The following is a 288,358-nucleotide window of genomic DNA, read 5'->3' as shown; positions in this document are numbered from 1 at the left end:
AATGGGGATTGTAGTCCTATCTCCACAAGGAAATCAATTCTGCCAACAGTTTGCATGAGCTTGGAAACTGAGTCTTCCGCAGAGGCTCCAGATAAAAGCCCAGTCCTACTAACGTCTTGATTTCAGCCTTGTGAGACCCTAAGAAAAAAAAATCCAGTCAAACCTACCTCATCTTCTGAGTTGCAGAACTGAGATCTAATAAATGAATGCTGTTTCAAGCTTATAGATTTGTGGTCATTTGTGACACAGCAGTAGAAAACTAACACAGACACTGGGGTTTCACTGAAAAAAGAATTCAGTCCTCTCCTCTTGCCTTTTGCTCCTGTCCCTCAGGTGCCTACTGATCTCTTTTTCAGTTGACATGATCACTCTCAATCCCCCAGAAGCTTAAACTCCTCATTCCATCCACAGATTCTCCTCAGTCTGCCCGCTGTGTACAGCTGAGCTATGTCAGTTCCCAGGTACCTTCCCCAGGTTTTCCACAGGTTCACCTGCTCCTGCCAGTGTGGATGCAACCAACTCTCAGGTCTGCTGGCCTCAGTGGGTTTGTTTCCATCAATGGAATCACAAAATGAAAACAATCTAGATTGTTCTCTCTTCCTTCTCCCCCCTTCTTGCTTCTCATTCCCAGTCTGTTTCCCCAACTAGATTCTGACAAAAATTATTTGCAGCATTCCCATTAGTCCCATGAGTGACAGGAGACTGGTGTCAAGTGAGAAAATGAAATGTAAATTTTATTAAACACCCCCTCTCATCTCTGTGTATCAATCCAGATTCCAGCCAAACATAGCAAATCAAATCCTGTCTATGCCGGGCCTCGGGGCACACGGAAAATCATTTCTCCTTAATACCATTCCCTTCTAGTAAAGTATCTTTCTGTTTGGTAAATGAAAAATTTAAATGCAAACCCTGTTTTAATCCCAGTGAAAAGTATGTCTTCAAAATGAACATCTGAAGAAGGAAGCAGAAAAGAGAAGCGGGAGGATTTGGGGGCAAAGGAGAAAGGGAAGGGATTGAGAAAGTGGAATTGTGTTTAGCTATGTCACATGCAGTTGTGTCTGGTAGCTGTGCAAGGATGCATGTCCATAGAATAAATGGCAACATTCTTTGAAAGCTTGGGCATTTATCTACATGCTGTCCTGTCTCAGAGATAATAAAGATCTTAAATCTGATACACTGCCTTGAAATAGCATTAGAAATACAGATGCTTCATTCTGGGCAAGAATATTAGTACAATTGCTGGCTTGTCTGGGGTTTTGACAGGTAGTTTCTGTTCATAGAGAAAATCTTAATTTGGGGCCTTAAAATGTGATTAACCTGAAAAGGGAAAAAGCACCTTTTAATTGTACATTGGAGTAAAGATAAGTTAAAAATTTAGTGAAATTAAAAATTTAAATTAACATTTGAAATAACACTTCAACTTAAAATGCACACTCTATCCATATTCCACTTACTTTAAATGAAAATTATAAATGCTGTTCTTTGTTTAAAAAGACAGTGTAATTAATTTATTTTTTAATTTGTTCATTTTAAGTGGGTAAAACCATTTTTGAAATGACATTTTACCAGGTTTATATTTGTATTTGGACCACCTGTCCTGATTTGCCTGTGACTGACGGGTTTCCCAGGATATGGGCCTTTCATTGCTAAAACCAGACAATAAAAGTCCCAGGTAAACCAGGATCAGTTGTCTCCCTAAAATAGTAATTTCTTATACTTTAATAATTTATTAATATACTAGACTATATATTTATGGAAAATGGTCTTGAGTTAAGTGAATTTCTAGCTGTGCCTGGAAGTGATGTTCTTAACTTGGTAAGACTTGGCAGACACAGTTCGGGCTTCCAAAGTTGTGAGGTACAAACTCAAGCATTGCTGTTGAGAGCTCCAAAAATGGAATTCTTATCCTCTCCTTTCTCTGACTTGTGGTTAAGTTTAAAAACATTCTTCCTCAGATGGTCATAAATAGTCAGTATATAAGAACCTGAAGTTTGCTTTTTGGATATTTAGGAATGTGATGGAAGAACACAACTAATATTGCATAAAGAAATCTCTCTGGTTAAAAGATAGAACCCAGTTTAGATGCATTTCTGCATTTAAGATTTGAAAATGTAAGACAAGTGTTGGGCTAAACAGTGCATTTATTTCCCCCAAAATCTTTATCATTTCCCACCCAGCAGAGGTCTGGCCTCTGAGACAGAAGGTGTCATATTTAGAATTAAAAAATAAAGCCATGCTCCCTTATGCACAAGGAGAGAGTGTATGTATGGTTATAATATAGACATTTTAACTTGAATGATTATATTTGGAATCTGTAGTCCTTGGTTGCTCAGTTAGATATATTTGACTTTTTAACTAATTTTTTTTTTTTTTTTAGTATTTTTATGTGCTAAAAACAGAGCTACTTTGCTTAAGAAATGGGTAAAAATGTAAAAAGCATAAAAGCAGGGCTAAGTCTGGAAAAATTGTAGTTATTAACATGTGTTGTGGGTTTCCCCTAACCTTTGTTTATTTTAATTCTTCCGTCCTTGGGTGTCCAAATCTCAGGTGCTCAGACCAGCTTATCTTAGATGTATCTTGAGCTCTGGACCTATTCTTTCTCTATCCTTCTCATCAAACTTACCTATCAACCTAATGACCTGTTTCCCTACAGAATTTCTGGATAGTTTCACAGAAAAATTCACATTAATGTTGTACTGTTAAATATATCGCAGCTTCTATGGGCATTTTCATTTTAACAGACTTCTCAAGCCATGGCTCAAAAAAGTATATATCTAAAGATGGGATTCCAGGTGCTTGAGAAAAGGCTATTTTACAAGAGATAACTCAGATAATATACTAGCATTCTATTGCTGCTGTTTCAAACGTTGTGCCTTAAAACAATGCCAGCTGGATTCCCCACCAGCCTGCGCTCCTGAGACGGGGTGGGGCCCCCCTATCAGGGCCTCAGCCTCTCCTTTCCCCTCCTCCCACCTTCCACAACTAGGCCAGCTAAGGAGCCAGCTGTGGGCAAGCCATGCCTCCCTCCCCCTTTCCTCCCTCCACTCCTCAACAAAATCTCAGAATGTAAAAAAAAAAAAAGAAAAAAAACCCCAATAAATACAGTTTTAAAATAATGCCAATTTATCCTCCTAAGATTTTAGAGGTCAGAAATCTCAAATCAGGGGCTAAAAACAAAGTGTAGTCAAAGACTGGTTCCTTGCCCTCTCCAGCTTCCAGTGGCTGCCTAGATTGCTTGGTCTATGGCCCCTTCCTCCATCTTCAAAGCACATTATTCCAGTGTCTACGCCAACTTCTCATTTCACATTTCCTACTGTTTTTTGGATCTTATTCCTTTCTTATAAGGACCCCTTTTATTACGTTTAGGGAGCACCTAAATAATCCCAGATAATATCTCCATTTCAAGATCCCTAACTAATCACACCTGCAAGTCCTTTTTGCTATGTAAGGCAACATTCACAGGTTCCAAGGCTTTAGATGGGGATATCTGTGGATTGGTCATTATTTAGCCTACTATAAATAATACCCTCTCTGGCTATTTATGTCTATGGGTGAGGTTGGCTTTGTAAGAAAGAAAATCCATACTAATGACGAACCCTACTCCTGCGTGCAGGTGAGCATATAATTTGGGAAATGAGGATGCAGTCATCCATTAAGGTAACTCACCACTATCATATACATTTATGGTCCCGGTTGTGGGGAGAATGGAGAGATCACAGAGTTGATTTCTTCTGTCCATTCTTCTTTAAAGACCCCTCTCAGGGATGGAGATACAGGAGTTTAAGCTATGACACCACAGACACAAAGGTAAGTCACTGGCCTGTTGGATATCGAGACAAGTGTGGTATGTTTTAAGCTCAAGAAATGTAAGAAGGAATGTTTCTCTTTATAAATACAACTTTTCCTTCTCTTCCTTCCACAATTCATGTCCTATATATCCTTTGATGCCCAGACCAGATCTACCTCTTGTCTTCGATGCCCTGGTGACCTCTTCCTTGCCTGAGATTGTCTATGCCACCCTTGTTATAATACAAGAAGAGTGGCTGCTGATGCTTTATAGGTCTGTTTCTCCAACTAGATTACAAACATATTGACAGCAGAGACCACGTTTCCTGCATCACTGAGTTCTCCTAATACAGTGACTTAGTAACAGAGTGAATGTGAATGTTGAATGAGTACAAGAAAAAATTGTTTTTCTAACTCAGGCTTAAGGCAATAGCTGTGCTTTTAACATACTTATAAATAAGTGTTTCTAAATATTTATGATTCTCCTACATAGTGAGGAGAGTAAGTGCTCAGTAAATATTTGTTGACTGATTGCTACCTTAAGTCTCGTGGAAGGAAAATAAGTATGAGTTTCACTTTTTAGCCGGCATTAGCTAGCTTTATATTTACTTTTACAGAATATTCAATGCCAAATGATTGGAGTTGTAAATGTCAAACAAATTTAGGCACTCATATGCCAAAACAGCAAAAGATGAATAAATCAGAATTGGTACATCCGTATAATTAAAGATTTTTATTCGTTAAAATTAGGTTCTCAAATAATAATTGCATAAAAACCTTTATTTTTTAATACTAAGTGACACACGTAGGATGTGAATTGAGTATGATCTCACCTAAATTTGTGAGTGTTATATGTATTTATACTTGTGCAGGTACCAGTTAACAGAAGTTATATCTGAAAGATGGTTTATTTGTATATTTCATTTTATTTGTTTTCATATTATTCAAAAATTTTTCATAGAATTTCAACAATTTAACATGTTACCTTTTAATGAAATTTTTTTTAAATCCAGTAAGTTCTATTTAAATGAGGGCTAGAAACCCCACTTCTGCACTGATGAGTACAATCTCCCTGGTGTTAATCCTGGAAATCCTCACCTGTGCAACTTCACTTCAAACCGACACACTTCCCTCCCACCTACTGTGGGGGATCAGCTGCAGGGGACTGAGCAGAATCTGTAGCCTGGTGAAAACTTGGGGAAACATGTCAACCTTAAAGAAGTCCTGAACTCATGGCCCCTTGGCAAGGTTCTCTTATTTACTGCTTTTATTTCTCTTCATCATCATTACCCTTGTCCAAAGTAGGATGAGCATGGCCTGCTCATCAAAGTACAATAGAGGAATTTTTCCATCCAATCCAGTTGGGAAAACACTGTTTTTATTACCCTTCTCCTGACAGTTGACTGACTAGGAAGAGATGGAAGGAGTATGTGTTCATGTGCAGCTGACAGAGGGTGGAAGTGTGATAAACATGAGCGTTGACTAGACCCAATATTAGTGATGGTGCTGGTAAGCGTCCTGGCTTTGGGCTGCCTGAAGGCAGTGGTGATCCCCTGCTTGTCCTATCTGTCAGTCTATTTGATCTCCAAATGAATTGCTTTTGATAACAGCTATATAAATGCAGAACTGATCCGCTGGGCCTTCTTAAATGAGACTCCTCGCTTTCATCTCCCAGTCATTTCAAAAAGCAGATAGACTTGTTAGAGGTTTTAATGCAATGATTTATGTTTTATCTTGCCTGGTTTGAGGCAGCATTTATTTAGTACTAAATTCTTCCCAAGCTTCTATGTAAGGAGAAAAACGTTTGAACACACAACATTTGGGGTTTCTTTTTTAAAAAGTAAATCCAATGATATATGTTTTTCTACTTTATTTTGTTTAAAGGCAATAAACTTTATTTTAAGAAACGAGGGAGGGAAAGGAAAAAGTCTCTATGCAAAAGACTTTCATTATTACACCTTGGCAAAGTTATAGAGACCTAGAAAGAAGCAATATCAATTCTTAAATACGTAAAACAAATAATTAAGGTCCCTCCACCCAATGACTACCAGAAAAAGAAATAACAATTAATTTAATTAAAACAAAAAGATAAGATTTCTAATTGTTTTTTTACATGTTTGCATTATCTATAAGAGAGCAATCTGTGAAAAATTTATTTCTGTCTCATACCTTTCTCTCCTTACACTTCATTTCTAACCTCTTTTCACTTTCTCCCTTTCCCATTGTATGAATGAAGAAAACTCTTATTAATGAGAATGGAACATCATTCATAGTATACAGGATCTTTTGTAACAAGCTTTGATTACTTGCCTCTCATGTGCTGTAAGTACGCTCATTTAAGAGAACATGCTTAAGGGGGAAAGACATAATCTATTGCAACTGGAGAATGAAGCATAACAATGTCCTTTTCATTAGAGGAATCTTTCACTATGAAATAATCGTTATAAGAAGCACAAGGCAAATTGTATATGCATGTATAAATCAAACCACCTAAATGAATTTGGTCAACATGCTTTTTTAAAATGATGATTTTTAAATAAAACAATCAGCACAAATCTGAAATTTTCCTTGACCGTGTTTGGTTAAAATGTGATCATTCTCTAATGAAACACCATGCCAATCCATTCCAATCAGTAGGATAACTTGCAATGATATCTTCTTAAAAGTAATACATAATAGAGAAGACAAAAAGAAACCACATTGTATTAAATACTTGACATCACTTTTTCTAGGAGATGAAATTTATTTTTTGAGAAGTGAGGGTCCTCATTATTTATAAGTGGCGAAGCTAACTGGAGATGGGTTAAGAAGGTTTATTTTTTATGTGGTAGAAAAACATTGTATCTTACATAGGACTTTTAATCAAATTTCCTTTTGCGTGAGAAGATAAAAGAAGCTTTTAAAATGCTTGAACATTTGGTTAAAGCAGCCTATCTTGTGGTCCCAGCATTGAATGCAACAGGTTACAGCTGTTGGTGATAATTAGATTTCCCCTACGAATTTTTTTCTTGTTACTCTTTCTAAATGTTTATATAAATAGTGAAAAACTTAAGTTTCTTGAAACAGAATATTCAAGTTCAAAGAGAATTGAAAGGTATAGTTTTCTTTAAAAATGCTTTGTTTTAATAACTGTAAAAACAATAGCAATAATAGCTTCTAGTGATAAAAATATTTTCCAGTGAGGAATATTTGGTAAAGAAAGAGTTTGATTCCCATTTTTCAGATGAATAAGCTAATAAACTAAAAGTCATACATCTTAGAAACAAAATTAAAATGACTGTGTCACTTTACTGATATTCACTTTGCTGCCTTTCTGGTAGAACGTGAGATAGTTTACACTTTCTTTTGAATGTAGGCATTTTGATTAAATGTAGAGTGCCATATATATAGCCTTAGGGAAATATATTCTTAAAAAGTATAGTCCATCTTATATTGTATAAAGAGAAATCATTATAATCATAATTTTAAAATGCTTTGTGAATCACCATATCTAAACTGACCCACAGTGAAAATCAAACCCATTTAACAGATAGAGTACTTATAATTAATCACATGCTATACAATGTGAAGTATTTTATTGCTATAATTATAGATTATTATTATTATTTTTGCTATTGAGAATATTGTAACTCATAAATGTAAAGCATTTTGCCTAACATAAGAAGACACATTGGAGCTCGTTCTGAATTTTGAATAAATTTGGATCTCTTGGCTTTAAGACCACAAATCTCCCAAGACACTTACACTGATTGAAGGGAACTCAAATCATTCTCAAGACCAGATCCTCTGATGTGGATGGCTTGATAATGATCCATTTTGTTCCACTACAGAAAGTCAGGCCATGAGTGTTCTCATAGCTTGCTCCAAGCTGCAGAATCTTATGCCTCTTAAATTGTCACTCTCACCCTCTTAATTTGTCTGATCAACTCCCACAAGATTCAAAATTTATTTCTGGAAGAAATGTCATGAATTTTATTACCCAAATGTATTTCCCAAATAATAATAATTTGGGACAAGATCATATCTCAGCTAAAGTATATTTTACTCTTTCTTGAAACTGTATCAACCTCCTCCCTCTACAACATAATGCATATTTACTATCCATTTATGCCAGCCACACGTTTTCTCTATTTTACGGTATTAGTCTAAGTATATTGCTTACCTTTCATCTGGAAAATTTTAAGTTCACAGTGTCTTGATTTGCCTTTATAGATTCACAACATAAGACTAATGAACTTATAGAAAGGTAAGAAATTTAAAAATTCTTCCCCATCTAATCTTCTTGTATTAGAGATAAGGAATAAAATCTAAATAAATTAAAACATTAAATTCTACAAAAATGCAGAGTCAGCTTAAAAACTTCCGATCAGTAAGCCTACTACTTACCCACTCACACAGCCTTAGAGGTGACTTTCAAAAATTATTAGGCTGCTTCTAAAATTTTATGGATTTCAGCCATAAAGCAACTTCTCTCCCTCCTTATTTTCTTCAACTTGTCCTTTACACATATGCTCAGCTCAGTGCAGTCAGGTGCTTTAAATCAGTCTAGCGCTTAGAAAGGGAAGCTCTAAAGTCAGCTGTTGGGGGTTTGAATTTTCACCATTTACCAGCTCTGGAATCTTAGCCAAGTTGGCTTAACTTCTTTCCCCCCCCCGCCATTATTTATTTTTAACTGACAAGTAAAATGTGTATATACTTATGGTGTACCACATAATAATATTTTAATATATGTACGTTGTGGAATGGCTAAATCAAGCTATTTAACATACACATTATGACATACTTTGTGTATGTGTGTGTCTGTGGAGAGAACTTAGCAATTTTCACATATCCAGTACATTGTTATTAAGTCATTATGATGTACAAGAGGTCGCTTGTACTTAATCCTTTTAACTGAAATTTTGTGTCTTTTGACCAACATCATCCCACTTTCCCCATCCTCAGTCTCAGGTAACTACCAGAGGGTGGGACCCGTGGATCAGAGCCACGCATCCTTTATAAAGTCAGACAACCCAGCAAAACCTGGGTGCCCATGCGCATCCACAGACAATAGCCAAGGAACACCTGGGTGCATGAGCACAGTTATTTACAGCAAATTCTCGGCAAGATTCCAAACCCCTGAGGGAGCCCTGACCATTTTCCCATATTCTCCCTGCACTGGCTTATTTCACTTAATGTAATGCTCTCCGGGTTCACCCATGTTTTTACAAATGACAGGATTTCCTTCTTTTTTAAGACTGAATAGTATTTCATTGTGTATATATACCACATTTTTAAAATCCATTCATCCTTTTATAGACAGTCCTAATAGGTTTTCTGTTGCTATAACTAAATACCACAGACTGTGTATAGAATAGAGGTCATTTTGGCCTATGGTTCGGCAGGCTGGAAAGTCCACGATTGGGCAGCTATTTCTGGTTGGTTTCTGGTGAGGGCCTTGTGCAGCATCATAACATGGCAGCGAAGCAGAGGGGAAGTGGGCACATGTGACAGGGGCAAAACATGAGGGGCGGCTTTGCTTTGTAACAAATTACTCTAGTGGTAACTGATCCAGTCCAGGAAGAGTGAGAACTCACTCACTCCCTGGAAAGTTAACTCGGTCCTTTTAACAATCTAATCACCTCTTAAAGGCCCAACCTCCCAAACACTGCCACACCAGGGAACCAAATTTTCAACAGAGGAATTCTGGAGAGACACATTCAAACCATAGCAAACACTTAGGCTGATTCTTTATCTTGGCTATTGTGAATAATGTTGCAATGACCATGGAAGTGAAGATTTATCTTTGACATACTTATTTTGTTTCATTTGGATGTATATTCAGTAGTGAAATTGCTAGGTGTAACTCCTCTATGCTTTTCTTTTCTGTTAAATGGGCAGAAGAGTTGCAACTGCTATACTGGATTTTATTGATAAGTAGGTCAATCTATGTGAAGGAATAAGAATGTGCCTGAAACACAGGAACATTGAATGGTAATCATTATTACTATTGTAACCAATAAATGAAACAATGTGAAGCAGGATACTAATCAAAATGTAAATTATGTTTACCTTTCACCAACCTTTTAAACTTTACAGGTTGGAGAAAACCTCTCCCTTGCTAATAGATGAAAATTTGGCAGACTATATGATTTTTTTCTCCTTCCTTAGGTATTTGATAGTTCTGTGTTTGCTTTCTGATACAAAAATACAGGCTTGAGTCAGAAAATAGAAGTGTTCTGTTCAAGATACCAGTCAATACTTTAACTTCATTGAAAAGTAAGATTCTACCTCCAACCAGCTTGCCTTAGAGAAAGAAAGTGTACTTGGCTTCCCATTTATTTTTTATTTATTTTAAATTGACAAATAAAAAACTGTGCATATTCATGGTATACAGTATAGTCTCTACTTTCTAACTCTGCTCATCCCTTCCTCCTCTTAAGAACTGCTGGGGCCAAAGTGATGTTGTTAAAAAAGAACAGCCAGATAACAGATACTATTGGAAGTTAACTTTTACTCTCCATGGGCAGATTTTTAGGGATGATTTTTCGTGGTGTTGGGAGACACTTCTTGATGAATCTCTTGTTTCTGAACATGTAGTAGAAGAGGCACAGCCTGCCTATATCAATGATGCTTATATAGTTAATATCCTTGGAAGATAGGAGTACTGACTCCAAGGAAAATGATGTGTGTTTATTGTTTAGTATAAAATATTTAGATTCCATGGACTCAGGGTTTTTCCTCTGTAATGCAATCTGCTGCTCATATACTGTCATCTAACCCTTTTTGCATTTTCCTGTGGGAATTGGGGCTTGAGGAACTAGTGCAAGAAAATGCTGATACTCCAGATATTGCTACTGATGTGAGTAATAAAGTCCTCATTTTCAGAGCAAGGAGTCTCATGTCTTCTGCCAGCATCCACAAAACTGTGGAAAGCTAACTCGTTGGCTTATAAAAGGTTAAGATCTCAGACCCTTCACAGTTGTTGACAATGTGACTTTCCTTGGACCTTCAGAGTCCTCTGCTTTGGGAAAACTCCCCTAGATAGCCTTTCTCATAGACAATATATTCCCTATGACTCCCTACTTCCACTTCAGTGTTTAATATCCTATGGATCCATGTTATTCTCCCTATTAAAGTCTATTCACTCTTGGGAGAATAGAACTGAAAAGCCCCAAATTGTCTCTCTCTCTCTTATGTGGCCAACAGTGGTGCACAGGAAATATTAATACGCAACTTACCTTGTTAGACTTTACAAAGACAAGGAAATCCTAATGCTGACACATGCCACCTTAGCTCTTCCAGGCATAAATTAAGCACCAACCAACATGCCCTATAACATTATTGTTACAATCATTCAATCCCTGGATAAATGATCATTATCTTGTGTGGTTTCTGTCTGTGTGTCCTGCTGAAGATTGGCACCAGACATGATGCAATCATGGAAGTGCACAGTGTCTGGCCAGAGGACCAAAAATAAAAGAAAAGTTTAAGAAACTGGAACATACTAGGAGATGGAAAATAAGGAAGAGCTTAAAACAATGTATTAGTTCATTTTCTGTCACTTATATCAGAATACCTGAAACTGGGTAATTTACAAACAAAATTTATTTCTTACAGTGTTGGAGGTTGAGAAGTCTGTGTCCCGGGGGGCACATCTGGCAAGGGCCTTCTTCTTGGCAGTGACTCTCTACAGCAACACAGGGTATCACATAGAGAGACTAGCAAGAGCAATAGAGCTAACCCTCTCACTTGCTCTCCTTACAAAGAAAGCTATTGGAACCACACTCATGACAACCCATTAAACCATCAACCCATTACTCCATGAATGGATCAATCCATTCACAAGGGCATAGTCCTTATGATTCAATTGCCTCTTAAAAGCCCCCACCTTCCACCACTATACTGGATGTTAAATTCTAACACGAGCTTGGGAGGCCATTCAAAGCACAGCAAAAAGCAAACCCACAAAGTTGATCATAAACTCCAGGGCTCACACCCAACCTGCACATGCTTGATTTGATCCTAAATATTATAACAAAGAATTTGAGAACTGAGCTAATGAGTATACATTTGCCCAAGTCCCAGACTGGCACATTCATGGGGCTGGTCTAAAGAGCACTACAAAAGCTCTGATAACAGAACTGACAACGGAAGCACAGCCCACAGCAGGCAGATTGGTCTAAGCCAGACAGGTCAATTGCTACTAAAGTAAAAATATCAACATTCTCCATTAGGTTTATACACGATTCAGAGTTTCATAATGTGATATTCAAAATTCTAGGTTATAATAAAAAATTACTCAACTACAAAAAACTAATCACAACTTGTGTGAGAAAACAGAATCAACAGACACCACCACCAAGATGACACACATAGTTTAATTACCTGACAGACTTTAAAGCAACTCATAAAATATTCAAATGAGCAATTGCAAACACTTGAATTAAATATTAAAATTATAAATACCAATAAAGAAGAGAGATAAAAAGGAAGAATCAAATTAAAATTTTAAAACTAAAAAATTCTGGAACCAAAACACACTTGATGGGCTCAACAGCTAAGTGGCGATGGCAGAGGAAAGAGTCAGTGATGTTGAAGACAGATCAATAGAAATGATCTGATCTGAATGATAAAGGTAAAAACATTGAAAAATAAACAGATCCTGACTGAACTATATGCTGTCTAGAGCAAACTCACTTAAAATATAATAAATAAGTATAATAAAGAAAAAAGATGTGAAAAGATATATAGTGCAAATACTAACCAAAAGAAAGCTGGAATGGCTATCTTAATATCAGATAAACTAGGTTTCAGAGTACAGAAATTATCCAAGAATAAGAGAGACATTTCCTATTGATAAAAGGGGTAATTCATTAAGAAGACATAATAACCCTAAATATGTATGCACCTTACAAAAAAACCTTTAAAATGCACAAAGAGAAATCTAACAAAACTGAAAGGAGAAATAGACAGATCCACCATTATTTTTGTAAACAACACTCTCCTCTCAATAATATACAGAATTTGTAAACAGAAAACTGGCAGGACATAGAACTGAACAGTGCCACAAACTAACTGGGTCTAACTGAAAGTTACAGAACTCTACCCAACAACAGAAGAATATACATTCTTTTTCAAGTGCACATGGAATATTCATTATCATGGGTCATAAAATACAGCTTAACAATTTTAGAAGGCTTAAAATCATACAATGTGATCTCTGACCATAATGGAATTAAATTAGAAATAAAAAATAGAAAGATAGTAGAAAAATCTCCAAATGCTTGTATTAAACAACACACATATATAATCCATGTGCTGAACAAGGAAGTCTCAAAGAAAACTATAAAATATTTTGAATTGAACAAAATTTAAAATAAAACTTACTAAATCACTGAGATACAGCTAAAGCCATGCTTAGAGAGAAGTTTATAGAGTTAAATGATTACATTAAAAAAGAAAAAGTAATGGAAGCTGAACTTCCATTATAAGAAATTATAAAAAAAAGAAAATAAACCCAAATCAAATAGAAAAAAGGAAATAATAGGAAGAGCAGAAGGCAATAAAATTTAAAATAAAAAAAATAATAAAGAAAACTAATGAAAGTAAAATCTGGTTCTTTGAAATGATCAATAAAATTCATAAACTTCTAACAAGACTGGGCTACAATGAACTGATCACTAATCTTAGCCTACAAAGAACTAGTAACAGCTTGTGTGAGAAAACAGAATCAGTAGACACCAACAAGATGACACAGATATTTTAATTAGCTGACATACCTTATAGCAACTCTCAAAAAAGAGAGACAACACAAAATATGAATATCAGGAGTAGAGGGATGCCACTATAGACTCTCTATTGTACTATACTGTATTTATAATATAATATAATATTATAAAAGATAAAAAAAACTACAAACAGCTCAATGCACATGGATCAATTGGACTGATTACTCCAATTATTCCAATTACTCTAATGGGCCAATTCCTCCAGTTCTGTAGACTACAAAAACTTACTTAAAATGAAATGGATAACCTAAATAGTCCTATGATAATAAAATTGAGCTTGTTGGTTAACATCTTTTTAATAAGAAACTGCCATGCCCAAATAGTTACACTAGCAATTCTACCAAACATTTGAAAAATAACAATTAGACAAGAGCTTCCAGAAAACAGAAGAGGAATGAGCACTTCCCAACTCATTTTATAAGATCAGCATTAATCTGACACCAAAACTAGACAAGGACATTATAAGAAAAGTGAAGTTCAAAACAATATCCCTCATGTGTAGGATGTGAAAATCCTCAAGAATATATTAGCAAATAAAATATGATTCTCTCTCTCTCTCTCGCTCTCTGTCTCTCTGTCTCTGTCTCTGTCTCTGTCTCTCTCTGTCTCTCTCTCTCTCTCTCTATATATATATATATAATACACTATTACCAAGTTGGGTTTGTTCTGGGAATGCAAGACTGATTAAATATTAAAGATAAAATCACCATAATGAACTACACTAATAAGTAAGAGAAACCATGTAATAATATCAACTGATGCAGAAAAAGCATTTGACAAAATACAATTTCTATCCATGATAAAAACTTGTAGCAAATTAGAAATAAAGACAACTTCTCCAACCTGATAAAGGGCATCTGCAAAAATCCTACAAAACACATCATGCTTATTGGTGAAAGACTAAGTGATTTAACCCCTAATATCAGGAACAAGGCAGGGACTTCTGCTCTTAAAACATATTCAACATAGTACTGGACAATAAGGCAAGAAAAAGAACTAAAAGGCATGCAGGTTGAAAAGGAAAAACTTAAAATGTTCCTATACATAGGAATATGATTGCCTATGTATTAAAACCCAATTAGCTTTAAAAAAATCCTAGAATTAATGTGAGTTTAGCAAGGTTGTAGGATACAGGATCAGCACACAAAAATCAATATACTTCTATATATTAGCAATTTATAGTTTAAAAGCAAATTTAACAAAAACAATGACATTTACAATAGAATCTGGAAAATTAAATATTTAGGTATAATTTTAACACAGCATGCACAGAAGTTGCATGCTAAAAACTACAAAATACTGATGAAAGTAATCAAAAGAGACCTCAATAAATGGAGATACATAAGATGTCCTTCATTTGGAACACTCATCATAGTAAAGTGCCAAAGTTTTCCAAAATTAATCAATAAATCTATCTCAATGTCAATCAAAATTCTCAGAAGAATTTTGTATAGATGTACAGAAGATGATTCTAAAATTTATTTATAAGGGCCAAAGAAATAGAATAACTAAAACAGTTTTGAAAAAGAATACAGTTTAAGAAATCACACTACTGTGATAAAAAGCTACAGTAATCAAAACAGTATTGTTAAGAGTATGGATATATAGATCAAAGCCACAAATTAGAGAATGCAGAAACTGATCCACAGAAATATGGCCATTTGCTTTTGTGAAACATACAAAGAAAAGTCAATCAAGAAAGAGTGGAGTTTTTGAGGTTGGCAAGATGGCAGAATAGAAGGCTCCTGACTTTCCTCCTCTTGCAGATACACCAAATAAACAGCTACACATGAATCAATTTTCTCTGAGAGAAATCCAAAAGCTAGTTGAAAGACTCTTCCACACTGTGCATCTGAGAAAATATCCACACTAGAACAGCTAAGAAAAGATGAGACACACATGCCACAAACCCCACCTCAATCACAGTACCTCACAATCAGGAGGAAACCCTCAACTCCCAGGTTCTCCCTGAGGAATAAAGAGTTTTGGGTACACATATAGCACCCCAACTGGTGGGACTGGCTACTTAGTCACAGAGGTCTAGGAATTAATGAGCCTTGGCATATAGCAATCCCCAGGGATCAAAGGGAACAAAGAGGTAGTTTTAAACAGATGAATGAGCACTTCCTTCTGTAATCCTCTCCAGATTCAGCACAGAGCAAACAGGCAAAAAGGCCCAGCTCCCAATTTCCTTCTGGAATGGGTTTGACTTTCTCAATTGCTGCACAAGGATTGGGCCTCTAAGTACTCTTTAGTACACTTTTTTGGGGGGCCTCTAATACACTTTCTCAGTTGCTGTACAAGGATTGGGTCTTTAAGTAGCCTGCATCTGGGAACTGATGAAGCTGGAAATTAGTGAGACCACTGGGAGCCCAAACAGATGTATGGGCACTTCCTTAACTTTCTCCCCCTGTGTGCTCCAATGATAAAACCAAATTTCCAGGTTCTCCCAAGATAGAGTTAATCACAGTTTGAGTCCCCTACCTTTTACAGCTCCCAACCAAGGAACTGACCCCTAAATCTCTTAGATCTAGGAACTGATGGGAATCAGTATTCATGAGTCCCTGGAAACACAAATAACAAAGGTGGTTTTAAATGGGCTTATTTAAAACCAATGGTGGTTTTAAATAGAACTACCCATGGGTATTTTTCCTAGCTAGGTGCAAAGTGAGTAGGCAAAAACACCCAGCTCCCAGTTTCTCACTGGAAGAGGATTGATGGCATATCTAACATCCTGACATTCCCAGCTGCTGCCTGTGGGTCAGGCTTTTAATTAGCATGCATCTTGGAGCTGAAAGGGCACTTCCCACAGTCCCTCCCCTTGCTTGCTCTAAAGATAGAACCAAGCCTTTAGCTAACCTGCCTGTCTCAAAAAGCTGACAGAACCTAGCATTCACTGGGCCTTGGGCCAGAAAGAGAAAAGCAACAGACTGAAAAAGTGTACCTTCTGAAAAAGACTACAGGCTTTTGCCGCATATCCTTTACCTAGCTTACTTAGCTTAGTGCAGAGTGACTGGGAGGTAAATGCCAGCTCTCAGCTTATTTCTAAGAGAAGGAACTGGACCACACTTCTAGCACCTCAACTTCTCTAGCTGCTTCATGAGAGAATGACTTCTATCCCACCTGTCTTGGGGCACAGATGAGACACTCTAACCTTCTGGGGGCCACTAAGAACAAAGATGGGAGTCTGGACAAGCATGAAAGTTTAAGAGGGACTCCAGAATCTCTAGCTGGGCTTAATGGTGAGGTTTATTTCCTATATGAGGCCAGTCTGTTAAGACTGGAAGAAGTGGTTGTTTTACCTAATGTGCAAAAACCAACACAGAGAGTCAAGAAAATGGAAAAAACAAGAGGACATGTTTCAAACAGAACAAGAAAATAAATCTCAAGAAACCACCCCTACTGAAATGGAGATAAGTGATTTACTCAGCAGATAATTCAAAATAATAGTCACAGTGATGCTCACCAAGGTCAGGATAGCAATGAACAAACAAAGCAAGAATTTTTTTTTTTTTTCTTTTTGTGACCGGTAGGGGGATCGCAACCCTTGGCTTGGTGTCACCCGAACTGCGCTCAGCCATTGAGCGAACCGGCCATTCCTATATAGGATCCAAACCCGCGGCGGGAGCGCTGCTGCACTCCCAAGTGCTGCACTCTCCCGAGTGCACCATGGGGCCGTCCCCAAAGCAAGAATTTTAACAAACAGATGGAAAATATAGAAAGGTACCAAACAGATATCACAGAGTTGAAAATTATAATAACCGAACTAAGAAAATCAATAAAGGGATTCAACAACAGATTAGATGAAGCAGAAGAAAGAACCAACAAACTTGAAGACATCTCATTGAAAATCATCCAATCAGAGAGGCAAAAAAGTAAAAGAAAAAAGAAAAAAAAAAAGAGTGAAGATAGCTTAAGACACTTATGAGACACTATGACACCATTAAGCAGACCAAGATACACATTATGGGAGTCCCAAAAGAATAAAATATAGGGAAAGAGGCAGAAAACTTATTCAAAAAATAGTGGCTGAAAACTCAAGCTGGGGAAGAAAAATATCCAAACCTAGTAATCCCCCCAAAAAACACAAAAGATGATGAATCCAAAGAGACTCACACCAAGACACATTATAATCAAAAGGTTAAAAGTTAAAGAAAAAGAGTATTTTAAAAGTAAGAAGAGAAAAGTAACTTGTTACACACAAGGGACTTTTCATGAGACTATCAGTGGACTTTTCAACAGAAATCTTACAGGTCAGAGGGGAGTGGGATAATATATTCAATGTGCCAAAAGAAAAAAAAAAAAAGCCTGCTAACCAGGGATACTATACCTACCAAACCTATTCTTTAAAAATGAAGGAGGTATAAAGACTTTCATAGACAGACAAAAGCTGAGGGGGTTTATCACAAGTAGACCTACCTTACAAGAAATGCTAAAAGGAGTTCTTCAAGGTGAAGCAAAAGGATGCTAAATAGCAACAAGAGAACATAAGAAAGTAGGAAGTTTTTGGTAAAGGTAAATGTAAAGACAAAAACAAAATACTTCATTATTATGAAAGTAGTGGTCAAATCATTTCTGATTCTACTAAAAAAGGTAAAAGACAAAAGTATTAAAAACAACTAAAACTAAATTATGTTAATGGATATAGCATATCAATAGATATAAACTGGGATATCAAAATCACATAATGTTGGGGGTAGGAGAGACAAAAGTCAGTGTTGCTGTATGCCAGTGAAGGTAGATTGTTATCAGCTTAAAGTAGACTGTTAAAACAATAAGACATTTTATGTAAGCTCCTTGGTCACCACATACAAAATATTTCTGTCAATGTTACACAAAAGAAATTGAGAAGGAAATCAAACTTTATCCAAACAAACAATGAAACACAGAAGAAGACAGCAAAGGAGAGTAAAGCAACAAAATAACTACAAGACAAACAGAAAAGAGTAAAGAATATGGTAACTATAAATTTTTCCCTATTAATAATTATTTCAAATGTAAATGGACTAAACTCTAATAAAAATATACTGAGTTACAGAATGGATTAAAAAAACAAGATTCAACTGTACACTGTCTAAAAAAAAAAAAAACCTCATTATTGATCCAAGGACATACATAGGCTGAAAGTGAAGGGATGAATTAAGGTATTCCATACAAATGGCAATCAAAAAAAGTAGGAGTTGCTATTCTTATATCAGATAAAGTACACTTTAGGTCAACAACTTCCTCTAGAGACAAAGAAGGTTATAATATAATAATACGAGGGTGAATTCAACAGGAAGATACAACATTTATAAATCCAATAGAAGAGCATCTTAGTATATAAAATAAGTATTGATATGGGAGAAGATCTGGGAGAAGAAATTGACAGCAATAAAATAATAGTAGGAGACTTCAATACTAATGATAATAAACAGAACATCTAGAAAGAAAAATCAATATGGAAACAGCAGACTTGAACAACTCTATAGATCAAATAGAACTAGCAAGCATATATAGAACTTTCCACCCCACATCAGAAAAATATACATTCTTATCAAGTGTACACAAAACACTCTCTAGGATAGATCTCAAATGTTAAGTCACAAAACAAATCTTAAAAAATTATATCAAGTACAGTCATGCACCACATAATGATATTTCAGTCATTTATAGACCTCATACAAGACTGTAGTTCGATAAGATAATAAGGGAGCTGAACATTTTCTATCACTTAGATTGCCATAATAATGACACAGCACATACATTACTCACATATTTGTGGTGATGCTGATGTAAGTAAATCTACTGTCCTGCCAGTCACATAAATGTATAGTACATACAATTATGTAGAGTACATACTACTTGATAATGATATTAAACACCTATGTTACTGGTTTATGTATTTACTATATTATACCTTATATCATTAATTTAGAATGTACTCCATCTACTTAAAAAAGAAAGTTAACTGTAAAAAAGCCTTGGACAGTCTGTCAGGAGGTATCCCCGAAGAAGGCATTGTTATCATAACAGATAACTTTACGTGTGTTATTGCTCTGAAGACCTTCCAGTGGAACAAAATTTGAAGGTGGAAGATAGTGATATTGATGATCCTGACCTTTGTAGGCCTAGGTATTTGTGTGTTTGTGTGCTAGTTTTTAACAAAAAAGACTAAAAATCTAAAGAACAATAAAAAAAACCTTAAAAATAGGAAAAAGCTTCTAGAATAAGGATAATAAAAGGAAAAAAATATTTTTTTAGCTATACAATGTGTTTGTGTTGTAAGCCAAGTGTTATTACAAAAGAGTCAAAAAAGTAAAAAAAAAAGATTAAAAAGTTAATAAAGTAAAAAAGGTACATACAGTAAAATAAGGTTAATTTATTATTGAAGAAAGAAAAAATTTTAATAAATTTAGTGTAGTCTAAGTGTACAGTGTTTATAGTCTGCAGTAGTGTTCAATAATGTCCTATGCCTTCACAGTAACTCACCACTCATTCACTGACTCAGCAACTTCCAGAACTACAAGCTCTATTCATGGTAAGTCCCTATACACATGTATCATTTTTTATCTTTTACTGTATTTTTACTGTACCTTTTTAGTATATCTGTATGTTTAGATACAAGAATACTATCATGTTATAATTGCCTATAGTATTCAGAATAGTAACGTGCTATACATGTTTGTAGCCCAGGAGCAATAGATTATACTACATAGCCTAGGTGTATAGTAAACTATACCATCTAGGTTTAGGTAAGCACACTTTATGATCTTAACACAATAATGAAATCACTTAATAATGCATTTCTTAGAACTTGACTATCTTTTCTGACCACAATGAAATGAAAGTAGAAATAAATGACAGTAAGAAAAAATGGGAAAATTCACAGATGTGTAGAAACTAAGTAACACACTATTGAACAACCACTGGGTCACTGAGGAAATCAAAAGAGAATTTAAAAATATCTTGAGACAAAGTGAAATGAATACGCAACACTCCAAAATTATGGGATTCAACAAAAACAGAAAGTTTATAGCAATAAATGCCTACATTAAAAAAGATCACAAATAAATAACATACCTTTACTCCTCGAGGACCTATAAAAGAACAAACTAAACCTAAAGTTAGAAGAAGAAAGAAAATAATAAAGATCAAAGTAAAAATAAATCATAGAATAGAAAAAATCAACACAAATAAGAACTAAGAATTGTTTTTTTGAAAAATAAGCAAAATTGACAAACTTTTAGCTAGACTAAGAAAAAAAGAGAAATCTCAAATAAATAAAATCATAAGTGAAAGAGAAGACATTACAATGGATATCTCAGAAATAAAAGGGATCATAAGAGAATATTTGAACATTTGTGTACCTAGAAATTGGATGACCTAGAAGAAATGACTAAATTCATAGAAACATACAACTTATGAAGCCTGAATCAAGAAGAAATAGAAAGTGTGAATAGACCAATAATAAACAAGTAGATTGAAGTAGCAATCAACAACCTGCCAACAAAGAAAAGCCTAGGACCAGATGGCTTCGTGGCTAAATTCCACCAAACACTTAAAGAGTAATTAATACCAATACTTCTTAAGCTCTCCTAAAAACAAAAGTAGAAATATTGCTTCCAAACTTATTTTATGAGGCCTGCATCATCCCAATACCAAAGCCAGACAAAGGCAACACAGGAAAAGAAACCTATAGGCCAGTATCTCTGATGAACATAAATGTAAAAATCCTCAATAAAATACCAGCAAACCAAATTCAACAGCACATTAAAAAGATTATACACCATGACCACGGGGGATTTATCTCTGGAATGAAAGGTTGGTTTAACATACACAAGCCAATCAATATGACACACCACATTAACAGAATGAAAAATAAAAACTGCATGATCACCTCATTATAGGCAGAAGAAGCATTCATGTTGAAAACTCTCAATCAAATAGGTATAGAAAGAAACTTCTACAATATAATTGAATCCATTTATAAAAAGCTCTCAGCTAACATCATATTCAATGGGGAAAAACAGAAAGCTTTTTATCTAAGATCTAGTACAAGGCAAGGATGCTCACTCTCACCTTTTCTATTCAACAGAGTACCGAAAGTGGTAGAAAGAGCAATCAGCAAGAAAAAGAATTAAAAAGCATCCAAACTGAACAGGGAGAAATTAAATTGTCTCTGTTTTCAGATGACGTATTCTTACATGTAGAAAACCCTAAAGACTTCACGAAGTAATTGTTAGAACTAACAAGTGATTCAGTAAAGTTGCAGGGCACAAAATCAACATACAAAATCAGTGTATTTCTTTACACCAATAATGACCTGTCCAAAAAGGAAGTAAAGAAAGCAATCTCATTCACAATAGCAGCAAAGAGAATAAAAATACTTAGGAATAAATTTAGCCAAGGAGATGAAAAATCTTTACCCTGAAAATTATAAAACATTGAAGAAAACACAATTTCCAAGTAAATGGAAAGTTATCTCATGTTCATGGAATAGAAGAATAAATATAAAAATGTTCATTGTACCCACAAGGATATACAGATTCAATACCATCCCTATCAAAATTCCAATAGCATTTTTCACAGAAATAGAAAAAAAGAATTTTAAAATTTGTATGGAACCACAAAAGACTCCAAGTAGCCAAAGCTATCTTGAAAAAGAACAAAGTTGGAGGCATTGTACTTCCTTCCTGATTTCAAATTTGTTACATAGCTATAATAATCAAAACAGTATGGTACTAGCATAAAAACAAAGAGAGACCAATGGAACACAATAGAGATCCCAGAAATATACACAGGTAAGTGCAGTCAACTGATCTTCTCAGGAACACAGAATCCACAGTGGAGAGAGGATAGTGTCTTCAGTAAATGGTGCTGGGAAAACTAGATATCAGATGAAAAAGAATAAAATTAGACCCTTATCTTACAAAATGCACAAAAATCAACTCAAAATAGAATAAATACTTAAATGTAAGACCTGAAATGTAAAACTCCTAGAATAAAACATAGGGGAAAAGCCTTAGCAATGATTTTTTGGATATGAGACAAGAATCTCAGGCAAGAAAATAAAAAAGAAACAAGTGAGACTATGTCAAACTAAAAAACACCTGCACAGCAAAGGCAACAATGAACAAAATGAAAAGACAGTCTACCCATTGAAAGAAAATATTTATAATCCATATGTCTGACAAGGTGTTAATATCCAAAATATGTATGCATAAGGAACACACACTGCTCAATAGCAAAAACCAAAAAACAAAAAAACAAAACCAAATTGATTAAAAAGTAGGCAAATGACCCAAATAGACATATTTCCAAAGAAAACATAAAAATGGCCAGAGGATTTATGAAAGGTATATGAACAAGCACTTGACATCACTAATAATCAGGGAAATGCAAATCAAAACAGTAACAAAATATCACCTCACACCAGTTAGGACAGATATTCTTAAATATGCAAAAGAGAAGTGTTAGTAAGAGTGTGGAGAAAAGAATTCTTGTACACTGTTAGTGGAAATATAAATTGGTATAGTCATTATGGAAAACAGTCTGGAGGTTCTTCAAAAAATTAAAAACCGAACTACCATATGATGTAGCAATCTCTCCTATGCTTATATATCCAAAGGAAATGAAACCAGTACCTCATACAGATATCTGGATTCCCATGTTCATTGCAGCATTATTCACAGTAGCCAAGATATAGAAGCAACCTACCTTTCTGTTAATAGATAAATGGATAAAGAAATTGTGATAGATAGATAGATGTAGATATGTACACATGAGGATACTTTGAAAGTTTCATGGAAAGATTCATATTATCTGTTAATCCTGTTTTTCCATGATTTTTTTGAAGTACCCTCTTACTGCCATTTGTGACAAATTGAGTGAACCAAGAAGACATTATGTTAAGTGAAATAAGCCAGACACAGAAAGAAAAATATTGCATGATCTCACTTATACATGGAAATCTACAACAGTCAAATACATAGCAACAGAGTAGAATGGTGGTTACTGTGGGAGGGGAGAGGAATGGATGAGATGTTTGTCAAAGTGTACAAAGTTGTAGTCCTGTAGGATGAACAAGTCTACAGATCTAATGTACAGCATGATGACTATAGTTAATAATACTGTACTGAACACTGTAAATTTGCCAGGAGAGTAGATTTTAGGTGCTTGCACCACACACACACCTAAAGGTAACTGTGAGGAGATGTATATGTTAATTTGCTTGACTACAGTAATCATTTCACTGTGCATATGTATATCAAAATGTCATGATGTATATCTTAAGTATATGCAACAAAAAATAAACAAAAAAGGAAAAAGATTTTAACAAACTATGTTGACATAATTAGGCATCCATAGGTTAAATATAAAGGTAAACTATGACTTAAAATTTGTACCATATACAAAATGTAACTGCACGATTTAAATGAAACTCTGTGATTCCAAATGAATCATAGACCTAAACATAAAAATGTAAAACTGTAATACTTTTAGAAGAAACTTAAGAGAAAATTTTCATGACCTAGATTAGAGAAAAATGGCTTAAACATGACTCCAAAGCATAATCTATTTTAAAATATTGATAAATTGGATTTCTCCAAACTTTTAAAAATTTTCTTTGTAAAAGACTGTGTTGACAGAAGTAAAAGGTGCTCTAGATTGAGAAAAATATTTTCAAGTCACATATCCAGCAAAGGACTTTTATTCAGAATATAATAGAGAACTCTCAAAACTCCACAATAATAAAGACAAAATTCTAATTTAAAAGTGGGCAAAGAGCTTGATTAAACACTTCAACAAAAAGGACAGAGAAATGGTAGATAAACATGTGAAAAGATGTTCACCATCATAAATCATTAGAAAACTGCAAATTAGAGCCACTTCAAGATGCTGCTGTATATTTATTTGGATGGCTAACATAAAAAACACTCTCACAATACTAAGCATGAGTAAAGATGAGGAGAAAATGGAAATCTCATACATTACTGGAGGAATAAAGAGTAGTTCATCACTATGGAAATCGTTTGGCAGTTTCCTACAAAACTAAACATAAATTAACCATACAACTCTGCAGTTCCCCTCCTGAGTATTCACCCTAAAGAAATGAAAGCTGTGTTTACTCGAAATTTTGCATGTGAATGTTTATAGTAGCTGTATTCATAATTGCCCCAAACCAGAAAAAAACTCTATGTCCTTTAATGGATAAATAGTTAAACAAATTGGGGTACATCCATACAACAGAATATTACTCAGGAACAAAAAGAAACCAGCTATTGATGCATGCAACATGGAAGGATCTCAAGGGTGTTATGCTGAATGAGAAGCCAGTTGCCTTGGGTTGAACATCCCCCCAAAACTTAGTCCCCACTGCGACAGTATAAGGAGGGTAGAAAGTCTTATTATGGTAATTGAAAGTTGGGGCCTTGAAGAGGTGATTAGTTTGTAGGACCATGCTTTAGTGAATGGATTAATAATGGTGGTTGTGGGCATGATTCCAAGGGCTGTAAAAGAAGATGGTGAGTAGTTCACTCCCTCTGCTCCACCAGTTTTGCAATGTGATACTCTGCTGTCACTGTTGCCACCACCAAGACTCTCACTAGATGTTTTCCCTGTACTTTGGACTTCCCAGCCTCAGAAACTGTAAGCAATAAATCTTGCCTTTTTAAAAAATTATCCAGTTCCATTTATATTGTTATAAGCAACAGAAACGGATTAATACACCAGTCTTAAAAGGTCTTATGCTGGATTATTCCATTTATATGACACTCTCCAAAAGATAGCACAACAGTGGTGGAAAACATATCAATAGTTGGCAGAGACTGGAGATAGAAGAGGATGTGACAATAAAGACTGAACAAGACGGAGTTTATTAGGGTGATGAAACTGTTCTGTATCTGATTTTGATGGTGGTTATACAAATACATATATGTGTTAAAATTCATACAGCTATACAAAATAGTTAATTTTACTTTATGATAATTTAAAAAATAAACTTAAAAAGGCAATGGAGTGGATTTTATTTTTAAAAAGCAGTATTTAATTTGTAAAATACCTATTTTTAAGTCTTTTAGACCATTAGCACATGAGCCTGTGTTTGTTTTCACAGTTGAATTAAGGATAATTTATTTCTTCTGCTTAAAAAATGAGGACTTTATGATGGTTAACAACTTTTACCAAATTACTCACAAATCCTTTTTAAAGAAGTAACTCAGTAGTACCTGCCTTCAATCAAATCACTCAGATTTTCATTTACTACTTTGAAGCCCACAATTTACTAAGGTAATGAATGTAATGTACTGACGGTACTGAGCATTACTGAACATTCAATACATATGAACTATATTTATTATTTAGTTTTGCTTTGGTGAGGGAGTTAGATTTGAGTCTTTAGTACCATATGTCTTCAAGCCTAGCCTATATCTACTTCTAAAACCCTTTTAGTTTCAAATGACTAATATTACTAAGGCTCTGAAACACGTGTATTAAAAACATATTATGGAATTCATCCAATTTGGCTAAATAAACCTGAGTACAGAGCTAAATTTGATTAAAAACTAAGTTGACATTGGCGTTATTATTTTATAAAAATATGTTTATCTTATGGATCACAAAAAATGTTATAATTTCAATAGTGCACTGATTCTTAAAAGAATGAATGAATTAATTATATTTTGGTGTAATTTTTTTGATAAAATTATTTAATGGTATGATTCAACATCCTTCGCATTTGTATTTTACTTCATGGTGACAAAGACAATAATTTTTGCAAAAAAAAAATTGAAGATCTTGTTAATTTTTCCAAAGAGCCCTCTTAATACTTTGAAATGCACATTGTTCATCTTTGGATGGTCTATAATGTATCATCACTGCAGATATCCTCTTGTTTTATCTGGTCCACGTCTTCCAGATTCTCCTAGTAAAGGCATTCAAATTGATCAGTACTCTATTATCAGTTTCTTTAACTACATAAAATCCTGCTTTGATCATGAGTCAATGATTGACACCCTGGGGCTACTTCTTCCCTTTCCTAAAGCTAAACTAGGTTGACTCTGGGTTTTCTGCCCTAGTACTCAGATAACTCTCACCAACATCTCCGTTTTTCCAAGCACGGGTCCAAAACAATCTCATTCTAACTCTTCCTCCATACATCTTCACTTCTTCCAAATCTTCCTGAATATTTTACTCTTGACACTTGGGATTTAGAGGCTCGACCTTGCAGACCCAGAGAGAAAGAGGAAACATCAGAGCTGAGTGGGCTACAAACCTTGAATGACAGTTGCAAAATTCTGACCAAAGTATGGTGACCAGTCACTCTTGGTTTGCCTGGAACTTTCCAGTCTTAGCACTGAAAGTCTTGCATCTCAGGAAATTCCTCCATTTGGGGCAAATTGAGACAGTCACCCTAGAGGGATCCCTATATTTTCTCAAAGTGGGCCAGTGATACCTCTCAAACTTTTCTCTATATTTGTTCAAGTCCTATTCCCCAAAGTATAGATGATCTCACCCATTGCTATGAAGCTCTTCTCTGAGAAAATGCAAGTAAGTAAACGAGTTGACTTATATATTCATACTAAGGTATGTAGCGAAAAAATCTCTTCTTTAACTGTAAACATGTGAGAGAATGGAAGGAAATGAAGAAATCAGTGTGACTTCCTTTCCAGATGTAAGGAGAAATAGAAACTGTATTGACTGTTAATTAGAGCGGTATGAGATGCTTGGGTCCAATTCAGACTCATACCCACTATTGAAGAGATCCAAGTAAGGAGTGGGGGAGCATGGAAACAAGAGACGCTGGGCAGTCTAAATGCTTTGTTCAAGTGTGTATCAAGATATTGGGAAATAAGGTCCAGGTCTCATCTCATCTGGAGAAATGAGTAGGTAGAAAAACAGGATGGGAAGGGCAACTATTACGTGTTTAGCAGCAAAGCCTTTTACTCTGTACATCGCTAGGTTTAAGTCCCAGCTTTTCTTCTGTTAGCATTGCGATTCTTTTTCTCTGGACATTGCTAGGTTTAAGTGATTCTAGACCTTAATAACCTTATCTATAAAATGAGACCAGTAATAGTAACCATTCTAAACAATTACTGTGAAGATTAAATGAACTAATCCAAATGAAGCATATAGCAGAGTGCTTGCCACATAACAAGCACTTAAATGGAACTTAAATATAAGCCATAGTTATATGGCTTTCTTTTCTCACACCAATGCTCTGACATAGTTATTATTATTCTATCTTGTAGTAAATATTTGACAAACTATTGTTATTTCTCTAAAAATTAATCATTGCCATTTTTAAAAATTTGCCTAGTTTTCTATGTTCCTATCACTAACCCAGCCCTAAACTTTCCAATACAACTATAAAATACCTTCACTATGGCCAAACAATCAGGTAACTTTTATTTCTACATTATTTGGGGACTGTACTTTCTGAAGCTCTTTGTCCCCCTCTTCCAATTTGAGTTAGTTTTTTTTATAGACCCACACAGATATAATCCTCAGGATTTGTCTACACTGTTATCCTGAAATGATAATACAATTTTCCTTCTCCCTGTGTTTGATCTCTGTTTCCTGGATTCTACCTTTTCTGCTTTCTTGGTTCAATCCTTTGTTTTGGTGGAGTGCATTCTCTTATCACTTGGTGAGGGTGTATGGAGAAGTCAGTTTTTTGAGATCTCACATATCTGAAAATATATTTATGCTGCACTCACATTTAGTAAATAATTTTAGTGGGTATAGATTGGAAATCACTTTTTCTCTGGATTTTAAAGCCTTTTAACTTTTATTGGTAAAGTTTAGAAGTTGATGGTATTCTGATTTTCATTTTTTTTCTTTTCAGGAGGTTTTAAAATCACTTCTTCATCAACGTTACCCTGAAATTTATTAGTGTACATCTTTCTCCCTCATTTATTATGTTAGACACTCAGTAGACTCTTTCAGTTTGGAAACTCATGAATTTCAGATTTGACCAATTTTCTTGAACTATTTCTTTTATGACTTCCTTCCTCCTATTTCCACAGTTCTTATGTTAGTACTTCCATTTGTTAGATATGTGGCATCCAATATGAATTCTATAATTTTAGTGGCACAGCCCAGTAAAACCCATCTTTGCCTTTTTTCTGATTTTTAAGAGAATTCTTCTATTTTATCATTTTTTTTTGCCTGTTTGTTTTATAAGTCTGTTCCCATATTTTTAATTTTCAAGATAACTTTCTTAGAGTTTTCTTTACTTATAGTACCCTGTTCTTATATCATGAAGGCAATATCTTCTTCTCTTGCTTCTTCTAGGATAGTACTATATAGATAGATGATAGATAGACATACATACACACACACACACACATGCATGCATGCATGCACACATTTTTCTTTAGTTTCCTTTCCTTGAAGTTCTGTTTGTTTATTTTTGGTTTGTTTCAATGTCTTACAGATCTGTCTTAAAATTTTGTCAATCTATATATATTTAAAATGAGATGCTGGAAAGGTGACTGGAAGCCCTGTGTGCATGGGTGAGCTCAGTGGGGCTCATTGTAGGTTCTTCAGTCTAGGATTTGATTATTGCATTAGAAGGCCTAACATATGTGTTTGTAGGTTTCTTCTTTTGCATGGGGTCAGTCTCTCTAAAAAACCTACTACTGACCTTTGCCTGGGATTTGTAAGCATAGCTGCTACTGTTCTAGAGCTGAGCAGAAAAAGAATATAAAGAAAGTCTCAGCATCTGGGGTGCAGCTTTTTATTTCATCCACTTGCATGCCTGCATTAGAACTTTTTCTGATTCAACTTGTGGAGAGTAAATTTCTGTATTCTGTTGTGACGGAAAAGGATCTAAGGATGCAACTATTTCTTTATAAACTATCAACCTGTCCTCCTCATTTTCAACAGTGTCACACTTCACTGTTCAGAGATACTGGTGCCTCCAACTCTTAGATCTTTCTGTGGTTCTGCCACAGACATGGAAGCAGCTGGCTCCTCAGATAAGTTTAAGTTTTGGCTTCCTCTTCTCCGATTTTCATTTAAATATTTTCTTGACATTCTAATCTGTTGTCTTCTTTTCTGTTATCTTTGTTTATGTAGGGGCTTAAATATTTTCTTTATTTACTATCATTTTGGTGTTCTTTCCAGAGAAGCTGGATAAAATCATGTGCTCAATATACCTTATAGAACTACACATCATTACCATAAATGTCTCAACAATCCATCCTTTTTAAAAAAACTCTTTCCTCTGATTCTGCTGTGAGTCTTATGCTTTCCTTTTTGTTTATCAGTAGCTGTTCTGTTTCCAGCTAAAGCCCCTCTTTTCTATTTTCCACACTGTTTGGAAAAAAATGATCTTTATAAAACTAAATTCTGAACAAGTCAGCATCCTATGTTAAACCCTTAGGTGCACTAGCAGTGGGAGTTTATTATATGACATACTAGGTCTTTTATGATTCTAGTCCCTAGATTTTTTCGTCACCACTTTAACATTCATATTAATATTCTTGATATTCTCCAAATGAACTCTCTCAGTCCTCTACCTAAGAAGATACGTTTCTCTTTCTTCCCTGACTAGTAAGTCTCTATTCTTCTTACAAAGTTCAGCTCAAAAGCTACCTTCTCAAAAAGCCTATCACATACCACTGTGTTTCTGTGTCCTCACGGTGTCTTCTACATCCTTCACTCACAGCAATGAGGGGAATGAACAGAATTATAATGCACAGCAATTTTTTCCCTCCCACTGGGGTCTGAGTCCATATTCCCTGCTCTGATCACCGTGCCTGGCATAAAGTAGACAGACAGTAAATGTTTGCAGAATAAATGAATGAATGAATGAGTTGGCTGTTGAAAAGGACTGGGGCAAGATGTTGCAGATTAAAGAAAAAAATACAAATGTAAGTTTATCAACATAGCACCAAATCCAAATTCATGAAAGATATTCACCATTGGTTTCTAGAAAAACTCTGTCACACTAACTTAGATTTAGACACTTCTCATCTGATGGTTTATCATTAGTCAGCTGTTTTAATTGTTTAAAACAAATAAGTGATACAACGGAGGGGCTGGAGTGGGGAAGTAGCTTAGAATAAATGAAATTAAGAATATGTTGGAAAACAAGGAGAAAGTGCCAGAAATGAATGATCTCATGACTCTGTGATTCTTTGATCGGGCAGAGACCTTGGTCATTGCTCTTGCTGTATCAAAAATCCCATGCTACCCCGTGACATTGTGGGACATATACCCCTTCATTGGGAAACCACTGGTTAGCTTTGTTTCCATTTTGCTGAGATGTCTAAAAGGCTGTTAGTTTTTATGGGTGAGAAGAATGGACAAGTCTATTTGTCTTTGTGAATTTTTTGTTTATACTACATCCCTAGCTATTTTTCAGTAGCACATATTGCAATTTTCAGTATTGTTGTTTGATTTTAGATAAGAGAAAGTTAACATCTACTTTGCTGTTTGTTTTACTTGACTTCCACCCACCTTTTCTTGCTATTGAATTAAAACACCTTTTTTCAGTGTTGGGGAGATTGGGGGTTGCTTTAAAATAAAGACAGTGGAAGAGCAGGCCATGGTGCATTTCCCCCCATGTTTCACTTATTAAACTCCTGTTGCCCTGACCATTGTTGCTTCCCACTGAAGTCTGGTTTATTTACTTGAAAATCTGATTTGTTTCATTTTATTACTGTGTTTGCGAAGTAACTGATATCAGATTCGGAGGGAAAGAACTGCCATTTACCAGCAGGCTGTGATGGCTTTGCCTCGGTCTGCAGGCCTGATTTTGAGGCCTCGTCTGCCCTGGGGCTCCCACAGAAATAAGATTACTGGCAATAACTGCTTCAACTGCTTTGAATAACAGACACAACTCAGAGAGCATAAAATTAGCATAAACACAGCACTAGTGTGTTCCCTCAGCGGATATGAGACAGGCAAGCTATGGAAAATTGACTGAAATGGGGTCAGACAATGTAGAAATCTGAAACATAGGAAATACCGCCTAAGAGATATGAGGTATTACCACCTCTCTCTTTTTCTTTTATCTCTCTCTCTCTATATTCATGCAGTTTTAATGATAAAATGTTAGAAATGATGAAAATTAAAGATGCAAAATCACTACCACCCTCAAATGCCTGAATTATCTTTCTAGACAAATTATTATTAATCATTTCTCAGCTTTTTAATCCTGAGGGTAGAAAAATAAACACATTTTCATAGTCATTTTAAATTGATTTTTCTTTTCAGGGGGATATTAGTTTGAGGATAGAGAGTTTGCTTCAGAAAGGAGGTGAACAGCTGAAGCAGTACAGGATTGTAGCTTGAAACAATTCCTCCCATATCTATTTATCAAATATTAAAATGGAATATGCTGCAGACAAATGCAATAAAGTCTAACATTACAGGGAAAGGAGTGACGCTGTGCATCTCAACAGGCAGATGGAAGCTATGATTTTGCTGTTTTAATAATATGTTGTCACATATGGAATACAATTTTCGATACAGCTGCATATAGATGGGTCGTATTGCTTATTTATTTATTTTTGGTGTGATGTTGGCAAAGGTCCAATTTACCATTCCAGAAAATGGAAATGATCTTGGAACTTTCGTTTTCTGGTCTTATTCTGGTTAGAGATAGTGTTCAAAGATTGATAACCCAGCACTTCAAATTTATATTATGGAGAAAGGGTGTAAATGTTTAGTAACATTCACCTTCCACAAGACTAGCTTTAGGTCCCTCTATCACAGCCTTTGTACATTCTCTTTCATAGCTTTTCATGTTTGGAATTATTTAGTTAATGTCCATCTTCCTCATTGATCTGTAAGTTCCATAAATACAGGGGCACTTGTTGGGTGGTATTCACTAGCATATTCTTAGTGCCCAGCACTGAGCCTGGTATTTTTTAGGCAGTCAGTATTTACTGATTGTGCAAATAAAGTATAACTGACTGATAGAGAGATATAACACTGTGAGGGATAATACAAATTTAGACAATGATTCTTACAGAATCTCTATCAAGATATTGATTGAGAAAAGATAATAATAGTCTTTGTCTTTGAAATCTAGAAAAAAAGAATGTGCATTTATAATATATAAAAATGAGGTTTAGAATAACCACCACCACGTTTTCCTAATCACCAGTGGTGGAACATACATCTTATAGAATAAATCCAAGAGACCCCGATGTTATAAAGTGCAACTGTTATGTGACATCATTTCATTTAACATATTCAATGATAGTTAACAAGTTTAGATTGTCAGGTATATCCTCACATATCAGGTAGTTGTAGAGTATCTGATGTCATTTCACTCTATGTTGTGAAGATTTTAGTGAATTACTCCTTTTTAAATGTGTAACTGTTTAGGTGTATCCTATCAGACTCTCACTCATCAGTTGAATGAACAAAATTTACATTTGGTTTTCCTTTGTTTAATTATAATATTTGCTTAACCTTGAGGAAACCCTCAATTTGTCATTTTTCAAGCAAATTTTAATGACAAGAGGCCATCTTCTCTTCTTTCTCTGATTTCATAACTGCTATCTAATCACATATTTGGTGTAGAAAAACTGGAATCTTGCATTATCAATTCCTTGTATGTCTATAGATTGCCTCTCTAGGTCAATTATAAGTACCAAAGAGAAGGCACCATGTCTCATGTCACTTATATTTTCAAATTCTTGCATATGGGTGGTACATGTCTGAAGGGTATACAGATTGTAGTACCCTGACTGAATTCAGTTTCCACTTATGTATAAGTTAACATATACATACACATTGTTGGGAAAATAGAATAATTTAATCAGGCTCCCCTCACTTCAGGTTCAGTTGGGTGTGGTTTTAGCACATCCTTTGTAAGCAAATTGTGTGTGTGTGTGTGTGTGTGCACATGTGCGTGTGTGGAGTTAGTGGGCATGTGCACCAATGTATCTTTTTAGTTTTGTTGCTATTGTTGTGAGAGAGAGAAAGCAAGGGAGAGAGAGAGAGGACTTTCAGCGAAGCAGGCGGGCAGGCGTCTGCCTCAGGCGTTTGCCCTGCACAGCCATGCTTTCCAAGCTGTGGCTCCAAGGTCCTTTTGGCCAGTTACCTAGCTCATAGACCTGCATCTGAGGGGTCTGGTGACCCAGCCTGGCATGTGAAGTGTTTGTGACCCAGTCTGTGAATGGACTTGAGGGGTCTGTGAGTTCCAGACCCAGCCCTAGATCAGCAATTGGCCCAGTCAGTACAGCATTACCGGCAGGTAAAAGAGCACCACAACTAGAGTTGTAGCTAGACAATTGGTGTCAGAACAGGATTAATGGTGCTACAACTGGTGCTGTGAGCAGGATTCCAGACATCAGCCTTAGCCGTGGCTCCACAAACATGCACACAGAAATTCTGAAAAAAATGGGTGCCAAACCCAGGACCCTCCTACATACATGTTTCATCTCAACTCATTTTCCAAAAGAGTTCATTTTACCCAGGAGTGTTCCCTGCTAAGGAGAACTTAAATCATCAGGCACAGTCATATTTGTGCATATATTGTAGAAGTGATTAGGAGAGTCAGATTCTGTAGCTGAATTCACTGTGTCTAATAAATAAAGTGATAATGCTTCACATTTTTTGACTATCTACTTCTTTCATGATGAACCCTTTTCTCTGAAATCCTTCAGAGACAGGACCCTGTCAGCCATATTTGTTTAAGTTATCCTGACCTTGTACATAGTTGATTGGACCAGCCAGGTTAATCATTTTCATTCTCTAATGAAGTTCATCATGGGTCTGAGAAATTCTAGTTCCATCTGGATGGTTAGCATAAACCAAGGTAACATAAACTGCAAATATGTGGACAGCTGTCTTTCTCCAGTGACTGGAGCAACAGAGAATGTCCATCTGCCAAGAAAGAATAATCATGTAGATGTTATATCACTTAGGGACTGTGTTGGCTGCATGAAACAGAAACCCAACTATTATGGTTTACTTTTTAAAATTTTCCAGTGGAAGGAGGTACAGAGATAGGCAGTCCTGGGCTGATAAAGCACCCATACCTCTTTTAGTTTTGTTCCAGTATATCTAGCATGTGGCTGTCATCCTCTTAGCTACAAGATAGTTATTCTCTCTCAAGGCATATTCTGGGCAGAAAGGAAAAAGGTCCATGCCCTCAAAGTCTGCCTCTATTAACAGCTAAGGTCACCACTCCATGACTTCTACTTCTGCTTATTTCTCATTAAGCTGAACAATGTCATGGTGTCGATATCTACTTGCAAATATATCTGGGACAATAAAATTTGAAGTTAGACATTTTGGCTCTCTGAACAAAACTGAAGTTTTATCAGTAATGAAGAAAGAGAGAATATACAGAAAATAGACATTAAACAAGCAGTCACCAGTGTAGGCTACAGGTAGTATTAGAAGAAAACATATTCTAGGGGTTGGGAAGCCTAAAAGAAGGAATGAGATTGCCTGCCTGCATTACAGATGGTTTTCTTGTTTTCTGTTTTGCTACCTTATCAGGCCTGGCTACCATCTTGCCCATGAACCATGAATGCTCTTACTGCAAAATTACTTTTTTTCTTGCTTACTCTAGACCAGGTTGTTTTTATAATATTTGCAAAATAAAAAAATCTTATTAAGAAACTGATCCTATAAGTAGATAAGAAAGATAAATGAACCACTTGTTTTTTTTCTTTCTTTTTTTTAAAAAATTGACTTTCTTTTTAGAACAATTTCAAGTTCACAGCAAAACTGAGTGGAAAGTAGAGAAAGTTCCCATATACCCCCTGTGCCAACACATGCACAGCCTTTCCCAGTATACATATCCTGCACCAGAATGGTACATTTGTTACATTTAATGAACCTACACTGACACATCATAATCACCTAAATCCATAGTTTATGGTAGGGTTCACTCTTGGTGTTGCACACTGTATAGCTTTGGACAAATTGGTAATGACATGCATATACCATTATAGTATCATACAGAGAATTTTCACTCCCCTAAATATTCTGTGAGTTCCACCTATTCATTTCTCCCTCATCCTTAACTCTGGCAACCACTAATCTTTTTACTCTCTCCATAGTTTTGCCTTTTCTAGAATGTCATATAATTGGAATTGTATAGTATGTAGACTTTACAGATTGGCCTTTTTGACCTAGTACTATGCATTTAAGCTTCTTTCATGTTTTTTCATGTCTTGATAGCTCATTTCCTTTTAGAGCTAAATAATATTTCACTGTCTGAATGTATCACAGTTTATTTACCCATTCACTTACTGAAGGACATCTTGGTTGCTTCCAAATTTTGGCAATCATGAATAAAGCCACTATAAATATTTGTGTGCCAGTTTTTGTGTGGACATAAATTTTCAACTCATTTAGGTTCAATGCCAAGGAGTTGATTGCTGCTTCATAGTCTCATTTTTATATGGTAGAATTTTGAACTGATGTTTTGCAAGGTCTAGGGCTATATCTATGTGAGTGACCATTATCTATATTATAATCTTTGGGCAGTGTGTGAACTGCTGCATACATTTACTGCCGATAAACCAATCTAATTGACTGGATTCTACCAGAACACAGACTGTTACCTGATTCAAGTTTACATTGCCTTTTCTACATGTTCGTTCAACTTAATCTAATGTATTTCAGCAGACATCTATAAATTCTTAGGTCATACAAGAGGTTGTACTGGAATAATGGGTAGGAACAGTAATTTTTCTTCCAAAAGAATTATAAGGTCAGTGTATGCATCCAGCTCAAAATGAATAAAACACTTTTTAACTTTTAGAATTATGAAAATGTGAGTGGAAAACAGTGTCAGATAACACACACTCTTTCCCCCATGTTTCTGTCTCTGGATACATTAATCGTGCTTCCTCCTTTCCCAATCCTGGCTATTCACTCATGAACTCTCTCTCTTCAGGTAAGGACTCAAAACAAAAGGTCTAGCCATTGCTTTTTTTTTACTGATTCTTTACATGTTCTTGTTTCTGTCTTGGCAACCTGTTGTTCCAGGCATAACATCAACAAGAATCTTAATTGATAAGCCACCAAATATTTATTATGTGGCTTGGTCAGAGTATGTGCTCAATAAGTATTTGTTGAATCGACTCATTCAGTCAACAAATATTTATTGAGTACCTCTCTTCTGCCAGTTACCTTCTAGGCACTCAGGATACAGAGTTGAAGGACAAGGTCTCTGCTCCCTTAGAATCCACACAAAGCAAATGGCCAGGTGCACCACTATCAGTTAAAGCCACCTCTGGGGCTGGCTCTAGTATAGAGCAGTCTATTTTCAGTTGGTACCCGCATACCAAGCCAACCCATCATAAACCAAGATTGGTCTTTTCTCTCATGTTAGCTGGTCAGAGGGGGACACACCCCACTTAGCCACAGGTGTGACGAAGGGATAGGTATGATGTAGTCATGAGAGATAATATGACAGTCTGGGTCACCTACTATGCAGCTCACTGTGCCCTTTGGTCCTACTTATGTTTAACCCAAGATATACCACTCATATTAATATAGATTGCCACTGGGCCTGGAAAACTGGGCCTAGATGACAGTGGTTCTGACAGATCCCAGCTCATGTTGGCCAATTCTAGATGCATGGTGTATTAGCCTGTTTCTGTTGCTTATAACAAAATACCTGAAACTGAGTACTTTGTAAGAAAACAAAATTTGTTGCTTACAGTTTTGGAGGTAGGGAAATCCAAAGTCCGGGGAACACATATGGTGAAGGCCTTGGTGGTGGTGATGGTGACCCATAGCAGAAATGGTGGAGCAGAGAGAGAGAGAGAGAGAGACTCTCATATGCTCTCCTTTTAAAGCCCTCAGAACAATGCCCATGACCACCATTTTTAATCCATTCACTACAGCATGGTCCTCACAATATAATCTCCTCTTCAAGGTCCTACCTTTCAATTACCATAATAGGATTTCCCACCCTTAACAGTTACAGTGGAAATTAAGCTTCAATGACTTTGGTGGGCCATTTAATCCACTGAACATGGTCACCTGGTATTTTATGTGTCATGTGCTCCTCCTTAACCAGACTCAATAGCACACTAGGAGCTGATTTTTGAAAGGTGTGTAATTCTCCAATGTAAATGGAATTACCTTTTTTTCGGAACCCTAGGGATCTATGTTATGATTGCTTTAAAGCTTGCTGTGGACTTTACATAGCTCCTTTCCCACCATATGTATCTCCAAGATTATAGGGCCTGCTAGCTCCTGTAGCCCAAGCAGCACCCATTCTTGCTCAGTGCTGCACTCAATCCATGTCATCAGTCTGTAGGTTGAGAAGTATTCCCATCACAAGTATGGAGCATGCCACCTCCAAAACACAAGGAGGCCTGCTAGGCATTCTGCTTCACTTTTCATGGAGGGAGGTGTGAAGTACAATAATTTGTGCTTACTTGAGATGAAATGTTCCTGCATGTTCCAGACCACTGCATCCCTAAACAATTTACTGGTGTGGTGGGCCCCTGAATACTTAGACTTTATCTCTCACCCTCTGGAGTACATTTGTACACTGCCTATGCCACTTTCCACTCAGTCCAATTAGCATGATGTCATCAATGAAGTGGACCAGTGCAATGTTCAGGGCAAATTCAAGGCAATATAAATCTGATTGTGATAATTGTGTCACCATATGGCCCCTATTGTTTTAGAAGCCAATCATTCCTCACTGCTATCACTGAATCCACTTTTATAGCAACATATCCCATCTCCTGTAAGTCCCTCAGTGATCTTGGTACCCTTCTCAATGGCACATTTTCTAGTATTTTGGCAAACAAAGTATCCCCCAAACCCTCTTGTGGGATCATAATTGTCTAAAGAGTTACTTGTCCTTACAGAGTATATCCACTCTAGCATGCTTACTTCTCTGAGCCTTTTGATTCATTCTTTCACCATCAGCCATGGAGATTACAGCATTTATACTTCATTTTGTATTCATTATAGCTGTAACTTTCTCCAAGCTTCTCTAAGCCACCCTAGCAGCATGTTGGCACCATTTCCTGGGGGTTTTGCCAGAATGTTAAATTCTATGTAATGGGGAAGTATTTCCATATTGATAAACTCCTCCTTATCCAACACCATATTCTGCCAGCTTTAATCCAGACTTCTTAGGATCCAGTCTCATATGAACTCTCCAGGGTCTTGTTGGTATTTGATGGCTAACTCTTGTAGTTTCTTTGAAGTATGGTTCTTTACTTCCCTTAGTAGGCCCAGCATTTCTCCAACTGAGTTAGAGTGTGACTTAAACTTAATCATTGGTTTGGGGACCATGAGGGCTGTGGGGGTGCATCCTTAGTAAGGCACTTCTTTTTTCAGTGGTAGAGGCCACCATGCTGTTTCAAGCAAGGATGAAGTATGAGTTTGTATCAAGAAGGATTAGGCCAATTCTGCTAGTATGGAGGGTTTTAGAGAACTGTTTCCCACCTGGGGAGGTTTTTCCCCAAAGGGGACATTTGGTAATGTCTGCAGACATTTTTGATTGTTGCAAATGGAGGGAAGGGACTGCAGACTTCTGGTATCTAGTAGGCAGAAGCCAGGAATGCTGCTAAACATCATACAATGCACAGGACAGCTCCCACAACAAAGAACTATCTAGCTCAAAATGCAAGTGATGCAGAGGTTGAGAAATCCTAGTTTATGAGTATTTGGGAATTCATGATCTTCAAGTATATCATGCTGGATGTCCATATCACTTATCTTAGGGTCCCACTCCTACCTAATCATGTTCCTGACCTTGGCATAGCAGGCCTGCTCAGTTTCCCTAGAGTTCTGCCATTCTTATGATTAAACCCTGGGCTTGTCCTCAGCTTGTTCTGTCTTTTAACCATAAGAGACATCTGTTTACATGTTTCTAAGGAAGTCTTCTGGCTTTCACATCTAGCTTTTAATTTCTGATTAATCAATCTCAGCCTTCTACTATTTGCTTTCTAAAGAATCAAATATTCCTAGTAAAACCCATTTAATTCCATTGTTTCTCTAATTACTCTTTTCTGTATATTTCTCAAACACCTGATACATTACACCCACAAGTGCATTTCCTTCCACCAGCATGCCATCACAATACCCCAGGTGAAAGCCCTAACAATTGCACTGCTGTCTTGTGCCAGGTTATCCATGCTCTACCTTCCACCAGTGATGGACACCACAATACCTGCTGGTGGCAGGTGAGCCAGCTTCAGAATCTCATGTCAGTAGCTGCTTGCCCAGATTCCTGGTACCAACTGTTACCAGTGAGTTTGTTCCAGAAGAAAAAACAGACTCTCTGTGATGAAGATTTGTACACAGGAGGTTTATTAGGGAGTGTCCGTGAAATGAACATCTGTGGAAGAAGAGAAGGGAGAAAGGGCAGCAGAGGAGAAATTAGATATGGTACAGGCACAATCACAAGTGGTCCCGGGCAATGTGCAGGAAGCTTTGGAGCTCAGATGGCCCTGCAAAGTTGACCAAATTGAGATGAGAAGACTAGTCCTTTGTTCTCCTGTATCAGGCCATCATTGGATTCAGGCTGCCTCCCGGAAGGGCTATAACATTGGATTAGGTAGCTCTCTACAATAAACAGCAATTCCTGGAGAGGGCAGAAAGCAGAGAATCAAATGTGGGCAGTACTTCCTGCAGGTGGGCAACAGTACTTCAATCCAGAAGGGAGATCTGGCAGCGCAGCACAGCATTCATGACAGCAGGTAACCCACTCTGGTCTCATTAAATGGAATTACTGGATATCCACTCTCTCTGCAGCAGCAGGTGGTAGGACAGCCAGGGAAGAGAAAGGCATTTTCAGGAGATTTCTACCTAAATAGCTTGGAGCAAGTAGAGGGCTTCTTCTCTCTGTTAGCAGAGTAATGTGGCTGGCTGTGGGGTGATGGTAATTTCACCCGGCATAGGAAGCTAAGAACTGGTTCAACTTTGTCACAGAGCAGAGAAGAAATAATAGTTAATGGATGGATAATGAGAAAATAGTAATTTTCCTAACAGCTATTGCCAAAATGTTCTTGGGATGGGAACTATCTTTGTTTAGAAAACTATCTTGATAATCCACCAGGGTAGAGAGTAAGAGTCCAAGCCTATGGTAATTCAAAGGAGACTAAATTACAAGAGATGGTCACTAAAGTATTCTATATGAGTTTAAATAACATAAGAAAGAAAATTATTTTGTTCCTGTGAGGAACAAGAATTAAAAAGAGAACTACAAATAATTAAGATATTTTCACTTCTTATGAACAAGAACCTGATTCAAAGAGGTTTAAATAGTAATCACTTATATTACCAGACATGCAGAGGTGGAGAACCTGCTGGGGCTGATGCAGGCAGTGGCTCAGCTGTGTCCTCGTGGATCCATGTTCTTCCTTTGTCTTTGTTCTGCCTCTCAGAGCTGCAGCTCATTTATGGTGGCAAGCCAGCTGCCAGTGATCTCTGGGCTTGTTCCTGACAAGTGAGAGAAGGGACAGCTTTCTTCAAGCATCTTGCCTTCCAGTTTGATTGTGTCATCCTAGGCCACAAGCCTCACTCTGGAACCACAGCTGCTCAGGGAGACCTCTGCTGGTCTGCTTTCCTTAAAGCCTAAGTTTGCTGAAGAGGAGGAGACACCTAATCAAAATGGGATTATTTGTAGGAAAAAAAGGGGAAATGACTGTTGGGAAGGCAACCAATTGGGTCCTCCAAAGAAAGAGAAAGGAGGAGGAAGAGAGGAGTTTGCAAATTGAAAAAGGATGGGAAGGTGAGGGTGAAAGGTCAGTGGAAATTTCCACATAATGGGGCATTTAAAGGACATCATAAGAAAAATATTGCCTAATATTTCATTATAGTTATTTATAATGATGATATGACTCGTATTCTATTCCCTCTCTATTCTTGTACTTCTTGCAAAAGCCCATTATGTTTATAAGTATGTTTTTGAATAAATTATTTTTATTTATATTTTAGCATTTTATTTTTTATTTTTAATTGACAATAATAATTATATATATTTATGGGGTACAATGTGATGTTTTAATATATGTATGCATTGTAGAAAGATTACATCAAGTTAATTAACATATCTATCATCTCACTTTTTTTCTGGTGAGAATGAGTTAAAATCTTCTCCTTTAGCAGTTTTGAAATATACAATACATTATTATTGACTATAATCACCATGCTGTGCAGTCCTATTTCTCCTGTCTAACTGAAACTTTGTACCCTTTGAACACCATCTTCCCTTTCCTCATCCTTCTTCCACCACCCTTGACCAAGGCTCTGATAACCACCATTCTATTCTCTCCTATGAGTTTGACTTTTTCAGATTCCACATATAAGTAAGACAAAAGATAACAAGTGTTGGCGAGGATTTGGGGAAAACGGAACCCTTGCACGCTGATGGTAGGAAGGTAAATTAGTACAGCCTTTTGGAAAATGATATGGAGGTTTCTCAAAAAACTAAAAGTGTAACTACCATGTGATTCAGCAATCCATCTTCTGGGTATATAGCCAAGGGAATTAAAATCAGTATGCTAAAGACGTAAACTTCACTCCCATATTCATTGCAGCATTATTCATAGTGGCCAAGATATAGAATCAACCTAAGTGTCCATCAACAGATGCATGTATAAAGAAAATACATATATATATACACACAATGAAATATTATTCTGCCTTTAAAAAGAAGGAAATTCTGTCACTTGCAACAACATGGATGACATTTTGCCGAACAAAATAAGCCCGACACAGAAAGGTAAATAGTGAATTATTTCGTAAAAACTAAGTGACTATAACATAAAACAGCAAGTGCATGCACATTCACACAAACAAAAACAAAAGCAAAAACAAAGCAAAAAACCAAACAAACACAAAAAGGAAAAAATAAAGAAATAAACTAAAACTCAGTGAAATATAATTAAGTTCCCTAATAAGTTACAGAACACTTTCTGAGGTTTCTGGATTTCTCTGGGGGAAAGAAATAAGGGTTTAGCCAAATTCACCCAGATCTCAAAGGGCAAGAAAACTGTAGGTGACATTTAAATTACAAATAGTATGTGCTAGAGGGATTATGAATAAGGAAGCTATATGGGCATACTAAAAAGTCTCCCAGAAATTTTTAATCTGATTGGAGGAGATAAATCATATACTTCTAAAAAACAACACTTTATGTAGATTTCAATCAAAGTATCAAATGAGTAACGTAGGCTAAAATAATTCACTAAGAATTCCTTTATCACTCAATGATTTGTTTCTTCAGTTTAAAAATCCGTTACTCTATAATTACTTAATATTTGCCTTACCAAACTTTCCTTGTACTGAAGGCAATTATTGCCCCCAGATTATACACACGGAAATTGATGCCTGAAAGTGTCTAAGGACCCTGCTGGTTTTATTTCTAGTTGGCTCTGTCTTTCTCAAGATCCTGGAGAAAACTTCCTTGCATGTCTTTTTCTTTCGGTATTTTATGTTTAGTTATATTTGAGCAACTGCAGAATGTTTGAGAACTCCTCTTGCCAAGTATTTTCTGTGAGCTAAATAATATGTCTCATAGGTAGTTACTGTCTTTTAAACATTACAGATGTTGTGATAAATAAAATGTAAATTTATTTAAATCATTACTTTATTGATAGAGCTATACTTCTCAAGATTATGTTTTCCCCATCAGTCTATACACATAAAATATAATTAATGTCAGTTAACCCACAATGATTTTTGACATTAAAACTAGATCTTCTATCTTAAGAAGATTGGGAAAGTGGAGAATCTATCCCTCCTTGTGAGTGTTGATATGTTTAAGAAAAAAGAAAGGTATCCATGTTGGTAATAAGGTTTTATTAAAAAATACCAATTTGTTAAGTAGATAGCACTTCTGTCTAAACATATATTCATCTACACAGTCACACATTAACTAATAGGATGGCTACATTGGCTTAAATTTATGCTTGAAATGAAGGTGATTATTATTTTTCAAATATCAGACAAGAGACTTAGACTATCTTTCTGATTCCTGCAGAAAACTCTGTGTATGTGTGTGTATGTACCAATAAAGTAAAAATATAGATAAAGCATACTGAAGATATGTCAGATGAAGAGAATCACTGACATAAAAGTACTGTCACTATGCTTGACATCTTTCTCAGTTTTCTCCTTCTGGTTGGATGAAAATTGGTCTGGTGTGTAGATTAGATAAAAGAGTAATATTTTCTCTATTTTTAATGACAATCATGAAGTCTTAATTAAGCATAGTGTGTAAGGAGTTCATGAGGAGATTTCAAAGGCTCTTTTCCTTTAGGCTTCAAAACACATGTATGCTATTGCAATTTTCTAAGAAAGCAGCTTTTTCTCCATGACAAAGAGCAGTCACTCTATTTTTCCTACTCCCAGATTGAATACTATTTGATGAGCATCATTCAAATTCATCTTGAAATTTCTTCATCACATATTTACCCATATCTAGCATAGTTCTAGGTATTACACAGGTACTAATTATTTAAAAATAAATTGAAGACTCATTTATTTAATTTTCAGATTTCCAGATAAATTTTTAACTTCCAGATAAATTCTCCTGTAACATTATAAAGGTGCATTTTTCAATTTTCAATTTAACAATTTACAAGACATCTTGAATCAATACATGGGGTACCATACATACGAGAACATCTCTAGATCGGTATGCAGATGATTATTGCCATAACAATTCAAATAATCAAGACATTACAAACTTATTGATTTATTAAATTTATGCATCAGCCACCACTTTTATTCCCTTAGTTTTGCCTTCATGCTGTCTGTAGTTATTTTAACTGATTGGATTTATTTGACCGAAAATTTTTGAAATGAAAATTTAAAAAATAAAATAATAAAAAAAGGACTTCTCTCCCTACCATCTCCTCATCGAAACATGATGTGATCTGGTATTTTCTTCTCTTTCATATCTATAACCATACTTATGTCTATTCAGATGTGTCTCTATGCACATTTTTTAGACTCTGAACATTGATGAGCACCACCTGCTACAGGTAATTTTAGTGGAGGCAGAGAGCTGTATAAGACAAGTGGCTTCCAGAAACTCACTATTATAAGAACGTAGAAGGATACATGTTTACACATTAAAATTATGGTCTTCATTTGTCCATATGGTGTAGATCAGTGGTCCTAAGAGGGAGGTGTTTTTGCCACCCAGGGGACATTTGAGAATGTCTGGAGACATTTTTGGTTGTCACAACTCAGGGACGGAGGATGATGTGCTTCTGGCATCTGGTAGATAGAGGCCAAGGAGACAGCTAAACATCCTACAATGCACAGGAAAGGTCCCACAACAAACAAATGTCCAGTCCCGTACATCAATTGTGCAACTGGGGAAGGGGAAAGAATATAGGCTCTGCTTGAAGCCCTGGATTAGAATTCAGATCTGCTGACCGTAGGATAAATTACATCACTGAGTCCATTTCCATGTGGAACCCATAATGAGCCTATTTGCCATTTTCCCATTGGGGAAAATTATACCTATCTTAAAGAGATCTTATGAAGATTAGATGAGATACATGTGGATATCCTAAAATTTTCTGACTGTTACCCCCCTACTCTAATTTGAGCTCCAACCTTCTGTGAAATTAAGGACCTATCCTCTGTGTTTTCTAATCTTTCCAAATAGTAAAGGTAACATACCTGGCTACCTGGCCCCTTTGGTTTAAGGTTGCATTATTTCCCAAGGAGCTCTTCCACACCTCCCATATACCAGTTTACCAGAAATCCCCCAATTTTCCTTAGCCCCAGTAATGAATGTATCTTAGATTCCATTTAAAATTTCACTACCCATGAGGAATTAAAAAAACATAAAATATACTTTACATAAATTATTACTAACTTTTATGTATTGCTTAAGAGATAACAATATGAAAACTTTACACCCACCATGCAGCATAAGGATAAAACATCACCAGTCTGTTGTGTCACCCACCACAACTGTGTTTTCCTCCCTAACAACTCCTCCTGTCTTCTACAGGAAATGACAGCCTTGGTTTGGTGTTAATCATTTACATCTTTTTAATTTACATTTTGCTCTGTTTTTATGTATTTTTTGATAATACATAAAAATTAGTTTATTTAGTTTGTTTAGTTATGTCTGGTTTTGATCTTTATATAAACGTCATGCAGCCTACATTTTTTCTGAGACTTGCTTTTTTCTCATAGAAATTATATATATTTTATTTCTCCATGTTGAAATATGCAGTTGACTTTATTCCTTTTTATTAATATTTCTTTTTGTGAATAGGAATTTATTTTTATTGGTAATTCATTTTGTGAATAAATAAATATACCACACCAATTTGCTCATTCTACATTGACAATTAAAGTTGCTTTCAATTTTTTGCTATCACAAATAATGCTGCTGTGAACATTCTTTCTGTACTTTTCCGGGTATATATTTAGGAGCAGAGTTGCTAGGTGTCAGAGGGTGTATTCATTAAATTTGGTTAAATAATGCCACCAGCTGAAGATGAAAATTTTGTTGTATTAAACCTTGTTAAGGTATTACCATGCTTTTTAATTTGTTTTCTAACTTAGAAGATATTAAATGCTAGCTAATTTTGACTTTAATTTGTACTTCCTTTATAACTAATGAGGTTGAATATCTTTTTATACATTTATTGTTCAATAATGTTTCCTTTTCAGTGAAATATCTATTCCTGGCATTTATTCTTAACTGATTTCAAGAATTCTTTATGTAGTCTGGATACAAATTCTTTCATTATGTGTGTTTTAAGTATTTTGTTGCCTTTTTAGTCTCTTCATCGTATCTTTTGTTAAATAACAGATCTTACATTTAATGAGATAAAGAATCAGTCTTTTTTTTTTAAAGTACCCTGTTTAAAAAGCCCCTTTCTATCCCAGTTCTTAAAAGTATTTCCTGTGTTATTTTAAAGATATTTTGAAATCTTGTGTTTTACATTTTAGTCTTTAATCCACCTGAAATTGATTTTTGTGAAAGGTGTGAGCTAGGAATTTAATTTCATTTTTCCCCAACAAATAATTGTGTTTTTCCCACACTTCGTGTTAAATAGTTCATCCTTGAGCTACTGATATGCAATGTGAGATTTGTCATATGTCAAAATCCCATATGAATGAGCCTGTTTTCTGGCTCAACTTCTGTCCCCCTGGTCTCTTTGTTAACTATCCTTGGGCCTATACATAGCTCAGTAATAAGTTATCTCTCATTTTTAGTGTATGGCATATACCCCACATTTCGTACATTTGTTCTTTTGTTGTTCTTCAGGAATGTTTGGCTCTTCTTACTGCTTTGCTTTTCTATTTGAATTTTAGAATCATCTAGTCAATTCTCATTTTTTTAAAATTCTGTCATTTTGACTGACTGAAATTGCATTGAATTTGTATATCAATTTGGGAAAATTTGACATAATATTGAGACATTTTGTTTTGAACATAGTATGTGTCTACATTTCTTTTGATTTAAAAAAAATTGATAAAGTTTATAATATTCTCCCTAAAAGGCTTACATATATTTTTATAGACATTCCTAGGCATGTTGCTTTTGCAATACTGTTGTAAATGATATCACTTTAAATTGTTCAGCTGTTACTGATCTAGGGAAATGTAATTACCATGTGACATCTTCTGTTTTGTGTGTAAAAAGTCAAGTGTGTGATCTCTTGATTATACAGAAAATAATCAGCTCTTACCTTGTCATGGTTTTATATATTTGTTATCTATCTTAAGAATATTAGGTTGTATTTATTAAGCTGATCATGCTGCTAATAATAGGTATCATAACTTTGATTTTATCCAAAGAATGTTTCACCAATGCAACTCTTCACATAGTGTTTTCTTTCCATTTTGGGAGAACAACATCCCTGCTTAGAACCGAATTATATGACTATCTTATATGTAGTGAAAAATAGGAACTAGTGACTCATTTTAGGCATGCTTATACTTTTATTGTAACCTACATAACAATTTGCTTAATCCTTGTCTCATCTAATAACAATTATTATAGCCTCTCCTTAGGAAGGAGTGTACTTGAATTCTACAATAAAGTATGACTTTTCTGGTTTGGAATTTGATTGTAGGGAATGAGTCTAGACCTAAAGGAACAGTCATTTCTTTAAAATATTGAGCTCTTTCTTAACCTAAAATTCTACCATTCCTCACAGTTTTGTTTCTTTTAAAGATCCAATTAGTAGATTTTCTAGAGAATTTCAGATGTCCTGTCTCAACTTACCACTTCACTTTCACTTTCTGTTTTTCCAGCCATGCACTAGCACGGGAAAATAGGTAGCTTAGAACCTTTGTGTTGCTTCCACAAGTACAGTTTGAGAAACAATATTTGGGAGGAAAACCTTGATAGCTTAAAGTTGAAGGATGTGCCCACTTATCTTCTATTACTTATGGGCAGGCAACGAAAAATCAAATAACCAATAACCCATTCTCTTCCTACAGCTACAGGCATTTAACTTGCATTTGGGTTCAGAAGCCTTTCTTTAGCTAATTCTGTTTTTATTGGCCAGTTCTTCTTTCATTATTTTTATAAAAACTAATCAATGTAAGCCCTAGTCTAGACAGCAAAATCAGCAAGAGTCCCTTCTATGCACCTCTGTCTCACATCCATGGGGCTGCCACCATGTTTTTCTAAGAGGTACATGTTAAAACTTTCTACTAAGCTTATTAGAAATGGGAGTAAGGATAAATGAAAGATCATATAGTTTCTGTCTTTTCACAACATGTTTAGTTACATCTATTATTATTTTTAGTTACTATTTTTATATCTTGTTTCAAGCCCCATTCATATATCCTTCATTATATAGCTGTAAACTAGAGGAAAAAGGTTAATGACATATAGTCCATATTCTGTAACCCATGAGAGGGGGGAAAATGAATGTGACATTCTTTTCTCTACCACCTAGTTAAATCTCTGATAATACTCTTTTTGATCTCTGAATACCTAATCCAGCAAAGGTTGAGGAACTACAATGTTTTTCCCTCTTTGCTACCATTCTGTGTTTCAAATTTCCATTTCATCAGACAGAGCAGGAGAGAGGGGAAGTGTTACTTATGTTATTTCTCCCAGGCCAGATGAAATAAACTTGGCAGAAGCAGATGTTAAATTGAAGCCTATGAAAAGTTAGCACTGTCTTCTGTAATTGAAACCTTAGGGAGGAAGGCTTGAGATGATTGCCAATGGACACAGAATACCAATACAGGAGTTTATTCCTAGGGTCATTTCTTGTACCCTCTTCTGCATGAAAGCAACATACCCAATAGCTGGGCAATGGGAATGGACAGGAAGTGGCCAGCAGTAATGAACAGAAGGCCTTGACAGACACCCCAGTCTCAGCTCGAGTTTCTGGGAAGCCCACAGCCAGCCTTTCTCAATGGACTTTTCCTAGGCATTTCAGGCAGTGGGGCACATGTCAACCCAAATCCCCTATATCAAGTGGACTTTCTTCCTTCATATTCATGAAATTTGTGGAGTGTATTCTTCTTTCTAGTGTTTATTCACATGACAAAACACTAAGAGCTTCCATCCAGACCAAAGCTTCTGAGAATAATATGGTCTTTAACCCTTTTCAGTAATTCTTCTGAGTCCCATGGTCACTCCCTTAGCATTCAGCCCTTCCAGACTATTATTAAAACTCTCGTGATGATATACATTGGGTTCTTTTTTATAATTCTTTTACTTGGCTGAGCAAAGAGTGCTCATTATACATAAATCAATGTTCTATGTGTTTGTTGCTTGTGTGTTGTGGGTGTGTAGGCACATATATCCCACTTATGGTTTTTAAGAGTAAAAAAATTAAAATTAGAGGTTATTAGGTTTCAAGGTTGTGAATTCAGCGTTTAGATTTATTGTTCCATGTCTTCCTAGTTGTATAATCTTGGGCACAGCCACTTCTTTATGCTTCCATTTTCACATCTGTAAAAGGAAGATAATTATAACTTCTACCTTCTAGCTTTATTTTGATGATTGAAAGTGTTAATACACAAAAAGCACCTAGAACAGTGCCTGATTCACAGTAAGATTAAAAAACAATTAGCTAATATTTTGTAATCGTTTCACTAAACCTGCATAATAATATATGCATAATGAAAAATGATCTAGTATTTTAAAATTCAGGATACAATAAATTACTGTCACCTCAGGGTCTCTCATCTACTCTGAATTACACAGAGAAATTGGGAGCATGCTCAGGAGGTTTTTTTGTTTTTCTTTAACCTACTATATCAAGGAAGACAGTCTTTATAAGTGGAAAGGAAGACTCAAGTTCACTTTAAATATGTAGGTGAACAAAATAGTAAAAAGAAGGGCAGGACAAAATTTAGGAACAGAGTTACTGTCAACATACCTCATACTTGTAAGCAAGGTCTTTCTTTTTTTTTTTTTTTTTTTTTTTTGACCAGTAAGGGGATCACAACCCTCTGCACCATGCTCAGCCAGTGAGTGCACCGGCCATCCTTATATAGGATCCGAACCTGCGGCCTTGGCAGCGCCGCACTCTCCTGAGTGAGCCACGTGGCCAGCCCAACATATTTCAATAAAAAGTGTGATGGTGAACACTATCCAGAGCAGGTATGTCTAAAAAACAACATACAGAACTTTTCCTAGGAAAGTAATTTCTCCTAACATTCCTGGTACTGTGGATGAGAATTATGTTCAGAAGATATATATATCTGCAAATATATCTCAAGTCCTAAGAGGAAGTGGGAGAAGAAAGGGTAGCAGAAAGTGGAACTGGATTTCCAGTAGGAGTTGCAGAAGAAGACCTTGCTATGATGGTACCTGATGGAGTTTGGATGTGTTGTCCCCTCCAAAACTCATGTGGAAATTTGATCTCCAATGTGGCAGTGTTGGAGACTGATTGAGTCATGGGGGCGGATCCCTCATGAATGGATTAATGATCACCCTGGGGGGGGATTAATGAGTGAATTCTTGCTCTATTAGTTCCTGTGAGAGCTAGTTGCTTTAAAAGACCCTGGCACCTCTCTGTCTCCCTCTCTCCCTCCCTCCTCTTGCCTCCTCTCACCATGTGATCTGCTTGTATGCACTGGCTGCCTGCCACTTTCCGCCATGAGTAGAAGCAGCCTGAGGCCCCTGCCACATGCAGCTGTCCCAGAATCGTAAGCCAAATAAACCTCTTTTCTTTATAAATTACCCAGTCTCAGGTATTTCTGTTATAGCAACACAAAACGGACTAATACAGTACCTACCTGTTCTGGTGCAGGAAAAATGGCATAAAGTACATGGGAAAGAGATGAGAGCTCAAGAAGCTCTTTCTTCATTTGTGTTTTTTCTAGCTCCTTCAGGTATATTTTGCCAGTTACTAAAATCTCCTGATTTCCCCACCTTCTTCCTACCCCATCTTTATTCTTACCAACTCCATCTTCTTTGATACCCTTTAGTTCCTGTCCATTCTCATTCTCCACTTCTTTTCCCTCTTTCTTTAAACTTTGATTTTTGGCCTCAGTTTAGTATGAAGTCCCTTTGAGTTTTTCTGTGTTCTCATGCTTCATGTCGATATGAGAAGAAAGTTGCAAGAAATATTCTCAAAGGTGTAAGTTAAGCCTTGCTCCCCCATATACGTTTTACCTGTTGGATCACAAATCTTACTAGAACTTCACTATGCATGATCTACAAGTATTTCTAATTATGGTCCTATTAATTTAGAACTTAGAGTGTTCTCGAGGTTGAAATGTTGCACTTTGTTCTGTTCTTCGGTGTCTTAAGATCTTGTTTTTTCTCTTTTCCTCTTTCATTTACTTAGGTCTTGCTTTTCCTCCTGAGAAGAAAGACTTCACAGAATTAGGGAGGCATTTCCAGCCAGGGACCAGATCTTTCGAACAGCATGGTGTGCTTTTTTACCTGCATCTGACAGAGCCTTCCTTCTGCCTGACACGTACTTGTGAATTATTTGCGCTGTAACTTTCCTGCTGCTGCCAGCAGGGCACTGGAAGGAATGGAAACAGCTCATGTCAGTATTCACATTTATGGATAAAGGTGTGTATCACCTAGTAATACATACAGAGTAGGAAGTGAAGTCCCTGTGCCAGATTCTCCAACAGTTAACGTTTCAGCTTGCTTCCCTTTCTTATCAACTAATGGAATGGGTGTTTTGTCTTTGGGGGCCTGAATAGACCTGTGCAGTGCTCCCTTTCCCCATCTCCTGAAGGAGATAAAATGCATTTGAGTAAGGACTCAGAACATGCATCAGCTTTTTGAATATTAAATAGAAAGCTGAGCATCCATTGGCCACTGTGGCAGTTTCAGGAGCAGGAGAAATTCTTTTTGTAATTCTCACAAAACTTTTAGTTTCTTTGGGGCTAGCACAGTATTTAGGAAAGGTGATTCTGAGAGATCTCATCACTTTTATATATATTATTTTTTTTTAATTTAGTATATATATATATTTTTTTTAAAAAATAGAGGATGCTCTGTCAAGACCATCTCTATCCCACCAATTCAGAAACATGTAATCTTAAAATTAGCAATGCTTTATTAGTGTAATTACATTATTTGTAACTAAATATTTACCTAATTTTTAAAAAATTGGAAAGAGTCCAGGGATTTGGGCTAGGCATTCAGGAGCTTCTTTAAATGATCTTTCCAATTTCTTCTGAAAATACTTCTCAATGTTAGCCAAAGCCATTGGCTCTCTTTTCTCATTAATATATTTTTAATCCTGTGTCCTTATCTTTTATGTAGTCTTCCCAGCACTGCCAAAATATGCTTGCTATTCAAAACCGAGTTCAAATCTCGCATACTCAGTCATCTTTCCTGATCACCCAAACTAGCTGAAATTTCCCTCTTCCACTGCTTGCTTAGCGAACTTCTAGTAGTCCTTAATACTTTCTGGGAGATTCATGTAATGCAAACATTTATAAACTTTAGAGTGCCTGTAAAATGCAGCTCCCTAGGACCCAATCTCTTGAGTTTCTTACTCAATAAATCTTGGAGCAGACCTAGGCATATGCATTTTCTCAAGCATATTAAATGTGTCTAATATGTATTGCACATAGAGCATGTTTTGAGACGTGTCAATATAATGTCATGTATATTTGTTAGTTTTATAAGTGTGTATGTTTTAGTTCCTCTGTTCAATTATATGATGTTAAAAGGCAAAGATTATATCTTATGCCATTTACTTCACACAATTTCTTAAATTTAAACAATATCAATAGCATTAATTTATGTAGTTCTCATTAGACATGTCTATATAATACAAAAAATATAATTTTAATATACTAAGTACAATATTAATAATATGATTGACCAGTAAAGTTACTTGGGAGAAAAAAATAAAATATAATAGCAATATTTGTTGTTGTTTTTTTTTAACATCAAAAGAGGATGAGAAACAACTTCAACCCAATGGTTATCATTAAATACTTATTTACTTGGGGTCAGATACTCTCCTAATGTTTTGTATACTTCCTTTTGGGGAACACCTAGGAATTTTTATTTTCTAACTGTCATCCCTTGTGGTTAAAGTGAATACCGAGAACTGAAACCAAAAAATTATAAGGATGCCGTAGGACATCTTGTTGAACGGAAACCAATTTTGCTGGTGAGAAACTTGGTTTCATTTTTTATTTTATAAGTGTTGCTTAATACTGATTATGTGTCATGGAAAAGCCCCACAACATTCGCTACATCAAATGCTGTGAAATTATCCAGCTTGTATTATACCTTTAAGCACTTCACCAAAATGTAATAATTTCCTGAAACATAAAAGAAACTTTTCCCCATCTTTATTTTTTGTCAAGTGAGAGTACTGGGTTTGTACTTTAATTCTTACATTCAAAACTAGAAGCAGTGAAACCACTTTATTTCCTTTCACTTTCCTTGGGTGGCTGCGGGTGGGGGTGAACCGAGAGCTCTAAAATCTTTGTTGCTAGGACCACTGGCTCCAGCTTCCTGGGTATGGGTGGAGGCAAACCATCTCTATGATGCCCAGACAAGATGAAAATCCAAATCACTGATTTTCTGGTTTCCAGAAATCACATTTCTGAAGGGCTCGATGCATATATTTTCTTGGTCTGAAAAGAATTTGTGTGGATTCTCTATAAAAATTGCTGTTAACTCTCTTCCGGGAAAGATGGCTCCACAGCCTCCCTGAAGCCCACTATGCCTATTCCTGGACCAAGATTCTTTCTTCCAGCAACTACCACATGTGTATTGCTTTCCTACCTAAACCTCGTCACAATGCACTCAAGAGATGTGAGCTAGTGGAAGGGTTTAAACATGCATCATCATCCCCTCTACAAGTGAACTGCCAACAAAAGGCATTTTACAGACAACCTGTCTGCCCAAGACTCTGATGTTCCATTTCTAGGGTTAGCTGCTTTGAAATTGATCTTCATTTAAGCTTTTTTTAGGCTTAAGTCTTTTGAGCAAAGATACTCTTTGTTGCGACTTCTGGCTGAATGCTATACCTTCTCAGTTTCTTGTCTCTTATCATGGTTTAGTTCACACACTGTGTCTTAAAAGAATGGAGATACACCTATTGTACTTTGGGTCAGATAGGACACTGTATTGCCTTCTTCCCAGAGTGCCTCGCTTTGTTTTTTGTGTGTGTGCTTTTTAGACTTCACAAGAAAGTTCTAAGCTTTTCAGCAACCTTCCTAGAAGATTGCCTGAGGCTTTAGATTGCTGATACTGCCTGCAGGTTGATAAAAGTCTTTGTTTTACACAGAAGAGGTTAGATACCAGGGTTTCTTTTCCCAAGATGGTCTGTAGAAGTATGTTTTTTTTTTCTTTATTCTCACTCCTTCCTTTCTTCATCTCATTTTGTTTTCCTTCCTTCCTTCCCTCCTTCCCTCCTTTCTCTCTGTTTTCCTTCCTTCCTTCCTTCCTTCCTTCCTTCCTTCCTTCCTTCCTTCCTTCCTTCCTTCCTTCCTTCCTTCCTTCCTCCCTTCCTTCCTTCCCTTTCCTTCCCTTCCCTTCCCTCTCTCTCTCTCTCTCCGTCTCTCCCTCCCTTCCTCCCTCCCCCTCTCTCTCTTTCTCTTTCTTAGATTTGGGATTCAAAGACTATTTTTGATATCTCCCTTAAGAGACCAGAGTCATTCCCCTAATTCTTCAGTTTTCTAAGTGCATGTAATTTCTATTTACTTTCTTAAATAACACATCCCTCTCTCCCTGCCCCCACATATCTAGTACTTATTCTATTCGTAAAAATATCATTTGGTTGTGCTCATTCCTTCATACTCTTCAGATTATTGCCCACTATCTTTCCTCCAAAAATGATTGTTCTAAGTCAGTCATAGTAATTCCATTTTTTTTTTCTTTTTTTGGCAATGGTAGCCTTAGAAATGGGTGTCCCAATACTGACCTACGAGATTTTAAAAAGTCTGATGAGGGCTTCTGGGAAAGCACAATTTTGCAAATTTTTTTCTCACTTAGCTGTCTATCAAATACTTTCCACATTTTGAAGTCTTCATAAGGAAGGAAAGAAAGTCCACCGTGGTGCATTGGACTTGCAGAGGGAGAGAACATACCTAGGGATACAAAGTGGAGTGGAGGGGAAAGAGGGATAGGGAGGGAGGGCGGGGATAATTGGGGGGATAATTGGGACATGGGGTATAATCACAATTTGTGGTAATGGGCATGCTGCCAGTATGGATCTGGATATCACATCTTAGTCACCAGTGGTGACAATTTGCTTTGTACCCCATGAATATTCATAACCAATAAAAAAAAAGTAAAAAATAAGTCTTCATAAATTTTACTTACAAAAAATGTTTATATGTGCAGAAAGAGTAATTATTTAAAGGTTGAGCAATAGCTGCACGGTTTAATTATTTCTAAAATTTCACTACTATATATGTGTGTGTGTATATATGTATATATAGATATAGATTAGAGATAGATTCCCTTTATTCTTTTAAAATATTCTTTAGATCGTATGCCCAGAAGTGAAATTAGTAGGTCAAAACTAGACAACTTTATGTCTGTCATTTCTAAAAGGTTTATACTGAGTGACTGCAACTGCCATTAGAAGTTTAGAAATTTTCAGTCTGGCCACACCTTTGAAAGCATCAGGCATTATCCATCTTTGATAGCTGTTTCAATTTGCTTTTCTTTGATTCTTGGCAAGTTTGAACATTTTTTTCCACACATATTTATTAGTAGCATTTCTCTTCGAACACTTTTCATCTGTTTTCTTACTGCCAGTTATCTGTGGGGAGGGGGGTTGTTTTTTTTTTTAATAAATATTTGGGAGCTTTTTCATATGACATAGTTATTGGCCCTTGCCTTTTTGGCTGAAAATATTATTTTACATGGATGCTTTATTGCAATGTCTTTCAACTGATCTAACCAGCCAGCCCCTGAAAATATTATTTAGTTTCTCTTTTGGGCTACCTTGTTACCGCAGAAGTTTTTAACTTCAATATCAAATTTGTTTATTCTTCCTTAATGATTTCTTTTGCTATTTTTTAGTGTAGAGAGTCCTCTCTCAAATCCCCCAAATCTAGTTAATATTAAATTAATAGTAAATAAAAGCTGGTTAATATTAAATTTTTCATCTTGTTTTCTTAATATTTTATTGTCACATTTAATTATTTTATCCATCAGGAATTTCTTTGGACCAATATCAGAGTTACAAATCTTGATTTATTTTTCTTTCCAAAATGCTAACCAGCCATTCAACTGCCATTTACTGAATAATCCTTTGCTTCCCTGCTGCTTTGATAAAATAAATCTTACATATCATAAAGACTGTTTTGGAGGACTCTCTTCTGCTCCATTTAGCTTTGCTTTGTAGTTTGCAAGACACTTGAACATCCATTATTTCATTTCATCCTTCCTACCCCACACTGATTGCCTGGTCCACCCCCTGCTGCTCCTCTGCAATGCAAACATCAAACAATCTGACTTGTCCCAACCCTGTCTTACAGATAGAGAACAAAACCCTAAAGTCAAAGCTACTCCTTAACTAGCTAGCCCTCCCAGCCATTTAAAACTGGGCAGAAATGAAAAATTTCAGTGTTTACTCCTCCTATGCCCCGGGACGCCTCATCCTGCCTTGGGGAAACACTGGTTACCATTTGTATTGGCTTCAGAGTCACCTGTGAGCCTTCTTTTAGGTCCCTGAAAACTATGAACCATTTTGTGCACTCACATTTACCTTTCAAGATACTGTGGTAGCTTCTGCTCCTCTCGCAGAAGGGAAACAAGCCGCGGGTACAGAAACAGCGCCTGTGTCTGTGCATTCCTGCCTGTGTGTATTTGGCACTGACTGAAAACTCTGCTTTCTGTCAGTGCATTTGTGCGGTGACACATATTCTCCGGTGATTAGATTAACTCTGGCAAAGCCAATATGAAAAACCCACACAGATTACCACTGTCACCCGCAGTAATTACATTTATTCATTTCCATTTAGCCAAGTTTTTACAAGCCGAGCAAGGGGCCAAATAAGCAATAAACACAGAGGCAAGAAATTAAAATGCTGATCTGTTTGCTGTGAAAACAATCAAACTATCATCTTTCTTTAGGCACCTCATTCATCATCGGAGAGGGCCACACTGGTGAAATGGAGGTTGGGAGCCTAATGTTATTACATGTAAATTCACTAACATGAAATTACTGCCCCTGATGTGATTTTACTAATAAATTAGTTCATTTCTACCTTTTCGCTAGAGACTTTAGGGACCGTGGAGAATTGTACATGTGTCTCCTAATCTCGCCTGCTTTCTTTCAGGCTGGCTAGCTGTTAAATTTCTATTTCTTTTCACTCCCTCCCATCTGATTCTTTAGTTTCCTTGCTATGCCTTATTGGATAAACACGCCATACAATTTGTTGTCTTCACATGTAGTTTGAAAATAAGCAGCTTAAGGACAAATTCTCTTTCTCAGGCAATGGGAGCGGCAGAAGGAAGCATGATGAATATAAGGGTTCTCGCAGCTAGTTGGCAGCTATTATTACTTCACTGCTGGGTGTGGTGGTTTTTCTCATTTCTGCATAACTTTTCAATTTGAAACCAGAATGGAGCCAAACTTTGCCATGTCAAGTAGCTACCGAAGCAAGGAAATCAATCTGCAAGCATCTTCCTGGACTTGCTGGCCCCTCTGCTGTGTCTTCAAAGCAAAGAGTGCACAGGGGAAGAGCAGCCGATGGCTTACAGAGGACAGACGCACAATCTCATTGGTCCACTCCCTCCGCAGGACTTGCACGGTGCTTCCCTTGCTAATGGCCCGCGCTTGCACATAGAATATTTCAGGATTTGTTTAAGATTTCATCTGCTCTGACGTTCATCCCCAACCCAACATCTCAATCCTTTTTTGCAAGATTATCAACGGTTTCTCTGAACATGACTTTGGTGCTACCAAGGAAGGAGTGGAGATGAGGAAGAGAGAACTGGAGAGGAGGCGGGACAAGCCTTTGGAGGGAACCCCTCCCCATCTCGATACTGCTCCTCTGCTCCCCTACAGACATTCTGTGAGATGTGGCCTAATGTTAAGCCTTTAGGGAAACATAAAATGTGCACAATAGTATGTTTATGCTTTGTACAGCAAAAAAGGGGTTTAAAAAAGGTTCTTTGATGCAATAGTTTAGTGTAAGTCAAAGGCACAGAAATGGTAGACATTACACATTCTGCATACTTCACACATAATCATTGATTAGAATTCCTCTCATCTCCTCCACAGCATTAATTAAACTGATGTATTAAGAAAATAAATTAACATGAACAGGAAATAACTAACTTCCATATTTCTTGATTTGAATTTAACTTTACACCATGCAAATTTATAAAATAAGGAAAATGGTGCAGCAAATTTCTGTTCTTTTTTTCTAAAAAGAAATTATTATTAGGTAATAGAATGTTCTGGCTAATTGACTTGACATTAATGAATAAAAATATATGAACTATGAATTTAAAAATAACTCATTCAATAACTATCTATTGATCAACTACTTTGTACAGAACCCTAAGCTAAATGCTATGTCAAAAGACAAATTTAAATGTCTTGCTTCTCAGGGTTTATGATAAATGATAAATCTGTATTCTTTTAGTTCCTGGGGTTGCCATTGTGACTGTCATCTCATTGTACACCCACAGAACCTTGTACTTTTATTGTTCTTATCATATAGTTTACCATTATATTTTACCTATTTGATTATTTCCTTGATATCTATTTCCCCAATTACACTGTGTTCTTCATTACAGTGGACACTCTTTCAGGTTTTCTCACTATTGTATCCTCACTGAGTATATACCACGTGTTCAATAAGTACTGAATAAATGTATGAAAATTGGAGTTGTATAGCCCTGTAAAAACAGAGATAGTATAGAGGTTGCTTTAAGTTGATATTGTTCCAAGAGAAATTGTTTTAAAAATATGGTCAAGAACTACTTATTGAGCATCTTTACCTGTCGGGTACCCTCACGGGTGCTGAGTACACAGCAGTGAGTGAGACAGACAAAAACACCATGTGCCCTCACAGAGCTTACATTTCCAGGGAGAGTGGGTAAAATAAGTAATATGTTTCAAATCATGAATGATAATACTTGTTATATTTTTTATACAAACCCCTATATCAGATATTGATCTCATCTTTTAGAACCATTTTGTCAATTTCAACTTTCTCAGTTCAACAAGATGTATAAAAATTATATATATATTTGCTTATGTGTATATAATATATGCTTGCATATGATATATATGCTTATATATGATATATATATTCTCATAGCTAACAAAAGGCTCTCAACAGTCACTATAGCATTGAATACTTCCTTTATTTTTTACTCCATCCCATACTCTATCTAATCCTGATTTTGCTACACTGAGTGGCTTTGGAAATCTCTCCCTTTCTATTCTAGCTGACACTGTTTGCTTTGTTGACGTATCATCTGCAATGTGACTATACTGTGGTGTGACGATGACCTTCACTGGGGGCTGTGCTGGCTGGAGGAGGGTCCTCACTGTCTGCTGGACGTGCTGTGTCCTTTCACATCCCCTTACCTTTGCTCATGCTCTCTCTCTTCCTGTTCCTTCTCCTCTCCGAATTCATTCATACATCAATGCCTTCTTTGTACACCACCTTCTTCACAAAGGTATCTCTGATCTGAGCATCAAATCTGATCTGAGCATCCCACTGCTCTAGGTTTATGGTTTGTCTGACAAATGGTCATATTCTGTATGGGACAATCCCACATTGCCATGTATATCATTAACTCAAAAAAATTTTTTTACACTTTCTTACACTTTGTGTTTTATCTCTTCAACCAGAATCTGATCTCCTTGAGGAAAATATGTCTGTGTTATTTACAGTGCCTGCTATAGGACTGTCTCTATGATAGGTACTCAATAAAGTTTTATTAAATGAACAAAGATGAATGAATAAAGTTTGAGTCTTCTTTTTGAAGATTTCCAGAGGAAACTATCCATTGAATTGACATTATTCTTTCTACACCAAGAATTTCTTATCCTTGCTTTATCTTCTCTCTCTTTTTTTTGGTTCAGAATCAAAAATAAAAGGAAGAATTATGTTATTTGCTAAGTTCTATGAAGTGTTCAAGATGAATGAAATAGACGAATGAACACAGATACAACATCTGCTTATTAAGCCTCCTCCAAAGAGGCGTTTTTTTTCCTTCCATACATTTTCTGTCCACATTTAATTTCTAATTATTAAATGTTAATATATTAAAACTATTCTACTAATGTAAAAGGCCAACATTGCTTTAGAAAGCATTACTTTTTATTGTGGCAACATGTAAAGAAGATAAAATTTCTCATCTTAACCATTTTAAAGCATTCAGTTCAGTGGCATTAAGTACATTCACGTTGCTGCACAACCCTCACCACTATCCATCTCCAGAAGTTTTTCCTCTTCTCAAACTGAAACTCTGCAGCCATTAAAAAATAATTCCCCATCCCACTCAGAAAGTGTTACTTTTACTCATTGAAATATTGGTAACATCTATGATGAGTTTATCCTTTACTGAGATCTAAATCAATAGCATATCAGTGACAAATAATTTTGATTTATTTGAAAATTGTATACTTCTTCAGAACATATTACTGCATGTTCAAAAATAAGAACGACTCATGTATAGTGAGTATACAACTCATACAAGATAAGTAGAAGCTGTTTTCTATATTTAGCATGCGCTTCCTCTAGTCACTTCAATGAATTATTGGAAAGATTCAAAGGGCAGAAATTAGCAGTTGTACTAAATCCACGCATCCTGGTTTCATGGATTCTTGAGAAATAAAGACTTACAAAGTATGGCATACCCCCAAGTTGTGGTATATTTTGGGATGGCATATTTTTGTTTCCTTCAACAGGAACAGATTAGAGGTGTGAAAAGATAAAGAGTTCTGTACATGTTTGTGTCTGTGTGTCGATCACCTGGATTCCCTCCATTATCAACAAAGGCAGCATAATTCCTCTGTCCCTCTGAAATGTTCTTTTAAGTATGAGTTACTTCATCCCCACAATTTCCTTCCTGATCCATAGCTTTCTCGGTTAATCATGAATATCATTAAATAGATTTAGAAACCCTCCACACGTGTAGTAAGCAAAGGTGCAGTTTAGTGTTGGTTTAATAATATAGTGTTATCTTGCTAAACAACTGTAATTTTCATGTTCTTATTGATTGTAATTTATAACATCATTAGCTTTCTAAACTGCCATTAACTAATGATGGACTCTGTGGGCTTAACAGCTCTTTGAAATCAGTTACTGACAAGTTGGCCCCAGAAGCATTTATCAAAAGGGTAATGGATCCCTATTGGAGTGACAATAAATTAGGTTATGCTCTTATCGAATTAAACAATGGATGAAGGAAAATTAGCTATCAATAAACATCTATAAAGCCTTCCCAATTATTCCCAGTCAATTATATCAATTAGAGATCAAACAGGGAACCCCTGCAGTACGTTAAATAGGACTAACCAGAGCCCAAAGAGGCCAAATTGTGTTACAAAATGCAACACCAGGGGCAGCTGTGAGAAAGAGGTAATCATTACCGCCATTGACAAAAGGTCTGCTTTATTAGAAAGTGGGGTATCACCAGGAGGCTTGCTTCTGGCTAAAGGACAAAGACTACCTAATAAAGGCAAAAAGAGGGAGAGGGAGGACTTGTGGGAGGAGAAGAACGTGAGAAAGAAAAGGGAGAGTTGTGGGAGGCAGGGCACACAGTGGGATAAAAAAAGGACTGCAGAATTTGTGTATGTGCAGCCTCTTCCTTTTCTGGTACAATAAAATTAAGCCTCTTGGTGCATAAGAATGTTGCAGTAGCTCTCTGCCAAGCAAAGACTTTTGTGGGGCCGTTATCATCTTCAGTAAGCCTTAATTATACATATATATGTACATGTGTGTGCATGTGCATATATAGTATAGAGATAATATACTACATGTAATATAGATACATAGATACAAGGTAGTTAGATAGATGTCCACACTCTAGTCCATTTTGTTGGAGATATGTCTTGACAAGCTTGTGCTGATTTTCATTAAGTCTCTTCACTAAAAAAATTAAAAAGCTTAAGAAAAATGGAACAAAATTTACTTTCAAGTGACTTAAGATCATTGATGAGATTTAAAGAAATCTAGAAAACATGGTGGGTTTTCCTAATGGTTGTACCTTAATTTCCATATACCATGCACACGGTAGACTCTTAGTAAATGCCTGGTGTTTAGATTTGACAAAGACCCATATTTTACATATGGGTAAGTAGAAATCACAGAGCACAAAATAGTGCACTGGTCATCTGAGGTTGAGAGTCCAAAGCTCTACTAACATATGGCCTTCTCGGTCTTGCTGACATGTTTTATAAGGGATGTATAGATTTTTGCTCCATGCCTTTGAATCTTATGGACATTTATCATGTGTTTCAGACAGATTTCACTTTATTGTCCTCTGCGAGAAATTGCTCCCCAGGAGCGGCTGCTGATTCTGTGTCATGGTACATTTTTCACCCTTCTAGAACCCAACTCGATACCCATGTAAGTACCTTAAATTACCTATTCCCAGTTATGACCCTTACACAGCTCTGTTGGGATTGGCATATGACCTGCAGAAACTAAACAGACCACAAAGAGGGAAAAGAAAGGCCCAGGGAAGACAGCATGTCACTGTGCAATGGCCTTGGAGCCAGACAAAGCAGAGATGACATTCCATTTCTGCCACTCATCATCTTCCTTTTCAGGAGGTTCAGTTCACTTCTCTGTCTCCTCATCAGTAAAATGGGACAATATATCTGACCTTGCAGTGTTGTTGTGGTGGCTGGAGGTGATGTTTGCACAGCGCCTGCCAGCAGCACCAACCTTCTGTTGGATTGCCTCAGCTGGGAGCTTTCAGTCTCTGCATCTGCGAAGTGGACAGATGATCCCTGATATCTCAAGGGCTTTTGTGAGGTGCAAAAGCAATCATTAATTTAAAAAATACTATGTCAACTATAAGGCACTAAACAACTGTTAGCTGCTATGAAGATCATAATAACCATTATTTGCTATCTCTCTGTTTCCAAGAGAAGGACAATTGACTCTCATGTGTAAGCCATTTTGGAGGTAACAGATAGAAGCTGCCCTTCTTCTACCCCCACGGTCACCACTTTCCCTCAGTCACTCGCAATACCATTTATTCCCATCTCTTTAATCTCTGCTGGTAAACATGTGTGTTGTGACCTTGACTTTGTGTTGAGCTCTGAGGCATTTGGGGCTGCTGCCATGCTCACCAAATTGGAGGGCTTCCTGAGTCCGCATGAACTGTTCGTGTCTAATTCTCAGTGCCCCAGTCCTGACCAGGAAGAGACCATGAATTCTTCCAACAGCTCTGATCACTTGTGCCAGTCCTCTTTTCAACATTATGATGTGGAGACAGAAGGATATCAGGATTGCTGCAGAGCATCAGAACAGGCTCTAATCTGGACAGGGACTCTGGGGATGGTTCCTGAGAGGACAAGGGGGTCTCCTAGACAGTCTTACTGGAACATAAGGTCCCTAAATAGGTCACTTTTATAAGGCCAAATATCTTTTTTCTTTGCTATTTAAACAAAGACAAAATTCAAGGAAAATGTTCTTGGCTGCAGAAAATAAACTCACAAATGTAGACAAATACCCATGATTCAGATTCTCCAAAACAAAATGCGCCTCGTTTAATTTTGATAGCTCAGGAAAATGTGGGCTTTATTTTGAAACATCTAAAAAGATGACTCAATATGTAATTGCTCTTTGTAGTGGAAAGGGAATTTAAGGGTTTGGGTTTGTACTGGGATTAATAAATCAGGAAACCTAAATGCCAACATTGGCACTGTGACAGAGCCCTTGGCAAATGCTTAGTTGCTGTGGTCTTTCCCAGGGAAAAGTAGTTAGGAGTGAGTGTTTGTCTCCTGAGCCTTAGTTTCCCCACCTACAAAAAGGAGATAACATTTAAATCATAGGATTGTTCTAAGGATTAGATGAAACAACACAGACAAAGCACTCTGCATGGGGGTGGGGGTGGGGGGACATGGCAATGGCTCCATAAGTGTGGGTAACATGTTTTCATTGTTGTTTTTAGGGAAATAACATTTTTCAAGCTTCTACTGTGTGTTAAGCACTTTACTTACTTTTTTTTTTTGTAAAATCTCTGAACCTTTGTTTTCTCGTCTGTAAAACGGGTATGGCAGTCCTCACTTCAAAGGGTGGATTTAAGTGCTAACTTTGTAAAGATGACATGCAGTTCGGAAGTGGTAGACCTAAGATTTAAACTCATGCTTGTATGACCAGAACCCATGCTCTTTCCGCTACCTCTGCTGTCTTCCAGCAAAGTCTATTGTGAACCATATGTTTTATTTATTATTATTATTATTATTATTTTATGTAATCATTACTTTTACTAAAACTTGGACCAGTCCCTTAAAGGTCCTTTATAGATATTAATTCAAAGCAAATGCCAAGTATGCTTAAGAGAAGTGGGAGGCGGGATGTTACTCTTCATCCTTCTTGTGTTTTAAAAATGGAAACTACACTTCCCTGCAAATAACAGTCACTCTTTTCCAACATTTATTCTGAGACTCTTGTGTTTATGGATGGCATAACCTAAGCCCTTACTATTAAAAAGCATCAAATGCATACATGCAATCTCACAATTGAGGGACATAAACTGTGAAAAGATACGGCCCTTCCCTGAGGTCACTGGTAGTTAAATAGTTGTAGAAGTCTCTTGGTAAATAACAGTTCTGCTCTGGGGATATGTAAGCTTGTAGCAACACGAATATATCTATTTCTCTATTTAGAGGCTAGGAATAGGTATGTAAGCATGTACCTATACATGGATCTAAGGATTTTTTTTTTTTTTTGTAGATTGATTGGGATTATTTCTACATACATAGCATTGTTTTACATACCAAGAGGGGCAAAGAAAGGTAGAAAGACAGATGTATCTGGTGAGTAGTGGGAGGGGGTGAGAATCATAGACAAAGTTCCAATCTGAAGTTGGGAAGCTTACAAAGGGAGAAAAAATGAACATACATTGAACACAGGTGGAAAATTAAAAGCATGTTATCAACATAGATAGGACTATAGGAGAGTAATGACATTTAAATGGGGTTATGGAAAAGGATTATAAAACATATTCAGCTTTTCAAAAATGCTTACAGATAGCCAAGTTGCATCAGCTTGAGTCCATCTGCCAATAGCCCCATCCTCCCTTTTTTTGCAACATAGCCTCTTTAATGCTCTCATCTCATTAGTCTGAGAGGTCACATGTAGATACCAAATGATGAAATTTGCATATTTCCCCAAACCACATTCTTTTGCCATTCCAATAAGGAGATAGGAATGAAAGGAAGAGTTGGCTGAATTTCTGTTAGGTCTTAAGTCTTGTGTCCTTCCTGACTTGTTCTACGCAGGTCTTCAGCATGTGAAACTTTGCCTGGTGGATGCATGATCAGACATGACAGCCTCTAAAATGTATAAAAGGAAAAAAAAAACTAGTTAACACAAATGCTTCTGAAAGCATAAATATGTATTTAAAATATTCGTAGTTCCACATTACAAAATTAATGTTAGCAGTAGACAAAATGATACACAATAAAATGCAGATTTTAATTCAACACAATGTCTAAAATTAGCGAGTTAAATTAGCTACAGTAGTTAAGGTTTATAAATTAGCTGCACTGAAGCTACACAGGATTTCTGAAAGAAACATTAGCAGTTGAACATACATTTATCACTCTGAAATAGACACTCTGCCACATTGCTTTTGAAATCATCTGTGCGGCCTTGAATGAACTTGTGGCAGTTTCATTAAAGGCTTGATGGCATAATTTGGTCTGTGATTTCAATTTGTTCAGCTGGCCACTTTAAAGAAAGTTAATTTCTCCCTATGCTGAAACTTACTGCCCGGTGCTCCTGCATTAATTCATCAGATCTGTATGAATAATTTCTGCCTTTGCTCCCCAGGACTTTCCATAAGATTCATTCAACACATATTTATTGAGAACCTCCTAAGGGCCAGATACTGTTCTAGGTTCTCAAGATATAGCAGCAAACAAACAACAATTCTTGACCTTATAGCTTTTATTCTACCTAGGGGATACCAGTGATAGATAAGATAAAGAAGTAAAATGTATATAATATCAGATTTATAAGAGTGCCAAGAAAAAAAATAAAGCAGGTCCAGCAGATTGGAAGCATGCAGGCTTTGGGAAGGGAAAGGAGTGTTAAAAAATTAGATGAAGGCCAGGGAAGACCTCCCTGAGAAGGTGGTACTTAAGACCTGAAAGAAATGAGGGAGGGAGTCAGGCAGATATCCAGGGAAATAGAAGAGAGAAAAAGCAGCAAGTGCAAAGACCCTGAGGCAGGAGTGTGAGTGACTGGGAGATTATAGGAACTGAGGTCAGAAGGGTAAGGGAGGGAAAACAGCAAGGGCCATGACAGCCATGGTGAGAACTTCGGCTTTTACTCTGTTTGAGATATAAATTAATTGGAGGGTTTTGGACAGAGGAGAGACACTTATATTAAAAATGTCTTTTAACCTTTGGAACCAGAAACCAATACTTACTCAGGGTCAGGTGAGTGAACCAACTGGTTGTAGCTATGATCTTGAAAACAAAGTGGGGTTCCTAACTGTGATGAGAGGCAGCAGGGATGAGAGAGAAACCTTGCTGATCTCTGCATTCAACACTGAAGCTCACATGTAACCAACAGCACATCTTCACTCTGTCTTCTAACTCTTTCCCCACATAATCCCAGAATTGCAGATTAAGTCAAGCAGCAAAAAGTCGATTTAAACTAATCTCATTCAGATTCCACTAAATCCAAGTGTTTTTATGAAACAGATTTTTATAAAAGAATACAGAACTGAAAATGAGCCTCCAAGTCTGCAAGTACTAAAAGTGGAAGTCTTTATGGATACCCCTTGATTTTTAGGACCCACACGTGTTTTTTCCTATCACTAACTGCTTTGCAAATTGGAGCATATTACTGGTGCCTGACAATGTTTTAACTCTTCAGCTTGCTCTTTACCCAGGAGGCACATAACCATAAAAAAGAGTAAAATACATATACATTAATATTCACATGGTATGAATTGTTGCTATCTTAGGCACGTGGCTACATATCTCTTTGTAGGAAAAGATAATACACAGAAAAACTTGGAAGTAAATTCTTCTCTTAAATCATAAAATGTATAAATTGCAATACTCATCAACTGAGCCAGGTACTGAAATGAAAAGAATCCTAGTGCTATATAGATGGATATACGATTCCTTCACTCTCTTACCACTACTTGTTTGAGGATGAAGCAGTCTTCAGTTTTTGAAGGGGGTAGTTTTCAAAGTAGTCTTTTTATCTCATGATTTGGAATTCTAACACATTTTCCCTGAGAAACGAGATTACGGATGGTGTTTGGGTTCCTAGGTGAGCTCCTCACGCCTCCTTAGTCCACGGTATTGTTGAATTACAGCAAAGATGCGATGTCTGGGAATAGCAGGCCAAGCAAAGGCAGGAGGGAGGAGGAGGACGAGGAGGACGAGGAGGATGAGGAGGAGGAGGAAGAAGAGAAAGGAGTTTTTTCTCTCCTTCAGAGTCACTGAGACAGACCTAGGCAACATTTTGAAATTGATGGTTGTATCAATTTGTATCATTCCCCATCTCTTCCTGTGGACATCTCTTTCCATCCAACCAGTAGGCCTCTTTCCAAGTTCCCAAGGATCTCAAGCCCAGTATCATGTAACACTTGGGCATGCCTCTCCCCAAAGTGACCCACGATTCAAATGACTCACCTTGTTACAGTGGCACTCAGATCCTGGCTGAGGCTCCCCCAAATTGATATCAAGCTCGCAGGTCTGGCCACCTGCCCCCAGACAAAAGAAAACCACTCAAAAGTCAAATGTTGGTGAAAATGGAAGTCAGTTCTTTTCAGGAACACCAGTGACCAGAGCAGATGCATTAGGCTAACCCATCTCTCCAGTAAATCTTAAGGAGAATGGCCAGGCTAGAGCCATCTCAAAGACTCAGGTTTACTGAAGGGTTTTTAAAGAGGGGGATGAGGGGATGGAATGCAGGAAATGAAAAGCAGGAGAGAAAGAGACATGAGCAGTGAGGACTTCCTGCAAAGTCTCAGGTGCAAGGTCTTGTCAAGACTCCATGTGGATTCTGCTCCTGTCCTTATCTCAGGGTCTGGGTAATAGGTGCAAGACCGCAGCTTCAAGCTGGCTGGAAAACAACTTTACTTTTATGTAAATAATGTCATCTTGCCCCATAACCAAGGTCCAAAATATCAAATAACCATGGGAAAAGAGGGAACCCAGAGAAATACATGCCAAGGAAAAAACGGTGTCTTTTAAAAATCTTTTAGAGCTCATGTATTAGTCCATTTTTTGTGTTGCTATAATAGAATACCCAAGACTGGGTAATTTATAAAGAACAGAAGTTTATTTGGCTTATGATTCTGGGACAGCTGCGTCTGGAGAGGGCCTCAGGCTGCTTCTACTCATGGTGGAAAGCGACAAGCAGAGGGTGGATACAAACAGATCACATGGCAAGAGGAAGCAGGAGAGAGAGAGAGAGAGGGAGGGGAGGTGCCAGGGTCTTTTTAAACAGCCAGCTCTTGCAAGAACTAAGAAAGCGAGAACTCAGTACCCCCACCCCCAAGGGGGAGCATCAATCCATTCATGAGAGATTTGCCTCCATGACTCAAACAGCTCCCAACACCGCTAGATTGGGGATCAGATTTCCACACGAGTTCTTGGGGGAACAACACATCTAAACTCTATCAGCCCATATGGTTTTAGGTCCCAACATGGCTTCAGTCTTGCTCATTCCAGCAACCTCACCTCTACTCCAAGCAAAATTCCCCTTCTCCGGGACATCTGGTCCAAGCTACAAGTTGGGAGGAAAATTGATCAAACTTTTTCCTTCTGATGAGTAAATGGCTAATAGAACAGACACATATAAACTCTAAAGAAAGGAATACATTTATGCAAATAAATCTAGGATTGGTAGAATTTCTGGCAGTATGGCCATCTGAAGTGAAACAAGCAAACAGACACAACATTAGCAGAGAGTAGAAAGAGGAACTCCACCCGAAATGGTGCCCCCAGGGGTCAGCTCTCCTAATTGGTTCTGCTTTTCTTAGCAATTCATCTTCCTCTAATTTTGATCCTAGGTCAAGGGTTTAATTTTCAACAAGGATACCAGGGAGGTGGAAGTGTTTATGGTGGTAAACTTAGGTTTTGATGGGCCTGGGAATGTCAGAGAAGAGTAATAGTGGGTGTGAAGGTGGAAACAAGGTTGTGATTTTTATTTTTTGGTGTCAGCTCCAGAAGATAAGCCACCCTCAAATCTCTGAGGACCATCTCTGCTCATTTATGCTCACTTTACTTTCTCGTTACATTTTTTTCAAACCCAATGAATATAAGAGTTTTGAGCAAAATAATTTGTTTTAAAGACAACTTATTGTTATCCTCATAAAAACGAAGCATTACAATAACTTACAGGAGGAATATAAAGCATTTCTTGAATCTTTTATCATGTCTTGGTGTCTGCAAGCTAGTGATTTTATGACACTTTTTAAGGAGAATATTACCTTTCTGTTTAGAAATGAATAGTAAGCCCCAGAAGTTTTAGCTCCATGAAAATAAATAAGAACCATGCCTGAGATAAGAACCTAGAATAGTCATTGCTTAGAAAAATAGCAGCTGAGCCACTACCATAAAACAAGACTAGAAGAATTCCAAAAGACAGTCAATTTCTGTAGATGTACTCAGTGGCATAGTTTAAATTCCACAGCCCCCAAGCATGTTTTTGCATAGAAACTTGGCTGTAGTTTCTCCTCCCCTCTTTTCCTATGCACCTCATTCCTCATCCCCACCCCTGCCATAAACATGTAAGATACCTCCATCATAAATCTAAGGGCCATTCTACTGTCACAGCCCCTCAGTGACTACTGAGAATGCCCAGGCTGTAGAAACACCAATGGCAGGGAACATTGTGAATGAGATTGAAAATAAAGACTTGGCTACTTTATTGATGTATGGATCACTTCCTCTCTCCAATTTCTTATGTGCCTTTGCATAAGTTGCTAACAATCCAGTTAGTTAATGTTCAGGCCCTCGGAACTTGTGAAGTAATCATTCCTTTCTAAAGAGCACAGTGGGGGGGTAATTCTTACTTTTATTTGTTTTCTTTTACATTCATTGTATCTTTTTTGTTTCCTTCCTTAATTCACGCTTCTATGTTTTTCCCCTCTGTGCCTCAGCTATACATTGCTTTGAAAAATCAATAAATCCTTTGCACATAATAATGCTTACCTACTCTACCTCACAGGGCTGCTGTGATGCGTAATTAATTAATGTGTGTAAAGAGCTGCGGGATCATGCAATGCAAGATGCCCTGTAAGTGGGAAGAATCATTATTAATAAGCGTTATTACCCAAATGCCTCTAGATGTCAGCAAAACATCTTTTAAAAAATATAATTGGGCAGCCCGTTTTGAAAAGCCTAGGTTCATTCTTCTCCCATGGGGACAGACACAGGGAGGATGGCGTTGGCAGCAACACTGGTGTGGCCTTTTCTTTTGGCAGGGAAGCTCATTTAATCTTAGGGCCTGAACTTTGAATAGAAGTAAGCACTGGAACAAAGCAGCGCTTGCATGCCCAGAGGTCTGAATGGGTGGCTGCTGGGTCATTTTCTGGACGATCCATATGAAAGATCAGCTTTTTTCTCCAAATATAGCATTCCATTTCCTCATCTCTGAAGCAATTGGCTTGGTAGTGAATGAATGCAGCCAGAATCTATATACATATTTGTATGTATATGTTGTTTATATGTTTATAAATATATTTATTTAAATAAACACACGTTTTGTCTCTCCATGTTTGAAAGTATGTTTGAGGAGCTCATTACAGAGAAATAGGTGTGAGCAATTCTACATATGCTGAACCCACCGATGGCTGCTATCCTGGCTTCCTTCCCTGACAGAAATGTGAAAATGAAAATTATGGCAATTTTCCATAAAGTCAGGCAATGACATCCCAGGCTTATTTGTGACAAAGATTACATAGTAACCTAAATGATCAGTTGTTGATGCTTATCTCAGTAATAAGGTATTCCTTTCTCTGCTTTCTTCTTGTATGTCATGTGGTCCAGAGAGACAGCATGTGAGATGTGGATACTGGAGACCATGGCAAGGGAAACGTGTTCAAAGGCTTCTCAGGTATGGGAATGCTGAGTGGTTGTGAAGTGTGAGGGAAGAAAATAAACTCAGTTGGGAAAGAGCATTCCATTAAACTTATTTTAATTCAATTCAACACAAACTTGATTTTGTGGTTGGGTTCTAAGTGAAGATAATTTAGCTTACCAAATACTTCTCAGAGAGGTAAAAGTTTTATTTCAAAAACTCTCACAATGAAAAAAAAAACAAAAAACAGTTTCTACTATGTTATATTTAAGTCAAGTATAGTAAGTTGCAAATTAATATTTTTTTCCATTACCCAATATCACACAGGCTTTGTTTCTCAAAGAAGTTTCACAAAGAAGAAGTGGAACTATTTATTCTGGTTTTGTCTTAGGTGATTGCAGAAGTACATTAGAGTCCACCTCATCAGGACAGAGTGGACACCAGCCTGTACCTCATGTGTACTCGTACACCTGGTAGCCTATGCACCTCTTGGGCAGGAAGGGGATGGACTTTGATGACTCTGGGATTGTTTTCTCCAGGCCAGAATTTGAGGCTCCAGACCACAGATATGTGATAGAACATGGTAGGCTTGGCATTGACTATAAACATGGCTATTTGCTTTACTTGCTTGTGCCTCTGCCAGTCTTGGGGCTGACAAATTTGAGCTTCAGAAAGGTGGCCAAGGAAAGGGGTGGGAGGGAGACAGCACAAGAGAGAGAAAATACAAATATTGTTTAATGAGCATTTTCTTTAGGACATTTAGTTACATATAGAACATTGAACGACTTAAAACATTGCTATTATTTTGGAGTGACAAACAAAAAACTCCACAGGAGCATTTCAGAAGGATTCAGATGTGTGAATGTCGTCCAGGTGTGTGGCTTGTTAGGAAGGTTTAAATGCACATCTGCCATCAATCCTCTTCTCCACTTAATATCCCAACCTGTCCCTCCTGCACTGTTGCCCTGCTCCTCCTCGCAGGTCTCCTTACTACACAGAGATTAAGCCAAACTCTCAGTTTCCCCTCATGGGATTGTCGTAAGACTTAATTAAGTAATGTTCATAAAGCATTCTGTTGTTCAGGTGCCCCTGGATAAAATGCAAAGCACCATATTATTGTGATTATTATTAATTAGAATGATCCTGTCTAAGGCAAGGGATGTTTCCTGTCAGCTTTGGAGAGTTATACTCTGACCTTTAGCTCTGCAGAGAGGATTTTCAATGGAGATGGATGAACTCTAATTCTTGATTTTAGAGAAAACTTGAGAAAGCAAGAAGGATGCCAGAAGAACTAAAGATCTGGAGTTGCCAGGCTGATTTTTAAGAGGAATAAAGGAAGATTTTGCAAATAACCTACCAAGGCCCTTAATTTTAGTATTCCTCTCCCTCAAGTAATCAGCATTGTTTGTAAAAGGACTGGTTTAATCATCTCTGGAGAATGTGGTAGTGACCATTAAGAACCAAAATGGGGTCACCAAAAACAAGCAATTCTTCCATCTTCAGTTCTTCTTTTGATAGGATTCTTAAACCAATAATTAGGGAAATATAATTGACATGGAAGTGAGACTTCGGGGAAACATTTGAAAAAGCGTTTCACAAGAGACTTGTGAACAAATTTGAGGACTACTGATCACACATGAGTAAAACAGTGTGCAAACAGCAGACTCCATGGGCACTGGTTACTGGACTGGAATAGTCCCGGGTGGCAGGACTCTGTCCTAGACTCTACCTTGTCTGACATTTTTAATTGATGACTTACATGCAGTATCATTTGGAATGAAAATGAATATATTGAATATTTTTAAGGTGCTAATACCTGGGACTTGATAGACTAAATATTAGAAGTTAAGAACCAGCAGGTACAATTGTAAACCTTTATAAACCAAGCTGCAAAAGCTTAGGCAGGGAGAGAGGTGGCTAAGCACGGGATACATGAGTTTTGGCACTCAGCAGATTTGTCAGTATGCTGTGGCAATTGAGAAAGTTAGATGTAATTCAGACTTCATTAAACAAGTCTATTGTTTTGTTTTAGGTAGAATATAAGGGGGATATCAACAAATTGGGCATGGAATATATGGTCCCTGAGGACAGAGGCTGTGCTTTGTTTATCTGAGTATCACCAAAGCCCAGCATACCACCAAACACAGCATAGGGACTCAACAAATGTTTGTGGAATTAACAAATTTAGGATTTGAAAACGTGCCATATAAAGCAGGATTGATGAAAGTTATGATTTAACTTGGAAAAGAGAAGACTTGCAATAATGTGATTACTATCTCCATGTATGAAGAATGGCCATGTGACAGGGATATGAGGTGGGTCCTACTGGCACAAGCCATCACATGGGAGCTAGTGTGTTCAGGGCTGCCCAGTTGCACAATTCTGGTGGGAGCATTCTCATAGGAAATGACTGGGGAGCCCTGGAGATGTGCAGTATACAGCCTGCACACCTGTACAGAGCAGACCTGAGAACATGTAAGTTTGAAAGGCATGGAAGCTTTTTTCCTGTATTGAGCCAAAATCAAATAAAGCTTTCCAAGGATTCTATGAACTGCCTTCAGACCTAGAGAGACTGTTGGTCTGCTTTTCCAAATCATGGAGTTTGTAAAGATGTTCCAGGAAGTTCCTGTTTTAAAAGATGGTAATTACATCACTTTTAATTTCAACTGAAAAATAATTATCTTAAATATTTGTCCTTAAAGATGGAGGAACTTGAACATATGCAAATAAGGACATAATTTGCATACCAGCTGATAGATGCTATGACTAGACTTGTGATTCAGCCATTGGGGGTTGGCCATCCAGCAGAAAAGAAAACTTTTTATCATTGTAACCATTACACATTTTAAAATCATTTTTACCCTTAGACACCAGGGTATAATTTATACAAGTAATGGACATAACAAACACTTAAGTTTTAATTTTAATACAAGTTAATGAGGACAATATAAATGATTGTTCAACATCTATATAGTGGCATCATATGCTAGGCACTGTTCTAATTGCTTTAAAAACACTAATTCATTCAATGCTCCTAGTGACCTTGTAGGATGGCCACTATTATTATCCCCATTTCACGGGTGAGGAAACTGAGGCATAGAAAGTTTCAGTCACTTGCTCAAGAACACAGAGCTAGAAAGCTGGATGATGGAAATGGTGGGAGAACAGGGAAGCTGGGTTTAAATTCAGGTGCCTGGCTCCAGGGTCTTCCTCCTCACCACCATACTGTGCTCTCTCTCTACAAAGGCTCCTCAGAACCTGCACATACATTTATTTGATCAGCCTTCTTAGATTACTGTGTCTCTGGTCCTTCAAAACAAATATGGAAAGTATAGCAAGGATTGAGTCCAATTTGGCTCTTCATTTACTGGGAATAAAGACTACCCATACCTGAGATGCATTATTTGCAAAGGCACCATGTAAATAGCAATCCCAAACTGTTTCTGATATCTTCCTCTTAAAAACATTACTCAGCCATGAAAAAGAATGTAATTCTGCCATTTACAGCAGCATGGATGAGTTTGGAGAAAATTATGCTAAGTGAAATAAGCCAGGCACAGAAAGAGAAATGCCACATGTACTCTCACTCATAGAGGGAGTTAAAAAAAAAAAAAAAAAGAAAGAAAGAAAGAAAGAAAGAGAACAATCACAATAATACATGAAACTTTCAGAAGGAGAGAACAGAACTGTGGTTACTAGAGGTGGGAAAAGGGAAGGGGGAGGAGGTTTGCAAGAAATTGGTTAATGGACACGAAGAATGATTATGTTTTGTAATGATGAATAAATTAATTATCCTGATTTGATCATCACATATTGTACACAGGTATTGATATCCAACTCTGTATCCCACAAATATCTATAGCCACAACTAGATACTTCTACATGACTCACTACCATTGCCTCAATAATCTTGACACTCAATCATGTTTCAATAAAAAAATAGAAAAAATGCTTTAAAAATAATAGATCTATAATGTAAAGTGCAAAAATTCTAAATAAGAAGTTATAATAGTACTTTTTAAGATTTTGATTCTGCAAAGCATACTTAATTCTTAATCCATATTTTAATATAAATGGCCCTCCAAAGCCCAAATTCAACATATTTTTAAAAAATATGTTTGCACAAGAATAATGCTTTTTCTTACACAATTAAATAATACGTTAAACATTATATACTCGTTAAATTTTTAAAAACTTACTTTTATATGTCATAGATATATTAAACATTATATTGGAATATGCCTCATCATACACTTTTGAACTATATTTTGCTGTAAAGTAAATTTTATTTTTAAAATTTCCTTATCCTACACCATACAATATTGATGCAGTGATTTATAAATTACTAATGGTTATGTTTCTCAAGATTATATTTGTAAGAAAAGGATTCAGAGTTTTAAAATGTTGCAAAATCCCTTTATGGACTAATCAAGAAAAAAAAATGAGATTAAAGTCACAGAATATTTAAGGTCTTTCTCCTGCTAGTGTTCTATGTTATGACATTGTCATATTTTCTGTCTTTTTGCTCATGGGGTGAGTACAAAATATTTATTGGAGTTCATCAGGTTTATTCAAACTAGAAAACAGCTAGAACTTTGGTCAAGTTTAACTCATAAATTTGTGGTTATGGAGGGTGGGAGAAATTTTAAACTGTCTTCTATCTACAGTACTTATCCAAATCCTACTCATTTTTTAATTCCGCATTATAATATCACCACACCCAGCCTATCTCTGACTACTACAGCCTCCTTGATCTTATTTAGGAATTAATGTGGGCTCTTAATCACCTGGTGACTTGTGTTGTTATAATAAGAGAAAGCCTTCTGACTCTCTCTTATAATCTCCTTAAGGAGATCTTCTCAGTTATGGTTTTAAATTCAGGTACCTGGCTCCAGGGTCACCCAACTTTTTAAATTTATTTATTTTTATTCTTTATTTTTACTTTGGGGTGTGGTAGTATACACTTCAATGCTATGCACATAGAAAGTGCCCAAGGTGATCTCAGTCTTAAGTTGCTCTGAAATTAGGTCATTCCTTAACTTTGCATTTCCTTACCTTGCTTTTTGTGCCCTTAACAAAAAACAAACAAACCCAAAAAACTTAACAGTGAATACTTGGAGGCTCTTTGCCCTGGCTCTCTGCCCTATGGACTGAAAGGAAATAAAAAGGCCTCTGAGTTGCCTGAAGGAGACAAGATTGGAGGGCAGAAACCCTCTATAATGACCAAGATTCTTTAGGGTTGCTTCTCAATTTTCAGTGCTAATTTATCGCTTTAAATTTTACCAGAGTCATCTAATCTGTTTGATTTCACAAGGTTTTATTTCCTTTCCCTCCATAAATCTCCTCATTCCCAGTTTTATGTCAAGGATGATACTCTGTGGCTGCATTAGCTAAAGGAGTAATGGAAAGTTAGAAAGTAACTAATGACCCAAAGTTTCCTGGGAGAACTTTAAAAAATAGCCCCAAGGATTGAATTACCAGTCCTCATACTCTCAATCTATTGTGAAAACCCTGCCCCCTACACGTCATGTCCACTTTAACATACTTCTTTGCAATTTAATTAAAAATTATCTCTGATTATTGAAAAATAGCAAGAAAAAATAAGAACATCCTTAAAGGAGAGGATAGAAGCTGGTGCTGGGAAAACAAAACAAAGAAAAATGCAATTATGCATCTGCAAAAGTAGTGCGTAAAGAATCTAGGAGATGCAATGTGTTCAAGGATCTCTCTCTGTCTTAGCCTTTTTTAGTCTCTGTCTCGCTCTCTCAACAAAGGCCTAAACAGTTAAAACTGGAGACACTGCATGCCACTTAATAGTGTCTCTGTTGATCTTTCTCCAGTAGGTGTAAGTATTGAGAGCAACAGCACCTCTGTCACCAGCTGCGGATGGGGAGTGGCTGCCTCAGGGGGATCTGAGCCTAAAAAATCCACCACTGAGAAAAGGCAATAACAGAAGTCTGTTGCTGTCTAACCTGCCATATAAATGAAACAATCAAACAAGACAACAAAGGAAACTCCAGTAACCACCAGAGGCAAAAGCAGTTGGTGTAATATATCCTGGCTTCAGTGACTATTTTTAGTTGCCTCCCATCCCCCTTTAAAAAAAAAAGAAAAAAGAAAAAAGAAAAACAACTCTAATTTAGATTAACAGGGGGAAAACGTTAAATAATTCAAGAGAGTCAGAGACAGAGGCGAGTGGCCGAGAGTGAAGTCACACACCTGAATGAAATAAAAAACAAATTGATACCTTGAAATGTATGTGTGAATGTGCTTGTAATCAAGAGATTTTTTAAGAACCAAAGGAGAAACCACTCATCAGAGTTTCACCCTCTGTTTTTTCCTTCTTGCTCGTAAGTCCATATTCCAAATAAAGTCTACTCAGAGAAAGAATTTCCATGAATGGAAGGAGGAGAAATAATCATTTATCCAATCATTATTATTAGCTGACCACTTTAGGCTCCCTTTGGGCAAGGTACTGTAGGTGCTACACACAATGGGCCAGCAGATCCAAAATTGCTCCCCAGAACTTTTGTTAGAAAAGTATCTGCAAATGTTACTAAATCACTCTTTACCAAAGCATATGTTTTTAATACCACTTGACCCAGCAAGTGGTATCAGTGGGCAAGGCTGATAGCTGAAGTCTCTATGGAACTGTGGAATCCAAGAAAGATTTAACTGCCTTAAATACAAATCTGTGGAATTTCCTATGTATAATTATTTTAGAGATCTCTGGAAATGATCTTGCTGGTGTAATTATCACCTGAGAATAACTGAGACAGGATGGAAATTTCTCAGAATCTCCTCTCATTATGCTTTATCTATTGTAAAACGCAGCTTCCTAAGGACCCATCCAGTAACTAGATAGCCCATTTACTCTCTCTCATGATGACATGGCATTTGTTCCAATAAGAACTTCTTCCCACTGTAGAATTTTATTCTATCCGATCAAATCTTAGACACTTTGAGGTGTTGGATCCCCTTTCGCTACTTTCCCAATATGTTCACAAATGGTTTAACTACAGAGACTCTTCTTAGAGGCATTTACATTAAGAAATGGATACATAATGGTGGAATTTCCAGACATCAAGGTAGACCAATGGTGAGTAGAGTGCCATGTTGGGGTGTTGTGCTCAACAAAAAACAGAAAGAGGGCATTGTAGGAAGGGAAGAGAACCTCTAAAGTAAAGAGAACAAAGTTTAAAATTCACTTGGTTGATAATCCTCCTAAGATTAGCCTTGATTGTCATCATTATTGCTACTATTCTATCAATCATATCTTATCAATCTTGGGACATTTATGAAGCATCAGGATTCTCCCTGATCCTGTACTGGAAACCATCTTTCAAGATCACAGTCTTTGACCCGATGGTAGGAGCACAGGATAAGTGCACTCAGGAGAATCTGCCCAAACCTCCAAAAACAGGAGCTCTGGAGCTGGACTAGGCTGGGATACAAGTGCACGTAGCAAAGACAGTGAGAAAGAAGAGATAAAATCAGCTCTCTGAAAAGTTACAACCCAGGCAGACATCAAACACTTCCTCAAAGGAGACTAGATGGAAGAAGGTTCTAGCAAAGAGAACCATGGCTAAAAGCAGATATGAGAAGCTGTGAGCAATGGCTGGAATGAGGCTTCCCAGAGCTTCAAGAAAGGGACCACAGCTGGATTTTACAGAATCCTGTGGTTTGTTGTGTGGCCAGGAAGGGAACTATTAAGGTTTGGTCTCTGGCTCAGTGACTGCAAACTTCCATTAGAGAGAAGAGGGATGACAATGAATGCAGGCATATAGAAATCTTTCTGGAGATCCAGGGGCACATGCATTTCAGTGCATCTTAATTATTTTATTGTGTTTCATAAAACCATGTTCTTATTAACATAGGCTTATTGATTTAAGGGCGTGGTATGATGACATTCATCTAATACAGTATGTAGAAATAGCTTCCAAGTGCAATGTCAATTCCATCTGACAGGTGATCAAGCACCTGACTTAGGACTGTAGTCCACATTGGCTCTCATCTGTGACAAATAATCATTTTCTTGCAGTGATACTCCCTAAATGCCTATTTTTCTTGAATAATGTAAAGTCTACCCCTTTATCTTTCCAGCTCTGCTTCTCACCAAGCCTGACACTTATTCTGTCTTTGTATCTTTGGATCTCTCTCTGCTTCTTTTCTCCTCACCCTCAAATGCCCTCTGAGTTTGTTCCCTGTTTGTTTATCCCATGTCTGTGTTTTCCTCACCGATAATGTATATAAAGTTCTCAGATGTAAAATTGCCTTCACTTCATAGGAATCATAGCTGGTACTTATGGATACTATAGACATTTATGGACAAATAGTCATCACAGCTGACATGATAGAGCAAGGCATTTTTAGGCATGACATGTACATGAACTCTTTCACTCTCATGACAGCCCTATCACGGTAGCAGGTAGGTACTATTACAAATCAGGAAACCAAGTCAAACGTCTTCACCAGGAAATGGCAGAGCTGGGATTTGAACCCTGGCAATATTCTCTGAGCCCATGCTCTCACCTTTACACATTACTACCCCTTTTATGAATAGTATGTGATCAAAAACAGCCCCCTGGGGAACAAGACCTTAGACATATCTTTAACGCTTCACAGCTCATAAAGTTCTTTTATGTACACTATTTCATTTCATCTCTACATCCAGGAAAATAAGTGTTATTAGGGAAAGGGAAAGGCTTACGTGCAGGATTTTGCAGAACCAAGGCTGGGATTCAGTTTTTGTGATCTAAATTGAGTGCTTTCCCACTTCAACTGCTTTAACTACAGAAAGGGCCTTCCCCTGGCAGGATCCAGATGGCCACGAGGGCAGAACGTATGAGCTGTGTGTATAGAAGGAGGCAGAAACAAGGAGAGGAAGAAAAAGGTGAAAGGGGATATAGACAAATACGAGAAGAGACTTACAGGAGGTCTGGCCCTGGGTCCTGGACAGAGCTTTGAATGTAGAAATTCATTTAAGAAAAAAGAAAAAAGGGAAGAAAGAGATGCTTTTCTCTCTTGAAAAACATGCTTGCAGTCAGCAGTACAGACCTGACCAGTACTTTTCAAATGTTAATGTGCACAGGAATTAAAACGTAGATTCTGATTTAGAAGAACTGGGCTGGGGCCTGAGTTCTGCATTTCTAGTGAAGTCCCCTGGGATCCCAGGCTGCTCATCCATGGACCACACTTTGAGTGACAAGAGTCCAGACAATTTCTAGAGAGGATATCCTGCCTTAGTTCTCTGAATTCCATGTCCCTTTTCTGAATTCCCCACCAGTCTAGCATCTCCTTTAGCTCACTGAGTCAACCTGCCTGCCTTCCTCTGATAGAAGCCTGCAGAGGCTGAGAAGCCTAATTCTGAAACTCCAACTAGAGAAACAAACTCCCACGTTTACCCAGGATGTGTCTGGATCACGTGGCCATTAGTCTCAGACACTGAGGAAGAACCTAGCTCTTTCTGTGAGTTAATGAGGCAAGGGCATTTCCTGACAAGACTCCCCTCTAACCCCCAACCCCAACCCCCCAAAAAGTTTCTAGAAGTTTTTCAGATGCCACAGGACACAACCTGCTCTAAATGACCCCAGCCCGAGCCTTCCCCTCCATCAGGAGCCCAGAGTTTTCCCTCACTGATCACACAGGCTGAGCAGAGTGCTCCTAGGGTGGCCTCCCTGTTTTGACACAAGCCCTTTGAAATGATATTAGTGCTGGCTAATGGTCTGTAAATGTGTCAGAATGATGCCACCTAGTGCCACGGATGCCATTTCCCCTTGTGAAGTCACACTGGCTGCACCACAGCAAGCCAGAATATAATTAGTGTTAATTTGGTTTTTCACTGAATGACTACTGCACAGCATTCAAAGTCTCCACTCTGTGCTTATCTGGGAGACTTTTTTTTTTTTTAACGTGCTGTGGGTTGGGAGCAGGAATGTTAGGATGGGGGGGATGCACATTTGGCTCCTTTTTCTGGCTGATGACTGGAAGGCACTTGATTTGTATATGTTAACACACTAAGTGTGCAGTTTGATATTTTTATTTTTCTTTCATTTTGAATTTTATGACTCCATATAGGTCTGGGAAGAAACTCAGAAGGGCAGATATTCTAAATCCCTTGCACTGTCCTCTCTAATAAGGTAGTACCCAAAACTTTTCAGCTAGACCAGTACCCACTGGCTTCCTAAACTAGTTCAAAAGCCTTTGAGTTGGTAAATATGCTTACCAACACACAGAATCTGGTGCATCTGACAGTACCATCAACTTGAAATGCAATTTTAGTGCACTGAGGCCCGTGCTCCATCTTTTTAAAATTATATTTATATTGTTCTATTGACTCATTTATTTTAGGACTGAACTAGTTTCTTTCAGGTTCAGGTGCTGTGGCTTCAAAATACTTATGTGAATAGTCTAACTTAGATATAAAAAGTTCTTACATAGCCCTGTAGGGTCAATTACCTCACTGAGGAAGCTAATCTGTAAGTCCAGCTATGACCTTGTTAGCCTATTTCCTCTTCTTTAGGTTTCAGGAGAACTAGAGAATAGCTAAGCCCGTCACTCTGCTTTCTCCTACCTGGTTGTAGGGCCACCTGGTGATGGGCCCTGCCTGGGCCTTCCACAGGTTAGTGTGTGATGCCTGGGAGAATATGCCAGTAGTAAGAGTATGTCTGCATATTCAAAGATATGCAAAGGGAAACCCTCAGATACTATGACTTATTTGGTGAGATGCCAGTCTCTGAAGACCACTGATTCTCCCAAATAGTGGAAGGTATAGGTATCCTAGATTATGATCCTCCACGGTCAGTGATGGGTACGTTGAAATATGGCATGGGGATTCCCAAATGTATTACCTATGACTCTCAATGACTAATGGAAGAAAACTACTTGGGAGCCATTCTTTTGGCTTTATTTTGTATAGTTTAGTATAAAAGGGATATTTTTTCCCACTATGGGGATGTTTGAACAATATTAGCACTAGACTGGGTCAGACTCGTTTTACTCTTTCTGAAGAAGGTTAGTATAACAGCATCTTAAGATTTAGGATGATGCGTTGAACTCCAGGCTGAGAATGGCTTATGTGAAGGAACAAATCACTTTCTCCTGGTGCTAGGTGACTGCTTTATGAAAACACAGAATTATTTCACAAGGAGGGACCCTATTGGTGCTGTAGCTGCTGTACTTTTTCCAATGTACTATTTCATTGTTAATGGGGATGGCAAGTCCCAGGCACTGAGATTTCTCTTCGTCACTAAATACATCATGAATCAGATGTTCGAAGCTTCATTGGCCAGGACAGTGACAGTAGAAAATTCAGATGTGAAAGCACCTGTGAAATTTATACCTGAACAGAAGTTTAACAAGGAGAATGTTTGGTGTTCTAAGTCCCTGAATAGGAATCACCATACCAAGATCTCCAAATGAATGAGTCCTCAAGGAGCATGGAAATGAAGAAAACCCACTGTGAGAAGTAGACACCTTAAATCCCACCCACGCCTTCTCTGTCCTCTAAGATGGCATCACAGAGCCTCAGGGTTTGAATTTATCTGAGAGCCCAATTTATTCTAATTCCTGTGAATCCAAAGCTTGGACCTCCACTGTGGCATTCCCTGTAAGTAGTCATCCAGCTCCTAGGTGAATCCTCTGACACACAGAGATTCTATTTCAAGGAAGTCAGTTTCCTGCCTATGTCCTAGAACAGCTATGAAACTAAACTGAGGCTCCCAGAGCAGTGGAGAGTCCAAGCACCGCCTCAGCGATGGCCAGCTACGTTATTGTAGGCAAGTCGTTCAGTCCCCCTGGGTCCTGGCGTCCCTTCAGCTGAAGTGAAGACACAATGAAGAACTTACTTCTGTAAGTTGTAAGCACATTCGGGCTAACATTCAGGCTTATGAGGAAGGAAGGACAAGTGGAGCACCACCTCAGCAGCCACAGGGTGAGGCCATCCAGTAAATCAAATGAGATTTTGGGCCCTGCGTTGCTTTGGCAATCTGGTTATTTTGCTGTCTCCTCGGCAGCCCATTGCCATTCCTTTCTGCTCTAATGAGTCACCATGGTGGTGACTCTTCACTTCTGTCTTTGCTTCTATTGTCTCTGCTGCTACTAACTGCCTCACCTTGTGTCACCAGTCCACAATGCCTGAGAGAGCTGATGTGATAGATCTAGCCCCTCACAATCTAGTGACAAGGATCCTTGTGGGGCAGAGCTCTCACCTGGGGTCCCTCACAGCCTATTGCCCTTAGATCAGACATTTACAAGATCGTGTATATGCAGAAACTTTACTAGGCTCTTGCTATGTGTCACATTCTATTTTAAGCACCAGGGATTCAGAAGTAAACCAAAGTCCCTGCCTTCCACTCTACAAGGAAGAAAGATAATGAATGAGTGAATGACTAAACCAACAAGATCATTTCAGATAGCGATTCAATTTATGAGGAAAATTTAAAAAGGCTCACAGGTAGACAGAAGGTCGGGGGTGGTGACCACTAAGCCTCAGATGGTCAGAGAAGGGCTCTCTGGGGAGGAGGCATCTAAGTTGAAACCTGAAGGAGAGGGGGAAATATTGCAGGGTATTGGAGAAGGGCATTTTAAACAGAGGAAACAGTGAGTGCAGAGGCCCTGAGATGGGACAAGACTTGAGTGGCTAAAGAAAAGAAGGAACGTCTGAGGGTCTGGGATATTAGATGTTGAAAGAGTGAAGGGGACAAGGCAGAGTAGGGCTGGCATAGGACAGGGGCTTGCAGGCTGTGAAAACAAATTGGGATTTTATTTTCATTGCAATGTGAAGCCACTGAGCAGTTTGAGAAAAGAAAAATTTTATTTGATTTTGCTTTGAAAAGGTGAATAAAACATGAGAAAAGACCCTAAGGATCAAGAATGAAAATGAGTTAAAAAGATATTGCAGTGGTTCAAACAAGAGACGATGGTTCAAAGCTTCTGGAAGTTGAGATGGTAAGGAACAATTACAATGGAAATTTATTTTGGAAGGGTGCCAATAGAAGTTGTTTTGGGTTTGGATATGGAATTTGTGGGAAAGAAGGAAATCCAGAAGGACTCCCAAATTTTTATCTAAGCAACTGAGTGGGTAGTGGTGCTATTTGTTGAAAAGGGGAAGATTTGGAGAAGCACAGATTGGAAAGTGGGAGGAAATAAATAATTCTGTTTTAGCCATGCCAAGCATGAGGTCTAAGCAGAAATGTGAAATCGAACAGGATATACAAACATGGCATTCAGGGAAATGGTTGGCTGGAAAATAGACTTAGAATTCATCAACCTAAAGACAGTATTAAAAGATTAAAAGATAGGACCCTTGCTCTAAAAAAAAAAAAGCCTACTAAAAAACAAGCAAAAAAATCAGATGAGATCGCCCAGAGACAAGGTGCAGATAAAAAAGAAGTCCTCAGCACATATGTGGGGACACCCCAAACCCAAGAGAGACATAGAGGATGAGTAACCCACAAAAGAGACAAGATAGCAAATCCCACAGCGGTGGGAGAAACCTGTAAGAGGGGTGCCTTAGAGGCCAAGAGAGGAGAGAGCTTTAAGGAGAGTGTGATGGGGACTGAGCATGTCCTCTGGCTTTAGCACTCTTCAAAAGCAGAAGGGACTACAGCTGACCCAGAGAGCACTGTCTGCTACACACCCTCCCCATGTATGAGAAAGTCAAATGATACACAGTGAGCCCCCCTTATCTGTGAATGCCTGAAACCACAGAGTAACGAATCCTATATATACTATGTATTTTCCTGTACATATGTACCTATCATAAACTTTAATAGATAAATTAGACACAGAAAGAGATTAACAATAATTAAAAATAAAAAAGAACAATTATAATGATAAACTGTAATAAAAGTTAGAAGAACATGGTCTCTCTCTCTCTCTCTCTCTCTCCCTCTCTCTCTCTCTCTCTCTAAATATCTTATTGTGTGTTATATTTTTGGCCACAGGCAACTGAAACGAAGGAAAGCAAAACCGCGGATAACGGGGAACTACTGCACTGCTGTGCAGGCCTTCTGCAGCCTGCACAATGCTGTGTTTATATAAGCTAGTCAGTAACTGAGCCGTTCTTGCCTTCCTAGCCTTCTCCTAGGCTTATACCCTTCTTGACAACTTCAACAGAATCCCCTGTTTCTTCTTTAAATCTCAGCTCAGGAAATCTTCCCTGACCCCTCCCCATGCATCCCCACCAGTGTATCTGGAGACCCCCTCAGGTGTTTCCCTATGTGTAACCTCTCAAATAGCACCTATCACACAGTATCATAGTTATTTATTTGTCTATTACTTCACTGAACTTGGAGCTTCTGAAAAATAAGTGTACCTTTTACCTCCACATTTCCAGGGTCCAGCCCATCCCCAAGTTGCCTGCTAAATGTTTGTTGAGTTTGAGTGCTGTCCCTTGAACTGAACTGAATTTGCCCTCCTCTGATTCCCAAGGAGTATCCCCAGGTGTCTCCTGGGTCTTCCTTCTGGGCTAACATTGTTAGCATGTCCTTAAGGTGTCTAAGTGCATCCTCTAAGGGCTTCAGCCTCAGGCCAAGGCTGCCAGGAAGGAGAAGAGGTCAGGTGCTGGTGAAGGCTCAAGTGTTTGATATTTTTTTAACTATACAACACAATCATTTTTGTTTAGTTCAGTATGCTTGGTTCTGAGTGGTACAAGCTGGATCTTTCACCCAAAGCCACATATCATCAGAACAGCCTGGGAGGCTGTGGCCAATTAGAAACCTGGAACTTGTTTATCAGTCAGTCAACAACAGTTAGCGCAACCCACTGGGTTGCAGGGCACTGTGCGCTGCGTGCAGCAGCAGTTATACTGGAGTTAGGCTGAATTAGTTTCATTTTCACAAACATATAAAGTCCCTAAGAATCCTCGCAAACTGTTAATTCTACTCTTATTTTATGAGTGGGCTCATGGGGCACACAGATGTAAACTATACCGGACTCTAAAGGAAACACGAGGTGGTTGTGAATTGAACACAAGTACTTCTGCAAAAGGTGCCTGGGGTGCTCTTGGAAACTCACTCTCAGAAGGCAGCATCCAAACATTGCCACCTGTCAAGTATTAACCAGGCTAGTTTAAAAACTGAGATCTCAGTTAAAATTTTAAGTAATGTAATATTGGGGATTCCCACTTGCCCAGGGCTATGAAAAGAACCTGGAATTCCAGGGGAACAATAGAAAACTTTAAAATAAAATGGTTTTCTTTAAGAAGTTTTATTGTTTCAGGGTGTATATTTAAATCCTTAATCCATTTTGAGTTGATTTTAGTATACGGTGAGAGGTATGGATCTAGTTTCAACCCAGAGGAATGGAAATCATCAAGTCGAAGGTATACCTGTTCCCCAATGTTCGTCGCAGCACTCTTTACAATAGCCAAGAGTTGGAACCAGCCCAAATGTTCATTATCATTGGATACGGAAAATGTGGTACATCTACACAATGGAATACTACTCAGCTATAAAAACGAATGAAATACTGCCATTTGCAACAACATGGATGGACCTTGAGAGAATTATATTAAGTGAAACAAGTCAGGCACAGAAAGAGAAATACCACATGTTCTCACTTATTGGTGGGAGCTAACAATTAATATATAAATTCACACACCCACCCACCCACCCACCCACACACACACACACACACACACACACAAAAAAAAAAAAAAAAAACCTGGGGGGGGGAAGAAGATATAACAACCACAATTACTTGAAGTTGATACGACAAGCAAACAGAAAGGACATTGTTGGGGGGGAGGGGGGAGGGAGGAGGGAGGGAGGTTTTGGTGATGGGGAGCAATAATCAGCCACAATGTATATCGACAAAAGAAAATTAAAAAAAAATAAATAATAAATAATAAAAAAATAAAATAAAATAAAATAAAATGGTGCCTTCTATTGTTCCAGGCACACTTGTGAGACTGTTTGAAGGCACCCTCTATCATCTCTGTGCAATTGCAGCCAGTGCACCCCAGCGAGTCAGCTTTCCTAGATATAGTGGGAAAGTGGTGAAGCCAAGCCCTAGTTCAGATGGCAGGACTTGGAGTTTTCTATTATAACCTATTATCATCAACAAAGAAGGAGATGAAACGTCATCCTATGGCAGGTGTTGTGTCCAGGAGTCTCATAAGTCAAAATCTTACCCCACAGTTGCTGGCTTTTGGTTTTTTCATTAGATGGTCTTTTCTCTTAGAGCTTTAACAAAACTATTATGTGTAAACTTATCATGTCCCCTTCCCATTTTTATCCTCACCTGACCTGGTCGGTCTTGGGATGATGAGTCTCGGGGGTTGTGGACTCATGCATGCTCAGGAAGTTCCCTTTATTTTTCTCCTTATTAATTGCCATTAGCCCCTCACAGTGCCATGAGTGAAATGTTCAAGAGGGTACCCTGAGCTCTAAAGGCTCAGCACTATGAAAATCAACAAGAAGAATGTTATTGGAAGTGAAGCATGTGATATTGATGAGCGATAAGCAATGTGAGCATCAGAGAAAATGTCCCGGGGAAGGCTCTTGCACTTCGATTCTGCTCGATGTGTGTTGGGTACATACTGTGAACAGGTGCTGGGTCCTGGGTACATAAAGACAGAACGTAGGCCCTGTCCTTGAGGAGTTAATGTCTACTGTTACGTAGTTAAACACCACATGCCTAGTAAACATTGACTTCTGGGGTGCTGAAGTCTGCTCTAATATTGGTATTCTCCATGACGCTTATCTTCCCCCAAATGTAGTTGTTTGTCAGAGATAATCTAGAGAAGCTCACTGTGCAATCATGGGTACAACTAGACTCATTTCTTAGAATTGGAAGTGTCTCAACTCCTGGCGACTGTGGCTTCAGGACTTAGGGCCAGATTCACCCCTCTATTGCTGGATTGAGTTGCAGGTTGTTCTTGCAGTTCCCCTTGGGATGGAGTCTCAGGAGGCAGCCTGCATGTGGGTGTGGACAAGGGTAGTTGTGGGCAGGCTACTTCATGAGGCCTCATGGAGGGTGGATCCCACAGAAGCAATGGGAGACTGAAAGTCCTTGAAAAGGTCTTGTGGTAATAAGGGTGAAGCGTATCAGTGCATCTTCCAGAAACAGTAGAGCTGGTGGTGCCCTGTATGAAATGTGAATGGTAACAAAAGAGATAGAATTATAGGTTTTGTGGATTAGGGTTTAAGGTCATTACTTCCTCAGCGGCTAACAATTATTGCAAACAATTCGTAGTCAGAAATACTAGAATGAAGAGGAAACTCAAGGACAGTGAAAGGAAAATGAGCTTCTGGAGCCAACCTGCTCACCCTTCCCTAGCCTTGTGAACTTGCACCTGACCTTTAATTTCTTGAGCTTTCCTTTCCTTTTTTGTATATAATAATAAATAATAATGGAGAAGTGATATCAATTTAATAATATTGAAGTGAGGTTCAGATATACGTAAAGGACCTATCACAATATCTAACCCATGGTAGTTTCTCAATAACTGTAAGTTTCATTCCTTCTTGTTAAAAATAAGTTAAGACATACACTGGATGTCTAATAACTTCTGCAAAAGAACAGATTATTAAGCATTCTCTCTCCAACAACTCCCACAAATCAGTGGTCTTAGTATCTTACATTAACTGTCACAGTTCCATGCACACAGCATTCTCAGTACATATTTTGTGAATGAATAGATGAAAAAAGTATAGAATGTGTTGCAATATTAAAAACTGCAAGTTAGAGACTAAGTAAAACCAGCAGATCATAACATGAACTTACTTTTTTGTAAGACTCTTTTAATTTTTAAGATGTTGCCAAAAAAAGTACTGAGTGAGCTCTCTTGCTGAGGAATTTGTATCTCACCACATAAACCACAGGAGGCTAGGAGGGTAGGGGGCTCTACTTGTTACCTGGGATGGGCAGGTGTTGAGGCTTCTTTCTGTCCTGCTAGCTGAACATTTAGGGCATAGGAGCAATAATGCTCCAAATTGCTCTAATTGACTGAGAAAACCATTTGGCTTCCACAAGCATCTGGCTTATTCCCAGGGAGGAGCTTACAAGGCCACCTAACCTGATTCACTATGCCATTATCCTCCATGTGAGGGCCTGCTTCTTTCTGTGACCATTTTACAGAGCAGGATACTGAGACCATGGGTGATTGAATGATATTTGGAGTCACACTGTAAGTTAGCAATGTCTTGTTCATCGAGTTCTGCAGAAGGGTATCAGCTCTGTACAAATTTGCAAAACAGTAAAGTGATTTATATTCAAACATTCACATTTTTATTCATAATGATGAGTATACAAGGCACCACCAGCAGGCAGAAAATACTAAGTCGAGGCCATATAAGTGTAGTAATTAAGAATGGGATCCACAGTCAGACTTCCTGGGTCTGCAGTCAAGCTTTGCCATGTACTAGCTGTGACCTTGCACAATCCTACCACTCCCTAGGCCTCCATTTCTGCAGTTGTAAAATCAGTGTAATGAAAGCCCTGAAGTCACAGGATAGCTGTGATGATTAAATGGGATAAAGCATCAGGGGCAGGTTGCACATCAAGATCATCTATTACCACATTTACCAAAGCATCCTCTTTTCTACTCTCCACAAATTCCATAGAATAGCAATCTGAATTATAGAAAAACAATTGAGGACTCAAAATAAATTTGATAAACAGTACATTAAGTAAATATTAGTAAAGCATACATGAAAAAAGTGTTAGTAGTTCTACAACCACAGATTTCAGTTGCAGTTTAAAAATTCCTTATCTTACAGTTACACTAGCCAGAGCAGATTCTTAAGGAGGTGTTCAGAACACATAGCTACCATATTTATAACCACAGAGCTTTACGAAGAGGCCCCTCTTTACTGGATGTGGAAGTGGTTTCATAGAATAGCATCATCCTCGTAAAGAAGGACCCCCAGATTTCTTGTGCCAGATGGAAACTTCTTTTACTAAAAAGCTGGGTCAGAAAGCAGGAGAAAAAGATGGGTCTATCAAACTATTTGGTGTCCGTCACTGTCCCGGAAGAAGTGGGATCTTTGGCTCAAGTCAATGTCCTGACATATAGGGATTCCTGCAAATGTCCCTGGGACTCCCCTTATTAAAAAACAACATTTCATTGCTTCAATCAAAAAAAATACAGCCCACTATCTCATAGGTGGTGAATATTAACCTTAGTAGCAGCATGTGTGACTTTTTAAATTTTCTGTATAGTTTACCACATATTATGGGTCTAATGAAGGTATTCCTTAACAAAAGGCTTTCCCTAGGGAGATGGAAAAATCAATTAAGGATTTTTCTTGAAATTTATGCAGGAAATATTAGATTGGTTTTGAAAATTATTATACCTGAATAATCCAGCAAAATTCATTAGGTGGAAAACTTAAATCTGCAAGTAAGTTCATTCAAAAGGAACCTAGTGATTGTAAGATTATCATTTCCATACGATCCTCACATCTTCATGGTTTAATCTGTGCTAATATGTAGCAGTCTGTGACTTACTGAAATAAAATGCAAATCAACCTTGTCACTGATTTGTTAGATTTCTGTACACTTACCTTGTTATAATGCCTAATTGTATACGGTAATTAACTTCTGGATCACATTTTAAATCCTATCTATCACATAGGGCTATTATTAGAATCAAATAAAATAATTGATAGTAAGCTGTTTCTCCAAAAATGACACTCTTCATTTGTAAAGCCAGTCTCCTACCTCTTGTGATTTTAAGGACTCCAGGGAGAGCTTCCATCGTCCCTCTTACCCTCAAAATAATCTCCCCAGTCCAAAAGCTTAATTGAGCCTACATCCTTCTAGGTTTTGGAGCTGATATTTAACATGATGAGCAGATGCCTTAGCCTGCATTTGTTGGCAGTAGACCTGCAGCGAGTCTTAGAATATTTGGATGCAGGTCTGGTGTGTGGAATGAATTAGGAGAGTGGTGCGTGTAGTGATGGCTGGGAATGCAGTTGGGGTAGAAATGCAAAGGGGGAGTTGATGGTCGAAAGGACTACAAGTCTAAAGTCTGAAGTCTTACAATTGGTTCAGCACTGGCTAGTTGCTGGGATGGAGGTCAGAGAGAAGGGATGCTGGATGGTGATTGGTAAATTCACCAGGGCCATGTGGAGAGGAAAGGGGTTGCTCAAAGAAGGAGTTTGGCTGCTGGCCAAAAACCTAGGTATGAGTTTTCAGGCTGATCACAGGCAGTTACAGAGACTTAGCCTGGCAGGCCTCATGGGGCACAGGTGCCCCCCAACTCGCCCCCACATACTGGTGCCCTGCAGCCTCAGAAGTCATCTGCAGTCAAGGTCTCAGGCCCTCCTGAATGGCTCTGCTCTGAGGCATAGCTGCACCCCTAGCTCAGGGGCCTTCATTCAGAGGCTTCTTTATGGCACTTTTGGCCAAGGCCTTCCTCAGTCACCTCTACCAAGACCTCCTTAGAGGGTGACCTTGAAGATATGTTTCTCCACTCCAACTCAGTACTCAATACTTTTCCACTCCTAGTTCCTTACTTCTTGCCCTATACACCCCCCACTTCACCCCCCACCCCAACTCAGATCCATAAAACTGCAGGATCTTTTTGTTTGGACTTCCTCAGTAGTGACCCCCTCACAGCTGTGTTGATCCACCTGACCTTTGACTGGTGCCATTCCATGGAGGGTGAAGGGTGGAATAGAAGGGAGCTGACATTTTCTCTGGTTAAGCCTCTTGCTTATACTATTGCAGTAGGAGACTAAAGTCTTCCTTGCTCTTTTCATTTGGGCTTTTTGTTTAAATCGACGACTCTAACACCTGGCATTTCAGCTCCCTCTAGCTCAGTTGAACTCCTGACAAATGGATACAGCAAGTAGGGTAGTAAACACATGCTATTCTGGAAGAATAAAAAGACTGAAGAACCCAAAGGGCTAGCAGAGTCTATGGGGCATGCTAAAGGCATGGAGTGGATGTGTTCTTGGAGTCTGAAGGTCCCTTGGAGCATTTCACCAATGGGTCTCTGGAAATGCTAGTGGATCCCACAGGGCCCTTTGCCAGCCATGCCAATGGATCACTGAAAGTGCTAGCAGAAGCTGCAAGGTATTCTTGGAGGGGGCTTGTGGACTGCTTATATAAGCTTTTTAGTTCTGAGAAAGATCATTTTTCCTTCCTTTCAGCCCCCGATCCCCACCTGAGCTTGTCCATTGAGTCAGATTAGAGATTCCACAGAGAGATTTGGAGAAAGTTAGGGAAGCACTTTCCTAGTCACTGCATAGGGCCCTTTGGGAAAGGGGCCAGGAATGATCAGGGGGACACCTGAGAGCTGAGGAACTCTAACCAGATCTGAGGCACAGATAAACACCCTGCAGAGCAGCAAGCTGTTGAAACTTCAAAGAAATGAAAAGGAGAAAGAAAAACAACAACAACAACAACAGCAAATGACCTTTTGGGATCACTTTTCACAGCAGTCCCAAAGAGACCTTAGAGAGCTTATGATTAGATCTCCTCCAGAGATAATCTTACTAAAGGTAGTAAAGGATGGGGAGGAACCAAAGCATTTGTACTAAATCCCCAGAGCAGATGATGTTGACCTCAAACTCCACAATAATATTCTAGGACTGACTATATTTTGAAGACAGCTGATGTAGCTGATGGAATGTAGAGTGAAGAATAAGAGACTGTTAGCTTAGAACAATTCTCCAAAGATTCTGCAAAAGAGCCAACTGAGAGAACAGCCTACCTCTTCTGAGAAAGGGAGTTTTTCTCCACGGGCTCATTCTGGGATCTCCAAGTTTGGGTTCGTAACAAGTTAGTGGAAGCTGTTCAGGGGTGGGAGAATGTCCAAGAAACAGACGGTGTTACTTCTTAAGCAAGCCTTATTTTACATTTTTATAGCACATGGAGACGTTTATCAGAGGAAATAAATAATTTAATCCCAAAGAATGAAGAATGGTTAGTTCTATGAACTCAACACAAGTGTTTCCAGAGTTTCACTATTTTAATTAATTAAACAATTTGAGTTTCTTGTAATATGTATAGAATCTATGAAAACTGTAAGTAAGTTGAAAAATACTACTTACCTACTTGAGATATCTAACATATAGGTAATCTTGGAACCCCTGTTGAATGGATTACAACCTCATAATGGATCACTCATTCAATCATCATAATATATATATTTTTTATTTCCTGAATTCTGTTAGGCACTTAAAGGGGATAAAGGAACTATAAAACGTAATTTCTCACCTCAAGGAGCTCAGTTTTCTTGGGGGTAACAAGATAATAATATGTATGGAAATACAAACAAGAGAAATGTAGTCTATAATTACCGCTAATATAAGTGACTAAGATTGTAAAGGCTGTAGGAATCCAAAGCGGGAGATCAATCTAGGAAGGAACAAGCCTAGATTGTGGAGGAAAAATCTAGGAAGGCTTCCCATGCCTTGGGTCTGGGTTCATTCCACTTTCTCTCCTCCACTTCAACCATTCCCCCTCTTAGGACTCTATCTCTCTGGATATAAATACTGAAGTCAATTCTTCTGTTATCTCCCTCATAGGAGAGAGTATCATAGCTACTGCCCTTCACAGCAAGAGTTGCTTTCAATCAGTCTGCACTTCTTTACCTCCGATTAGGTGATTCCTACTGACATTTTTATAAACATAAAAAAATGGTTATTTTTACATCTAATAATTACATTTACCAATACGTTTGATCAATTTCTCTGCTCATCTTTACTTCTTCTATTGGGACAGTATATGTAGTGGTTAAGCATGTGTCTTCTAAAGCAGACTACTGAGGTTTAAATCCCGGGTCTGCCAGTTCCTAGTGAGGAAGTTATATGCCTTTCTCAAGAATCAGTTTTCTCAATTTTAAAATGGAGCTAATAACAGTACCTATTATATTGGGTTGTTATAGGAATGAATTGAGCTAATAATGCATCACTCAGTACTGTGCCCAGCAGAGAGTAAATATTCAATAACTATTAGTTGTTACTATTATTACCTCTTGGTTTCCACCTAAATTCAATTTTCTTTTTATTTAAGAGAATTATTTAATGGTGGTTTCAGTGAGTTCTGGCTAAACTCTCCTAGTCTTGTATGCTTCAAAATGTTTTATTTGTCTTCAAGCTTAAATAGTAATGCACCTAAATATAGGATATTGGTAATTATTGGTTGGTAATTATTTTCCCTCAGTGTTGTGAAGGCTTTGTCCATTGGCTTTGGCATTTAGTGTTGATTATAGGAAGTCTACAGTCAATCTAATTTTTATTCTTTTTTAGGTAATCTATATTTTCTCTTGATAGCTTTTGAATATTTTTCTCTTCTCTTTGAGAGACTACACTTTCACTATGATGTTTCTGGATGTAGCTTTCTTGTTATTTATCCTATTTGGTGATTGGAATACACTTGATTTCTTCCTAATTTTGGAAAGTTCTGTAGTATTTATTACTTTTCTGCCATTTCCAGCATTTTTATCTATGAGAAGTCTTATTAGACACTTCTTGGAACCATTTAATCTTTCCCCAGTAAACATTAACTGGTCTTTCATATTTTTATCTCCTCATTCCTTGGAGCCAGGTCCTGGGTTAATAATTCAGCACATTTATATCTTCTTCAATGATTCTAATCCAGAGTTTATTTCATTTATTGAATTTTATTCTTTATTTCATTGACTATATTTTTTCATTTGTAAGATTTTCAACTGGTCCCTTTTCATATCTGTTCTGTTTAATTTCTATGTATGTATTTCATCATTTATTATTCTTTTTAAATGAAAGTTATACATTCATCTATCTCTTTAAAATACCAGACATCAATATTTTGAAACCTTTGTCAGAATGCTCTATCAAAGGAATTTATCTTGATTTAATTTCTCTGTTAGTATTTTTATTTGTTTTGGTTTGCAGGCTTATTTTGAGAGGTGGGTCTTCTGTTTCTTTCCTCTCTTCTCCTTCTACATTTATTTCATCTGCTAGCATTTTTTTCAGCCTCCTCCCCTCTGCTCCCTACATAAAATTAGATCTTTTAAATTTCAGAACTTTTAGTTTCAGAACTCTTGTGCTCCTTTTTCTGTCATCAATTAATACCTGAACTGATACCCAAGTTGCTATCACATCCCAATTGTTTCCTCACTTCCAATTTTGTCCTTCCCACCAGCGTCTTTTCTCCCAAGTCTAACCCTTTCTGGCATTCTCCACATTTCTATCAAAGTGAACTTTCTAAAAAATAGAAATCTGATCACAATACTCACCTCCTTAAAATCCTTCAATTGATCCTCATTGCTTTAATATTTCTAGGATAATTTTTTTATAACTTACCAAGCACTTTACAGTGGGTTTCCTGCCACCTTCACCAGCTTCATCTCTCACCATCTTCCTCCTTAATCCCATAACTGCCATATTGAACTCCGTGCAATACCTTGAATGTGTTGCACCCTCTCACAATCTCTATACCCTCTTTGTACTCTAACCTTTTCTGATTATAGCACTGTTCCCACATCTCCCTTGCTCTACCCTTAGTCCTTGTCTAGTTGATGCCTCCTTATTCATGAGTCAGATTACTACCCAGACGTGACTTTCTCCAGGAATTATTATAGGCTTATTCTCCCATCTGCCTCCTGTCCCTTAGAAACGACCTTCATAGAAAATTGTGAACAGTCATAGGACCCAGCTTACTCCATCACTGTGTTTATTTGCTTGCTGTCTTCCTGTCATTCTTTGAGTTTCTTGAGATTAGAAGCTGTCTTTCTTTTATCTTTTTAACCTCTATATTCCCAGGATGTAGCATTCTGCTTACCTTGAAGCAAGTAGTCAATATTTATTGAATTAATGTGTCAATGAATATATAGAAGGTAGAGGAATCCTGAATAACTGGTATCTGCTACAGAAAAGATAGAAAAGCAAGGGGAACCAGAAGGGGTCTGAGAAACATTCCTGGAGCTTGTCCACAGAAAGGCCCTTTTGGAGTTGCCAGATGCCAGCATTACTGATGAAGGGCTTAGCTCTTGCTATGTGTTTAATATGTGTCCCCCCAAATTCCATGTGTTGGAAACTTGATCCTCATTGTAACAGTGCTAAGAGAGTGGGAAATCTGATTATGGTATTTGAAAGGTAGAGCCTTTAAGAGGTGATTGGATTGTGAAGACTGCCTTTGTGAATGAATTTTTCCATTCGTGGATTGATGGGTTAATGGTTTAGTGGGCTATCACAGGAGCTGCACTGGTGGCTTTATAGGAAGAGCACATGCGCACATTGGAGAGCTCTTGCTTTTGCCATTCTCACCATGTGACACCCTGTGTTGATGTACATGGTCACCACCAAGAAGAAAGCCCTCACCAGATAAGCCCCCTGGACCATGAACTACCCAAGCCTCCAAAACTATAAGAAATAAATTTTGTTTCTTTATAAATTACCCAGTTTCCAGTATTCTGTTATAAGCAACAGAAATTGGACTAATACATTTAGGGTATCTCAGGTTATCACATGGAATCTCAACTTATACATATGAAGCCCCAAACATATCCTGATAGCTAGAATCGCCAGGTCCATAGTAAATTTTAGGACATAGGCATGAATGAGACAAGACCTCTCCCTGACAGAACTCACAGTCTAGAGAAAGACACAGATGACTAAAATGATAATGCCAATACAACAGGGTGACTGTTAACACAGGTGAACCAGCAGAGGACAGAGAGACAACAGAGGGGAAAATAAATGACTGCTTGTAAGAATGAGGAAAGGTTTCACAGAGGAGGTGACATTTAATCTGAGGTTTCAAGAATGAGTAGGAGTTTGGCCAGAGAAGTGAATGAAAACCTTGGAGATGAAGGTGTTGTGGAAAGCCATGTATGAGAGATTAATATGTTAAATTATGTAGTTCAGGCTATAAAGGCATGGAAAATTTTTAAATTATGAAATAGAGGGTGATATGCCATAGAGTCCTAGCCTTAGTTTTTGAAAACCTGGGTTAAGGTTCCAGCTTCTTCTTTTCAATACACTTTGATTATACTGTGATGATTCTTTTGAGTATGTCAGCTTAGGCAAGGCTCTTAAAATTTCTGAGCTCCAGTTTCCTCATCTGCAAAATTAGAACAGCCACAGACTAACCCCTAGAGTGATTGGGAGCATCAAATCAGTTAATAATTGTAAGAGATTTTATGAACTATGAAGTTTTTAATTATTTGGACTAGGATAACATAAATATTTAAGAATAACTACATAAATAGTGGGGTCCTTATCTTTAGCCAGGATGCGTGATGATTAAATAGGTCACATACATTTTAATGTGCTGCAACCTAGAACCAAAATAAAAACTAAAGTAGTCCAAAAGCAAAATTCCTCAGACCCTTTTCCTTTTCCCTAGAGTTGAGAAATCATCTACCTTTTTTATATGCTTTGATCCTGAACAGGACTGGCAGTGCTTCAAGGTCTAATTCAGGTGCTTCTGAGTTCACAAGTCTCAACCGTTCTAAAAAAGGATGAAATTTCCATTTTACAATCGCCATTGTGCCACAAGGGGGTAGGGGTGTTCTGTGTAAGTCTTTGCCATGTGCTCTTCCTAAACAAATGAATCTCTTGACTAAAAAATCCCATACTGAATTTTAATATATACTTAATTCAATAGATATTTTCTATACCATCCGTATTTCTACTATCAATTTTTCTTATAATTAACATCTGTCCAGAGACTTCAGCAAAGATACCAAAGACCAGCATACTTAAGGTCTGTCTTTCTGTCTAATGTTCAGCAGGATAGTTCTGGAGGGCCACAGAGGGTGACCCTTGGGTTGGAAGATTTGGTTACAAAGGCCACTTTTCATTAATCTGAACAGATAGCCACAGGGTAATGTGAATCTTCCACAACTGCATTTTATCACAGCAAGTTCCTTTCTATGTACACCCATGAAGAATAATTCAATTAAAAAAAAACTTGTTTTTTTTAATCTTCTGTTCATTACACATTTCTTGAACGAAGAAGAAAACAAAATGACTAGATGAAAGAGGAACCGACTAATCCCTTAAAGCATGCATTGAAAAAATTGTTCATAATGTGTGTGCCTCTTAAGCAACATGACTTAAAAAAAAAAAAAAAAAAAAAGCTAGTTGAAGCACGCAGTATAGTAAGGCTATGACATCATTTCTGGATAAGGTGTCCTTCCTCAGTGCTGAAGTTGTCCAGGGCATAAATGCACAGAGGTACTCTGTGTGGTATAGAAAAACACAGCTGGGACATGGGGGAATTCCTTCTAGGACCCACAGAGCAAGTCTGATTATTTACCTACAGTGTTACAGAGCTAATAGATTCCACCTGCAGCGTTCAGGCCACAACACCCGCTTTTCTTCTACGCTCCCGAAATGCTGAATTCCCAAAGCCCACTCTTTCTCTGTATGTTCTTACTCTTTAGCTTGGGACATTAATCCATCTGTACCCTGAGTTCAGATGGTTTTGTTTGTTTGGTGGACTTGAACATGATGTCATTAGGGTTTCACATCATTATTTTTTAAGTGCTTAGAGAAGAAAAACAAAGCTCTGTGTACATGATGGCTTGGGTAGAGATTCACGCGGTCACAGTGTTTTCCCCCATCCCCTTGGTGGCGCACAGCCATTCTGGGACCATGAGCAATCTGTCTGTAATATGTGACAGATTCAGCCTCTATAAAGGAAAGGGCTAGAGAAGAGCAGCCCAGACCCAGTACAATAGCAAGGCAGGTGCTCCCGTCAGACTCCGCTCTACCAGGAAACGCTTCTGGAATGCATGACCAATTTGGTTTCAGAACAGAATACTCCTTTTAATGGACAGAAAACACTAACCTTTTCTTTTTCCTTTTTCCTTCCCTCAGACCCCCCACCCTACTGACTCCCCAGTTCCAAAAAGCCACTGTTTTCACTTTAACCCTTTCAAAGGCTAGGGGGCCAGCCTTGAATCCGTACACACCCATCCATCTGTGTGTTGCTCTGCTAACAACCCGGGAGGAGGAGTAAAAATTCATTAGCCAGAAGAACAAATATACTCTCAGCTAAGAGCACAGTAGAAGAGTAGGTTACTTTCTATTTTAAATTCTCATTTTTAAACAACTTCAGGAAGCATACTTTTAGGAAAAGGGTTAGAGTACAAAATTTCTGGAAATAAGAAGGGCTCTGGAAGAAAAAATACTATTAAATCTGAAATAGTCAAAATCACATTAAAATCACATATATCCTTTTAGAAATTATGTAGCATTTGAGTAAAATTTAAAAACTCACTTTAGGGGTCTCCGAATTTGCTCAATTTTTGCATGATACTGATTGAATGAGATAGCAAATAATACATTTATCACCATTACTACAGGAGTTTCTCATGAATAAGTATAGGTGACAACACTGGACTGTATATTATTCAATATACTGGCTTCCCTACACACACAAAAATTAACTTGGGAGAAAATAATTATCCAGTATTTCAATTAAAGTCTACATACGCATACCCTGACTCTATTGACAAAGCAAGATTTAAGCAGTCTTGTATGGTTTCTTTTTTATGCAACAGTATTTGAAATGCAGTGATAGGGAGTAACGTATATAAACAGTAATAAGGGTTTCCCCTCGGAGAGTTGTTATAACTTATCTTTGAAGTTAAGCTCATTTATCATGGGGAGAATAGACCCCAAAAAGTACAGCAGCCGCAGCATCCTGCCTGAGGCAGAGTTAGAGATTTCCAATAGCTGCTGTAAAGAAACATTTTGAAAATGTGTTCACTACTGCTCCAATAAATCTTAAGACAGAAGAGTTTTAATTACAGAGGATGGCAAAGCCAAGATTTTTCAAATGAACCCAAAAGTATGACTTGAGAAATCTTTCCCCCCACTACCATGTTACCCAACCCTTGATAAATGTATATGTCTTCTTCAACTAGGAACAACAGTCTGCTTTTTAAGCAGGACTCCTGGAGGATGTCTTCATTTGTAACATAGTATTGGGAGAAACCATGGAAGTGAAATATAGGAAGTCAATCTGTATGCACGTATGAGGAGCAAAGAATACGGTAGGTGCACTGTGAATTCTTTGGGGGCATATCGCAGGTTGTATATATGGGAGAATGTGTTCTGCATGTGTGTGCAGCTTCCTTGCATGTTATGTATATATAGATATGTGCTCCTATATGGCTTGATCCTCAATAGCCTGTTTCTTTGAAGGGAAGAAAAAATATTAGTGTCATTTATGTCCTAGGACTAAAAATGAACTCTTTTATTTTTTGAAGAAAAAAAAAAGGCTAATTAAATTAGGGTTGTTTAAATCAGAGGCAATTAAAATGCACACATTTCTTTTCTTAGAATCTGCAATTGTATTCAATGTTTGCAGTACAACGCCTGCCTGTAGGATAAATAATTCGATGGGTTTTGTGATTTGGTACTAAAAGCATAACAAAATCCTACAGCTGTAGCCTCATTTTTCTCCATACTCAAACTGTTCCTTTCTTAAATTGCATATTTTGTACAGTTTTTTTTAAGAACACAAAGTAGGTTCTACATCTTTGAGAAACAATTTCCAACATAATAGGTAATTGCACATAATTACAGGAATTTCGGAAACTGAAACAAGAAAAGAAAACAAAATCTCTCCCCACCCCAGTCCTTTTTTCTTTTTAAAGATTGGGATTAAATCATCATCTGATTCTATTCAGTTTAGCCCTTTATTACAACAAATTATATGTGCTGGGAATAGCAAAAACTGAAAACCACCCTAAATGCTTCTGTTTTGTACTCATTCGGTATTAATTTAGCACTTTGATTATACAAACATAAGGACAGGTTTTTATAAATTTCCTTCATTTTTACATTTTTTTCACGTGTCACAGTACAAGGGAATGTGATCACCTTAAGGCTTTGAAATAACATGGACTTACATTTTGAATTACCTTTCTACTTTCTCCACACTCTTCCAAGTGCTTGCTGATATTCATTAACTCTCGCATACTCAGAATGAGACTAAGGACCAAAGAACATCTTCTGTGGCCTCCAAAAAGGATATGGAATTTTCAGAAGGGGAAATGAGAGAAAAGTGTAATAGTGTGTGAACACTTGCTTTTCTCATCTTCTTACATTTCTTTGGGGTTATTATGATTGAAGTGGGCTTAGGACCTCAGGCAGAAACAAGGTCTTGCTCCAAGGCTTTTGTAGGAGTGAGTTTCTCCAGTGACCAGAGCTTCTGAGTTTCCTGTCTGTTTATGGTAGGCTGGTGGCTCTTTTTTCTCTCTGCTCCCACTCCCTGAGAGGAGATAATAGGTCAGAGGTTGAAAGAGAGTTTTTAGAACTTCCTACCATTTTTTCTTACCTCTCCAGTTAAATGATAAACACGTCCCATTCAGTTGATAGGTAAAATTAGTAGGATTGTCTTCTAGCTTGTGTGGAAGCTGTAAGGGCTGCCAAGTGGCTTAAAAATTGGCCATTTCTCAGATTCCGGGAGGAGGAAGTGGGGAGGGGGATTAGTCTTACAACTCAGAGAATGAGTTGATTTTTTTTATATGGTTCATCTTTTATGCCAGACTGCACGTTATTTCTTTTTCTCCTATAACTCTAAAGTGTCACTCATTGACACTAAAAATGAATAAAGTACAAAGGAGAAATGTGCAGCTATATATATTTAAACCACAGCTTTAAAAACTAAAGTAAATGTCTGAACCAAATGTATATGAAGGGAAATGTATCAGGTCACTCTTTTCCAGAGAAGCCAGGGAGCGTTATGGATACTGGCAATTCAATATTCATCTCTTCATGCAGGGTTAGAAGTGAGGAAACAGGTCTGTAGGCTTGATCATGGGACAAAATTTAGGGATTCTGGTCTCCATCAATATGTAAATAATTTCATAATAAAAACAACAACAACAAATCCATGGATAGTAAAGGTATTAACATTTCCAGAACAAACAGCTTTCAGTTTCAGAATGTAAGTAGGCAAAAATGAAACATCTGTGTTCCCATTTTGCAGATCTGAATGATGATAGCACAGATTACAGCAGGTCAGAGCTGGAGTAGGAGGATAATGCTGGAGAGAGGTAATGTGGGGGAAAGAAAACTAACTTCCTCTTGAAGAATATAGAATAACTTCTTTTAATAGGAGATTTTGGAAATGTCTCTGAACCTCATTTCCTGAACTTCAAAATGAGCATACTACTATAATAAGTCTATATGAAGTCCAGGGACATGTAATGCCTTCAGAATTTATCATGACATGCTTTGGTCATTGGTATGTCTGCATTCTCCTATGCTGCAAAGTTTTTATCCACATCTCTTTAACTCTTCTAGAGTATCTGACATACAAGCATCCACCATATCTGATAAATGGTTAAATGAAGGGAGGGTTAACTCTCTTGAGGTACCCAATCATGTTTTAGATCTATGATCTTATGACACTCTAAGAGAAGCATTAATTAGATAAATTAATGCTTGGCATATGATTTTACAATTTCTTCCTGCCTAATTCTTGCCCTAAAGCTTCACCCCCCCAACGAAAAAATTTTAGAATTATTGAGTGTGGTGAGGTTGTCTTACATTTTTTCTTATTTTTCATACAATGCCTTACAGAGTTTAGGAACTTACTAAATGCATATTAACATGAAAGGAACAGTGAACCTACAACCAAAGGCAAGGTTGGCAAACTAGCCCCAAATGGCCTACCTTCTACTTTTGAAAATAAGGTTTGTTGGAACACAGGCATACCCATCCATTTACATATTGTCTATGGCTGTTTTTGCACTATAATGGTGGAATTCAGTTGTTGCAACAAAGATCATATGGCCTGAAAATAGAAAATATTTACTAGCTGGCCCATTACAGAAAATATTTGCTGACTCCTAACTTAGGGGATGACCTCTTTTCTCCACTCACATATTAATTAATAGAGACTGTGAGTTCTCATCGTCCACCTCTGATCAAAGAACTGAGATCAGTTGTATTAATAGTAGTGTGATTAACAAGAGTTACTCATAACATCCCTGCATAGACTCTTAACTAAAAGTGAGGTAGTGTTATAATATGTTCATCTGACCTCTCAAACATTATATACCCTCTTTTCTCACTCTCATTCAGCTTTCAGGAAAACCCTAATTGTCTCATATTTAATCCTATGTCATAGTTGTATTGTGAGATGCCAGTATATAAACCATTGTAAGATCAAATAACAAATATATGACATCTTAGCCTGATATGGACAACTCCAAGAGATGTGAAGAAATGTTAGTTTGGGGAACAGAAATGAAGGAATTAATGATATGTACATAAACATAGTTCATTAACAAAATGAAGTTACCTTTCATCATACTAAAATCGTCTTTTTTTTTTTTCCAAATAGTGTTTATTGTTCTCAGACTTTTGAAAAGTAATATATGGAAATTTCAAAATGAAGAGTTAAACTGCATATGATTGTGTTTATTCCTCTACAAAAGCATTTATGCTATAATTTTAGACTTTGTAGATTGTGATTTATGTATCACAGCTAAAGCATGTATATATCTTTGGTAAAAACACATAAACTATGTTTATACTATGTGGATTATAGTTAAGTATTAAGATTAACATGTTAGCTTGTGTTATAAAAAAGCTCTTATATCTATAATATGTTGAAGTAAACCCATCAAATATAGTCATTGGGTTAGAAAAGAAGTAGGTGGCCAGTGTTCCAGAATCCTCCTCAAGATTAAACACATACAGTTGATAGCTGAGACTAAAAAGTACAGACCTGTCTAGATTTACATAAAGGGAGTTGACACAGTGAAAAAGCCATTTTAGCATGGTTTCTAAATGAAAAGTTAAGAGCATGGGACTAGTAATCATGCATTCAGACTCTGACCTTCAATCCTGGCTCTGTCCCTTATCCCATGTGTGACTTTTTACAAGTTACGTAACTCTCCTGTTCCTCAGTTTTCTCATCTACAAAATGGAGATGCTAATAGTGCTTCCTGGTAATATTGTCTAAGCTTTCAGAATAGTACCTGGCTCAATAAACGACTATTATTTCTGGTCCCCTATCCAGCACTACTCCATCCTTTCTGAGCCTCATTTACATTTTGTAAAAGGGAGTTTGAGAAAGAATAATCTTGCTAAGATATCTTACAACTTAAATTTTTTGGTAATAATTTTGTGGGGGCATGGGAGATATGGGAAGAAGTATAAATAATCAGAGAGCGTGTTAGGGAAACTGGTTTAGTCAAAACCAGAGATTACAAAGATGGTAAATATGGTCATAAGTCTGCAAAGTCACCTGAGTGTTAATATACACCACACACACACACACACACACACAGACACACACACACTTTCACACATATGCTCCATATTTGGCATCAACACATCATCTGTTGAGGAAACCTTAATGTTATGGTCATTAAACACTAGCGTCTAAAGAGCTGCTGCTCATAATAAATTGTGGTTTGTTTTATTTTCTTACATTCATTTAAAAGCATACTTTCTGGAAATACAACAACCACAATTTTCCATACAAGTAGCTTTTAGAAAAATACTTCAGTGCAGAGGTTAGGAGAAAGAAGGGGATTCTAGCACATTTGATATTGGCTATAGCCAACAAGAATCCAAAACTCTTTTTTCTGGATATTTCTGAAATTAGATCATAGAGAAGAACCTAAGAGTTACCAGAAAAAGAAGTAAGATTTGGGGTTGAGTTTTTGAGGTTAAAAAGATTGAATATAGGGCAAGACTCTATAAAACATTTTGCAGTGAACTGCATTTATTGTCAATTAGATTCATCTACCAGAAGTCACTGGACAATCAGGTGACATATTTCCCACCACCTTTTGAAATAAAAGATTACCACACCCTCTGATCTTTTTAAGGAAATTGCAGGTTAGTCCCCAAAGTGGGTTTAATGGAGATAAAAACTTTTGGGGACCATAAAACGTCACATTATGATAATTTGTCTTAAGATGAATTACTTCAATCCTGTTGGGGCACTGGAGTCATGACTGGCCATTCAGTAACATAAAATCAGAAAAAGAATTTGCCACAAATGTACATTTTGTAATTATGCTACCTACTCCTAGTTGTTATCCTATAGTACTGTGTTAGAGAGAAAAATCTCATAATCTGGTTAATGTCCTAGCTCTACCATTTACTATGTAATCTTGGGAAACCATTTAAACTAAAAACATCAGGTTTCTCACTACAGTAGACATAACTCCACCTACCACACAGGGTATTGTGAAGATTAACCAAAATACTACATATGTATTAGTAATCTATTGCTGTGTAAAAAATTACCCCCACCCCCAAATTTAGTGACTTAAAAACCTTTATTGTATCAGAGTTTCTGTGGGTCAGGTTTCCATGTATGGCTTAGCTGCATTCCTTCACTCAGAATCTCCCACAAGGCTGCAATTGAGGTGTTGACTGGAGCAATGGCCATCTTAGGGCTCAACTGGAGAAGGACTAAGCTCACTCATATGGCTGTTGGAGAACTGTTAGACTGGTGGCCTCAGTTACTCACTGGTTGTTGGTTAGAAGCCACCCTTGTTTCCTTGCCATGTGGGCCACTCCATAGGGCTATTTACAACATGGCAGCCTACTTCATCCGAGTGAGCAAGTAAGAGGCAAGGGAGAGAGAGTGCAAGGCAGAAGTCACAGTCTTTTGTAACCTAACCTTAGAAATGCCATTCTTTCACTTTTGCCATATTGTGTTTGTTAGAAATAGGTCAGTAAGTTCAGCCCATTCTCAAGGGAAAAGCAATTAAACATGGGCATTAATACCAGGAGGTGAAGATACCAGGACGCTGCCCAAGAAGCTGTTTATTATATCATACCAAGTGGTTTGCACAGTGGTTAATACAGAGTAAGTGCTCAATATTTTTTTTCTCTGAACTAGTATATATTCCTAAGAATTTTTCTCTAATGGTAGGTCCAGGAGCAAAGAGGTATGAGATCAGGTTAAAGCTGGGCTTGCGGTTTTTGTAAAGGGCTGCAGTTTCTCTGTGCCTGAATTTCTCCATTTGTGTTTGAGTTACTCCATACAGTCCATATACCAGGTTCTGCATCTTTGAATTCAAGCAACCACAGATTGAAAATATTGGGGAAGATGGCAATAAAAAATAACAATTAATAATAATCAAAAATAATGTAAATAAAAAACAGTACAGTATAACAACTATTTACATAGCATTTACACTGTATTAGGTATTATAAGTAATCTAGAAATGATTTAAAGTATGCAAGAGGATGGCATAGGTTATATGCAAATGCTACCCCACTTTATATAAGACACTTGAACATCTGTGCATTTTGATATCCAGGAGGTCCTGGAACCAAGCCCTCATAGATACTGAGGGATGACTGTATATTCCTGGAAAATATAAAATAATCACGTGAGCTAATATAGTGTAATAAACCACTCAGAGTTCAATAGTGAAGAACAGTATAACTGTGGGTTCTGTTATTCTTCCCATTCTTGCAATCCAGTCATAGGTACATGCACTAAAAGTAGAAAAAGGAGAATTCCATATGTCCAGTTGACTTCTAAAACTTACCCTACTGCCGTATTCAGCAAAAAATAGACTTCCTACACTGTTGATGCAAGAGTAATGGCTAATCTACATCTCTACATGGCTCGTGTAGATTTCTATCACATCACTTCCATTATCCTGACTTCAGTTCCTTTAACTCCATAACTTCATCTCAGTTCAAAAGATACACCATAGTGTGGTGTCCAAAAGTCTGCCAATAGATACCAAGTAGTAGGAATTTATGTGCACTTTGATGGTGGTGATGGTAGTGGTTGTGGTGGTGGTATGTGCGTTTGTGTGTGTGTTGAGGGGTAGAAAAGTCTAACGTGAAATAACCGGGAAGTCTCAACATGTGGATAGAGTGTGATAATGATGTGAAATCTTGTGGCAGGGACCTCTGGGAATCTAGGCCTTGAGGACCCCAGTCACCTAGAAGGATTTGAAAGATTTCAATTCTAGAGGAAATGGACACAACACAGGACAATTAGATAAAACCAGACTGGAAGAAACCACAGCGGATAAATAGGTGTTTAACATAAAGCCAAGACCCTTTTACTAGAATTTAGTTCCCAAGGGCAGCAGCAATAAAATTGTGATAAAAACGATTTGATGAGGCTTGACTCTCTCTTCTGAATCTTTCCCATTTGCCTGCTGAACATATCCATCTAAATGTCTGACAGAACTTCCAACTCTTCGTGTCCAAACTGCACTCATTCTGGGCTCACCCTTTAAATTGGCTTCCTTCTCCCAACATTTTCCAGTAGTGACAACACCATGCTCTAACCCACCTTGAAATAAGCCATTTTTAAATCCTGATTTTCTTTTTTATTTAAGTATTCACATACTTAGGATTCTACCTCCCTTTCTCCAATCCATCCCTCTTCTGTCTTTTCACTGCCATTGCTCTGGTTTAGACTTTGTCCTATGGACGACTGCAATATTGTCTCTGACTTCCCCTCAGTTCATCCTAAGAACTTCCATCAAATAATCATCTAAGACATACTTGCCTATTAACCCAAGTATAACCTCTTTACACTATCTCAGAACACTTCCCAAATATAATTCCAAATCATATCGAATGTACATTCCATTCCCCACACCTCCTACATGCTCCAGTCTAGCTGAACTAGTCACTGTTTGACCCCCTAAACTTTATTTCCTCATGTCTTTGCTGATACTCTTCCCCCGAGAGGAATATATACATCTTTGCTTATCACCTCTTACCCATTCTAATGCCCTATTTCAAATAACACTTTGTCCTTGGATTTTCTTTATTCCTTCAATAGGATATGAACTGCACACACACATACACACTCAAACCAAGCCCCTGCAAATGTTTTGCATCATTTCTTATGTTTTTCCTTGTAAAATAGTGGTTGGTATATTTTACTTTGTTTCTACTGATTATAAATGTCTCAACTATACTGTCCCAATTTTGCCCGTGTTACTGTCAGCATAGTGCATTTTGTATGGTAGGCACTCAATAATTGGTGTTGAACAGGGATGGATTTAATATTTAGGATATGTTCCTGCATGCTCTTTTGGGTGCATTCATTGTGTACGAATACCTGAGGAGTAATTCTCTTCTTGAGTTTGCTAAATGACAATCTCCAGCCTGAAAAATCTGAGAACCACACTTATTTTGATGTGCATTTCTAGAAATTGGTCACTTTTGGCATGCATGTGAAGAAGGTATCAAAAAATCAGAGTGTTACATGAGGAAATGAGTTTAATATCAAGGTACCATTTCTTCCAATTGCCATACTGTTCAATACAAGCTATAAGGTTATAAACTACAAAAATACGTGAAAAAATAAAAACAATTACAGCACTTTGGGGCCCCCGAATAATGTTAAAGTAGTTCTCACTTGAAAATTGAGAAATGAGACAAAAGTGAAACGAGGAAAAAATGACTAAAAAAAATTACATTATCTAATATCAAGATATCATCTCATTTGTAGATAAACAGAAAACACTCCAGCAAGCAAACTAGATAACACGTTTTGATATCTTACATTTTTGAAATTCCTTGCAGCCAGAGTTTAGAAAACTAATATTTGATCATTTTAATTTTCAAATGCTCCAACACCTCTCTGCACCTTTGGAGTCAACTGTAAACTAATGAATCTGGAAATGATCAATTCATATTTCTTTCCTTAGTAACTTCTTATCAGCACTTGCCTGAAGCAATGTATCTTCCTTAGTGCATGTCCAGGAAGTCTGAAGTATTTTTTTCCTTTGTGACCCAGATTCTCTGATCCGTGTGTCTGTATCTAGCTTCCAATTATGTAGAACATCTCTCCTTGTACATGCTGTGTAGTCCTTATTAGTAACTTAGAAAAACAAGTAGGTAAAATATGATAGGTTGTATTCTCCAAAGGACACTTGAAGGAAATATTTGACTTATGGTATGTTTTTTGGAATTTAATACTGCTGTTGTCTGAATGTTTGTGTCCCCTTAAAATTCATATGCTGAAATCCTAACCCCAAAGGTGATATTAAGAGGTGGGGACTTTGGGAGGTGATTAGGTTATGGGGTTAGTACCCTTATAAAAGAGGCTCAAGAAAGACACCTACCCCCTTCGACCATGTGAGCACACAGCAAGAAGATGCCATCTATGAACCAAAAAGTGTGCCCTCACCAGACACAGAATCTATCAGCACCTTGATCTTGGGTTTTCCAGCCTTCAAAGCTGTGAAAAATAAATTTCTATTGTATAGAAGCCACCTAGTCTATGCTATCTTGTCATAGCAGCCCAAGCAGACTAAGATAAATACCTATATGTAAAATGTGAGTAACCAATATTTCTCTGGCTACTTGTCTCACCATTCCTTTCAGAAAACCAGACTATTACAAAGTCCCAGTTTAAGACTAAATATGGGAGTTTTTGGAAGGTGTTCACATGTATTCTTGAATATTCAATCAGTTATCACCTACTCTTCCTGCCAGGTATACTGTCACTTCTTCTAGACAAGGCCTTGTGCACTAAGTAGTGTTGTCTTCTGCTGGACACCACAGATGTGTATGTGGCATTGCTGCTGAAGCACAAGAACTTCATGGTGTCAAAGCCACGTGAGCACCTGGGGGGAAGTGGGAATAATGCCTTTTATCCTATCCATAGCGAGCCCTATTAAGAGGGTGCCAGGGCACTGCTGCTTTGCACAAAGTCTTAGTTAAGCTAATTCTTTGTAGTTGTTATTTTTCCTGCTCTCTCCCACACCACACTGGCTTTATAGGATTTAAACATGACTCAGTTTCTATTTTGGCCAAATATCAAGGCTAAAGGACAATGACGTTGTACTCAGATGACTAAAGCTTTGTTCCTCAGTCCAGTTTGTCTTGACAAACTCCCTTTTCACTGGAGCCGTGCTCTTTCCCAGATGTTTTTTTAGCCCCTCATGCAAAAAAATGGCCGGTGGGTCAGCCCTGCTGCTTCTCAAGCGTGCATGGACACGTTAGAGCTTACGTGGTTAGGCTCACGCTGCAGCCCCTACCATAGACTGAAATGAAACGAAGTGGCCTGGCACGTAGGAAAATGCTTAGCCCGGAGTGAGTGCTTAGGCAGTGCTCCAGCCTGATGCAAATACTTTAATCACCAGGGATATCAAGCTCTTCAAAAAGCAGCATTATTAAATGTGGATTGTTTTGTTCCCATTCTTGGATTCTTAGTAGAAGTGAGAATACTTGATTTTGGCATGAGTCAGTATGTATAAAATACATGTGATTAAATAGTTCAGTCATTAAGCTTAAGGGGCATTGGGATACCATTTGTTGAATAAATGCAACTAGAGTACAAAATTGTACCCTGAGGCCCAATAGGAGTGTGTCACTGAGCTAGGGAGCTGTTTTTGTGCCATGATTCCCAGGGAATATTTTATTTACCCTATAGCAGTGTCTTCAAAAATTTTTGAGTGAGACTTTTAGTACTAAAAAGATTTTTAAAGAATGATCCAGTACCCCCGCCCCACACACAAACACACATATCCTCATATATGTGTGTTTGTGGGTATATATAACTAAAACAAATGTTATAAAACAAACCCACCCTCTTTATACATAAGGTACTCCAACAATTTTCTGTACTGTATTTTTTTCCTTCTCTCTCTCTTTTTTCCATGGCTGGTCAGGACCCTTTGACGGATTGCTGTTGCCCAGGAAGTAGTCATGAGATTTCAAAATACCTCAGAGCAGGTTAAGCCTATTAGGGAACTCTGGGAGACTAATAGCAACTTCCAAAAGTTTTCCTTCAAAAACCCAGGTAAGGTAATCCAGAGAAGAGATGCCTCTAATCTGACTCCAGCCCAATTTCAGAAGCTCAAGCATCAGGCCAGGTGGTACTGTGTCTTTTTAGAAGCATATCCTCATTGGAACAACATTGTTGAGGGACAGCCCAGGGACTGGGCAATGGAATCTGAGATCAGTGATAAATGCTAACCCAAGCAACTCCACCTTATTTGATATCTGTGCCAGTGCTCACCTCTAAAAGCATTGATGGAATCAATATGAAGCCTTCTCTCTGCCTGAAAAATAAGCAAAAAGTCTGATTGGTTGAATACTTCTCTGTTTAGTGTTGTGGGTTGGTGGGGAAAAGGGATGGGAGAAGAGAAAAGGCCAATGAAGAAGTTGCCTGAATAATTATTCCGACTAAGAATTCCTGGGATTCTATAGTTCTCCTTGTTAGCTCAGATGTGAGAAAGGAAGCAGTCAGTAAAATCTCATCATTTTGAAATTTGTATAACATAATTCTCTTCATCTTTCATCTTCTCCCCAGTAACCTGAAACAAGATTTACTCATACTAAAATCCGTGAGTGTCAGGCTAGGTGTTTTCATCATCAGCCTCTTGATTCTCCTGGGGATGAACCCTGATGCCTCCCAGAATCTAGGAGGCAGGAAAGAGGGAGCAATCCTTCTGCCTGGGAGGCCAGAGGGTTGTGTACCTGTCATTCCTGGACCACTAGTGGAGAAGTTGGGATGATCGTCTTATAGTTGTCTAATGCCTGTATCCAAAATGCTCTCTGCAGCTCTCTACAGATCCTTTACTCATTTGCTCAGTTGTTCTTCAGAGAACTCCCCTGTACACTTGCATTTCCCAGATATAAAGATAAAAGAAAGAGACACTGTTACTCTTATACATGCACCAATATGGAGGTGCACAGAAAAGCTGTTAAAACAGTACACATGCATCCATCAAACAAGGATAAAAATGGTTGTCCAGGTCTACTAGAAACTGAACTTTTATTCCCATGAAAATTAGTAAGACTGTGGTGCCTCTTGGAATAGAATAGACCATAACATTGAGGAAATGGCCTCATAAAATACATTTTAAGATATGTTTCTTTTTAAAAGACAAAGGCACAGGCATATGATTGCTTTGCTTTGGTTTCAATGCTCACATGAAACTTATGGTCACACATTCAACACATAGCAAGACAGATATTGTGTGTGCAAACATTCATCTCAAAAACAACATTTGCACTTCCTTTTCCTCACTGCCCAGTGTGCTTTAGTATGAGGCTTACACCAGCAATGTGGCAAGGAGAATCCAGATGAAGACCCCCATTTGGCGGCTGACATAGTGAGTATGTGGCGCACTGACTCCACAACACAGGATTTCCTGTGCCAGAGGGAGCACCAGCACGGAGATCTCTGGATTCTCAGCAAGGTGCCCCTATTCATGCTTCCTCTTGATTCCACCAAGTATGAAAGGGTCGTGTTAAGTATTGTGCTCTGCTGAGCAACTCACACAATGTGCATTCTCTGGGAGCCAAATGGATACCTCATGGAGAACTGGGGAATGGGACCCTGTCAGGATGCTGGGGGACCATTCCAGAAGTCGCTGCTTCAGTGTGCTAAATGGTAGCCTAGGGCCCAGCAGAGATTTCACACTGCTTCCTAAACTGCCTGCTGAACACCCAGGGAGCAGCTTAGGTGAGAAGCTGCTTCATTAAACAGAGAAGGCTCAGTTTGAAATATTAAGGCAATATCATTCCTGTTTGAATGGGTGCATGTTTCTAAATGCTTTAGAGCTTTTCAGTCACCCACATAATATCACCAAGAAGGACTAGAAGGAGGTATTTCTATCTCATCTTAGAAAGAGCAGATAGCTGCAAATGACTTTTTATCCAACAGAAGTCAAAGAATGAAATTGAGGTCTCTTGAATGCCCCCTCTGCTCAGCTTCCCAGATTTGCCACCAACTCGCCCACTGCACCAACCCTTGGCTCCAGTCACCCTGGAGTAGTTCCTGTCCAGTGTACCACACCCTATGCTTCCTTACTTCCTTGCCTTGTTATTCAGACCATTATCCCTTTCTCCAATTTATTTGTGGAAATCTTGCCAACCCTTTAAGGCTCAAATCAAATCTCACTTCCTCATTGAAAATTTTCATGAGCAATCCCACTTGGAAATTCACTTTCCCTCTGACGCTGTTATATTCAGTTGAAATTCATATTTCACTTCCTCTTCATGTGGTCATGTTTTATCTCCTCAACTAGAGGGACAGCTTCTTAAAGGCAATGACTAACTCTGAGATGTTTCCAGAGGGGAGCTTATGTGTAGGGAGCTCAGATATAGCTAACACTCAGATGCTATTAGATGGCCCTGCCTTCCTGAATTGTGCTTACTGTTCACAAGAAGTGGTTCCACTCTGGGTATTATCCTCCTAGGGGGTTGGTCAAGCCAGCCAAAAGGCAGAGGAATTTCTGAACGAGCAGATTAATGGGCAATCACAGGGGAGGTTGGGGATCCCCATTCAAGATCCTGGAAAGTGCCTGTCCATGGTGTGATGAAAAGAACTGGATTTGAGGCCAGAGGGTGAGAGTGGCTCCACATGCCTCCTACCTCCTGCTGCTGGAGGCCTGAAGAACAATGAGAAGTCGGAGAGGCAGTGGCACGTGGGCGGCAGCTGACTCCAGCTGACTGAAAATAGGCCATTTGTCCTGTTCAATGCTAATGTGTCCAGGGGCCTCCACAGTTGGGGCTGCAAAGCAGGGCAGGGAGGCAGTTGTGTTTATGTATGCATATGTGTGTAAAATGAAGTCCTCTTTCTTTGCTTTTTAATCAGCTTTCTCTACTCGATAAATTACCGATAAGAATAGCCTACGATCTCACCAGTTTTTCTTGCTGGCAAAGACATAAGTGCTCTGGCTTTGTCAGCCTGGCCAAAAACAGAATACTTGGATTCAAATTCTAGAGCTAGGTGGGGCTCCTCTGGATATTTCTCAACCCAAGGAAAAAAGATGATCAGAAGAATTAACAGCTCAAATGCCAATGTAATAAATTATAAGGGTAGAACTGAATATTCTAATTACCTGGATTTTTTTTTTCTCAAAAAATATTGCTTTACTAAATATGCATTCACATATTCACAGGGCTTAGAAATCTCTGAGCTATACCAAGATTTCTACTGAGGTGATATTTGCAGCACCACTATCATTATTGATATAACTCATTTGAACTAGGCAGGTGAGAATCTGCTGAAAAGAATGGGAGCCTCTCTTCCCAGACAGGTGTTCCGATCTCTGAAACAAAGCTGGTGATCGTGACCCAAACAGCCAATTATCTGCTGGCTGCATTTATACAAATCACTGATCCCTGTCATTGGTTGAGAGGTGGCTCATGTGTACTGGGCTATAAAGTGCGGAATTGAAAAAAAAAAAAAAAACCTCATAGAGGGTTTTAGAAATATCCCTATGTTCTACTTTTAAAATCACCCTCAATATTTTTCTTAAAATAAAGATAGCATTTTTTTTTTCTTTTAACAGAGTTGACTCTTCCACTAAATACTGTGTGCTATTCTTCTCTGATGTTCCTTCAGGAAAAGCTATAAGTTGGAGGACAGGAGAAATGTCTGGTTTGTTCCATCTTCTATTGTTCTTCATGCTTTGAACTCAAGGTTGCTACTTGGAGGGGGTTGGGGGGGATGCAGAAATGAATAAGAAGACATGGGCTCAGACTTTAAGAAGCTTATATTTTATTATGGGAGATAACAAAAGCATATATATAACTGCAATTCAAAGTAGAAAAATTTAAACAATATAAAAGGCACTGAGGAGGAACTCATAATTTCCTCATCGAGCCCTCAGCTAAGGCTTTGGGGAAGAGGTAACATTTTAGCTTAAGTTTGAAGAATTGATAAGATATGAACATCCAGCCATCCCAGGGCAATCATTTCAGGCAAAGACATTATTGAAGTTTCTTATTAGCTTTTGCCGTTATAGAACTCAGTTTTAGAAGTCTGAAGCTATATCTTCTTCATAATTTTTCTATCAAATATTCTTGCATTTAAACTTCAGTTTCAGATACTCAGCCTAGATCATTCTCAAGAGAGCACGGATACAGGATCCCCATTCCTCTCCACAAAATACAAGCGTGAGCTATAGAAAGAACATACTCTTAACCTTTGGTGAAATAACGATCTTTAATGCCAGCAACATCATCTGGTACATAGAAATACTCAATACAGGATGATATTACCTACTTCTCAGTATGGACAGGTCCATTCCTAGGGGCTTAGAATCTATTATCTCCTTCAACCCCACAATCATAGAAGTGAGACCTTCAAGGTAGATTTCTATTTTTATTCTCATTTTAGAAATGAGAGAACTGAGACACAGTTTAAGTAACTTGGCCGAAGTCAGTCATTAAGTGTTTGAACCAGGATTTGAACCCAAGGAGTCTGACTGGAGAGTTTATGTGCATAAAAACTATTTCGGACAGATTCTTCTCAGTATACAAACAATTTCTTATGGATTTATTTTAGTTATCAAAATAGAGTTATTTTACCTATCAATTTTTTATAGGGCAACTATTATCTTCTAGGTACTATGTTACAAGTTGAGAAAACTAAGAAGTGATAATCTCCCTTTAAACAGTCTATCTAATATAACAACCACAACTACTTGAAGTTGATATGACAAGCAAACAGAAAGGACATTGTTGGGGGAGGGGGGGAGGGAGAAGGGAGGGAGGGAGGTTTTGGTGATGGGGAGCAATAATCAGCCACAATGTATATCGACAAAATAAAAAAAAAAATAAACAGTCTATCTAAAACCTTGAAAAGGGAAGCCATCATTTAAAATAAGGTCAATTGCTAGTAAAGAGAGGAGTAGAATTAAAGTCTTTGAAACTTTATCTTTTAAGGCACATAACAGAATGAAATAATGCAAGATATTGCAAAAGAAATAGCTCCAAATCTCAGTGGCTTACCAAAATAAAATTTATTTTTCTCTCAAGAATCCAGATAACACAAAAGGATGTTCCTATTGGGGCAGCTCTCTAAAGTGGTATTAAAGGACTCAGATTCTCTTCATCCTGTGTTTCTGCCATCTCCTCAAGCTCATCCCAGAGGGTCTGTCCTTTCCAGTCAGCTAGAAGATGTAGAATTATACATGGGAGGATTTTATGGGCCAGTGTAGGAAGTGGCTATGTCACATATATTCACATTCCATTGACTAGAACTCAATCATGTGGCCACACCCAGATGCAAGGGAGACCTGGAAATGTACAGCCCAGGAAGTAGCAGAGATGGGTTTGATGATTAGATGCAGGGCTCTATGACATATCCCTACTCCATCAATTGAATTTCCAGATGATGCCATTATGGTTAAGATATATGTAACTTTTAAAATCCAAGAACACTATAAAAATAGTCCATTACATATGGAGAGAGAATAAGATAAGTGGAGGGAGGATCCCCCACTGCCTGCCTTTCTTTCTTGTCACTCTGTAGAGAACTGGCAGTATATAAGGGACAGAAAGGAGATTCACTTAGCAGAGCTCCAGTTCTTTATTTCTTTGAGCCTAGTAACTGGAAATTGACTACTGTGCAAAAAGATGAGTAGAAGTTTAGTTATTTGTGCATAATTCCATCTGCTTTCAGCTATTCCAAAACTTTATGCTATATGTGTGTGTGTGTGTGTGTGTGTGTGTGTGTGTGTGTGTGTGTGTGTGTAATAAAAGTATGGATGGGGAGGATGAAAAGAGGATTAACATTTATTGAATGTTACTGTGCAGAAGTTACTGTTTCAGGTCCTTTGCATGTTATTTCTTTTAATTCTTTTGAGGTATCATTATTATGCCCATTCAACAGCTAGGGCTTATGGAGTTTAAGTAACAAGCACGATGTGCAATCTCATAAACGGCAGAGCCAGGATTCAAGCCTGTTATGTCTAACCCCCCAAAACTTTTATTCATCCTTCAAGTGATTAAATTTACTCAGTCTGAGCAGGTAATAAAGATAATTTGATAGGGAAAATAACTCAAAAACTTTTTAGTTTATAAAACTGAAGTATCCAGGTAGTTTCTACCACTCTTTAACTCTAGACAGACAATAAATATTTATGATGCAAAGTCATCTGGAAGTAAAGAGATCACAGTAACTCTGTCTCAAGAGGCATTTCACTGCAGATTGTTTTCATTAATTCTATCAACATTTATTGAGTGCGTTATATGCTAGCTAGTCATTTCCAGGCTGTACAATATCCTCACAGTAAGCCATGATCTCACCCTCAAACAGGTCCCCTCCACAAAGGCAGGTTCAGGTGTTTCTTTCAAGAGTGGATGTACTGTTGTAATTGCCATTTTGTTTGCCTATAACCTTCCTCCTATGAGTTTATGGATTGCATGCTTTGCTCATGACCATGCCAGTACTTGGCCTCCATCCTGACACATGGGTGTTCAGAAAATGCAATCTGTAATAAATGAGTCGAAGAATGGGCAAAGGGATATATTTCAGGAAAATTTAATCAGTAAGAACAAAGGTGTCAAGGCATAAAGTACTGCAGTGAAGTCAAGAAACTAGCAGAAATTCAGTAAGTGAAGTCTGAGGAGAGGGATGCGGTAAGACAAGATGGGAGCCAGTTCAGGGCAAAGTGTGGGCTTAATTCACATAAATATACCACTGGAAGAAGGAGTTTGTTGTGTGCCTGACTTGATTGAAGGTAATGGTTGAAGTACTAACTTACTTGAAGGTAATGACCACTTAAGAGAAACTTTCTATTTCATTATTGAAGCATAGACCCACTCTAGTTTTCATCAGAGGTCATGGTTAAAGGCCAGGAGACAGCTTTATTTTGTGGGCTTAGATAAAGGAGAATTATTTGAAATTTTAAAATCCTTCCAGTAAAGAATTCCAGTGAATTTACTGACCATTTGGGAGTAGATTAAGACTCTGTCATAAGGTAAATACTCATAGTCAGTCATAAATATAATATCTGATTGTTTAGCTCTTCACTATTGGTATTGCCTGGAGCACTGTTGGGTAAACACTAGAGGAATATTTTTGAGTGTGTTTCCTGGTCAGATACAAATCAGAGTTTACATATGATGGGGATTGCGGAAGGAGGCAGGAAGAAAATCAAGTTAATGGTGATAGGTTAGGAGATCTGGTACTGGGCTGGAATTCAGGATTAAGGGAATTGAGCTATCCTCAGAATTCTGGGAAAAACAAGCAATTTATTCCAGGGGGGTGGTTTCTAAGACTTCACCCATGAGACCAAACCTAGGTTGAGTGAAGGACAGGAAAGTGCACTGTACTCAGAGTCAGAAAAACTTGTTCTGGATTTGTCTCTGCCCCTAACTAAAGATGACAGCTTTGTCAAGTCATTTAAACTCTCTGAGCCTCAGTTTCTCAGTTTCTTCTTCTGAAAAATAAAGATTTGAAATGAGACTATTAGACCAGCTAGTCTGGGAAATCCTTTCTGGCCTCAAAAGCTGTGAAGATTTCAAAGCAAGCAATTTAATTTTTATCACTTAGCTCACAATACATTTTTTAGAATGACAGCATTACAGGCCAATGAATCCTACCATTAATGTCCAGAACCCTAGAGCTGGAACCTAAAAGAAGAGCAGTCCCTAGAATTACTAGACTAGTGTCCTCGGTGTTGTCCATTGGATTGATGCAAGATAGATGGTCTTCAGTGTTCTACCAACTTCCAGGCTGATGCCAGTAGTAGGCAAGATTAGAAGAAGAAGCTGTGGGTTGGGTACAATGCCAGCAGAAATGGATTAAGGAGGGTATGCAGTATATACCAGCTGTATTAATTTTCTGTGGCTGCTGTAACAACTGAACCACAAACTTAATGGTTTAAATAATATAAATTTATTATCCTACAGTTCTGGGAGTTAGAAGTCCAAAATGGGTCTCACTGGGCTAAAGTCAAGATGCTGGTAGAGTGCATGTCTTTTCTAGAGCTCTAGGGGAGAATCCATTTCCTTACCTTTTCTAGCTTCTACAGGCAACCCACACTCCTTGGCTCATTGCCCACTTCCTTCATTTTCACAGCCTGCCCTATTGCAACTCTCTGAACATTCTTTTGTAGTCACATCTCCCTCTTCCACTTTTAGGTACCGTTGTGATCACATTGAGCCCAATCAGATAATCCAGAAAACATCTCTCTATTTTAAAGGTCAGCTGATTAGCAACCTTAATTCCATCTGCAACCTTAATTTACCATAGCCACATAAACTAACATATTCACAGGTTCCAGGGATTAGGACATAAACATCTCTGAGAGCCTTTAATGCTTATCACTCTGGTAAGATGAATCTAGGGCAACATAAATATCTCTTGCTACAACCTAGCTTGGTGTGCTCCAGGGCCATGATCAGTCTCTACTATAATGTCTGTATGGCATTAAAAAAAAAACATAAAATAAAAACTGCTTTTGGGGGTCAGAAACAGTTTGAATTCTTGGGTAAATTATTTTATATTTTACATATGAAAATGGGGATAATAGTACATATCTTGTGAGATTGCCATGAGGATTAAAAAGTTTGCTAAATTGAATCTGGTTTTCTCATATTTTTTTTCTCTAACAATTATTAAAATATAGTGATTATTGATGGTTTCTTTGCATTTTGTCTTTATCTTGTTCACTTGTTTTTGTTATTTGAGAATAATAGTTGAATAATCTTCAAGTCTTGACAATTTTGTATACTGATCATTAGGAAGCCATATCAAGGTTTGTTTTTTTGATTCACCTGGGAAAAGAACAAGCTCTTAGTTATCCTTCTTAAGAAGAGCACGTACTCCAAGTATATAATCCATCACAGTTTTCCAAAGAACATAGAGATTTATTGGTTCAAGCAAGACCTAAAAGAAAGTTTACATATGAAGCTTGACTAAGACTAAAATAAATCACATTCTTGGCAAGAAACAGTTATGTTGTACTAAAAGTCAATTTTTCCACCCAAAGTCAGAACTGACTTCCATGACCAGCACTAATTCTAGACCTGGAAGAGGGATGGTGAATCTCTCAGCATCTTTTGTCTGTTCAGCATGCCCATCCAGGAGATCTAAGGACTTCTGTCATACTGTTCAGCTCTCTTATGATGAAGGGAATCGTCATTTACAGAACTGAACACCACCAAGAACTTTTCCAACTCCCACTCTCAGCCTTCTTGACGCTATCATAACATGAATGGCTCTTGTTTGGTCAGTCAGCTAACAAGTTTTGTCTTTATGATTGAAAAAACAAACAAACAAAAAACAGCCAATTTTCTTCATGTCTTTACTTAGATGACCGAACTGGTTGCTATTGCTACATCGACCAGGACAAGGTGTCTTAGGCTGTCAGTGATGCAACCTCTTATTGGGACTTCCAGGTCACAACTACCAAATCAGAAGAACACAAGGTAGTTGAATCAAGGTCTAGAACTGGTAGCACGGTGAGGGAGAAGGTGAATAATAATACAGGCCGAACTGCACGTCACGTCTCTGGAAGACATTTTGTCTGTGACTGCCCATGTTGAATCTACTATGCCTCACTCCTTTGGCTGCCTCGAAGCTTCCTTGCTTGCAAGTTGCTGTCTGTTAGTTATAGCATTATGTTGACACGTCTTTTACACCTTCCAAAAGTAATAAAAACTAATCATCCATTTTCCTGCTAATGCTTAACTTAGTTCCCTTTATCCGTTGCACTGGATGACATGAACTAACTGAAATAAAAATGGGATTGCTTTAGTCAGAACCGTGAACAAATTTTTCTACCTCAATAATGTATTATTATTTTTTACTATGCTACTTACTTGTATTAAATCAACAAATCAATAAATATATTAAAAACCTACTAAGTGCAACACATGATACAAGGGGCCATGTAAAGTTGTGAAGAGATCTAAGACAGAACTTTACCTTTAGGGAAATTGCAAAACTCTTTTATCATTTTTTTAATATGGAAGACATTTTTAGGAACTGGCTTTAGAAAGATACATGATTAGGAACTTCAGATTTGAGGTCAGACCAAGCTGAATCATGGCCAATGTTACTCTAGCTTAAAGAAAAAGAAATTTTTAAATATTTATTTAATTCTAATGCCTATAAAACTCAGGGATGTTGGAAATTTGTGTCACATACGTTATGTGTGTAGAGCATATTTGGATGGAATGCTATCAATATGCACAGAGAACTTAATTTAAAAGAACATAATCAGGTGTATGGTTAAGGATTTGTTTATGGAATTTCTAAAGGGGAAGATAAGGGTGAATTTTGTCTGTTTATCAAAGAGATCTGGAGAGCTGGGGAGTTGCCATAAAGGAAATATTTTATTTATTGCTCAACAAAAATAGGTTACACATATGAAAATAATTTTAGGTAAATCAAATATGAGAACAGTCCTTTGGGGAGACTTCCCAAATCCTTGTTGACAACCAAAGTACCTGGCAGGACCTCTAAGGCAAAAATAGTAAAATAGAGGAAATTTTGCACTCTATGTTAGGAGACTTTCTCATTCTTACTCCTGTTCTTTATCTCTTGACCTCTACCAATTTTAGAATGGATCCTAATGTTGTTTAACTAACCAGAGATCCTAATCCTGTTTAAGTTGGAAGGAAAAAAGATGGACAACTCTTTCATACAGCACTAGGGAAAGTAGAACCATGATTCTCAGGAATTCATCTTAAGGAATCATTCCAGAAAGTGGTCATAACCATGGGGTACCTGACCATCCTTGAAGAAGATGTTTCAGTGCTGAGACTCCTTTAGGCACCCCACAATAAAGATCACACTCTTACTATACCCTTACCTGCCTGGCCATGGACCCTGGAGTACCAAGTTAAGTGATTCATGAGATAAGAGAGAAAAGACACCAAATATGAATTATTTTTCCTCTATACTATATTCTGTGGTAATAGCCCTTACTACTGGTGAAAGATATTTTGATAATTTTATATTAATCTATTCATAGAATCTTACTATGGGAAGGAACTAAGTTGCCATTTAGTTGTTCACTAAAGACCACAAGAAGCCTGTCGTTCTCTGTTCTTCTCTTTGGTAAATCTATGATTATGCAGTCAAGCTGTAGACCTCCATAGTCAGTTACAGCTCTGTGTGGACTCCTTACAAAACTGCCTCTCCAGAAATTACTTTACTAATAACTTAGAATTTCTTCAGCTGATGATTTATTTTCAGGTCATTTTATTTAGTTTCAAGGGCCACATTTATATGGAAATATTTTCTTTCTAGATGTCCAATTTCCTTTGATATTTGATCTCATTATACTGAATTCCAAATTCCTTGATTCTCTCAAAAACATAAAAAAGGAAAAAAATTTCAAGTCAGGCTTTTAGTAGATGCTAGATACTGTCTCTTGTTCTTTTAGTAATTCAGATGTTGCTTATATGCATGCCTTGAAGATGACTCTTGTCTCATTGGACCCTCTGTTACTTTAACAAATATGCCACTTCTGTTGGCTTTGATTTGGTCCATATACTTACTTTTCTGGACTACTCTGTATCAGAATATATCCTCATGTACCTATCTGGAATCATGATCCAATATGGCAAGAAAAATCCATATCCTAGCCAAACTGGGTTTCTCGATCTGTGTTCCACATGCACTAAACTCTGAGGTCACACTGATATGAGTGGATAAGCGAACCACTACTCCAGAGAAAATTAGGAAATATTACATCTATTGACATAATTTTATTTGACCCCTACATTTATCCATCCTTGGGAATTTGGTGAGATTTGTTTAGCTTGTTCTCTCATAGTTTACCTGATGATACACACAGCAATATGACCTGTCGAGAACACATGGAGACATGCAAGTATTGGTTGTTGAGAAATAATAACCATTCTGCTTCTTATAGTAACTAGCCAGCACAATCCCTTTACTTCCCCAATTTTGTAATAAAATGTTCTTAGTTCGATTTACTGCTGGGGATGTGATGAAAAAATGGGAATTGAGAGGAAATGTTTGTGTACCCCACAAAACCTTTAATTTTGGGAATTCTTAACTGCCCAATATTTTTGCCATAATTACTTAGACCAGTGTAATTCACACCTGTGCCCATGTAAGACAGTATGGCTGAACAGACCCAGTTGGGGCAAAGTCAAACTTTCTTTATTTGGATTGATTTACTCAAAATGGGTGTTTTTCTTTGCCCAGTTTTATTGGTTTTTATTTCTCCTCAAGAAACCAGTTGTCATGCAGGAGGCTCTGTTCTCTAATTATTCACAAAATTTTCCAAATCAAACTTTTACCCCCTGTAAGACTTCAGCAGATTTCATTTTTAAGTGCAAAGTCATTGCTTTGTGAGTTACTAATACCAATTTGTCTTTCTTTCTTTCTTTCTTTTTTTTTGCCTTTTACTGAACAATAAAAGGAACAGTTAGATGTTTAACAACCAAGACATAAATAAGAAAAACAGCTCGAAAGCAGAACACTGTGTGGCTGTTAAACGATCAGCTCCTTTCAGATCCTCTATAAGGATTAAGAACTAAATGAATCTTTTCACATATTGTTACTTGGACACAAGGCACAGAATCAACTTCATTCTTCTCCTTTGAACCAAAACGACAGTCATACTGGGAAGCCCCCCACCATCCCCTGAGTCAATTAAAGATCCTGTTACTGGAGTTATTTTAAATGGGTATGTATAAAGCGCTAGAGGACAGATTGTAGGATATAATCCTCAAGTGACAGAGGGGAATGTACTAAAAGTCCCCCAGGAGATCACCCATCTTGATTTTTGTGAGACACATGGTAGCAGAGATGGACAAACCAATTTGAATGAGATAAGAAAAGCCCAGCTTTTTCTACCCTTCCCCTAAATCCTCAGCCACCTCACAAGCTGAACCTTTCAAATACACTTAGTGCTGAGGCAATTTGACATGGGTGGTAGATTAGCACACCCACACTATACAAACAGGGCTAGCACCGCCCTTATTGACGTTGTGTTCACAGAATCAGCTGCTACACAATAGGCCAAAAGCCAGCTTGGAAAGACCAGAATTGTATCTTTGATTCTGTCTTTATTTTAAGGCTCAACTAGGACTCTAGGAGAAGAAAGTTACATAGCTTTGCAAATGTTCTTGAAAAGCCCTTAGATTTACTAGTTTGTGTGTGTGTGTGTGTGTGTGTGTGTGTATTTGTTGTTGTTAAAGAAGGGGTAAGAAATCAACTTCCAAGTGTGCTTGTATTTTTATTTGCTAAATTGTGGTGGTATTCAAGGGTCATTAGTGGGAAGGAAAAAAAGAAGAGATTGTAAGAAATCAGAATTCACCCAAATCCAGATATAAAAGCAGAAACCTTGCAGGTTTTTCTAATTTCTACATATCCTCTTTATATTATCATTTATAACCTTCATCACCCTGGTACCTTTGCTCTGCTAGTTCTATCATAAAACTTACAGGAATAAAGAAAGAGAAATCGATCTCCACAAGCACACAATCATGTTTTTTTTTTTTTGTTTTGTTTCAGTGTGTGTAGTTCTTCCTAGCCATATGCTGCAGGAAGGGAAGAATCCCCACAGCTTCTGCTGGTAAGGAGACCGCAAGGATAAAAGCAGAGGAGAATGAAGTATGCATATGGTGGAACAAGCTTTCTTACTCTCTTTTTTAGCCCCCTATAAATGCAGTGGAATTAGAAAATAATGTGAAAATAAGTTGCTCAGAGACTAGTTTCTCATGGGTTAATAGATGGATATGAGCACTTTCCCTAAGGTTTCATGTACTCTAAGCCCAAACAGCACTAAAGCCCAACTGCCCACTCTGAAGTGACCCATCCACTGGACTTCATCTTTTGTATCTAGCAGCTCTTATTTCCTGCATATCCCCTCCCCAGTTTCATACCAAAATAAGTCAGTGGGCAAATACACTTGGGTCATTATTGTAGGATGTGAAAAATGAAAAGTGAGAATATTTTGTCTTTTGTTCCCCATTCAGATTTTATTACTTACTTTGGCTAGTTTTAGCCCTATTCATTTTTTTGGTTTGTTTTTGAAAATGTGGTCTTAAATTTTGTGTGGAATGACACTTAATTTGCTCAGATTTGCCACAAAATATGTTGTTCTTTTCATGATATTGTCAAACTTTTTATTACAATAGAGAATACTTATGACACATTGAGACAAAAAAAAAAAAAGTCATGTAGTTGAGAAAAGTAAAAACATATGAAGTTGTCAGAATACTAAATGCTGAATGTCAATATTGACAATGTCTTATACTTGGTCATTTCAAGTGCAGTTAGATAAAGAAGCTCTATCCAGAAAGTATCTTCTGAAGACACAGAGATTAAGTTTTGGTCAGGGTATTTGTATATCTATTTCATGCAAAACCTAGATTTCGTGACAGCAGAGATTTTCCCAGGAATTCGTGAACATTTTTTGGAGATGACAAAACCCAAATCCAAAGAAAGAGTTGATAATCTGGAACCAATATACGTACTGAAGTCACATAAGTCTTTTCAAAACATGGTGTGAAGCTACCATAAATTTTTTTTTAGCCATTCATGTGTATAAGAGGGGAAGTGGTTTAAGCAATCCGTGCTGGAACTATTTTGTTCTACCCATCTGCATTAACACCTGCTGTTGGAGAATAGTTCTCAAAGTTCCCAAGCGCTGCCTAATATCTCCTCCTACCATTTATTGATTTCTTGGAAGAACCTTTAATTTCTTAGAATACTACTCATTCAGCACATTCTCTGCCTTTCCTTTTTTTTTCATATTACTTATAACATACATGCACATGAACATCTTGTTGGAAATAATTATGTGTTTTCCTATAGCTTCCAGCCAATTATAAATATCTTCTGAGGTATGGAAAAGAGGGACAAGGAGATAATTATTTTGAAAGCTACTCATAAACTGTATATTAGCTTTTAAATTGCTTAATAGCAATAACATTAGAATTTTTGTTGTAAAATATGCTCAGAGATGCTTTTGACTATCTGTCTCTTTGAATGGATGAGCAGTAAGGAACTTATAAATCATGCATACCCGTGCACTCATTTGCTAAAGTGAACCCTAAATATGTATTCCAACTGATTATATATCCATATATATAGCTGTGTAGAAGAATATTCTTGTATCTTTAAGGAAATCATTCTGATGGTCTTAAATGTTGAATATAAGTGAAGCTCGAAAAAAGGTAGATTTTTCTGTAAAGCACTTATCATTCCTTTCCTGTCCTTTCTATGTATTTATTAATAAATGATTATAATCTCCCCTTGTAGATTATAAGATAGTTGGGTTGTTTTTACACCCCATGCCATTAAATTACCTGGTTTACACAATCTGCCAACGTGCCTAGCACAGTGGCCTGGAGCAGAATTGATGCTAAGTCAAGTTTGTTTGATTATGTTTCATTTTCTCCCCTTCTTTGTTTACTCTTAAAATCTGATGGAAAGTTGGGGGAGCTGAAAGATCCATCATCCATCTGAACTCAAGGGGTCTCCTTTCCATGTTTAAGAGCTCCTGGTAAATGAATCTTTGAAATCCCACAGTACAAAATATGATAGTACACCTTCCTGATTGTAGACTTTATTCTCTGCCTCTTTTTATTATGAAAAGAGGTGGTGGGGAACCACCTTTTCTAAGACAGCAGTGAAGTTTTTGAAATGGTTTTCTGCTTGGTGAATGGAATAATACATAAACTTTTTTAAGTACTAAAAAATAATAATAATAGAGCAAAAAAAAAAAAAAAACACCAAAAACCCACCAAACCCCAAAATACTAAAGTTCTGCTTGTTTTGTGTTTTCCTCAATTCTAATTCCATTGACTTAACTTCAGTGCAAAGAACTACCCTCCCACCTTGGGCAGTCAATCATGCCACATGGAGCAGGAGCCCTCAAGCTGGGGATATTGGATACAGTGAAGAAAATACTATAAACTGTAAATCAAAGATGATGTCTAGTTTATGAGAATTTTGCCTGAAGACACATTTTTATTTCCCAAAGTCTCTTTGCTAAAGCATTTATTATGGATCCTAATTCCTCTTGCAAACTTAGTTAATACTCATGGACATCTTTTGCATACAGAGCAGGGCACATGACATCAAAACTGATGTGTCTGTCTGGTAAGTGCAGAGAGAAGTGGAGTTGATTACAGAGAGGCAGGTGGACAGCTGATCGGTAAGCACTGCTTAAACAAAGTGCAACAGAATTGTCCATTCTGTGAGCCTCTCTTGATATCTCATGTCTTAGGACCATCTCCTTAGAACACCCAGCTAGAAAGTTCACACTTCAACAAATAGTATTTCCTATGATCTCCAAAAGGTAAATTTATGACCAGTTTTGAAATAATTAGAAAACATTTGCTCTCTTCATATCAGGTTTATTCAAGCCAGTGTTTGTTTAATTCATATTTCTAAACTTTTCTGGCTTGGTTTCACTTGAAAGTCAGCATTCTTGGCCTCCTGCTCTTGTCTCAGCATGTTTAAGTTGAGACAGTGCTCTTTCTGGTTTCCTTAAAAGCTCTTGCCAAGTCACTGAACATGTGTCTTTTGTTCATCTTCTGGGAGTCCCTAGTAAGTAAATGTCCTGATCCTCCCAGTTAGTAAAAAATACAAGTCTCCTTTCTTTACATGTGAACTGCATTATTTCTATTTACAAAGGCATCTTATATGGGTGCCTTCCCAGTAATTGGAAAAATCAGGCCACTCAGACTTCTAAAAATGTCCTCGATCTTTCTTCATCCCCAGCTTCATATCAAAACATGATTGACTAGTCCTTAAGTCCACTGGCCAGGTTTTCCAACCTTTATATGATTACATGTCACCTCTTGTTACAACAGAATTCTGTGTACAGGTATTTCCACATCCTCAGTTTTGGTCCACTAGTTTGAAGCACAATCTAATACATCCAAATTCTGAACTCATGGAGGCATACGATTAGCTCCTTGAGAGTTTCTTGAAATAAATTTTGACTTGGATGGAGAAAAATGTGTTTTCCTTTAGAATGTGTAATATTTTTCCAGCTCTGAGGAAGGTGTACTTTTATCCATTTAAATGCACCCACCAGGTAAACAGTTCTGGAACCCAAACTACCAAGCCTCACCTCCATTCACCACCTCTCACTATACTTAATGTTTGCTTTGTTCATTTGGTAGTCACCATAGGCTGCCATTTTATTATAAATTTGTGTTTTTTCTCTCGTTTGGATCATATCCCTATTAAATTCAAAACGTCTGAGAGTGCCAGGAATTCTCCCTCTTACATTAGCTCTTTGAATTCCCAGTGCAGATTTGATTACCCCAAGACTACCTGGCACTCAGTATTACCTATGTGCATGTGATTGTGCTGCTGATAAGCAGACCTGGCATGAAGCTCTGGCCTAACGTGATGGAAGTCAGGGAGAAAAAACTGTCTGCTGACTTGTTGTAAACAGTCCCTTAGGAATTTTATCCTGGAGATGACTCATCCAGGAAGAGAAACCACTCCCAGCTTCAGGCATAGACTTCTACTGCCTTTCTCAAGCCTGAACTCCTTGAGTTGAAATACCAGGAAGGGTCCAGGACTCTGCTCAGAAGCGCACTCCTAATTTTCAGTAGAAGCCACTGAAGAAGTGATGTGATATTTGCTTGGGCTATTTTAGAATGTTAAAATAGAAAGCCCAAAGTCATAGGCTGAGGGATGCACAGAGTTTGCAGAATCAATTTGGTTTCTTCAGTGTTCCCGAGTGTCTTTCACTGTTGTTCTACTGCAGGAAAGATGTGGGTTTCGGAGCTCTGTCTTTTCACTTCCCCATTCTGTGCTTTTGCTGCCTTTAATGGTGCTCCTCTCAGGTTCCCTGTGTCCATATGCTTTCTTTTTCCCTCTCATTCTATTTTTCTCCTTCCAAATCCAAAAAATTTTCATTTAAGTATTAACTATTAATTTATGCTAAAGGATAAGTGACTGAAAACAGCTGTGTGGGGGGAGTACTCAGCTGCTTATATGATATTTAAAAATATGAAAAAAAGATTAAAATTGTTATTGTGAATTCCAGGAATTAACATAGTGGAACATAATTAGGCAGAAAGAGTCTTTAATAAAGACTCCTAACATTACACAAGGTAGGCAATAACCTACCCCACCTACACAGTCTCTGCATGAGAGAACTGTACCTTTATGGCAATTCCTTATGACGACGGCCCCCTGCCCAGCCCTCACCTTCAAAAGGATGACAAATCTGGAAAAATATATGATTAATTGCCTGAGAATCAGAGGCTTAAGTTATTCTTCCCAGTGCTTATCTCTTTCTAACATACTATATATAATATTTCTGCTGTATCATTTGTTCATCTCCTTCATCAGAATATAAGGTCTTTGAGGACAAGAATTTTTGTTTTGTTACATGCTGTACCCAAGTTCTTAGAATAGTTACTAGCATCTAGTATGTGCTCAATAATAATTACTTGAATGAATGAGTGAATGATCAAGAATCTAAACAGATCTGTCTAACTCCTCTCTGCCAGGTTTTGCTTGACTTTGGTGGAAATGGAAAGGGCTAATAATTGTATTATAGACATGTCCTCTTTCATTTCCTAATTCTTGCCACTTTTTCTCCACATCTTAGGTACATTCCTTCTATCCATAATCTGTAATCATTTGATTCCTCTTTGATAGAAGTTTATCACAAAATGCTTGAACTTTGGTAAACTTCCTAGCAGACTCAGACATCTGAGATAACAGTAATTTTTTTTTTTTTTTAAAGAGCCAATAACCTTAGTAGCCTTTGCTGGATCTTGTTTTCCCAATGCTAAGATCTTTCTTTCTAAAACTTTACATTGTCTACTATCACCCCTAATTTACCTGATGGAGAACCTGCCAAGTGCTATGTGACAGGGCTAGACAGTGATACAATCTCCTTGACTGCCTTTCACCCACCATCCTAATTCCTTCCCACAGAGCCTCATCTTGACCCCCATCTCCCCTCTTATCCTTCTGTTTCTATTGCCCAGGTGCAGCCTGTCTCCAATGTGTGTCAAAACAACTTTGATTCCATTAGCAGACATTTCAGAAGTATATTAGTTAAATGTGTTTGGTATACATGGGCAAAACAGCCAACTAGCATGATTTAAAAATTTCAACCAGTGGTGCAGGTATTCATATTAGCATAACAGTAAAAGCTATCAGTTGAGAATTGCAAGCCCAGAAAAAGTAAGAAGGAAAGCCTCACCCCAAAGCACCGTTTTTAACATTCGGAATCTCACAAAATCGCCAGTGTTGCACTTTAGGAATTTACTTCAGTCTAAGCTATGGGAAGAGAATGGAAAATGCTGGACAGACTAACATTTCCTACTTGGGAAGTTACTCATCGCTAATCAGGGTCATGTTTTATTAGCAACAAAAGTGGAAATCAACAGAACAAGGGCATTTTTTATCGCTGTCTTTTTTCTGGGTAGCTCACTGCTCAGTTAATATCTATCACACTGTGCTGATAACTTTGAAGACCTCTGCAAGTACCAAGTAGTGATTAAGGAGGGGAAAGTGAGAGTTGAAACAATGCCAGAGTTTTAGCATAATATCTGTGCATGCCCTTGTGAATCCCAGATAAAAATAAGTTTCTAAATATTTTCTGAAATGAAATACCATCTTCAGCATAAGTTGTGAGAACATAGTGCAGTAGCAGCAAAGGAGATTTAACACATTTCAAAAGGTAAAAGGAGCATGCATTGTTTGAAATTATCAGGTTTAAAAGGGGTGAATTAGAGATCTCTGAACATATAGACATCAATTTACTTTTCTGAGAAATTTATCCTGGCTTAACCACTTCCTATAAATTTTTAACTTGTTTACATTTCTGACTTTACTGCATAAAATCCTATACGATTCTGCCCCTGCTTGTAAATTGCGTGTCAATTGTTGGTTGTGCTTATGTCTCATTTCCTTTATTATGTTATGAACTAAGCAGCAGCATGTTCTCTCCTCACCCTGTGCCTGTCAGCGTGTCCAGGGCTTGAGCTGTGCATGGTGTGCAGTCAGAAATGCCTATTCAATGAACTTCTTGTCTACGTTGATCCTATTAACCAGATAATTGCCTAATCTCCACTTGGCTTTGTGCTCTATAGTCACAACATAACAGGTGAAGTGAATAAAAGCTCTCTTCAAGCAAATACTCTCATGAATGGGGTCTTTTTTTGAGAGGGCATGGTCGCCTGTACCTCTGGAAGACAATGTTCATCTCACACCAATGAGCAGATTAGATCCAGAGCAAAGTTGACCCAGACAATCAGATTTAATATCAACACAAACAAACCTTTATAGAAGAGAAGTTGGGGGAAGGCTGCATACCCAATAATACTTTCTCTTTCTATTTCTACTTTTCTCTGAGCAAATATCTGAACCACAGACATTCCAATTGCCATCAACACTGTTTACTTGGGCCAAGGCAAAACTCACTAAGTTTGATTACAAGTTACAGAGCAACATATATGGTGAAGGAAAACAGTGGTATGAATGCAAAAAAAAAAAAGAGAGAGAGAGATAAAGAGAAGAAAAGAAAAGAAAAAGGCTAGCACAGACACAAAATATTCAAGTTGCTAAACAATTGGGCAAAATCACAAGTTTGTACATAATAAGCCACCTCTCAATAGATCCTTTGCAGTCAAGGCTTTGAGTTAATCAGGTACAGTTAAGTAAACAGCATTTCATGAGATATTCTACTATTACTGAGGGTCAAGAATGTTCACTCAAAGTTACTTCAAGCAGCTACCTATATGTCTTACATCCCAACCCATGATACATAAAAATACAAATATGTGACATATCATAATATTTTCATATTGGGTAACTACAGAGAATATTTTGGCAAGGGTGCTTAATCTAAAATGCTCAATTTTAATCAGTTTGAACTATGGTCTGTCTTTCAGTGAACTGAAAGCCACCAATCAATTTTCCTTTATCTTTTTTTCTGTTTTTCTTACCCAAGGCAATGCCTTTTGTAAAAGGGTATTTATTTTTAATGGATTTTTTAATGAATTTTTCAGTCAAGCTATTAATAATGCCATTAATTATAGGCAGCTTGTATTAAAGTGCACGCTGGCCTCTTAATCCTGACCCCCAGCTATTGGCTTGCAGCTAAGCCAGCCTGGTGCTTGGCAGAGAAGGGCAGGCCTCCGCCAGTGGCTGCTAGGAAACAGGATGGGAAAGGCAGAACCGAGGGATAAGAGAAGGGGGGGGCAGAATGAATGTTTCGTCTCTTCTTTGCCAGAGGGCCTGAAGTTTAAAGCCAGATGATGTGTGAGTGGGGTGGGATAATCCCGCGGATACCATGCAAGCACTTAGGAAGGACTTCCCACTGGAAGGGCTTTGCTCTGCCTTCAAGGCCTGGCTGGTTTGATAACCCCACAGGAGCCCAGCGCTCCCTTACCTGAGGCAGTTATGTGCGACTGCCTCTGCTTCAATCTGCTTAAATCGACCAGACAGAAGCCTCAGCCACACAATGGATTCCAATCCCCAGCTTTTTTTCCTTCACCACCCCAGCTTCCCGATGTTAGGGAAAATGTTTAATTACCATTGCTTTCAAGATCGTTAAATGTTCTAGGATTTCATCCTTTAGTGAAAATGCTGCTGTGAGTTTATGGGGATGAGTGTGTTTCATATTTTTAAGAACATTCGCAGGTAGCGCAAGTAAACTATTAGGTTTCGGTGAGTAACCAGCAAGGTTTTGGGTGTTTGGGTGTCTTTTGTTGATTGTTATGGTTGACATGGTGAGTTCCATTTGAAAGAAGGAAGCCAGTTCAATCTGAAGTTGATGGCGAAAAAAGGCTTCAAGAGACAACAGCAGCCTGGACTGGAGAAAGGAAATATCAACAATAACAGCTAGAAAATAGCGAAAGTAGATATAATTTTTTTCTGAATAATTTTTTTTCTCATTATAATGAGGCAAAAAGTCAGGAAAATAGGAACTCATGGGTCTTCCTGACAGCAACTTATTTTGTCTCTCAAAAGGGAGTGGTTGCATGTAATTGGTATGAGGGAAACTATTGTTTCTAATAACAAATTCTTTCTAATCAAAATAAATAATAATCCTAGTGGCATTAGTCTATGAAGGACAATGCTATAGCTATTTTCTGGTGTAATGATTTCGACATAAACCAAGGTGAAACCTCCCTTTTAATTATACTCAAAATAATTCCGAGTTCGATTCTCCAGAGAAATGAGGAAATTTTAAGGAGTTTATTTCGTAGTAGACTGCAATAAATATTTACATTACATATAGAAATGGGAGGGTTGCAGGGGGAGTTGATTTCAAAACCAACTGATTTATTAATGACACTTTAAACATTTTTTTCAGCCATGAACATTATCAGTTTCTCATCTGTGTAAAAGGATTTCTGCTATTAAAAATAGAACAGTATGGTAATGGGTTGTTTTTACTAGTACAAATTGCTAAAGAATCATCACATTTGATTACCTTATTTCTTCATTTAACCAATGTATATTATATATCTGGCATGGGTATGAGACTGTGCCAAATTTTGAGGACAGAGTGATGAACAAAATATAGCATAGTCCTACCCTTGTAGAGCTTAAAGTTAACCAAGGTGCCTTGGTAATGCCAACGTCCGTCCCCCTCTCCAAAATAGTTTTTCTCCCCACTTATCCATATAGGAAATAATAAATAACTAAGGGTTTAATGGCATACATGTCAAAGACTACCACCAAGACAATTTTCAAAGTGTTCCTGAAGAAATACTGGAGAGCCCAGTATCAAAGACATGGAAAATAACCTGTTTCCTTCTTTACGTCTACCTTTGATCAGTCTAGAATATTTTCGGTAAGGCTGATTATGTGTCTTTATTAATCTCAGACAACTCTCTCTGAAAATATCTATATAGAGTTATCATATGGAAGAGTTTTATGGGAAATTAATTTACTATCACTGGGAACTGGGCTCCAAGATCTGTCTGTTGCATCAGTTTTAGAGGACACCCTTGTAAAAAAATATGAAGAAATTTCCTTTCCAGTTCATCATTCTTTTGCCTATGTTCATGTTCCTTTAAGCTCTTAATGTTCAAGACATACCCTGGACAGAGTAAGGACAAATGTTCTTCATATGCTCCAAGTAGGAGCATATCTTTCTGGTATTTGAGAGAATTTGTCTTATGATTTCAGAAGACAAGCAGGATTCTTTTGTTTATTACCGATATGTTTGACTCCCCTGACTCCCCTCTAAACTCTAAAGTTATTTAGAGCAAAATCTGCGTCTTTCTTTCTTCTGGGTCTTCTCAGTCTAGTTCAGTGAAAGACAGAGTTGGCACTCAGGCCATGTGTTGAGTGAATGAAGGATGAAATAAATAAATTAATTACATAAGAAATAAAATGAACATAAAGTAAGATGTGAAGTAACTTTATTTTTATTCTCAAGAAATCTCATTCCCATTGAATTGTTATTGTACATTTGATCTTAATATCCCTTATTTTGACCACCAATTTAACAATTGATACAACCTGGATAAACCAGAATGTGTGATTTAACCTCAGCAATCTGTTTTCTCATCTTTAAAATGGGAATAAAAATCCCTGCTTCACAGAGTAATGTAATTTAATGACTCCCAAATCCCTATAAAAGCGCATGAGTGGGAGCTCAGTATATGAAAATAAGCTTATTATTACACTAGTTGCTTCCTGACACTTCATGAATTAAAACCATACCACAGTTACATTCCTCTTTTGAGAGTTTTTTACCCAGGAAAATAACTACATCCATTCCTGGATTTAATTCCTATGTCTATTACAGCATGTGCTTGCTTGAGCTGGAGATTAGATGTCATTGGCCATTGTATTACTGTTATAGATTATAAATCTTGAAGCCAGTTTCATACAATTAAGAGATGCAAGGGCAAGTAGAATTCTCACTTAACCATTACTTGCAGTCTTCTGCATTTCATAGTGAATATCCACATGCTTAAATAAATACTTGAGCTCATTTTTTTTAATTTAAGGGGCTTAATGTTACTTATGGGTTATCACAGTTTAAATTCAAAATCAACATCAATTGGATCAAACTGTTATAATCACATCTTTCATTCTGCTACTTGACTGAAGATTATGCGAAGAATCCATATAATTTTAATTTCATGTGCCCCTGACTTGAAACTCACTACCCTGTACTCATGTTTAATAGCTAGGGTATTCTTCCCACTAGATTCATAGATTTGTACGTTGTGTCACTACACAAGTGCTAGAGTGAAATTAGATTGGCGATGACAGACTCAAGATGTTGTAGAGACCCAGATTAAGTGGATGGGCAGTAGAGAGTCTCTTTAGATGTTTCAGTTGAAGTTTCATTGTCACTTTCCTTGTTCTGTATTGGCTAAAAATTTTTTAAATTTCCAGAGCAAATGAAACCACACATTATGTTGCACAATTTCCCTAGCTAGTTTCTAGTGTTTGGGTGGTTTTATCACATACCCAAAAGTTCCATCTGTTTTTTCTTCAAATTTTCCCTGCGAAGCTGGACTTCCTATTGCAATCATGGGGGTAACTTCACAGTTACCTCAAAGTTCAAAATTTGATGTAGCTTCATGATCAAGCCAGATCCATTCAGAGCCCTGGAAGTTTATTAGTTCACTTAAATGGTTTTAGCACAAGTCAGGGTGGTGAAACAGAGAGAGAGAGTAGTTCTCTTCTCTAGTATTTATTTTGGGATAAATAGAGGACTCAGAGGCCCAATCTTTCTGATCACAAAAGCTACATTTAGCTAACTGGGCAATGTGTCTCAATGAATGTACATTTTATGGCTCTGTTCATAGCAGCTCTTCAATGTTCTTCTTTCAGTTATATCTCCAGCCTTCTTAATTTTTATATTTTTATGGACTTCCTATAAAATTAATTGCAATTTCTAGGAAATTTTTCTAAAGAAAAGTTTTATAAAAAGAGTGGCACAATCTCTGAATTCAGCTGTTTCATGTGACTGTGTCATCGACTATATTTATAATCCTTCTCCTATGTGTGGGATATTGCAATTTTATACACTGTGGAAGTGATTGCAGAATATACACCCAACACTTAAATATATTTAAAATAAGTCAGGTATGAGATAAAATAAGTTCTTCTAATATAAGATTGAGAAGAATATAATTTTTTCCCTAATGAATGCAAGATAAAATACAGATTTTTTTTGATACATCGAGGTTGGAACTGTCAGAAAAAGCCTTAAGGAGCTTCATTTTATAACTCTTCTGATCCTTTCCTCCTCCCACACTTATCCCCAGGTGAATAGTGCAAAAAACTTAATTTCTGTCTTAAGAAGAAAGCAGCCTATGTTTATAGATGGCGTCCTGTATGAAAGTCATGATACCACTCACAGCCGTGACTCATGATTCCTACTTCTTTGTTCAATGTGCCATGCCACTTTCTGAGAAGAAATGGAAAAGTCCCTTATTTTCATATAGCACCTCATCTACAGTTTACTAAATGCCTTTACATTCTTTTCTTTGTACTATCCATATGATAACCTTATGCAGTAGAAAGAAAAGGGATTGATATCCCCACTTTATAGATTAGGAAATTAAGACAGAAAATTCAGGTGATGCCCACTGTATTCATTTGTTTTTGTTGCTTATAACAGAATACCTGAAACTAGGTAATTTGTAAAGAAATGAAATTTATTTCTCACAGTTTCAGAGGCTGGAAAGTCCAAAGTCCAGTGAGGGTCTTGTTCTTAGGTGGTTAATCTCTAGCAATGCAGGGTGTCATATGGTGAAAATGACAGGAGCCAGAGAGAGCTAACTCCTCCCTCTCTCTCTTTATAAATCTATCATAACTGTGCCCGTGACTACCATTAAACCATCAGTGGATTAATTTGTTCTCACAATCTAATCACCTTTTAAAAGACCTATCTTCCAATTACCGTAATATTATTTCTCACCCTCTTAACACTGTCACAATGGGAACTAAGTTTCAATGAGTTTGGAGGGACATTGAATCCACAGTACCCACCATTCTACAATTTTAAGTGGCAAGGTTAGGATTCAATCTAAGATTATCTTAGCTCCCACTGAGTGCCACTTTCCATCACTCCAAGCTACACCGTGATTCTTAATGCTGACAGACATTAACTTGACTTCCTATAATGCATAAACAAAGCTGTGATAGAAACTAGGTTGATAAGTTGAATTATATGAGGTCAAAGTTTTATTTCAACCCTAGCATTCTGTGTTTCTGGAGCACTTTTGGATGTTCAGTCTATGCTGAGAGGGGTAGAAAGATCCCAGCCAGAACCATCTTTCTCCCTCCTTATAAGCTCTAGAATTACTGCTCACAGGGCTCCTGGTTCCATGTCAGCTAAGAGAGAAAGGAAACATACAGCATCTGCAGTGAATGACCATAAAATGAAAACTAAATCTATGAACAAATGCAGCTCACTAACATCACAATTCAGTCCATTAAGGAAAGGTAGGAAATTTCCCTACAATGTCCTAGAAAATCAAATAATTACCTAAGGATTATGAAGGAAAGATGACAAAGTAAAATGAGTTCTTAATGTAGCCATAGAATTCTTGCATTCTCTAATATCCTTGAATTCATCTTATTCAGCTCAGTCCCTCACCCAGCTGGTGGTGGGTGGTGAGGGACAGGGGAGGAATGGAGGATGATACAAGCTGTCATACAGTCACCAATTCTGGGTGAAGGAAAATGACTCTTGTTAAAACACAATCAGGGAAAGGGAATTAGACTTTCTGGACTCCTCTTCCTTCCATCTTGCAATTAATTTGTTGGCAGGGCAAACTACTGTGTTGCCAAACTCGCTGTACATTGGTCAATCAGGTCTCTCTCTCTGTCTCTGTCTCTCTCTCTCTCTGTCTTTTAGTAATCTTCAAAGGAAATACATTGCTAGTATGGCAGTGTTGCCAAAATTAATACTCAATTAGTAAATCTATAACTATTTTGAATTCTTGGTCTATTTGTTTTTCTTGTTCATTCTTGCCTTTTCTTTCTGTTCCATCCTAATGACATGTCTTTTAAAAAAATGTTCTTCAAGGGTCTCTGGAAAATAATTTGCTATTATTCCCAATCCCACTACTTTTCTTTTCCTAGGGAAGTTTTATGTAATGGATGCTTTATTGTTTCACATCACTTGCTAGTTATCTGGCTTTGACAGAGCTGGGTTATGGATTCAAGGGAAGGAAAGAGTAAAAGAACAAAAGGAGTCCAATCCGTGCTGGAGATTCTCTGTCTTCCCAGTGGGATTATGCTTTTGTTTGTTCTTCACAGGAATGATGAATACTGATCAGACTAAATTTAAGACCCACAGGGAAGCTGTATGTACTATAAAATTCTTTGGGTCCTGAACAGGGTAACACACTTTATGATTTCAAAAAGTACTGATGAATCTCAGTAAAGACCAGGGGATTTTTTTTAAAAAAGCAAAGTAAATACAGAGCCCCAGGGACTAGAGTTCTCTCTCATTTCTTACTTTCTGTTTTCTCTTAACTCTTTATAGCCTCTACTCTTCCAACATATCTTTAGGGAGATACACAGTCCACAAAGTTATAACAAAAACAAAAATGTCACTAAAAGAGCTTTCAGAGTAAACAACGGCTGTGCTTGTGTACAGAACCTGTTTTATTGGCCCAATTGAACAAATTCCTTTCACATAGCCCTGTGAATAGCAGGAATCAGGACATGGCTCCTGGAATCCAAGACTGCCTTATGAAATGCCAGCAAGAAAAGCAATTGCAACTTTCAGTTCTAGCTAATTTCACTACATGCATATAGACAGGGTGGTATCATATACTCGTAAAATAGTTGGTGGAAAGGGACATAGATGTAAACACATACTTAAGGTAATTTGTGGATTCCAAGAAATTATGCTACGTCTGTTTCTTGTATCTTATGGCTTTGCCAGTTATAAAGAAAACTGGAAAGTCTTACAATAAATTTCAATACATGTCTATATATATAGATTTCATTTTATTGTAATCTTTAAAGGACAAATTGATGAATATTAATCTTAACTTATTTGAATAGGCCGTAAGAAAATAAAGAACTGACATATGACTTCACTTTGGTTTTATTTATTCTTTTCCTCCTTGGCAGCAAAGAACTCTTGTACTTTATGGTACTGTACAGAGTCTATACCAGAGGTCAACAAAATTTTTTAGTAAAGGACCAGATAGTAAATATTTTAGGTTTTGCCTGCCATGTAATCTCTGTCTGAACTACTCAAATCTGCTGTTGTAGTGTAAAGGAAGCCACAGACAATACATAAACAAATGTATATGGCTGTGTTTCAATAAAAAAAACTTTATTTATAAAAACAGATCCATTATATAAAAGATCATAGAAAATAGAAGTGATTGCCACAGCAGGAGGGAAACTAAAGTATTCCTAGGTGCCAGTCAGAGTGCCAAGTGCTTTTGTTTTAAATATTTCTTATGTAATCCTCAAAATAAACCTGAGACAATGGTATTGTTATTTTTATATTGCCACTCAGAAAGGATAGAGTCATCCAAAATATTCTTTATTCCTCTTTAAAGTCATAGCTGCTGATACTAAAGGAGTGTTTATTCATCTCTGTTTAGCACAACCTGAAGAAGTAAATGAGAAATTTCTCTCCCTGTCAAGAAGTAGAAGTGGGGGGAGATGGAATGAGTTGCCTCTGGTCTCACAATAACTTAAAAGAGCTGGATTGGAATTTGCAGCCTTACATTTTTAAGCCATGTCTGAACACCCCACCACGCAATAGATCAAGATCTAAAGCATATTACACTGGTGCAAAGGAAAGTGGGGCCTGGAGTGGGACACAAGTTTAACCACCATTGTAAGAATGGCACTGGACTATTTTAGATGAAATGCCTCAAATACTACTATAGGTACAGAAAGGGACTATAGGCTGATGAAAATTAGCACAGGATGATACTTCTGGAAACCCTCTTCAAGGCTAATCTAAGGCAGAACAAATCCCTTTGGGATTGCCAGTCTTTAGTTCTTAAAGCCATTATACATGTCATTAGCTCATTAGGTGTTAAGTCATTTCAACTTCTGGCCCCCAGTATTCTCTCTGAGAAAATAAAAAAATTGCATCAATATTGATCACTAAGGTTAATTCCAGTTAGAAAAAACAAATAAATCTATGATACTCTAACACAATGAGCTAAACCTGGGAGTTAAATACATATGGCCTTTGGGTATTTACTAGCCCTCAGAAGGTAGAATTGAGTCATAAACCTGAAAAGAAGTGACCTAACACAGAGCAAAAAGTAGAGACAACACATGTGCTAATACTGCTAATGCATCTTCTAGGAAAATCCACTGCCCCCCAATTTTTTTTGTTTGTTTTATTAAATTAGAGATTCATTTTTAGTATTACATAGCTTTGGCATCTTTATGAATACTCGAAAGTCAGAGTTGTCTGGGTGTTGGATATTACAAGAAGGCTGTGAGAAGAGAAAGTTCAGGTGTGTGTCTTTTTTCTGAGTATTGCTGAGTAAATCCAAGGCCCAAGAACATCTCTCTGAACCAGGTAATCAGGAGCTAGTGATGTCCTGTCTTTCTGTCTCAGCAGGTGGGATTAAAGAAATGTCTGGATTGTTCCCTGTCTTGTTTCCTTGCATTACTGATATATACCATGGGAAAATTCTGTCTCCACAGACTAGACATGTTGCTGGGCATCTCTGTACTTAGCACAGGGAGGCTGATCAATTAGTCCATTTAGCGGGAGCTCTCCAGCCAGCCTCCCTCTGGAAAATAGCTGCGAAATTCTTATATTCCTCTCAATATGTTAATCAGACAACTGGTATCATAGTTCTCTAACTGTGTAATACCAGTCCCCCTTGGCAGATATATTTTATTTGGATAATGATGTGAAATTTAAGATCTACGTTTCAATTGTGCAGAGCCATAGGCAGTTGTCAATTTTAGTGACAGACATAGACCTCGAGCTAAATTCGTGTGCACAAGCAAAAAATTCCAACAAGCGTAGCACAACTCTGGTCCCTTAATAGAAATACGTTGTCTCCCATGGAGGGGCAGTATTTTTAAGCTGTTCATCGCATCTCTTGGTACCAGCAAATCATTAATGCTCTCAAATATTTTTTTTTTTTAACATGGGCATGGGTGATTTGAGCCGTCAACCAGCCTGACAGGAGATCAGATGGACAGTTTTTTCTCACTGACTTCCATCACGTTAGGGCCGAGCTTCTTCTCTAGAACAGTGCTGAATGTACACCATCTTTTATCCCTCTGCAGTTTTTCTCGCAATGTTGCTAGCTAATAGGTCCAAACTTCAAGGCAAAAAGAAGAGCTCTCAACTGCTGAATTTCTACGACCTTAGGATCCACATACTGGAGAGAATTCCCACTGCTGATCTTGCTGTTGGCAATTACGTTAAAGAAACAGCCAGCAGTGAACCCTGTGGCCTGGGGCATCCGTAATGTGATGTGCGACCTGTCACCTTGAGGTCACTGGTTCAAATCCAACCATGGCTAATGGGGGTTGAGCAATATCTGGTATTCTAGGTAAGATTACTTTTTAGATTTGTGAAAACACACATCAGATCTTGCGGCAAATATGCCAAAATAAACATCACAATTAATCCTAACTCATTGGTATCATTATTTAGCACTTTGTGAGTTTTAACCAGCCAAGTTGAGAAAAGGGAAGAAAAAAAGAGTCTGCAAATGTGGCTTCTCATTTAAACTGATTGCTTTGCCTTGTGGCTTAAAGGTAATAAACGGGGCTCTGTCTAAGCAGAGAGAAAATGCTCCATTTTCCTGAGATGCAAATCAGGGACATCAGCAAAAGGAGCTGGCTGATTTTTTCCTGCTCCATTGGTGGACAGGGAGAAACACTGTCTTATCTTTGACCTGTTTACACACCTCTGGGTGCTAATTGGTGGTACAGTCATCGGAGATACAAATGGAAAGACAAGGGATCTGGGGATAGGGAATAGTACCCATCGCACTTTCTCTCTGGACCTTATTTCCTCATCTGTGATATAAAACGTTTAGGAAAAAAGTCCTTAAGGCTCTTACTATCTCTGTGAATCTGTGATTCTCATGCTGAGAGCTCTGGGCTCTAGTATAAGAACAGCGTTCCACTCCCTTGGATGGACAAGCTCAAGCTCATCACCTCTCCAGCCCTGTGCATTCGGGTTCTCTGACCTGAGATCCACACATAGGCTTGGGGATCACCAGGAACAGATCTGAAATCTTGACTCTGCTCCTCCCAGCTGTGTGTCCCTCTGCAAGGGACTTCCTCTTCCGGAGCCCCAGGTTCCTCACCTATAATGGGACAAACAATATTTACCTCTAAATGTAGCATGGGTTAAAGAAGATAAATAAAGAACCTAGCACAGGGTCTGAGACATAGTGCATACACAGTAAATGGTCCACATTCTTCTAGTAATGACCTTTTATCTCCATCCACCAAGAAACATTACAGGATTGGTTATTGCTGATTTACTCACCTAAGGGTTCCTGAATTTTGAACTTATCTTTTTTTCAGATCCATGTAATCAGTAAAAGTGAATTACCTGGTGTGAGCTGTTTGTCATCACAACCTCACTACTTCTGAATGAAGAGAGGATGCTCAATCTACTTAATAGGGACTACAAAGATTAACGCAGCAAAACAAAGTGATTTGAATATGCAAATATGCTGGATTTATATATATATATATATATATATATATATATATATATATATATATATAAATAAAAGAGGCTGCTGGGGGGAAAAATCAACTTTGTGTAGATGATTGCATATGGCTTGACAACTCACAAATGTTCATTCCTGGACTCAGATTATTTATCTACCTCCATCTTGTCTTCTCATATTTCCCTGACTAGGTACACCCAAATTGCGAACTACAGTGACTCAACAATCTACATTTCATGAAACAAAAGAAAATCTTATGAAAGAAAAATAAGCTTTCTCTTGAATACTTATTTTTATATCTATGTATCTAGAGCAGGTTTTCCCAACCATGACACTAGGTATACTAGATAAAATTATTTGTTATACATTTTGAGATAAATAAATCTTTGTGGTGGGGGCTATTTTGTTCATCACAGGCTGTCTAGCAGTATCCTTGGTCTTTACATACCAGATGCCAACAGCACACCCACAGTTGTGACAACCAAAATGTCTCTGGACATTGTCAAATGTCCCCTGGGGCGGCAAAATCAGCCCAGCTGAGAACTACTGAGCTAAAGTCTCCCCTCCCATCCCCCAAGCTATCTGGGAAAATAACACCATTGGATGGTAAATAATTGGCATTGTCCCAGGGAGCAAAAGGGCTGCACTTTGTGTTGTTTACCCAGCTTTCAAGTTACCTGCAGCCATTGCTTGCCACTCTCATCTTTTCAAATCCTGTGCAGGGTTATGTGTATATATATATATATATAAGCTGGACTTTAGAAGTACCTTAGGATTTGGAAACAGGAACCGGAGGACTGGTGTTTATTTTTGACAGTTTTTGAGATTCCATGTCTATTGATCTTTGATTTCTTCCAGATGGAATACACAGTAACATACAGCTCAGTTGTTGATTTATTTTTTTAAAAAAAAGATCATACATGGCCGAGCCTGTGGCGCACTCGGGAGACTGCGGCACTGGGAGTGCATCGACGCTCCCGCCGCGGGTTCGGATCCTATATAGGGATGGCCGGTGCACTCACTGGCTGAGTACCGGTCACGAAAAAGACAAAAAAAAAAAAAAAAAAAAAAAAAAAGATCATACAGCAATTACCAAGAAAAATCCAGAAAAAAAAAATAAATTGGTGTAGCAGAAATCCAGCCACAGAGGAACATCACTCCAATGAGAGCTAGTAACTCAGAGAAGTAGCATATCAGAGATGGAGCCATTGAGGAGGAAATCAGAAACATGAAGGATGTCTGCCTCACAATTAAAGCTACGTACCTTTCAGAACTCTAAGGCAATAAATAGATTCAGTGTTCTAAAATTGACTGGCACTTAAATTTTATTATGAGTGAGTACGTCAAGATAATAACCGAAAAGTACTGCAAATATGTGAAGAAAACTATTGCACAACAGCCTCCATAACTTGGGGGTGGGGGGGTATAAAAAAAATTGACAAATGCCCCAGCCACATGATCTGTGCAAGTGTGTGAAACTGGTTAAACTGGACTCAGGAGCTGCCTGGCACTCTGCACTTTCCAAATGCCACAATGTTCTGGACCATATGTGAGGGAATAAATATAACTGATGTCTTCCAAAGATCCTCGCTTGTCAGGTAACTTTGTCAGATCCTTTGGCAGTTTGCCCAAGCCTCTTTAGGTGTGTATTGCTACATGTCAGCTACAGAAATATGCTACTAACTTTTTTTTTTTTTTTGGTTTGTGTGCTATGCACTGAAATAGTACACTCACAGTTGTCTTTCCCAGCTCACAGTTTTCTTAAGAACCAAAGTCAGGAGAGACTGAAGAATAATATATTTGGGAATGTATACCTTTAGATTCCCCCACTTTGACTGAGCTAGTGGTTGGAGAGAAGGTCGGTAGAATTGAGATGAAGGACATGAGAAATGTGGGCAAGATTCAAAGATTCTCTACCCATTTGTTGAAAGGTCCTTCTGTCCCTCCTCTTCAATTGCCAGTAACTTACTTCTTGCAAGAAAATGAGGAGTTTCAGCATTAACTAAAGAGCAACCTGCTGGTTCCTGTGGTAAGACTTTTCTTATGTGGGAGATTTACTCAGATTTGGAGCTAACTGATCAACTGTTCTTCTCCAATGCCCTTTCCTTGCTCCCTATAAGGTGTCTAGAAATACCCATTTTCCCAACCTCCTCCCCATTCCAAACACCACCCATGGTAATGTACACACTTATTATCATACACTTTATTAACTGCTCACTAATAAAGAGTAGGACAAGCTCCTTTTCTGAAGCAAAGGCAGCCATGTGGGGCCTGCAAAGGCAACCCCCAAAGCATGGTTGGAGTTCTGCATGTGCAGAGAGAATCTCTGTTTGTGTTTCCAGCTACTTATGGGTTGTAGTCATAGCCAGACTCGTCTCCTTCAAAAACAAAAGAGCAGCAAAACATATATTGTAAATCCTCAATAATTCTATGAAATGCTTTTTACCTCTGACAATGGTTTTAACAACTCAAAAGGAAGTTTCACCTGGGATTTAAAGGAGGCAAGATGTTTCATCTCAAACTACCTTTCAATAGATATGGATAGAAGGAGGTGAGCAATGTGCCCTCAGTAGATACGGCAGCTAGAGAAACTGCATAGGTTGTTTCTGAGTGATCTGTAAAACAGAGTAATGCAATTACTTTTACAGAGTTGTTTTGAGGATCAAATAAGATGGTCTATGAAAGCATTTTGAAAATGTAAAGTCACATTTAAGTATAAGGGGTTATTAACAACAATGATTATTTCTTTAGTAGCTTAGTGTCTAGTGCATTATTTTGGCAGATCATAGATGTGGAATGACGGTAAGTTGGGTGAAGGTCTATCCACTATTACCTGTTGACCTCGTTAAAGTATGTGGTGATACATTAACTGCGTTTTGCATTTAAGGAGCCTTTACCACCATTATCACCATTAAATGCTTTAGGTTACATGTGTTCCTGGGTTTGTTTTTGTGACAAGAGTAAAAGAAATCACTGAAGAGAATGCGTGGTATGTGGAATGATCACAAAGCATTGTGCCTGCATTCACATATTAGTTATAAATTTTGCTTGTTTTTTGGCATTTTCCAGTTGACAGTTCTTTACAAACACCATTCCTCTCCCCAAGGGACTTAATATGGAAGAAAGATAATAATTACATGGACATGAACAGTCCAAGTGCAAATATTAAAGAAACAGGTAAGTAGTTGATTTTTGTGACAGAAGGGTCACATACTTAAAATATATTGGGGTCTGGAACAAGACTGGTATGTAGAATGGGGAAGAAGGGTATAGAAACGGAAAGATAGTTCTTTATTTAACTTCCCAGTGATTTCTCTTTGAAATGTTTTCAATTCAAAACATTTCTTTCTTTGGTGTTAAGAACAGACTCTACATTTTGCTGGCAATATCTCTTCTTCAAGAGAAAACTTCCAACTTTCAGACAAAAAATTCACAGCTTCCATATTTTACTTGTTAAGAAAAGGAAAAAAGAAGTTTGTCCTTTCTGATAATGCTACTTTATGTTATTACTCTAGGCAAGAAGATCTTTATAGAGAATAAATATCTAAAGTACTTAACTAGCTAATTAATATATTTGAGCTCATACCTGTCCCAGGCACAATTATCAATGTGGTTTCATTCCTTCCTTTTTAAAAGTGGTGTGTATAAAAAACACTACTAAAAACAAAGATCTTAATATAGATCCTTAAAAAGAGAGGGAACACTATTTTTACATGAAATTTGTATTAGATGACACTTAAGACAATCTCCATTCTAAAGGTTTTTCTGCATATTTTAATAATTTGGCAGACCAAAAAAGCAAAAAAGAATGGCTTTTTTGAATACTGGTTGTCTTGTCCCCAATTCTGTTTCTTTTATAATAGCAGGGTGGTGCTTTCTTAAGTCTCTGTGAGTACTACTTTATAAGAGAGAAAACAAAACACTTTACAAATTTTTTTAAAGGTAATCAATACTAAATTATAGCTAATGAACACATTCTACATACTTGCAGAGAGAAAATCTGCTAATTTATCGCCAGTGCATTAAAATGCTAAATATTAATGCATTTCATTCTGCCTTCACTTAGAACTGGTGGAATCATGAGCCTCATCAAGGATCCATTAAGTTCCTGAGTTAGGCCCCATGGGAAGAGAACAACATATACCTGTTTCCTGCTCCCTTGGGGCTCAGAAACCAATTTATAAAATAATAATGTAGGCAAAAACTTTACAGACGACAGGAAAAAACATTGAAATAATCATGCGTGCTTGTCCCATGTGTAAATATTTTTAAAGATAGAGAAGTAGTAGTACCCTACACATAGTAGGCATTTAATGAATATTTCCTGATTATAATTAGAAATTGTTCATAATAGCCAAAAGCTACCATCCTAAAATAGATCCACTACTTGATAGAAAACCTTAAAAGGAATCTGCAAGTAGTCAAAAGCCAAAATCCCCACAGTCAATCTTCTATGCGTGCTTAAAAAGAATTCACATACTGGCAGGGAGAGATGTACATGCCTGTAACTGCTACTCTCATAGAAATGCAAAGTGCAGCACCACAGTTCTATAAAAAAAAAGGAGGGGGTATGACAATAAGATTAAAAGCAGGGGGCGTTGATCGTTACAACCCAAGGAAAACTTTAGCTCTCCCCTAACACTTACCCCTCCCTCCAAACCTAATGAATATCAGAAACTGATGGTACCTCTCTTGCTGTTTGTTCTTGGATGCAGAATTCTTCATTAAAGTTGAGAGATTAAATATAGCGCTTTAGCTAATTAATTATAGTTTGATCGTTTTGACACCTCCAAATGACTCAGCCACATACCTTGAAGCTTTGTCAACTCAATTGCATCTTTATTTTTGTTGCCTTTAACCAACAATGAAGACTAATGCCACTCTTTCTAGTTTTCAATCACCTCTACAGAAGTGCTCCCCTGGCAATGTGCAAGGACAGACCTAATTAATCCCTCATCTGCCCTCCGTGGTGTCTATACATCACACTGGCAGTTGGAACTGCTGCTTGTTTTAAGGCTATTGCTGGAATGAAAAGCTCATCTGTTTTTCAATAATTTTACCACAGGTGGTGATTTGTAATTAGAAAGGGCAGAATCCAAATTTTGATGTGTGCATGTGTGTACGCGCACGTGCATGCTTGCCTGTGCTTTGTAATTTACAATGGGTGCTTATTGCAAAAGTGAGGAAAGAAATGAAAAGCGGTAACACAGCAGGAGAAAAGCATTAACTTTTGTCTTCATGCCAAACAATAGGATTTTAAAAGAACTAATATTTTTGGTTTTGATTTTTGTTTTCTCTTTTTTTTTTAAATTAATGTAGTCAGAAACAGGTTAGAGAGATCAAATCCTTGGAGAAACTTCAGACTGTAAGATCCAGGAAACCTTAGGACTCATTGGTGTTCCCTGGAGGGAGTGCATGCTTGCAGTGAGTGTGTGGAAGTAGAGCAAGGACAGTCAAGGTGAAAACCTCCTCTTTTGACTCTGATCTTTCTTAGTTCTGTTCTTATTCTGAGGGGAGACATTTGCATTCTTGTCCCATAGCAAGAGGAACTTGCTATAACTGGACAGGTAATTTAGCTTAAGGAGGCAGTCTGGCTAACTTTAGCAAAAGAGCTGGAAGAGAAGACTTGCTTTTAAGTGGGTGAAATGCTTTGATAAAGGCAGCTTAATACTAGGACTCTCACCTTGACCACTCTCTTCCTTCTACTTGGCCTACCAGATTCCATTCAGCATTCTTCAAGATATTGCGCTTACATGAAGCCTTTCTCAACTATTCTAGCTGGACATTCATCTTCTATAGACCATGTGGTTTAAGGTCCTTTCTTTGGCCTGAAAGGTAGATGGCTTGGTACTGTCAATTATCAGTCTGGGCATAAATGTCTTGCTTCCCCAATTAGACTACAAATCTCTGGAGGGCAAGGATTCCTTCTAATCAAAGAATTAGGTAATTTTAAAGACTGGTTTTGATGGAGAGTGGTGAGGTAGACATGGAGAAATAGAGCACTGTCTCAGAAATACTTTGTGCGGACTTTTATTCATTTGGATAGGAAGAAACTATTTTATACTCCTTGGCATCATGGAGCGATAATGGCACATCATGTTGCAGAAATATGGGATCTTCGTCAAGGATTGGAATGCTCTTTTCGTGTCAAGAGATTTCTCTTAAAAGGAAACCCTTGTCTTGCTCTCTAGGGCTGTCTCTCCATAAGAGACAGCTTACAGAACTACAACAGAGCTGATCAATACCCCTCTTCCCATTCTGTCATGTCTGTATTCTCTTACACCTGGTAATTGTGGGAAAGAGTTAGTGCAAACAACTGGAAGGCATCTGGATCATGTAATATGTTGTCCTTCTATTTAAATAGTCATCTGGATTTTGAGTGTATCAATATCCACATATTCTTAATTTAACATATGTGAAGAATATTATCTGCTATGTTCATCCAGTTGAAAAACGGAATGTAGATACTGTACATGTAAAAAATATCTTAAATCAATTTTTTTAAAGGCTACATTAAAAAATTTTTTTTTGTTTGAGTTTTATAGTTTAGACCTTGGGATTTTTTTTTCCCTCTAATCACCTTTTATCTCTTAGTTCAAACTGCTTACCCAGGTATGAATGCCTTGTACTATTCTGTATGCATAGGTTATTTTCAGCCTACATGGATCTTCCTCTTTAATTACGCTTCTGTCCTCACACCCTGCAGACATGTATTATATATTCCCATTTCTGGACCTTTACACACCCCATTCCCTTTACCAGGAACACCTTACTCACTTCTCACCATGTGAAATTTTTGTCTTTTTCAATTGAACTATTCCAGTAGGCCATAGTGCCTCCTTTATCTGACCTCAATCCTATCAACATGTATATCATGCCATAAAGCTCTACTCCCAGAACCAGGGCAATAAATCATATTTTGCTGCAAGAAATCTCTGTATTTCTATATTTATTGTTATTTTATTCTGGTAGCATCATTTTATACATTAATGCTTAATTTCCCTAATTAAGTTACAAGCATTCCTCTTCTTTTGCATTTCACAGTGCTTAGCACACAGTAGACACTCAATAAATTTTTCATAATTTGCTTTTAAATGAGACATGCAGTATTGCAGTATTGTCATCCATTTCCTGAATCTGTACTTCAACTAAAGAGGAGGAAAAATGTAAGATACAGAATATCTGTACAAAAGAATGAAGGGGCCGAGCCCGTGGTGCACTCGGGAGAGTGCGGCGCTGGGAGCGCGGCGACGCTCCCGCTGCGGGTTCGGATCCTATATGGGAATGGCCGGTGCACTCACTGGCTGAGTGCAGGTCACAAAAAAGACAAAAAAAAAAAAAAGAATGAAGAATCTAATCCTTACACCACAGAAACAAGGTAGGTAAAAAAACAATTGTACTTTTGAAGAACTGAGAAAATACTTCAGTCATAGACCTATACTGAGCTGGAAGTGATCTTAGAGCTAATCTCCTCTAACTCCCTCTTTCAACAAATGAGAAAACTGAAATACTATAAGTAACTTGATTTTATATCTTTTTACAATATACATGGATAAAGTGTCTAATAATATTAGTATAAGTTAATACACTTCATATTTTTCAAATAATTTTTATATACATTGATTTTTACCCAATTATAGCATTGTAAGACATTTGCTATTATCCTTTTTTTTTTTTTTAGCTTTTTTTTTAGCTTTTTTTTTTTTAGCTTAGTAAACTTTTAGAAGGTCACTTGCTCAGTCCACAGCAAAGTCAGGGCTAAGATTTGTAGCCTAGGCCATTTCTCTCCTGGTGGTCTCTTCCATACTTCCAAAAGTTAAATTTATAATGCCAGCCCAGAACTACTCATCTCTGATTGTGTGTGTGTGTTTGTGTGGGTGTGGGTGTGGGTGTGTGTGGGTGTGGGGGGGTGTGTGTGTGGGTGTGTGTGGGTGTGTGCGTGTGTGTTTGGATATCTACCTATCACTCCCTTCACATTTCCACTTGGGTGTCTCAAAAGCACTTCAAACTTAATACAGCCAAAGCAGAACTCATTATGTTTCATTATGTTTTCCAAAGAGTCCCATATCTGGTCCTGCTTCAGAGTTCTCTAGGTTGGTGAAGAATGTCTCCATTCATCAAGTTGTGAAAGCTGGAAGTCTGGTACTCACCCTGGGATCTCTCTCATCCATAGTATCAGTTCATCAGCAAGGAGGCCTGGTGATTCCATTGTCTAAATGTCTCTTCATTCTATTCACTCTCTCTATGTAACCGTCCTTCCCCTAGTTCATGCTACTGTTGTCTCTTGCCTCACTATACCCATTTCTTACCTACTCTCTGTAGTTCTACTTTGTCCACCCACCTCCATTTGTTCTTTCACACTACAATGAAGGTAACCTTTTAAAAATATATAAATTTGATCATTGCATTGACCTGAAAAAACCCAGCAATGACCTCCTTTTGCTCTGAGCATTAAGACTAAAAACTTTTAGTGATTTTAGATCAATGTCTCTCAAAATTTAATGTGCATACACATTACCTGGAGATCTTTTTAAAATGCAGATTCTGATTTGGGAGGTCAGCGTAGGATCTCTGCATTTATAAGTAACTGCCTGGTGATGCCAGTGCTGGTGGTATGCAGATGACACTGTGAATAACAGGGACCTAGAAGACCCTTGACAGTCTGTCCTACTACCTTCAGGTGTCCCTCTGTTATCATTTTCCATACTCTAGCCACAGTGTCCTCCTTCCATTCTTTGGAGTTGGCATGTTCCCTCTCAATGCAAGTCCTTCAGTATATTCTTTCCTCTATCCAGAGTTTTCCTTATCTATCACCATTTTCCCCAACCGCAACCCCCATGTACCTGGTTTACTCACATTTATCCCTTGGAGCTTATCTTCAGACCAGATCTAATGACTAACTATACTTTTACTTTATAGCAATTAACAGTTGATATTCATTTTTTACCTTGTGTGATTATTTGGATAATGCAACTTCAGACTCTATGAAGATTGAACTTAGAGTAAAAACCAGGAACTGGGTTCAAGCATCTTTGTTATGTTTCCCTCTCTTGACCCTTCAAGAAAGAGTTGGATACTAAAAGATGACATTATTTCATTACTGGATCAAGTGAGAGATAAGCACCAGATACACAGATGCACAAAGATGGAAAGGAATAGAATTTTCTGCAGTAGCAGCTAAGAGAGAGTAGACCTTGAGGTACCAGAGGCAAAGTTTGAGTCACGTATTACTCTTCTGTTTTGTTTACCATTAACTCATGTTTGTAAATGTTGCAATGCCTGGGACATAATAAAACTTCAATAAATATTCTTTGAGTAAGTAAATACATATAAATAACTAATGTATATCTTCTGATGTGGTGTCCTCTCTAAACCAGCACTATGTAATGGAAATAAAATGTAAGTCACAAATGTGAACTACGTGTATAATTTTAAATTTTCTTGAAGCCACATTGAAAAATATAAAAAGAGAGAGTGACAGCAGTAGGATGGTGAAATAGGAGGTCCCCTGCTTGTACTTCCTTGCAGCAACAACAGTTTTTCAGCCATACATGGAAAAATATGCCATTGAGGAAAACTTGGGATTCAGGGTTAGGGTTAGAACCTTGGTGGAGCCCAAGAACTAGGAGGGTAGTTTTGAGAGGGCAGACTCACATTCAAGTGTTAGACTCAGTGACTTCCTGGATCCAGGCTTGGAAACAGCCCTATCCCACTGAGGGCTTTCTACAGCCCTGTTTGGCAATAATCCTGCTACCAAAACCATCCACCAAGGGGCCCAGGAGGAGTCACACACATTAGTGCCTCAGGTGATAGGCCTGCACACAATGGTCCCAGCTGTAGAACCTTAAACTACCTTATAACTTGGCTTTATCTCCCCATCCCCCACTGTGTTCTGAGATCAGTTCAACTCACACAAGGACCCAGAGGGAGACATACCCATCTGAGCTCTGGGGCAGGCTTTCCAGACTTGGTCCCACACAGATTCTGAAGGGGCCCTAAATCTCATCTCCAGCCCCTCTTGGGTATGGTCTGGTAGCAGTTCTTGCAGTCAGGGGCCTGGCATGAGAAGCACCAATATTGTTCTCTCTCTGAGACAGGCTTGCTAACCTTGGTTCAACAACAGATTCTAAAACAGCCCTAGACCTTGGCCTTGGACCATCTCAGCTGTGCTCTGGGAGCAGTTCTGCTTACCCTGGGACTTGGAGGGAGGCATGACTGTCAGTGCTTCTGTAGACTAAACTGCTTATCTGTGACCCCAAAGACAGGTCTGAAGACCTCAGCTCTGGATTCTGAAGCAGCACCATGACTTGGTTCCAGCTCCTCTCCACTGTAGACTGAGGAGGTACTATTTGGGGACTTAATCAGTGATCCAACAGGTGCCTGCCCAGAAACCTGGAGAAAGCCACACCTTTCCACACGCCTGGTAATAGGTCTGCTGTCTACTGACCTTCATCCCAGTGCCAACCTGATGGACCGAGGTCTTGGAGACAGTCTAGTCCCAGGAACCAGACAAGATACATGTCTACTACAGCCCCTGGTAACAGACCCACCAACTGTATATCCCACCAGGGACCCAGCAGCAGCCATGTGACTCAGCTTTATCCCCACTCAACCACAATCCCAGGAGCAATGACATCAGCCAGGGACCCTGAAAATCAGGAGCAAGACAAAGATGCCCACTCTTACCACTTCTATTTAACATCATACTGGAAATCCTAGCCAGAGCAAGTAGGCAAGAAAAAGAAATGAAAGCATCCAGCTCAGAAAGGAAAAAGCTAAATTATCGCTACTTGCAAGATGACATGATCTTATGTACAGAAAATCTTAAAGACTCCTTCAAAAATCTATTAGCACTAAAAAACAAATTTAGCATAGTAAAGTTGCAGGATACAAAATCAACATATAAAAATCAGTTGCATATGTATATACTAATGATAAATTACTAAAAAAAAATCAAGAAAACAATCCTATTTACAATGCCATAAAAAAATCACAATCTTAGAAATAATTTTAACCAAAGAGGTGAAAGATCTATGAAAGATCTATACACTGAAAACTATAAACATTGATGAATGAAACTGAAGGCACAAATAAATGGAAAGATATCCAGTGTTGATGAATTGGAAGAATTAATATTGTAAAAATATCCATACTACCCAAAGTGATCTACAGACCCAATTCAATCCCTATCAAAATTTCAGTGACATTTTTTCAAAGAAATAGAAAAAACAATCCTAAAATTTGTATGAAACCACAAAAGACCGCGAGTAGCCAAAGCAATCGTGATCAAAAAGAACAATATTGTAGGTATCACACCACATGATCTCAAAATTTGTTACAAAGCTATAAAAACCAAAACATATCTACTGGCACAAAAACAGACATGTAGACCACCATGTGGAACAGAACAGAGAGCTCAGAACTAGGCATTTTTTTTTTTTTTTTTTTTTTTTTGGTGCTTGGCTGATAAGGGGATCCAAACACTTGACCTTGGTATTATAACATTGCACTCTCACCAACTGAGAGCCCAGAAATAAATCCACACACTTATAGTCAACTGATCTTTGACAAAATTACCAAGGTCATACAATGGCGAAAAGACAGTCCCTTCAGTAAGTGATTTTGTGAAAACCATATATCCACATGCAAAGGAATGAAATTAGACCCTTATCTCACACCATATACAAAAATTAACTAATAATGAATTAAAGACTTAATCCATTAAGACCTAAAACTAAAACTCCTAGAAAGAAAACATAGGAAAAAAGCTTCTTGACACTGATCTGGGCAAAGATCTTTTGGATGCTACCCCAAAGCACAGGCAACAAAAGTGGAAATAGACAGATGAAATTCCATTGATATAAAAAGTGTCTGCACAGTCAAGAAAACAACCGAGTAAGAGAAAACCTACAGAATGGGAGAAAATATTTGCACAACATAGATCTGATAAGACTCTAATATTCAAAATCTGTATGGAACTCAAACAACACAAAGGCAAGAAAACAGATAAACCAATTTAAAAATGGGCAAAAGACCTGAATAAACATTTCTTAAAAGAAAACATTTGAAAGGTCAACATGTACTTGAAAAGGTGCTCAACATCACTAATCATCAGGGAAATGCAAATTTAAGCCACGTTGAGATAGCTCCTCACACCTATAAGAATGGTTTTCATTAAAAAGTCAAAAGATAAGTGTTTTGGATTTTAGCCATCCTAACTGGGGTGAGATGGTATCTCAGTGTAGTTTTGATTTGCATTTCCCAGATGCTGAGTGATGTTGAGCATTTTTTCATATGTCTGTTGGCCATTTGTATATCTTCCTTAGAGAAATGCCTACTTAGCTCTTTTGCCCATTTTTTAATTGGGTTGCTTGTTTTTTTCTTGTAAAGTTGTTTGAGTTCCTTGTATATTCTGGATATTAATACTTTGTCAGATGTATATTTTGCAAATATTTTCTCCCACTCTGTTGGTTGTCTTTTAACTCTGTTAATTGTTTCTTTTGCTGTGCAGAATCTCTTTAGTTTGATATAATCCAGGTTGCGGAGAAAAAGGAACTCTCATACATTGTTGGTGGGACTGCAAAATGGTGCAGCCTCTACGGAAAATGGTATGGAGGTTCCTCAAACAATTGCAGATAGATCTACCATACGACCCAGCTATCCCACTGCTGGGAATATACCTAGAGGAATGAAAATCATCAAGTCGAAGGTATACCTGTTCCCCAGTGTTCATCACAGCACTCTTTACAATAGCCAAGAGTTGGAATCAGCCCAAATGTCCATCATCGGATGAGTGGATATGGAAAATGTGGTATATCTACACAATGGAATACTACTCAGCTATAAAAAAGAATGAAATACTGCCATTTGCAACAACATGGATGGGCCTAGAGAGAATTATATTAAGTGAAACAAGTCAGGCACAGAAAGAGAAATACCACATCTTCTCACTTATTGGTGAGAGATAAAAATAAATAAATAAATTCACACACCAAAAATAAACCAGGGGGGAGAAGAAGACTTAACAATTACAATTCCTTGAAGTTGACATGACAAGCAAACAGACAGGAGATTGTTGGGAGGGAGGGAGGAGAGGGAGGAGGGAGGGAGGTTTCGGTAACGGGCCACAATAATCAACCACATTGTATATCGACAATATAAAATTAAAGGAAAAAAACAAAACAAACGAATTTTGGGGGGACACAAACATTCACACCATAGCACATGCCCAGAAGTGTATGTAGTGAGAAAAAAAAAAAAAAAAAAGATAAGTGTTGGTGAGGAAGCAGAGACAAGGGAGCTCTTGAACACTGTCAGCGGGAATGAAAATTAGAACCATCATTACATAAAAAAGTATGGAGGTTCCTCAAAATATTAAAAATAAACTACCATATAATGCAGCAATTCTACTTCTGTGTTTATATACAAAGGAGAAAAATCAGTATGTCAAAAACATGGTTGCACCCCCATGTTTATTGCAGCATTATTTTCAATATACAAGATATGGAATCAAACTAAGTGTAGATTAACAGAGAAATGGAAACAGAAAATGTGGTGTATATATATGCAATTAAATACTACTCTTCCTTAAAAAAAAGAAATAAATCATGTCATTTGCAACAACATGGATAAACCTGGAGGACATTATGATTAGTGAAACAAGTCAGATACCAAAAGACAAATATGCTTGATCTGTTATATGTGGAATCTACAAAAACTGAACTCATAGAAGCAGAGAGTAGAACAGTGATTGCCAGGGCTGGGTAGTGGGGATGGAGGGGCAGGGAATGAAGAAATGTTGCTAAAAGGGTACAAAGTTCTATTTAGACTGATGGAATAAGTTCTGGAGATCTAACGTACAGGGTGGTGACTATAGTAAATAACAATGTACTGTACACTTGAAAATTGCTATGGTAGTATATTTTAAATGTTCTAGTCACAAAAATTAAGTATGTTAGGTGATAAATGTGTCAGTTTGATTTAATCATTCTATAATGTGTGTGTGTGTGTGTGTGTGTGTATATATATCAAAACGTCATATTGTGTACCATAAATACTTAACAATTTCCTATTTATCACTTAAAAAACAAAACTGTAAAAAGAATCACATGAAATTAATTTTAGTAAACCAAAATATTATCATTTTAACATATAATCAGTATTTTACATTCTTTATTCTTCTCAAACTAAGTTTTCAAAATTCAGTGTGTGTGTTATATGTACAGCGCATATCAGTTCAGGTTAGCCACATTTCAAGTACTCAGTAGTCACATGTAGTTAGTGACTACCATATTGGAAAACAGAGTTGTAAATCTGGCTTCTTTCTACATTTCTCAAATGAACATATGACCTGGCATTTTGGGGGAAATGAGTATCTTGCAAAGAAACGCAGCCAACAACTGCAAACCTGCTGCATCCCTCATTCCAGGCTCCTTATAACAAAACCATTTTTTTGCACATTGGTGTGTAGCCTATGCACAGGCTCCTCCTACTTGAGTGCCTATGTTTTGAGCAACTCTCACTATTGAGAACATTAAAATGGAGCTACAAGTAGAAACAAAGTGCTTTTATTTCTTTACCAGTATGCCTGAAGGGTAGAAAGTTTTTAAAACATCTTGTACTTGATTTGGAATCTTGAAGGAAGGTGATTGAAGGATTTTTGTTTTTACCTCATTTGCACACTCCTAATGAGCCACTGACAATTCCAGGTAATGTATGCAGCCTGTTTATACTTACATACATTATTAATACTGGCTGATGACGAGGAAAAGCTCCTTAATAAAGCGTTCAAAATAAATTCTTTGTGACTCCTGGGGAAGCCATTCATAAACAAGTTTGTAATTTTGAAATTAATCAAATGCACTCCTTAATCTGTGCTGCATATAGTGAATAATATTGTACATATATGCTAAACATTATATGTCTTCATTTGTAACTCCAGGGATCTTAATTTTACACAAAAGATGGTGGCCTACTTATTCATTCTATTCATTTATTCATGCTTTCAACAGACATTTATTGAGCATTCTTGTATGCATGGTGCCATGCCCGAGATTGAGGAGACAGTGATTGATAAGGCATGGCACCAGCACTTCACAGTTTAGGGAGTCTAATCTGGCATCATAACCCTTGCATATTAATTACTCAAATAATTTTTTACATGTATTTCAGAGACACTGAAAAGTAAGCTGCTAATCAAATGTAAGAAATGTTTTTGTTAGTCTGTGCAAGTTCCTCATGCCAATAATTTAAGCCAAATGTTCCCTAAACCCCACCCACTAAATTCCAAGAGAAGGTCACTTTCACGGTTTGTCTACAGGTGTACTGAACAACATTTTCATTAACCATGTGGTAGAATTTCAGCAGCTTTTCCCAGCATCATCTTTTCTCAATCTCTAGACTATCGAAGGAGAGGGGAATTGGAGAGGAGAGATGTCTCATGTATCATCAGAGCTCCACTACAGTTCTATCGCAGCCCTTCACTGAGGCCATCTTGCAATAAATTTTTGAAGCTTAAATGTCCACTCTTCTGTTCACCCAATGAGGGGGCCCAAACTAGGACTCTGATGGTACATGATCTGCTTGCCAGCATTATTTCTTTTTCTTACTTTTTCATTTCTCTTAGTTCTCTGCTGGCTGTCTCTATGCAGAGTTCCTTGCCATCTTTAGCGTGCCTCCAGGTGTCCAAATCTCACCTTTTCTTTGATCAAAAGAAAAACAATCCTAGCTAGCACCTAGCTCTTTTAGAAGGGAGAGTCATGGTAGAAGTGCCAGGACTGCTATTAATCAGTTCTTTCAGTCTGTTTAGATACGCAGTCTTCACCTTAGCAGGGCGTATATTTCCTAGGAAAGAAGCTGGACATGGGAGGGCCAGAATCTCTTTGTCCCCACTCTCTGTCTCTGATACACAGTCTAGCCCATGTTGACAGACACATGCAGAAAAAGAATGAATGATTTTTTTTCTTATCTATTACCCAACTGCACTCTGAATTCAATCAAGTTCTCCTTCCTTCCCGAAATGGTCAGCCCTAAGCATATATTTAAACCCCAATGGTGGATGAGACTCATGTATTTACTTATGGAGCTTCTTGGACCTTGCTTAGACACTTGTTCAAGTGTTTCTGAACATTGTGTGACAGGTGAGAAAACTGTGTCTGCCAAGAGAACCTGAAGGACTTCCAGGAGGTTTCAGCCCTTTCAATAGTAAGAAACTCCGTTATGCTAGATACATACACTCCAAGTGTGTTGGGCATTACTGTCTAGAAAGTTTAAATAGTCAGCCTCTAGAATTCCAGCTTTTTATTATTATGGATATTTTAAATTTCAAAATTTCCCAAATGAAGAAGAAAATGAATTTGTGTATGCATCACAATAAGAGTACTCATATAAGTCAATTTTTGTGTGCAAAAATTGTGCATTGTAATGTTCAAATTCTACCATTCCATCCCAAGTGGTTGCCTCATTGAGTAAGAAGTGAGCATTAGAAAAATAGGGATTTTAATATAAGTGATCGTTAAGGTAAGTAACAGAACATTGCTCCATTCTTTGAAATCCTAAGTACTTCCTTAGCAGCTAATAAATATTTGTTGTGCATTTATCCAGGCTTCTCTTCATAACCTCTTTGGGATGGTGAATAAATTCTTATAGAGATCATGATAACCAGGGTGCATTTTTCCTGAAAAAAATAAATGAATAAAGAGAGTATATTACATAAAAGATCTCATATGCCCATTAACTCTCATGATCATTTTAGAGAAGCTTTCTTATATAAAAATCAATGAGGAAAAATATGATTAAATTTCCAACTTTGCATTCCAAGTACACTTTGGTTTATCAATATATCACCTTTATGACTTTTAGTTTTCTAATAACTTTGTTAAGAATTAGGTAAGTAAATGGGTAATCCACATAAACTCAAGACATTCTCTCAGGAGTGTGCATGTATAACTATGTATTGGACATCCTTGTGGCCTTCCTAGGATTTGTCTATTGGTTCAGCAGTTCTAACAATAAAGAAACAAAAAAGTCAATGGAAAACTTTTATTCTCTAATCCCTTAATTATTATAAAGAAATACTGTCCCTCCCAATATGGCTCTCTGCTTTCTTTAAAAATGGGCAGATATCGACACTCACTTCATTGATAACAGGGTATTGTTAAACTCTTGGATTTGATGTAAAGGATAATCTTATCTTTGAGTGATTCAGTAGTGGAAACTGAGTGAATCACTGCTATCTAAGCCTTTTCTAAGCTGTTGAGATGGATTTCTTGGAGTGGTATGCTGTGAGAGACAGCACTGAGCATTTTTCTTAAGGTGAGCTCCAATCTTCCCCAAGTAATTTCCATGGAGGATGACATCATCCCCAAACAGTTCAGGGCATTACATGGTACCCTTATAATCTGTAAGTATCTATTCCATCTTTCTAATTTTCACTTTATATCACTTTTCATAGACACTGTGAAAATATACATGATTAAGTACACATCTTTCATTCCTGCACCACTGGTGAAGGAAAAGAAGCTGAAAAAAAGGATACCAGCATGCGTGCCTCTGGTCACAACTTCTCTTTCAAACTTTGGATTCCTTCCTAAGTTCCAGTTTAATGACCTACGTGGGAGAGTAAACAGCCAAGTGATTTTCTGAACATTTGTGCAAGATCGTCTTAAAGATTCCCTATCAACCCTGCGTTTGTATGCTTTATGCCTTGGAAGGGATTTGGCGGAACCAAGAAAGGCTTATAAATCACCTCTGGGTGACTTGGCCAAAAGTCCAGCAGTCTCTCTCATTCCCCCAACTGATTTACTTTGCCATTTATTTTCAGTTCTAGTGTTGGAAATGGTGTGATTGATAAGTTGAAATCCTAACAATCAACTGACCATGGTTTGAGATGGCAGCCGACTGAAGCTGATGTGTGCTGGGCCTGGTGATAGCCGCCATGTGACAGACTTTGTAAGAAGCACAAGCAGGGCCTCAGGTTCTAAGTGTAGGTCTGACCCTTCCAGATGAATGGGAACTGACAGCAGTGATCTCTGCAACATGGAAGGGACTGATGACATGAAAACAGTGACATGTTTGGGATTGAAGCACCGGGTGCAGATATGTCACTTATAATGGCCAGAGAAATGACAGGGGACTGGCACTAACTTTACTTGACTTAGTTTAAAGATGTCCTTTATGCCAAGAGCCAGAGCTCACTAGCAGAGTGTCATATACTGGGAAAACCACCTCCTCCCTGACCATCCCTACCCCAGTTTAATCTGAGCTGTGCCATTAGAACAGTGGTTCTTAACCCTGACTTCACATAAGAATCCCCTGAGCATTCATGGCCTGGCCCCAGGAGGTTCTGATTTAATTGGCCTGGGGTGGGACAGAGGCATTGGCATGCCTTAAAAGCACCACCAGGTGATTCTGATATGCAGCAATGGTTGAGAAACACTGTATTAGATAACTAAAAATGAAAAATAAATGCTCTGAAAAGTGGGCATAATTTTTTTCCTGAGGTTTTTATATTTTGTTTTATTTATTTTATTTTGTTATATTTTAAAAAGCATAATTTTCTAATCATAATAATATATTGAACCTGTGTTGCCCAAGGAGCTCTAACCCCTTTCTGTTTTATTGCCTCATTATTATATTTTTAAATCTTGCTGGCACCCGAAGCGAAGTAAGGTTAAAAGAATTAGCTTGGCTCCCCCACAGCAAGTCATTTGGTTCTGCGTATATGTGTTTCACCACCTTCCTCTCCAATGTCCTGTCTCTAAGCTAGAAGTTAACGTTCATTGCAAACCCGAGACCAATGACTGTTACCTTGAACATAGCCCAAATTGAACTTTGAGTTTTGAAGGATCTGAGAGGAAAAGGTGCACCAGAACCTTTTATTCAACAATACAGTTGTACTGCCCTTTTCATGTGGAAGCGATGCAGATCTTCAGATGGCAGAAAAGGCAGCAGCTTTCTCATTCTCATTTGAGCTGAGACACTGTTTTTGCATCTACATATCCTAACTCCAACTTGGGGCTGGGTGGGGGCGGGGTGCATTGAAATTATGATAAAGACCAGAATGAGTTGATTCCCCCCTGCTTCCTATTCGAGACTGAGTCCAGGTGTTAAAACCTGTCTGTCCAAAAGGATCCTAGAGATGGTATTTCCTTAGCCTAACTTGAGAAAGTCGACCTCTATCTTGTCCCAAGGTAATTTACATTTCAAACATTACTTTTAATGTAGGCTAAAAATAATGCAGAAAACAGGTTAGAAATATAGATAGATGAGAAAGATATGATAGATGGTAGATAGATTAATAATTTGCTAGGTGATAGATGAAAGATGATAGGTAGAGTTTTTATTGTTTGGGGTGCCCCATGGTATTGCACAAAGTAGGGGACCAATTTTTGAGTAGCTCTGAACATATTAGAATACAAATATGAAAACTAATCTTTATATCTTCCTTCTGTGTGTCATTATGGGCTAGGAGAGAAAATTTATGTGCACAGGGTATAGGCGGGTGAAGGGGCTTCAGATCTCAACATTGTAACTATCTCCTTAAGCAACTTGCCACTTAAAGCAACTTGCCCAATAGTAATTGCCACGAGGGCACAAGAGCATGAAATGGGAGTATGAAAGTGAAATTAGGTGTAAATGTGTTAGGAATTGAAAGAAAATTATAACTCAAAAGGTTTTTTTTAACTAATTCATTAAACTCAATAACCATAATTTTTGCTTTGTACTTTTTAATTAAAAAAGAAAAAAAAGCAAATGGTGAAATAGGCTGTTTATCCCTAGGAAGAATGGTCATATCATTTCTTGGCATGGAGACCAACAATTTGAATTGAGAAGTATGATTGTCGTTGAGATGTTATTTATGTCGTGAGACATAAAAGTGTCTCCACTTAAAATATACCCATGGCATGATGGCAATTAGATATATGTACCTGACTAATTTTTATCTCCCAATGAGAGCAGAAAAATATGTAATGTCTCAACAGACCTGAAAACTAAGGCTGATGATAAAAAATTTGTCAATCCTGTGGAAGAATTACCCTTAACTGTAGCATGAGTGGGACGAATCAGAAAATTTTAGTCACCAACTCATGTTGAAACTTAAACTAGTTAAATTAAAGAAATGGTAAAAAAAAAAATTTTTTTTAAATCTCAATAATGTGCCTCTATACTTCTCCCACCTCCAAAACTGTCCTATATCAAAGAACTGGGCTGTACCATCAGTAAGTTAGCCTGAGGTTGGTTCCATTGATTCAGGTGCTCAGAGGTGTCAGCTTCCTCTTTGAGTTCTCTGTTTCCAACACCATCAGGACCTCTATTGTCGTCCCTCTTTGAGAGACTGTGACGCCTTATATGCGGTGGTCAGGAGTGAAGATCAGTGCATACTCATATCCAGCACCCTAGAATGAGGATCCTGAATTAGATGAGCGGAGGCAGGAAGAAGACTGGGAGTGCTCTAAGACAGCCAGCAAAAGGAGAACAACAGACTATTTTTAAGACGTCCATGAATAGATTAACCTCCCCAGAGTTATAATCTGCACAGTGAAATCACTGAACACAAGCAAAAGACACCAGTAACCGGATATAGTTTAGAAAAGCTTTGCCTTTTCTGGAATAAAAAAAAAAAAAAAAAAAAAAAATCCCAGAACCAGACAAGGGGGAAAAGAAAGCTAATTTTAAAGAAATAAAACTAGGCTGATCTCAGATTTCTTTTTCAAAATGGAAAAGTTCACAACTTAAAAATATTCAATGTTAATAGTAAATAGAGATATGAAATTTGTAATGAGTTATGTTGCTAGAAGTGTTTTTTAAAAACAACATCATTGCTATGTTTTGAGGTGACAGTGACTGAGTTACTCAATATTGCTTGAGGGGTGTAAATGGATAGGATTGTTTTGGAAAACAATTTGTTTATATGTGTTAAGACTCTCAAAATTTTATATTCTTTGAAGATTATAACTCAATTTAGAGAAAATCTATTCTAATGGTAGAATCAGACAAGAAGGCAAAGACTTGCGTATAAAGACACTCAGCTCATTGTTATTAGTTAAAAGAAGTACGAGAACTTAAATGATCAACAATAAATAGATTTGATAAATTAAGTATGGTGCTCCTTCATAAGATCACTATACAGTTGTTAAAAATGCTTCCAAATAGTATTTTATAAAATTGTGAAAGCACACATAAAATATTAATGAAAATGCAGGGTATAAAATATATATATATCTGACAGAACCCTAAATTTTCAAAAAGCAACATGGAATATACACATAAGTAATCTGAGACTGATCTATTGTAGTTTTTCAAACATGGAAGTATCTTGGAAGGATCTTAACTAATATCTCTCTGTGGGGTTCTCAAGGGTTATTTCTCTGTGACAGAATCATATGTCATATTTATAGTGTACAATATATTTAAAATTTCCTGTCATAGGCCTGAACTATCTTATACTGCAAAATAATTATATATATATATATGTTTAAGTAATAAAAATATTCTTCATCAGCTAAATCAATAGCTAGTTTCCTTGCTCTGAGAAGTGAGACATCAAAAGACTTTTAAATAGAGCCATAAATGTCAAATCACCAGTACAGAGAATGAGTCCTCTAGAAAATCAAAAGAGAGACAGCTAGTTGCTCAGGGAAAATGAAATATCTCATAAAACATAGTTGAAGTCAGATTCAGAAGACCTTGAATGCCAGACTAAGGAAGATAGACTTTACTCTGATGCAAGCCCTTGAAAAGGTTTTTGTTACCCAAATTAATGAATATCCTTTGTTCTTCTCCATTAAAGGTGGTATATTGAAAATGTATATGCATATGTGTATTCATATCCGAGAATGTATGTACACTGAATGTACTCACCTCTTGGCAGGAAATAATGTGTCTGTAAAGAAAAAACAGGAAGAATGGTTAAGGTATTCATTAATTAGAATCCATTTACACTTCCAGAGTCAGCTAAAATCATCCACTTATTTAAACAGATATCTCCTCAGTTTATTACAGTCATTATTACTCACCAGTAAGAGATAACTAGCTTGAATTTCACAAGTAGAGAAAATTCCATAGTCTGATGCTTCTCTTAGGAGTTACTATTAGTCAACTTTTGAGTAAAATTACAGTTCTTAGGAAAGGAAATTAGCATTTATTGAATGCCCGCTGTATGCAGAACAGTTGGAGGAATTCCTTATATAATCTTATTTACTCTTCACAACAACCCCACAAGCTTGGTATTTATAATCCTCATTTTATAATAAAAGAATCTGAGAAAGATGTCAAGTAAGCCAAGCAACTGGCCAATGTGAGCCTAAATTTAAACCCAGAACTGTTTTACTCTCACTGTTCAGTATAAGCTGATGGATGATAAATTACCACACTAGAGCACACACATTAACTCATGCATTTTCTAACATTATTGCTGAATTATATATTTTTTGAGAGTGTGTGTATAGATATGCAATGTGTGCATATGTATCTATGTGGGTATAGTGTACATATACAGCTATTATGTGTGATATGTATATGTGCATTATAATAAAGCTACACATGTATTTGTAGCAACTTACTGAGTACTTGTGCTGTGTTTTTTACATACAAGTGTTACACATAACTGTATGAAAATATGTATTAAATAATATATAAATATAAGTTATATATAAAGGTATATGCATATATATTTTATACATAAATTACACATGAAATATATATACCCTCATCGTAAAATGAGTTCTGACTCTACCTCCAGGATTGCAGCCCCAAAGAAAAGAGTTGATGCCTGTCTCTTGAGTGTACAGGCCATGCATCTCTAATAATGATTTAGCATTCCTCAGGTTTAAATATGGAGGGACCTTCTTTCCCCTTTCTTCTGTCCCTTGTCCCTTACTCTCCCATCACCCATCTCCCCCAACACACACAGCATGGAAGTCCATAGTTGGAGGGGGAGTGGCAGGGCCCCTTCTGCCCTGACTTTTATTCTATTCTATATACTCAAAGATTGCCTCTAAATCTGGTTCCTGCAGTGAAAGGACAATCATCTACTAGTTAAATTCATTCAGCTCTTTATTCAACAAAACGATGTAGCATTTTCATCAGTGAACTAACTGAACAATCGGCCATAGAAAACATAAAGCATTGACTAGGGCAGAAAAGAGGCCTTCATGGGAGTTTGCAGCTCCACACAAAGGCTGGGGAGGCTGAGCTGTCACTCCTTTTCTTCATCCCAGTACCCCATGCATGGCACCAGCTCTAGCGTGAAGAGAGATTTAAAAGCAACTAAGTACATATAAACATTTCTCATTCATTATCTCGCGTTTCTGCTACTGGCTGACATATCATTAGTCCTAGTGTAAGGCGAGCTTTAAAAACGTAATTACTTAATCATGCAGTTAGCTTCCCATCAATCCTAGCAGCATTTGCTCTTAACTAGCTTTTAAGAACAAAATTAGGAGTAATTTGTAAACAAAAGTAATTGAAGAAAGGCAGATATTGCCAAGGTGTTGACAGCATTAACAGACATTATTGTTTCCCTTAATACCACCACAGTACTGCAGTTAACAATAGGTAGCTGGCAAAAGGCAGAGCTAGGAAATTAGTAGGTGGCAACCCAAGGAAGTGTAGCACCAGGCAAAGTGCTCCTTCCAATTGGCCCTATAGATGTCCAACTCCAACAGGTAGATTGACCCTCTGCTCCTAAATTGATTTGAATTATAATTCAATGACTTGGAAGTTTATGGCATGATTTAATATTTTTAGCATAGCCATGAAAATTATATTATCCTATTTTTCTGATTAGGTATTAAACCCAAGAATTTTTCCTGAAAAGGTGCAGTCATATTCACATGAGCCAGTGATGTACAGCTTTTATCTGGAAAGAACCACTCAGGCAAGTCTAGGTAGAGATGAAGGAGTATTGCCTATCCTTATGTCTGGTTATGTGTTACAGGTTCAGTGAACCTATAGTGAACATCACCTCTGGGCCAGATATTGTCCTATGCATTTGAGAAATAGCAGTAAGCAAGAACTGGACACCATTTTTCAGGAGCTCGTGATTTTGCAGAGAGAGAAAAATAAAAACAAAACGTAATCAAAAGACTTAAACCAGGGGTGTAATAGCCCCAATAATTAACTTCTAACTGCCTGTTGGGGGTGGAAGCTTTAACAGAAATCATGAAGAAATAAAAGGCTTGAAGTACAAACAAGAGTGTGCTAGGTCCAGGAATGAGAATATTACTATTCCCACTTTATAAATGAAGTAGCTGAGTCTAAAACGAATCTGATAATTTACCAAAAATCACACACATGATGAATGGCAATGTTGGGATTCAGACCCAGGTGTTTAATATTATTATCACTTTTGCTGCTATGGTGGTAACAAGTCCAGCTATATTTCCTGAATCTACTAGAAATCAACAGGAGTCCTGAACCCAGAAACGGAGCATCTACTTTTGCCTCCACCTCTGACACCTTCTACTGTGGGCCTTTAAGCAATTCATGAAACCTCTCTGAGCTTGTGTCCTCATCTGTAAAAATTAGTATCTTGGTACTTTTAACTTCAAGTCATTGCTGTAAAAATCTAATGGAATAATGGAAGTAAAAGTGCTTTGAAATTTTATGTCCAGAAGATATTAATATTGTATAATTCCATTTATATAAAGTTCAGGAACAGGCAAAATGACCTGTGGTAATAGAAATTAAAAGATGGTTGCCTCTGATGTGTTAAGAATTGACCAGAAAAGGGCACAGGGAACTTTCTAGGCTAATAGAAATGTTGTGAATCAATTGACAATACTCCCCAAGTTGAGCATTTACAATTTGCACACTTTATTGCATATAAATGATGCCTCAAAAATTACATTGAAAAATTAGATATGATTATTTGTATTAAGTTTTTTTTTTTCAGAAACTGAATATAACTCTTCATATCAATTGCTACTATCTCAGGAGTGAGTTAAGGTCTGATGTTCAAATTGAACACTCCAAGGGATTCATCTCATGTACTGTTAGACCTCTGGAGAGACCACATATCCTTACACCTCTAAATTAATCCAAAATAGATATCACCTGTTCTTTATACCTTTAAAAAACAAAGCATTATAAATCATTATGAACCTCCAGTTTACTGACTCTAGCATATAAACAAAATATATAAACTCTCTGCTCTCTCTCTTTTTCAATGAAGGAAAAAAATGTCAAAGCTTAAATTTACCTACCAGAGAATGGGAACAATATCAAGTGTGATTTGGGTTCAGATATGCGAAAACCTCTGATTTATAGATTTATAGGACAACAGAAATCATTACCAAAGCAAGTATCATGTATTTTCCCATCATTTTGGTCTGGGTAAATGCTACCTTACTTCATTTTTTAATAACTAAAACCATTTTTTGCTGTCTATAGGGTTTTATGATTTGAACATAAGCACCAGTAAATAAGTATATTTTTCATGAGTGCTCAAGGCATTTGGTCTTCAGAATTATTGGGTCAAGTCTTCATAGGCAAAAGCAAATCAATCAACAAGTTTCCATTGAGCTTCTACTATGAGCCCAGAACAACAGAGTTAAAAGGCTTAAGATAATTATCCAGCCCCCAAAGTGACTTTTATTGGTTTACATAGATCATTTGGGTAGAAGGAGCCTTTTCTCTTTTAATTATCTGTTAAACTAAATCACTATATTACCAGAGTGGACTACTTCTTAAAAAGATTAAATAAAAATTACTTGCAACAAGTAAGCACTTTCAGAAATTCTGTTTACAAATCTTCAGAACTTGGGGGACAAATTGATCAGTTAACGTTTTAATGTTAGCAAGATAGGTAAGACTTGAAGAACTTTTCAATCATGAGGACAGCTCACTATTTACCATTAAAAACACACGTTTATTTCCTTGTCTTCAAGAGAAGAAAATTAAGTTGACCTGCAGTGGCCAAAGTATAACTATGTGCACCTATGGACCATGGTGAAGTTTGGAGTAGGACAAATATTTATGGGTCACCTTCATGCTGCTCCAAATATTATGAGAAGCTCAGGACAGCCCCTTGTCAAAATGAAAACTTTTCATCATTTAGATATCATGGTAAACATCACCTCCATCATCACCATTGTCATCATCATCATTTCTCTATGATGTTTAGTGTTACTTCTCTTTCTCTCTCGTGTCTCTACAAATACAACACTAATAATATGATTGGGAAGGGTGACAACTGAATTTGCATTGAGGTCTTGGTCCCTTGCCCTACCACTTTTCTCTCCTCCATGACAGAGAGCTTATGATATCGATCAGAGCCCAGTATCTAGAGTAAGAGGATACACTGGGAGGGGAAAAGTAGACATGGTGAAAAATCTGGCCTGAAGAGGAACCTGCTGGAGGTCCTGTCTCCCAAGTAACTCTTCTCCATGGTTTTTTCTGGAGATTTTTACTTCAACCTCCAAATCAGAGCCAGATGGAAATACAAAGCTGGGAAGCTGGTAACCAACTGTGCACTGCTCCATGGCAGAGAAAAGAACGCAGGCTTTGGATGCAGAGATACCTGGGTTTAATTCTAAACCCTGCTTTTGGGTAAGTCATTTAATAAAATGCTTTGAATAATAATAACACATGCCTTGAATATATTATTTAATCAGTCCTACACTTTGGCCTAGAAACTCTTTGGTGGGATGTTTGAATTGTTGCCTTCTCAGTTCAAATGTCATCTTTGTCACTTCTCCAGAGAAGACTTCCTCCTCCAAGTCACCTTTCATTTTATTTTTTCTTCATATAATGTTTCCTGTCTAAATTTTTAAAATCTGTTTGTATATTTACTGTCTTCCTTCTTCACAAAATGAAAGCTCAGGATAGCAGAGGTCTCATCTGTCTTATAGTTCCTAGAACAGTGTCATTGTTTAACAACAATTATTCCACAAATAATTGTTTTGAAGAAGGAACTATTATTCCCACTTTACTGATGGGGAAAGTAAGACTAAGGAAAGAGAGAAACCTTGTCCAAGGTCAGTCCCACAGCAGATAAGGGCATAGCTGGGTTTCCTACATAGGCATAGCTGGTCTGCCTCCATAGCCCGCTCCCTGAACACCTGTCTGTGCTCTCCAACTCTCTGTCACCTGAGAACATGTGGATACTATTAGGATGTTGGGGTTGTCATGAGGACTAAACATGATGCATGTAAATCTTCTAACACATACTGTTCAGTCAAAAGATAGTAAACATTCTCTCACTGGGGCCCTCATGAACAGAGTGTAAAACTATGTTCTTCCTAGGATGGCATCTGCAGCCATTGGTCATACTCTTCCTCCAAAGTAGGATGTTCACCTATTTGTGTACTTTGGGCCTAACTTACATGGAATTAAGTAGGAAGGAAAACAAATGAGCATTTATTATCTACTATGTTTCAGACACACATTAACATCCTTAATTTTCTAAATAGTTTTATGAAGTAATCACATTTAATAGTGAAGGAAATTTAGAGAGGTAAAGTGACACGCACATGGATAACCAGCAAACTGTATAAGTAGGTCTCTGGAATCCAAGCAGGTCACACATGCTTCCCTCACCAGACTGGATGCTCCTTGAAGATAGAGATCATGCATTTAAGTTGTCTGTGAATCTCTAGGATTTATCACTACACTGCACAGAGAATATATACCTGCACACACCTGCGTATATCTTAAGTTTTGGCCAAATGGATGTTAAGAAGTTCAATGCTTATTCTAATATGTCCTGAAACCTAAGTGAGTTCTGAGATAAATCTCAGCATTACGAGTATGGGAACAATGCAAAACTCTAGAAAACACATGGAGAGAGTTGCATCAGAACTGAAAATGGATGTACATCTTTCACTTTTGTCCAGGGAATATATTGTTTAGAGAGCAAAAAGACCAGTTTCAAAGGTTTATCCTCCAACTTAAAAGCAAACGATTGCTATGAAACATCCAGGGTCTTAGTACATCTGGGAGACCCATTTAAAATCAATCAATAAATTAATTTACTAATATTTATTGTGCTAAACCAGAAACTGTGGAGTGTAATGCTAATATTTTATGTTTGTGTAGGATATACATTTATAAATTATTTTCAAATATACTCTACTTTCTTTTTAATTGTCAGTACAACTCTTTGAGTTGAGATTTATTGTCCTTATGTTACAGATGAGGGTCCTGAGGTTCAAAAGTTCCTTAGCCTTCACTGGATTGCACAGTTGGGTAGAGTCAGGGCCTGGGCTTGAAGTCATGTTTCAGTTTAATACTTCTACTCAGTCATCATCACAGCTGAGAAAAGAGGCTTAAGATACAGGCTCTGAACTCTAAGAGTCTGTGACCTAGTTGTGATGACATTGCAAAGCTTGAGAAATAGAGACTGCATGATAAAGAATAACGAATGAAATAGAAAGGAGACAGACTGACGGCAGCAGACACTGAGAGATGAGTACAATCTTCTGGAAAGAATGTGTTTAGGCTGTTCTATTGCCAGAACTTGGGAACGGAGAGGATAATAAATCCAAAATCTTAGTTTGTATGTGCCTTAGATAAGTACTGATATTAAGAATAACTCTAATATAATAAAAAGCAAACATTTGTATGGTGCTTTGCTGTTATAGAATACAATAATTTTATTTAGTCAAGGACAAAAGCTGGTTTGGGTAAAAATGATGAATTTAGATTTGAATGGGTTGAGTTTAAGTTAATGCTAGAACATCTAAGTAGATATTGTCAGTTGGGCCTTCTCTCCAAGTGAGAAACCAGAGCTTCTGATTTATAGCTACAACACAGTGATATTTTTGAGGGCAGAAACTATTTTTTAAAAATGTATCCTATTCTCTCATATACTTCTCTTATCCTAGGCTTCTATCTATTTGTTTGGCACATATTGGACCTAAAAAGATAAATGTAAATTGTTTGAATGAATAAATGATTGATTTCATGATTGTATCTGTTAACTTACCTGCAATAACAACAGCAACAAAGATAGTTGAAGCGAAGTGGATGATTCCAAATACCCAAACAAAATAATATACAGCGCACTGAGTCTACCCATTCTCCTCTTGTTCTGCTTTCATGGGAAACTATACTCAAATATTCATGCAAACTATTTGTGGCAAGTCAGATCTTCTGATTTTTGTGGAGAGATGAGAGAAACATAAAGAAGCACTAATACTCTTAAATGCAACAAAGGACAGTGAGGACAAAACGCAATTTTCTCATGTGTAATGTTTTTTGCTTGTTTGTTGTATTTTTGTTTGTTTCCAGAAAAATATCTGCAAGACCCTTCCACCCATTCAGGACACCCATATGCCTTGCAACTTGCAGACCCTCCTGATCTCAGAGAATGGCTTTTGTTTAAAAATCACACAATGTAAATGTTATCTGGTATTTAATAAAAAAGGTCTGAAATTGCTATATGGTGCCACAGATTCACTGCTGAGCATGTCATGAGGCAACATTTTACGGGCGTTGTAAAATCTTTTTACCACACACAGCCGCATTACCCCAAATTAGTCAAATCTGCAGGGCATCTGAAACTCACTCCGTAACAGTAATAGGTTTTGCTGCTTAAAAAGTGATTATGATTAATGCACAAAAACAATTATCACTAGACTCAATGGCCAGAATTAAGATATATATATATATATATACATATCTGAAATTTGAGCAATCAGCACAAAAAAACTAAGTGATTTTCAAAATTTACAGGATCAGGAAACGGGAAGCAGAACTAGGGGAAAAATATTTTAATTTGTCAGTCTATACAAGGGAGATTTTATTGCCAGTAATTTTACAAATCTCAAGATTTTAGTGTTTGAATACACACTTTGGGTTAATTAGAGAAATTATGGAAACTATGAATGGGTACAACTGCCCTATGGGTCCATACTAGGAGGAGACAACATGAGGTGTTTGAAAGAAACAAGGAATGGAATCCAACAGACTTAGTCTCTGGTCATATTTCGGCCTTGGGCAATTCCTTTGACTCTCTGGGCCTTACCTTCTTCTGTACAAAGAAAACTTCAGGCCAAGCATTGCTGGGGCCCCTTCTTGCCCTAATCTGCTATGATTTCATATTAGATGATCTAATATAGAAAAAGTTTGCTTTCTATTTTTGTTCTCCTTCTGAAGAAACATGAGAGAAGGCTCAGTAAAAGAGGTGGTATTGTGCTTTGCCTTAAAGCACTTTATGTGAGAAAAAGTGATTCTGATCGTGAAAGACAGAATGCACAGTCTGATAAAAATAACATGGCGAGAAACGCAAAGGTGGTTCAAGAAAGGGCTGGAAAGGTACACTGAGACCTGATAATAGAGAAATTTAAAGTTGATAATTTTGACTTTCTTCTGTAAGTGTGGCAAAGAGTTTGTAGGTGCTCAGGAAAGTTTATGGTGTCCTTTTCTATGTGGCCTCACAATTAATTTATATATTCTAACACTGGCAAGTGAGTGGAAGCGATGCATGCCATTTTAGTCCCTGGTCCATAAAACCCTCCCGTGGTCCTCCCCTGTGTTCTTTTCTCTCGACTGACCAAATGAAGATGGCCCCAAGAGAAAGCCCCAAGTGATGAAGGAATGCTCCCATCAGTGTGGGGTTCTAGATAAACGCAAGGAGCAGTGCCACCCTGACAACCCCAAACTACTCAGCGCTGTTTTAACAACCCTATGAGGCCGTTTCCTGCATTGCAGATGAGAGAACTGAGAAGTGAGAGGTAAGGTAACTTGCCCAAATTTACACAGCTAGTAATTGGAAGAGTTAGGATCCAAACTTATATAGCCTGTCTCTCGGCCCAGTCTCTTAACCTTTGCCCCATAACTACATGGTCTTTCATTTGTAGGCTTTCTCCACTAGGTTAGGAATTCCTGAACAGAGAAGCCATGTCTTAGGTTTCCCTTATGTATTTATGAGCAATACATAAAGGTAAAGTTTGAACACCACAAATTAGTTGAGTAGTTGATGATTTGTGAACTGTCAGCATAGTCAACCATCATTGTTAACCCCCTAGAGAATAATTGCTATGGTGTGGTGGTGACAGAAGGCAGAGTTCATTGGATTGCAAGATGAAAAAATGATTTCCAATGAAAAACACTGAGGAGACGCTACACTTTCATGAATTTTAGCAATGAAAGAACAGAGATTGAAATGATATAAGAGTTTAGGGAGATATCAAAGCAAGTTGAGCATGTTGTTGGGAAGTTAAGGGCTATGAGTTCAGGCTGTGAGATCAGAAGAACTGCATTTGTTTCCTGGGCCAAGTTTTATTAAATATGTGACCATATACAGGAATGCTTGTACAAAATTTGTCACTTAATCCTAATAATGACCCTATGAAGTGGATACTCTTATTGGTCTTACTTTAGAGATGAGGAAACTAAGGCTTAGAGAGCCCATGCATATTGTGTAAACTCATTTATAGTCAATGCTAAATCTGCTTTTTAAACCCAGGTCTATCTCACCTGAAAGCATAGAGTATGTGCTTGGGTAGGAATAAAGTCGGTCAATTACTAGAGCAACTAACAAGACACTTTCAAGATCAGGCATATGCTAGAAGCACAGAAGGCCCGATTGTGTTTTAAAGTTGAGTTTGTCTGTGCTATCTGTAAACATAGACACGAAGGAATGACAGTCAGGGGCCTCTGAACACAAAGCATCACTGGAGCTTTGATTACTGGGCCCACTACTGTCCCACACCACATGAAAATAATATCCCTTGCCACAAAAAAATCCAGAAATAGCTACAGGAGACTGAAAGAACAAACCATCCCTAACTCACATCTCTGTTCTAGAAGTCAATTGCAAATAAATCTCTCTTGTATTTTATTGCATTTTACTAATTTCTAGCTTAATTTAGAAATTGAAAGTCTTTCTGTAGCCCCTATAGGCTATAACTGGGTGGTAATAATGGACTCTGGTTGGATGGTTCAGTGAGGTCTTTTATGTGGCTTCCACTATTCTTGCAATCCTTGCCAAAGTCAAAGTCAAATTCATGCGATTTCATTAAAGGTCTTATCTAATAACATATTCATTGAACATCTACTGTGGACTAGGCAGTTTCCTAGGAAATCAGAATCTGGGGAAACCTAAAACATGGCTTCTGTGTTCAATGAATTCCTAATCTAGAGCAGGGCACACAAATAAAAGACCATTAGGAATGGGGTAAATGTTAACAGCATGGGTCAAGAGACAGATTCTATCAGTCAGTTTGGATCCTACCTCTTCCAATTACTAGTTGTATAAATTTGGGCAAGTTACCTTACCTCTCAGTGCATCAGTTCTCTCATCTATAAAATGGGAAACTGCCTCATAGAGTTGTTAAAATAGTTAAAGGAGCTAATATGCTTGAGGTTAGCTAGTGTTAGCTTTATTTTATAACAACCTGATGAACTTATGAAAATAGAATATCAGAATAGTTGACTTTGTCACTGTCGGCTTCCTGTTGTAGGTGATAACTGAGTTGAGCATTAATGACTGAGTAGGCATTAACCAGGAAGTCAAAGTTGTAAAGGCCTTTTAGCCAGGAGGTGGCATACACATGGAAACTGTGAAAGAGCCCATTGCAATATTAGGGAAACACTAAGAAGTCCCATATGGCTGGAGAATAGTGTATCTGAGGCAGGTGAAATAGACAAGGATGAAAAGGAAGGCAGGAGCCCCTCACAAGGATCCTGTAAGTTAGGATCAGGGTTCGGACTCATCTCTAGAGTCACTGACAGACTTTAAGCAGAACAGAGGATAGACAGACAACAATGGATTAATATTGTATCAACAGCCCTGGTGCTATCTGAGGTAGAGACATTTTATGAGGATGGGCATAAACGTGTGTTGGATCACAAGTACTTTTATTCATGTGCCCTGTCAGTATGTGCAGATAATAAAAACCAGAAATATTCACATGACACCTGAGAAAGTGAAGCCCTCTGTGTCCTGTTAGCCATGTCAGATTTTACCCTGTCTCCCAGCCTCTATATATAAACTAAGATCAGAAATGAGCTTCCGTCCATGCTTGCCCTGATGGTACCATGAGGGCTGAGCACTAAATTTAGTGGAATGGAGTCTAAGAAAGTGACAGCCCAGGTCTTTGCCCTGGGGATGTTATAAGTGGAAGATAGAAACTCATTTAGATGTATGTAGAAACATATGCGAAAACTGGTTCCTAAACACACGAGCTCCTCTTCTCTAGCAATGTCTCTTCAAAGTACGGTGGGCTGGCATCAGCATCAGAATGACCAGGAACACCTGTTTAAAATGCAGGTGCCTGAGCCCCACCTAAGATGTGATGAATTAGAATCTACATTTTTCTCAAGCATTTTCAGCCAACCTGCAATGCACTAAAATTAAAAATATGACCTATCTACACCATTCCTTAAATAATCATGCACAGTTTACACACATCGATAATCAAATAACTAGAATTATTCTTTATCTGTTTGGGAATATTCTGTTTCCTCAACTTTAAAAAAGGAGGATTCTTGTACTTTTAGAAAACTCTCATGCCTCTCATGGAGAACTAAAATCTCTGAGCCTTATGGACCAACGTTAACCACCACATATAAGAGATCCATACCAATTACTTGTGTGAATGGTAAGAAACTTCACTATTTTTTCACTGGAATCGTAATGTTTGAAAGAGGACCCCACTTCTTACGAAATGGAGTCCATTTAGAGACCTCCCTTTTGTTTTCCATCAGCCAATATTATTATCTGCATATGCCAGGCACTAGTGCTTAATCCATGGAATAAAAAAAAAGGAAAAAGAGGGATAAGATATGATTTCTACCTTGAGGAAGCCATAGTCTTTTTTTTTTTTTTCCTCCTTCTTTTTTGGTCAGAGGAAGGGTATGGCAAAGGGGGAAAGGTATATATATAATATCAGATGAGCCCAGTGTTAGAGATATGCTGTAAGGGTCTCTGGGGGCTTAGTACTAGGAAACCTCAGTATAACAGGAAGGTCTGACGGGGGAAGTGACTTCTAAGCAGTTGCTGACAGAGGGGTAGGATGCACTTCCATAAGGTGTCAGCTGGAGGAAGAGAGCTTCAGGCAGGGGATTCTCATGGGTAAAGGTAGAGCAGCATCCCTCAAGGGAGACACACATTGCTACATTTCCTTTGAGGGTTCCCATCACCCATCCCTCTTCATAAAATTTAGATGGTTTGACCAAAATACTTTTACGTATATCAGACTTACATCATTTATGTGAATAGGAATATTGTTTCTTCAAACACCAAAAAATGAGAATTAACCCAAATAATTTCATTTGAAATCAATTAGCATTTTCATTTACTTTATCCTGATAAAGGAAAAGCCTATGTTTTCATTATAAAAAGACATTTCAAGACATCCTGTGTAAATTACTAAGAACAAAAAACATTATATTGTAATTAGGTTAACTCAATTTCTTCACTTCTCCCTCCGGCCAGCTCCTTCCCAAATAGATCACTTTGTAAAAAGTAGCAGTTATTCAAAACAAAGCATGTTGGCGTATCTTGTAGCCAAGTGAAATGGATTGACAGGGCACAAATGATATAGTCAACCTCAAATTGACAAATTTGTCCAGTAAAAAATATAGCTCGAGCAGCTTCGTTGATCATTTTATATGTTAATGGTAATATGCTTCTTTCTATTGAGATATTTATGACTAATGGTGGGATGATATTTAAATTTACAACATTCATTAATTTCAGCTGTTTTTCATCATTAGGAAAAATAATTCAAAAGAAACATCAATATTTTCCAAGAGCAATATATGAATCAACACCACAGTGCTACCAAGCACAGAGGCCCTTTCCTCAGACTTGGTTCTGCCAAAACCAAGCCCTCAAAAGAAGACTTCCACTGGGTAATTTCTGGGTTGCATCCAGATTTATGATGACTTAAAATAAAAAGAACTCTTCTAAATTTTTAGTTTAACTTGGTATCAGCATATGATTGGTTCCATTGTGGTTATGATGAGTAATATATAAAGGCTACATTTATGCCCCATGTAAAGGAGGTCATATGACCAAAGTGATTTTTTTCCCTTGAGCCCATGGGTGACTCAAGGCTATTGTAATGTTCACATTTTATAACAGGAAAGAGAGAGTTAATTGATAGCTATTTAGAGCCATCAAAATCTTTTAAAAAAAAATCTATTTAGACCATGAAGAATTACTTTGTGTGAGATTAGAAAGATCATAGAAAATAATTTATTAGGACTGATTTCCATATTGGTTGCTGAGCCAACAGACTACTGGCGCTAATTGTTTACTTAAACTTAGTCATCATAACTCCAAGTCAAAATGTTTTCCATGGTTTGAGATTGAATTTAGCTTTTTACCTCCCATAATTGATGGGCATGAAAGTTCCACAGGATATCCGCTCTATTTTTTCCCCCTTTCTTTAAAAAGATCTTAATGCTGTGTGAAGTCAGGGATTTTATTTCATTTTTGTTCTGTTCTACATAATCCTGTCTTTATCCATGTTTATGAATGTGGAAAGAGCTACATTTGTAGCCATGCTTGTCTATAAGCTCATTGACTTGTTCATTCAAAATAAGATTAAGAACCATAGTTTTGGTTACCAGATACTAAAGCAGTAAGTAAAGTACAATATTAAGTATACGCTATTGCCAAATTATTATGGGTGTTGAAAATGATGTAATCAGATTTGGGTCATCTTGGTATAAGAGGTATAAGATCTCACCCTGTGATGATCAATTAATCAAAGAACTGTATATGTTTTACAGTCATGAATATCTACCTAACCCAGATATAATATATACGTATCTACAGAATCATGGTGACCTAAGAAAACAGTCACCTATTACCTGCTGATGAGATGAATCTCATTTGTTTAATTAACAATAACAATAACATACTTAAATGAAGATGTCTGAAACTGCAAAAAGAAAGAGAAGGGAAGCATTGGCAGAGTGAGCTGTGGAAGAGGATGCATGATCAGGCATTCTTCATGGCTCTTATGAGAGAGATCACTGAGCTCAGCTCTGGGACATCCAGAACTGCATGGCTGACTTATTTTTGAATTTGAGCCAAATATATGTGAGGGAACTGTACCTGCTTCTATTTCACAAGGAAACCTCTGAAATTTAGGAAAAAGCAAAGGGGGAAACAAACAAACAAACAAACAAAACAGGGAGCAAGTGATGCTTGCATGTACCAGATCTGGCATCAGGAGAATGGTTGGAATAGACTGTGAACTCTTGGCAAAAGAGACCATTCTGGTCAACTACTATTGCATTGTAAAACACCCCAAAGCTAAAACAGCCATTTGTTAATATCTCCCACTGTTAAATTGACAGGGCTCACCTAGAAGGTTTTGCTTGGGGACTGTTGTGAAATTGCAGTCAGATATTGATTGGGATTACAGTGATCTCAAGTCTTGACTGGACTAGACATCCAGTGTAGTCGTGGCTGGGAGTTGATGCTGGCTGTTGGCTGAGAGCTCAGCTGAAGCTTTCAACTGGGGTTCCCTACACGTGACTCTCCATGTAGCATAGGTTTCTTATTATTAGCGAGAGCATTTCAAGGAGTTTCCCAAGAGATCCAGTTGAAAACTGTAAGAAATCTTATGACCTGGAATCTGAAGATGCACATCATCACATCTGCCACACTGCATTGATCAAGCTAGTCACTAAGTTCAGCTTAGATTCAAGGGGAAAGAAGTAGGGCTCTATCTTTTGATATGAGGAGCAGCCTGCCTGTATAGAAAGGAAAGGAGTCGATAGTACTCATCTTTGGAGACTCACACAGAAGTATTTTTTCTATCTCGAACAAGCTAAATACAGTCTGTAGATCCTTCATGATGGATGTGGATTCTATACACGTGATGTGGCCACAAACATTGATTGCAAAGGGAACATATAAATGAGATTGTATCACCCCTCCACTTAAAACTAAACAATGCTTCCATTATACTGATAATAAAGGAGTCCCTGTCAGACTAATAGCAGATTTCTCAGCTGAAACCTTATAGGCCAGGAGAGAAGGGGATGATATATTCAAAGTACTAAAAGAAAAAACCTGCCAGTCAAGAGTACTATATCCAGAAAAGCTATCCTTCAGAAATGGCGAAATAGTGTATTTCCTAGACAAACAAAAACTTCAGGAGTTCACCACCACATGGCCAGCCCTACAAGAAACCCTCAATGGAGTCCTACATCTGGAACCCAAAAAAGCAATAATCACTATAATAAATAAAGGAGAAAGAATAAAACCCACTGGTATAGCAGATATGCAAACAGGAAAGAGAAAGAAACTGTATCTTACCACTACAGAAAACAACAAACACTGAAGAAAAACAATAAAAGGGAAAAAAAGAGCAAAAGATATATGAAACAACCATAAAAAAATTAACAAAATGCCAGGCGTAACACAATACTTCTTAACAACAACCGAAATGTAAATGGATTGAATTCCTCATTCAAAAAGCATAGATTGGCAGAATGAATTAAAAAACTGGACCCAACTATATGCTGCCTACAAGAAACTCACTTCACCTGTAAAGACTCACACAGACTAATAGTGAAAAGGTACACTGTGCAAATGGAAACCAGAAATGAACAGGAGTAACTATTCCTACATCAGATAAATAGACTTTAAACTAAAAACTGTAAAAAGAGACAAAGATATATAATGATAGAAGGATATATAATGACAAAGATATATAATGATAAAAGGATATATAATGACAAAGATATATAATGATAAAAGGATCTATCCAGTAAGAGGCTGTAACAATCATAAATATATATATGCACACACCCAGATATATAAAGCAAGCACAATTGGACCTAAAGAAAGAGATAGACCCCAGTATAATAACAGTTGGGGACTTCAGTACTCTTCTCTCAACATTGGACAGATCATCTAGGCAACAAGTATGCATAGGAACATGGGATTTAAAGTACACCTTAGACCAATTGGACTTGACAGACATCTACAGAACATTTGATCCAACAACTACAGAATATACATTCTTCTCGTCAGCACATGGAACATTCTCTAGGATGGACAACATGTTAGGTCACAAATCAAGAAACAACACATTTTTAAAAACTGAAATCATTTTAAGCATCTTTTCAGATCACAATGGACTAAAACTAGAAATCAATAACAAGCAAAACTTTGGAAACTATACAAATACATGGAAATTATACAACATGCTCCTCAGCATCCTATGGGTCAAAGAAGAAATTAAGCAGGAAATCAAAAAATGTCTTGAAACAAATAAAAATAAAAGCACATCATTCCAAAACCTATGAGATACTGCAAAAGCAATACTAAGAGGGAAGTTTATTGTAATAAAGGCCTACATCAAAAGAACAGAAAGACTTCAAACAAGCACCCTAATGTTATACCTCAAAAAATCTAGAAAAGCAAGAACAATCCAACCCCAAAATTAGGAGATGGAAAGAAATAATAAAGATAAGAACAGAACTAAGTGAAATAGAGACCCAAAAAACAGTACAAAAGACCAAAGAAACGAAAAGTTGATTTCTTGAGAATGTAAACAAAATAGACAAAGCATTAGCTAGATTAACCAAAAAAGAAAATATAAAACCCAAATAACAAAAATCAGAAATGAAAAAGGAATCATTACAACCAACATCACAGAAATACAACCATTAGAGACTATTATAACAACTATACTCCAACAAATTTGAAAATCTGGAGGAAATGGACAAATTTCTGGACACATACAAACCATCAAAATTGAATAAAAAGAAATAGAAAACATAAAAAAAAGAAAAGGAAGGAAGGAAAGAGAGAGAGAAAGGAAGGAAGGAAGGGAGGGAGGAAGGAAGGAAAGAAAGGGAGAGAGAGAAAGAGAGAGAGGAAGAAAGAAAGAAAGAAAGAAAGAAAGAAAGAAAGAAAGAAAGAAAGAAAGAAAGAAAGAAAGAAAGAAAGAAAGAAAGAAAGAAAGAAAGAAAGAAAAAGAAAAAATCATAATATGTTGAACTTACAGAAGGAAAGAACAGATCTGTGATTACTAGAGGCAGGAAAGGGGGAGGGGAGGACAACAAGAAATGGGTTAATGGACACAAACAGCTGGTTAGGAAAATAAGTTCTACTGATGTACAGTCGAGCTAGGCATCTATAATTACCATTAATTTACTACATGTTATCAAATGACTACAAGAGAGGAGATTGAATGTCTTTATCACAAAGAAATGACTAAGTTTTGTAATGATGAATATGCTAATTATCCTGACTTGATCATCACATGTTGTATACAGGTATTGATATTCAACTCTGTGCACCGCAAATACATATAATCAATTATGTTTCAATAAAACAAAAAAATTTTTTTACCTGGTCTGCAAAGCCCTATACAGTTTGCTCCATTCCATCTTCTCTGACCTCATTTCCTTCTGCTCTTTCCCTTGCTTTTCTTCCAACTATTCAGACTCACTTCTTTGTCATTTTCTGTTGCCTCTTTCTGAAAAATTCTGCTCCCAGATCTTCATGTCTCATTCCTTCACTTCATTCTAGTTTCTGTGCAAATATCTCCTCAGGGAGGGCATCCCTAAACCACCCTCTCTAACGATCACCCACCATGCTCCACTCACTTACCATCCTGTTTTTGCCATCTGAAACTACCTTGTCCATCTACCTGTGTAGTCTAAGGTGTCAATCTCCCTCCACAGACTATACGTCCCACTAGAGCAGGGGTCTTACTCGTCTTTGTTCACTTTCATATCCCCAGGACCAGAAACAGTGATACTCAGTACATAATTGTTGAATAGATGAATGAGGGTGGACCATACCCAAGTTTTATTTTTAATTGACCATAATTAGAAGACATCTAAAGATCATAAAAGTTATGTGAACCTCATGTGTAATTCATTCAACATTCGTGTCTATGACTGTCCATATCTTTCAAAATTATTGTTTTCTATTCATTTTCTGAATCCTATATATTTCTTTCCCTGTTAATCATTACAAAATGATGATTTAGCCTTAAAATATACTTTGTTACCTTAAAATCCACATTACAGCCTCACTAAGCTACTTACACTTCCCTTAGAAACCTGGATTTTTTCCCTACTTGACAGCTTTCTGGAATGCTGCTTGATCTTTTATTCTTCCAGCTAAGTGCCTTTTATCCATGAATGCTTATTTTATTTATCTATTCATTTGGAAAGACTTACTCTAACAATTATCCCCTCTTCTCATTTCCCAAACCTTTCTGGATCAGGTCTTATGTGTCAGCTGCAGTACAGTGAGGCAAGTGCTGTCCCCCTTATCCAGCTATGAGTTTTTTGGAGTCATGGCATTGTCTTATGTACTTCTAGAGTTCTAGTGCCAAGTTCAGTTCCTGACATGTAGCACATACTCCATAATTATTTGTTGAATTGGATAAAAATAAATTGAAGCAAAGGGAAAGGAAGAAAATAGTAGGGAACTGGAAAGTGGTAGATAAGGTCAAAAGACTAAGAACACATTGGCCTCTTTCTTTTTACACACATTAATTTTTTCATTCCAGCTCAATTATATGTGCTTTCTTAGAAATGTCACCATTGTCTAATACGTTAATGAAAGAAATTGAAACTACAGTTATTTAGAGAGCAGACATGAAATCAGGCATTTTCTACACCCCTTTTCTGCCACACCCATTACTTCTCCTTCTGTTTATTTATATTTATCTTGCTCAGTCTATGGAGTGCAGGTGCAGAAAGTAAGCACCAGGTGCATCCTATAGAATTCTACACTATCTCTAACAAAAGGGGCTTTCTATCTATCTATTTTTATAATCGTAAATATCTCTCCTATTCATATCTACTTATATGCATCTACATTTATGAAATTATATCTTGTGTGTGTGTGTTTTAGGCAGTATCTTTCACAGGCATATGGAAATTGGATGTGATATCCATCTCCAATACATGAAACTAAGTTATTGGCAAGAGAAGTTTTTACTGTAAAGGGAACAGATTAATAACACATTTCAAGAAATTAAGTGTATAAATAAAACACTTCCCAAAATACTGCTTATGTGTTTTTCTACTTTTTTAAAGAAAATGAAAAGAAAAGCAGTCTTCCAGGAGGCTAATTAAGTCTTATTTTGTTCACTGCATACAGAGAGGAATTTAAAATTTTGCCGAAACAACCTTCGGATCAGAACAGTCATTCAGCACCCTGTTAACTGCTCTGTTACAAGGACCCTTTGAAACGCCCCTGTAATTGAAGCTTTCCAGGTGGGAAAGACAGTGCAAATCTAAATAACAGGTTTAGCTCTGGTACAATGCTTGCAACACTTGCAAGAATTACCAGATATTTTACAGTGTGGATGGATCAATAATTGTAGAACAAGTTTTTCTGCACTGTCTGAAAGATGTGGGTCAGTTTATGGTGGGGGTGGTGGATGATTTAAGTTAATGGGAAAACAAACAAAACCAATTAAGAGTAGAAATTATGACTTTGTGGTAGCTGGGAAAATGAGGAACTGTGCTTTCTGTGCTTTCTGGCCCAAGATTTCCTATGAAGTAGAAGTGGTTGTTTAAGAAATACATCTCAGTCATTCGCATGCATGTTTTTTCATTGAAGGGATAAAACTAGTATCAAGTTTTTTAAATACCACAGTGGTAAAAGTTTTAATGTGTGCTACAGAAGTGTCAGACTAAATCTGGCACTAATCCTTTTACTTCCAGAAAGAGCTCAGACACTCCCCCTCCATCAGTGCATGTCTATTAGAGGCCAAGACAGATGTACCACATTTAACTGCTCCTCAGCTGTATGGCTTCCTCTGTAATCTAATGCCAAATATCATAAAATTCAAGCTGTAGCAAGTAACCTTGCACAATAGGTCGTTCACACAGCTTTTTCCCTTTGAGTTTATGGGAAACAGCAGGAAAGTCAATAGAAAATATCCAGGTGTGGCATAGACTACCAAATCACTCTCCTTGGATAATGGTGAGTTCTTGGTCATCATTTGTGATAGTCAGTTCTTAGATCAGCTTGACAAAAAGAGCTCTCAATAGATTTCCTTATCTCTATGTTTTTCATATTAAACACCAATGAGAAATATTTTTTTCTTGAATTCCCAAACATTTCACCTGTGCTTCAATTTTGCCATTTATCATGTCCTGCCTCATATTCATACATCCCTCCCTTATTTCCCCTACTAGACTGTAAGCTCCCAGAGAGCAAAGTCTTTGTCTAATTCAGCTTACTTATCTGGGAAATGAGAGGATACAATGCATAGTGGAGGTACTCCATATCCATTTAATGAACATATGAATGCATAAATAATTTTAAGAGACTGTATGGCATGGGTTCACTTTTGGATGTAGGAGACCAAAATATACTCAGCTCAACCTGAAGTTATATTGAAAATATCATCTAATTTTGGTCACCTGATTTTGTGACCAGAGGCCAACCTAAAATATACAAGAAGCCAGAATCTCGTCACTCAGTATTTTTTTTACCTGCATATAATCCTTATTTGCATCAATGCAATTTTATTTTATTTTAATTTTTTATTGAAACATAATTGATTGTATGTATCTGTGTGCAAAATATGATGCTCAAATTGGGATAATTAGTATATTTAACCTTAAACATTGTAACGATTTTTTGTAACCATTTACCAATTTCTCACTAACACCCCTCCTCCACTCCCTTTCCCACCTCTGTTACCCTCAGTTCTGTGCTCTCTTTTTCAAAGTTCAATGAATTATTGTGATTGCTGTATCTTTCTTTCTCCCTTTTTCTATTTGTCTATTTTTTAGCTCCCACTTATGAGTGAGGACATGCAGTATTTCTCTTTCTGTGTTTGGCTTAATTCACTTAACGTAATTTTCTCTAAGTTCATCCATGTTGCTGTGAGTGGCAGAATCCCATTCTTTTTTATGGCAGGTAGTATTCTATTGTGTACGTGTGTGTACCTATCTATCTATCTATCTAGCTAGCTAGCTAGCTAGCTAGCTAGCTAGCTAAACCTAAAGATTCTGGTCACAGAAAAACCTAAAGACTCTGGTCATTTAGTATTTTAACATGTTCATTTAAGAAAACAGAGGTAATTCTCCTAAACTCATTCTATGAGGCCAGCATCACCCTGATACCAAAACCGGGAAAAGATACAGCAAAAACAGAAAGCTACAGGCCAATATCTCAGATTAACATAGATGCAAAAATCCTCAACAAAATATTAGCAAACAGAATACAGTAACACATCAAAAAGATTACACACCATGATCAAGTGGGATTCATATCAGGGATGCAAGGATGGTTCAGCATAAGCAAGTCAATAAATGTGACACATCGCGTCAGCAAAATCGAGGACAAAAATGATATGACTATATCAATAGATGCAGAAAAAGCATTTGACAAATTCAAAATCCCTTCATGATGAAGACTCAGCAAATTAGGTATAGAAGGAAAATATCTCAACGCAGTAAAAGCCATATATGGCAAACCCACTGTCAATATTATCTAGAATGGAGAAAAGCTTTCAGCTTTTCATTTAAAAACAGGAAAAAGACAAGGATGCCCACTCTCACCACTCCTATTTAACATAGTATTGGAAGTATTAGCCAGAGCAATCAGACAAGAGAAAGAAATAAAGGGCATCCAGATTAGAAAAGAAGAAGTCAAACTGTACCAGTTTGCAGATGACATGATCTTATATATAGAAAATCTAAAGATTCTGGTCACTTAGTATTTTAACATGCTTATTTAAGAGAGAAACTCATTGAAGAGAAGCTTGGAAATTATGTGATAAAAATGTCAAATATCACCAGTTGTAAACTGCGTTGAGAAAGATTTTCAGGCTGTATCTGTGTTCAGCAACAAAGAATAGTAAGACTGACTAGCTGTATTTGCCATCAGCACTAACAGGAGTAGAAACATGCCTTTGAAATTTCTGATCAGGTTCAGAAATTATTTTTAAAATAATGAGATGGAGACCACAGAGGTCGAGTCAAATTCTTAAAATCATGCAGCAGCAGCCAGCTATTTTCAAGGCTCCAACCACGAGCTTAGTTCTCAATATCCCAGGAAGGGCTGTAGTGGTAAAGAGTCAGTTGAAAAAGATCCAGCTGGAAGAAGCAAAACTCCTCATCTAATTCTGGAGCAACCAAATCTCCAACCTTGATCTCCCAGCCTGCCCAGAGGTTCTGTGGCTGTCATTCCACATGGTTACCAAAGCTGCAGGTGATAGAGGGTGAGACAAAAGTACTGTAGTGAAGGAGCAGAACCTACGCTAACAAGCCTGAGCTTCCTAATCCCAACGAACACTGCATTCAAAGGCACAGGTGTCCACGGGGGAGACCTCAGTGGCTCCTCCGCATACCAGCATATCTCCATGGCCAGCTTTTAGAGAAGAACCAACAGCTGTCCATAGCTCTCCCTGGTGCTGCCAAACAAAGCACAGATCCAACCCCCAAATTTGGTTTATTTTGATGTTCTAACTCTAACTTCCACTTATAGGACTAATTACTCAGAAACAAAACAAAACTTTACATATATATATAGAGAGAAAATTATGGAAATTTTCCTACATATCAAAAGTAGGTAGAATAGTGTGATAAAATCTCTTGTACCCATCTTCCGGTAAAAGACTTTTCTCAAAGCCTGTATTTGATCACACCTAGCTGCCTCAGCAGCCCATTGTACCATTTTGCCATGTGTGACAAATACCCCAGCCTCCTTCTAATCTAGCCAGGAATTCAGTGTGATCCAGACCTCTGTCTGATTTGCCATGACCTTCCCAAGAATTATAACTTATCTCAATTCCTGCCCAAAAGGCCATAGTTCCTGAGTCTGTCCATTTATTTATGCTTTTCCCCATTCTATCATTCATCAAACTTTTATTTAGCACTTATTAGGTACTCAGGTACTGTTCTAATTATTACAGATATGATAATTAGTAACTCTCAGCTGCCATCGTGATGGAAATAATGTATGATCTAATACAGGCATGCTCTAAGTACCACGGGATCTTTAGAAGAGAATGTGGATCTTTTTCATATTGGCTAAAACAGCAAAATAGTGGCAAAGGCAAGATTAAAACCTAAATTCCAAGGTACTGCATTTCTATGACATTGTTTATGTACTGTGAAGCACATGATAACTTTTGATTAGGTACATGTTATTTACTAGACTAATATGCAATCAAGCCAGTGTTTTCAGTGAAATATTTACTATGCCATTCACGTGGCATTGCACATGAATGCAAAATTACCACAAAAGGAGGTTAGATAATAATTCCTAACTAAAATGGAGTTGAGGGATAGTGCTGAGGAGTTGGGTCTTTACACTACTTCTAAGCAGTGAGAGTGATATTGCAGGGAAAACCACCAGATGAGCCATTAAAAGACATGAGTTCTAGTATTGCCTCTGCTGGTGATTAGATGGTGACCTTGGGCAAGTAACTAGTATTCTCCGGAGCTCAACTTTTTCCATTGTAAAATATGGAGGTTGGACTTAATAATCTCTAAGTTTTCTCTGGTTTGATTTTACATCAGTAGAAATGGCTGCTATCATCTCTTGGCTAGGATTGCCTGGGTGTTATGACTATTCCACCGGACTCCACTTTCTAGGAGCTGACATTAAAACATATTAGAGGGGTTTTCTTCAAAGCATGGCCATGCAATGCCTCATGACTATGTCATGCATTGTGACTGTCAAAATGCTATCTCATGTATCATCTGTTTCCATTACGGAGCTAGCTGAAGCAGGTATCATGGTTCAGGTATCATGAAGCAGAGTTTATGGTATCATGAAGCAGTGTTCTCATGGTTTTAGAACAGAAAACCCACTGACTATTATTTGAAAGGCAATTGTCTTTTCTACTACTTCTCAAGTACTTATGTTTAAACCACTTTTCTGAAATAGATGCCCCCCACCACCGTTGCTTGCTTTTCTTTTTTTAAAACTCATTGTTAGATCTGCTGTTAGAACAGCGTTAGTGAGAAGTATGGACAAATATAGATGCATCTCATGCGATGATAAAGACACATTCTTGAACAATTGTGTGTGAAAAGTTCTTTCAATTAAATTTTAAATATGCTAAGAGTCTATTTAATAGAGAAAACTTTTATACAATCAATAATTACACCTCATGGCATCTCCTCCACTCCCCCCACCCCCCCACCTGGTGATTTGTTCTAGACACTTAAAATTTCCACTATTATGTGTATTTCAATAGAAGCATAGCTACATTCTAATGGCGCCCACGTGGGCTTCCTGATGAGAACATCTCTTCTTTGGTAACATCCTGCTAAATTTGGAGGTTCAGAACCTCAAGCTACCTTGCTTTGTTTCTTTTATGCATCCTTCCTGCTGTAGCACCTATTTGGAGGCCCCATAGTTCTTGGCAGCTGTGCTGCTCTTATATCATTTTAAGTCAATTAAAATTATTAGTGTAGTTTTAATAGCCAGTGCCCCTGAGGCCAAGTAACAAATGGTGCAATTTGAAGAAAATTGAATAAATAAAATAAGGAGGAGACAAATGAAATCAGTCCAGGAAAGGAATAAGAATAAATCAGTCTATTAGCAAAGCTATCTATATTAAAATAATAAGAATACTACTACTACTACTGCTACTACTACTAAGGGGAAGAAAAAGAAGAATAGTTACTTGAAAAACTAAACAGAACACACAACAGAACCAGACCTAAAAATAGACAAAAGAGGTTGTGGCTGACAATGCTTTGATTTTGAGGACACTAGGTGACCCCCAGAGCCCCATCCCATCTTTACCAACCGTGCTGGCATTTGAGAGGAGGTGATCGATTCCTTTGTCCTCCACTAAACTTGCCCCTTGGGAAGGGCAATACATTATGCTTTCTTCTTAACTTATACCCTTGTGGATAAGATGTTTTCATTTATAAGCTTACCACTCCCATTTCACTTGTAAATAGGCAGCTGTACCAACCTATTTGGACAGCCTCTAGGATTGATAATGTCATAATATCTTCTTCCAGAAAGAAGTCAGCATGAACATTAAAAGGTATACATTTTTAGGACATAAAATAGAGAAAGAAAAAGATTGGAGAAATGAACTTATGCAGATTTAAGCAGATTTTGATTGTGGGGAGTGCAGTAGGGGTCCTGGGATAAGAAGTTTTCCCAAATGCCACCTGAGGCACTTGCTGGCTTTTGGACATTGGACAAGTTGCTTAACTTCTCTGAGTATCAGGCTCTTCATCTGAAAAATGGGGTTAATAGAACCTAGTTCAGAAAGTTGTTGAGATGATTAAATGATATCACATATGCAAAGTATTTAACACAGGGCCCGACATATAATAAATGCACAATAAAAGGCAGTCATCATCATTATCATCAGTTTTTTGCTTAACGATGGGGACTGTTCTTGAGATTACAGGAAAATATATAGAAAGGTGAGGCTAGCAATCCTAGAGGCTACACCAGCTATTTTCTATTTTTGCTAAGGTCTAAGTTACCTTAGCACTCTGCTATTTGTAAATAGGAACAGCCAGCATTTAATGAGAGTTTTCTTTGTGGAAGGCACTGTTCTATGTGTTTTCTATGAATTTTCTCATGTAAATCCTCACAGTGACCTCTGAGTTAAATGTTATTATTGCATAACCATTTTATAGATAAGAAAACCAAGACCTGGAATGTTTAGGTAACTTGCAGAAGATAATAGACCTGAATAGCTAACAAATGGTAAACCCAAGAGTCTGGCTGTGGGTCCCCTGCCAGTGCACCAGGATGCTGTTAACATCAGCTCAAGGTCAAATGGCTATTAGAGATGTCATGTCCTACTCAAGCTGGCACATGTGGTCCTGCATTTGTGCAAAATGAATGTGGACCTCAGTGTGAGGCTGAAGGGCTGTTGCCCACCGAGAGGAGGCAACTTTTCCTAATCCACTGGCCCAGAGGGTGTCTAATTCTCAAAAGGACACTTCCTAGGCCAGGATGGGCCCTGGATTTAAGCTACCCCTTCTTTACATGTCTAGTACACACTATGCCTATGGACCCGTGCTCGGCTGCTTCCTCTCCAGCCAGCATTCTGTTCTTCATGCGGGTGTGCCCGGGAAAAGACTAATCATCTGAAAACGCTGGCCATGAGAACGGATACCCTGGTGTTGCTTGATCAAAGAAGACAGAGCTGTTAATGTACCGGAGCACTCTCACTGTGGAAATGAGTCACACCACAGAGCCTGGCTGCTGTGGCATCATATGGAAACTGTAGCAAAACTCAAGGGCCGCTCTCAAGTCAGGGAGAACTTGGAAGATGGCCAGGAAAAGGTGCAGAGGGTGCCAGGCTCCTAATAAAAGAAAGGCTTCACAGTCAGGCCCCTTGCTATAACTGTCTCTCCCTCTCTCTCTTTTTAAAGCTATTTTTCTATTGTAAATTATCCCATTAAATGAAGACTATTGTCTCTCTTTTCACACAAGAGGTCCATTCAGAAACTTTCACAGTAATGAAAGGGAAAAGCACACACAATGAAAAAGATGAGGAAGGTGGTTTGTTCCACCAAGAGGGAAGCAGGAGGTCGAGTTGGGAGGTGCTGGGCTGAGTAAGGGAGTGCCCAGTGTGTCAAACTTGACCAGCCATTTGGAAAAATCTCATGTGAAACCTACCCACAGATAATGCTGGTTATAAGGGGAAGGGAAAGCATAGAAAAGGGAAGATAGGCATAGCGCTAGGCTTGTGTTTCCTAATACATTTGGGAGCCAGGAAAATAGGTAGGATGCCGGCTAATGCAAACAGAAGAACAAACCTTGTGACCAAAAGAGCATGCTTTCTGTGACCTTAGCATGAAGATTTAACTCCAATTAGCCTTAGTTCTCCTGGGAAGCCAAGATTAGCCAATCACCAATTTTTTCTCTTTAATTTTAAAAATATAGTTGATACATTTCAAGGAGAGCAAAGAATGAGTCAGGAGACAGCAGAGCATATTGGTTAAAAGAGAAAGTTCTGGAATCGGATGAAATGGGTTCAAATCACTGGTATCTCTTACTACCATGTAACCTTGGGCAAGTTACTCAATCTCTCCATACCACTGTTTCTAATCTTGGAGAGAGAGAAAATACCACAGAAAGTTGATGTGAGGATTAAATGGGTTAGTATCAGTGCAGCACTTTTAAGAGTGCCTGGCACATCATAAATGCTCAATAAATGTTTGACATTACTATTAAGGAATCATTGACAAATAGAAGGAAAACCAGGATCTCCCTGTACACTGCCACATGGACTAATCCATGAGCAGATAACATATGCAATGGTGCAGAGTGTGAGTTTACTTCCTTTGAGGTCTGAGATTTTGTTCAGAACAAAATGCAAATTATACCTGTATCTTCTTTGTGACCTTGAAGCATTTGAATACAGCTTGTCACCCAGGTTGGACACAGGAGTTCCAGCCAGTAAATATGTATTCATTCTTTCTGTTGTTTAGCCAGAGCTACTGTAAGGATACATTGAATCAGGGTGGTCATTCCAAACCCTATCTTTTGGAGGTTTTGGTAATGTTTAGGCGATGACCTTGAGAGAGAGAGCAAATGAGTACTAAGAAAAGGTATTTGAATCGCACTCATACCATTACTTTCTGTTGCCCCAAAATCATCAAGCAAAGCTAAAAGACTGTTCTTTCTTGATGGCCCTTAGATTATGAATTACATGTTGACAACTTTTTCCCTTGTTATCCTTTCATATATCTTTAATGTAATTTTCCTGTTCATAAAGGTTCACTAGGCCATGTGTGCAGCTCATAAGTAATGAGATTGAGTGCTACAGGGATATTAATTATTGAGGCTGCTTTCTGTGAGAGATCTATATATACTGCTGAAGTTGTATCTGTGTTGCTGAAGCTGTCTCATGATGGTAGGGCTAACAAGCTGTACCTCTGATAGATTTTTAGACTGCACTGAGTGGACCAAATGTATAAAATGTTTCAAACCCATCTACATTATTGCATGTTGAGATGAAAGCTAAGAATCCTCAGTATACGGAAATTGGTAAAATTGCTTTAAATGCATTCAGAAAAGAATCATGAATCTCAAAGGAACAAGTTTTAAATAGTGCAACATTGCTCATTCAAATCCATTTATTAGAGAGTGAAGAACTGAATAAGTACAATATGTAGTCCATTCTTTGTATCAGTGGCTCTCAGTCCCTGAGTGTGTTTTGGAAATCTGCAGGGATAATTTTGGTTATCCCAGTGATTGGGTGTGCTGTTGGAATTTAGTAGGTGAAATACAGGGATGTGAATGTCTTGTATTGTGTGGACAGTTTGACACAATAAAGAGTTTTCCTACATCTCTTATGACTCTTATTTTTGTATCCCACTGAACATTCATATATGCAAAAACCTGATAATGTGCTTGGTGTAATACTCCTTATTCAGTTAGGGTCATTTCTCTCTTCCTCTTATAATATGCTAATAAATCTGGTCTGCTATTATGTAGCCTAATACTAGTTTTTAGCGTGGTATTTACCAGTACCTCTGTTCTTTCATTTTCCTGTTTAGTTTGACTGGAATTCTTCTAATCTTTTTATACCTCTTAACCCAAAGCTAGTCATTTTAAGTGGGTAAAGAAAAAAGAATCTAATTAATTATCGTGTAGTTATGCCTAAGATTTTTCAAATTAAAATACATATTATTTTATTATCAATTGTTTTCTTTCTATTTCTCCTTTATAAAAGGGCATTTTATTAAATTTTTAAATTATATATGAAAAAATATTTTTATTTATGAATTTCAATTTAGAAAAGAAAAGGGAACTTATTTATAACATGCTGTACATGTACAAATACTTTACACATTGTTATATGTGTGTTACATATATATGTTCTGAAATGTGTTTATATGTACTATATATATGGCATAGGTATATATATGTATACATGCTATACATGCTAAATGTATATATTTTATATTGTCTGCTATAAGTATTATTTATGTGATATGTGTTATATGCTACCTATTCACAGATGTGCTATGTATATGTATACATGTACGTAGTATATACATATGCATTAAAATATCTAAATATACACACATTACATGCATATGTTACATGCCATGTATGCTATACATGTTTTTCATGTGTGCATGTATTTTCATCAGACACATATGCATGCACACACGTGCTGCATAGGGATGTTAATATGTCATATAGATTTTTTAAATACATACATGTGCATGTCTTATATATGAGTTATGTAGAATATGTGTGCTTATGTACAATCATGCTACATGTTATGTATATATTAATTCATGTGTTGTATATTACATAATAGAAAGGGAAGCATATCTATAACATATATTTTCTTGATAAGGGCATACTTCATGGTGATGGAGTGGCTGCACAGGCCTTATTGTGATGTTTATTTAGTCTGGTATCTCTCCTGAAAGAGGAAGTTATGGTTTTACAACCTTAAGTTTTTTAATTGCATTTTCAGGGTATATTTCAAGTGAGATTCAACAAGTCCAGAAATATTCGAGAAGGGAAGGTAGCAGGTATATGAATGGGGTAATATGCTACTCACTGATTCATCAGAACTAATATGACTGAAGCTTCACTGGAAATTAGAATATTTTAACCAGTTTGCTTACATCCCCGTCTTTTCCAATTTGTAAGTCTGAGGCAGAGGTAACAGGTCCAGAAATATTCCATGACTCTCATTTGTATTTTCATATTTACTCATAATTCAATTTCCTATACCTGGTTAGGGCTAGCATCAGAAGTGCCCAAAGACATAGAAAAAGAGCAGGAGTTAAAGAAATCAGATATATAAATTCATTGAAATACACTGGAAGTAGAACAGACCAAGAAGCCCTCCTGGGAGCTCCAGCTCATACTGTCTGGCCCCCAAACTTCTAAAACTTTCTGTCAGTTGACAGACACCTTCTTAATCTTCTACCTCCTTATCTTGGCATACAAGTCAGTGCATCATCATGTGCAAGGAACCTACTCCTGTTTATAAGGCTTGGTGCTAAGTACGACACAGATATTAGACCATCAGTGAACCAGTTATTCTCTTCCATGCAGTGGAAGTCCTGAGGTTAGCGATAAATGGTCCTCCCAGTTTCCATCTGGTTACAATTGGAAAATGGAATTTCTTAGCAAATCACCAAGGCTAATGAATTCTTTGACTGATTCTAGTTGTGGCCTAGTCAAGGCTATAAGATATAGTCAGGCCGAGATCTATTATTCCTTTGTGTTGGCTTTTAGTCCTAACAAAATTGGAGATTTTGCTTCCCAAAGAGATTGGGAGGGCTTATAACACGTATTTTTGTTTTCAAAGGGTACAACCAGGCCTAGAGGCTCTGCTTAAAGGTTACCATATCAAGAATCCTGAGGAGAAAGGCACACTATTAAGAGCTACTGAAGCCAGATTAACCATTAATCTGGAAGGGTCACACCTTTAGAAGAGGTCAGACCTTTAGAAGATCACCCACATTTAGGATGTGAAGCAATCAAATAGGTAACTAGGGGCCCACTGGGAAGAGACACAGTAAGAAGTAGCAATATATTTTTTGATGTTTCCTGAGATACTTAAATGTACCCTTATAGCACATCATGACCATTTTAAAGGCCTACCACTAACCTATCTAGTCCCAAATGTTCCACTACTCTGCATTGGTCTAAATACATTTCAAGAACTACTTTGACCCACTAGAAGTGGCTGCCTGGAACACTGGGCTGAGAAGGACTCATTTGAGCCTAGACTCACTAGGGGTGTGTGTGTGTGTGTGTGTGTGTGTGTGTGTGTGTGTGTGTGTGTGTGTGTGTGTGTGTGTGTGTGTGTGTGTGTGTGTGTGTGTGTGTGTGTGCGCGCGCGCGCGCGTGCGTGCTGAAAATCTGCATAGTGTATGATTCATTAGAAACATTCACATCCATGGGATGGAAGAGGACTAAGCAACAAAATTTCTGGTTTTTTTTCCACTCAGTACATTCTTTAAAATTAAACTCTAGAGAAACAGTCCATTGAATATCATTACACATTTTCTTCCTTTTCCTTCACTCAGAGAGATATAAATAAACGAGAAGGAAATGCAATCAGCCCTCTGTCATGTGCTTCACTCTGTGAATGAATTCTGACTCTCTCAGTTGCTAGAGCTGTCCTGGTTAACACCAAAGTGTACCTTTGCACTACCAACAGTGTATGTACTCAGGAGAGCCACATGCAAAGACAGGGAGATGATGCTTCATGCGGTCGGAGCATGAGCCCAGGAGAAAGGAAGAGTCTAGGCAGGCTTTCAAGAACATATCTCCTCCTCATTTTCTATGTTTTATAGAAATGATCTGGTATGCTGTTTTTTTCCTGCTTCAGAGAAAACAGAAACTGTGTCTTATTTAATTTTGTGTCCAAACAATTTATGTCATAACTGGTACTCAGTAGACACTTAAACAGTCTTTAACTGAATGAATAAATAAGTTGATGACTGAACGTCAGTCACTGAATCTCCCTTTCTTTCTCAGTTAAATGGAAATAATAATGTCTACTTCTGGGGTTATATGAACATTTTGTAAGATAGTATACACAAAGTGCCAAACTCATAGAGGGGATCAATAAATATTAATGCCCATCCATTGTTCCATTCAACTCAGAACTTGGTTGAAACCAGAAAAATGGTTACACTTGGCCAGAAAAATAGTATGTGTGAGACTTTCAAACAGAGTGATTTCCCATCTTTAATGTCATTACCTTTATGTAGATTTCAACCCAATATTCATCACGCTCCACTACTATCTGGCATGACTTTATGTTCTTAAGGACCTGTCATTCTCCTTTAAACCTGGAACATATGGGCTTTGAATTAGTATGGTCGTTAGTGTCAGAGTAAGTTTTTATAGAGCTTTTTTGACCCATTTGTATATAAATGTTTCTTTCTGCCTCAAATATCCTCATCTTCTCCAAGTTGTGCCTAGACACTCCAAAATGATTCCTTGTCTGCCATTTGTACTAGATACCTTCCATTTTCCATGTCAGATTCACTGCTCACTTCTACCCATCTGACCTGTGCTCAAGAAGTATGCCAGTGGGCTCCCTTACTGAACTCTGTTGGTTGGATTTAGCCAACAGGGCAGGGAGTGAATTGAGATGGCACTGACAAGAAGCTGAAGGAGAAAGGGTGGAGAATTTGGGTACTTATTCCCCAAATTCTCTCCCTGCTGAGTCATACCAGTTTGACTACCCCCATATACCAAAAGCCCCAATACCTGTCAAGCAGCCCTCTCTATGCAGCTGTCTCTCCAGGTTCTGGTAACTGCTGATTGCCTTTGTCCATTCAGCTAAGGGTTGGTAATGGCTCCCTTGCTCTCACTAGCCCTGAGGTGCTGCACCATCCCTGTGGTCTCTCTACGCTTCCTCTAACCTTTGTAAATAGTCTTCAATAAATCATCCTTCATTGCCCTTCATTGTGTGTGCCATGTGTTCCTGTCTCAACCTTAACCCTATATAGTATCCGTCTTCTGATCTTCTCTTTTTTGTAAGAAATACTCTCTTTCTGAAATATTTTAGCAATATAATGTGTGTTAGACAGAACAATGGTCCCCAAAGATGTCTATGCCATGCAACCTATGAACATGTTACATTACATAGCAAAAGGGACTTTGCAAATGTAATGAAGGGTATGAACTTTTAGATGAGGAGATGTCCAGGATTATCTGGGTCAGCCCAATACAATCAAATGAGTTCCTAAAGAGCAGAGAGCATTACTTGGCTGTGTTCAGAGGCAGGTGTGACTGCAGGAGAAAAGTTATAGCTGTTCAGCATTGCTGGCTTTGAAAATTGGAAGGGAGCTATAAGCCCAGGAATGTGGGTTGCCTCCAGAAGGTGGAAAAGTCAAGAGGATACATTCTTCTCTAGAGCTTCCAGAAAAGAATGGAGTCATGTCAACACCTTGATTTAGCCCAATGACGATCATGTTGAATTTCTGACCTACAGAACTATAAAATAATGTATGTGTGTTGTTTTAAGCTACTAAGTTTGCAGCAATTATCATGACAACAATAGGAAACTAACACCATGATAAAAATCTTCTTTGGGATCCAGTCCAAAGATTTTCTACTCACTCAAGAAATGATGATTTTTACAATACAAGTACTTAAAGAATACTAAATGCACTACTGAAGGAACCAGGACAAGATCAATGTGTGGCAGAAAACTTTGAGAAAGACTGGAAGCTTCTCTGTCAAAAATATGTATGAAGCACCACTATTATATAACTAATTTTCATAAAGGTAATATTTTCTAATTAAAGGCAAATGCCTTGGAGAAAGATAGTACATAATCAAGTATCAGTTATTAGCACTATAGAGAGAAGATGAATGTATAAATGTAAACTATTATTATTATTATTAATAAGATTCATTACAAGACAAGTAAATATCTACTCAGTGTAGCACTTTATTTTTATTTTATTTATTTTATTTTTTTATTTTATTTCGTCGATATACATTGTGGCTGATTATTGCTCCCCATCACCAAAACCTCCCTCCCTTCTCCCTCCCCCCCTCCCCCCCAACAATGTCCTTTCTGTTTGCTTGTCATATCAACTTCAAGTAATTGTGGTTGTTATATCTTCTTCCCCCCACCCTCCGGTTTGTGTGTGTGTGTGTGTGTGTGTGTGTGTGTGTGTGTGAATTTATATATTAATTTTTAGCTCCCACCAATAGCACTTTAAATGAGGTTGATGTGACCTGTTTATTCAACAGCAAACATTTATTGCAATGTGCTCGACAACGTGTTGAATGTGGACATTATAGAAATGAGCTAAGACACAGACCCTGCCCTTCAGATTGTCTCCCTTTAGCAGAGCAATGAGCATGTGTGTCTGTAGGAAAGAGAAAAAAGGAAGTAGGGAGGTGTGGGGGAAGGAGTTAAGGTAGGTGGAAGATCCAGCCCCCTCATACCATATAGAAGGGAAAATCTCAACAGTGGAGCTCTCCTTCCCAAGGACCCTCTGGTTGTAGCTGCACTGGGGTCAGAAGACAATGTATACAGAATATTCAGCCTTGAGAGTAGCAATATGAATGTGCTTTAAAAAGTAGATTGGTGGCTAAATTTAAAGGCACATCTTAAGATCTTTCGTGTGTTTAAAATATGCAATCAAGAATTCTAACCCATGCCAGATATTCATTTCTAAGTTCCTATTTCCATTTTCTAAATCTACAAATAGAATTCAGAGTGATGATTATCTCATTAACACATAACACTTGGTAAAATTATAATGGATGGATGGATGGAAGGATGAATAGATGGAAAGACTGTAATGATGGAACCTAATTGATATCAATAACTGGCCTAGATAAGTAAAGACAGTGTGTCTAAAAGCTCACTTTACGTTTTCAGCCCTTTGTGTGAACAAACTAAATTTACTAATCTTCTGCTTTGAATTTACAGAAAACAATAATTCAGTGGGTTTACACAGACAGTGCCATAACACTGGTAAGTTAATGATGGTCTTGGAAGCCTAGGAAAAGTTTCAAGAGATCACCTAGCAACTTTTTTTTTTTCCCCACAAAGTTGGAGCTAATGGACAATTATTTATCTTTAAGAATGTAAGTAAGCATTAGATTATAAAATAGAATACTGACATTTCTCTCCTGATGTTACCATGGCTTGAATTTGCTACAACGTCTGCGTACTTTTTAAAGCTAGCAAATTTGAGGAAAAAATCTCATCTAGTGAAACATGGAAACAAAAATAAGTGAAGAAAAACAGTAAAACAAAATGGATAGTGTGGACAAAGTTGTGACAAGTTCCCAAATACTTAATTTCTTTCTCTAATTGTCAGAGCTTCAAACCTTCTAAATATCACATGTGGAAATGAATATCTCATACTGTTATTGCAGAGCACATATTTCTTCTCATTGAAGCTCAGATTTTATTAATTATTCTGGTGCAATGTTATTATAAACTGTTGTTGATTATCTGACTCTTCTGGGCATGTGAGTGATGCCAGAATGTCAGTTTTACATTAAAACAATGTCTTTTGTGAAAACTAAATACAGAAATAAAGTGTGTGTTTAATTAAGGCTTTAATCTTCCCTGAGTTCATGTTTTAGAAAGTGGGGGTGGAGTTTTGGATGTCCATCGGGTTAATAATATTTTTCTAAAATGATTCTTATTTCTGTAATAAGTATTAGTAAACATCCGTTTGTGCTCATAATTAACTTTAATGGCCTGATATTATTTTACCTCTCTTGATTGTATGTTGCAGTCCAGATACTTATAAACTAATGGTGCCATCTACGTATTTTGCAAGAAAAAAAAAAAACAGTCAAACATAACTATCCACTTGGCAGACAGCTTCAAGAAAATAACCAGGTAGAAAAATGATGGGGGAGTGGAGGAGACGTGGGTGCAGGAGAAGAGAGTATATCTGAGGAGCTGGGAAGAGAAGTGAGAGAATTCAAAAAGAGAGAAAACAAAATGAAACAGAACAAAAAACCCACCGAATCAGGGAGGTAGAAAAGGAGAAGGGGGGAAGCCTCAGAGTATTGAACTAAGGCCAGCTAACCCCATGCCCCAAGTGTGCAAAGGGATCTCCGGTCTCCCAGTCACCAACAGGCATCAGCAGAGTGGCTGGGCCATGCTAAAGCTCGCAGCTGGTTCTTCGTCAGGTAAAGGAAATGTCAGAAAATTAAGCTCTCAGCCAAAGGGTATTTTCTTTAACAGGTTTTCAGAGAAAGCTTTGTTTCCATTTAGCAGGTCCCATTAGTAATGAAAGTGTACTCAGCATTTCCTCTTCGGCCTTCAACAGCTCAGTCCTGTGAAGGTTTCCTTTTCTGCCTTTCTGCCACCTGTCACCTAGACAAAATGCTACCTAAGTAAAGAGAGGCATGGCTCCTGAACCATAGAAAGCAGATCCTTGTTGTTGAGTGGGGATCTGTTTCCTATTCGGTCTGTAGAGAAAGAGGAAAGAGAGTGGGAGAAGAAAAAAAGGATGGGCCCTACGGAGTTTGAAGGGTCGACTGCAGCTAGGTTCAGAAAAATAAGCTCCTCTGTCTTTGTGAGAAAAACCAGCAGGTTAAAAAAAAAAAAAAGTCATCTCTTCCAAAATAGGTCAAATGTTGAAACAGTATAAAAAATTCTATTTTTTCATTTTCTGTCGCCTCCATGGCCGTGGAATGCTTGCTGACATAGCCCCACTCAGGTTTCAGCTTCTGGAGAGTGCCCTTGAGTTCTAATGATAACTGTAATGATATTTTGTGGGTTCCCCACTGCTTAAACAAAGACAGAATTTATAATGCGCCTAAGAGCATCAAAAATGGATGTTAGAAAACATTAATATTACTATTTTTATCACTATTTAGTGAGCAGTGCTGGAAGATATTAATATTACCATGATCATTATTACGGTGAGATAACGAAGGAGCGGAACTCCATGTGGCAAAGAGATTGTTGAGGGGGAAAGAAATGGATGAGCTTATTTTTCTTTAAGTTCTTAAATCAGGCTTAACTGGAAAAATAATCACAGTGGCTAACAGAGTCAGGAGTCAGGGTAATTAAATGGGTAAATGAGGCCGGTGTCATTTGAATTTATGCATTTTCCTTCATCCCTTTGTTTGTTCTGCCTTTCTTTCACTGGGTCTCCACTGCAATGTTGTTTATTCATGGAGGGCATGCCACAGTTTTTAATACTAGGGGGGAAATCTGAAACCCTTCATCCGACTGGCCAATGTGTAGACTGGAGAGAACACAGGGGGATCAAAGTGATATGAAGACAACAGGGGTTTCATTAAAATGTTCCGTTCTCTGCCTGAGGACAGAGCAGTGAGAAAAGGGTGAAAAAAAAAAAATCATCTAGCCCAAACAAGTTTAACTTAAAAAAAAAAAGCAACGAACCACCTGTGGTCTCCTTGGAAACAGGCAAGCACACCCTCCAGCCACCTTTTAATGAAACCCCAGAGCCCCTTTATTAATTTATTAAAGAATCTATTTTCTGAAGATTCATAAACCTCATATAACTCATATTCCAACACATCTCTGCTATGCTAATGGCACACAGTTCCATGAATAATTAATTGTTTAATTAGTAATAATTAGAGGTTGTTGTATAGGTCAAACCATTGGACTGACAGCATGCTATTGTCAAAATGTCACTTGAATTAATGGAACAGCATTTAAACAGAGAGTGATTCATCGTTTAGGGTGGTTTGCCTAGCTGCCCACTACTTCTCCCAACCCCCAATATCTTTCACAACATATGCCATTTTAAGATTTGTATAACTTGTAAAATGGAGCAATAATATTGAGCATTCTACAGAAAATGTGTAGCTTTCAATACTTTGTTAAACACACAGGACGGGGTAAGTTAAGTAACTGAATTTATTACATTCAGATACTACAGCAACAGTGGTTATGGCTTATACCATGTACATATAATTTCTATGACTCCTTTTATTTCATTGGACCTAAGTACTCATAAAGAATACATTCATTTAAAATCAATAATTGCCCAAACACATTTGTTGAGTAGCTCTGATGAAATAATCTTTAAAGTGATTATTCTAAAACAACCTAGTATTATTGCGTCACTGCTCTGTGCTGTGGCAGGACTTCACGCTGACTTTCTCATTCAGTCTGTACCCCAGCCCTGCTCAGAGAGATACTTATCCTCACTATATAGATAATGGAACTGAGAATGAATCTTCCTGAGCCCGGGATCCAGGCTCTGCCATTTCTCTCAGTGCTATTCTAGTCATGTCAGTTGAGTTCTGGATGTCCCAATTTCTTTATCTGTCACATGGAACCAATGACAGTAGCTACCTTATAGGTAGGAGGATTCAATAAGATTATCCATATAAAAAGCTTAGCAAAACATCTGACTCATAATGAGTTGTCAATAAGTGATACCTATTATTACTTCGTATTTTAAAATATCACTTTTATATAAACCAAAGAATATAAGTTCAAAAAAGTGAACATTTATGTCCTCATTATTCAGATCAGGAAACTAAGCTAGAGGATCTCTGATCCTCTAAGTTAGGGTTCACAAACTTTTCTGTAAGGGCTAGATAGTAAATATTTCTGTCTGTGGCCCATATTGTCTCTCTTTGTTGTAAAAGCACCCACAGTCAGTATATAAATGAATGGTCATGACTGTGTTCCATTAAAACTGTATTTACAAAATCAGGCAATGGACTGGACTTTGCCTGTGGGCTTCAGGTTAACAATCCCTGGTCTAAGTCATGTTGGCAGCAGGTGGCACATAGTAAGTGCTCAATAAAGACAAGTTGGATTAATGAAATAATGAATAAATGAATACACGCAGGAGAAGACCCTTCGTCTTAACCTTAGGGCTATATGTGGCCCAGATAGTATTCCTTTAATTAAATTTACAGTACCTAAAATAGAATGAAATGTACTTTCAATTTTTATAAGCAAAAGTCAAATTTGCCTGTTAGCATGCTAATGTAGATCCTCTGTAAGGAAATCCTACAATGGAAAATTTTAAAAAGCAAAAAGACTTTTTAAAATAGTCTAAATGTTTATAAATTTTTTAAAAATACATATAGCATCAGTATTAGCTTTGGCTCAGAGCCAATCAGTGGTAGAAAATAGAAGAATCTGCCTTCTAACTTAGAAGAACATAATTTGTTTTGTTCATCCTTTTCCTCATCCTCCTGGTTGTAGCAAAATACCCTGAGTGGGCTGGAGGGAGAGAGTTTGGAGTCAGGATGGTGCTGCTTTTCCTCTGATCCCAGCTGGAGATTAAATACCCTTTCCTTAGTTGCCCACCTTCTGTCTTCCATTCTTCCTTGTGCTTTCATTACAGCTACCAAGATGAACAGGTGGTGTGAGACTATGTAGGAAAAGTGGCTGTAGATGCAACTGAAGCCCTTATACTTCAGTTATTCAGCCAAATTGGATGCTGTAAAAATCTTTAAAGTCATAACAGAGCATATAAGCAATAATCAGTAATATTTTATGGAATTTTATAAACAAAAAGATGCAACTGTTACATTAGCTTCTATAATTGGGAGAACATTTCTGGTAAAGGAGATCAAAGAAGACTGGACAAGAGCATCAAGGAATCAGGGAAAAAGATACTACCGGTCATTGCCATGTGTTTGTTGAAGATTTGAGCAAAGAAATTACAAAAAAAGACATCAAATCATCCTTTGCCCCTATTGATAAAATATCAGACGGCTGAGCTATTAGAGATATGGCAATTGGAAAATCTAATAGCTATCATTTTGTATCTTTTCTAAAGAACTGGATGCAGAAAATGCAGTTGTACATATGGGAGATCAGTGATGAAGCAATTGTCAGATCAGAGCTAATTGGTCCATACAAAAGTCATGTGTACCTTAAAGTACATAAAAATACAGCCAAAATCAGTTAAAACTTGAAAATCACAAACTTAGCAGCTTAAAAAACACACATTTATTATCTCACAGTTTCTGTGGTCTGGGACTCTGGGCACAGCTTAGCTATATTCTCTACTTAGGCTTACAAGGATGCAATCAAAGTGTCAACCAGGGATGGGTTCTCATCAGAGGCTCAACTAGAAAAGGGCTCACTTTTAAGCTCCCTAGGGTTGTTGGCAAAAACTGTTTCCTTGTACTATGGGACTCATGCCACCTTGCTTCTTCAAAGCCCCCAGGGGCGGAGAAAGAGATTCTCTAGCAAATCTGCTAACAAGACAAAGTCTATGTAACACAACATAGTCATAAGAGTGACATTTCGTCACCTTTTCCATATCCTATAGGTTAGAAGTCACAAGTCCTGCCCACAGATCCTCAAGGAGAGGAGTTTATACAAAGGCTAGAAACTAAAAATAAGGGATGTTGGAGGACACCTTAAAGTCTTTCTGTCACAACTGTGCAATGTTTTGCAATAAAGATAGACTTTGAAGAAAGCCTCAGATCTAACAGCTTTATGATCCCAGGAAAGTTTTTTAACCGCCCTGAGACTCATTTATCTTTTATGAAAATTATAGATAATAATGCTTAGTTAATAAGGTTGTTGCATCTAAAATGTAATAAATGTGAATGTACTTTGTAAACACTAATTTCAATTAATATTAATTGGCCACCTAGGCCTCCTATTTTAATTACATTTGCCTCTTTACTCTCAATGTTCTCTATCTATACTTTCATTGTATCTCAATCTCTAGGATAACTAGCTTCTGAATCTGATATCTTAGAAAACTTAAAACCATGAGAGGGTTCTGCAATTTATATGAAAACATGAACAAGTTAATTGCAAGGTTTGGGGCTTTGCCTCCAGAGTGATTCTGGGCAAGTTGGGCAAGTGGGCTCAGTCCCACCTCTCTCTTCTTATGTGGTCATTCTAGAACTCTTAGTATGGCAAAGGCCAATAACCAGTTGCTAAAAATTCGTGCTTTTCTAGCATGGGATAGAATTGTTGCTGAATAGCAGCTGCTCAGCCTGGGATTATATATCCCAGCCCTCCCTTGAATCTAGGCAGAACTATGTGGTTGAGTTCTGACCAATGGAATGTGGGAGAAAATTACCTGCACCATTGCCATGCCAGGACCAAAAAAAACTCATGGGGGATCCTTCATTCTCTCTTTCCCCCTTTTTCCCCTGGTTGCTGATATTCAGGGTGACTTTGGAAGGCTATTGTTAACAGTAACAGTCTCTGTCATCCTCAAGCCCTGGCTGTGAAGAACACAGTACCTCCACAACCAGTTAGACTTTTAAGTTGAATAAGAAATAAACTTGCCTTCTGTTAAGTCACAGATTTCTGAACTCATCTTTTATAACAGCCAGTGCTGCCTTAATACATCTTGATCAGTGAAATTTTAAAAAATACACATACTTCTTCCTCTAACTCAGTGCTTCTCAAACTTTAACATGTATGAAAATTAATTATCCAGGGTCTTATTAAAATGTTGCTTCTCATTTCATAAGTCTTCAGTAGGGTCTAACTCTATTTCTAACAGACTCTCTCATGATGCTGACATTGGAACACATTTTGTGTAACAAGGCTCCAACACAGTGGTTCTTAAACTTCAGTGGTATCATAATCCTCTGGAAGGCTGGTTAAGATATGGATTTCTGGGCCCCATCCCTTGATTTCTGAAGTCAGGCCCAAGAACTTGTGTTTCTAACAAGTTCTCAGATAATGCTAATGCTGTTGGTCCAGGGACCACACTTTGAGAACCAATGGTCCAAGCAATTCTGATATAAACACTTTCCTAGCTTCTTTAGCAAATTATTGGTCTAAAGGTAAGTGTATCATTTATTACAGGTGTGAAGGTTAATTCTTGGGGTCAACTTGATTAGATTACAGAATGCCAAGAAACCTGGTATAGCTATCTTTTTAGGTGTTTCCGGGAGAGATTACTATGAGATCCCGAGTGGACCGGGTGGGAAAGACCCACCCTCAATGTGGGTGGGGGCCCAGAGAGAACAAAAGCAGAGAAAAAAGGTGAATCTCTCTCTCTGTCCACTGGAGCTGGAATACACTCTTCTCTCCTGTCTGTGGACATCAGAGCTCAAGACTCTTCAGCTTTTGGGTTGCAAGACTTACACCAAGGACACCATCAGCTTCCCTGGTTTTGAACCACTTGGACTGAGCCATGCTACTGGCATCCAGTTTGCAGACGGCCTATGATGGGACTTCTCTTCACAATTGCACAAGCCAATTCCCCTAATTAATCCCATCTCATATATTTATAACATACCCTGTTGATTCTGTCTCTCTGGAGAACCCTGACTAATACAACAGGTATTCTGGATAAGAAGAAAAGACCATTTACAGACCAATGCCTTAAAGCAGTTGTAGTCAACTAGAATATCTTTTTTTATTGTTGTTTACTGTTTTCATTTGTTTTTTAAAATATTAATTCCCAGGTCTCAGTCCAGTCTAATTGAATCTAAAACTTGAGATGGGGGGAATCATTGGGCATTAGTATTTCTTCAAAACATCTCATGTGATTCCATTAAGCAACTAAGTTTAGAACTAATCCCTTAAAAAATAATGCCAAATATCAGCAGTCTGAGAAAGAAGACCCTTGCTGTTCCTTAAACTATTTATTTATATGAAGACCACCCCTACCTAATACCTTGTCTAACCAGTGGGAGAGAGCACACGTTCTCTAACATATGGTTTGCATCAATCCTATTAAGTAACTCTCTCCTGGCTTTTGACAGAAGATTAAGTGAGGCTTAATGAATGCAGAAGAAACTCAAGGAGGTTCTCTAGTTTAAAAAACATGTGGGTGAAAGCTACTAACAACAGGAAAGAAAGAAAGAAAAGAGAAGAGAAGGGAAGATATGGGAGGGGAGAAAACCACAACATTGTGTCCTGGGGAAATGAAAATTATTTTGCTCCAAGTCAAAAAATAGTTCCCTGATTCTATAACAGATCATTTCACAAATGCACACATTGGAGGCTAGAGTTGGACCTAATAGTGCTTTACTATTAGTAATAAAGCCAGGTCAGGAAGGATACAGTAATAGATTCCTTTGGAACTGACACCGTGGAGGATGTTTTCACCACTTCAGGCTTATTAAAGTGTGTTAGCATTTCTTTATTATCAGTTGCAGAAACCACTCATTTCCAACATATACTAGCTACCAAAATTATGCAGTATTATAGAGAAACATCATATTATGATCAGCCCATAAATTTTTCCTCACCAAGAGATTAATGAATAATAGGTATGATTTCTCTCATTATATACTTAGGTTCACTAGCTGTGCATCCTTTTGGGATGGTGCTATGGGTTAAATGTGTCCCCCAAATTTCATGTATTGGAAACTTGATCTTCAGTGTAACACTGTTAAGAGGGTGGGAGATAAAATTATGGTAAGTAAAAGGTGGGGCCTTTAAGAGGTGATTAGATTGTGAGGACTGTGCCTTCATGAATGGATCGATCCATCCATGGAGTAATGGGAATGGTACTGATGGCTTTGTAAAGAGAGCAAGTGAGGAGGTTGGCTCTCTTGCTCAGCCCATTCTCACCATATGACCCTCTGGTCACCACAGGACCCTGTAGAGAGTCCCCATTAGAAGAAGGCCCTCACCAGGTGTATTCCCCAGATTTTGGACTTCCCAATCTCCAAAACTGTAAGAAATAAATTTCATTCCTTTATAAATTACCCAGTTTCAGGTATTCTGTTATAAGCAACAGAAACAGACTGATTCAGATGGATTAGTCCAATATTCATCTCAACCACTGACCCCTGACCTCTAACTCTGAGAAGAACTCCTCTTCCCAGGAGTGTCCCATGTGGCCAGTACATGTAGCCAATAACAAGTCATATGGTAGCCCTTCCCAATATAGTTTTATGAAACAAAAATTTTGGCAAGGCAGGACAACATCATGGCCAAGAACACGGATGTTGAGTTTATTCTGACCAGGCTTTGAATTCCAACTCTGTGACTCACCATCTGTGAGATCTTAAGGCAGATCTCTTGAGCTCTCTGTGTTTTCTTCCCGTGTAATTTTCATGAGGACCAATAAAATGTTCAGAGCATGTAGTGCATCAAGGGCATGGTAAGTGTGCAGAGTTAGCTACAAATGAATGTGAGTAGCACCTTGCAGAAGGTTGCAGAGAAGCAAAAGTCTGTTGCCAAGGGCCCAATCTCACAACTTCCAGCTCTCCAGTCTACTTTAAGGATAGAACTTAGGCTTTCTACTTAGTCTCATGCCAATTGTCTCCCTATGTCCCCTGCAGTCATATATTCGGTTACAAGTTGTCTGAACAAAAACTAAAAGAAATGAAGCATGCTCTTAAGATACCTGGTTTCTATTGACATAAAAGACTTTTACATGAATAAAGGTATTGACAAATAATCCCCCAACAATATAATTTAATTATAATATAATATAAAATAATATATTGTGAACAAAATGATGAGGGAGCACAAATAAGGAGGACTTGGAAAGACAAGCAGAGAACAGATGGTTTCTTCACAGAGTGGGAAGTTGTCACACTGCGACCCTCAGACCAGCAGCATCAGTAATACCTGGGAAATTGTTAAAGATGCAAATTCTTGGGCCCCATCTCAGAAATTCTGGGATATGGCCTAGCAATCTGTTTTAACATTCCTTCCATGTGATTCTGATATACCCTGAAGAAGAGAACTATTACCTAAACAAACAGGAAGGAAGAGAGAACTCATGGCAAAGAGATGTATATACAAAGAGCTTCAAATGTTATAATTGAGCCTTTTAGGGTGGCAGTGACCCTTAGGAGCAGAAATACAACAAATGGGAATGGACCAAGGTTAGATTCATGGATTTGAGGAGAAGAGGGCTGAAGAGAGTTGGGGTGGGGTTGCAGGGCAGTTAATTCTGAGGAGAGAGAAACCAAGGATGGTAGTGAGCCAAGGTCAGAAGCCAGGTGTGGGCAAATGTATGGCCCGAACCAAGCAGGCAAAGTACCAAGAGCCTAAGTTCCAGAGGTTACCAGAGACGAAGATTGGGAGGTGGCGAGAGCCAAGAGGGGACACACGAAGTAGTATGAACTGTTTTCTTTGGTATCCACTCACAGGTCTAACTGGTCCAGGACCCAAAGCAGAGAATGTGACATGGGTCCCTTCCCTGCACTGGTCCAAGTCAAAACAGTGGAAGGAGATGAGAAACCTGAGCACTGAGACCTCCAGCAAATAAATGTTCTACTGTATATTGTATAACTAGGCTTAAAAACTGACCCTTCAAAATTAAAATTCCTCCTGAAAATTTAAGAAAGATGTTTTCTGGGAAAACTGAGCTTTCCCTGCTCTTCCTGCTGAAGCTCTCTCCTCTGTGAGATGAGACCCACCCAGCATTCCACCTGTGCTGAGCACCTCTTCCACCCACCAGCCCCCCATCCTGGGCAAGACTGCCATCTAGCTCACCTCCCTCCTTACAGACAGAGCTTGCTTAGATTTGCCAACAGCTTGCCAGTTCCTCATTCATTGCTTCTTGCATACCACACTTTCCTTCTGGGTTTACTTTCCTTCTTACCTACTTGTAAAAATCTCAGTCAGTAAAATTCTGTGATTGGGAAACTCCCAATCTTTGTCTAAGTGGATTTTTCAGATGCAGTTGTTTTGTTTTGTTTTTAATTTTCACTCAGATCTATGAAAATATCCTTCTCATTATCTTCTTGCCCTCGTTTAGTTGATGAGAAACCTGCTTTCCCTATAAATGGTGTTTCTTTGTGGGTCTTTCCTCACTTCATGTTTGGGGTTTTGCAGTTTTCCCAAAATGGGTCTTATGTGGATTTATTTTTATTTATCTCGCTTGGTACTCAATGTGCTTCTTGAGTCTGAAAGTTCATTTTGTCATCTAGTTTAGTAAAGTGTCAGTCATGATTGATTTAATAATTAAATATCCTCTGATCACCGGTACCTTGGTTCTCTGCTTCTGAATCTTCTCATTTTAGTGTCCAGGTCTCAGCCTCTGCATCATTTGTTACATCATTTTCTCTCCATACTGCATTTTGAGAAATTGTTTTAGATATGTCTTTTGGTTCACTAATGCTTTCTCTGGATCTCATGCCGATGTTCAACACATCAAACTAGGTTTTATGAAATTTCAGTGACTATATTTTTTGTTTCTAGAAGTTCTATTTGGATTTTTCAAATCTATTCTGGTTCACAATGGGTTCTTTTCCCTTGTGGCTTCCATCCTTTATGGTTATTTAAAATACACTCATTTGAAGTCTTTTTTGGATTTTTCCACTATCTCAATGTTTTAGGATCCATCATTTTCTCATGGGGTTTATAATTTTTATTGTGAGCTCACCTTAGCAGGTTGGTTTTTCCTCCCAGGAAGCTGGAAACTGTGGAAGTCTTACTACAGAGAACGTTTGCATTTGTTCCTTGTTGGCACTCTAGGAATTTCACTGGTCCAGGATCAATTTTACATTAATTTATATCCTTGAGGAAAGTCCTGTAGGTGCATGTAGTAAAAATTATAGCCCACATCCACAGCTTGTGTGGGCAAGCCTGTTTTTAAAAAATTTTTGATAGGAGACTTTTGTCCACCCACAGCCCAGGGCAAAAAAGTGCATCCAGGTCACTTACCTGTGTGGAGGGGAAAAATCTTTCCATTTCCATCACTTAAGAGTCTGTCTTTATGCAAGTTCAAATTCCCTAGCTAACACAGGCCTAAGGCCACATCTTTTGACATTGTTTGGGTGTTCAAGCCCAATTCCTTAGACCCTACAGCCTATTTTCAATCTGATATCCCTCTGGGCATCTGTGGCATCAGTTCATAAGATCTGGGTTCTGGCTTCAATTTCCTCCTCATTTCTGACTCCAGGGGGATTTCCTTCCTTCCTTCTTTCCTTCTTTCCCTCCCTCCCTCCTTTTTTTTCTCTCATTCTATCTCCTTCCCTCCCTCCCTCCCTCCCTCCCTCCCTCCCTCCCTCCCTCCCTTCCTTCCTTCCTTCCTTCCTTCCTTCCTTCCTTTGATTTTAACTCAGCAGCAACAACAAAAATAACATATATCCAGCTCTTAAAAGAGTATTACTTATTCCAAAGTAAAATGTTTAAAAAATAGCATTAGTATTACAATAGCATGTGTCAAGCTCTGTTCTAAGATTCTTACAGATATTAACTCATTTAATCTACATGATCACTGTGTAAGGTAGGTGCCATTACTGTCATAATTTTATAGATGGTGAAAATAGGACACAGAGAGGTTAAATCAGACCAAGGTTACACAGGGGCACAACTGAGAATTGAACTCATTCAATCTGTCTCTAGAATCCATGTTCTCAACCAATTCTGTTTCCTAATGCAGCAAACATCATTCGTTTGGAATTGCAACTCTGCTTTAAAAATCTGTTATTTCTACTCTCTGGAAGTGGTAAGCAGTATGTGGCATCCCTAACAAAGCTGGGTCATGGCAAGGTTTCTCCTTCTTGCTATTCACCTCCTGACACAGGGAAAGCCATAGCTTGGACACAAAGTGTTCCTGATGGCTGGTGAACTGGAAAGCAGCAGTGTGGTTTTAATATCCATAGTCACTTTTCTTTTAACATCTGAGTTTTCACAAGTTCTTATCTACAGATGGCTATGAAATTTACAGACATTTTAGTACCTATTAAGCATTTCATGCAATCTTTGATACGTTACATCAAAATTGGATCAAATACACTGCAATCCTACTTACTGATTTAGAAGACTGAGTGCACTGGAACAGCTGTGCTGGAATCCCAATTTATTTCGCTATATGGACATGGCCTCAGTTTTCTTTTTAACTCTACGAATGTGAGAGACACCATGTAAGTATTATTTCAATTGACTCTGCAGTCACATAAATATTAATTTTAATTAATAATTATCTAGACATAAGTGACTCAGTGGCCTACTCTCTGTTTTGTCTTTGTCAACGGAAAGGAGCCCTTGTTCAGTTCCACATATGCTTGATTTCATTTCTGAGATCATCTCTAAATGGTTCTATATAAGAGTTTGCGGAGTGAATGGGGAAGTAAAAAAATCTAAATAACAACTTCTCAGAATCGCATAAACACTGAAGGATGTTGGCTGAGCTAAATTGCCCAGGTGGAAGGGCCTTTCAATGAAGATTTCTGCGTAAGGAGACAGCTAAATAAGGAGTCTGCGATATTAACTTATTTGCATAAGCACTTAACTCCAGTACAGGTGACTATTCCGAAACAAATTAAGAGTGAAAGCATGTATAGTAAGAGAACTGGAGGAAATTTATCACTGCCTTAAAAGGAAATATGAAGTAAATAAGTGAGAACTACCCCCTCCAAATAAAACAAAACTCAAAATGCTCCTCTTAATTGTCATGCAACCAATTACTTTTAATTAGATCACAAGTCCCTCTTGTTTATCGCCCAGTGGTTGAGGGGTTAATGGAATTAGGGAGGCCTCCCAGAATAGCTGGGAAGTGATTCTTGCATGAATAATAATTCCTGAGTGGGAATGAGATGTGCCACCTCCCTCCCCATTTCAAGGTACTTCAGGCTCAACTGGATATAAAAATTAGACAGTGTTCTTTCTGCTTCATACATCACCCAGCAGAACACAGCTGGCTGTTGGCTCCAGGGCAAACACATTTGAATAGACAAAAATACAGGCTACGTTAGGGTAGCTTGACTGAATTGCCCTTCAACCTGGACTTTTTCTTACTCACTTATTTATTTATTTGACAAGCTAAAAGGCCTTTGAAAATTTTCCCAATTTCCAGAACACCCCTCTTAAATGTTTTTGCTTTCTTTCGTCTCTCTTTTTTTCAAATTTTATTTTTAATTGTATATATTTGTGGGGTACAGTGTGTTGTTTCAATACATGCCTATATCTTACAATGATTCACTTAGCGTTTCCCCCCTAAAATTTTGTTTTCATTGATCAACATAATCTCCATAAGCATCATCTCTACCCACTGCTATGAATCTCAAAGTGGGGAGGGAGATGCCAAGACTCTGAATTTCCAAAGGCTTAAAATCAAGGTGGTAACAATCTGGGCTTATTCAAAAACTCTCCTCCTCTCCCCACATTTAGGAGTCAGCAACACTTGACAGGTCTAGTGCCAACCCGTAAAGTTATAATCTCCTGTAAGGTCTATGAAAATTGTCACCTGCACCTCTCAGTGTGGTGGGGAGCTACCCTTCTCATTTAGGGGAAGTTGAGTCTGCCAGCAAGTTGAAGATTTTACTCACTGGTCGTTGTTCATAAAGTAAATAATGGGGCTTTTAAAGGGAAAGAAATATAAAGAATGGAAGACAGAAAAATCAGGTGTAGCAGATGCATATATAAAGAAAGGTGGGCCTGTGGAATTGGAATTTTAGGAATTTCAGTACTCCTGCTTTTTCTTTTCTGTAGCCAGAATGAATAAAGGAAAAAAACAAAACAAAACAAACAAAAAAAACCTCCTATTTTATCAAATCACAATAATACATCCCATAAGAAAGTAAAATAATTTACCAACCCTGCTCTCAGGACGTTGCAGGAGACAACACTAATGAAGTGGCCCTGCAGACTCAACTAGAGTCATGTTAAAGAGATGAAAGAAATAACAGGGGGGCAGACCCTACCCAAACCACAACAAAATTATTTTCCCAAACTATGATTAAATTGACTCCATTCTTATGAAAAAGTGTATTTGATAATGACATCTGACACTTCGGAGCATGTGATCAATTGTTGAAATACTCAAAAGAAAGAGAAAATGTGGATTCCTGCCACTAAGAGAAGAATGCTGTTAAAAGTTACATAATTAGATTTAGATACGCATTAAGATTACAATTTTTAACTTTAAAAAGACCAATTTTTTTCTTTTTAAAAATAATCTGTGCATGTTTGTGAAACCCACATGATGCTTCTATACTTTGAATGCTGCCCTATATTGAAGAGTTCATTTTCTTTTATGCTTTGGGATGTGCATGTGTTTGCACATACACATGCACACACATTTTTATAAATACTTTCTGTGCACAAAAGTTGCATCATCCTTGCATAAAAGCACATGCAGTTTTGATAAAATTACCAGTATAATAAAACCATTTTTATTTTCTTCTCTCTCCCCAAATTTTTGACTTTTAGTCTTAAATAAATCAGTTTTGACACCTCAAGGTAAGGGGGAAAGACTTTTTTGGCCAATGAATACTCTGACTGAATATCTATTTTGCTCTTTCTGGCCTGGCAATTGATCTAACGGCCTAACATCTACTTTTGTGACCATGGGTGAGTTTTCCCATGACATAGAAGTAAGAGTAGGGTTTCGGCCAGAGAATACATGGCAAATAAAAACAAGAGTGTAAGCCTATATAAGATAAGTAAGCCCTGAACAGTAAAGATTTTTAACTAGCTGGGAAAAATAATATGGTGCCACCAGAGTGGAGGGTTTAAGAACTTTAAGGTGGTTGATGGAAATGGATCCAGAAGAAGAGAGCAGGAGTATATGGCCTCCTAAAAAGGAATAGAACTAGGGGAAGTGGATCTATTCAGTGACTAACTTTGAAGACCAAGATCAAGTTCTCATTTTTAAGAAGTCAGTGATTCCCAATGGGGAAAATAACAAATGTAATGCTTTCAAAACTACACGTTCTTCCACCTATCCCCAAGAGTTTAATTTTCTCCCTAAGGGAAATGTGTCCCCAAATTGCAAAATACCCCAGAGACTTTGTCAGAAGAAATCAGAATCACAGACTCTTCTGTTTAAGAAAGAGTCAAGGAACCATGGGGTATGGGCTTTTGTGATAGTCAGTGCCGTAAGGTTCCAGCAGGATTCTTTAATTTTTATTTTTATATTTTTATCGGTATGCACAAGTACTCTATAGACCTATGAATAACCACTGCTCTTCTGCTTTCACTATTACTGTGCCATCAGTGCCTACCTTGCCTTTGCTATCGTTCTTTATCTGACACTCCTTTAAGACTAGGCTCATGGATTACTCTCTCTCTAATTCTCCAAGTCTGAGTTAAAGGTTTCTCATTCACGTTCTCCTAGCACACTAGGTTTCTCTCTGTCTTAGCTCCTCCTGTAATTAACTTGTTTCTTTGCTTGTACTCTCATCATAGTCTGAGTTTTGTGAGGTCGGGAAGCATGTTTTATTTGCCTTTGAAAGTCCCACTTTAATAGCATCTGATGCATAAGAAACAGTCACTAAGAATTTGTTGAAATAAACTAAACTGAAATTCCAAAATGGGGTTTTTTAAGATTTATTCAAAATGACAATTTTAAAAGGCAAAGCAAAGGAGAGAAGTGAGAGAGATAAATTTTAACTATCCAATGATTTTCATAAGTAATAGCACCTAGGGAATGTCATAACTATGAGATATAAATTATTGTCACAGTTACATTTAAAAATAGAATACAGTTGGGCCGACCGCATGGCGCACTTGGGAGAGTGTGGCGCTGGGAGCCCAGCGGCGCTCCCACTGCGCAGGTTCGGATCCTATATAGGGCTGGCCGGTGCGCTCACTGGCTGAGCGCGGTGTGGGCGACGCCAAGCCAAGGGTTGCGATCCCCTCACCGGTCACGAAAAAAGACAAAAAAAAAAAAAAAAAAAAAATAGAATACAGTTGACTACCAAACAGAATGTTCAGATGAACATTAAAGGAGGTTTGGAAAGACACTGCTAAATTAGAAATTTTGCCTTTGGATACATTCAATTTGGCAAAAAATGCATTGTTTGGACAAGTGCACTTTTTGCTATCCCTTGCATCTCACAAGCCACAAAAACTTAAGGTCTGAGAATATCTCTGGAGTAGCTGTGATCCTTTCTCTTTCTAAACTATTTCTAGCTATGTCAAGCATTAATGATATGCCTTACCCAACTCTGAGTTTTTAAAAATGATTTATTTTTTTAATTGAAATATATTGATTGTACATATTTTGGGGGTACAGAGTTATATTTCAATACATTTATATTATGTACAATTAAATCAGGATAATTAGTGTATTTATTATTGCAAAACTTCATCCTTTCTTTGTGATGAGAATATTTGATCTCCTCTCTTCCAGCCACTGAGAACATACAACAAGTGGTTGTTAATTATAGATGCCTAGCAATACTGTACACCACTAGAACTTATTTTTCCTATGTAGACATAATTTTGTGTCTATTAACCAGTCTCTCCCTATCTCCCATCCTCACTCTTCTTCCCGGCCTCTAGTAAGCACAATTCTACTCTCTGCTTCTAAAAGTTCAAATTACTCTTATTATTTTTTAGCTCCCACATGTGAGTAAGACAATGTGGTATTTATCTTTCTGTGCCTGACTTATTTCACTTAACAAAGTGTCTTCCAGGCTCATCCATGTTGGCACAAATGACAGGATTTCATTCTTTTCCATGGCTGAGTAGCAGTCCATTTTGTATATATACCACTTTTTCTTTATCCATTCATCTGTTTGTGGACACCTAGGTTGATTTCATATCTCGACTATTGCATATTATGCTGCAATAAACGTGGAGGCGCAGATCTCTTCGGTATGCTAATTTCCTTTCTTTTGGGTAAATACCAGGCAGGGGGATTGCTGGATCCCTGCCTGGTATTATCCATACTGCTTTCCATAGTGGCTGTACTTATTTACATTCCTACCGAAGATGTATGAGTTGTGAATTTTGTTGGGGAAGGTATATGAGGTAAGTTTAGAAGACCAGAAAAGAAGAAAAAATAAAATAGTTGATATTCACTGAGTGCCTGCCATGTGCCTGAAATTTCCAAAGAACTCTGTATACACCAACAAATGTAATCCTCACAACCACTGTTCAAGAATAGCATTCATATCACCAGATGAGGAAACTGAATCTGACGGAGAAGTCACCTGTCTAAAACTACACAGCAAGTGAAAGGATGAGGAAGAATTGAGATCTAGGCCTGTCTGACACCAAATCCCTGTGTGATCCCTGTGGGCCATGACACATAATCCTGCCTTTGGGCTGCTTTGTGGAGAGCAAGGTCCACTGCAAAGGGCTGACACAAAGGTCACCCCTATTGGGATGACACACAGTAGAAATATTTAGCTGCACTCACAGAAGGGGTGGTATGGTATATTAGACCATGTCTGTTGCTTATATCAAAATACACAGGAGTAGGTAATTTGGAAGAAAATGAAATTTGTTGCTTACAATATCAGAGGCTAGGAAGTCCAGGGGAAACATCCAGTGAAGGCTTTCTTTGGTGGTAACTTCAGTGATGGCAGAGTATCACGTTGCAAAATGGTGCAGCAGAGAGAGCACTAACCTCTTCATTCACACCCCTTTTAAAGCCCTCCAAACCATGCCCATGACCACCATTTTTAATCCATTCACTATGGATGGTCCTACAATTTAATCACCTCTTCAAGGCTCTACCTTTGAATTACCATAATAGGATTTCCCACCCTCTTAACACTGTCACAGCGGGGGTCAAGTTTTGGGAGGACACTCAATCCAAGAATTTATGGCATAGTGGTTATATTAATTAATTTGGAGAGATAATCCCTTGAAATTGCACATATAAATTCATTCATTCAACAAAATATGTATTTCTTTGTCTTTATGCTAGTTGCTCAGTACCAGTATTACATGGCCTTTATTCGTGCTTCCTGTGTGGGGAAGAGGATTTCATCCCATCCATATTTAGTGGAATAACTGAGTGATTTTGCTTCTTCCACGTTATGTTCAGTGAGTATTGTCATTTGTTATCATTTCTTCTTTTCCCTTTCCTATTTTTTCCAGCTTAATCAAGTCTCTATTCATTCTTGTAGTCCCTCTTAATAATTTGGAAGTTCTACTATGCTTTTTAATGTGACTAGTTATTAATTTCCTATTCTTTTTATAATTTAATCTTTATTCCTCTATTATTATATCTGAATATGAGAGGCAATCTTACTTTTCCTCATTTCACTATAGCCCAGCAAGATGAAATATGACTTCTGAAGTCATTTTCCTATGTCCCATTCTTACTCCCAACTCTTAGATTTTGTTGAGATAAACTTTAGTTCCAGGCTATTCATTTAATTTTCTCCCATAACAGAATGCCTCTTCTGTTTCAAAATTATTATCTAACAAACATATTACAAATTTTTTTGACATTTCTCAACCATTTATATTAACTTGCATATTGCATGAACTGTTGCTTGCTAATATTTTCACTTTTTAAAAACTTTTAGATTTGTTATGAATGACTATTATTTAAAATATTTTCTTGAATTTTTCTTCAGATAAATGGCATCTTGTCTGCATTGCTTCCCTTTTGTTCTAAGAAGTCACTGTTATTTCATGATCTTTAGGCTTCTAGAACTGTAGATGAGAGAGCTTATGCTAGTCTGATTCCCTCTTCTTTGTAAGTGACTTACTCCTTCTAGATGGAAGCTTATGACACATTCTCTTTATCTTAGATGTAGTGGTATCCTGGATGTGGATATATGTCTTTTGTTAATTCTAAGACTAAATCCTCTCAGTAAATCTGCTCATTTAAGTCCTTCTTGAGATCAGGGCAACTTTCTTCTATCATCTATATGAGTGTTACTCTTCCTCTTTCTGTTCCTTTCCTCTCTCTGGAACTCTTACTGCTTGCATGTAAGTCCTGAGCCTGTTCTCTCAGCCTCTTACCTTCTTTCATGGTTTCTCCATTTTTGCCTATTTGTGGCATGAGCTGTTTCTTCCACTGATCTTCTAGCCCACCACTCCTGTTTTCAATGGGTCTGTCTTTTTAAAATCATCTATTGCATTTTTAAAGCCATGAACCATATTTTTTAAAATCCAAAACAGAAGTATTTTGTGTATGTGTGCTCTGATCTTACGCAGTAGAGAGCTCTAATTTTCTACACAAAATTTCTCAATTGACATTTTTGTCATTTCTGCTTTAGTGGGGGATGCCTGTTCCAGAAAATCTGATTGGTCTTTCCCCCTCAGATTGCTATGCCCTTGAGTTGTAATTTGTCTTGCCTCATTACAGTATATATGCTCTGGGAAGTTCCGCTAACCTATAACGTCTTATGAACAATGGAAAACCAGAAAATTGGAAAAGACAATGTAGTCTCTATCCTTATGGAACATCAGTAAACAAATTGGCAAATAATTAACCATCTGCTGAGGCTTTCTGCTCCTGAACCTCCTAGAAACATGTAGTAGCTCTCTCCTAATCTCAGAGACTGGAGAATCTCAGCCCACTTACATTGCTGCCCTCGATACACTCCAAGTCAGCTGGACCAGACAAGCCCTTCCAGAATGATGGAAAATTGGCCAATGCAACATCTACCAGAAGGAATCTTGCTAGCCGACCACTTTGGAAGGTACAGAATTTTACACTCCTCCTAGGTTCTCAGGGACAAACCAGACTTCCTCTAGTACTGGCTCCTGTTTATGTAGAACTAAAATCATGGACCTGCCCTTTCCTTAGACCCCCCCCCCCAATCCTCAGACCTACACTCCAGCATGTTCCAGCCTGCCCTTCGTAGTGATGCCTCATGCTGCAGGGGGATAGGAGAGAATGAGAGTCAGGAACACATGCTCTGGTTACCCTCTTCCCAGAATTTCCTCAGAACACATTTATTGAGCAACTATTATGTGCTGCCACCAAGGACATCTTGAGATAGAACTATCAGAGACATTCACAGCTTGGTCAGGGAACACAATATTTTAATATTTGTTTTAAAATGATAAAATTATGGTTTAAAAACTGAATGGTTCTAAGACATCATCTGAAGATAAATAGCACAGAAGGAAAAAAGTTGCAAATGTTTTTATTTTGTTATGCATGAAAACTTCAGTAATGTGCAAAACTTGACTGACATATTACAGATTAAAAGATGCAAAATGGCAATCTAAAGACATTTTAAGAATGACTTTTTTTTCCCTGATAGGACTTCAGAGCTAACACATTTGCTGATAGCTCGTGGCAAAAATGACAGGGCCTCAAAGCTAGTAAATTCACTGATAGCTCAGAGAGTCCCAAGAGAACTCATGATATAGGTATTATTGCTATTTCCATATCCTTGATATGGGAATATCATTGAGTCCACAGTCCTGGATAGGTTAAGTGACTTGCCAAATAAATAAATAATAAATAGCAGAACCTAAATATTCTTATGCCAAAGGCCAGCTGCAACATAGACTTTCTACCCTAGACTTTCTACCATAAGAGCCCCAATATCATTGAATAGTGATAGCATAGTAGAATGCCACCTTTAATTTCCTAAAGCAATGGTTGAATTTCCACAGTGTAATAAGTTGATAAATATGCTTCAGCAGAGTGTGCATTAAATTTGTAGCCCTGACATGGATTTACAAGGAGACTCTCTTTCTTCTGAATAACTAAGACTGTACACAAATTAGGACAGGTAAGTGGAGGACACACACAGGCTTTAATGTCACCTTCCAACCCCCAAAATGCAGTATGGAAGTATGGGGCAGAATCACTACCATGGATGGGAATTAGGAATTACCATCACCTGCCGTTCTGAGCAGAAAAGTATACCTGTGGATGGTGGAGAAGGATGCCAAGTTTCTCTCTGGAATCATGGGTCCCAATGAATTGGAATTTTTCATTTTCATCAGGGGAGGCAGATGTCAACCATGCAGTATTAGCACATGGACCAGATAAGAGTCCTCTTGACTCTAGATTCTCTCTACATATTGAGCCAGCTGACTGGAGTGCTGACACCTGTCAGGAATGGCCAGCATTCATGAGCAGAGCTGCTCAGACATGACTGATTCACTCATCCTTTAAGTATGCATATCTAATCATGTATCACAATTTTAAAGAAGGTATCATAATTAAGTTGCATTAGTCCATATGATATTTTAAGTCCAATAAGCTTAACCAATTAAAGAAATGATCCCATTACTCAGGTCATAGTGCTGTTTGAGGGTCCCAGTTCCTCCAAATAGTTCTGTCAGTACATGTGTACATAAATACATGCCTAGCCTTATGTTCCACACTACAGGGGTGTGTCGGACATAGAATAGTTACTACCTTTCTTTAACTCCTACCTTCCTTACGCCATCAGTCTCATCGTTCCTTACATACTTGTTTTCTTAATTGAATGCTTTATCTCTAGAATCATATTATTATTTCACAACTCCAGCTAAGAAGCTTATAGTAGACTCTACATTTCAAGTAAATTCTTTTTAAAAATTTATACTCATGTTTTTGTCTTAGCTTTTAAAAATAAAAACTCCTTGCACACATTATATTTTACATAAGTCAGTCATTTCTGAGGGAACTTTAGTAAAATGCTTGTCACATACTAGTATAGGACCCCTGAGAGCTGACGGGTTGAAAATAAGATGAGCTGGGTTAAATTGTTTTCATTCTAATCACATATAAGGGGACCATTGATTGATTCCACATTTGATAATACACTGATCCCACAGTAAGGAATGGATTACAGTATGGAAAATGTAGATGGTTACTCATATTTTGTTGGTGAGGTGTTTTTCTACAGACTTAACAAAAGAGCCTAGAACCTACAGAAAAGGTATTCCATAGATTAGTCAAATTATTTCTGGTGTAGACCTACTCTAGGAAGTTAAGTGAGAAAAGAAAACTTTCCTAAATTGTTCACTTTTAAACCTCAGAAGTAAATACAGTTACCTTAGAAGCACTTCAGATTTCAGCTCCTTATTTTTTAAAAATTGTTTTATTGTCTAGTTTTTTTTTCACATTACTTTTATATTTTTCTACAACATGTTACTTAAACTCTTATGAAATGTTTCTCTGTTTTTTTTTCCATTAATTGGGAACAATGATTTAAAAAATAAGTGGAAAATAAGTGCATGTTTATGTCTATATCCATATGTATGTATATATGTAGGTAACATGTGTATCTGTTGAAAATAGAAACATATGTATAATGATCAAACAGTCCTAAGTAAACAATCTTAAGAGAATTTAAAGAAAAATTTGTTTCTATCATACCTATTCTTATACTCATCCAACACTTCATAATTTTAAAAGTCACTTCACATTTTTGACTTTGTGATAGTGATGTAGAGCCGATGCAAAGTCCCAGAGTAAGAAATAGCACTAAAGTTCATGCCCCTTAATGCTCAATCTCCTTCTACTAAAGAACATTTAAAGAAACACACATGTAGTTATGAATTACTGCAGAGGCTGTATTGCCCTTCTAGATAGGGCTAGACAAAAATAAAACCAAGAAATAGGAAATAAGAATGGGGCTCTTCTTCTTGTCTGGTCACCTTCCTGACCCTTTTATTAATCTGTCCCCTTTCTATTTCCTAACTCTACAAGAGCAAACTCAGATTCCCCACTCCTTGTCTATAAGGATTTACAAGGAACATTATCCTCGTCCTTGGTCTGAAGGCTTTGTACTGCCCCAGACTCAGCTCCCTCAGTGGTCTCTCCCTGCTTCCTTCAAGACAGCCCCAAGCCCCCAAGCAAGGACTCTATCTCCGCTCCCAAACTTCCAGGCATGAGGCACTGTGTATCAGCCCAAAAAAACAGCTCATATTTACTTACAATCCACAGATGCATTTTTCCCTTCCAGGTAATATAAGGTGTATTTTAGTGAGAATACTGAAGATAACGCCTCTGCTTTTGCAAATTCTCAAAGGCAAGAATTCTGTAGGATGACAAGGCAGCACCAAAGCAGACCAGGAAGTCCAATGTCAGGGCCAAATGGTCCCCTTGAATTTGAGATTGCCTCACATTCCCTGGACAGGCAGAAGGGCTTTGCATGTACCTAGGAAGGTGCTAGGAGCATGACCTGCTAGGAAAATGAGAAAGGAGATGCTCCCTTCATTGCTTGCCAGCATTTCTGGTGAGGGTGGATCTTGTGTAGATGATCCATAACCTCTCCACGTCCTTCTACCTGGGGAAAATAATTGCGTACCACAGCCCTGCAGTCTCAGAATGCTGCCTTAACTCTGGATGCCCTGGCCAATAGAAATCATATATCTATCTATCTATCAGAGCAAAGAAAGAAAAGAGAGGGACAGACTTACCACTTTACTGACATAGAAATCCTTTGTATATTAATAAATGTTTTCAATATATAAATATAAAAACTGAGTAGCTGACTAAAGTCAATTAACCATAAAACTATGGGCTGGGTGGACATGGAAACATTTACCTCTTGCAGTTGATAATTCAATAACTATTCATGTTTTAAGGGCATTTTATCTGCCCAAGACTTATTTACCTAATTCCAGAACAGCAGATATATGAGGTTCCTAGTTTTAGACAAGACAAATAAATATAGACAAGCCAGCCTTAAGAGGTTTAGTTTAAAAATCTAATAGATTTAAGACATATTTTACCTGTACTAATTGATTGATCTCAAATCTACTAGGTTTAACATATATTTTAATACATATTTAGTATATATGCCTCTGTTGACTAATCACCATTTTTTAGGAATAGGCATACCAGGGAATACTACCAACCTCCTTAACTTACAAAACAAGTATAAGTCTCACCGCACAAAGTTCCTGAGGCACCTTTCTCCAAAACACTACTGGGGTCAAGGTTAGCCTAAGGCTAATCAGGGCTGTTTACACAGCCTTCCTAAAAAAAAAATTCTGTGCTTTTGGCCTAGCTGTGGTTATGTGAACAGCTTTACAGTCTACCAGTGGCTCTGAGCTCTATTCAGGAAATGTATAAAGTTCAGAAACAAAATGAAAAAAGACACTGTATATCCACACAAAAATGTGATAAGCCATCGGCCCTCTTTTGAAGTTCACTGAATATTCTAATCAATTAAAGTCGTTGGAGACCAGTACTCCTATTGCAGTATTACACTGCTATTTACTCTCCTGTCCTTAACTCAAATGTGCCACCCTTTAGAGGCAAAGAGACCTGACTTTGTAGCTCAACAATGTCATTTATTGGATATAGAAGCTTAGAAAAGTCATTTAATCTCCATAAGCCTTAGTTTCCTTGCGTGTAAAATGAAGCTAATAATAATACTTACTTTACAGGGAGAGTATTATATAAATGTGCTTATTAAAGTGGCTGGACAAATACAAATGTTAGCTATTATAATTATTCAGTAGTTCAATTACCCATACCCTAGTCAGCTTTTCCATAGGGGCAGGTCTTCCATCTTCCTTGGTGGTAGCACTATTATCCTCTTCTTAGATTATTTGCAAAAGTGAGCATTAATAGGTAAGCTCATATTATTTACAGATTTCAACTAACGTATTCTTCCTTCCTTTTTACCCAACCCACTTTTTTTTCTTGCATATTATGTTCCAAAATTCTGTCCTCTGGGGTTGGATTTTTCCATGCATGATCTCAGCCAAAGGTGATTTTTTTTTTTATAATGTTGAATCAAATTTACTCTGTCTACTTTTGAATTAGAAGCAGATGAAAGTAACTTATTTTATTTTTCTGCCTGAAAGAAACATAGGGCTGTTTCTGTGCCCAGATAATTCACTAATAGCTGAAAGTATCCGTATATCTCATCTTCACTCAGGAAGTCTCCTGGCTAATTATGAAAATATTAATTAAGTTAGGTGCAATTGAAAAAAGTTGCTTTTGAGCCTGCTCAATGTGAGCTAGTATTAAGTTACTACTGTATTTGTGTGGAGTCAGATTTCAGAAACATCTGGGAATAGATTCCCATCAAATATAACTATGGTTTTTAGGGTCTTCTTTCTCCAGGGAAAGAGACAGATATTCCACTTTCAGTCAGTGCACATGACCTTTGGAAATTACTCAAAAGTTAGGTTCGTCCAAAACCATTCAAAAATATGCTGAAACCCTTTTCATAAGGTATTGGTTTTGCATTCTGGAGATTGCCCATTTGCCTGTACCATCTACAATTCCCACCCTGCTGTGCACTCAGGAAGGCTGAACTTTATGGACAGCATCCATGGATTCACTGGCCCTCAGGCTTCTACCTGGTTTCAGCTCATGGGCAGTATAGGTACAGTCTTAGAGGGTGGGGCAGAGTGAATATGGGGATGTATTCCCTGCTCCTCTAGTGCTAGGTTGCTGTGTATTGGTTGTATCCCTCTACTAGAGGCTTCTGTCCTGGTCCTGTGCCCATTCAACTACTCTCTGTGGTCCTGGGTAGTCACTCCCTCTTCTTACTCCTTCACTCTTTTAGGCCCTTGGGCTTGTAATGACTCCCTGCTGTTACTTGCCCCCAGGTACTATGCTACCCCATGCTGGTTTCCTTAAACTCAACTCATGCTGGTAAATCAGTCCCTATACTAAACTTACTTAGGTTGTCCATCTGAGTGTGCCGTAGCATACTTAGTGTTGTATCTTTTAAAACTATTCCAAGTCCATCCCCTCTGCTTAGCATACCATTTCCTGTGTTACCTGCCCTGCCTGGAGAACACCCATTTGTCCTGTGACACATAACACCAAGAACAGTTCTTCTGAGAAGCCTTCCCCTCTGGTCCTCTAGACAGTGGGCCATGCCCTTCTCTGAGCTAAAGTCTTGAGCCAGGTTACCTGGGTTCAAATCACGGCTCCATCCTTTACTGATGATATAACCTGACACCAAATGAGTTGCTTAACTTTCTTGGGCCTCAATTTTTTATTTGTAAACTAGAAACAATAACGATAACTCCTCATAGGATTATTGTGAGAGTCAAATTAGTTGATACTTTTAATGTGTTCAAAACACTGTGTAGAGTATCTGAATCCATAAACATCACTATTATAGTCATTGTTATTACTATTATTCCTAATCTATTTCACTAGCTTGTCCAGGTTACTCATCTTGGTCTCCCTGGTCCAGCAAGAGCACAGCAGATTCTCAATAAGTATTTATTGAATGTTGGAAACAATTAATCTTGTAGTAAACAGTCTTTTTTCAGGGCTGCTTCCCATTTCCAAGGAGACACTGAAGGCTGAGAATTCCATTTTGACTTTTTTATGGAGGTATATTTGAAGAAGTAGTGAAGAACCAGACGCTGGTATTAAATATACTTTGGAATCTCTGGGAAACTCTTTCAGGCTAACGACTTATAAAAAAGCTAAGCCATGTTGAAAAAAATGCTTTAAGGATTTCCAGTAAATGACACTGTATTTTAGAAACACACACAGACTTGTAGAGTTAAGTAAGGAAAATACAGCATTTTAACACTTGAAAGTAACAAGAAAAAAAAACATAGGTACAAATTTGGGAAGATGCCTACTTACAAGTGTGGTTCTCTAGTAGCCAAATTTTCAAGAAAATGACTGGTAATCTAATCAGTGTGATGTCCCCCGCTGCTCCATTACTAAGAGCTGTTTGAAATGACCAAATCTGAGAGTTGATTAACTACTTCTTGGTGATTACTACTGATCACAAGCCAGTCTGCAACAGACAAAACCTATTCACAGGAAGTTTGATTTGCTGGACATCATGAAAAAGTAATTATTCAAGTGAAAATTAAATGTTCATGGAAGTGAACTATGCATATAAGTCATGACCAAGTAATATTCTCAAATCTGTTCTAGAGAGTATATTCCATTTTTTGGAACAGTTACATCTTCAATCCCACTTTCTGAGGCCCTTTGTTCCATGTCCAGATCCATCCACCATAACAACACTGGTTGCCGAGCATGCAAGTGTAGTCTTTCCCATGAAAAGAAAATTTTAAATTAGGAACAGAAAAAAGCAATAGAAGTTCATTAATTATACACGATTTGCCCACTATTCAGGAGGTGATTTACTAGAAACTTCATATGCATTCTCACATTAACTATAATCACATTAACAACAATCCTGTGAAGTTCCTTCTTCTTATTCTCATTATGCAAATGAAGAAACTGAGGCCCAAGGGTAAGTAACTTGCTCTAGGCCACACAACTAATAAGAATCTCTACTTTATCTCTTCACTTTTTATGGTATTTTTATCTGATCAGAAGTTTTCAACCTCAGGTATTATTTCCTCTTCTTCCCTCAAGGAGTGTTTGGAAATGTGTGGAGCATTTTTGGTTGCCATGCACTTTTGCCTGAGTTCTCCTCATTTTTAGTGTGTGACCAGGAATGACACACATCCTGCAAAGTGCGAGACAGCTTTGCACAGAGAAAATAAGTCTTCCTTAAGTGCCTACACACATCTATTGAGAAACACTGTGCTTACACTCTAGAGGCTGGACGATTTCTGTCTAACAAATGAACTATTAATTAAGAAATAGTTAATTTATCTGAATGTTATTTTAATCAAATCTAGACATAGTAATTAAATATAATTCCATCTGAAAGTGCAGATATCTGGCCTGTGATTCCTAAGAACAGATCGAAGAACAATTTCATTGCATTTTCTGAAAACAAGTGAAAACAAAAGGATTTCACAAACTTTTTAATTAGTAGTCACTGCTAGAATGGTCATACTACACCTGGTAAATTTGAAAACTTAAAATATTTTATAACTCTGTTAACAAACCTGTCGTATTTAAATAGAGAAATTGAAAATTATCTTCTTCAGTAACTACAGATGCAGTTTGCAGTTTCAGCGAATACACCTGAAGCTTCACATTCGAAAATGCTACCCTTCAAAGCCATCTCTCTGAAGTTGATACATACATTTCAAAATGCTTCTATATTATTCCAAATACATTGGTCATTCCTCTCCATAAATGTTTTCAGACCCTACATACATTCCTTTCAGTATTTTTAAATGTATCCTCTGTGAAAGCATTTAACTTTGAGTAATAGTAAGGAGTTGTCTGGAGTAGTCTCTTCATCTATTGCATTCAACTTGATTGAATTAAACAAAAATACTTTGTTCACAGCATGTGACAGGATAGAGATGAGCAAGGCAGAAATCTGCAAAAAGATGGATGATCCTTCTGGGTAACAATTTTCTTTGTTTAAATTTAGATGTGATTATAATTCTGAAACTGATAGCCCCTATGCCTCAAGAAACTGAAACCGACAGTACTTTGGAAAGTGAATCCCCCAAACTGTGCAAACATCATTAGACTAGATCCACAGAATATTCATTTAAACATCTACCTTCTGTTATATCTGTTATAGAAGTCAATTTTATGATGTTACAGTCACATTTTATACATGTTCATACAATTCCTTCATAGCCTTTATGTACTTCCTATTTGGGGGAAAGAATTTTATCCCCTAATAAGTCTGCAGAACAAGGTGGTCCCCTCACTCTGAGTTCAAATGTGAGCTATCATCAGAGGCATCAAGAACTCTACAGATGAGAGACTCAGAGTCCTTGAGCCACTCCTGGGGCCTCCAACTTACATGTGGGACAGATGCCATATCTTCTTTTTAGTCCACCAATCTGCCATGTTTCATTGTATAAGCTTAGATGGCCAAATGGTGAGGAGAAACTCCTCTTAAATATACCGAATGAGATCAGAAGATAGGAGAAGTGAAAAGACACAGAGCAAGGAACATGAGCCTGTACCCGAGGCTACTGAGCAAATTCGCAGTTGTGTAGCTTTGGGCAAATCATTTGACGTCTCTGAGCCTAAGTGTCCCCGTCTGTAAAAGGGGGGAATACAACTAGTTAATATCCATCATTCTTTTCACTTAAAATGTTGTATTGTTTGGGAAAATAGAAAAAAAAATGATCTCACATAAAAGGTACAAGTTAAGAAAGTCAACAATTGGACTGAATAAAGCTGGCTTAGAGATGCTGTTCAGCTGTGCATCTAGATTTAACACGTAAATAGATTCATGACATCATAACCTTTACAATGATACTCTCCTCTTCCTGTGAGTATCTTCGCTGCTCCCCTTCCACTCAAAGTTTTATGATTCATTATAACAGGGTCAGAACTATTCTCAAATGAACCTAGTTTTATATATTCCCTTCAGCGTTTTCACTTAAGGAAATTTCTTGGCATAAGGTAGGAACAAATCCCAGAATTTCCTGAACGTTAAACCTTGCAGTCTCTCCTTTTGTCTACTTTGGATATCCTGAGCCATGATTTTAAGCCCTTTGACTGTTTTCCTTGACACATTTAAATAGAAACACTTTCAATGTCTTGGCCACCCCCTCAGAGATAGTTTATGATTCATTCTACAAATAAGATGTCCTTGGGAGGAAACCAGAGGTCACTCTTGCTGTCAAACAAAATCTTTGTCAGTATTGAAATGAGAACTAATTCGACTTAATCAAAGTCGACAGGGATAAAAAGAGCTCAGCACTGGAATGAATTCACCAATGATATGAGAATTGGGAGACTACAAAACAAAAATACACCCACAGTTTGAGGATAACTTTAAAGCATTTGGTAACTATATAAAGCGTTTCAAAAGAAGCAACAGAAATAAGAATTCTATGAAGTTGTTTTCTGTTTATGACTGGAGAGAGTACCATGTCTCAAAATGGCTACATTTTGTAGTCAGTTTCTGTTCTGGGTGAATGACACTTTCTGTTTTGGGATTAGCAGAAGTGCACTTAAAGGACCTAACAATTTAAAACACACACACACAAATTATCACATCAGTTTATAAATAATTCTCTAGAGTTTATTTTATGTGGTTCTTTTCCAGAACAAAGGCAACATCCCCTCACTCCATCGTGGGTGGTTTATTATATTGTTGGCTTGGTTCCCAAACTGTAAGTAAGGAAATGCTATTTAATGATAATTGACATTGTTATGGCAAATGTTTTGATTAGTATCATAATCAAGATCTTGGTTACACAATTATCATTATTATTACTGTTTCATCTTGATAACAAGATGGGTCACGTAGTGATCCCAGAGACCTGTTGACTTAACCATTGATTGCCTGGTGATAAAATCAGAATTGTGACAGTATGCATCACCATTTAGGCAATGTGGTGGTGGGCTGACCAACTTGTCTCAGTTTTCCTGGGAATTCCACAAAGTTAGTAGTGAAAGTTTCATGTCCTGGGAAGTCCATCAGTCTCAGCCAGACTGAGACAGTGGGTCACCCTATGTGTGGAGTAGAGCTAGAGACTAGAAGTCAGAAAACCTGGGTCTAATCCAACCCTGTCAATCTCCATCTGGTGGCATCTACCTGAGCTTCAGTTTCCCACCTATAACAATTTGTTTAATTTGAGTCTTTTAAAAAACTTTGAATTGATAATAATAATAATAATAATAAAACACTGTATATATACACAATAGAATACTACTTGGCCATAAAAATGAATGACAACCTGACATTTCTGGCTACCTGGATGAGTTTGGAGGACATCATGTTAATTGAAATAAGTCATGCACAGACAAATAAATACTGTGTGTTCTCATATGTAGGAGATGAAAAAGTTGATCTCATGGAAGAAGAGAGTAGAATAGTGGTTATTAGAAAGTGGGAAAAAGGAAAGAAAAGGGAGGGAGTGGTTGGTTAAGGGATAGAAAATTACAGCTAGATAGGAGGAATAAGGTCCAGTGTTCCATAGCACTATAAGGTAACTATAGTAGTAAACAATAATTCATTGTTAGTTTTTCAAATAGCTAGAAGAGAGGGTTTTGAATGTTATCAACAGAAAGGAATAATAAAGATTAGAGGTGATGGATATGCTAACTACCCTGATTTGAACACAACGCATTGTCTGCATGTATGGAAATATCACACTGTACCCCATAAATAGGTGCAATTATTTTGTGTCAATTTAAAAAATTAATTAATTAAATTTTAAAAACTTTTGATAGTAATATACTTGAGTGTCTTTTGAAAACTATGAAGTTATATACAAATATTAGATCTTTTCATTTTTATTTTACAAACCAGCAGCCTGAACGGATATGTTCATCTTCCTTAAAGCCATGGATTGCCATAGTTCCTGTTTAACATCATCAGATACTATGGTTCATTGAGGTGCTGCTTGGGGTGAAGTTTTTGTTTCACAGTTGTTAAGCTTACTTTATGCCCATAGACAAGTTATGGTCTCTATTCAAAGCTTATCGATTATGTGGCATGGAGGAAAGTGTACTGGATTAAGTTTCATTTTTGTCATGTATTAGCAATGTGGCTTGCGGTGAATCACCTAACTTTCTTGGCTTCAATTTCTTCGTCTGAAACGTAGAAAACAATTCCTGTACGACACATCTCAAAGGGTTGTTTTGATTATGAAATAATGTATGTGAAAATGTAAAAACTATAAAGTAATATATAAATGCCATATAAAAAGTATATTATTTATATATTGTTAAATTAGATAAGCAGGAGACCATTAGCCTGGGATTGTATCTACAGCTTAAGTTCCTGCATAACAAATGGCAGCCTAACTTAGTAAGTAAACAAACTGAATTCTAATTTAGGAGTTTATGTTTTGGAAGCAAGCCAGCAGGTTTCAGTCCATCACAAATAACCAAGCTTTAGCCAATCACAGGCCAACTTATCACACCCTGCCCAAATAAGGCAGATGCCCCACTAAAGCCGATTAAGTGATTTCTCTACTTTATGCCCATGTTTACTCTATAAAAGTTTGCTGCTCACACTGCTGGTGGAGCCCTCAACCTCTTCTGGTTCTGAATGCTGCCTGATTCATGAATTACTAACTTACACAAACTCTGCTAAATCTAATTTGTGTAAAGTTTTTCTTTTAAAACTATAAATAACACTATTCATAAAATCACAAATATCAATTCCAAGCTGTATACCAGGAATTTGTTCTTCAACAACAATACCCTGATATTCACGATCCAATGTGTTCTAGAAAGGAATTATGAACATATGTGAACCTACAATAGTAAAGCTGGAAAGAATCTCAGATACCCTCTGGTGTAACCCCTCAAGTATGGACATGACACTCTGAAGCCCTGAACTGCAACATGTATTGGATTCATTCCCACAGCTAATTAGAGGTGGAGCCACACTTGAACCCCAGCCTCTGGACTCTCAATTCAAGTCTCTTTTCCTACACCTCTTGGCTTCTCCTCCCAAGGCCTCAAATTAAAAGTCAGCATATTTGATTTTGTACCTATAGCAAGTTATTCTGTACATCTTTATCTCATTCTCCTAGAAAAATTAAAGCCTCCCTGTCTAAGAAGCCAAGACAGTTGTGAAGTACTTACATACACAAAAGGATTAAGACATAATTCTTTAATTCTTTAGCCAATAAATGGTCCCTTAAACAGAGAGGGCGAAGGACAAGACTACTGTGACTGGCAATAGACCGTCTTTCTACACACATATCCATGTCCTACTATCCTTCTTAGGGTACGACTATAAAGGGAAGGAAAGAAAGAGAGAGAGAGAGGTTAAAAATAAATATGAATTAAGCTAGATGCAGGATGTATAAGCAGGAGAGACAAGGCAGAATATCTACTACATAAAAATTTGAAGTCTCACTCAGACTGAACTGTAATTGAGGGTGGGAAGGTACTCAAGGGAAACGGCGTGAAATTAGAAATGGGTCTGACAGGAAGTTGTGGTGAGGAGCTGTAAGGAAAAAAGACTCCAGGGCTTCAGGGAAAGCTCTAGTAAACAGAGTCCTGAGCAGACTGAAGGGGATTTTCATTCTGTAGAGTGTATACAAATTGCCCTAGGGAGCTTATCAAATATCGATTCTTGAGTCTCATCTCCAGAGATTCTGATTAAGTTGTTGGAGGGGGTTGGTCTACAAATATGAATTTTAACAAGTGCCTTTGGTGATTTGGATATGGGATATGATAGATTTTGGATGTATTGTCCTCCCAGAACTCATGTGGAAATTTGATCCCCAGTGTGGCAGTTTGAGTCACAGGGGCAGATCCCTCGTGAATGGATTAATGCTCTCCCTGGGAGAAGAGGGCCTGAATAAGATCTCACTCTGTTAGTTGCCATGAGAGCTGGTTGTTTTAAAGACCCTGGCACCTTCTCTCTCTCTCTTGCTTCCTCTCATCGTGTGATCTGCTTGTACCCGCTGGCTGCCTGCCACTTTCCACCATGAGTAGAAGCAGCTTGAAGCCCATGCCAGATGCAGCTGTTCCAGAATCGTAAGCCAAATAAACCTCTGTTCTTTATAAACTACCCAGTCTCAGGTATTTCTGTTATAGCAGCACAAAACAGACTAATACAGGGTCCATGGCCCACACTTTAAGCAGCATGTTCTATGACATCTTCTGTTTCTCTCTGTGTCCCTTTAGTCCCAGCACCTCCAGCAAAGGCTTGTCAAGACCATTCACAGAGCCAAGGCTCTAGATATGTTTTATTTAGAACCATAAAAGTGGAAAAGACAGCTGGAGGCTATGAAGACTTTGGATGAAGCCAGAACTTAGATCTCTATCTGAATAATCAAAATGATGATGGTAATGATGACGGTGGTGGTTATCTCATAAATGTTCACAATGTGCCAGACACTATGCTAAAGGTTTTACACACTGTCTTAGTCCATTCCTGCTACTATAACAAAATACCTTGGACTGGGTAATTTACAGTTAACATAAATTTACTTTTTATAGTCTGTAGAATAGAAGTCCAAGATTAAGGTGCTAACAGATTTGGTGTCTCATAAGGGTGTCTTGTTGCCTTCGGACATGATGGGAGAGTGGAAGAGGCCCTAGGGTTCCCTCTTTACCACTTTCATAAGAGCACTAATCCATTCATGAGGATGGAGCACTACCTCTTAATACGGTCACGTTTGGTATTAGGTTCTGACATATGAAGTTTGGAGGGCCACGTACTTGTACTTTCAAACCACAGCACACACAGTGTATCAGGAGATCCTCACAAAAACACTATGAGTGCAGCATCATTTTCTTCATTTACTTTAGAGAAAACCTTGGTTTTTAAAGGTAAAGCAATTTACCCAAGGTCACATATCTACAAAGCCACAGAAATATGAGTCAAATTCGGCTCTGTTTGACTGTAAACCCCATGTTCTCAACCCCTGTATTTATTACTTTTCACCATTTATCTTGTAGACAAGGCTTTCTGTTTTTTAAGACTCAAGTGTCTCCTCAATTCTGAAGCTTTCAGATTCCTGTCTCTCAGGAGCAATTTCTCCCCCAACTGTGTTGCCATCTATAACATTTTACATAACTCTATTGTATTTGTGTTATACTTATCAGTTTATACTCTGTCTCTCTGGCTCAATTGAGAGCTCCTGGAAGACAGGAGCTATATTTTATTCTACCTTCCATCCCCTTGCCTGGCTGCCAGTATCAACTGTATAAGTGATGGCCGAATTAAGTATTTAGATAAAGTTTTCTTTTAAGGCAAAGTTTCTGTAAAATGTTATTGTTGTTTTTAATGCCAAGAAGACATTGAAGATTATAAAGCTGTAATTTATAAGTGATCAAAATTAAGAGGAGATAATGATTAGAGACATTGATTTTTCTCCTATCCTGTGATAGCAAATTTAGAAGAACATTCCTGAAGTTTGAAAGGAAATTCTTAACTGCAAATAAGATAACATGTGGAATTTATTATGTCAATTATTTATATGAGCTGAAAGTAAGAATAAGTGCAGGAAGAGTTTAGATAAATTTAAAGATGAGAGCAGCATAGCAAATTGTTAATAGCAAATTAGAGTGGTTCAGGGCATGTCCATCATTTCTTACGGAAGGCAGACTGTCCTCTTTCCCCTAAAAGGCACTTTGGTTCCAGTATTAAGAGCTGAATGAGAGGCTGATAAGAACTTGTCACATTTAATTTGGTGCCTCCATTTTATATATGTATATATAAAATTTGGACTTGCATTTTGATCCCTTTATATGCTAAGCAAGATTTGGCACTAGGGCTCATTCTTTGTAATTAATAACACTGCATAAAGTTGTACAGTGCACAAAACAGACACTCAATAAATATTACTGAAAAATGAACTGGATGACAGAAAGCTTGGTTACTTTTCTTATGGGCCACAGAGGACACTTTCAAAAACGTGGCAGAACTCAATGTGATCCAACACCAGTGCTATAAATCAATCAACTTCATTGTTCAAAATCTCTTGATTAAACTGTGGTATCCAAGAAAATAAAAAAGGAAATACTGATTTTAATAATCATGGTCAGTTTACCAATATCATGGAATCATTCCCTGAGTATTTTCTAGTATCAATATGATTCGATCCAAGTCAATATGGAGACTCCAAGTCTCAAAGGATCTAAAAAGTATTTTAAATGTCCTTTCTCCTTTTCCATCCTAGTCTCTGTGAACCCTTCCAGGAAAGATATATTAAAGAGAAAGTCACCATTTTAATTCAGAAGGAGTAGGGACATAGTATATGATCCCTGGATGGTCCTTCCCAGTGACTTTGCTATTGACTATTGAACAACTTGTCCTTAATAAAACACTTATTTATTAGATTTTCACATATGTACTTAGTATTAGCTACTTCACTGAGGAAGTCTCTTGTATTATGTATCATATCCATTTTTCCAAAAATGTGTTATTGCATGTAATTCCACTTTCCTCCAGAACTAGCTGTAATGCTGGTTAAGTTGCAATTACTAATACAGCTGCAATATACAACTAGATGTGTATTTCCACAGGCCCTTCTTATTTTGCCCAACTCTCTGTGGGCATGGATAGTGCAAACTAAAATGCTTAAGATCAAGGTAATCAGATCACCACTAAGCAAGTGAAATGTAGATGCCTATACAAGGTAAGACTGTCCTCACCTGTGAAGAATGGAGAACCTGTAAGCAGTGCTACTGCCTGCCATCCCTGTTGAGTTATTAGTAGCAAAAGAAAGAACCCTTGCCCTTGGCACACAAGCTATCACACTTGAAATAGATTTTTCCAAAAGTGCAATCTGATTGTACTTGCTGAATGTCTGTAAACTCAGAATTATCGCTTAAATTTCAAGGTGGACTGAGATTTCTAGAAATAAAAAGCTCATGAGAATGGGTGTGTGTGCACGTGCACACGCACGTGCACACACACGTGCTCACACATACACACTCTTCAGTGCACCTGAAGAAAGGGGCAGATTGCTTTCTTTAATCAGTGACTTATTATCAAGTATTTACAGAGCCTTTAGGACGTAAGTTGTACTGTGCCAGACACTGTGGGAGGTGGGTGATAGTAGAAAAACAGATGATACCATCCCTGAATCCAAAAATTGCATGGAACTTATAAGGGAGACAAGAAAAGGAGCGATTACTAAATAAGGTGATTTATAATAAATAAGATGCAACAAATGCTACATTGTGAGTCACAGTTGTCCAAAAACTGTGCAAAAACTTTTTTAAGTACTTCCTAAATACAAGACCCTCTGCAAGGTAACCCAGGGGATAAAAGGAGTAAGGTTCAGGTCTTACTGTTCAGAAGGAAGGGAAATAAAGAAGATTATCTTATGGTGGGTCCCTGACAAGGCCCACTGCTCATTGCTTTCAGCCCAATGACTGAACACCCATAGTAGTTCCCAGGGCAAACTGCAGCCTTTCCATTTTGCAAATGAGGAGACTGAGGCTCATAGCAACTTATCCAATATTTCACCTGCCACTAGAGTCAGGATTCTACATAGGAAAGCCTGTGTGGACTGGTTCCCCACACTGAACTTCCTCCTTTTAGATCACTGGAGCTTGTAATTCACGGCCGGAGTTACCACAGGCTGGTGCAGCACTGATCTGTGATGATGTGTCACTGGTTCATTGCAAAATGCAAAACACAAAGCCAGTGTGGTAAGTTTTTCATAAATCTAAATTGATTAAATTGAAGGGATTGTCCTTTTCTATAAAGTTGTTTCCTTCTTCCTTTTTGTGATGGTACACGTTCATTTAGGAAATGATGGTGTCAATCCATGGTAGCTATTGCTATTATTTTAACTCCTTTCTTTTTTTTCTAGAAAAGTAAACTCACAACTTAAGTCAGTTCCTTATGGACTGTTTTGAATTTTTTTCTCTTAAATGGTGCTTGAAATCCAAAACCTGGGGAGCACTCACTGCACAGATAGTTTCAAGGTCAGTCTTGGTTAGGGTTTGGTGATGTGAAAAATTATGAAAGCTTTCAGTGGATTTTTAAAAGGAGAAAAAAAAAAAAAAAAATGCCGGACGCACTGGCTTTAGCTTTTTACCATTTTCCAACTCTCCTTAATGCACATTTTTTGACAAATTGTTCAAACCACAGGAAAATGCCCCATTTCATAAGCTCCCTGGAACCTTACCCTTATTAGACATCTTGCATGTACATAAAAATAGAAGCCAAAGTGAGGAACGAGAGCCAATTACATAAAAACAGGCAAAACTGTCAGCAAAGTACACCAGAAGGAAAGGACTGTTACTCCAAGTTAGTTTATTTTCCTTTAAAGGATAAACATAGCCCGTCCCCTTCAGTTTGCTTTTCCTGATGGTATAACTGCTTCCCACCTCGGTGTCCACAGCTCAGTCCTCACCTCCTCCAAATGCGTGTGTTTTAGGCAGGATAGCAAGAGGAAGCTTGGTGTGTCAAAACTGAAGAAGAAAATAACCTCATTGTAGAGGCCTTCACCACATGGGTCTGGCTAATAACAGACAGAGCAGTGTTGGTAATGGTGGTGGTGAGTTTCAGATGAGAAAAGTTTAGGGCTCAGCCAGAGAGGCAAGAACCTGGACTTTTCTGCCCTCATGTCTTTTATGCCGATGGCATGTTTCCTTCTCCCAAACTCAAAGCATGGAGATAGACCCTAAAAAGGACAGAGAATCACCAGTGTCATCTGACTGGAGGTTGTGCATTGTCTCAGTAAGGTGGCAAGACTGGTGCTCCAGGCGCCAGCCCTGCTGAAGATGAGGCAGCCCCAGTGCAGCTCCATCCAGCATCGTTAAACACCATTCCTGCGGCACCCTTGAGGCCGGGCAAGGGAAGAGGCCTTGCTTATTTACTTCTGTTTTCCCCACTCCTAGCACAGTTCTTGGTGCCTGGTAGGTAGTTGATAGATTCTTGATGATAAGGAAATAGAGGGGTGTGATGGGTGTTCAGTAAATATGCATCAAATAAAGAATTAAATGTACTGTCTGAGTTCAGTCCATTTGAGGATCAAGACTAAGTCAATTGAAGTGGCCCTTTCACTAGGACAAGTTATAGTAATGTCATGATTACTCAAGGTTCATTTTTATCTGTGTCTATCTCTGTTCATCTTTCTCTGAATCTATCATCCATCTATCTATCCATCCATCCATCTAGCATCTCTCTCTCTCTTTCTCCTGTATTTCTTTTTCAATGGCTCAAAGGAGTCACAGCAGAAAAAGTTTAGGAGAAAAAAAATTTCCAACCCAGTGCTCTTTTATCAAACGTTTTAAACAATTAGACCCCTTCCTATAACTTGACTTAACTTTTCTGCTCCTTCCCTTTCTTTTCTAGCCCCCAGCCCCAGCCCCCTGAGTCCTCTGGCAGCAGGCCAAGGCATTGCAAAGCTCTGAGAACGCTCTGTGGTCCCTGTCATTTACTCTGACCCTGAGCTTCTCTGTGAAGCCACCAGGAACAGAATACATGGAAGGTGGTGGGAGTTTACTCCAGAGGGCTTGCAGAATTGTCAGACATAAAAGGAAAACTCTAGGCAAAAATCAACTATGTACTCTACCAAATGAGGCTTATCATCATCTTCAAAGGACAAGGAGAGCCCTGCTTCATTCACTACAGTGTCTTCCATTTTATTTTATTTTTTTACATACTGTTTTTTAGGCTGTTGGTCCAGATTGTTAAAAGAAAGAGGAGGTGCCACAGTTCAGCAACCTCTAATGTGAAAGTGAATGATTTTCAGCTTTGCTGTTGTTGGGAGACACTCCTGACTGGCTCGCAGGAGCACAGGCTGACATAGCCTGCTCACGCTTCCCACACCAGCCTCCCACTGACCCGTGACCACATCCATCAGCAACAGAAGCCAGGCCTCATAACCGGCAATCTCACTGCACGCGCAGGCAGGCGCTGCCGCCTCCTGCCAGCACAGGAGCCAAAGCCAGGACCCTCGCTGATCACCTGCCCTCACTGCATAGTAGAACAGATCTGGACCAGCCCTGGCCTTATCACTTCTTCCTGAAACTTCCTTTGACACATCTACTGTACCAGGAAATAATTCCTTTCTTGTAGTAGCTAAGCTCCACTCTGTACAGGACCTGTCATCCTCCAAGTATGCCTCCCATGTTGCTAACATCATGAGCAGAGCATCCCTCTGATATCTGCCTTCTTTTGCTCATCTTTTAAGCCCTAACTCAAACACCAGCACCTTTCTGAAGCCTTCCTAGATTTGCATCAGTTGCAAATTCTCTCTCTTCTCATTTCCCATAGCATTTTTCTCTGTAAGCATCTGGCAAATGACTTACAAGCAACCAACTGCAATTTTGTCATTTGTAAAACAGCACACACAATTTATACCAAGAAGGTTGTTGTGAAGATAAGATAACATATATAAGCACCTGGAACAATCAATAAATCTTAGTATCATTTATTCATATATCACGATTTCATTTTCATTATAGCTACTTGTGTATAAATCTTATTTGTAACACATCATAAGCTCCCAGAGAGCAGGCACCATCTTATTTACCTTTGTAAATTGCCTCGTATAGTTTTTTGCACATAGCTTTTTAAAAGTATGTATATGAAATGAATTAATTTATCTCAGCCTCAGTTTTGGCATCTGTAAAATGGGAATGAAAACAGCTTAGTTATTTTACAACATTATTAAAAGGATGAATTAAAATGCTACATGTAAAAACATTTTGAAAAATAAAGACAAAATGCTAGTCAAGTATAATATATTCTTTGGTATATTATTAAAATGTATGGATAACTAGTGAAACAACCTTACCCAATTAATCCAGTAGAGGGCAATGGTACACACACAGATATTTATATTCTATGTAATACTCCAAACCACAAATTTAAAAGTGAGAAACACTTTGGTATTATGTGAACAAACTAAAGCTATTTTTCTGGATTCAGTGTTTAGTTCATTCCTACTGTTTCACCGGCATAATTTATATGTGTAGAAAGAATCTTCGACTCTACCGAGTATTTCCAGTGTGTATCCCTGATGTTCTAAATTCTCTATTTGAGTTTCCACTCACCCATTTGCCCAAGGTAAGGAATGATTCCAGCCTAGCCGATGGGAAAAGGATGCTGTTTTCACTGGTTTTATTACCTAGGTGCTGCGCGACAGCATTTCTACAGTGCTGGTGAGGGCTTGGCCCAGATCTGGAGAGTGGCCTGGAAGGGTTTCCATGCTGGGGGAGGGATGGGAGGAAGGCTTGGAAAAACAACACAGGCCATTGTGTCCTCAGCCTGCTCTGGCTCCCCTTAGTCTGTTCTGTCAAGACACTGAGTCCATTGACCAAGTCACTGACATTTTCTTAGCATGGGGTGAGTCTCCCAGAGATCAGGGAAAGGAAGGGTGGTGGATGAATGAGCACAAGCATCAGGGTGTACCCCCTGCACACACATCTGCTCTCCACTGGATTCCAAACTTACTAACATTTAAACAGAAACATGGCTTGAAGATGTACATAAGTGTGTGGTATTTGTTCCTGAGGAATTCAAAATTTACTTGAGGCAGTCAAATATAACTTAGATGAAGAAAATTTAAAATGGTACATTGAGAGTCCTGTGTGCCAGTACTGGATTAGGGAGGGACAGATGATAGAAAGATGATACAGCAATAAGAAGACTTCTACCTTCAAAGAATTCACAGTCAAGACCAGAGAACAGAGGAGCTGCGTGAAAGCAACCAAAAATAGATAGATGCAAATATGGTCATCATAGAAATAACTACAATGACTTATGCTATAATGCTTATTTTCAAAAACACAAATTTGTTCCAAGGATTGTCATATTAGGGAACAATTTGAGCATTATGTGAATTTTCACGTGTAAGAAACACTAGGTGAATGCAGAAAACCTCACCCGGGTAAACCGAGCTGTGTAGGAAGGCACAAAAACACACACGGCACACGTCTGAACACACACCAGCTCTCAACTCTCCCCGTGCGTTGTGAGCCACACCTAGGCTCACCTGGTATTACAACTTTATGCCTGACTTCAGATACCCCTCTTTCCACTGCTCCATCACCCGCGAGATGAACCCTTCAGACTCCAACTTCAAACAGCAAATTTCTAGTCTTCTTCAAGGCCAAGTGCTATATTCATCACAGTATTTACATACTTTTTAGTCATTTTATCTGTATAAAACTCTGCTGCCACTCTCATTCAGCTTCTATCTTTTTTGGGGGGGGGGTTAATGTGTCACCAAAGTTTTTGAATGTTGTATCCCTAACCGCATTTTCCCCTATGGTTTTTATTGCTTGATTTTGCATAGCATAGTGATTTTTAGCAACACCTATGTAGTTACTGTAGCAGAACAAACTGTACTGTAAGTCGCTCAAGTGCATAAATCAAGGAGCTGCTTGCCCTGGGGACGGGGAGGAGGGTCCAGAAAGGCTTCCCAAGTGGGGAACAGGGAGATTCACGGAGATACAGTAGAACATGAGTATTCTTTTACTGTCATCCTTTTTGAGTTGCCTTATTATGAGACCAGACAAACAAAAAAGGATTTAAAATGGCTTTTAAAAAATGCACTTAATATAGCAAGGTCAAACACATGAAAAATAACAAAATTAGTCAGAGGGAAAATAAAAAGAGCAAAACAGATACACTCTAGTGTTAGGTAAGTTTGCAAAAGGCCTGTTCTACATTCCATACAAAGATTTGCTAGAGATGAACAGACAAATATGTTTGTCTGTAAGCTTCCTAGCCATCATGCCTGGCTCTCTATCAGTTTGATTTGATGCAGAAAGGATTTTGCAACGTCTACATTGCACTGTACAATTATACACTAGGCACATGAAACTACTTGAAGTGTGGCAGCCCAAATTGTGATGTGCTAAGTGTAAAACACACACTAAATTTCAAAGATCAGCACACACATACACACAAACAATGTAAAATATATCATTAATAATTTTATAATAATTGCATGTTGAAATGATAATATTTTGTAACATTAAATAAAATATATTATTAAAATTTGGTTGCCTGTTTCTTTTTGGTTTTTTTTTCAATGTGGCTACTAGAACACTCTAAATTTCATGTGTACCTCACATCTGTGTCTCTCATTATATTTCTTTTGGACATCCATGGTCTAGGGCAACGTATAGTCTGCACATGATTATATGATCCTCTATGAAGGCCCATTTCTGTACAATTATGAGTTCAAATGATGTTCCCTGAAAAATATCTGTGATGAAGCCTTCTATGTACACAGGGAGGGAAAGAGCCAAATGCTTTAGCAATCAGCTAAAATAAAAGTAGCATTAATGTGCTCTTGGGAAAAGCAAGAAGCCCGATTAATTCATGAGCCGAGCAAAAGGCTATGCCAACTTGCTAGGAGTGAGATCAGGAAGGAACAGGATTAATCTTCACGAAGTGGAGTGTAGGGTGTGTGTCCTTGGATGTTTTCCCATGTCCACCTGTGTGTATGTAAATGTTCCCGTGTGCATCATTCTATGTAGCCCCTTGAGTGTACGTGTGTGCACAACTCTGTTTTCTTGTATGTATGCCTGTATGTCGATACATGCCCATGTGTGCATATGTGCATACTGTGTCCTTGTGTGTGCCTGTGTGCGCGTTTGTGGTATACCCATGTGCAAATATGTACACGTACTTGTGTATTGTGCACCCATGGGTATTTATGTGTATGTGCACACCTTTGTGTGTATGCACCTATGTGCACACTTGTGTGCATGTCCTTTTATAAGTGCCTGTATGTCTTATATGTGTGCCTGTGTGTATCTTATCTGTTTTCCCATTTGTATATGTGTATCTTCATGTATGTGTGTGAGCTATGTATGTGCACACAGTTGTGTGTCCTTATGTGGGGTGTGTGTCCTTGTGCTTGTGTGTGTGTGTATGTGTGCCTTTGTACATGTGTGTGTGTGTATTACTTGTATGTGGTGAAGATGAAGAAATTTAGGAAGGGACAAATAAGAGTGGAAAGATATACTCAGAGCCGAGATAGTGAAGGTTTTATAAATCAGGCTTGGTACTTATTCTGTAGATACTGATAGGTTTCAAACCAGAAAATACTGTGGATAAATTTGCATGTTTTGACAGGTCATATTGGCTGCAGCAGTGAACCCACAACTGGACAGAAACACCTCAAGTGAGGAAAGGGATATCTGTATGCTTTGATAACTTCTTAAAAAATTAGGAAACATAATATTTAAAGCTGATATTCTTATATACTCTATAGAGTGCATATCCTTTTGCCTTAGGTGTCTAAAAACCTGAAATGAATGCTAGAACTATTCATTAGCATGTCAGTCCCAGAGGGGGGTGGTTTAATATGTCATGCACTTAATCATTAAGTTTAGGTAGCAACATTTTTTTCCCTCACTATCTGCAAATAGGTTTTAATAAGCTTTCTGTGTCATCTTGTGAGAGGAACCTAATGTTTCTCCTTCCTCTTTGATTGAAGAGCAAACAAAACACCATGTAATCAGGAGATTTGTCCTCTGTTTGTTAGAACCAGAGCTAAAAATTGTCCTCAGAACCTACAGCAGAGGTTTGACTCAGAAATTTACCTGCTCTGCCCCCAAATACATGTAAAGATGGGAGGGAATACTGTTTTCAGAGGATGGGAGGGATTTGCTGCCCCACCCCCTCCAGTGCAACTCAACCACTTTTACCTCTGACCCACTCCTTTCTTAATCTGCTTAATCTAACCCATTCTCATGAATACAAACAGGTGATGTCACCGTACGTGCCGCTGGGGTGTCTGGGCCTTATAGGAAGGTTAACATCAAAGAACATACTTTTCCTACCCACAGTCTTAGGGAGTGACTAATTTTGACTGCTCATACTCTTTTATATTAATGGGTTCTGCTACATCAGCGGGTGGAAAAAATCTAGACAGAGGCCAAGCAAATGTTCAGGAATTCTAATCAATCTTTTAATTGTCATGTCCTTACAGGGCTCTACCTTGGAATGCTATGCAGGGTTTACAGAATATGAGGCCCAAAAGACCCAGTCTATTTAAGTGTTAACACTTAAATATGTTACCAAGAACTTTAAATTTTAAGGTAAAAAAAAATAAAAAAAGAAAAGAACTAAACCATTTGATAAAAGCATACATGGAATCATGAGTGCAGACCAGCAGATGAAGCCCTAGACAAAGGCATGTGGGTTATGTGGAGACATCATGACTTTTTACATAGATATGCACTAGGCCAAAATAGAGGGCCCACACTACATAAGTCCCTGGGAAACTCAAGGATGTCCTGAATTTAAAGTTTCTGCAGTGGAATGTAAGTGGTGGAACGCTGAGTGGGAGACACCATGAGGAGCTGTCAGAGGATCTGAAGGGAAGGGGTGACTGGTCAATTTCATTTTGGTTAGGGCACTCTGACTCCAGTGGCTATGACCAGTGGGACAACATTGGGAATGAGTTAGGAAGCTGTTAAGATATTCCAGACAGAAGCCATTCAAAATTTTCAAGTCAATAGTGGTGGTCAAAATGAAGAAAAGAAAAAAAAAAGTTAGAGTTAAGGAAAAACTTCATAAGTGATTGGATGTGGAAAAGAAAATGGAGAGGGATGAGGATTGACACAGTGCTCTAGCCTAGCTAACTGGGTAGATGGCAAAACTACTTAAGACAGAGAACAGAGGTGAGACCAGAGTCCACAGGATGAGGAAGAGCTCAGTGTGGAACATTTTCATTTGCAGTGGTCTGGGACATCTACTGGGGATGTGTCCAGCAAGCAGTCGGATATATGGGGAGTCATGGCTGAAGCACAGCCTGAACCTGGAAATCTCTCCATTCCAGGCACAAAAGAGACAGAAGGAAAAAACAAAAACAAAAGCGAAGAACAATTCGAGAAGAACCAGGAAAGTGGAGGCTCGTGGAAGCCAGTGGTAGAGAAGGACCATAGAAGACTTGAAAAAGCCCCTGAAGATACTCCTGAGCTGAGTACTGAGCTCCACAGAGGAATTATCCCAGAGAAAAATCTGGGGAAGGGTATATCTGAAAGGGAGGCCAACACTGTGAGATGCGAACACCCTAAGGACGCTCTGCAGCGCTCTGTATTTCTCTTTCTACAGCATCAGTGCACAGCATGATGCCTGTGCAGAGCAAGGGCTTCCATGTAAGTTTATCGAAATGAAGTGACTTTCATAACAAAACAAATGAACTGATCAAAGTGAGTGCTCAACTGAAAACCATAATACCCACAGACTATACTCAGTTTCCATTAGGTGCTTTTACACACATCATCTCATTGAAACCTCACAGCAACCCCACATCTTAGGTAGTGTTATCAACTTCAATTCATGCATAAAGAGCTTGAGGTTGCTGACTTGCCTAAGGTCACACCGATAATAAATGGCAGGCGAGGGATTCGAACACGGATCTTCCGAATCTAAGACCAAGCGTTCTCAGTTGCATCATACTGAAAGCACTTTCTTTGTTGTGTCTTTTATATCAAGACAGCACATAGAAGAAACCTAGGGGCATAAAATATGCAGCCCCTGTGTGCTTTACTCCAGGGTCTGTGGCATGGAGTGATGTAGCTAAGGTGACAATGCTGGCTGACTTGCAGCTATAGAAAATGGGAGCTTTTACATTGCCTTGAGGCTGCTTCCCTTTGTGAAGTGTTGCTGCTCCTATAGTCATCTGTCCAGTAGTTACACTTTCCCTCTTCCTCACTAACAGAGCCTCATTCTTGTTTGCAATGGCTCAGAACCAACACACGCCCCCCTATTCTCCCTTATGGTTAACAGTGGCCATGTGACTGACTCCGGGACAGGCTTGGCTGGCATGCTCCCTGTTCTCTATTTGCTTTTTGCTCTTCCTTCCTGGAACATGAACAAGATGGCCAGAGGTGCAGCCATCATTTTATGAACATGAAGACAAAACAGGCAAAGGATGGTGAAACAGGAAGACAGAAGGAGCCACCACACCAGCCATGATTGCCCACCTGCAGTCTTATTTTTAAATGTGAAAATCAAAGCCCTGACTTATGTAAGATGAGGTCGTTCAGATATTCTACTAATTAATTGTTAAATGTGATCCTAACTGATGCAAAGAGCATATACGCCAGCATTCCACACTACCTCCTTGCTAACTTCACTCATTTATGTCTTCTACCTTTCAGTATCTGGGTTTGTAACACAGTTTAGAGGAACAGAAGGATCTTACCTTTCTTTAGTTATGGGGAAATGCAGACCCCTTGTGCTTAGGGAAGATCCTTTCAAACTAAATAGTTGTCCTTCTTTCAAAATAAGCTAGAGATAAGCAAAACTGTAGAACATTTTAGAATTCAATAGAAATAACTTACCACCGAACAGCAGTTGAGCTTGGACTTTGAATACCGATTGTAGCATGCATTTTAACTCTCTTACTTGCTAGCTGTGTTACCTTGGGCAAGTTGCTTAACCTCTCTGAGCCCTGATTCATAGCCCTGATCTGCAAACTAATAATTATTCCTGTCTTACAGTGTTGTTATAGGGATCAAATGGGGAAATGTCTGTAAAGTGTCTACTATAGTGTTTGGCACAATTAACAGAACCCTGATTAAAGATAGATAATAATATTAAGGAAGACTATCTATGCTACTTTCAACATAAGACACTTTGTGTGAAATATGTCCTCCCTCTCTCACTACCAGTGAGTCCCCAGGATGGGAATGGCTGTGATGAGCCGTTCACTCTTTAACCACATCCTCTTCGGGACCAGTGGAAGGGGAGAAACACAAAGTGTCTCAAGCTGGTGGCCTCTTCAGCTTCTAATTACAGAGGGGTCTGATGAAAGTGGGAGTGACTCTGGGAACCCAGATCACCTTCTGGCTAAAAGTATGGCCATTGTTGGATGGTTTCATCAGAGTCTAGGTCAAAGCCAGGAAGCTCCTACACTCAGTCAACACGACAAAAGCAGACTGAACTCCTCAGTGGAGGCCAAAGGCCCAGGACCTGGGCCACCTCCCACTCCACAGTTCCTGTTGGCTCTGAAGACAGTGAGAGTCAACATCTCTCTTGCCAAGATGCCAAGTTATTGTACAGTGCTTTTGGAACTTTCTTGTGCAACATAAAGATAAAAAAGATAACTTTTTTTTGTAAACGTAAGTATACTGTTGTCTAATCCAGGGTTCTTAACCCTTTTGAAGTCTCAGACCTCTTTGAACATCAGATGAAAGTCATAAGCCCTTTTTACAAGAATGCATATAGATGTGCCTGCTGACTTCTCTTATAATTTTAGAGTTTTCGGAGACCCCCACTGAAGCCAATGTATGCACCCGTTAAGAGTAAACAGACCCAGGTAAATAATTTCTAGCCTAAGCGTTCTTTCTTCTCTCTTTATATCAGCTATCATCAATCAGAGTCCCAGAATTTCATGTTTTATTTTTTAAAGGTTTGCAGAATAAGATAACAATGAATTACCCTTTCATTGTCTTCCATGAAGGCCTGACTTTCTAGACTTCAAGGCCATAGTGAAAAATCCTGTTTGAGGTTTGTTTTTCAGAGGATGGGGTTTTTGTTTTGTTTTGTTTCCTTTTCGGAATATTTCCCCCCTGATTTGTGGAAGTTGGCAATAGGATCGTCTGGCAGTCTAAGATGAAGTTGTCTAGGCTCGTTTTCTTACGATGATGACAGGCTAGCCCAGAGGCTTACTGCTGGAGCAACTTCTTAATAGGAAAGGGGTGATGACTTACCTCCTGCCTGACTCTTGTGTCAGGATGACCCATGTCACCAGCTGCCTCAATGGAATGGAAGCCTCATTCATGGCTGTTTTTCATAGTATGCCCTGTTGTTGAAGGTGCCTTAAGACCAAATTCGTATGCTTAAAGACAGAGTGAAAACTAAGAGATAGAGAAAAATTCTGTATTTTCATGCCTAGTCCTCAGCAGAATGCATTGTGTTTAGACATAAATAAATAGCTACAATGTTAACCCCTGATAAAATTGATTAATGATTGCTGTGCTACTACATGCCATGAACATTCCTAGATAATTAAAATGGGTTGCCTCAATTTAATCTTTACAATAATCATGTAAGTACATACTGTTACTATCTAACTGTTCTGGCTTGGGAAACTGAGGAACAGAGGGTAACACTGTAATACTATAGAATTAAAAATAAAGATGAAAAGAAATAGCTTTACTACTTGCCTTATATTATTAAATTTAGTTCTCACAATAAGTGTGTATTGTGAAGAAGCTAAACTTCCTAGATAGACTGACCTAGACAGAATAATTTTGGATGCTCATAATGTAGTGCCAGTAACATAGTAGGTGCTTACCTCCTTTAAGTGACTAACCACAGGTCATACGTACTAAACCAGGAATGGAACTCAGGTGTCTGGGCACCTTTCTTCTATACCACTCCAGACTCTAATGCAATCAGGTTTCCCAACACATGCATAACATTTTCTTACTTATTATTGGGTACAGTGAATCTAAAATATGAAAAAGTCAGAAGATCATGCTATTCTTAATTCTAACTATGTCAAATTAGACCCCCATCTTCAGTTCACTTCAACTTGTGTTCCCCACCTCTTTATATATCCAGTATCAAAACTTACCCTTAGGACAGGATAAAGTAGAAGCCTTTACCCCTTAGTGGGGATTTTAAGCACAACTACCCCTCTCTGGGGTATTTACCTTTAAAATTTAGCTCTAGTAGTGGCATGAAATGAGTGTCTTCCTGTGAAAGGTACTTGAGATATTATCACTTCTGTTTGTGGGGGCAATCGTTTGGGGGGGGGTCACCTAATTACTCCCAGGACTTTTGATGAAAGTGCAGGCAAACAACTACTCCAGTTTCAGGTGAGAACTTTCTAGAAGGAGCTTCTGCAGAGTCTCTGATTCTCATGAAAATGTGATTGTCACCCTTCTTCTGGAAACACTGAATTCTTTTAGGGCACACTGAAATTTTCTGCCCAGAAGAAGCGGTAAAATGGATTCGCTCACCAAGGGTTACGCTTAAGAAGACAGTCTGAAAGTGACAGGTACTTCTAAAAACTATTTGGAAATTGTGTCTGCCTGGATTTATTTTCATTTATCAAATATTATTTTGCTACCGTACCTAAGGTGGTGTAACTAATGTCTCCAATTGCACTTCCTCACACCCTGGCCTCGTGCCCGCCAGCCCTGTGGGAGAAGGGCGTCAAATGACATCGGCAAGACTGCTCTTTAATAGCCGGCATTATTTTATTAAGGAAAATTTGTATTGCCCTTTTTCCCTCTCAAACATGCCAAATGGACAGATTTAGATTTTTCTTGGCCAAGGGAATTAAAGACCAGGGAAGTGGCTCTGCTCCCCCTCTGGCGCTTCCACTGCAAGTTCAGGAGGCGCCTGCTGAATCCAATCACTTTGAGCAGCTAAAATTTCAGGTTTGAATTTCATCTCAGAAATGCACAAAGCCCGAGAGTTGGTGACAGTATCAGAGTGGGGGTTGTTGTCAATTACCTGTTATTCTGTTGCTACTCACAGCTGGCCCAGGTGTATTCCCCCCAGGTAAGGCGGGAAGCTCTGCTGAATGCCACATCTCTTTGTTGCATATTATCTTTTTAGTTAAGCTGTCAAGAAAGTTGCCAGTAAGGAGTTTGGGGGGTGGAGAGACACACAGAGTTTAATCCAATTAAAACTTCACTGGCTTTTCTACATTCCTGGTATCCTGGCTCAAACTAGGAAGACTCTCTTCAATGTGGGAGTGTCAAGAGTAAAAAACTAATCTTAAGTGTTTGTGTTGCAACAAGGCATAATATAAAGCAAAAGGCAAAAGAGAAAGGATTTGTGGTGTGGGAGGTAAAAAGAGCTCATTCTCAGTGGCCTTTAACACAGAGCCAGCCAGGCAGGAAGGCTCTGGATAACTCCTACCCAGAAGAGGTCTTTTTCAGCAGAGTTTTTTTTTTTTTTTTTTTTTTTTTTTTTTTTTTTTTTTTTTTTTTGTGACCAGCACTCAGCCAGTGAGTGTACCGATCATTCCTATATAGGATCCGAACCTGCGGCCGCTGGGAGCGTCGCCGCGCTCCCAGCGCAGCACCCTCCCGAGTGCGCCACAGGCTCGGCCCCTCAGCAGAGTTTTGACCTGATTGCTAAGAAGGGATTTGGGGATCCCAGATCTTTCTTCCGAGGGCTAGACGAAACAGTCACTGCAGCACTGGATGCTTTGGAATTAAAACCAACAAATGTGCACAGATTTAAATCTCCACCATCATATATTGACACATATTGACACAGATGGTACATTTTAGTTCTAAATCTATTTTTCTTTGCTTGCAATGAAAAACATGGAGTGCAAGCTCACTTGATCGAATGGTTTCTGAATGAAATTTATATTAGAAGCAAATAAATGCATGAAGCAACCTCAGAGCCTTGCAAATGTCTTCTGAAAGGACTGCACAGATTGAGCAAGAACAAGGTTCTGTCCCCTCCCAGGGTGACTGGAGGAAGGTGGAGGGTGGAGCACTATGGAGTATGTGCAGGTGAAGAAGACAGAAGTGAACATCTGCTTTGATGAAAGCTGCTGACTTTGATATTCAAAGCCTACATTTCCATTTCTACTTTATAGAAAGCATGTTCATTATAAGAGATTCTTATGCTTTCGAAAAATAATACCGAATACTCTTTCAAAGCATTTTTGTGACCTGGAAAAAGATCTAAGATATATTGTTAAGTGAGAAAAGCAAATTGAATTATGTGGTTGCATTTTTGTTTTAAAAATGGCACAACCATACATATGGTAGGTACAAGCCTACTTCAAAAAGGTCATGGGAAGATTGTATCATCTTTTAATTCTATTTTTCCACGAACTTTTTGAAGTATCTACATGTTTGTACTTGCCTGATACATATGACATTGTTCATATTGGCCATCTCTAGAAAATGGAAGAGAAGTGGTGGTGAGACTAACTTAATTCAAACTATTTTACTAGCACACTTTTTTTTATAATTTAAAAAACTAGAGATTCTAATAAATAAATAATGAGGGAATTATGGCTACACTGAAGTCAGCTCACGGTTTTCTCACAGTACTGAACATTTCCTACAGAGCAAGACAGCCTTGTCTTCCCAATGCCAAAGAAGAGTGTGTTGCTGAATGTTAGTATCAATTAGTATTTAGTGATCGAACTGAAGTAATCTTTTTTTCCCCCTGTGGCTGGGCAGTGTGGTACAGGGATCTGAACCCATGACCTTGATGTTATAAGACTGTTCAACCAGCTAAGCTGACCCGTCAGCCTTGGAATAATCTTTTTTAAAAAGTAAGCTTCAAGTTTCATATAGCTAGAAAGTCTTGTTAGAAAGTCTGATAACAGCTAGGAGAGCTGTCATACCTTTTTTTAATGAGAGAAGTGAATACCTTCTGGTAGGGATTTATATTTTCAGTGTGTTGAAGTAATTCTTAAGAGACATTAGAGGCTTATTTGATCACTTAAGTCTATTTAAATGATCTACTTGTGTATATAAACGAAAGGTACAAGCAAGCGTAAAGTATTGCTTGTCAGTTGCGGAAGGAGTTAATCCATGACACTCTTGAAATCTGTCCAGGGTCTGACCTATCAAAGTGTGATTACACCAGATATGTTTATCAGAATTATCTGTGGAACTTGCCTGAGTTATTAGGTATGGAGGAAGGGGGACAGGGCAGAGGGCAGTGTTTTTAAAGATACTTACAAGTGAGCTTTGCTTACCCCAAAGTGATCATGTCTGCTCAATGGGATTGCTAAAGAACCTTCCCATGTTGTTTTTTCTTGGTTTCTGCTTTTTTATTTTGGGGTTCTAATGAAGAGGGAGGAATAAGCTGTAAGAGAAGGCAGTGGAAATCTCCGGGGAGTGATTTCAGAAGCAAGCTGTAAGTGAAAGTAGGCCCAGGAGTGATTCCCTTTGATTAGCTGAGAAGTACTCTGGGGACCCTGCAAGGAGCAAGTGTTCAGGTGGGGCACTGTGAGTAGCCCAAAGGCATTGTGGTGTGATGCAATATGAGACTAATTCCCAAATCTTCCCAGAAGATGTGGCTATCTGCTTCTCTATATACCACCTTCATTGATGTTAACTAGCCAAGTCCTTCAAAACCTGTAAGTTTTGGGACTAAAACTAAGGAGAACCTATGAGTTGGAACCAAAGCTAAGGAGCTGTGTAGGTTCAATAGTTCCTTTATGCTACACTTATCAAATTTGGTTGCCCAATAGAACTACTTGAGGAAGAATTTTAAAATCCCAGTGCCTTGGCCATATCTCATACCAGTTAAATTAATATCGCTGGGGTGGGGTCCAAGCATTCACATTTTATAAAATTCCTTGGGAGATTCAACACGTAGTCCCTGTTTTCCAGCCCTTCTTTGTGAAGCTTTCTCATAGAATTCCTTAAGCTATATAGGTATTAGTAGCCTCTTAGATTTCACCTATGGACTAAATGTACACATTTTCCACTTCATGTGTAAGCCTTTTAGTGAGGTCATGAAACTGAGAAGTCAAAATCTTCAAAATTTATGGAATGAGAATAAAAGAAGGAAATTTTCCCGGGATGTCACCTCATTTCACTCAGCTGCAACCCTTTATGTTTTAATCTCTCTCCAGTGCTATATTAGCACGAAGAAAGCAATCCCTGTGACCAGAGAGTTACAAGAAAGTTTTGTGGAGGTCAATTATCCATCAAGTATTTTAAGAACTTCATTGGCAATTAATTATAACTAATTAATTATTAGTTAATTCTATGTTTCCAAAAAGTTGATGAAAAAGCCAAAGTAGGGCCGACCCCGTGGCTCACTCGGGAGAGTGCGGTGCTGGGAGCACAGCGGTGCTCCCGCCACGGGTTCGAATCCTATATAGGGATGCCGGGGTGTTCACTGGCTGGGCACTGTGCGGGCGACACCACACCAAGGGTTGCGATCCCCTTACCGGTCAAAAAAAAAAAAGCCAAAGTACACAGAAAATTTAGGAATTTTAGACTGTGGTTTTGGAAATATATCAGACTGTGTTTACAGATTAACCAGGTGTAAATATCAGGATCTGAACTCAAAATAGCTCAAGCAATAACCCAACCAAAGAAACAATAATTTACTGGCTCATCCACTGGACAGAAGTATGGCTTGATCCAGATGCTCAAAAATGTTGTCAGTCTTTTTCCAACAGCATTCAACTTTGTGCTCTTTGTCATTTGCTGCATTTTCAAGGCCCTTCTTACCAAGTAAAAGGAAAATGGTCACTAGGTATTCAGTTTTCTATGGTCTCTAAAATCGTTCTCCCTGAGACCTAGAAAGAATCCTTTACTTTCAGCATCCTTGTAGCACATCTGACAGAAGGACTAGCACTGCTTTGGGATTTATCAATGTGGACAGGAGATAGGGTCCCCTGATTGGCCATGCCTGGGTCACATAACCACTTTGGCACGAAGGGCAGTGACCACTTTGGCAAGAAGGTCAGGATGGCGCCATGAATGACAGTCCCATGAGAATCACATGGGAGAAGGGAGTACAGCTTATACACAGAAGAGAAGCAGTGCAGGCAAACACCGAATGTTCACCATAGTATGCAAATGGTGCCCCAAATCCCTGTTTTTTACCAAGAATATAATCGCATAGGGGAGCACAACTATCTCTAATATTGTAATTGATCACTGTCAAGCAATATATATTACATAGTCAAATGTTACAGATTAAGTTCCTTTAACCCATAAATATACTTTCTGAATGCCATGTGATAAGACACTAAACTGAATCCTATTTGCTTTAGAAATAACTTCTTGTGGACAGAGTAATTTCCATCATTCTTCACTCATTAACAAAGAGAAACATCATTACAAAATAGATCCAGAAGTATTCTTTATTATTTTCTTATATTTTTACAACTTTTAAAAGGGCATAAAACATAGATTAACAGCGGATAAATACTTATGAAGAAACTATTTATATAACTACCAATATAACCACCACTAAGTTCAAAAAATATTGCACATACCAGCCCTGCAGGGTACCCTGGGTGTTCCCTACCATAACATTACAACCCCTTCACTTTGGATGTGATCCTTATCCCGCCTTTTTGGTTACCACTTTTTAATTTGTTTTTATAGTTTTACCACTGATGTCCTCTCTTAGAATATGGTAACTGTTTTTGAGCTTTATAAAGATGAAATTATATACGTACATATATTTGTAAATGTTTTGCTTCATGTGTTCGATCTTATTTCCAACATTCATCCCTATCTTGTAGGTAACTGTTGTTTGCTTCTTTCATTGCTGTGTAGCTTTCCACTGTATAAATAATCATAATATATTTATCTAATCAACTGTTGACAGATGTTTGGAATTTTTCCAGTTTGGAGATGTTTATGTACAATGCTGTTATGAGCATGCCCATATGTTACACTCTGATCTACTTTAAAATGTATCAGAATCTCCTGGAAGGTTTCTTAGAGCACAGATTGTTGTGCTTTAACACAGAGTTTCTGATTTAGTAGGTCTGAGATCGGACCCAAGAATTTATATTTGTAACAAGTTCCCAGGTGATGCTGATGCTGCTGGTCTGAAAAATACACTTTGAGAACCACTGCTCTGGTTCTTGCATCATAGGTATCACCTAGAAAATTGCGAGAAATGTAGAATTTCAGACTCCACCCCGACCCATTAAATTAGACTTTTACTTTTAACAAGATCCCCAGGTGATTTGGATACACATTAAAGCTTGAGAAAAATTGCTGTAGGAAATACATATCTTGAAGTGGAATGTTTTTGAGTCCTAGTAATATGGGAATCTTTAACATTTCTAGATAATGTCAACCTATTTTTTATAGCAGATTTACAATTTATACTTCCACCACCAGAAATGTATGTATTTTCAGGCATTTTTCCAATTGACAAAGAAAAAGACAAAACAGCTTGCTTTCCCACTTTGATAAACTTTCCAAGAATATTTCTAACTTACCATTTGTAAAATATTTCTCCCATTATCTTAAGTGGATAAAAATGTTAATCCAAGTGTGTAAGCCCTTTGTTATTCATATATTCCCCTTTTTCGATTTAGAGAAAACTATGAGCTCTTAAAGATTTTTGAAAAACATTATGAAGTTATAGAGGATTAGAAACTATTCTTAAATACAATAAATAAACTCTTTTAGACAGGTGACCTTAATCAAAGTGAGCATAATATAATTTTTAAAATATTTAAAATAATTAATATCAAGTTTTAAAACACACGCTAATTAGGAAGTACTGAAGATATTTTCAATTTTAATATAGGAAAATTCAAACAGAAGTGATGTAATCATAAGTTTTTTCTATTTCTATAAACTTTGGTGAGAGTTCACTGGCTTAAAGTGTCTCATACTATGTTCAACAGCTATCTTTATTGAACATTGTGTTTATTTAAAATTTCCTTAATATAAAAATATTATGATGGTATTAAAAATTTGGTGGAGCAATCACATCTTCTTTTTTCCTTTCTTTTCTTTTGTATATACAATTAAGATCTGTAAAAATGTCAGTTGAGTAACACATACAATGGAGGAAAAAATGCCATTACAGAGATGTGAGCAGTAAGAAAATAAAAACATGAACTCCTTCTAATATTTCTTTGCACAATCTTAGATGTACCATAAAATATACTTCGAGCAAAAAAAGACAACATGAAAACCGCATCCAAAATATTTTATGTATTTAAATTCAAAGCTCTTAAACATTCTACTTAATGTCTTTTTAATTGTACTAATAATATTACGGTGGTTTCCAGCCTAGTTAAATGATAATTAAGCGTAGGACAATAGATAAAAATGTGTAGCTCCCTTTTGTAATATAATCATTTATGCTAAATGCACTATAAATTGAAATAGCAATAATATTGGAGACAAAAATAAGCTTGCAAGGGAACTCTAATAGCTTAATGTAACAATATCATTCCACATTATACATATAAATGGAAAACTTTGCTCATGAGAGTGTTCTGGACATTTTCATTTATTTGCTCATTCTAATGTTACTTCACCACAGCCACCTCACTGCAGTAAAAAGTCTAGTCCATAAAGGTAGTTCATTGGTGTTATCCATTAAGTCGATGGACTTTTTTTGTGTGTTTATGTATATTGGCTTCTCGCAGATCAGAAGGTCTCAGGATAACTACAGTCCTGAGCGTTATAACCACCCAACTGTCACACTACGGCTAATGTTGGAATCCTGCACCGATTGGGCCAATTATAGCCCTCAGGCTGCGTCTGGAGCTCACAGAACCCTCAAGCCCATTCCAGACTGTGTCACAAACCCTTCATATGCCAGGCTAGGTCACCAGACCCCTCACATGCCAGGCTGGTCACCAGACCCTTTACACACAGGTCTATGAGCTAGGTAACCAGCAAACAGGTCCTTGGAACCAGCAGGTTGGGAAGCATGGCCGCACATGCAGCGGCCGCCTGGGGCACTAAAACTCTAGGCAAGGTGGCAGGGCCACACAGGAGCACTAACTCCACCCACACACAGCCTATTCACAGCAAATTCTCGGCAAGATTCTGAACATTTGAGGGGTCCTGACCATTTTCCTATTATTTCCCCAACACCAACTGATTATTATCATGGCAATCATGCACCAACTTGATCACCAGCACTGTGCCCTGGATATTCCCAAAGGTTAGTTGTGGCTCTCTAGTAGGACTAGACTGACTCAGTACACTCACTAACCTGCCCATCACATATTTCAAAGAACAAGTCATCTCACTGCCCTTCCATGATTATCCAGTTTGACCTAAATTCAAGACATTCAACTGTGCTGTTTCCTTGTGACTTGCACTGACCAGCAGACAAGCAATGATCATTACCCATCCGTATTAGTCTGTTTTTGTGTTGCTATAACAAAATACCTGAGACTGAGTAATTTACAAAGAAAAGAAGTTTATTTGGCTCATAATTTTGAGACAGCCTCACCTGCTGCGGACCTCAGGCTGTTTCTACTCATGGCTGAAAGCAGCAGGCAGCTGTCATGTGCAAGATCACATGGTGATAGAGTATGCAATAGAGAAAGCCAAGCTCCTTCTAACAACCAGCTCTTGCAGGAACTAATCCATTCCTGTGTGAGCTCACTCATCCCCATCCTCCCAGGGAGGGCATAAATCTATTCATAAGGGATCTGCCCCCATGACCAAAACAGCACTCAATACTTCCACACTGGGGATCAGATTTTAACATGAGCTTTGCGGGGACAAACATATCCAAACTATATCACCATCTGACCCCAAGTTTTGCCAAATCTCTGTGTCTTACTAACTGGTATTATGAGTACAGTGAAAATTCCAACCTGCTTAACACTGATTGTCTGCAATTATCTCTATCTACCAGAATGTGCCTACACATCTGTGCCTTCTGTAAGTCCTTCCTGCTATGAATGGACTCATCACGGACAGAGTAGTGTCTTTTCCCAAGCCTACTGCCAAATTTAGCTGTCCCATCTCTACATGGTGAGATATGAAGGGTAGGGTAAGACTCTGACCTCTCATATATGTCTCTTTACCACCCTCCTATTTTCATAAAACTTTTGCCATGGGAGTCATTTATTGCAGTTAAAGCATTGCCTCCCGAAAGTCCTTATAGAATAGATATCAGGAAACAGAACATCAGTATGGAGCACTCTAATACTTCTTTGGATGCATATTTGAATTTATGCTAAAATATAAGAAAACATAAGACAGAAGTTGTGATGGAAGTAAGAAAATGTAAATGTGGAGACAAGTAGCATTGTGCTTTTTTATCATGACTTGCATTGATTAAATTTCTAACAACATCCATCTCCTGATTCATCCCCCTCAATTCTTACCAAACCTCATCCTATTACTGTGTCACTTTGTCTTCTGAGCTAAGCAATAACTCCAGCCTCATTAGCCCTAGTTGTATGTAATTACTGGGATCTAGGAGGAAGTTCCTGTCCCACCTACACCCCACCTGTGCCCTATCTCTATAAGTGCCCTTGGCTTTTAATGGCACTCACTCAGGACAGAATAGTGACTTTTCCCAAGCTCATTACTAAGCTGTGATGTCTGATTTCCACATGGTGTGCCATGAAAGCTACCATGAGGCGGGCCCATCAAACAGGTTTCTTTTACCAGCTACCATGTTACATGAACCTCTACTACTGCCTCCGGAAGGTTCTTGTTGAAAAACTCATGTATATTATTAGGAGGAGGGGAAGGTGCATTATTGTATAGAACACGTGCTTGAATGCAATTATGAATTTGTTATGTAAGATATACTCAGATGCAACAGTTATGGTGGAGTTTCTGGCCACAGTCTTACTTCAGTCATTCCATACTAAACAATAGTCTTGTGGCAATACATCATCAGTGGTGCTTTATTTTGTAATCAGCTAGAACATATAAGGATGAATGCTAAAAACCAGGGAGAGGCCTTAGACATGAAATATTCAGTGCAGTTACTTGGGGGTTATAAATATGAAAAAAACTGACTCACCAGGTGTGTCATCGGCACAGAGAAGTACTCATTTTATGGCCCGAGTTTCTGAAGGCATCAGTAATGCCTGGATCTCAACAAGGATGCTGATTGTCATTCCTTACCTGGTGGTTTGGTCTTAAGGATTCTTTAGGCAAATTCAGACCAGATTATACAAGATGTACTATATCAGAGTACACCCAGCCCAGCCCAACCCTCTCTGTGTCATGTGGTCACTGGCTGTAAGTGCTTTCTTTACAATATCATTGCCTAACTTGCCTTTTGATAGTCAGTGTACCTTATCAGCCAGTAATTGTAGGAACCTAAAGCCCTCTATGCTTCACTACCTAGGCATAATGAGGTGGATTAAGGGTTGGAGACCTGACTACTTACAAAGGCCCTTAAATGGATTAGAGCGTGTTATTTTCCTGTGCAAATGGCTTAGTCCACTTTAAACAGATTGTACTCATAATGCCATGGACTTAACAGATCTTTCATTCCTAACCTCAAAGCACAGTGCAAACAAAGTGCTTTCTCCATTTTGTAAAAGATGAGAAGGGTGGAGCACAGTACAGTAGCATCAAGGCTAGAATTTACAATTCTTTTAGAAGTACCTTATAATTAGAATTGCTGCTTATATAATTCAAATTACTGAGAAATAAGAAAGAAAAAACCTCTGCTAATGGAAGTGAGTTTAAAAACTGAATTATCTAGATTAGTTGTCTAGTTGAAGCAAATTCCCATGGTAGTTGTTTAACACTCCATTATTTTTGTCTATGTATGTACAGGCCAGTAGTTCACTGAGTTTATTTTATTCTATGTGCAATTACATAAGATCATATACAAATAATTTCTGACTCATTCTACCCTGGGTGCAATTATTAGACTCCAACATGTGAAGAAGACATCAGTAGACAAAAGTCCAGAGACAATCCAAAAATCGATGTATGGAGCAGGAGAGAGGGACATTACCTACTTTCGCTTTTTCTAAGAAGCTGGATAATGTATGATCACTTCACAAGTATTTATTGAGGTCCTACTATAAGCCAAGTAGCATTTCAGTTATTGGAGATACAGCAGTAAAAGATAAGGCACAATTCCTGAAACATTTGAAAAAAGGAAGGCCCAGTTCACAATGTAAAGTACGCCAACATTTAGAAAATGAGTATAGGAGGAATGTGCAACAAAGGGGTTGGAAAGGGAGTAGACAGTGAGCTCAGAGCAAGAGCAGGCAAGTGTGGTATCACAGAATCAAAGACAAAAAAGGGATCAAAAAAGGAGGGGATGTTAACTAATTAGAAAGCTGCTGGGAGAGAGTAAGATAAAAAGAGAGACAGATCCAACCATTGGATTTGGCAACACGATGTCATTGGTGACTACAATTAGCCCGGCCTCAATGCAAATGTAGAGAAAGAAGCCCAGTTGAAGTGGATTGAGAAGAAAATATGAGAAGAAGAGGGTGTGGGAACTATGCACAATTTTTTCAGTAACTTTTACGTGAATGAAGAGTACAGAAATGAGAGGAGGTTGGAAGGAAATGTATGTGTTCAGATAATTTTTTTTTAAGTTGAAGATAAAATAGAAAGCTTGTCTGCTGATGGGAAAGATACAATACAGGGGGAGAAATTGATGATGATTGCTATTACGAAAGCCCTGAGACTGTAAGATGGGTTGGGACCCTCAGCACACGTGGTTGACCTTTGATTGATGAAGACACACTTTATCTGTGATAAGCAAGAGGCAGCATTTCGGTACAGACATGGACAGTTTGGGAACTTCAAAGGTAGAAAGATGCATGATCTGTTTTGTTTTTTATTTTGTTTTGTTTTGTTTTCACATGGACATTGAAGAAATGTTTTCATGTAAGAGTTGTGGCATAAAGTTTATCAGGGCTGAAGAAAGAAAAAAGTGCAGTCTTCTGGTCTTGTGCATTTCTCCAGTGATATCCAGCTGTGTGAGTAAAGGTTGTGGGGTGTTGGATTCAACAGCACTTCTGCTTTGCCAGGCAAAAGTACCTACAAAGGAGTGCTTTTAAAGATGAATGTGGAATTTTACCTAGGTAAGCAAGTAAGAGAGAGTCAGAAGAAGAATTGATGAGGAGAAAGTAGCAGTGCCAATGGATTGGATGTCTAGATGCAGTCAAAGAATTTGTGTTTGTAGGGTAGGAAGCTGAAGACAAGATCTTGGAGGTGATGTAGTTACCAGAGTCAACAAGAATGAGGGAGTGACTAAGACAAAGGGCATCTAAGGTACAGTGAGGACAAGAATGATGGTGACAAGGAGGCAAAAAATAAAAATAACAGATGGCCAATGTATTGGGTAGAATCTACAAATGGATTTTATAAGATCTAAGAATACTTATTCCAGTATAATTTAAGCTGCTATAATAAAGAAACCACACTCTTCAGTAGCTTTAATACGATACAAGTTTATATCTCTCTCGTTACAGCCCAGATATAGGCAGGAAGTCCAGAAAGGTAGGTTGCTGTGCTCCATGAGGTCATTCAGAGATTCAGGGACTCTGCTCATTACTCAAGCACCTGGATGATGCTCCCATCCACATGGACAAAGCAGGCTCATCCTCATCATTTCTGGGGGGTGGGGGGGAGAGTTAAGGACAAGCTGCTTTCTTTTAAGGAAGTAGAACATATCACTTCTGGTCACACATCATTGACTATATCTTAGTGATACAGTCATACCCAGCACTGAAAGGTGTCTGTTGTTGATGGGCCTCATGCCTCGCCAAATCTCAGAGGTTTCTGTCACTAAATGGAAGAAGGGGAAAAAGGACATGGGGGACAATTAGCATCTCTTCCACAATTGTTAAGGTCACCAAGAATAATATCAAAGTGCTAATGGGTACACAGTCAATGGACCATACAATGGTAGCCCCATAAGATAATAATAAAGCTGAAAAATGTCCACCACTAGTGACATCATAGCCATCATAATGTCTTAATGGAATTATTTAACTTTTTTATAAGTTTAGTGTAGCCTCAGTGCACAGCGTTTACAAAGTCTGCAGTAGCACACAGTGATGTTCTAGGCCTTCACACTCACTCGCCGCTCATTTGCTGACTCACCCAGAGCAACTTCAGTCCTGCAAGCTCCAGTCATAGACCTGATAAGTGTCCTATACAGGTGGACCATTTTAAAAAATCTTTTATAGCATATTTTTACTGTACTTTTTCTATGTTCAGATACACAAATACCATTGTGTTACAAGTGCTTACAGTGTTCAGTACAGTAACATGCTGTACAGATTTGTAGTCTAGGAGCCACAGTCTATACCATATGATGTAGGTGTGTAGTATCATCCAGGTTTGTGTGAGTACATGCTGTGATGTTCTCACAAGGACAAAATCACCTAATGACACATTTCTCAGAACACATACACCTTGTTAAGCATCGTGTGATGTATTTTCTTGGAACTGAAATTTTTAATCCATAGAATTCAAGACCTAATTAATTTCTACATTTAAATCCCATTTATGCAGCACTCCCTATGTGTCAAAATATGGGTAGTAATACTAACAGGAGTCTAGCATGGTCCTTAATCTCAAGGATCTCAAACTCTTTCTCAGGGGAAGCAGAGAAGAAAACAAACAAACAAACCTAATGCAATCTGGGGTTACAGACACTCTGCCAGAAAAGTGAGTGCTGAGGAGGAAATACTTTCACATTCACCTTCTCATATAATCCTCCAAACATTCTTTGAGGGTTCTAGGCCTGGTATAATGACGTACATTTTACAGATAATTAAACTGAGGCTCAGTCACTTGTCCAAAGGCTGCCAGATAGTAAATGACGAGGCTGGTTCTAGGTCCACCCTTTCAATTTATAAGATCAGGGATCTTTCTAATATTTTATCCTGGGTGTTATGAAGAGCAGATTTAGAGGAATGAGACCTGGAGAGGAAGTGTGTGTGTATGTGTGTGTGTGTGTAGATTCTATCATTAAGAAAAAACCAAAACAACAACACTTGAAAAGCAATCATTTATTAACTGTGCAGAAATAGGTCAATGCACAGCAGACCACACAAGATGGAATTCTGAAGAAGGGAGGAAGCAGGCCAGCTGCTGCATTATTGTTCTCATTATTCCCCCAGTGGAGGCAATTTACAATTATATAAGGCACCATTCTCCTGAGGCATAGTATACCAAAATAGCCAAAAATGACATTACACAGCTTAAGCATTCACTTCTTCTGCCAACCTTGGCTCCCAAAAAGTTTTGGCTGTTTTCAGAAATCTAACTCAACCTCAGAAAAAATAAAGATCTGCCAAGTGGAGGATATTCAAAAAGGACTGGAAAAGCAATTTTGCAAAGAAGTTCCAAAACTGCTGTTTGGAGCAATGGCAACAGCTTCATACCAAATGTTTAACTTTTCAGGATGACTGCTTGGAAGCAGAAAGTGTTCATTTGGGCAAATATCCTGCCATAGTTTAAAATATAGCCTCATCAATTAATTGTCAGATCTCAGAAATGATCTCATTTATCTCTCTATCACCTTTAGAAGGCTATGTTACTTCTATGTACTAAGGTAAAGAGAAAGAAGGAACAAGTTGCATCTAGATCACAATATTAACCAGATCTTTGATGCATGGACGTTGAGGCTGAATTCTATTTATTTCATTTAATAACTTTATTGCCTCCTGTTGGTTAGGCACTGTAGCTGTCAGTAGAGAAGACAGAGTTTAGGAAGGTGCAGTTTACTGTCCTCATCAAAATCACAGAATTGGGTAGGCTGGGCTGAGGCATTAGACATAAACGAATTGGACTGAAAAGGCATTAACAATTGCATGCTGTTGTATGTGAAGAGTGTAGTAGGGCACATGTGGGAGATTAGGTAACTCGCCCCTGGGATAAGTGAAGAGAAGATGCTTAAGCAGAAACTTAAAGGTGAGAAATTTTCATCAGGCACATGGGAAATTGGGGAGGAAGGTGTGAAGAGGGAAGGTAGTGAGCAAAGTAGATGGAGAAAATGGGGGCCAGGTTCAGTGTGAGTAAATGTGCCCAGAAGGTCCAAACACCATAATTTTCATTTCAAGATGTAAAAATATTTGTGAATAACATCAAAATTCTATTATAACTATGATATTCATAAACTGGAAATAGCCATATTTGACACTGTTTTATCAAAGAAGAGAAATGTAATTCAGGAAAGTGAAATTAATCAATTTACCTCAATCCTCTGCAACATTCTGGAGCAACTAACTGAAGAAATGCTATTAAGCAGAGTTTCATAGAATGCAGATGCTACCCAATTACATTCAGTGTTCTCTCAGACAGAATGACTAGGCTAGGTTAGCTTTGGTAAGCCAGAAAAGTGTGGGAGATATTTTCAATTACCTTGCTAAAATATAATCCACTACATCTTTTTGTCCTAATTTTTATGGAGAGGGTAGTAAGGCTTAAAGCACAGGCTTTAAGTGGGTAGATGGAGAGTAGATTAACATTTTTTTCAGTGACTGATAGTAACCTGTGATGCCTTTAGGTAGTAAAACAAGGCCATAGGATCATTTTTAATTGTGGTGTGGGGGTCGATGAAATGGTGGTCAGTTACAATCTTCAAACTTCCTTTGTACTAAGTAATCAACTAAACCTTTCTTGCTCTAAGCAAAGGGGATAAAAAACAAAACTACATGGAGGACATAGGAGTGTAACAGACAATTCTCAGGAAGAAAAAATGCCCTAGGCTTGGCACTGCTAATGTGCTTTACCCAGCTGATCAGTTCCCTGCAGGTTACTGCATGACACTAACAGTTCACCAGGTTGTGACTCTAACAGAGATAAGAGGGCATGTGTGTAGGAAATATGATTCTCTTCACGATTTAGGGATGTCTGTGTTCTCATGCTTTCCAAAACCTCTAAATGGAAATCACTAAATGTTGATTCATATCTAAGGGAAATTTGCAAAACATGGGACTCTAATAATACCTATGTTTTCATTGAATGGTATCTCATCAGGAGGCTATACAAAATAATGTACTTGAATTAACATGTTCTTTTTGGATTTAAATTCTTAGCTTACTTACATCATGAATGTCCTCTGAGATTCTGAGTTTGAGCTTCACTGTAAGATCTGCGCCCCACTCTAAAATTTGATTATATTTTGTTCTGTTCAGTGCTAGAGTTATTTTAGGATGTGTACCTGTATATTGGCTGTGATGGTTAATTTTATGTGTCAATTTGACTGAGCTAAGGAAGGACCCAATAAGTGGTAAAACATTATTTCTGGGTATGTTGTGAGGGCATTTCCAAAAGAAGATTTTCATTTGAATCAGCAGACTGAGTGAAGAAGAGCTATCCTCACCCATGTGGGCCAGCACTATCCAATCTGTAGAGGGTCCAGACAAAACAAAAAGGCAGAGGAAGGGCAAATTCACTCTCTCGTCTGGACCCAGGATATCCATCCTTTCCTGCCATCAGACATCAGAACTCCAGGTTCTTGGGCCTTTGGACTCTAGGAATTACACCAGCAGCTCCCCTGGTTCTCAGGCCTTTGGGCTAAGACTGAATTATACCACCAACTTTCTTAGGTCTCCAGCTTGCAGATGGTACATTGTGGGACTTCTCAGCCTCCATAATCAGGTGAGTCAATTCCCACAATAAATACCCTCATAAATCTATATATTTCCTATTGCTTCTATTTCTCTGGAGAACCCTGACTAACACATTGGCCTATCATTAGAATTTCAAGATGCCTTAGAGGTTCTCTAGCTCAAGTTAAAGTCTGAAGCTCAGGAGATCTTAATCCAAGATCATATGGCCAGTGGGTGGTGGTACTAAAACATTTTGTCACTCCCCATATAAAGCTTCTTTTGAATAAAAAATTAAATTCTTTCCTTATTTAGAAACCACACTGAACCAATCAAAGTACTTGACCCACAGTGTTTAGGAAGACCCAGTTCAAAAGTTCACTTCTCTTTACAACCTCTCTGATCATACCATTTTTCATATTAACATTTATTAGACCTATACTTGGGGGTGTTCCTCTAACAGTACCCCTGCACCGTAAGCCATCGAAGGAGGAGACTGCATCTTCTTTACTTTTATATCCACAGTGACAAGTGCATCATAGGTCCTCAATAGAAGAGTATAAAGAAACACCAAATGCTCTATAACCTGTTGCAAATTCCATGCACATCATGTGTCATGGCCACCTTAGGTTAATGACATTGATTAATATTTATTTTACAACATTGGTGAAACCAAAGAAGTAATATGTGTTGCACTGAACTGTGGACCTCCTGAGGGCAAGGGCCACATTTTTATTTTTTGGATTGTCTTCTCCATTTCCTAGCACATGCCCACTACCCAATATGTGTTTGTTCAATGAATGAATAAATAGCTATTTCTCAAGTAAGTTTCAGGCATGCAAGTAGCCCCAGATCATTTCTTATATTAGAAGTGGATTGGTGTTTCTTGTGGTGAGACTGCCTTACCTTAGTCTTAGCTTATATTCTTAGCAAGACAACGCTAGCATTTTCTGGGCGGTCCCATACCCTATTCTCATAGCACTATGGGTTTCAGCTTCTGCTTCTGTGGGTTTCTGTGCTCAAGGACTTGGAACTCACCTGCTAATACCCATAATAGGGATCCTTGCTTAGTGATAATAGTCTTGTTATAACTCATTGGAATGAATGTTGTAATACAGGAAAGGCTATCTCCCATGAACACATCTGCTGCTAAACTCCTGAGAGCTCAAATGGAAGGTCAAGTCATTGAAATTTCTTTTATCCTGTCACACATTTATTGAGCACCCACTATGTACCAGATGAGGTTTGAGGATACAAAGATGAATAATAATGGATTCTGCTGGCAAGGAGCTCACAGTCAGATGGGTAAGACAGACGTATAAATAGATAATTTAATGTAATGCCATAAGCGCTTGTATAAGTTCATGAACAAAGTACTTTTGTCAATTACACCATTTCAGTCTTGCTCCCAAAGCACCTACATCTTTTCCTAAAGAAATAATGGCTCTATAGGCCCTAAGCTTTTCAATATTATGAGCTCTAATTTATCTTCAGTAATTCAAAGTTAATACTATGATCATACCCACAAAACAAACTTCTCCAAATTGATCTGTGTTTTAGAGAGTGAGGAAGAAAACAGCTACCACTATTCCCCAGAAACATACATCTCCTCTGAGGGAGAATAAAACAAGCAAACACAAAATCCCTTTAGAACAAATGTGTCAAAAGCAGGACTCAATAAAGCATGGATGTAACATGAAACAAGTCACATAATGGAGTTGATTGTGTTGTTGGGCCCGGGTTTTGAAATCCTTCTTCCAGCTCCTGCTGTGGCCCCAGGTTAAAAATCTGCAATCTGTTAAGCAATAGTAACCTTTAAGGTAAAAGGGTCATCTTACTAAATATGGTTTTACTCTGGAGCAGAAACAGGGACTAACCAAATGTCAAGTGCCTGCTACCAAAACACAGACTGCTCCCCCATACACCCAGAAATAGAAACGTCTCTTTTCCCTTAGAAAACCAATAAAATCCCAAAACCAACCCCCACAAAAAAAACAATTTCAGTACCTAAATTCCAACAAATCTAAACAATACTGTTGGTTTACACACACACATACACACAAAGGATCTTCATAAAGTTCATGGAAAGATTTGCATTATCTTTCAATTCTGTTTTCCCATGAACTTTCTGAAGTAATTGTGTGTGTGTGTGTAGGACTGGTCATTAGTGCCTTCATAACATTATTTTTACTATACTCAAGAATTTTTTAATTCATTCACTAAATTTCTCAGCCTGCCTCAAAATAATACATGTTCAACATAATTTTTCCAGAATGTGTAATGATCCATATGAATGTACATGATGAGGTCACCCCAATCCCCTTTCAAAAATTGAAATAACTTGCTATGTTGGGAATGTCAGAGTGTTTATTTACTGATTAGAGGGTAATGATATTTTGGTTCACTTCCTTATGTGATACAGCACTGAAATCCACATCACTTCCAAAATATTTTAATGTACTGCTATCAATTGGAGAATGACTCAAAGAAACACTCATTTTTTCTTTTTTTTTTTAAATTAGTCTTTCTGTTTAGACCTTCGCTAAGTCCTCAATTTTGGATAAGAAAATGGACTGAATAAGCTTGCATTTGATTATCGATATAACCAAGGTCTTTTTAACTGATGGCAACTCATTTTCCCAGTCTCCCCCCACCCCAGCATATGAGGCAAGGGAGGCTGGCATTTGAACTTCCAGGTCCTTGAGCCAATTACTGTACAAATTTGTCTTCCTTATCATATGGGTGACATTCACCATCTCTTGATAAAAGACCAATCAAAAGAAATTGGTTTCCACCAATACTAAATTCCTCTAGATAGTCCACTAGCATTCAGCAAGTGAATTTGAGGGACTAAAAATACCATGTTCTTTATTGTTTCTTTAGTCTTTTTTTTTCTCCCTCTCTGGTTAATCTGTACATTTCCTCTATTTTGTTTTTAAGGTATCATGTTAAAACCACTCAGAGGGAAAAAAAATTGCAAAAGCTGAAGGTAATGATCCTGAGAATTAGTTAACAAGTCACATCATGGGAGATGGGCCAAAATGTCAGTTTGGAACTAGATTGCAGAAAACGTTGAATTCTTGTATTTTTCCTTAAGTCTGGAGGAGAAGAGGAATCGCAGCCAGGTGTATAAGGTGGTTCATGCAGGACTCCAGACTGAAAAGAAAAAGGCTGGAACTCTATGAAAGCACAAATAGAGAGTTGTGTGCAAGAGGCATTGTAATGGTGTGATTATAACAATGGAGATGGGTGAATGGATGGATACATTGATCGACAAATAGACAGACAGACAGACAGATGAGATAGAAAGTTAGTTTATGGTGAGTGAAGCACTGTTCTAAACCCTGACATGTATTTTGTTTGTTTGTTTGTTTAATACTCAACAACAAGTTTATGGGGCCAGTAATATTTAAGATCAACAGATTTGGTTATAGGGATTATCTGTAGAGGGTGAGGAAGAAACCAATTTGAATTGAAATTCTAAGTTTGCATGACAGAGAGAATGAGGTTGTCAGGGCAAAATTATTTTTGAATTGTTTCTGGGAAAAGATTGCCCAGTTAGACGACTATAGATTCTATGTACCATCCCTTTCTTTGGCATACCACATAATAAAACTTCAGTAATTTGCCCTAATGAGACGCACTGGTATAAGGTGAGGCCATTCTGAATTTTAAAGAAAAGTCTCAATAGAAAAGGGCATTTGAAAAAAACATAGTTTAATTAATCCAAGTTCATATAACAGAACATCTGGCAGGTACTATGCTCTTAATAAAGGAAGTATTACCTATGTTAAGGATGCTTGTAAATTTGTTAATAAATATACATTTAAAATTAGTAAGCCCACTGTTTAAATGGAAAAGTGGCCACTGAATAGTTTCACTACTAAATCAGTTTTCTTTTCTTTTAAAATTTCTTTATTTTGCTGTTTTCTTAACAAAGATTTTGCTGACATGTCCATAAAGATCCTCACCACATTTCCTCACAAAAAAAAATATCCAGGTCATCAGAAGATGACCTATAAAAAATTATATTTTGATCTGATTATATAATATTCTCTACTATTAATATTTCTGTAAATTGAGAAAATTTTATTTGCCTCCTTTGTACATAAGAATTGTTTTATAAAACAAATCTTGATATTATGCGATGCCCGTCGCAGATGGAATGGATAAGCAGAGTTGCAATATTCCTAAGCTATTCTCAGTTGTTTTTAATATTTTAAAGTGCAAACTTTCATTAAAACTCCTTTCATTACTTCCCAACTCATACATGTCCCTGCACTACCTCTTCCATCACCTGGCCCCCGCTCCTGCACTTACCGTGTGCCAGCTACCGATAAACAGAAACTACCTTGTAAGGATAATCTCAATTTTCTCAGCAACCCTATGAAATGGTTCTTTTCTTATGACCATTTTAGGGAAAGAAAATTGAGGTGAAGAGAAGACAGGAAATTTGCCAATGCCGTGCAAGTAATAGACTCAGAATTTAAACCTGGGCACTCAGGTATTAAATCTTATGATCTTAACCGCTTTGCTATAGCGCCTCTTACTCTAATTAACTGTGTACCTGTGGCACTCCCATTGGTGCACTGGAGTAGACTAGTATTAGCTCTCAAGAGCAGATTGTGCACATCTCTTCCCAACTTTGTGTCAAGTGACATCACATTGTTTGCTTGAAATGGGCCATGATAGGAGAATTTATGTCATGAGAATTAGCAAACACTACTAATCACGGCTTCATTTTTCTTCTGGGAAGCTGATTTTTAAGTTCTGATAAGTATTTATCAGCACATCGTGGGGCACCATCTTTCTACTTTTGGGGGTCTATGGAAGTTATAAAACTAATAAATTCCAGTCCCGTGGCTGTCTAACAAGAATATCCTAACAAGCTGATTATTGGATTGGATTAATCATATCGGGTTACGTTTGTTTAATAGAAGCAGGCCAACTCAATGTGTTGTTCTCATACAGACATGAGAACTAACTTATTCACAGGACATATATGATCTAGCTTCTATGTCAACATGACACTGTCTAAATAAAAAGAATAACTATTGTCATCAAATGAGTTCTTGGGCCCTAAATCATATCCTTTCAGCATCAGTGGTTCTGTGCAAACTTATACTAGATGTGCACTGACAGTGCCTATCTCTAGCACAAACAGAGTGATTCTCACTCCTGCCCCAGTGCTTCTTGAACACCACAGTGTGGATGCTTGTTGGAGCCCACCTGGAATTTCTCATACATAATTCTAAATTATAGGGCATTTAAACTTGGGCAACTTTTCACCAATGGATGATGGTGGGTGATAAATGCTTTTTCTATTTGAACCTGGGCTGAAAAATGTGAAATGCATTCGGTACTGTTCAGAAGGTCTCAGTAGCAATGAGCACCAAATATCTACAGTACTAGTAAATTCAATAATGAATCCTCATATTAGCTTTCCTCCTTCCTCCATCTCACTCTTCCCCTGTCTTTCCCTCCCATTCCTTGGCATCAGTTTTCAAATAAACCACCTACACAGGAGCCTTTGTCTCTGGCTCTACTTTTGGGGGCAATGTAGGCTATGACCTCTCTTCTTTGACAACATTCCATAGCCAAGAATGAGATGTGCATTCTTTCTTTCTCCAAGTATCAGGACACATATGGCATTCTTAACAAGATGTGGTCCTTTCAAGGAGCTAAAATTCTAGCAAGATGACATTACATAAATAATTATATAAATATTTAATTTTTTAATAAGTATTACAAATCAATTGATTTCAGTTTGGGGGGTATGTAAAAGCCAGTACTCCACTTTTGTAGTGGTTCCTGAAATTCTTTCTACAGAGTAGGACTTTGGAATCCCTTGCCAAAGGCAATAAATAATCAGCATTAAAAAATCATAACCACCATACTGGGGTGGTATAGGTCACCCCTTAAAAAAGCCAATGTGAGATTACTACAGCCAATCCAGAGGGGGGAAGAAAACAATCCTTTCATAAAAGAAACAAACCTCACTACTCAGATAAATTTCCCCGTGGAAAATACAAATCCCCAATTACTACCCAACATGTGCTAGATATAAAGCCTCACTCAGAGCTGAAGATCTGCACGATACTTAACAAATTACCAGCATCGCAGCATGTTGGATGGAGATTCAAGACCAGACCAGGCAGGGAAAAAAAGAGAAGAAAAATCCCCAGAGTGGTTGCTTTCAAACTCCTACATGAAGTCAAGTAACTTTTTTTAAATCTCCATTTTCTTTCTAGATTCTTCCCTTTGACAGACTCCAAGGACTCAGCTGATGATGGAGTTGAAGTAGAATAAATCTAATTATCTTAGATGGCCAGTTTTAAGACTTAACTTTTTTGATTTTTTTTTTTTTTTTTTTTTCTGTAGCCTTTTCAATGATAAAGGCATTTAGGAACTAGAATAAGAAAAAAATGAAAAATATTGATCTTCTAAACTCTCATATTGGTTTCAGTCAGCACTATTTGGGGTAAGAGAACAATAATGTTACAATTTGACTATATTGTGGTTTTCCAAAGAGTCTCCATTACACACATATATTTAGTCCCTGGCTAGGCTTTGGGAATATTGCCTGTAAACACACATTTTTTTGATTGTTTACCACGTTCAAGTCACAATAAATGGTAGATTGATAATGACTATAAAATTATATAAATAAAAAATTATAAAATAGTCTTGAATCCGACCTATTTATGAAGAATTTTCAACAGGAGAAGTCACAGACCCATGGAATGTTAGAACTGCTCCAGGCCTAAGAAATAATCTAGTCCTCTTGCCTTTTTTTGTGAGTGAGAAAACAGACTCCAAGAGAGATGAAGTGACTTGCTCAAAGATAGACAAGAGTTAAACAACTGTAACAGGGAAAATAACTATTGATACATTCTGATTCTTCTTAAATCTTCCATAGTCATCCACTTCATTTATTTAATGGTCAAGGGATACATAGATGAACAAAACAGGAAAGATTTCTTCCTGCCCTTGGGAGTTTTAAACCTAGTACTTGAGACAAATATCAATCAAATATTCTTCAAGATAAACATAAATAAATAAATACATTACATACCTCTCTGTAATTTTGCTTCATTGATTGTATGAAACCTACACCTGATCTAAGTGAAGATCTGAAAGGCTTCTTTGAGGAAATGAGCAAGAAGTGAAGGATGTGGAGACATTAACTAGGGAAAGAAGGGAGAGAGACAGGTGAAAGAAATGGGAAGGTTGGAAGAGTATATGAGTTTCTTCTGGATGCTGCAAAAAATTACCACAAACATGGAGGTTTGAAACAATAGAAATTTATTCTCTCACAGGCATGGAGGCCAAAACTCTGAAATCAAGGTGTCAGAAAGATTGATTCCTTTTTGGGGATGCAGAGGGAGAACCTGTTCCATGCCTTTCTTCTACCTTCTGGTAGTTGCAGGCAATCCTCGGTGTTCCTTGGTTTGTGGCAGAATCATTCCAGTCTCTGCATTTACCATCACATGACATTATCCCCGTGTGTGTCTCTGTGTCCAAATATCCCTCTTTCTATAAGGATACCAGTCAGTGGATTTAGGGACCTAATCTTAACTCAGTATGACCTCATTTTACCTTGATTACATCTGCAAAGACCCTATTTCCAAATAAGATCTTATTCACAGGTTCCAGGTGGACATAAATTTTGTAGGGGGCACTATTTAACCCGATACAGGGAATAAGGGAGGTCCTGGAATTAGCACGTGCAAATTACGTGCGGAAGGAAAAGTGTGGAAGGAAATGAAGCAGCATGTCTGGAGGGCAGAGTGAGGGGCGTGGGTCAGGTGGGCAGGCATGTTGAAGATTAGGTCTTCATCCTGAGGAAAACTGGCAGCCACTGAAGGATTTAAAGAAAGAAATGACAAGGCTGAATCAGTCTGTTGAAAAGGGCATTCCAGCTGCAATGAGGAGGTAAAAGGAGTTGCAAGAACTTTGGAAAGTGAATGCAATGAGCCTGCTGAGTGAACTGCTGATGTTAGGGCAGGTGACACAGCTACCGCAGAGTCAGATGCTTGGGGGGGTGGAATTGACCTCACGGAGGAGAAGTGAAGGGACTTGAGTAGCACAGAAGCCTCAGACCTACAGCTCTCAGGAGCCAGTTTTGTTCTTTGTCCTTTTTGTTTGTTTTTTGGTCAACACAATAATTTAAAAACTGATACAATTTCAATACTTCTTCAGAATGCTAGCTTTCCTTCAATCAGTAACAGTCATGGCAACATTGAATCCAAATTTCTTCAAGGCAAAATTGGTAAGAGCTGCACAGCTACTGCTCTTTTTTGAGAAGGCATGTGTTTATTTTATTTCAATTCAATATTCTTCCCTCCTTATTATTTTGTACCTGTTCTCTTCATACGTTATATATGAATTGGTAAATTTTGGAGTAGAGTAATAACTTCTGCTAACATCAACAGTCTTTGGTGATGGATTGAGGGAGAGCTACTGAAATGAGATTAGGTGTCAAAGAAAGCTTCTGGATTGAACAATCTATTGCATCAGGGCAATCTGAAAGTAGGTATGCCAGCTTTCTCTTAAGGCCTCCTACATCCCAGGCAAAATACGTGGTGCAAGTATAATGGTTACCAGGCCATGTGTTGGTAGGAATATTATTGAAAAATCTTAGGAATTTTTAACGTGCTACTATTTTGTCTCAAGATAATCATAAGGATACCAGTAAAAGCCTCTCGTGTATGTAGAGAGAATGCTTACTTTTTATTTCATCTCAACCTCAAAACAATTCTAAGGAGTAGTTTCTGTTATTATTTCCATTTTACAAATGAGGAAACTGAAGCACAGAATGTTAAGTATCTTACCTAAAGACACATAGTTAAAAAAAAGGAGAATCTAGGATGTTAATTTAAGGTATCTGACTCCAGAGTCTATGGTCTGATCACTGTAGCTATACTGACAAGGTGAATCGAAGTAAAGCTTAAAGAACTTTAAAAATTTTAAGTACCAAGTACGATAAAAATTTTGTCAGAAACTTTATTTTTTAAAAACCTTATCATTAAAAAAACACCATATATGTTTCAAAGGTAGAGGGATAAAATTAAAAAAACAGATTGCCTTTTATTTAGCCTTTGATGTGAAAATTCAGGTTCGGTAAATTACCCATGAAACACAGAATTTTCCCCACAATTAACACTAGGCTTCTACTGACTTCCATGGAAATCTTATTTAGTTTACCTCAAGATGATATGGACTAACAAAAAATTAAGTATGCATTGTTTTTGGAAAACAAAGATTCTTCCATAGGATATGGTAAGTCATAGAACCTACTGAGTTAAAACCTACTGAGTAGGTTATGAGTACTCAGGATAAGGTCTATATTTCTACAGTAATTTAAAATAACTGTGAAGCAGATCTATTTGATTCCCTCTAATCTGTTTGATTTCCTCAATAGCCAATCATTGAGTTAATTCATTACACATTACCTTGATCTATTAATTAATATAGTTGAATAAAATGAATTAGAAATAGCTAATCAAATTATTTCAATTATTAATAGTGTTTTGTGTAGTCTGTGATAAAACAGTTCATTTGCTCAGCTTTTCTTTTGCATATAGTTGGGGCAATGGCCAGATAAACACCCCAGACCACATGAATTCTTTGGTATTGAAGGATTTTTTTATAGCACTCTAGAATTATAAACATTCACTACATAAAATTCTCATTTATCCCGATTTCTATTCCAATTTCAACTAGTTAAGAAGAGGAAATTCCATAAATGTGGACCAAAAAGGGAAAAATCTATTGAATAAAAGAAGTATGTAAGTTAATGGTAATGTATTGGACATACAATTTAAATTGGAAAAGCAACTTAAATGCAAAGCAATTACTGACACTTTTAATATTAGCCAGACTAATAAGGCAGCAATTAGATCTCATTATATAGCTATAAAATTGGTTTGTAATAGATTGATTGCACCAAATGTTCCTACTGGTTTTTGATGGCCTTATGGACAAGAGCACTATTCTTTTTATTCATTTATTTATTTATTTATTTTGAGGAAAAAAACTCTAACATTTACAATCCATTTGAGTTCTTCCTTTTAAGTTGGCATCAAAGATGAGACAAAAACAAGCACAAAGGAAAAAAAAAAAAAGAGGAAGGAAAGAGACTAAACACTCAACATACCCAAGCATATTTATTTTTCCCAAGGGATCATCAGTAGTTTCAGAATCTTCTTGCCAGAAGCAATTTCTTCAACTCTTATAGCAGATTGTTTGTTCATACTTAAGGTAAGTGTGCGGAGGTGTTATGTTAAATATATTATTTGTCTGAATTATGTAATCAAATAACTAACTGAGGTATGTGATCTCAAATTCCTGATGTCAGGCGCTCTGATTCTGAAAACAAAGAAACCCACACACATGCCACTCCCCCCCTGCCCATCATAATCAAATGTGGGAAAGCTAATCAATTTGTAATTAATGAGAGAGAGAAATAAATAAACAGTAGCCCAAGACCATTGAGTGACTGTAATAAGATTCCAAAAACCCCTTTCCTTGTTTCAGATGGGACAGATTTTGTGATCAATTCTTGCTCCAGAATTCCCTACATGCTTAGGCTGAAGAGAAACCACGTTCTTCTGCAGCTACTTCCCTTCCCTGTCTGTTCACCTCACCTCTTACCTCTTCTTTCTACCGAGACACTCCCGGTAATAATCACATGTTCATGGACACCTGTCTTGACCTCTGCTTCTAGGGAATCTGATCTAAGACAAGTCTCTTCTATTGTTTCCTTGAAGAATTAGGTTGCACCACTTACCCATTCTGCCCTCTTTATATTATACTTTTTGCTGATCCTGGGGTCCCCTGGAATACAGAGTTACATTTCCTAATTTCCCTTGCAGCCTGATAAGCCTGTAGGACTAAGTTTTGTCTAATCAGAAATAAACAGAGTAGCCTTTGGTAACTTAAGGGAGTTTACTTTCTTATGTGCACTGTTTGCCCCTTGTTCTTCATTCATTTACCCACTCTGCTGTCTAGAATGGGCCATGAGGATGGAGATCATACCTTAAGAATGACAGGGTGACAAGACAAACAAAGTCCAGGTCCCTGAGGACTTTGTAAAATAGAGCACCATAATTGCCTTGAACTGAACACCTCCAGAATTGTACCTGAGAGAAAAGATTCTGTCTTGTCTAAACCACTGTAATTTTGGTTTTCCTTATAATGTATAATCTAACCCTAATGTAGTGTATGGCAGATCCAGAACTATCACATGCAAAGTTTTGTCAGACCTAATGGGTCCAAAATATTTAGTGTAATCAAAACAACTGGTAAGAAGAGAGGAAGCCACAAAAGAATACACAACATGTATTGTGGATTATTTCAAATTCAGGATAGTTAGTAGGGTCTAGCACTCACTTACAGGTTACAACACGGTCACATCCATCTTAACCTGAGAGCTGTGTGTTCCAACAGGCCAACTCTCCTTGGGTTGGCTTATACCCACATCTTGGAACACTGATTTTTTTCTTTAGTTTGTTGCATTATCCAATTTTTCTATAGGAGGCATATAAAATGTGTTCCTTTCCGTGCCTTGCATACAAAAAAGCAGACACAGAGATGGTTGGAAATTAAAATTTTAAAAAGTGTTGGAGGTGGTGGGGTGGGAGCTTTTTTATTAAGCCTAGGTCTTCATGAAAAGCTGTAAATGCTTAAAAAAGAGATGATCAGGGATTTGTGCACCATACAGAGGGAGTCAAGGCTCTCAGTGTAAAAAAATAAAAAATAGCCCCTTAATAGAAAGTTATTAAAGGGTCTTCTACTACAGAAAGGGTCCCGGATTGCAGAATACTTCCCACAGAGAGAGACCCCCCAGGCGGATCCTGCTTGTCCCATGAACAAGTTTAGCCCTGAAGGAACAAAGTGTGGTGTCCACAAAAACTTGAAAGGAAATGAAAAGCTCTCCAGCCGCTGCTCCACCCACCTGATACTAACGCGCTCCCGTGTGCCACCTCCTCCTCCGTCACCTGCAGAGCCTTCGCTTTGGAGAGGAAAGATTCTTATTAAAACTCTTCAAAAGGCAGAAAACGCCTGGAACAAAGTAACTGTAACTGTAAAATGTCCTGAAAGGCCAATTAGAAATTGCAATACTGGGAGTTTTATTACAACTAACTCCTCCTTAATTATCAATCAATGGATTCTGTTGGAGAAAAGAAAAAAAAAAAAGCCTCGTATTCTCTGCTGGGGGAATGATGCTAATTATTTTCTGTTAATTAAGGCTGTTCTGGGATTCAGATGTGCCATCCTTCAACTAAAAGATTGACACATCAATGCTAACAGAATGTTCAGTGCACCCTTCCAAAGTCTTAATAACTTGCTATAATAAATTAGTGCATGTTATTTTAAAACTCTTGAATAATCAGTTTTGTCTGGGAATGAAAAATGTATACATATGCAATAATAAATGTACTTTAATATGTTACTTAATACAGCCTTGCAAATATTTAAAGAGGACCTCTCTGAGATAATGTGGCTCTCTTCCATAATTTTATTAAGCAAAAATTAAACACAGTATTATAAAGGTACCTACTCATAGCTCAGACAGCAGAAGGATGGGTTTAAGATCATTAAATTTACTGGGTTCTCTGTTATCAAAAGTAGAAAGAATATTACAGAAAATATGTATGTCAAAGCAACTACTTTGCAACTATTTAATCAAATTATAGTCTCCCTAAGAAACTACACTTATCCATGTTAATGTTTCAAATATAATAAATAGAAATTCGTGGTTTGTAGACTTTCTCATTCTTTCCCAGAGTGAACAAGCTTGAACACAAAATGGCTTTCAAGAGTGATCAGCCAGTTTGGCTTCAACCTACCAGGCCAGAATGAAGAAGTCCCAGAAGCTGTGTGACCCAAGGTAATAAGCAAAGTACACACACACACACACACACTCTGCACGGTTCCCACTTACTTTTTCTTTAGGAGTATAGAAACTGCAGCTGAAATCCTATTGGAAACTTTAAAGAATTTGATCAATGAAATGAGATCTCTCTCTTCTCTGCCTGATATTATCTACACTTTCCTACATTTGAAGAAAAATACGAGGGAAGTACAGTGATGAATGGTGGTAATTGCTCCCCACTATTACTGTGCTTCTACCTCTTTTAGTGGATTTTCAAATTATATCTTGAATGGGGAATTTTGATGAACAATTACAGGTGAATAAATTGAAGCTCAGTAATATAAAGAGACTTACCCAAATAAGTCTGCTAATAATGAATCTAGACAAATTCTATTCCATTACATAACGCGTCATAAACTAAGTCCATTAAACTGTTAAATGCCCTAAAACACTATGCCATTTCAAGGGAATCACCACATTCACTGTTTCTAGTCATCCAGATTTTTAGTTCAATATGTAATGCATTTCATGACTATCAACAAACTGATATTTATTTATATGCAAAAAGACAAACAAAAACATTTACTAAGCACATAAAATTTGCTTAATTACCATTTGTCTAATTCTCAAAATAGGACTGTGACTTTTATAGACTAGAAAACTAATGCACAGAAGTTTTATCAAAGGTTTACTGATGAACTAAAAGTCACAAGCCTGTAAGTAGCAAGATAAGTATTAATGTCTAAGTGATTTATCTTTAAGTCATACTCCCTGTTACCATAGACTAAATGTTTGTATCTCTCCAAAAATTCATTTGTTGAAATCTTAACCCCCAATGTGACAGCATTAGGAAGTGAGGACATTGGTAGGTAATTAGGTCATGAGGTCAAAGCCTTCATGTATGACATTAGTACTCTTACAAAAGAGGCTCCAGAGAGCTTTCTTGTCCCTTGTTCCACATGAGGACACAGTGAGAAGATGGTCCTCTATAAACCAGGAAGCAGGACCTAACCTTAACAGACACTGAATCTGCTAGTGCCTTGATCTTGGACTTCCCAGCCTCCAGAACTGAATAATAAATTGTTTATAATCCATCCAGTCTATAGTATTCTGTTAGAGCAGCCCAAATGGACTAAGACACTTGTTTACTCTTACAATGTCCTATTCAGTAACTATTTAAATATAACAAACTCCATGCTAGGTATTGCAGAAGTAATAAAGATGTAGAAGATGATTATTTGGGGTGATAGAATACATAAGTGAACTGATAACTAACAATAAAAGACCTAATATTATAAGCACCTATAGTTAATAAGTGATATATACTGAATTGATCACTCCTTCCTCTTACCACGTTCTATCTGGTCCATGCCACTGTTCATAGATGCTGTCAGACTATATTGTGATTATTCACTCAGTTAAGTTCCAGACTACAATGGGAGCCCTTCTAAGGAGGGAAGTGTAATTCACTTATACCAAAATGACCAAATCCATGCCTGCAAAATATTGTTTGTAAAATGAATGAACATATGAGATGCCTTAACCCTTAAAGGCCACTCCTTTATTTAATTAATTTATTTACAGAGTATCGGCCACATGCTAGACACTGTGCTAGGCTCTGGAAGTGCAACCCCAAGTATGACAGATGCAGTTTCTATTTTCATGAATCTTATAGTTTAGAAACATTCAACAGCAGTAGAAGTAAAGTGCTCTGAGTCTGTTTGAAGAATTAGAGACTGTATGGAGCATCTAACCCAAACAGGGGAATCTGAAACTCATATGGCCTAATTTCATTACTGTATCCCAATGTTTGTTCAAGGCATTTAAGGAGGAAGAGAAATGAAAGCAAACTTCCTGTACTTACAGGTGAATAGCCCCTGGAGGGAGGCACCTGAACAGCCACTGCCGTTATTCTCAGCCACAGAAGAAGGAATGAACACAGAACTCAGAAGACAAGACAGGGCATGCCAACGAACATACAGACTCAGTAGACCGAGTTAGTGAATGCTCTGTCACTAGCTCCAGTGCCCCCCCAGCTTCATTACTATCTGTAAGTGCCCAGACACTTTCATCCTTCAGGGAGCATAAGTTATCCCTTTAAAGAAAGATCAAAAACAAAAATCAACTTCTATGTGCATGCAGCAGTGACCGTTGAGTTCACAGAGAGCATTGCCCAACATTCTGCACCTCCAGCCTCAGTGATCAAGTCCCAAACTGGCAGAAATGCCCTGGCTGGATTTTACCATCCTTCTTCCCTGCAAATAAACAGAATATTTTTTACCTATGATAGATGATTATGTGGCTTTCACTCAGCTCTTGTAATTCATTCATACCTCCCGGCATTCATGAGTCATGGGTCTTTTACACTTGTCACAGAAACCTAATCCCTACCCTTCATGGGCCAGCTATCCTAAAGATGGCTGAACGTGTAATTGCCTTGAAGTGTAAAATATTTCCCACATTATTTATTATAGCAGTGCCTGATAGCACCTCTATGGTTGAGGTTGTGTCAGCGTTTTTATTATAACCTCCTATTTCCAGCAGTAAAAATGTGCTCTAGGCTCAAACTCAGCACATGGATAATAAGTTCAGAAGGGAATTTTCGACTACATTTTTAAAAAATAAATAAATTGGTTGGGGCATTTTTAAATTTATATGAGTTAAAAGGGGGAAATGTCAGAAAATGAACTTTTAAAAGTTTCCCTTTTGTGCTCCTAAATTCCAAGATTAAGAAGTGGGTGTGGTAAATGTGCTCACCACTGGTACAGGAGGCCAGCTTCGTCCTTTTTACTCTACCTTGAGAAGCCAAAGGAAAAAAAAATAGAGTCGTGCCCAATCCAAATGTAAAAATCCACTAAAGAAATGAGGAAATAGACTTGAGTCAGAATAAGTTACGTAGATCCAAATTTGGGAGCAGGGCTATCCTTTAGCACAGGGGCAAACATGGCCAGATTTGGGACATAATTAATGGTGACTTCTAAGCTGTTGCTAGATTACAAGTTGTTGCTGTAAAGTGGAAAAAGAATAGGATTTGGCATCAGAAGACTACATCTCAATTCTGCTATTCATTAGATGCGATTTTAGGAAATTTATTAAAGAACATCCCACTGCTATGAGCCTCTGAGCCCCCATTTCAACAGAAGAGCACCATTTCTCCAAGTTGGCTGCAATTAGAAAGAATATGCTGCTCGAAAGCTTCTATTAATGAAGTTGATTAGTTTATCAATGAGCTGTTCTGAAAGATCAGCTTATTACATTAGCTGGCTGAGATCCAAACAGCTAAGCATCAGGTTAGGTAAGTTTCATTGGTTGGGGGATATATTAGTGACATGCCCAGGGTAGAAGGTACATTTGAGTGTGAAGAAAGATTCACCCCCAGAGTGATGGGTAGTGGCTGGGAACTTGGAAAGGCAACTTGACTGGAATGAGAGTAACTTGGCTTGGTGAGTTGGGTTTTAGAATCTTCATACATCATTTTTTATGGGTTGGTGAAGATGCAGTAGGCTAGATGATCAATGCTGGCAATTTGTTCTTAGACTTGTGGTCATGCACAACTTTTTTTTGCTCTATGAAGTTAATTTTTTCAAATGTTATCTAAAGTTATTTCACATATTTACTGCAATTTAAGAATTAATTAACTCCCCATTATGTGCTCAGTACTGCATAAGGCACCATGAAGGATTCAAAAATGTATTAATCTGTATCATCTAGAAGCTTACATTCTTGTAGGAAATACAGGCTTATCCACATGAAAGAGTGTCAACTCTTGATGATGAGTGTGGTAAGCCAAAATATGGGCCCCCAAAGTATCCATGTCAAATCCCTGGAAGCTATAAATTACTTTATTGGGAGAAAAAGTCTTTGAAGATGTGATTATATGTATGTGAGATGAGAAGATAATTCTGCATTATCTTCAGGTTGGTCCTATATGGCATTACAAGCATCTTTATAAAAGAAAATAGGAGTAGAGGAACACACTGAGGAGAACACAAAAAAGAGGAAAAGACAAGGTGATGATGAAGGCGTGGATTGGAAGGATGTGGCCTTAAACCAAGGCATGTGAGCAACCACCAGAAGATGGGAAAGGCAAGGAATAAAATCTCTCCTAGAGCCTGCAGAGGGAGCGTGGCCCTGCTGACACCTTGATTTCAGACTTCTGGCCTCCAGAACCATGAAAGAATAAATTTCTGTTGTTTTAACTCATCAAGTTTGTGGTGAATTTGTTATGGAAGCCACCAAAAACTAATGTGGTGGGAAAAGAAAGTGGATAAGAAAATAGAGTCCAGGATACGGATGAGTGGAAGGAGGAGGGAGCAGACCAATTCAAAAGTTAATTTTGTTTCCAAATTATGGTTAATGTGATCCAAGTCATAACAGGTGTGCCTATGGCAGCAGCCAATTTTAATATTTACTTTTAGGATTTGTATTGTCCTTTAGCTATAAATTATTACTAAGCCTTACATGTTTTGTAATACTAAGACTTTCAACTAACCTTTAGGTTAAGTCAGGTGAAATTATACTTTAGCAAGAACTGAAATCCTTTCTCAAATGGCTGTATTGTCTCCGGAAAGAGATAACACTTTGCCATAGGGGAAGAAGTAACACTTTATAACGTTTTTAGAGATGATATTCACAGGTAACGTTCAAAACTAGAACTTGAAAGATGAATCCTTCTTGGTCTTTTTATCAGATAACCTGATGCCAACAGGGTATCAATTTCATAGGCAAAGAAACATAGTTGTAAAACCCTTCACCTTCTAATACAAAAAACAGTTCTTTTAAAAAGGATTACTAAATTTTAATAGAAAGGAAAAAGTTTATCTTTCTTTAATCCTGGAATTATTCAGCCACCACTCTTATTCTCCAAAGGACCAAGATCTTGAAGTGATTCAGCCAAAAATCAACCAAAATTTTGAGAGAATAGTAGATTTTTGTTGATTGAATTTTTAAATTAACTTACTTGATCAGAAATACTTTTCTGTTTCAACCCTTATTGTCAGCAGTTTTTTGAAAGCATGTTAGCTCTCTTTTTCTCCTCAATAAGTGCAGATTTTTAGGGAAAGGGCTCATTAATCTGTTGCAATGTTGACGATGGTCCCCGAAGAAGGTGGCAAGTCCACTTCTCAAATGGCCCTATAGGAGGCTTTATTTATTTACTGTTACCTCCAATTGTACGTGCAAAGGTGAGCAGTTCTCTCTTCCAGGGACCAGTTCATAAATATGTTCCTGAGGTTAGGTATGAAATCAAAACCCTCACTTATTTACATGTATAAATTATCTCTCATATGAACTAGGATTACTGAGTTGTAACCATTTTGGCAAACCTTACTAATACTCTGTACTTCTCTAAAGCATTTATCAAATTTATAATTTAATAGCTCATTGCTTTGATAGAATATAAGCACCACAAGGGCAGAGCTCCTGTCTGTTTTGTTCATTGCTTTATCTTCAGCTAATATGGAGCTTTTAACACACATAGATGCACCCATGTATACAGGAATTATTAGCAGTGATTGAACAATCGATATTTGAAGCCCAATTGCTACTTAATGAAAGGAAGAGCCATAGAAAAATAGGATATGCATTTAACAAAGAACAAGCTTCCCAATTCTTTCCTTAGCATCTGGAATATTTCACAGAGGTAAGAATCATTCTCCCCTCCTACATCCTGGATTTCTCAATTATCATCCTGGTGTTCAGGGCCCCAGAGACTTGTGAAAGCTTTTTCCTTGCACCAAGTTTAGATATTCTGCTAGAGGCTGGACAGTCAAGGGATGACCAATTGCCCAAATAGGATAATTACTTTCTGCATCTGTCCCCCGATTAGTCCCCAGCAGAGGTGGTACCTATGTGAGAAGTCATCATTTGGGGCAAAAGGTCAAATTAATGATTGAGCAGGAGAAGTTGCAAAACTGTGCTAAGGTATGGCTAGTTTGCCTGTGCAAAGTGTTACCTTACTTAACTAGCCATGGATCAAATAGTTTATATGCTACTTGCTACTTAATATTATAATATAATAGAATTGTAGAATTGTCTGTTTGTGCTGCTATAACAAAATACCTGAAACCTGATGATTCATAACGTCTGTTTGTGCTGCTACATTACTGGGTAATTTATAAAGAACAGAAATGTATTTCTCACAGTTCTGGAGGCTGGGAAGTCCAAGATCAAGGTGTCGGCAGGTTTGGTGTTTGTTTGGTGAAGGCCTTTTCCTCATAGATGGTGCCATCTGTGTGTCCTCACATGGCATAAGGGACGGAATGGCAAATAAAAGGGGAAAAACGTTGTGTGTTCTCTTGGTGGAAAAGCAGAAGAGAGTGAACCCACACTTTCAAGCCCTTTTATTAGGCCCCTAATCCCATCCCTGAGAGCTTGGCCCTCATGACTTAATCACTTCTTAAAAGCTCTACCTCTTAATACAATCACACTGGTAGTTGTTTCAATACAAGAATTTTGAAGAACCCATCTAGATCATAGAACACCCCCAAACAGTGACTTCAAACAACAGCCATTTTCTTATATCTCACAATTTTGTGAGTAAGGAATTGAAATAAAACTCAGCTGGGTGATTCTTTGTTTTGCATTGTGTCTGCAGAGGTCCTCCATGGCTTTCAGCTGGTGGATGGGCTGGAGTGTCCACATATCTAGAGCCTTGAAAAAGACGGCTGGGATGTAGGGCTCAGTGAGAACTGTGAACAGGAACACCTGTATGTCCTCTCTAGCATGGTGGCCACAGAATAGAACTTTGTCCTTGGTGGCTGGCTTTCCCCAGAGGAAGTGTTCAAGAGATAGGAAGTAAAAGCTACCATTCTCTTAAGGCCTGAGTCCAAAAACTGGTATAATATTTTGGATCACTTCCAACATATTCTGTGGGTCAATCAGTCACTGAGTCCACCTGGTTTCGTAGAGAGGAAACAGAAACCCCACCTCTCAATGAGAAGAGTGCCAAGAATTTGTGGTCATCTTTAATATTCAACAGAAGGTTATAACATGAACTGACTGTAATACAAGATAGTAAACAATCATTTTCATAAAAGATACAAGAAAATGAGTACTGGAAAAGTTTTAAGAAGAAAGAGATTACTTCCATGTGGGAAAGTCAAAAATACTTTCCCAAAAAAGTTGGCATTTGAATAGAGTCTTGAATGATGAATAGAAAATATTTTGAGATGCTGAGTTGAGGAGAAGGCAGAAAGATAGTAAAGTTAACATATTAGGCTGTCCCATAGCACGTATAAGAAAGAGCAGGTGTTCTCATCTTCCTGATGGGTGGGCTCTGTGAACAGAAGTGATTGGAAATAAGGTTGGAAAGCTTAAGTAAGTCTGGATTCCAAAGGCTTTTAAATGCATAGTGAAAAAGTTTAGGTTTTATTCTATAGATAATAGGTACACTTTTCTTAACTAGTTGCTGGAAGCAGGGAGGAAAAGAGCAATTGGTAAAGAACCACAAAAATGATTACATTGTGTAACATTGAATATACTAATTATCCTGATTTGAGCATCACATATTGCATACAGGTGATATTCAACACTCTTTCCCCTGTACATATACAACCAATTATGTTTCAATAAATAAAAATGAATTGAAAAAAATAAGATAGCAAATAAAATGGAATGTTTTACTAAAAAAAGGTGAATTCTTCAATTCAAATAAAGGAGTTCTTCGGAGTTTGAAGAAATTATGCAAGGATCATGTATTTATAAAATTAGAAATTTATCCCTTTATATGAGAAAGTGAGGCTTGAAGAAATTAATAATAAAAATAATAGTTGACCTTTACTGTGTGTTTAGAATTTCTTAGACTCTATGGTTATTCTTTACATGTTTTAACTAATTAATTCTTTTAATAACCTATGAGGTATATACTATTATTATTGCCATTTTACAGATAAGGAAACTAAGGCACAGAAAGATGAACTAAATCACCTATGGTCATAGCTATAGGGAGCCTACTCTTCTAAATAATTTGTCTAAGTTTATACAGTAGTCAAGAAAAATATTGGAACTAGAAGCCAAATCTCCCAATTCCCATTTCACTTTTTTTCCCCACCACATGATACTAAGGAGCAGAGAATTGTTCCTCCCTTATTCTTTCTTCTATTTTCAGACTCTTTTTGATCCTGCACTTTCGAATTCTTTCCTCTGCCTCCCTGGTTTTATGTGTCATAGAATGCATGATCATTATTACCACCTCTATCTCAACCCATGCTTTCCAACTGCCTGCCCTCAATAATCTTACCCTATTTTCATCCCAGGGAATGGATGCTAATTATCCTCAGAGAAAAAGCAGAAGGCACTCAAGATTCTCTCTAAATAGCACTTGGAGTCAATAAGAAATCGGTAAGAAATATGCACACACACTCACACACATGAAAATTCCATTTTCTCCCTGAAAATAAAAACTGTGGGAACCTTGTGGGATAACAGCTGGGCTCCTTGCAGCTGTGCCTGTACATGTTTCTCTAACTGCTATCACCTGCACTGACAGGACTGGACTGACAAGGAAGCATGGATCATCCCCAAAAGGGATCAAAGGAATGGCTGTAGGTGAAGCCCGTGTGCCTGGTTGACCATAACAACCCCCTCTCAGAAACAATGTGCTGTAGCTAAATGTCTTTCAGGCTAAATCAATATGTATGCTCTGTCTGTAGAGCACCTAGGTCATGGACCCTAGATCAATAATCAAATAGAATATAAGTGCAGAGATACACAAGGAAAATGAAAGAAAATAACATTTCTTCTGCCTGAAACTTGATCTTGGGACCCACCATAAAAATCCAATTTCCTTGATCTTCTCAATCCTCTAGTAAGGGTGAGAGTTGAGAAGGTGGATGGCAATCTGTGAACAATATTGAGATGTCTTATTCCTCTACATTGTTATGCCTATTTCTGTTCTATAAGCAAAGGGAAGGGTGGGGAAGGTAAAATAAATAAAATAAAATTTGTTCAAAGTCCAGTATAATAGTTAAGAGTGCAGCAGTAGGTTTCAACTGTAATACTTATTGGCTGTATAAACTTAGCTGTGTAACCTTAAGCAAGTAAATGAACTTCTCTCTGTCTCCTCATCTTTGAAACAGAGATAGCAGTAGCACACAAGTGCACATTCGTGGAGTTATTGCAAGTATTAAGTAAGTGAACGTCTATAAAATTCTTCAAACAGTACCTGGAATAGCATAATTGCCATCTAAATCTTATGTATTATTTTTAATTCCTAATAATGCCTTCCCACCACATTACCTTCTGGCATCATCCCCTTCCTGTCTTCACACTGGTGACTGCACTCCAGGCTCAGCATACTACAAGCCTAAGGCTTTTGTCATTCTATCCATTCTGCCAGGATGCTCCTCCTCCAGTCTTCCCAACTCCACTCACTCGGGTGTCTGCTTGCGGAGGTCCCCCCTGGCTGCCTTATGGAAAATAACCCTCATGTTCACTCTGCCCCTTTATCCTGCCCTTTGTTCTTCAGTGCACAGACATATTCTAATTTGGTTATTTACTAACTATCTGTCTCCCATTAGAATATGAGCACCATGAGAGCATGTGTTTTGTCTCTTTTATTCCTGGCTATATCCCCAGTGCCTAGCAAAATGCCTGGAACATAATTGTTGCTCAAAAAATATGCACTGAGTGAATACTAACTGAGCATTCATGAGAATTGCAAATTTGCTCCCAAATAAGAGGTGCTAATGATGCTCTCCTCCACTTGAACAAACAGGCAAAAATAGCAAAAAGAGGGCTATGCATGATTGAATAATTGCCTAAGGTACTTGGTCAATACAGTCAGTGCATCTGGATGATATGGAAAAAAACATATTTCCAAACTTGGCTTTTTTTTTTTTTTTTTAATCCCAGAAGCAGATTTCAGGGATTGACTTGTTGGCAAAATAGTTTCATCCCCTGACTTTGAGATTGCTTCTCTTCTAGCTCATTCTGAGAATCCCTCCACATAATTCATATGAAGACTTTTGCATAGAATATGTAAAGCCACCAGGAAGCAATGCACAGATCCTCCCCAACTTGCGATGGTTAGACTAATGATTTTTCGAAGGCAGCTATGCTCACCACTATACCACCAACGCGCTCTCTAGACTAATGATTTTTCGACTTTACAATGGTGGGAAAGTGATGAGCATTTGGTAGAAACTGTCCTTGGAGTACCTATACAACCATTCTGTTTTCACTTCCAGTACAGCATTAAATAAATTACATGAGATATTCAACACTTTATTCTAAAATAGGCTTGGTGTGAGGTGATTTTGCTGAACTGTAGGCTAATTTAAGTGTTCCAAGCATGTATAAGGTAGGCTATGTATGCTAAGCTATGATGTTTGGTGGGATATGTGTATTAAATATATTTTCAACTTAGAATTTTTCAACTTATGATGGGTTTATTGGAATGTGACCTCATTGCTAAGTAGAAGAACATCTGTGGTTTTTATGGCACTAAATTTATCAAGAAGCAATGATATAGATATGCTCAAAAATCTCCATTATTGACTAATATGATGAATAATATACACGTCTAAAAGATGAAACAACTAATTTTTACTGTGCACTTCCACTTTAACATGACATTATTGTCATTCTATGAAATACAAAAGAAATATAAAGCACAATCCATACACACAAGGAATATATATTTCTTGGCTAAGCAAAATCTAAAATGTGAATTAATTAGCAGAAAAAGCCACCTTATGATATGACTTTGTAGACCAGACTATGCCACCCCAAAATATGCCTCGTTGTCATAAGTATTATTTTGTGCTGGGTTTTTTTTTTGTTTGTTTTTTGTTTTTTCTGACAAGTATTTATTTCAGAGCTTCAGGAGAAGCTCTGAAATCAAAGCAGAATTTACCCTTTTTTAAGGGAAATTTATATCTATAAAGAAAACCTTCAGTTTTAGGGGTGTCTCCTTCTATGTACCAGAAAAAGAAGGATGACTGAATCATGAGACTTTTATCGATGGACAGGACACAGACTTAAATCTGCATAACAAACCTTACTCTTGTTTACTCTTGTTTCCTGGTCACTTTCCCATAACTTGCCTCCCCCACACCTTTTTTTCTTTGTTTTAGTTGAGGATACTACATAAGCTAATGTTCTAGGCTTAGATAGCATAACTCTCCCTGAGTTTTCTCCCATGTATATATGAAGTATACATGTTAATAAACTTCTTTTTCTCTTCTT

This window comes from Cynocephalus volans, chromosome 5 (assembly GCF_027409185.1).
Source record: "Cynocephalus volans isolate mCynVol1 chromosome 5, mCynVol1.pri, whole genome shotgun sequence".
Classification (NCBI taxonomy): domain Eukaryota; kingdom Metazoa; phylum Chordata; class Mammalia; order Dermoptera; family Cynocephalidae; genus Cynocephalus; species Cynocephalus volans.
Note: the sequence above shows the minus strand (reverse complement) of the source record.